A 257,348-nucleotide genomic window follows, 5' to 3' on the forward strand; every position below is an offset into this window, starting at 1 on the left:
GTTGTTCCTGAGATATGGTTTTGGTCCATAAGTGGGCGACGCCACGCCAATATTCAATTTAAAAAAAAGCCTGGGTGCAGCTTCCTTCTGCCATTTCTTCCGTAAAATTTAGTGTTTCTGACGTTTTTTATTAGTCGGTTAACGCACTTTTAGTGATTTTCAACATAACCTTTGTATGGGAGGTGGGCGTGGTTATTATCCGATTTCTTCCATTTTTGAACTGTATATGGAAATGCCTGAAGGAAACGACTCTATATAGTTTGGTTGACATAGCTATAGTAGTTTCCGAGTTATGTACAAAAAACTTAGCAGGGGGCGGGGGCACGCCCACTTTTCCAAAAAAATTACGTCCAAATATGCCCCTCCCTAATGCGATTTGTGCCAAATTTCACTTTAATATCTTTGTTTATAGCTTAGTTATTACACTTTATAGGTTTTCGGTTTTCGCCATTTTGTGGGCGTGGCAGTGGGCCGATTTTGCCCATCTTCGAACTTAACCTTCTTATGGAGCCAAGAAATACGTGTACCATGATACATGTTTCATCATGATATCTCAATTTTTACTCAAGTTACAGCTTGCACGGACGGACGGGCAGACAGACATCCGGATTTCAACTCTACTCGTCACCCTGATCACTTTGGTATACATAACCCTATATCCGACTCTTTTAGTTTTAGGACTTACAAACAACCGTTATGTGAACAAAACTATAATACTCTCCTTAGCAACTTTTTTGCGAAAGTATAAAAAAATTAACATATTTTCAAAATGGGCAGAAATATGCATAGTACTCTGGAAAAAAGGATAATAATACATATTTTACAAAATGGCAAAAGTCCAACTCAGATTGCCGAAATTTTGAGTTGTTCGAGGAAAATGGTATACAACGCCATAATTTTGTTAAAAGGGATCCAAATTTGCTCAAAAATAAAAAAATCCAAAAAGCTCCTGGGTGTAAAACAACGGAACTTGTCGATACAGCCATCAGTAGAAAAAGCAAGGGTGATCCTTTTAAATCATCCCGAGAGATTATGGCGGAAATAAACAACGAATGTGGGCTTAACGTATCCAGTAAATTTGTGCGAAGACGTCTATATGATGATCTGTTAGTTTGGACGAGTAAGTCGGAAAAAACCACACCTGGCAAAAAAAAACATAAGAGCACGGCTGGACTTTGGAAAGGACCTTTAGAAAAGGACGTCAAATTTTGGAAAAGGGTTCTGTGGAGCGATGAAACTAAGGTGAACCGTATCGGATAGGATGGAACACCATTTCCCCATCGTCCCAGGTGTCAGTCGTATAACTCCAGATACACTACAAAAACTGTTAAGCACGGCGGAGGTAGCGTAATGGTCTGGGGAGCGTTTTCCTGGTACAGTATTGGACCATTGGTAAGGATAGATGGTAGAATGGACCAATTTGTGTACATAAACGAGGTGTCAGATATTAGTGGAGAGCACGCCCGGAGGATGCAAAACAATTTTAAAAAATTGTGGGTACACAACAAAATATTATGGGAAACTTAACCATTTTTTTTTTAAAACTATTGAATAAAACTTTTTAATTTTTTGCAAATAACTCACTTATTTCTTACTTTATGTAATGCTACTGAAAAAATAAAATTTGTTTTCTGTTTATATCGAAAATACACGTCTTTTATTACATTCTCAAAGTGTGCTATTTCTCTGTCCATGACTGTATAAATGATCAGGATGACGAGAAAAGTTGAAATCCGGATGACTATATATGTCCGTCCGTCCGATATTTTGATGAAACTTGGTAATCAGGTTCCTAAGTACAAAAAAAATTCGAGTTCGTAGATTGGCGTAATCAGACCACTGCCGCGCCCACAAATCGCCATTAACCGAAAACATATAAAGTTCCATAACTAAGCACTAAGTTAAGATATAAAGCTGTACAGAGGATCACTGTAGCAAGGGGCACCAGTGAGAGAATTTTTTTGAAAAAGTGGGTGCGGCCCCGCACTTTAAAAAGTTTAATATATGTACATATCTCCTAAATAACTTAAGCTACAACAACCAAATGTGCTGAATGCCAATCTTATAAGAACTTGTACCGACAGTGTGAAAATGTATGAAATCAGGGGACAACTCCACTCACTCCCCATATAACGGTACTGTTAAAAATTACTAATATCGCAATAAATCAATAATACGCCAAAGGCATTAAATTTTACATCCGGGATGGTATGAGAGGGCTTTATGAGAGCCGGTGTGAAATTTGAACAATGGGAGTGGCACCGCCCACTTTTTGTGAAATCCCATATCTAGGGACCCGACCCTATTTCGCATAAATTTAGTTTATAGAATTCTTATCACATTCCTTTATCATAGGACTACAACCACGCCTACTTCCCATATAACATAATTTAAAATTCCATTTGACTCTTTTACTTTCCAGTACACAAATCAAGAAGTAATTAATATAACGGGGTAAAATTCTGCAGTAATAAAAACCAAAAATTTTCCAAATCCAAAAAACAACTGTTTAAGACTGTAGGTACCGATTATGTGATTTTTGATTTTCCAGCTGTCATTATGCTGAATACATCTTATCTCAATGAAAATTACAGAATATTCTTTAACCCCTATGCTACTATACTATTTATAATAATTTTGGTTTTTCTAAAAATTCGTTTGCCGAATATGTCGGTGTAGTATAAGTAGTATAAGTTATATATAGTACATACTACGAATGACGAAGCAAAAGAAAGCAACACAAGTCAAACAAACAATATAAATACCAGTCAAACCACTTTTCCAGTCGATGACTCAACAACAACAACAACTATCTCAAATTTTATTTCCCAACTTACCTCTTCTGATACTCCCGCTTCCATTTTTCCCCCCTTATCCTACCTCCCTACAGACTTCCAAATGCAAATGAAATATGATTAAAATATTACAATGGAATATAAACGGACTATTTAATAATTACCCGGATTTAAATATTTTAATTAATGAGACGCATCTCCCCGCTAATAAGATAGCGTATTCTCCTAAAAACTATACAAGTTACTTTTCTAATAGCAGTCAAAACACTTCCTGTAAGCAAGGCATTGCAATTCTCGTTAAAAACGGCATCAACCATAAACTCATCCCGGTCACTTCTGGCATTTCCTGCTTGGCGTTGGAAATTGACATAGGCTTCAAAATCACTATTGTCAATTGCTACATCCCGCCTCATCAGAACTTTACTAATAGGGACCTTAGTAATATCATCAACACTGTTTCTGCCCCAATTGTTTTGTTAGGAGATTTTAATGCTTGCAGTCCGCTGTGGGGTTCTCCTACTAGTAATAAAAGAGGAGAAATCATTGAGGATGTAATACTTTCTCACAACCTAGTCGTCCTTAACGATGGATCACCCACTCACTTCTCCACTCATAAAACGTTTACCCATTCCGACATCACCCTTGCCTCCACACCAATTGCACCCAAACTTTCCTCCAATACACTTCAAGACCTCCATAATAGTGACCATTTTCCGATTATAACCTCCATTTCCATCCCTAATTGGTATAAAGTAAGACCCACATCAAAGTTCTTAACGGAGAAGGCAGATTGGGCAAAATTTCATCGTCTTTCTGTTATATTTTCGGACAACAAACTCCTGGCAAAAAACATAAACGCTGAAGCTGCTGCTATTAAAACCATCATCCGATCAGCAGCACATTACGCGATACCCCAGTCAAGTACCAAGCATTTCCATGCTAAATTGCCATATTGGTCAAATCTCCTAACAATTTTAAGGAACAATAAACAAACATTATGGTCCAAATACAAACATTCCAGAACTGACAATAATTTCATAAGCTATAAAAAAGCGAACGCGGTGTTTAGAAAAAAATTAAAATCTGCCAAACGAAAAGCTTTAGAAACACTCACCGCCAATATCAACCCATTTTCGAGCACAAAAAAAATTTGGTCAGACATTAAAATTCTTACAGGCTCCTCACAACGATCCAGCATACCATTTGTACATTCAGCCCAAGGTCCTATTTATAACCCTCAAGACATTGCTCAGAAGTTTGCGGACACATGGTCAGATAATTCCAACAGTCAGAATTTTCACAATGATTTCTACACCTTAAAAAGCCAAACAATCTCTGAAAACTACGATAACCCATTTCCCTCACCCAGAGCCGTCCAAGCAGATGCTCCCATCACATTAAGTGAATTCGATGTAACAATTGCATCGATGACTGGTAAAACTCCAGGATTGGACAAAATTTCCTATCCCATCCTTAAAAATCTCCCTCGATCCCTTAAAATACGTATAATTTCTCTTTACAATAAAATCCTCAACGAGGGAGTCTATCCACAGGAGTGGAAGACAGCTTCCATTGTTCCCATCCCCAAGCCCAATAAACCTACTTCGCAAATAGAGAATTATAGACCCATATCCTTACTTCCCTGCATGTCCAAAATTCTAGAGAAAATAATATCTGTAAGAGTTATGTGGTTTGCCAAAGCAAACGCTTTTATAAAACCCCAACAATTTGGCTTCCAAAAAGGTTTAGGAGTAACTGACGCTCTGTTATTTTTCGAACACTATGCCTCTACGGCTTTGTCAAACCGAAATCACGTTTCTGTGCTAAGTTTAGACTTTGAAAAAGCATTTGACAGTATTGCACCTCACATGGTACTCAGGGAACTTAAAAAATGGAATGTTGGCGAAAAACTATATAATATAATAAAATCGTTTTTGATCCACCGAAAATATTTTGTTATTGCCAATAAGCATAAATCCGGCCTACACGATCTGTTTAATGGTATACCACAGGGATCACCTCTTTCTGTTGCGTTATTTACCATTGCGTTCAATGAAATAAGTACAATTATAAGTTCTAGTGGAGCTGTCAAACACTGCATCTATGCCGATGATGTTTTAATATTCTCTCAAACTCAAGATCTAAACCAAGTTAAACATATATTTTTAAATATATTGAATAAAATAAGTAATTGGTCCAAAATTTCAGGCGGTAATATATCGCCTAGCAAATGTTAAACTTTTCACATATGTCGGAAACAAAAGTGCTCTATTCCTAATATATCCTTTTCAAACGTTGATCTCCCACGTGCTAATAAATTAAGAATCTTAGGACTTATATTCGACATAAAATTAACTTTCAAAGAGCATTGTAAATATGTTAGAGTAAGTCTTTTTTCTAGATTGAATATAATTAAATTCTTATCTTCTAAATACTGCTTAGTACATACAAATACTCTTGTCAATATAACAAAAGCTTTAATATTATCTAAAATTGACTTCGGACTTTGTATTTACGGACATTGCGCTAATACAAACATTAAGCTCTTGAAGAAGAAGCATTCGCGCCTTCCCAACGTCACCAATTAAGGCAATTCTATCTGAAGCTGGATTACCACATATAAACTACCCGACCATGCGTAACACCATGATGCTTATACCGAGGCTACTTCACTGCAGAAATGAATTAATTTTTTCGCAAATCAATTGTTCTATACGAAATCTTAAGACTAGTCGTAAGCCGTCTACTATTATGCGTTGCTTAAGTCTAGTTCAACAGCTAAACATCGTAACCACTTCATCACTTCTTAAAACTTCAGAGTATCCTCCAAGTGCGCTTCCAAATTCATCACTCATCAACATCCTACTTAAGTACCCAAAATATTCTACCAGCAGTAATGAATACAAACAAATGTTTAATGCGGTATTAGAGTCCTTAAATAATGATTGGAACTTGTATTATACGGACGGATCCAAGTCAGACACCAGCACAACGTTTGCTGTGACAAACCAGCTAGGTGCTTCTATTATGGTCGGTTCCTTGCCATCCTACTGCTCGGTATTTACTGCCGAAGCATCCGCAATATTTGAGGCAGTACAATTTGCTTCCCGAATGGGAAATAAATGCGTTATATGTACCGACAGTAGATCTGCAATTGAAGCTATATTTAATACCAATAATACCAATAAAAATAATGTGGGTGCCTAGCCATATCGGAATTCATGGCAACGAAATTGCCGATAAAAAAGCTAAAAAAGCTTCCAAACAACCACTCCACTTCTTTGACTATTTCACCGATAAAGACATGCGCAGACTTGTTGAAACATACGTAAATGAACTTGGATTTCATTTCAAGAGAATGGAGTAATCACGATCACCACTACAACAAAAAATTTAATCCTGCGGGAACAAAGCCTTTATACCCAGGAAAGACGACTTGTAAAAATATAAGGACATTTATAAAACTTCGAATAGGACACACAACTGCTACACATGCTCACATCTTAAATGGCGTAAATAAACCAAATTGCGTGTTCTGCGGATCAAATGATGCCACAGTTATACACCTCCTCGATACCTGCCCGGCACTTCAACGAATCAGGGCTAATGTTTTTCCTAACAAAAAACCTTCTTTATATCTAGAACGGACTGATGACAGTAACATAGAAATCATATCTGAATATATTTCGCTTTGCAAATTAAATATTTAGTTTAGTTACGAACATGCACCCATTTACTTTTGCTTTGAAATTTATCTTTTTATTGTATCTAAATTTACGTTATATAAATCGATCACAAATGAGAATATAATAGACTAAGTTTTTATAACATGAGCTGAAGGCCCTGGCAGCCTGTGCTTTATATCTATAAGTGGAACGATTATTTATAATTATTTCTCGTTTAAATAAATAAATAAATAAATAGTACATACTACTATGATCAAACTGAAAGGTGTATAGTATAGGCATATATAAAATTTTACATCGTATAGTATTTCCCTGGCTTTGACTCCTCCAAGTTACAAGAGTATAAAATGTGCGGCTGCACCCGAACATAGCGCTTTCTTACTTGTTTTTGTATTAATTATGTAATATAAATATCTCGGACATAAAGCAAATTGACCAGGGTATATAATAATAATAAGTAAGGAAGGGCTAAGTTGGAATGTAACCGAACATTTTATACTCTTGCTGGCGAAATATATGTAGGTGTTGGCATAACTTTATAACAATTTAGGTCATTTAATTTAGTATCTATATTTTACTTCCCGTCAGCGAAAATTATATTAAAATGATCCTCAAATGAGATATTTCAGACAAACTTAAACGAAGATTAAATTTGATATATTAAATTCATGTGCACAACGTCTATCAGAAGATCGGATTAATGATATTGACCATATATACGATATAAAGCCAAGCGGAAGTTTGAAAACCTTTATTAGGTATATGGAAGATAGGAGTAGTGGTTATTCGTTTTTAAGAATTTTTGGCATAACTACATATTTTTGTCAGAAACAGATGCTCTCTGAGTTAAATTACCTCACATACCATCAACAATAGAGTTTGGATTGAGTTTGCTGAGTGCCAGAAGCTAAATATCAGGTGAATACGGTGGTTGCGTCACAATATTGGTTGGAAATTTGGCGAAAAACTCGCAAAGAACTAATGTAGTATGCGACTGTGCATTATTGTGGTGCAAAAACCAATAGTTGTGGGCTCATAACTCCAACCTCTTTTTACGAATAGCTTCGCGCAAACGACCCGTAACACTCAAATAGTAATCCGGTCGGAAGAAATTTGGAGTGCATTATACTTCGATAATAGAAGAAAACTTAACCTTTATTTTTGTCAACATAACCTTGATTTTTGACCTGCTTTGACGTGTTTTTTCGGCTTCGGCTTACCTTTACCACGATATTCAACCGGTTGATCGTCTGTTTCCGATTCGTAAGCATAGATCCAAGACTCTTCGCCAGTAAAAATACGTTTCATGACATTCTGGTAGTCGGAAAGCATTGTTTCAAAGACGTTAACGCGAAGCTGTTTTTCAAAAAAATTGAAGGATTTTGGAACAAATCGTTATTTCACTTTTCTTATTTATATTTCAAAATACATTCGACAGAGAACAGTTTTATGGCAATGGACAGATCTACAACTTTTGTACATACACATTCTAGGCATAACTTCAAAATTTATGTGAAAAATTCGAAAAACAAAATTTTTGTGTTTATGTATGTAATTTTTTTTGTCATCAAATATGTATGTACCTACACTGTATAATGAGGTTATGTGAAAAAAGTTTGTATACACAAGTTATGGATCTTTTCAAAACCTTCAATATTGGCATATAACCTTATTCTACAGGATTCGTAGTTTCGCCAGAAATCGAGAAAAATCGTTTTGCTTTTTATTTTATCCTTAATGTTTGTTGTTTTATCTTTCGTTTCTAATTGCTTTCAACCAACTATTAATTTCTTTCTTTTTTATCATTTTCAAAGGCTAAAAATAGAGTAATGAAATAAGTGAGTATATTATGTACATAAGTTAGTACGAATTAATAAGATGGCCAATATGATAAATTCACGGTTTGTTATGACGACATGAAAGTTAATGCTTTTACGTTCCATACTTTTAGGCGCTTTTATTATTATCGTTGTGCTGCTCAACTTTTAGTCGGTTTGTCACATAAGAGAGTGAAAATTTCAAGCGCGTTTTAAAAGAGAATTAGTAATAAATCGAAATGCCCTTTAAATATCTGTACATATATCGTTTCATTGATCAGTGCCTTTGGAAAAATTTAGAAATTTTGTTTACCTAAGTAACAGTAATTACTTACAAGGATATCTTTAATATGAAATATATAGAACCAAGTAAGAAATGAGGAATGCAAAAGAAATATATTTAAACATTTTCTACTTAAAATTAATAAAATTTTTTCAAGACACGTTTTTAGAAAATTTATTATACATTTAACATCTATCCAACGTTCATTTCATTTATTCTCAAACTAGAGGTCCGGTCCTCGCTTACTATGGCTGACACATGTATAATACTAGTACTACCATCTACATACATATATGATTTCTATTAAGTTAGATTATAACTATTCGTTAATGAGATGCAGCATTTTTGTGGAGCAACTTGTGTTATTTTACCTAAAGCATTTCGTATAATATGAGCATTGTTTTTTGGGGGAAAATACTGTTGAATTTGGGCTTTGCACCAAGAAAGTCCAACGTTGAAAATAGATTTGCTAATTTGGTAAGAGGCGAAATAAGCACCGAGGACAATGACGCCCTAAAGAGGCGAAAGCTCTGTTCAAAGTGGGTGCCTCGCAAGTTCATAATCTAACAAAAACAAGAAATTGCTGATTCTGAGGAGTGTTTGAGTGCTCATAAATCTCTTTAATAATAAAACAGAATTTTTGCGTCGGTATGTGACAATAGAAACATAACTCCATCATTCCACACTGGAGTCCAATCGACAGTCATTCTAGTGGACTGCACATGATGAACCGGTTCTCAAGCGTGGAAAGTCGGCTGACAAGGTTATGGCAGCAGTATTTTGGGATGCACTTGGTATAATATTCATCGACTGAATACTGAGCCAGTTATAATCTACTACACTGCGTACTTGGTTTCAGTTCTTTTCTACTACATATTACGAATATTTAGCAATTGTATTATTTTTGAGGAAGTAACAGTTCGAAAATAATCACTTAAATCATATACCATATATATATACATATGTATGTATATATTAAATCAACAATGTATTTAAGGTATTTAATTGGATAAGGATTAATGCTGCATTGGTTAAAATCGCTTCGAAAATTAGCCTTTATTTGTCGAAAAATTAAATTACAAAAAATGTTATTGTGGGATATCCATAAGAGATAGACATATACCATCGCAGAGTTTTCTGTAGACCTTTTCAATGTGTACAATTTTGATAAATTTCGTAGGGTTCAGTGTGCGTTTTTAATGTAAGCTGAAAAAAATTAATTATTTAATTATTTACGACATCACAACAGTATTTCTTTTTAGTAAGCATACGTAAACTAAATTATATTATCCAATTATAATTATAGTTTTTAATTTATTACGTTTAATGAGTTAAACACAAATTAGCTTTTCTGTGATTATAAAAAAGCGGCCGATTTTATTGTTTTTAAAGTGATACACAGACTAAACTTCGTGTTTCAATAAAAAAAAATAAAATAAAATATTAATTTCAATTATAGTGTAAATTAAATTTAATTAAAAACATAAAAAATATAATTTTTTCATCGCATGCCAGTCTCTTACATTTCGAGCTCATTTTATAAAGCTCACCATCTTTCAACTGATTTATCTATAGCTGAATGTGTTTTATTTTTAATTTTTAATATTTTTTATTAATAACATGTCATTAAATTATTTCTAAATAAAAAATTTCTATACCGCAAAAAGTACCACTATGCAATACTTGAAAATTTTGAGTGGTAAGGTTTGCGTTGCCACGATTGTATCTTTGCAAACACTACTACTAGTGCTGTGCTCAAATTGAAAGGTGAATTTTGTCCATTTCATCTTCTTCAAAGTAATCCCTTTCCGCTGCAATACACTTACGCCAACGAATTTTCCAGTCATCATATCACTTGGAAAAATCCTCCGTCGTGATGGCCATCAGAGCTTTCTTCGATTCAGCTTTTATATCCTCAATAGAGTCAAAACGGTGTTCTCAGAGTGGTCATAAGAATTTGCTGAATAGCTAGAAGTTACATGAAGGTAAATCAGGCGAACGCGGTGGTTGCGAGACGATATTAGTTGGAAATATGTCGAAATGATCACGAATAACGAATGCAGTACGAGATGGAGCATTATCGCACTTCTTCACTTTTATAGTCACACAAAACGACGCGTATCTCAAATACTAATGAATATTTTGACGTGAAATTTAGCATAGAAGTCACTAACAGTACTACTTCTAATCAACTGTTCAACTTACAGAAAAAAATTTACCAATTCGAAAAACACACGAAGTAAGTCAATTTGATCACAGTAGTATGTATGTATATACTAAAAAATAATACAAATAATTTAAAATTTATACCCATTTTTGTTGTTTGTTTTATTTTTATTTACTACTAGTGCATCCGGCCACGCGTTGCTGTGGTATATATTTTATACTATTATTCATATAAAAAACTATTCAATACAGTGAAAATTTCATTTACGAATAAAGTCGAAACCGATTTTGACGGTATATGAAAATACAGGGGACTGTACTTGAGGTTTAATTTTGAATATGTATATTCATACAAATAAATGTCTTTGGAAAAAATAACGAACTTAAAGCTGTTTTCTCAGTTAGGTTAACAACATCTGTCGGTTCTATTTAAAAAAAGGTTCTTTACCGAAAGAAGGAATCTTGGTTAAGAGTACCAGAACTTAACTGAAAAATGACTGCTAAACAGACATTGAGAAAATGGCCCCTAAGGTTTGGCATTTTACAGAAAATTATAATTATAGTTGAACTTTTCTAACTCAAATCGCCATAAACTACAAAAAAACTTCGAGTTATGGCACGAAATTTGTATGCAATTTGACTTCTATTGCTAATTCAAGAGTTCGAGTTATGGAGAACTTCGAGTTATAGAAGTTTGAGTTGTGGAAGCTCAACTGTATTATATATTTTTAGGGATTTTGAATACATGCGTATGTTTAGAAATATATACAGTGATATCTCCCATAGACAGACACTGACGAACCAGCCTTTCTGTCCAGTAATTAGTGTTAGATTGTACTTAATAAATATCAACAAATTGTGGGACCGGTCAATATGTAAATGGATATGCCCGCTTAATGGATTTAATAGAGCTTCTATTTAATGCAGCTTTCTCTGTATTTTTTATGTATGAATTATTTTGACTATCCTATCTTCTAAGTTACTTCAAACTGGACACAGTTTGCTAAATTTTGCTAAAATCGACTCAGTACTTTAGGAGTCCTTCGCGGACAAACAACATGACAAGTAGTTTTTATATACAAAGATATATGGTATTTCATTAAATTTTTTTCTTATAACCTGCTTTCAGAATTGTTAGCTATTCTAATGCAATTATGTTTGAAAAAGAAGAAACAGTGTACTGCCTTTAAAAATTATAAAATATACAAGAAATTCACACCAATCAGAAACGAAAGATAAAACCGCAAACATTAAGGAAAAAATAATTTACGTCATTCTGTATCAGGAAAAGGAAAGCGTGCCGTTTTTGATTTTTATCCTGTGCTATAAATTTTTTTTTTAACGAAATTTGGTGGAACTTACCTTTGTGTTTTCGAAATTTACTGTATTTTTTGTAATTTAAAACATGTATTATTTTATATAATATAATTATCAATCAAACGATAAAACGCAGTGTTTTTACTCTGCTTTTATAAAATAACATGAACAAACTGTTGGTAACAATGATTGGAGGACTGCTGTAATTTTCTACCAATTGTTCTATAGATCGCAAACTTTCACACTGGGAGTATATGAAAATAAAGTAAGAAACCTAAAATTATATTTTTTATATAGATATGTTTCTACAAAGGTGAAGCCTATAAATATGAACGGAAAATATTTTGATCGAGGTGAATTCTGAATGGAGTTAATATGAGGGCTGCCAGGCCTAACTTTTTCCATTTCTCTACGTATTCTTATTTGCCATTCGCATTGGCTGATTTATCTGTTCGCTTTATTTATCAATCAATCAAAAATCAGTTTTTAATCGTTTAGTGGGGTCTTTATTAACATTTTCTGAAAAAACTTAACGCAATAATGTTCAACGGACGTTCATAGAGCTTAAATTTTTAAAATAACGTTTACAAATTCGAAACTAGGAAGAAGAAAATGTGGATAAAATTCGTGTGAAAGATATGAAAAAATTAATTTTGTATTTTTTTTCTTGTATCATTACATCACATATGTTTGTATATTTGCACATGTCCTTCTACTTTTGCAAAGTGCAATTCTGCCTAAAAGCTTAATTATTTATTTTGTTTCAATATACATATACATACATATATTTATATGAACATTATTAGGTTCAAATATATATTTATTTACTTCTCCCAAAAATTAAGATTTCTGAGACCTTACTTTATAGAATTTTATATAAACACTTTTTTAGTATAAAAGGTTTATACTTGTAGGAGCTGATATCAAAATTAGACAATGGGCGTGGCGCTGCCAATATCTTGGTGAAAATCAATTTCTCGAGACCTTCTTTACCCATTTCAAACAAATTTTGCCAACCTTATGATACAGTGTGAAAGAGTGTGTTATTCTTTGTAAATAGAATCGATAAAATCGGATGAAAGTTTGCTCTAACCACCATATAACTAATATCAGGGCTTTCAAACATGTGGTTTGTGAGGTACCTTAATGAAACTCAGAGAGCATCTTATTCTATGAATAATATGTGGTAATCCAAAAGATTGATAAAATTGGTAAAATCGGTTCTATACTACCTCTGTCCCCCATATACCTAATATGAGATTTTCAAACGTCCAGTTGGCTCTATATAATATATGTAAGATACTAAGATACTTAGCAAAATTAATGGAACGTATACTATTAGATATAACACAGTTTAAGGGGCACACCTAATGTGAAATTTTCAAAACATCGATTTTTTCATATTTCGATAGGTTATACCTTTAAAAATAACATACTAAAATTTCAAATCGATATCTGAAACAGTTTTTGAGTTACAGCCATTTAAAAGAGTAGCCGCTCGGCAATTAGATAACAATCACTTTATCTTTAAACGCGTTTTCCTCGAAACAGCATTTTTCGAATTTGCTGGAGTGACTACTCGCAGACAAATGATCCGATCGCTATCAAATTTTTTTCACATCTTCTCTATATAGTTCTCCATACGATGACCTTCCAGTTTTTTGATCTAATCAAAAATCGAATTTTGGCACTCCAAAAACGACCATAATTTTGGGTGAAATTTAACTCTTTTTCAACATGCCGCCATTTTGTCAATTTTTGATTTTTTTATCAGCCCGAGGGTCATCATACAGACAATATATTTTAGTTTAACGAGCATTTTTTTTAGGTTTTATCAACAGAGAAGGCTGCAATCATGGCAGCAGTGGAGGACCTTTTTTTGCCGTCGCCGGAGATCGCTTGTCATTTCAAAAATATTTAATATTTTCTTTCAAAAATTTTTCAGTTTACTATTAAAACATGTATAAATATACCCTAAAAATTTTAAAACGATTGATTGACCAGTTTTTTTTTTATCCCAAAAAATGCCTTTTTTTACGCTGTCACACTAGGTGTGCCCCTTAAGGATGTTTCTAAATCGTGAGACCAAAAAAAAACGTTCTTAATTTTTTTTTTTGCATATTCAAGTTTTACGATCACGCTCTCAATATTTCGGGTTGAAATCTGATAAATTACGAAAGTTATGTGCCGTTTGTTGGAGCGGTGCCAACACATATTCACAGAATAATAACAAAAAAGAGCCAAACAATTTTTTTTAAAAGCTTATAATTACTGCGTTTGTCATATTTCTTCTTCGTTTTTACGTTTGCTTTCAAATTATATTTACGGACGCTATGACTTCCACCAGGAGGACGTGTCCTTACAAACTTATCGCAATTCGTTGAACTACATAACATTTTTGTACCTTATTGTGGAGCTTAGTTATGGCCTTTGTTATGGACGGACAGACAGACAATCACGTAGATTTAAAATTGTCTCATCATTCTGATCATTTCTGTATAACCTCAAGTCGATTTAGATGAAACAAACAACCGTTTACTGAAAAAAGCTATTATACTCTGTAGCAACATTTTGCGAGAGTATAAAAATCGACCGATCTAATACATATGTATGTATATTCTTTACAGCCACATACAAATCGAAAGATTCATATTATTATGATCAAGTTGATTTAATTCATATTTACTTGAAGTGACATCAATCAGTTTACAATTACAAACCGCCGATAGACGTCGGTTTTGAAATACAGTGCTCCTAATATTGTTCTTTTCCTTTAAAAATAAAACCATATACATATATAATTATTGGATTTTTAAAAAATGGACTCCTTAAGAAATATCGCAGTTCTACTTGGTTTAACTTTTAGTGTTTACGGTGCAGCTTCTATAGGTAAGAATTGTATATTGTATAAACAACTCTCACAGTAGCAATGTCTTATCACAAAATTGTATGTATTTGACCTATAATAAACAGAAGGCATTCACTGACATTAGTAATATGTGAGTTTGTTTATGACTACAATTATATACTATATACACCCCTGTCGGATATTGTTGTATACGGTTATTAAAGAATGTTTTCTTTAATTATTTTTTGTGTATTGTGTAATTTATAATATATTTATTAGCCTAGAAAAATTATGAAAGCGGACAATAACTTTTTAAGGACCGAGACACCAAATATATGGACCACAGTGCATAACAAGTGTATATTTCGGTATTTTGTTTGCTTTGTATGGGGAAATTATTGCTATTTGCTATTTCTTTGATTTGCATTTCCATTTAATGTATTTAAACTTTCTTAGAATTCTCGAAGTAATAATCTCAGTTATCAAATTTATTTCCAATTTCGACGAAATTCCATTAGTTTCTGTGATTTGACATGAGTGATTTATAAAACTGACTTGGAAAACGTCAATTGCAATGCATACATACATAAGTATGTACAAAGTGTAACGTTCTGCAAATAAATATTTGTACTTCCATTTTCGATGAAGCAGGAAAAAAAATTATAATGAACCAATTTGATTTTAACATTGCATACCGACGATGTATAAATACCGCATTCATACCGCATCGCATTTTCCAGTAGTACGTTTTCGAAGTCAGCCGAAAGCGGGCCATACATTTTGAAGCCAGCGAATAAATGGGCTTATGACTCACCTTTTCTCTGCAATTACTCTTCACTCTTATCACCAATCTCTTAAATTTCTTATCTTTGGTATCGGTCCTTAACACAGCACTAATATATGGTGTTTTATGAATATAGAGATTTGTGTTAATTAGATTGATTTTAATATATAAGTTATAATTTACCAAATATAATTGTTTGTGATCCATTCATAAATTTGTCGAGTAAAGTTTTTCCATTTTTAATAATGCGATTTTGATTTTGCAAAGCACAAATGCCCTCCTTTTAGAGCATCCGGATTACACTTACTTTTTGATTCACTGATATTAGGTTAAATAAGAAGAAGAAGATATTTGATTATTTTCAAGATTAACTCTTTCACGAATATAAGAAATACCAACTTCTATTTTATTTTTAGTTCATCTCTGTTTGACAGTTTATATCGCCTTATTTTTTTTCTGAAAGTTGGTAGTACTGTTAGTGACATCTTTGCTAAATTTCACGTCAAAATATTCATTAGTATTTGAGATTCGCGTCGTTTTGTGAGACTCTAAAAGTGAATTCGATTTTTACTATGTCTGAATTTATTGAACAAAGAAGTGCGATAATGCTCCATCTCTTACCGCATTGGTTATTCGTTATCATTTCGCCACATTTTCAACTAATCTCGTGCCGCAACCACCGCATTCGCCTGATTTACCTTCGTGTAACTTCTGGCTATTCAGCAAATTCTTATGACCACTCCGAGGACACCGTTTTGACTCAATTGAGGATATAAAAGCTGAATCGAAGAAGGCTCTGATGACCATCACGACGGAGGATTTTTCCAAGTGCTATGATGACTGGAAAATTCGTTGGCGTAAGTGTATTGCAGCGGAAAAGGATTACTTTGAAGGAGATGAAATGGACAAAATTCACCTTTCAATTTGAGCACAGTAATATTTTCTTATACACTTGCAACATACAAGCTTACGACAACTTGGAATCGTGTGTTTGGTAACAAAGTTGGTTCAAAATGGTTTATGTTCTTTTAACTTTGAAACAGTTTAAAACATTACACCTAAAAAGCAATATGTTAAACTGGTAATTTACGTGTAAGCAATTAATAATATTTTGTATCAGAGTTGTAATGAAGTAGTTTAGTATTTAAAAAACTTAATTTAGTCTTCAAAATTATTTCGATTTAAAAATTTTTTTAATTTTTTTACAAAACGGGTGATCCAAGTAGAGGTACTTTCTTGAATAGCAGCCTAATCGCGCTATGATAACCGACTATTGGATGCCTGAAATTGAAGCTCGCGCTTTCGTCGACAAGAGGGTGCCACTTCCCACGCATCGCATCAATCAGTGGATTTATTGAGAAAACACTTCAGTGAAGAGATAATTTGGATGGGGTCATTTGTAGAAGTTCACGCAAGTGAGGTAAGTGCTCCGTTACCCAGCTGGTTAATCTCCTCGTAAGAGTAAAGGCTGACATCACCGCCGTCCAAAAAGTGTGATGGACGGGACAAGGACAGAGACGAGTAAGTCCTTGTGGCATTTACTACACTGTCTATATAAAGGAGAGCAAATTCGGTGTGGGATTCGTGTTGAGAGGGATAGAGACTCCGTCACTGAGTCCTGGATAGACGCCTAGCCACAATCCGCACCAAAGCGAAGTTCTTCAACATATCGCTGATTTGTGCCCACGCCCCGACGGAAGAGAAGGACGTTGCGGCCAAAGATACCTGCTATGAGCGCTTGGAGCGCACCTATGTGAGCTGCCCCCCCACGATGTCAAAAGGTATCTTTGGCAAAACGGTCGGTAAATTCAGCCTCAATGATGAAACATCTCCAAATGGGTTGAGGCTGATCGACTTCTTCCAAAATATGGTTATCTGTTGAACCAGATCGATCGTGTAGTGATAGAGGAAGACACGTCTCCCGCTTTTCAAACGTGCGTACGCTCCGAGGTCCTAACGTCGACTCGGACCAAGATACGCATCTTTCTCTGTGCAGCAAAAAACGCACGTCAACAAACACAAGGAAGGTTCGACGTCAAAAAGTTGGAAACCCAACAGACAGACGAACGATTTTCTACTCGACTTCCACTCCTGTTCTCTGAGAGCACTCATCACCAACTCGGTATAAGGAACCTCTTACGTACAGCTGCAAACGAAACCATTGCTTTTCGGAAGATGTTAAAGGACAGCTGGTACGATGAGGAGTGCCATGTCCTAGTGAATAGAAAACAGGCTGACTCCCTCGTAACGTTACCATCGACCACAACATGTGCGGAATGGGATAGATGCGGAGAGTTGAAGAGGGTAGCGAGACGCATTTCCAGACAAAAAAAGAAAGAGGCCGAAGAGCTACAAGCTGGCCGACAAAGAAAATGCTTGAAAATTCTACGAAATGATGCGGCGACTAACAGAAGGTTTCAAGACCGGATCATACTCTTGGACATCTCCCAGGGGTGATCTGTTGAAATAACATACTAAAATTATGGAGGGGTCTTCGGCCTGCTGAATGGCAGTGAAAGCATAACACCAGAAGATGGTGAACCCGATTCAACAAAGAAGTTCGAATAGCAATTACCCGTCTGAAGAACAACAAAGCTGATGGGGACGATGGATTGCCGGCCGAGGTATTCAGATACGGCGACGAAGAACTGATAAGCCTCCTCAACATCGCATATAAGGTTCTATCGAGTGTATTGTGATTAAAGCCCAAAATCAACAAACTGGATGGACCTTATCAATGTGGCTATTCACCAGGCGCCAAATTTTGAAAAAACCCGTGAAAAAAAGATCGACACACACCACCTCTTCGTCGATTTCAAAGCTGCGAGATGAGCGTTGAAACGTGTATATTTATTATTAAACAAATTACACTGGTAAACAAAAATCCTCTTGTTTTTTGTGAAATGAACAGAACAAAATGTTTATTATGTAAAAATTGCCACAAGGGCAGAAAATAGCTACAGATTTGTTGTTGTTTTTTGCTATGAATATTTCTGTTAAAAAAAAAACAGCGACATACAGTCGACCAATAAAGTTTACATACACCTAGTTCTATTAAATTCCGACATATTTATTTGTTTCAAAATGGATAAATTTTGTGGTTTTTTTTCTATCCATTTCAAGATATGTATATCTAACATTAAATATAGCATATCAAAATATTTTTTTGACACAAATAAAAAAAATTAAAGCTAAGGCTTAAAATGAGCATAATTTATATCAAAAAAGTTTAGTTACACTTAGGATTGTTTATATAAATCAAAAGTAATTACAATACTTTTAACGGTTTTTGACCTACATTTTGTTGCTATTACTGTCCCTAGACATCGGTGTATGCTCCCCACTCAATTTCTAGTATTATTTCAGGATATTTTGACCCATTAAGTCCATGATCAACCTTTTTGGCCTTATTTTGATGAAATTCGATGTTTTCGAATACGGTTTTCCAAAAAGTTCCAGATATTTTGAATAGGATTAATGTCTAGTGATTGCGGGACCTATGGAGTTATTTTTATTTCCATAACAACCATTCATGTACAAGATAAGTTGTGTGTTATGGGTCGTTATCCTGTTGTAAATAGAAATGGCTGCTATTAACAGCCGATTTAAGCACACTTAAAATTTAAATTTCCCACTGTATATATTATTGTTAAATTATATAAAATTATTTTATTAACCAAAGAGTACCTTAAAATGTTACGGTCGATGTTGTTCGGCGATATTTTGTTTTTGGAGTATCCCTTAACAATGTCCATCAGTAATCGGCAAGCAAACTGGCACTCACTTGCCTTGGTACCGGTTCTCCATAGCTGTCACTTACCATGTTTGTCACTTACGGGCCCTAAAATTTCCGTTAAAAATCCAGATGGGAGTCCGAAATTAACACCGGATAAAGCTCGGCGGCGTAAGACTTTATATCTATGGTGCATTTATTTATAGATTTATTGCACTTTTAGGGAGGTGGCGATATTATAATCCGAATTCACTCATTTTTAGAAGACGTTTGAATGGCTTGAGAGATATGTACATTAAACTTATAAGATGGCGCTGCCATAACCAATTCAATTTTTTTCAGCTATGCATTCCCCTAAAGCAATTTTTTGTACTAAATAACAACTCTTGGCAATACCAACTTTGCTGGGGTGCCAAGGAAAGTGTGTACCGAATTTCATCAATATACTTATATTTATTTTTACTCCAGTCATCGCTTTCACAGACGGACTGACTCGAAGTTCAACTAGTCTCGGTATCCTGATTATGTATATGTATATACATAACATCACATCTATCCCTAATAGTTTTCAGTGATACAAACAACCGTTATTTGCAAGAGTATACAAATTTGCGTTAGGATTCAACACTCATTATTCTACGAAACTGTGAATGAATTACAATCATATTTGTTATCTTACTAGGCTTCATGATAGGTCATAGACCCATAAGCTTCGGGCTTCGTGCCCGAGATAAATATGTACATATGTGGTATGAATGTATATAAAAATAATATATGCGGTATAGGGAGAACACTTCACCCAGAAGATCGGAAAGGACTACAGCAAGTTTACTTATACGTATTCACCACTTAACTGCTTATGTTTAGAAAAAATGTCCATTTGGTCGGAAAAATAGGAAACAACTATATGGGGTATATTGGGTTTAGGATAAGTCTTTACGGATTACGTACAAGGTGCGTTCCATAGTAAACAGGACTTTTTGAATCTAGCGACCCCTGGTGGCGCCATCTATGTATATGTATGTCGACTAGTGCGTTAGAATCTGCTCTCTTTATCGATTGTTCAGTGAGAATTTCATGATATTTCATATATTGGAAGTGAAATTATTGCGTTTAAAGTGTCAGTATGTTTGCGTTATCGGTGCGAAAATGAGCTTCGAACAAAGAGCCAACATTCAATTTTGTTTTAAAATTGGTAAAACTTTTACCAAACGTTTCAATTGATGAAACAAGTTTATGGCGAACATTGCCCATCCCGTAGCAGAGTGCACGAGTGGTTTCAACGTTTTCAAAGTGGTCGTGAGGACATAAATGATCACCGGAAATTCCATCGAAACTGTGCGTAAACTCATAAAAAATCAGCCGAAATCGTCACTGAAATTCATGGAAATGGAATAGAACATCTCCAAAACAAATTGACTGACGACCAAAAATTGCTCAGAATCCAACATTCGATTCAACGCTTGTGACCCATTATTTGACCAAAAATCACATTTTAACCATTAACCACTTCCCGTATTCACCTGATATGGCACTGTGCGACTTCTTCCTTTTCGGAAAAATGCATTTGCTCATGAAAGGAAAGCGTTATGCAGACGTAGAGGCCATTCAAAAGGCTTGCACCGGCATACTGGCGGCCATACCGGCCAACGAGCTAAAACACTCGTTCGACATGATTTTAGACCGTACAAAAGCTGTATTGAAGCAGGAGACTATTTTGAAAAAAAAAAATAAATTTATTTTGCCGAAAAAACCATTTGTTTTGTTTTTTTTGGAACGCACCTTGTATATTAACAAGTATGTTCGATTATGTTCATTATTCAAGTATGTTCGAGGACGAAATTTGATGAAATTTGATAAACATAACTCACACACTGACTGACATATCCTGTCCAAAGTCAATAAGGATGTTATGATTCTTAAGTGTCATTTCAGCAGTTTTTATTATGTCATACAATTTAATTTTTTTCATTCTATTCAGTAATGCTTACAATTTCATCATGGAAAGATATACGCAAGAACAACGTTTACAAATTTTTAAATTTTATTATCGAAATAATAGTTCTCCAATTGCAATTTTTTGTGCACTTTTACCATTTCAAGGTTGTTATAATCGTCCACCAGTGCTCGCTATTCGTCGAATTTTTGAAAATTTCGAGTGTACACTTTCTTTACATAATGTTCAATTAACAATAAGACAAGGGACTACTCGAACACACTCGACACTTACTCACTTAAGTTATAGCATTTATATACCAGTATTCCTACATAGTATTAGCCGATATATGTACATCTACGTTATAAAGGCAACCGGAAGTTTGAAATTATTACATACATATGTATATTAGGTATATAGGCTAGGAATACGATTGTTTCGATTTTATTTAGTTTTGGCATCTTGACATATGTACATAACACAAAAGGATCGAGATCTTTTAGCAGTCCACATAAATTTAATTTTTGATGGGTATACATAGTATATACAATATATATGTACATATATATATATTAATTACAAAGGTAAATCCATCTACATATGAATTTTTTAAATTGATTTATCATTTAAACAGAAACGGGTTATGGAGCTTGCCAAACGCCAAACGGTAAATCCGGCGAATGTATGCTAATAAATAAATGCACTGAACTATATAACATGGCCGTTAAGCCAAATTTAGAAGATAATGATATAATATTTTTAAGGCAGAGCAGATGTGGTTCACTTGGTAAAAATATTCTGGTGAGTACAAACATTTTTATTCATTTAGACCCGTATAAAGACTATTGACAAATTCAAAAAATGCAAATTTTGTCCCGAATATATGTACATAAGTAGGTCGATAAACAAAAGTTGGCATATAAGAATATCAAAGGAATTTTTTGATGAGACCATCCAAAATATAAATATGCCTACTTATAAACATTGATATCATTTTCTATATTATAAACTTTTTGACTCGTGTCAAAGCTTACATATGGTATGTGTCGGGGAAAAAATACTTTGCTAAACTGTACATGGTGTAAAAACTAAAAACTAAGAATTTAGTTGAAACTGTAACTTTCCAGGAAGGATATAAAACGAAAGAAATAATAGAATAACTGACAAACAGTGCTGCCAGATGTGATACTTCTTGTCTGTGTGCCCACAGTACCTCCCCCCACTATCAGATCCTAGCGGGGGTGCAAATGTTTCAAGTACTTTGGTGAATACATAGGTAGGATGGTTGATGTACTTGGCGAAGTCATTGGCTCGGTGAGAATACGGCTATGTGGCGTACTTTCGAACACTTCGTCCTTGGCCAAATGGCCTGATTTTAGACGCTCGATGCTTAGATTTAACCTTGCCGTTAACCTTGATGGCAAAAACACGTTCATCAAGTCTTTTAATCACTTTGTGTGGGTCTGAATATGGCTGGTCAAGTGGCCGTTTAGTTGCCTCGATCCTCAGGAATGCGTGTGTGCATGTTGACAGTTCTTTGAAACAGAACGTTTTTTGACGGCAATGGTGGGTTGAAAGAACTGGTCTGATTTTCCTCAATATGAGCGAAAACATTCAAGGAAAAATTGGGAGTCTCCCGGTGGATCTCCATCTGAAAAAAATTCGCCAGGAACCCGGAGTGTTCCCATATAGATATTCTGCGGGTGATGACTTTAAGTCTTCCTTGTAGCAAGTTCTCAATCCCAATAATACTGTTGGTAGAACCTGAGTCCACTGAGAGATTTGATGACACATGATGGCGGCTTTGAGCATGCGGTGCCACCTTTCAACCAGACCGTTGGCTGCTAGGTGATATGCCGTGGTGCGAATACGCTTGCCGAAGACTAACCGTGCTAGAGCTGTAAAAAGCGCACTTTCGAATTGGGTACCTTGATCGGTAGTGAGCAGCTTGGGGCATCCGTAGCGGGCGATCCAATGGGAGTAGAATGTGTTTGCAATCGTGCTTGCCGTTATGCCTATAATGGGTACCGCTACCGGCAAAGGTCCGACTAGGACTAAATGGACATAGTCGAATCTCTCGTCCGGAATAGGGAATGCGGCGGGTGCTGCGTCTACATGACGACCTATTTTGGAATGTTGACATGGGACACATTATCGAGCCCATTGCGTAACATCTTTGTTTATTGATGGCCACACGTATCTCTGAGCGATGAGTTTCACTGTCACTCTGCCGCTGGGATGTGCGAAGTTATGTAAAGTTTTCGACGTAGCGGTGCTGGCACGAATGGTCTGATGTTATTTATTGAAACGTCACAATAAATCGTCTGCCCGTTGGGATCAAAGGTAAGCGTTTGGAACCTTAATGATGTTTCGTTATGTGGAAGAAGTTGCTGCAGCTCTTCGGGACAGCTCATCGTAGTCAATAACTGCGGGTCGATGCTTAGTTTCAACGCGTGAAAAGGTGTCAACGCCGTTGTTGTCTGAACCGGAGACGTATTCAATGTTAGTCGTGAATTGGCTGATGAGTCCTAGCTGTCTGATCTGGCGAGGTGAGGATTTATCCGATTGTTGATGGAACGCGAAAGTCAATGGCTTGGGATCTGTGCTGACAGCAAACTCACGACCTTCAACCCAGTGTCTAAAGTACTTGATGGCTTCGTATATAGCCGTCAATTCTCTATCATATGTGCTATAGTCAATCTGTGCGGGTGACAACTTTTTCGAGAAGAATCCAAGTGGCCTCCAAACGTTTTTATGTTCTGCTAGCACTGCTCCCAGCGCAGTACAAGAGACGTCACACGTAATCCGAAGCTCGGCGGCTGGTGATGGATAAGCTAGGAGAGTTGCGGCTGCTAGTTGTTTCTTGATGTAGATGAAAGCTTGTTCTGATTCTGTTGTCCAAGGTACTGGTCTGCGATCGTTTTTCTTTGAGTCTTTTAAGAACTCGTTGAGGGGTGCCTGGGCAGCGGCAGCATTACTGATGTGTCGTCGGTAAAAGTTTATTGCGCCAATAAATCTTCTTAGCTCAAAAATTGTTTCAGGTTTTGGGATATCCCGTAGCGCCTGGACTCGGCATGGAAATGATGCGGAACCGAGTTTCGAAATTCGATATCCCAAGAAACCGACTTCGGAAGCACCCAAAACACATTTTTCCGCATTAATGCACAGGCCGTATTGGCTAAGCCGCTGGAACACTAACCAGAGGTGTTGTATCTGTTGTTGTTCACTGGATGATGCTATCAGCAGGTCGTCGATGTAAGCATATACGCAATCGAGGCCCTTGAGTGCTTCGTTGATAAAACACTAAAAGGACTGTGCCGCGTTGCGGAGCCCGAATGGCATACTGATGAACTCGAATAACCCGAACGGGGTTATTATGGCAGTTTTTGGTATGTCTTCCTCGGCCACCAAGATATGATGAAACGCACGTCTGAGATCGATTGTATAAAATACGTACCTTTCCTGCTAATATTGTGGCATAATCATGAAGAACCGAGATTGGGTACTGGTCAAGAATAGTTCTTTCGTTGAGTCTACGGTAGTCTCCGCATGGTCGCCAGTCTCCATTTTTCTTCTTGGTCATGTGTAAGGGACCAGCCCAGGGGCTATTTGACGGTCTGGCATGACCCAAACCGATTAGGAGCTCAAACTCCTTCTTGGCCATTTTGAGGCGTTCAGGAGATAACGGTCGAACACGTTACATGCACGTTGGCCCGGTGGTAGGGATGAAATGTTTAACGGAGTGCTTGATGGCGGTGCGGTTCGAAAGGTTTCCCAATAGTTCCGGATAGCCGTAAATTTGTTGCTCTCGGTTATAGCCGTGACCGTTGTTAAGGGGGCGCTTGCATAGCGGCCTACGCTGTGCGAGTCTAAGTTAGGGTCTACCAAGCGACCACGTTTGAGGTCCACAACTAATCCAAATTTATGGATGAGATCTGCACCGACAATTCGATATCGTACGTTAGCTATACAGAATATCCAATGAATCGGACGCCGTAGCCCTATGTTGAGGGTGAGTGCCTTATCTCCGTAGGTTTCGATTTTGCTACCGTTTGTAGCTTGCAGTCGAAAAGGTGTTGGTATTTTCTTGTCTTTACGTAAAAGTGGAGTCACCGAAATATCCACGCCAGTGTCGACGAGGAATTTCGTACCCGATATGCGGTCGTAAACGAATAGTCGGCGATGTGTTATGTTGCCACCAGCATCCGCCGTATCTACTGGGGGCCGTTTGTGTTTCCCTGAAACGTGCAAGGCCATGCGCACTTTTTGATACATTGACCAAATCTCCGATGATAAAAACATGGTGTGCTTGTAGCATTGTCCCGTGATGCGCTTGACGTACTGTTACTGCGACTGCTTCCGTTGAATGATGCTTTGTCGAGCCTCTGAGCCAGCTTTTCGACTTACCTTGCCAACTCGTCAAGTTGCTGGGTCACAGCCATTATACCGGGATCTCCAAGTCCTTGCTGAACTTCCATGAGGCGATCTGCTGTTCGCGCGAGATTAGTATTGTTTTCTTCACCAGTGGCAGCTAGCTGTATCTGTGCTTCAACGGCAGCAAACCACAATTGAACCTGCTGGTTCCAAAACGGCGGTAGTTCGATTCGTTCAAATCGGTCGATGTGCGTAGTTTGCAGTGGTGGGAGCTGGGAAGGCGTGTTTGCTTCCAAAAATTCCTCGGTGAAGTTCTCGTCTTGCGAACGTGGGCACCACTGGGTACAATTTTGCTGTTGGTCCATTTAACGTGTGTTGTTAAACCGTAGGGTTCGGGTATGTGGCGGAATAAAACACCACATCAATTAACAAAACGTTTATTTAAGAAGCTATTCAACACTTCTACACTTGTTGGCGTCTGTACAAGAAGTGACGCTTCTTAAAAACTAAAAACTAAGAATTCGGTTGAAACTGTAACTTTCCAGGAAGAATATAAAGAGAAAGAAATAATAGAATAACTGACAAACAGTGCTGCCAGATGTGATACTTCTTGTCTGTGTGCCCACACTGGTATTCAAGATTGTGTCATGGCATAGTTCTCATATCAGACAAGTGTCAGACAATAAAACGTTCAATGGTTTACAGCCACAAAGACGGTCACGCATCTTTATGAATTTATTTTCATATGATATACTATACATATATTTATAAAACTTTATATTCACATACGAGTACATAGATACATATATGTATGTTTGAGTTCGATTTAAGCTTTTTTTAAGAAAACTGCAAAAGTGCAATAAATATTACTACAAGTATATCTGTTTTCATTTACTTTTACTTTCAGGTTTGCTGTCATAAGTCAATAGGTGGAGGATCAGGTAAAAAGAAACACAAAAAATACATACACCGAACCTTAGGAATAAAATATAATACATACATATGTACAATATATAACTTAACTTAAATATTAAAATATCGTATTCAGAGGAGCAAAAGTCACTATAATGGATATATGGCGACTAGCGGAACGACTGATTTCATCTACCTATGGTATTAAGCTGAATTATTTTCAAAGAAATATTGCCACCCAATTTTAATAAGATTTATGAAATGCCCAATATGTGGGATCTAGCGAAACTACTGAAACGATCCAATTAGCTTTTAGCATCCGAAACCATTGTTAGGAAACTACATAGTACATTCACTAATTTTACCAACATGCACATTTCATTCACAGAACGACAGTTTTATTCTATATATACTATGTACGTATAAGCAGTGGCGGGTTGTTTAGTTCCGCACACAGTTCGATTTCTATTTTTATATTCTTGCAATCGTTTGCTACAGAGAACTACTAAAACTACAACAACCAAATACTATAAGGCCTCCGACCAATAAATCAATAACTAAATACGCGACCAAACTGATTTCGACTAAATTTTTTACGTGATATTCTACTCATATTCTTATGTCACAGTGCGAAAATTGGCTAAATCGGAATACAACCACGCCTACTTCCCCTATAACACAGTTTTAAATTCCTTTTGATTCTTTCACATTCCAGTGTACAAATCAAGAAGTAAAATTTGAGATATCCTGATGAACCCTGACACACTTGTTCCAAACACCATACGAAGTTAGATATTGAACATGGGTGAAAGCTCACCAAAGGGCGATACGCGAAAATATACTTGTATACTTAAAGCTAAAACTGCAAGTATAACCAAGGTGCCCGCCCTCTTACAAACCTCTGAAGCTATTTCAACCATAGTTTGGCTTCTTCATGTGCTGTGAAAATATGTTAAATCAGACGATAACCACTCCCTCTGTCCGTGTAACATTAGGATGAAAACTACTAAAAGATCGATAAGTCAAGAATAAAATCGTCAGAGACAATAAATTTTACCCCCGGGTCACAGAAAAATTTTAAGAGATTCGGTATGAAAATTTGACAACGGGCGTGTCACTGCGCACCTTTAAGTGAAAAGCCATAACTTAGGACCAATTTGTACCAAATTTAGTGCACAACATTACCTCGACATTCGTTTGTTATTTCAGTTCACAGATTAAAAATCAAGCACCAATAAAGTTGAAGTAATAAAATCTAGAGTAAATAGAGTCTGAGGAATGCCATCTCACGTTCAAAAATAGTTGAAAATAGAACATAGCTTTTCAGATCACCACTGTATATAACTAACATTTTACCGAAAATAACGATAAAACTCTGAGGTATGTTAAAGTGTTTGAGAAAGAATCATTTCCTTATAATAGTGTGCCATTGAGTCAAAACCTGGCAATATTTATGTACTTTATAGCTGACTTACAGAGTATAAAATGTTCGGTTACATCCGAGCTTAGTCTTTTGTTACTTATGTTTATACTATTGCAACATGTTTCTACAAAGTATACTAGTTTTTAGATGATACCTCACGTATCATCTAAAATTAAGCGAGGTAGATATAGGGTTATACATATACAATATACCATATCATGTATCATCTACAAAGTACTATATAATAGTTTTTAGATGATACCTCACGTATCGAAATCGGATTACATCCACGCTTACTTCTTATATAGCACAATTTTAAATAAACTTGATTCTTTCAATTTTTAGTATACAAATCAAGAAGAAATTCATATAACAAAATAAAACTTCACAATAATAATTTATTTAAAGTATGCCACGTTAAGACCAAAAACTGTATCTATAGCTGACTTTTGACCGAAAATATCGATCAATATATGGGATAAACAATTAAAATTCATTGAAAGTCCTCTGATAATAGTATCTCTGTGTATTAAAAATTGTTTGAATCGGGTCAATACTTCCCCGAATCCCCGTAAACCTAATATAAGGATTTTCAAACTTCCGGATGACTTTATGCCCGGAATTTTCCAACAGCTGGCTAACTTTATTCCATATGATTGATGATTGTATGTGAGGTACCTTAATGAAACTCAGGGTACATTTTTTTTAGAAAGTCTTACTGGCAAAAAAAATAAAACCGGGCCAATACTACCCCCAACTCCCATATTTTTCTGAAGAAATTTGTCAAACTTTGATTCTTGCAAGTTGCAAGAGTATAAAATGTTCGGTTACACCCGAAATTAATCCTTCCTTAGTTATTCAATTTCTTTTTTACATATCTGGATTTACATGTTTTTATTTGGAAGTGTGCTTTAAAATTTGCATAGAGCTGTTACCAAAATTATAAGAATTACTATTATACGGATATAGTATATATATGTATGTATGTATATATCTATTGTTTCTATCTTACGTAATTAGTAATGAATAAGTATAAACAAAAAACCACAAATTTATGTTATATATGTACATACATATGTATATATATTCTTAAAAAGATAATATTGAAATTATAATAAAAATAGCTTTTTCAAAAAAATAGGAGTGCCCTAGAAAAAACTAGCAAAAAAAAGGGAAAAACGAATTTTCCATTTCCAAATTTTTGGCATCAGTGTGGGCGAATTGAGTTACAAGCTGCTTTTATCGTCTCCCTAATATTTGTGGGAGCCTTTTTAGCGACGTCCTCTTCCATATCTGCACATCAATTTTCAATCGGGAGACTGGACGGACTATTCAAGCACTCTTCTGGCGTTATCAGCGAACCATTTATTTGCCAGTTTGCTTGGATAAATATCTTGTCATAAGAAGCAAATCAATACATTTCATCGCTAGCATAGGGCAGCATGGTTTTTGCGTAATTTTGACATAACCGAACCGAGAACATTTTTCAACAAACAAAATATTTTTAAATACATCTGACAGCAATATACTGTGCAATTTTTCTGAATGGTGACTATTGAGTGTTTAGTTTTGCAAACATAATCTGTTCTGCAAGGCTTTTATGTATTTGAATAAAAATAAATTTTCTTAGACTGACCAGATATTCCCCATGCGCTAAATCTTGGAAAAAATCCGTGAATCGAGAATCGTCGATTTCAAAGCTGGCTTTGACAGCACGAAAAGGAGCTGCCTTTATGCCGCGATGTCTGAATTTGGTATCCCTGCAAAACTCAAAGCTCCGTCAGGATCGGGAAGGACCTCTCCGAGCCGTTCGATACCAAACGAGGTTTCAGACAAGGCGACTCTCTTTCGTGTGACTTCTTCAACCTTCTTCTGGAGAAAATAATTCAAGCTGCAGAACTAAACCGAGAAGGTACAATCTTCTATAGGAGTGTACAGCTGCTGGCGTATGCTGATGATATTGACATCATTGGCCTTAACAACCGCGCCGGTGCGACTAGGCACCCACGTCACTGTTGACAGTCATAACTTCGAAGTTATAGATAATTTTGTCTATTTATTTTTCTTTTTACGCTTATTTCAAATGAGCGCTGCTATTATTTTGAGAAGGCAAAAGTACATTTATTTGAGAAAATCGCAAATTATCGAGAACAGAAAAAAGTCAAAAGTATGTAAAGGATCTTCATGATTTGCACAAAAATATCAAAAAATATAATTACTACTGCGCATAGAAGAAAATTAGCAACAGCACTATTGTTTTTATAAAAGCTATATATTTTTCACAGATGAATGCGAAACTCCGAATGGCAAAAAAGGACGTTGCAAATCTATCTTAGAATGTAGTTCATTATTACCATTAGTCAAAGACGATTTATCGGCAAGTGAGAGAAACTTCTTGACCAAAAGCGTGTGTGGACAAGGCAATCGCCAGGTAAAAGGATTATCCTAATCTCAACCCTTAAATTATATATTACAATAAATAAAACCATCCTACATTATTAAAACAATGCCAAAAATAGGGGTGCAGCAAAATTTATTTTCATTAATAGATATAAATAAGAGCTTATTTCTATGGTAAAATTTGATTTACTATTCAAGGTAGTTATCTTCAAAGGCGATAAAACGATTATAGCGATCAACAATTTTTTCAATACCATTTTTATAATACATTTGCCCTAAGCCTCAGTTTTCCACATACCTCTTCGGTATTGCTAAATTGCGGTGGATGTGAAAGCATATCGAAACCCAATTTTGACATCGTAATCTTTAATTTATAACACAGTGTATTGTCTTGATGAAATTGCACTTTCTTCTTCTTAAACTAGGGGCGTTTTTGGCGATTTTATCCTTCAAACGCTCAAATAACGCAATGTAATGTTAACGGTGTTTCCCTTTTGAAGTTAGTTGATGAGTATTACAAGTATATTTCAAAATACTGATGTCACAAACTTGCGAGCCGACTTTTTCGTCTTTCACGCTTTGGGGTTGGTGCAGTTCACTCTGCTGACTTGTCGATTGGACTCCGATGTGAAATGATGGAATCGTGTTTCATCCATTGTCACATATCGACGCAAAAATTCGGTTTATTACGATTAAAGAGTTTCAAACATTCCTCACAATCAGAAAAATTTTGTTGTTTTTATTGGATTCCTGAATATTCACTCACAATTTATCCAATACGTTCCTTCGGTATCTTTAGAGTCTCAGTTCTCTCGAACAACTTCACTTTACGAGCATCCGAAATTATTTAGGGGACTTCTTTGATGTTTTCGTCGGTAACGGCCTCTTTAGTGCGTCTACTGCCTTCATCATCCTCCGTCGGACAGTTCGACTCGTTCAAAGTTAGCAAACAACTTTTCAACGGTTGATTTTCCAGGTGCAAAGTCCAAATAATGTTGATCAATCCAAACCTTGGCTTTAACACGAAAATTCTTGTGATCCATTTTTTGTGAACTAACACAAGTTTCTTAACTCAAAATGCTATATCTCATAATCTAATAAACCATAGCTGTCAAATTTGCAAATATGTACATGTTTCTTTTAAAGGTAGGGGTTTACTAAAAATCATATCATCATTCATTATAAGGTAAAAATCATACTTTGCACCACAGTAATATTACAGGTTATATAACGAAAAAGTCAATCCAATTAAAGCAAATATGCTATATTAATCATAGTAGTGCTATGTACCATTTAATATTACTAATACGTATATGTATACATATATGAATATTTATCTATGTTTAGGTATGCTGCCCCGATCCTCCGACCAATAATCGTGGAGAATTACCTTTGCCACCGAACTGTGGAAAAATTCCGTTAACAGGACGGATTTTTGGTGGAACTGCGACAGATATTGATGAATTTCCATGGACAGCTTTACTTATATACGCTAAAGGTAAGAACATTTAGTATAAAATTTATTATGATAATTTGTTTCAAGTATAAATAAAGAATACTTCATTAGAATGGTTAACTGTTTCAATATGAGGTTATTAATTTCAGCTTTCCGTTCTGCAGATATAGTCACTAGTTTTACCGATTCCAAATTTTATGCACCAAAATCAACATTATACTTTTGCTAGTTCTGCCAATCTAAGGTAAAAATTCAAACTTACATTCAAATGTAAAAGTCATTATTCGGTGAAGCTGTGAATTGATTACAATTGGTATTTTATTGGATGGTATTATAGATCATCCAATGACTTACGTGCATTTATGCTTCCGAATTTCTATTACAAAATTTTGGATTAATGTATGTTGGGATTAAAAATAAGATTTTTGGGATTTTGTAGACAATGAAGTAAAAATATATTGACTATAGGAGACCACATCAGCTATAGGATCATAAATCTATACATTAGGATATAAAGTTTGGCAAAAAATTAAATTAATTCATTTGCATCGCTTAATTGTAATATTTAAAAAAAAGAATCCACTATTATTAGAAAGACAACTCTCTGAATTTGATTAATATAAGTCACATATTGACCGATATACATGTGAGGTATTTGCATAAGATCAACTTCGTTAATTGATGTTTGAAAACCTTTAGATATCATTCGGTCAGATTTCGACCATTTTCACTACATAACATAAATAATGTTATTCACCAAAATTGGTGACTTAATTTGCGAACTGTATATGGTATAAAGGATTTCGCCTAAAGATAACCGGTGTCAGTTAAAAAAAATTAAACTGCCAATACTCCTTCAAATTACATATGTACCTTACATACATTACTGTACCGAAATACAGTTTTATATTAGTTAGCACTTATACATTTTTTATTAAATTTTTTGTGATCGTGGCAATGGCTCGAATCCGTTCATCTGCAATACCTACCTTCTTATAGTACCAAGAAACAGGTATGTAGCTTAACCAAGATTTCTTATTTTTTACTCAAGTTATCGCTTGCAGAGATGGGCTAACGAACATATAGATCTGTAGCAGCACGTTGCGAGAGTATAAAAATGCATACAACTTTCATCGAATTTAATCAGATTTTTTTTTGTTTATATTTTAGAATTTTAGCTTTTTGAAATCATCATAAAAATTAAACATTTTGCTTCGAGCTATTCGACCACGAAAATCAGATTGGCGTAGAATTATCCCTTAATTTCCCTATTTACCAAGGACTGTTTCGGCTAATGCACTTATTGCTGGGTATTTTTATTCTCACGCAATGTGGTTCTACCGCAATTGATTGTCCGAGCAAGCGATAACTTCCGTAAAAATTGCGAAATCTTGATAAAACGTTGTTCACGTATTCTTTAGCATCCTAAGAAGGATGCCCGGAATTAGGTCACTGTGATGTTAAGAGAATTCATTGTTGCAGAGTATTGAGTTATGGAAGGGCATCTACAGTTTAAAATCTAATAAAAAGTTCCGCACTCCCTTAAGTTTACTGAACGTATCTTAAAAACTTCTAAAGCTAATTTAACCAAACTTGCTTTTTCTAACACCTCCTATTACAGTGTTAAAATGGGTGAAATTGGATGGTAACCACGTTCGCCATCAATATAATAGTTATGTCGAAAGCTACTAACAGTGCAATAAATCACGAAGTAAATAGATACATAAGAAGTAAACGTTTTATTAAGTTCCCTTCCGCCTTTTTTCAATTTCGCGGCTATGTACAATTGTATAAAGCGCTACAGAGCTCGTATATGGCAATAGTATACATCTTTGAAAGGTCTTGACATAACCTACAAAACGACGCTATGCATGATTAGTTTGGATATTGCGTTCAACAGTTATAGACGTGTAAATGGAGTTCACTAACGCCGAAATTCGCACTATTTTAAAGTTTTTTCATGGAAAACATCGAGTTAGATCGGCATGTGGCATCTCGTGACATCGCCCAGAAGATGGAAGTTAGTCACCAAACCATTTTAAACCATCTGCAGAAGGCTGGATACACAAAAAAGCTTGATGTTTTGGTGCCGCATGATTTGACGCAAAAAACCCTTCTGGACTGAATCAACGCCTGCGATATGCTACTGAAACGGAACAAACTCGACACTCGGCCAGGAAGGTTTTGCTATGTGTTAGGTGGGATTGGAAGGGAATCATCTATCTATGAGCTGCTCCTATATGGTCAGACGCTTAATTCTACCATCTACTGCGAACAACTGGACCGCTTGAAGCAGGCGATTAACCAGAAGCGTCCAGAATTGGCCAACAGGAAGGGTGTAATGTTCCAACAGGACAACGCCAGACCACACACTTCGTTAATGACTCGTTAGAAGCTACGGGAGCTCGGATGGGACGTTTTATCGCATCCACCATATAGCCCGGACATAACGCCAAGTGATTACCACCTGTTCTGTCCATGGCGAACGCCCTTGTTAGTGTAAAGTTGAATTCAAAAGAGGCTTGTGAAAAGTGGCTGTCCGAGTTCTTCGCAAATAAGGAGGGGGCATCTACGAGGGGGGTATTCTGAAGTTGCCGTCTAGATGGAAACAGATTATCGAACGAAACGGCGCATATTTGAACTAAATCCGATCACTCTAACACTTTTTATAAAGGATTGAATAAAGAGCAAAAAAGCGGAAGGGAAATATTTGACAACCTAATATTTACTGTCAGAGTGGTTCAGAATGGCTTTATCGGAGCCGGTGTCAAATTTGGATAAATTATATAATAAATTTGTAATCTTTTGTTAAGTTTATACCCCACATATCTCATTTGAATTAATTAAGTTGATTTTATTTCGGACATGAAGTTAAACGTAGAAACTAACTAAGTTTAAAACGTGTACTATAAGTAAATAAGAAGCCAAATATGAGCGTAATCCACTCACGCTTCCATTAAAAAATTAATTATGAATTCTTACGCAACCATTTTATATCCTGAACAAGGTAGATGAAGTTTGCCAGGAAGAATTAGAATTAAAACTCTATAAAATATTGGTATTACCTGGAAATATTTCCCAACTTGTGAAATTATAAAAAAAATCACTTGCTTACTTCTTTTAATCTTCCTTAGTATCCTACTTTCATAAGCTTATAAATATAAACATTATCTTTGGAATCACACGAATTTTCTTGGTCACTTTACTACATTCTGTTCATTACATAATATATTGTAATTCTTTTTATCTTGGATTGAAAATGATTTATCTTTGATTGTTCCTTAAAAACTCTCTTAAAGACAAGTTTTTATTAAAAACATCTATTTTTTTCAATACTATAGGACACGAAAAAGTTGTGAACCACTTTACCTACTTTTATTGACAAAAAAGTAAAGACGAGTTCGTAGATGACCGTAGCCCCACCCTCTAATAAATTGAATGTACATACATATCTCTTAAGCCACCTTCTGAAAATGAGTGAAATCAGATTATGACTAAATCAACTTCCCATATAACGATTTTGTTAGAGCTGCTGTGAAATTTTGTCGATAGGCGTGACAGTGGCCACATTTTGGCGAAAACCCATATCTGCTGCCTGATCTGCACGACCACTTTGAACCAAATTCGGTATACATATATCCTGACGATCCAACGCTACATTACGATAATGAGCGCAGTCGGGCCACAACCTCGTCGACTTCTCATATAGCATAACTTTAGATTTCATGTGAAGCTTTCACTTTCTGGTATGCAGGCTTAGCAATAATGAATGTATCTGGATAAAACTTTACTCGAATAGTCTGCCTAAAGTAAGCCACCTAGCCTAAAGTGCGAAAATGAGCTTCGAACAAGGAGCCAACATTAAATTTTGTTTTAAAATTGGTAAAACTTTTACCGAAACGTTTCAATTGCTGTAACAAGTTTATGGCGATGATTTCCTATCCCGTAGCAGAGTGCGCGAGTGGTTTCAACGTTTTCAAGATGGTCGTGAGGACATAAATGACGATCAACATGTGGGCCAATCAAAATCCGTGATCACCGGAAATTCCATCGAAACTGTGCGTAAACTCATCAAAAATCAGCCGAAATCATCATTGAAATTCATGGAAATGGAATTGAACATCTCCAAAACATCGATTTATCGCATTTTGACCGAACATTTGGGTTTAAGAAAGGTGTATGCACGGTTTGTTCCGCACAAATTGGCTGACCACCAAAAATTGCTCAGAATCCAACATTCGATTCGACGCTTGTGACCGATTATTTGACCAAAAATCACATTTTAACCATTCCACTCCCCGTTTTCACCTGATATGGCACCGTGCGACTTCTTCCTTTACGGAAAAATTCATTTGCCCATGAAAGGAAAGCGAGCTAAAACACTCGTTCGACATGCTTTTGGACCTTACAAAAAGCTGTATTGAAGTAGAAGGAAACTAATGGGTTGTCAAAAAAGTCTTTCGGTATTTTTATTGATTTTTTTTTTTTATTGAAATTAAAATGAATTTTTGATGACTCATGCCCAGCTCTTGACCGATGCTACGGCTGCTACTATGCCGGTCTCTTTCGACCAATTCAGCGATTTTATCGCAATTTTCGACGACAGGCCTTCCGGAGCGTGGCGCATCTTCGACCACCTCTACACCAGAACGAAAACGTTGAAACCATCGTTGTGCGGTGGAAATGGAAACTGTATCGGATCCATAAACTGCGCAAATTTTATTGGCGGCTTGAGATGCATTTAGTACTGTACAATATGCCGTATTTTCTCTTTATTTTGCTCCATGTTTGCGACGCTATAACTCACGAACGACTTAAAAGAACGGACAATCAATCAAACACGTCTTAGCGCGTGAAATGAGCTTTCCAAAAAGATATAGCATGACCCAATGCGACGAATAAAACTAGAACTACGCGCTTTCAGCGCCAACTAGCGAAAATACCTCAAGACTTTTTTGACAACCTATTATTTTGAATAAAATAAATTTTTTTTTTTTTGCCGAAAAACCATTTGTTATGTTTGCCTTTTTAAAATCCTATTTACTTTGGAACATATCTCGTATGGTAGATTGGTGATGATGATTGGTGGGTGATTAGTGGGTGTGTGGCATGTTAATAGGATGCGTTATTGCCAAAAATAGATATAATTTTGCCAGCACCTGAAGGAATTTCTCGGACTTTGATTCTTGCATGTTGCAAGAGTGTAAAATGTTTTCTTGTCATAATTAATTTAGTTTATTTCTTTTTGCAGGAAACGGTGGCGAAGGTCTTCATTGCGGTGCTAGTCTGATTAACGACCGCTACGTTTTAACGGCAGGACATTGTGTTAGTAAGCGTGTACTCCCTGCACATTGGCGCCTAACTGGAGTTCGTTTGGGTGAATGGGACTTAGAAACACAACTCGATTGCCAATTTGATAGCAAGGGCAATAAACTTTGTTCAAGTCCACATATCAATATAAATATTGAGGAAGAAATATGCCATCCACTGTACGATGTTAGAACCCAAACATATGATATAGCCTTACTTCGTCTTCAAGAAAAAGTCAATTTCAATGCTTTCACTAGTCCTATTTGCTTGCCAAGCTCTTCAACAAGTAATTATGAAGGCGTTACTATGGACATTGCTGGTTGGGGTGCAACAGAAACATCCAATAGTAGTCAAAAGAAATTAAAAGCGTTGGTGAGAGGTGAAAATCTGGAAAGGTGTAAAGCAAAATACCGTCGTTACACTAGAATCGAGTTAGGCAACAGTCAAATGTGTGCGGGCGGTGAGAAAAGTATTGACACGTGTCGCGGTGACTCTGGTGGACCTCTAATGTTTGCTCAATCTGTTAATGGAAGGGAAGCATACTTTTTGGTGGGTGTAGTTTCATTTGGTCCCACACCGTGTGGACAAGAAGGTTTCCCCGGTGTTTACACCCGTGTAGATGCTTTCGTTAGTTGGATACAAAGCACTATTAGAAAGTAAAACTTTTTATTGTTTTTATGTTATTACTTAACCTCTTAATATGTCTCTGAAAATTAACAAAAATATATGTATATCTTTCAGATTAATAAACATTGACAGTAATTTTATATTTCATTTGACAGTCAGTACTTTAATTACTCTCATATTTTATTATTATTAATTTTTAAAAATTAATATGACAGGCTGCCATTATATATAAGAATATTGGACGCCTGGCATTGTGAATGTCCTGCAACATATGTAAGTTAGTGAAAATATAATGATAATTTAATCACAATGTGCGACAAAATCGGTGTTAAAACTTTGTGACACGAACTTTGTGATGATTTTTGTTGATGTTGGATAAAAACATTATTAACAATATATGTATGTACAATAATAATTTTGACTCAATCACGGGCAGTTTTTTGTGACAGCAACACATTCATTCCCGACCTCATATTCATGTTTTATATACTCTTGCTTAGTAAATAACGGTTGTATATATCGCCTGAAACTAAACGACACAGATATAGAGTTATATAATATATATACATATAAATGATCAGGATTACGAGAAGAGTTGAAATCCTAGTGACTATCTGTCTGTCCGTCCGTGCAAGCTGTAACTTGAGTAAAAATTGAGATACTATATATTGATGAAACTTCGTATGCGGGTTTCGTAGTACAAAAAAAAATACGAGTTCGTAAATGGGCGTAATCGGACCACTGCCACGCTCACAAAACGCCATTAACCGAAAACCTATAAAGTGTTATAACTAAACACAAAATTAAGATATTAAACTATAATTTGGGACGGCGGGATGGTATGAAAGGGCTTTATTGGAGCTGGTGTGAAATTGGACGATCAGTGTCACCGCCCACCTTTTCGTGAAATCTCACCCAAGCACCGAATATGTGGACCCCAGTATCTATAGTTGACTTTTGACCGAAAATATCAGTCTATGTAGGAGATGTACATTTGAAATTCAGACAGAAAACTTTCCTGTCAATAGTAAATCTGTGTATCAAAAAATACCTAATATAAAGATTTTCGAACTTCCAAGTGTCTTTATTCTGGATATATATCCGGGTCAATATTTGAGTTATCTCAATGAAAATTGTAGAACATGTTTTACTCATAACAGTGTACCTTTGTGCCCAAAATAGATACAAGTGGGCGAAAACTTGACATAGCCCCATATAACTATTAGCAGGATTTTCGAACATCCGACTGATTTTGCTCCATGTGATTGGAATTTGAATATGAGGTACTTTAATTTTCATTAAATTAAAGGAACATTTTTTTAGTATGTGGCATGATAGTACGAGTAGTTAATGGATAAAATCGAGTCGATACTACCCCAAATCCAATGTACTAAATATAATTATTTTCCTTTTTCAAATAAACCTTATGGTGAATATTTCGGTCATAAATGAGTTATATGTACTATATACAGTCTAGGTATATATAAAATTGCTTGGTTTCCGATCCTCTGGTTGACGTTTTACATCTTAAGGTATTTCCCTGGCTTTGATTCGTGTGAGTTGCAAGAGTATAAAGTGTTCAGTTACACCCGAACTTATCCCTTTCCTTGTTTTAAATAACTTCATTTATACGACTGTATACTATTGCATTCGGCTAACTTACATGATATTTACTTTTATAACATAATAAAAATGTCACGAATGTTTCTAACGACTCCAACAGTTTTTGTTAGGTGAGTGGAGCATTTGTTTTTTTAAATCACAGTGGCGTAATTCCACGTCATTAATCTAAAAGTGCTATTTACACTATTTTGGATTTCGTGTAAGGAATGAAGAATATTCTTGGGTTCAACATAAATGTTGTGTAGCGTGCGTGACACAACTAACATAAATCTTAACACACTACCCAGTATCCAAACTTGTCTTCGTTCAACAGACCCATCCTACGTAGTGTCAAACTCCCTGTTCGAAAGACCCTAATTCAATCTACTCTGGAACTTATTCTAAGTCAACACGAAGAATTATCTGAATAAAGCGACTCATGTTCGAAAGAATCCCACCTATTGACACAAAGTGATTTAAGGTAGAAGTCTGGTAACTTGAGTTCAAAAAATCGAAAATTTTTTTTTTTTTGCTTAATTTGAAAGTACAATGTCATGAGAATATACTGCGAAATTTCAGACAGAAATTCAAAATATTTCAGGAGTAATAACAAGTTTCCTATAGCGCCTCGGAGTCCTCTCTCTCGGAGTTGCTGAACTTTAAACGCGTTTTTCTCAAAACATTGTTTTTCTGGTCGGTCCGCAAATTTTAACAAGCTGTTCTACACACTTATAGTTCTCGTCAGTACTAACGAGCATTTTTTTCATCTCTAACTTTTTATTTTACAACCATTTCTTTGCTAAAGTAAAAGTACTTTTTTTTTCAAAGTCCTCTTCCTCTTCTTCTTAATTGGCGTAGACACCGCTTACGCGATTATAGCCGAGTTAACAACAGCGTACCAGTCGTTTCTTCTTTTTGCTACGTGGCGCCAATTGGATATTTCAAGCGAAGCCAGGTCCTTCTCCACTTGGTCCTTCCAACGGAGTGGAGGTTTTCCTCTTTCTCTGCTTCCCCCGGCGGGTACTGCGTCGAATACTTTCAGAGCCGGAGTGTTTTCGTCCATCCGGACAACATGACCTAGCCAGCGTAGCCGCTGTCTTTTAATTCGCTGAACTATGTCAATGTCGTCGTATATCTCGTACAGCTCATCGTTCCATCGAATGCGATATTCGCCGTGGCCAATGCGTAAAGGACCATAAATCTTTCGCAGAATTTTTCTCCCGAAAACTCGTAACGTCGACTCATCGGTTGTTGTCATCGCCCAAGCCTCTGCACCATACAGCAGGACGGGAATTATGAGCGACTTATAGAGTTTAGCTTTTGTTCGTCGAGAGAGGACTTTACTTTTCAATTCCCTACTCAGTCCGAAGTAGCACCTGTTGGCAAGAGCAATCCTGCGTTGGATTTCCAGGCTGACATTGTTGGTGGTGTTTATGCTAGTTCTAAGATAGACGAAATTATCTACAACTTCAAAGTTATGACTGTCAACAGTGACGTGGGAGCCAAGTCGCGAGTGCGACGACTGTTTGTTTGATGACAGGAGATATTTCGTCTTGCCTTCGTTCACTGCCATTTTCTGTGCTTCCTTGTCCAGCCTGGAGAAAGCAGAACTAACGGCGCGGGTGTTGAAGCCGATAATATCAATATCATCGGCATACGCCAGCCAGAGAACTTAAAAGTATAGAGAAGGTGCAGGTTCGACTGTGAACATTTGATAGATTCAGATGGAGGAATTCGCCGCATTTGTTAACATTGTAGGTCGGAATTCGCCTCGCAATTTTAACATTTTTAACAGTTCTCCACATATTCAACAAAGAATATTAGAGAAAGAAATATATGTATGTATTTTCGGCCTATAATGGCATGGCATATACAGAGAACTTAAAAGTATAGAGAAGGTGCAGGTTCGACTGCGAACATTTGATAGATTCAGATGGAGGAATTCGCCGCATTTGTTAACATTGTAGGTCGGAATTCGCCTCGCAATTTTAACATTTTTTTCAATTCTCTCACATATTCTAACCGAGAAAATGAAGAGACAGAAATATATGTATTTACGGCATATGATAACAAGGCATATATGTATGCCGAAGCATGGAATATGAAGAGACAGAAATACACTCTCAACGAAGAATTTCGTTTTGCTTTTCGTTTATATTTTATTCCATTTTGACAGCGAAAAATGTGTACAAAATACTTCTCTCACACAGAGAACATAAAGACATTTTTTATTGTGTTCTCTGTCTCACATGCCCAAGAATATGAAGACATAAATATATGTATGTATGCATGCACCTTATGATGCTCCCAACAACAGCATTGTGATATTTTCATGCTTAAATTTTTCTTTCAACTTGGGAATCGCAATGTATGCAAATAAGTATACTTCTGCCACCGCACGTGCTCAATTCTGCAAAATAGCCAGAGCACGGCTATTCCTTGATCTGATTCTATCAGCTCTGTTAGCCGCGCAATCGAACCGTCATACAGAATTCAATTTGCACCTTCTCTATGTTTTTATGTTCTCTGGCTGAACACTGGAAACTCGGCACGATTCTCCTCTCCTCGTCGCCCCCTCGCCTATAAACCAAGAGTTGCCGCAACAAAAGTTGCCTCGTGTAATAGCGCTCTTATAAACGTTCTCTGCTATAAATATACGTTCTCTGTTATAAACGTTCTCTGCCTTCTCTATGATAAACGTTCTCTGTAGATACTGCTTGTCGCTTACCGCCATCTATGTGTCGTATGTATAACAATCCCATGAATTAACCCGACGCTGTACCAGACAATGTGTACATTTGGCTGTACAGCGGATGAATGCAATCGAAACTTTAATTTTTCAAACTAATTAATGAAACGTGTGGCATCCTTACAATTCGAAATTACGGATACCATGGTAGATAAAATATGAGTAAATAAAGATTTTGCAAATGTGTTTTTAATGGAAGGCATACACGCACCAATTATTGTACCAATTCCATCAAATTGTACAACTGATTGTTATGTATATGGGGCACCAACTGATTGGATGAAAATCAAAATTTTTTGATATTTCGTCAAGTTGGTTGTGTTAGTTGGATCGTGTTTGGGTTGGTCGTGCGATTTCAAACGATTTCGGCTGTCGAAGAGAGCGCGTCATATATAATAAGTAAAGCAACAACTTCCGAACTCATGTTTAAGCAGCGAAGTGAATATTCAAAATGAAGTTGGCCTCAAAATTGTATTAAAAGTTGTGTCGTATGTAGCGACAAGCGCAATTTCTAGCCCAACTCAATCAACCAACTAACTGTTGTGCGTATGCCCTCCATAACGTTTTTAAGTATCAATTGTTACGTTCCCATACATTCATTTAAAATAACTCCACATTTCCATTAAATCACTCGTTTATTGTTTTATGTTCGAAATGATGACGAATAGCTCTTAAATTGAATTGACGGTTGATCAAAATATGACCTTTTCAAAATAAATAAGATTATAATTAATATAGGTATCATGTAAATATTTGAAGGAATGGCAACCGTGGACAATATGTGCGAAAAGCATGTTTAGAAGCTTTTTTAAGAAAATGTATTTCGAACATTTGTCCATTTTATGTTTAACCGTTGAAGTCGTAGTGAAGAAATTGTCAGTACTTATTCGAAAAGTGTATAATTCTTTTAAATTGATTCAAGATTTTTAATAATTGAATTGATATATTTCCTGGTGAGTAAAAAGTAATTCTAATAAGGTTACTCATTGGTGTTTTATTCGTGAAGTAACAGTTCCTATCTTAAAATTAGATTAATAGTGGGTTTGCTGAACGAAAGCACGACATTTAAAAAAATAACACCTAGATTCTTGACATTTTTAAAGATGTTTGATTTCCAAATAACATTTTTTGCATATATTAATATTCAAGTACTTGTTGTTGTTGCGGCAGACTTCTGACGAGTTCTTGGCCGACATAATTCGGGCTCGTTTCGGTTCCCTAGACGTGACCGTCGTGGAAACGGTATTAAAGTACTTCCTAATTGTCGGTTCTTTTACAACCATAAGGAATTAAGGTCTAGTCTACAAAAATTATATTTCTCATCGAATCTAATTCTAATTTTAAATTTAGCGGTTGGGTAAAAAAACGAATTTCGTTAGAAAGGGAGGCACGATTCCAATTACTTTGGCGGAGAGGTAAAAAACCGAATTTCCGTACCGTGTTTTTGCTCATTTTTCCATACAAACTGAAACCAATGCAACCCAGCCAACATTTTTGTATGGACAATAATTCAAAATAAAGAAAACCAAAATGTTTCAGTGCGATGTATATACATATTTAATTGCATCTATCAATGGTACAAATTATCTATTAATACTTCAAAAAATAACCCTGGTCGGTCCAACACCCGGGTGTATCAGATTTTTTTCGCATAGAACACCTTTTCGCTGGGTTTAATTTATTCCCTTTTGTTCGTGCTTTCTCTGTAATTTGACAGTTGAAATTAGGCAGTCATTTTGGTTTTTCGCATTATTGAACTCAATGCAGAAAAAGGTATATTTTATTTAAAGATTTACAAAAAAATTAACAATCAAAAGTAATTAAAAACATTACTAGTGGTTTTAAATAATATAAAAATAACTTTTTTTTTTTTTTTTTTTTTAAATATTCACGATTAAAAGTTCAAAAATTTGCACTAATAACACATGGTAATTCTCTATGTTTCACTAAATTTTTTCACGTTTTTCACTGTGTATATTTAAATATACACTCTAAACATTGAAATACGTTCACATTTCACTTTTATTTTGGTATATTTTACCTAAATTTATTAATTTAAAAATCACTTAGCTCACTCATCGTTGAAAAGGTTAGATTGTTTACAATTATGAGGAAAACGAGCCTTGCTACATGTTAAACAGTAAATATGTAGGATTTTTAACAATTTTTCTTTGTTTGTTTTATCGCGTGATTCTTTTTTCTATATTAACTATAGAAAAATACTTTCTACTCCTTTCTGCGTTGGCGGCCTTCGGCCGCGCTTTAAAAAAATAACCCTGGCCGAGCGAATACCCGGGGTGACTGAAGTACTATCGCGTAGTACTCCTTTATGCGTTGGCGGCCTTCGGCCGCGCTCTAAAAAAATAACTCTGGCCGAGCGAATACCCGAGGTGACCGAAGCACTATCGCGTAGTACTCCTTTCTGCGTTGGCGGCCTTCGGCCGTGTTCTAAAAAAATAACTCTGGCCGAGCGAATACCCGGGGTGACTGAAGTAATATCGTGTAGTACTCCTTTCTGCGTTAAAAATAAAAAAATATATTGACTTTTTGTTATAAAGTGGTGAAAGTGGTTATATTCTTTAATTATTATGCATTCATAATCAAACAAAATTTAAGTTTTCGTTATAAAATTGATAAATTTAAATTATTATTTCTGTCAGCGATTTCCATCTATATTTTATATAAAGTGGTTATATTTTTTGGTTATCATGCACTCATATTGAAACAAAATTTGAGTTTCGTACTGTACTGTAACCTTTCCCCCTGCGGGTACGGGGTGACCCCTCCGGGTTCGAGGGGAAACCGAATATACCCGCGACTAAGATCCTGGCCACCAGTCCAGGGCTGTATGGAGGCTCAACTGGTCGTAGTTTCGGCTACAAGGTCAATACCAAAGACTATAACCTGGTACCACGGGGAGCAGTAGCCCCTGGAGTTCGCTCCAGTCTGCTCATTGGGTTTGGCCCTTTGTGGAGATTCGTGGTGGCTGTGGTTAAAACCCAAATCGCGGGATGAACTGACTTTGTCAGTCGAATGTGGAGTTGCGTTGCAACCTGGTGCCGGACCCAAAGTACGGCAGAGGTTTTAGATGGGCCTTGAGCCCTACCAAGGTAGTTAGTGTGTCCTTACCGCACTGACAATTGGTACTGAAAATCCTTACCCAATTTTCAGGGCGCTGATCGACGCATTGTATTGATCCGTTGTGCTTTTGAGCACCGTGGAGTTAAGCTTTTCATAAGCAGGATCCCACGTAAAACACATTTGACAGTTGTACTGTAACCTTACACTTTATTACGTAACATTATTATATAATATTACTAATACATATGTATTATTATTATATAATATTACTAATACATGTATATAATATTACTTATTTGCTTAATAAATTTAAACAAGAAAATATCCATATGCATGAATAGAGGAATTTTTGCGAAAAAGAGGAATTTCAGCGAATTGCCTTTTTGTCACTTGGCAGCGCTCCATTTCTTCGTAATTTTTGGTAAACAAATGAGGTTCAAACGAGTGTAAAATGTAATTTTTAAAATAAAGATTTTTTAAATAAAAAAAACCTGCTAAAAGTGTAAAATGTGGATTTATTTAAAAGATTATAGTGTAATTTAATTAATTTGAAGAGAAAAATGTTAATAAAGTGGGTTTAACGTGGTGAAATAGCTTCTTGAAATGTTCGAATTTTGCGAATTTTTGAACTTTAAGGCCGAATATCTCGTAAACTAAGCTTTTGCGGTACCTATAACCCCATATATTTTTTAATCAGGAGGACTTCCTCTTTCCAACGGTACCTTCAAATCGCGCCAAAGAAATCGGAATTGTGCCAGAGTCGTCCCATCCAACAATTAATGCTGTGTTTTACCTTGGTATTATGAAACGTCTTTTGTCACGCATTCGTCGGGCTCGACCCCATTATTCGTGAGGCAGGATATTCTCAAGAACATTCCGAAAAATGACCTTAAACACTCATTTGAAATGCTAATTGACCGGGCTAAACGCTGTATCGAAGCACAAGGAAACTACTTTGAATAAAAAAATATAACTTTTGAAAAATATTAATTTTTTGTTGTTTTTTTTAACAGTCCTGTTTCTTTTGCGACAGACCTTGTAGAATAACATCCACTAAATAGTGGAGAAATACTGTTTTTTTTTTTAAGGATTCTGATGTGATGTCGTAAACAGTTAAAATTTTTCCGATTACATTGCAAACGCAGGCTGAACCCTACGAGATTTGTCAAAATAATGGTATATGTCTATTATGGATATCCCACAATAACTTTCTGCCTGATACACTTAGTCGAGACCAATGGTGCGTGGCTAGGCCAAGTGGTGTTTACATACATTTGTATGGAAATACGTGTTGTATTTACGCTCATATATATATGTACATTATACACACATACATTTTTGAAATTTTTTACCACTCGATTTGGTTGAAATCAAATTGACTGCCTTGTTCACGCTTGGCGTGGCAATAACGTTCACAAAAAATATAACATTTTGGAAAAAATTACTTTTTTCTTAACCTTTAAAACGCTCTAGCGGCTAAAGTATTTGACCTAGATAAACATACAAACCAATTTGGACATGTAACGAACATGAAAACAGATAAATCAACCGTGCGAAGTGATAGAAACATACCAAAGTTCATATATTTTCATACAAAATATACATATCTAGCCAAGCACCATTGGTGCACTAAGGTGTAATAATACGATATCCTTGAATTTTTTTTTCTGAATTCTCTAGACAATAAAATTCTAGGAAGCTACCTGGAAGCGCAAGTCGTATGCTACACTCTAAATATATTTAAATAACATTTAAAAACAAAATATGCCTGGCCAGACCCGAGGGTCACAGATTTAAAAATTGCAAGACGTAGCGGTTGCGCGGTACTGGCCGGCCATGGCGACGAGAGCGTGCCTATAAATAGCGCGTCGGAAACCGCGATTTCCCAATAGCACTTTGAATTTAGCAGCGATGGGACGAGTTTATTATCGGGGCTCTCTAGCGAGGAATATTTAAACGGAAACGATGAAGAGTATGCATACAATTGTTTCTATTGTTACACATCTACGCAAAAATTCGATTTTATTACGATTAAAGATAACACTTCAGCGCGGCACCCACTTTGCACAGAGCTTTCGCCTCTTTTGTGCGTGTTGTTGTTTTAACGGTTATCAGTCCCCGTTAGGATGGTAAGGGTTATCTGAATTGTCATCGACGTCATCTGACGGGAGTCCCAGGAAACGTGCTGTTTCGACGGGGTCGGACCAAAGGGAAAAGGGTGTTAGATGAGTGGGGTTGGTAGGGCATGCAAAGAGGTGGCCAGTGTGATGCGGAGACTCGTTGCATGCAGGACATACATTGGGTATGTCTAGGTATATTCTGGATAGGTAGGAGTTTAACCTGCTACAGTATCCAGAACGAAGCTGCGCTAGGGTCACTCGCGGCAACTCGGGCTCTTAGTCTGCGTTGGGTGGTGGCTTGACTGCAAGAACGCCATTCACGGGAAGAGAGTTGGTGAAGGTGTTAATGGCTCCACTGTGAATGGCGGTCAGTACTTGTCGAAAGTCAGTTGCGTCCGAAGTCCGGTCGGCGTACTGTACGACGTCGTCAACGTAGTCAAGGAAGGACCTGATTGCGTAGTTGAGGACCGGCCGGCCGATTGCCTTGTATGTTGCCAACATCGTTTCTTTGTCTTTTCCCCATGTGCTGCCGGCTAGCGACTTGAGAATTTTTTTGCGGCTCTGTACCTTGGCAATAATCCGGTCGTATGGGGAGTGAAGGAGCATAGACTATCGAAGTTTACACCTAAAATCTTAGAATTATTTACGGTCGGAATTTTCACGCCATCGACTGCATTATTAAGTTCAAGTCTATACACCTTCGTCCAGTTCGTAAAAATGGTCGCTGTGGATTTGGTGGGGGAAAGTGTGAGGTTCCGTGCAGTGAGGAAACGAGAAAGGTCTGAGAGGTAGCTGTTTACCTTCGAACACATGCCATTGATTCCATTGCCCGACGTCAATATCGTGCAATCATCTGCGTACGAGGTTATGGAAACTCCCTCTGGTGGCTGCGGGAGTTTCGAGATGTAAAAATTAAACAGTAGCGGGGAGAGGACACCACCCTGCGGAACCCCCTTTTTAATTCTTCTCAGTTTAGATATTTCACCTCGAAATAGTACGGATGATTGACGACCGTTCATATAGTTCATGGTCCACCTCTTTAACCCTAGAGGAAGCGTGGTTTTCTCAATGTCCTCCAATGGCGATGTGTGGTTGACTGTGTCAAAAGCTTTTGACAAGTCCAACGCTTCTCTCGCACGGTGGTTTCTGATTGAGGCCACGAACTATATGAGCGTTTATGACGCTAAGTGTTGTTGTGATACTGTGAATTTTTCGGAATCCATGCTGGTGGCTGGCTAGGCTCAGGTGGTGAGTGAAGGTCGGGAGTAGCAAGGCCTCAAGTGTCTTCACTACTGGAGAGAGGAGAGTTATCGGACGATAAGATTTTCTTTTGTTAGCGGGTTTCCCAGGTTTTAGTAGTGGGACCACTCTTCCGACTTTCCACACATCGGGTATTTGAAGAGTGGTCAGCGACAGATTGAAGACCTTGGTGAGATAGCCTACTCCCGTCGAGCCTAGATGCTTTAGCATTAGCATGTTAATTCCATCAGGGCCAATGGATTTTGCTTTGTTGATGACACTCTGAACCTCCTCATCGGTGAAAGTAAATGGCGCGCAGTCGTTTGCCATTTTGCGCAGCCGTCGGTTAACACATTTCTTGGCTTTGTCTACCGAAGGGTGCAGTGTAAACTGCCGGCTAAAATAGCTCGCGCACTTCTTCGGGTCCGAAGAGGCATGACCATTGAATTGAACCTCAACACGGTCGTCGTGTCTCTTCGGGTTAGACAAAGCTTTGACAGTAGCCCAAAGCTTACTCGCACCGTTGGAGAGGTTGCAGGACTTCAGGTGCTCTATCCCTTTCGTCCGCTTAAGTTGATTTACCATACGCCGAATCTCCAAATTGAGATCCCTTATTCGGGGATCCCCGGGATCGGCATGGCGTAAGGTGTCGCGCTCATTAGCTAAAACCTTTTGTGCGTCATTGTCCACGGTGCTCATTTCGCCTCAAATATCGTTTCATCAGCTGATTTCCCTGGTGCTGAGCCTAAATTCAACAGAATTTTCCCAGAAAAAAGCAATGCTTTATTAACACACGAAATGTTTTATGATCCATTTTTTTGTAAGCTAACACAAGTTGCTTCACAAAGATGCTATATCTTACTAACTAATAGATATAATCTAACTAATAGAAATCATATAGATGGTAGTAGTAGTATTAACTATGTATGTGTCAGCCGCAGTAAAGCGTGGACGGGTCCTCAGTTTGAGAATAAATAATTGTATTCGATTTGTAATTTGAAAATAATAAAATATTGATCATTTAATAAAATATAGGGCGCGCCGTGCATTGCAAATGATGCTGAACTATACATACCAAATTTCACGATATCATCTCAATTTTTGCTCAAGTTACAGCTTGCACGGGCGAACGGACATACAGATATTCGGATTCAAACTTGCCATCCTGATTAATTATGTAAATGAGTATATAAATATTGTAACTCTATAATTATCACGATTAGTTTTGGTATATGTATGTATGTACATATGTGTATATTATACCTTTATATCCATCGGAATTTTAGTTCAGTTAGGTGACATAAGCAATCGTTAGGTGAACAAAACTTCTATGGCAAAATGTTGCAAAGTATAAAAAAAAAATCTTTTAAAAATAAATTTATTTTGATTTTAATCGGTCAGTTTGCATAGTATGTAGTTATATGCTATAATGCTAAGATATTGACAATTCTTACTGATACCTAAGCAGCTACTTGAGAAGAAAAGAACGTGTGAAAAATTTTAGTCCGACATCTCAAAATTTGGGGTACTACATAGTTGCGTATATACTGACCGACATTGCTAAATCGACTCAGCTATACATGGACGGTATTGTACAAAACTAAAGCACCATCGACTTTGGTTTGTTCGATTTTAAATTAAAAAAAAAATAATGGGAAATAAGAGTCAAATTTTGACGTTCAATTGCTTATTCATTTTTAATGAAAAGTAGTATTTTTTATTACAATTCCATCATAAGTTCTAAATAGGGTTAAGATCGGGTGATTGCGCCGGCCAGTCTAAAGCATAAACTCTGTTTCTTCGCTACCAAGTTTTGCTAGAGGTATACTTATGATTATTGTTCTGCTGGAACTACCATTTTAGATGAATTTCCGCCAGCACACGTACTATCATGTTTCTTTTTTTAAATGTTGGTGTAAACAAACCAATCCATTATTCCAGAGAAACAGCCCTAAACCATAAAATTACCACCGCTATAGTTTATGGTCACAATACATAGGATTGAATTTTTTCCCTTTTGGCCTTCTTACACGCCTTATACCATTCCAATATTTATATTAAAATTTGATTAGTCTGAGAATAAATAATAGCAAATAACAGTTAAAATTTCAGTGCTAACCGCAACACCACTGATCTATTCGTCAAATGTTTTACCGTCATTTGGGCTTAAAAAACCAAAATGCTTTAGTTTTGTCCAATACTGTAGACTTTATAGGGTCTCCGAAGTTTCCTTTTATATCAACTTTAAACTTATTCCGAAAAAATCCTTTATGTTTTAATATATGGTGCCGTTTTATTCACTTATTATTGTGTCTGATGCATTTGGGAGCAGCCCGACTACGTATTTTTTAATGTTTGCATATACATATGTACATATGTATGTATGTAAATGGTACACAATAATTTGAAGTTTAATTTCTAGCTTTTGTTTTAAAAGAAATACGAATTTCAAAAAACGCACTAAGGATGTACTTTTGTTATACTCAATCAGGAATTTAGCCTTTAATATAATTTATTACTGATGCTCCTTTAGGGGTGAAGAAAAATGCTACTTTCATTAGTTTTATCAAATAAGTTTTTATTTAAACGAGTTTTCGAACTTCTTTGGGTCAAAATACATTTCAAAAATTTTTATACCTTATGTATGTATTTTCATACAATTTCTAATTATAAGCAATTTTCACTTGGGTGATTTTTTTAAGTTACAGAATGCAATTAAAACCTGTTTTGTGTATCATGCACCAACTATATTGAAAATGTATTTTCTTTAATATTTTGTAACTTTTTACTTAAAAGAAACAATTATTAATCAACATGGCATACCTATAATCTTGTAGTTTATTAAGTTTGCTTGTTATTTTTTAATATAGTGTGAACTTTTATTTTCCTTTAAATTATTATTGTTAATACAATTAAGAAAGTTACAATAAAATGATATTTGCTTTGCATGAGGGTGATAATGAGATGATAGTTTATTTGCTTCACTTCATGGATTTTATTCATGTGATGACATCAAATAATTTTGCTTATACGAACTTCTTAACGCAGTTCGGGGGTTGCTTTTGTTATTTCATATTATTATAATTTTAACTGCTACAATTTTGCAAAACTGGAAATAGTTTTAAAAATAATGGAAAGTGAATGTTTCCTCAACTTTCGCTATCATTTTGTAAAAAAAAAAAATTAATTTAATCAAACAACAAAAATATACACATTACTTAGCAGTGGGACTACTAGACTTTATATATACGACAAGTGCTGTTGCATTGGCTATGCTAGTGTGGCTCTTGAAGTTATTGGTTTAAACGTTTTGACCTGAAATCAATTGCTTCTCTTTTTGCTTGTTCGTACGCTTTGACGCTGTTGTTATTGGGCGGTTTATTTATTTTTGTTTTGGTCTTTTCCTTAGTATTATAGGACAATATATATATATGTATATATTTGAATGTATCAATTCAATAGAATGTTACTGAAAACAGAAGTGTAATATGTAGCTTGTGATAATTCATTGAACTGGATTTTAAATATTTGTCAGCAGTTTCTGTTTCTTTTCTTCACTATATGTTTATTAAATTTGATGAAGCTTCAAACTTATTTTAATTCTTGATCCTCATATTTTATTTGCTTCTTTAATTTCATTATGTTTTAATAGTTGTTCTTTTTTGTTTTTGATATTGCGTCTACGCCACAAAAATGCAGAACTTTTAAGCCAAAGTTGGGAATTGACGTTCGTCGTTGACTTTTGGAGCAACATTTTGTTGTCTAAAACCGCCAAAGTTACGCTTTCCGCCTCTGCCTGCATTAACGCCGCGTCCACCACCAATTGGTGGTCGTTCGGTAGCATTGAAATTGGTTGTGGTGTTAGCATTGGGATTAGGAGCGTTACCTCCTGGACGAGGTCCACGGCCACGCCCACGCCCACCAAAACCAGCACCTCGGCGGCCGTCATTGAAATTAAATTGGATGTCAAGTACACGTTGTTGACGTCCAACTCGCTGAGGGTACATGGCAGGATCGTATTCAAGTTCCTCTTCACTTTCATTCTCCTTTTTCTTATTATTATTTAGAACTACCATTTTCTTCCATTGAGTTGTGTCTTCACCTAAAGTGTTCATAAAATTGATTTCCCATTTTTGGAGTTCAGTTAACAGTCACTTAGTTTTTCACTTACCTTCTCCAGCTTTACGAATGTTGAAAGTTGGTTTGACTCGTTGTTGTTTTTGCGCCTTCCATTCATCTAGCGTTAATTCTTTGGTTTCTTCTTCGACCGGCGTTTGGTCAGCTTGTTCGTTACCAGATTCTTCAGCCTTATCAGTAACATTGCCACCCTCGACATCGCTCTTATTGACGTCATCAATAGCTTCCTTGACAGATCCCCAATTATGTGCGCCAGCACCGTCACGTTTGTCAATTGCTTTTACACCTGCAAATAATATTTATTTTCTAATGTTCTGTTGTCTCCGTTTTGTAATATCAAATATTATTAACATTAACAGTTTTTGGGAAAAATAAAGATGGCGGATAAATGTACTTTTTATATGTTTAAGAATCTTCATAACCTACTTCGTAAAAACATTGACATTTAGCACGTTTTGCCATTGCTTATCCCATTGCGCTTGTATGTGAACATATGTATGTATATTTAATGTCACATTTCCACACATGCTTTCACACTAATATACATACATATAAATGTATAAATTCATATGTTCGGAAATATATTTATAAGGGAGTATGATATTTTTACACTTACCAGTTTTATCAGATCCCGATTGGCGATCGAATTCACGTTTTCCCCCACGATTGCCACCTTCGAAATTGCGGTTGCGTGGTGGTCCCCGATTATCGCGATCCCGAAATTGTCGTGGTTGCTGCTGTGATGATCCGTCAATCTGATTTCCAAAATTCCCATTGTATCCATTTTCTCGAGCATTTCGACGGTTATTACGTTGTTCACGAGATTCATCGTTTTGCTGCCTAAAATTTAAGTTTCTCGTGCCTTGTTGCTGTTGACCACCTTGACCACCATCGGTAGTGGGACCAGTCCGTTTGCGATTGGTGTTAGTAGCTGACCCACCTTGCTTGCTAGTTCTATCCACAGCATTACCAGTCGGTGACTTCTTATTCAGTTCATTTTTGTTCAAGGCTGATGGCTTATTCTCTTTTTCAGCTTGGTTGGGTTTTTTATTCGATTGTACTCTTGTAGGACCGTCGACATTTTGTTTATTCGATGACTTTGTGGAGGGTGCACTACCCCCACTGCCACCAGCAGTCTTAACCTGCTTTTTCGACTTGCTCGCAGCATTATCTAATGGGTCACTAATATCATCGTCCATGAACAAAAGTTCATAACGATTATTTCCAGAGCCATCCATAATTGGCGTTTTTGTGAAATATTTGTATACTTGCCTCTTGCTTTTTCTTTGCCAATTTCTTACAAATTTGAACTAACCTTAATTTCTGCTTTCTGCTACACGATATTCAAGACTAAGAACACATGCCCAGCATTGAAAAAGCATGGTATACATAAAGAAAGAAGAAGAGTGCTGGAATATTTGACAAGTACAAAGTCTGTTAAATGGTCAGATGTTAGCAGCGGAAGGTAAATTCTAACATAAAAATATAAGAAATAGATGTCGCCGACGCTTTTTTCAAGAACCGCTATTCGAACATTCGATGTACCGTTTGATTTGTAGCGTCGTCTCTTTAGAAAGCCAGCAGATTTTTTACGCTTAGGTGAAGTCTAAAAAGTGAACCATTCAATTGTAAGTTAGTAAAATAAGGCATAAATATAACATAGTATTTCCTTGTATAATAAAAAAATCGTTATGTAATGATATAGATAGCATTAGTTTTATAGTTCAAGTTGTATAAAGTTATTTTTTATTGTCAATATATCAGCCAGAAAAATTAACATTTAAAATTAGCGAAATAGATTTTGCAGTATGTTTCTTTACTAACTTATAAAAAAAGTTGATAATCTTCGGAACAGAAAGTGATATAAATAAATAATAAAATAGTCGCTACAGAACAATTTAGAAATTTTGTGTTCGATACGAGTTATAGGCGTGGACATGAACATTGACATTGGTATAATCACACTTACGTACATACATATGTACATACATACATAGGTCTATTTAGTAATTTTTAATAAGGTGTATCACTTAAATATTTGCTATGATAAATACCCGGATTGGTGCAGCATTTGTGCCCACTACTGTATGCTCATATGTTCCAATCATGACGTTTCGTCATAGTAGGTAGAGTAGCTTTTGGCTTTTGTTTACAAATTAAAGAAAAAGAAATGGTCAATTTGGCGGCTTAAAAATGCGGGTTCTTATTACAATAGCATCGCAAAGACAAAATGCGACGTTATCGGGAAATTCGCAGTTTAAAAAATGATATACGTCAGAAATCTAATCAAGTTTTAAATTCATTTACAGATAATTCGCAGAAAATGTCAGATTGGGGTGATGAAGTAAGCTACTCATTTTTTAGAGTTTAAAATACATTAAACTGTATCTTTTGAAAGCAGGATGATGGTCGTGGTTTTGGTAATGGATGCTCCCAATATAAAGAAAATGGCGATGATGAGTATGTAGATAATGGCGGAACTGACTATACGGAGCTTCAAAACACAGACGGCGGGAATAAAGGTTTTGGTAGCAGACGTGGTAGAGGAGGCGGACGAGGTAAAATAATTAATTTTTATACATAAAAATACAGAAATTCTAACTACATTTTGTTAATAATATAAGGTCGTGGTGGACGAGATGACAGGAATGGTTGTAGTTATGGCGGTGGTCGTCGTAACTTTGAAGATAATGAAGAGAATGGTGAGTTGATCTTTTTTTTATATAGTATAGTGTACTGACAGTGAACAATGTGAAAATTATATACTATCGATTTAAAGCAGAAACAGTGTAGTTGGTCGACTTAAATTAATATTGTCACTTGATATTGTTTTAAGGTACAATAACCAACATGAAAATACTGTGATATATTTATCAGTAGTTTAAAGACATTTTTTATATAATTATGTAGTAGAACCGTATATATAATCATGAACAGCATGCATGGCCTTAAATCAATTATTTATTAGAAAACCTTAGGCATCAATAACTGACCCAAGAAAATAAATCATTTCGGCGGCGCCAAACAACCAATATAAATATCTTGGTTTCGGTTATCTTTGATGAATGTTACATTTTGTTGACAAATGGAATGTAACGCCTTTTTCAGTCAATGTAATACCTTCATACTTATAGTATACCACATTAATAGTGGAACAAAGCTTTTGAGAATACTATTCATATTCATCTGAGATTTGCACATTCTAAGGATACCCTTTCAGTACTTTGGGTCTTTGTCTTGTATAAATGTACAGATTATGGGCTTGGATTCAAATACAAATGGCTCCATTTTATTTTTCAGTATATCCAAATACTGATACCGGTCCATTTTACCATTAATTTGATCAATTGGATTGACGCCATGTCATGAAAACACACTCCACGTCATGCTAATCCTACCGCTGGTTCTTTTTTTTTTTTGGTATACCTAGAGTTCCTTGTGGACGACGTACAAATGTTTTTCCATCTAGACCCATCATATTTATCTTGATTTTGTCGCTCCAAAGCACGTTCCTCCTAAATTGCGCACGTTTGTCTCAGTGGGCCTTTGTAAATGCCAGTCGAATTTTGATGTGGCGTTTTGAAAGGAGTGGTTCCTTCATGCTAATTCGTCCAAAAAGTTGAGTCTTCCTAAAAGGGTCGGCTTTGTTCTTCCATACTATGGTTTTGTTGTTGTTTTAACGGTTGTTAATCCCCGTTAGGATGGTAAGGGTTATTTGCGTTGTCGACTTCATCAAACGGGAGGCCCAGGAAACGTGCTGTTTCGACGGGGTCGGACCAAAGGGAGGAGGGTGTTAGATGAGAGGGGTTTGTAGGGCATGCAAAGAGGTGGTCAGTGTAATGCGGAGACTCTTTGCATGCAGAACATACATTGGGTATGTCAGGGTCTATTCTGGATAAGTAGGAGTTTAACCTGCTACAATATCTAGAACGAAATTACGCTAGGGTCACTCGCGTTTCTCGCGGCAACTCGGGCTCTTAGTCTGCGTTGGGTGGTGGTTTGACTCCAAGAACGCTATTCAGGGGAAGGGAGTTGGTGAAGGTGCTGATGGCTCCACTGTCAATGGCGGTCAGTACCTGTCGAAAGTCAGTTGGGTCCGAAGTTCGGTCGGCGTACTGTACGACGTCGTCGACGTAGTCAAGGAAAGACCTCTTGATGCTCCTAGGAGGCGGTTCCGCTTCAAGAAGATGGCTGCAAGGGTGATTTCTACGAAAACATCACAGCATGAACTGCTTGGAGAGGAGTTCATTATGTTCCTTTACTGGGAGCATAATCGTCTCACTATGAAGGTGTTCGATGGGAGACATCAAAAGGCATCCCGTCGTGGTCCGGAGTGCAGTATTTTGGCAGGTCTGGAGTTTCCTCATCTGCGTACCACTGCATCCAGGCGACCATATTGGTGCTGCGTAGTCAAGGACCGGCCGGCCGATTGCCTTGTATGTTGCCATCAACGTTTCTTTGTCTTTTCCCCATGTGCTGCCGGATAGCGACTTGAGGATTTTGTTGCGGCTCTGCACCTTGGCGATAATCACGGTCGTATGGGGAGAGAAGGAGCATAGACTATCAAAGGTTACACCTAAACTCTTAGGGTTTTTAACAGTCGGAATTTTCACGCCATCGACTGTAATGTTAAGTTCAAGTCTATACTTCTTCGTCAAGTTCATAAAAATGGTCGCTGTGGATTTGGTGGAGGAAAGTGTGAGGTTCCGTGCAGTTAGGAAACGAGAAAGGTCGGAGAGGTAGCTGTTTACCTTCGAACACATGCCATCGATTCCATTGCCCGACGTCAATATCTTGCAATCATTTGCATATGAGGTTATGGAAACCCCCCTTTGGTGGTTGCGGGAGTTTCGAGATGTAGAAGTTAAACAGTAGCGGGGAGAGGACAACCCCCTGTTTAGTTCTTCTCAGTTAATATGTTTCACCTCGAAATAGTACGGATGACTGACGACCGTTCAGGTAGTTCATGGTCCACCTCTTCAATCCTGAAAGGAGCATGGATTGTTCAATATCCTCAAGTTACGTTGTGTGATTGACTGTGTCAAAGGCTTTTGACAAGTTCATCGCAACCAGGATCGTCCTCTCACAAGGTGGTTTTTGGTTGAGGCCAGATAGTTTATGAAATAAGTGCTGTAGTTGTGCTGTGCACTTTGCGGAAGAATATCGGGAGTTGCAAGGCCTCAAGTGTCTTCACTGATGGCGAAAGCAGAGTTATCGGGTGATAAGAGGCTGCGATCCAATTTACGTTCGTCAACGATTCCATCATTGTTCGGACAAGTCAGAGTGGGAGCTATGTCGCCTGTTTCAGCGCCTGGGGACCGTGGTGGTCTTCTGTTGGCTACTCGGGGTGAGTGGCGGTGCAGAGCGCAAACTATGGGCAGATTGCACAGCCGTAGAGGCTAGTGTCGCAGTATTACGTAGGCAACATGGGGCCACGTAACTCGTGGTCCACTTCCAATCGCCTATAGTGTGAGTCTTAAGGCCTGAGCAGGTCTTAAGATGGCTCCATCCATTGCATGTATTACACCTGACCGAGGTGGAGTTTGGATGGAGCCTTTTTGCGCATACGCAGCAGAAAAATTCCTCCGGGCCCTGGTTGGACTCAATGCCAGCACGAGTCAGGAGGATACGGAGCAACCCTGCTGCAAGGCATTGCTCCAATGACGACAAACACAAATTAGTACTCACCGATCCAAACGCGGTTAGATCGCCGAAAAAACAGCTTTTGGTCGGATGAAATCCAAGTCAGTTCAGGTGCGTAGAACCGGCTGTCGTAGGAATAGCTAATGTAAAATCCAAAAGAACTGTAGTTTTGTCAACACTATGGGTTTTACGTGGTCTTAGTTTTCTTGGTATCTTGATGTTGCCACAAGATGAGCCTATTTGTGTTTCATAAAGAGCATTATATACCTTTTTTTAGAGCAATGCATTATTTCAGCAATTTCGGCGAAGCTTTTCCTTTTCTTTGCTCATATCGCACATAAGCGCTCTTCTTTTTGTGTGCAATGTTTTTCCATTCCTATGTTAATGAAATATCGGCGAAATAATTATTTATTCTCAAAATTAAATTAAAAACACGCGAAAACTTTACACAAAATTAAAAAAAAACGGTATTTCTGAGCAGCAAAATGAGCTTCATAACGGAAACAAGTGCAGTAGATGCATACCACATTTTGATTGTTCAGCTAATTTACGATTGAGGAAAATAGAAGTCATATGATAATCGGATTTGTGATATTTATATGTCCATGGCTGTAGCTGTTTTAAAGCGGACCGACAACGAAAACATGTTTTCGTGGGAAAAACTTGTGTTTTCGTCCATGTAAAATCTGTCAAACGAAAACACAGTTTTCGCTGAAAACTACTTGAAAACTTACATTCCACTCATTATAATCGGTTCCTGCTCTAGTGTAATCGATATTTATACTTTTAATTTAAAACCCATACTACAAAAAAATAAAACAGATAGGAGGGTTGTAAATTTATATTTTTTGTAAGCGTTTTCAATATAAATAAAAATTATTTTTATATATTTAGTTCTTTCTAAAACAAATGTATAGAAACATAGATAAAATGTGCCGGGTAGAACGTGTTAAACAAGAAATATTATTAATTAATGAAGGTTTTGGGCGTAACAAATTTGGCTTTGATTATATTAATGAACTATGCAACACGCGAGAAAGCACCAAAAAAACACTACGAAGCTGGTATTTCATATGAAAATGTACGCACACAGTTTTGAAGCTGATTTCTCGCTTTCGTCAACCTTGCGCTAGGCTCGGTTTTGAGTGTCCAATGTTGGAGATATAACTTATCTTATTAAACCTGTTATTTCTATATTCTTCTTCTTCTTAATTGGCGTAGACACCGCTTACGCGATTATAGCCGAGTTAACAACAGCGCGTCAGTCGTTTCTTCTTTTCGCTACGTGGCGCCAATTGGATATTCCAAGCGAAGCCAGGTCCTTCTCCACTTGGTCCTTCCAAAGGAGTGGAGGTCTTCCTCTGCTTCCCCCGGCGGGTACTGCGTCGAATACTTTCCTAGCTGTCAATGTCGTCGTATATCTCGTACAGCTCATCGTTCCATCTAATGTGATATTCGCCGTGGCCAATGCGCAAAGGACCATAAATCTTTCGCAGAACCTTTTTCTCGAAAACTCGTAACGTCGACCCATCGGTTGCTGTCATCGTCCAAGCCTCTGCACCATATAGCAGGATGGGAATTATGAGCGACTTATAGAGTTTGGCTTTTGTTCGTCGAGAGAGGACTTTACTTTTCAATTGCCTACTCAGTTCCTAAATAGACGAAATTATCTGCAACTTCAAAGTTATGACTCTCAACAGTGACATGAGAGCCAAGTCGCGAGTGCGACAACTGTTTGTTTGATGACAGGAGATATTTCGTCTTGCCCTCGTTCACTGCCAGACCCATTTTCTGTGCTTCCTTGTCCAGCCTGGAGAAAGCAGAACTAACGGCGCGGGTGTTGAGGCCGATGATATCAATATCATCGGCATACGCCAGCAGCAGTAAACTCTTACAAAAGATTGTACCTGATTGAAGAATTCGTATTATAGGGGGTCGCCTCATCTGAAACCTCGTTTGGTATCGAACGGTTCGGAGAAGTCCTTCCCGATCCTGACAGAGCTTTTGGTGTTGCTCAACGTCAGTTTGCACAGCCGTATTAGTTTTGCGGGGATACCAAATTCAGCCATCGCGACATAAAGGCAGCTCCTTTTCGTGCTGTCGAAAGCAGCTTTGAAATCGACGAAGGTGGTGTGTGTCGAATCTCCTTTCACGGGTCTTTTCCAAGATTTGGTGCATGGTGAATATATGGTCGGTTGTTGATTTGCCAGGTCTAAAGCCACACTGATAAGGTCCAATCAATTTGTTGACTGTGGGCTTTAATCTTTCACACAATACGCTCGAATACCTTATATGCGATGTTGAGGAGGCTTATCCCACGGTAGTTGGCGCAGACTGTGGGGTCTCCTTTTTTAAAGATTGGACAGAGCAGACTTAAATTCCAATCGTTGGGCATGCTTTCGTCCGACCATATTTTACATAGAAGCTGATGAATGCTCCTTATCAGTTCTTCGCCGCCGTGTTTGAATAGCTCGGCCGGTAATCCATCGGCCCCCGCCGCTTTGTTGCTCTTCAGACGGGTAATTGCTATTCGAACTTCTTCATGGTCGGGCAATGGAACGTCTGCTCCATCGTCATCGATTGAGGAATCGGGTTCGCCTTCTCCTGGCGTTGTGCGTTCACTGCCATTCAGCAGGCTGGAGAAGTGTTCCCTCCATAATTTAAGTATGCTCTGGGCATCGGTGACTAGATCACCTTTGAGGGTTCTACAAGAGTATTACCCCTGTCGGCCAGCTTATCAAGCTCTTCGTACTCACGCATTTCGGCCTCTTTCCTTTTCTGTCTGCAAATGCGTCTCGCTTCCCTCTTCAACTCTCGGTATCTATCCCATCCCGCACGTGTTGTGGTCGATCGTAACGTTGCGAGGTAGGCAGTCTGTTTTCTCTCCGCTGCGACACGGCACTCTTCGTCGTACCAGCTGTTCGTTTGCACTTTCCGAAAACCAATGGTTTCGGTTGTCATCAGAAGGGGCGTCTCTCATCCGAGGCAGTTGGTAATCTTTCATCGTTCTATATCAGTGGCGCTCAACGCAATAAAAATCCAAACACTCGTGTTTGACTGATAATTCTGCTACTGCGAAAAATATCACACACACACGAAAGCAGCTGAACACGTACGCTAGGTACGTACGAAAATCTATAGCAATGTTTGTGCAGCGCAAACGTAAAATGTAGTAATATTGAGGCGTGCGCACCACTGTTCTATATTGAACGAAATAAATAAGAATGTATAATTACGAATTAATAATATATTTTATAACTTACGTATGCACCAGGGCACTTTACATTCGTTTCTATGTGAATGCGTATCTGTATTCATATTAAAAAGTTGTAAACATCAACATCAAATTTGTTACAAATGTCTTTTTGTGATAATTCATTCATATATGTAGCCTTTACTAATTAATTGTTTTAACAGAATTGAATTTTTGTTTCCAGTCATCGTCACTTTTTGTTATTAATTTCTTCGAAATAAGTAAAATTTTAATCGCGTCACAACTTTTTATATAAAAAAATTTGGATAAACTAAAATTATGCTGATTTTATATGACGTTGTTCGAAATGCGGAGAAAATGCAAAATGGTGAGAAAATTACGGGATTTTCGACCCTTATCACGAAAAACTCGGACTAGTCCAATATGTTCTGTCGCGGTGAATATTTGTTACTTGTAATTTGTTTCGTATAAAATGTAAACTATTAAAAATTATATGGATTTTCATTGTGCCTTTATATTTAAGTATTTTTTTGATATCCATTACCACATGTTTTTAGCATTCATAGCCATCAGTCTAATATGTTTTGTCCGACACTGTATGTTTAGTAGTAGTATAAGTACTCGATTCAGCATAATTAGGAGTTTAGCCTAATGTAATATTCATAACTAAGTTGCTCAAGGGCCACCGAATGTTGTATACTCATGTAACTTGCAGGAATCAAAGCCAGCGAAATTACTTCAGGTGCTGGCAAAATTTTGAATTAAAACAAGTAGGAAAGGGCTAAGTTCGGGTGAAACTTGCAAGAATCATCGCGAGGGAAATACCTTAAGATGCAAAACATCAACTAGATAATCGGAATCTAAGCAATGTTATATATAAATATACTCATACCCTGACCGACAACTTCGACATTAACAATTTTCATACCATATATTTCAAAATATTTCCTGATTTTCATTAAGGTACCTCTACATACAATCTTCAAACATATGGATCGAAGTCAGCCAGGTGTTTCAAAATCGTGGTAATACTTTTCGTCCAATTGTATTTATTATAGGCAGAGAGATATACTGTTATGAGTATGTTCTGTAAATATTGGCCGATATAGCCAGAATAAAGTCACCTGGAAGTTCGAATATTACCTGTTAAAAAAAAAAAAATTTGAAAATTTGCTGAGCGCAAATAATATAAGAGCTCCTACCTACAGTATCTATAATTGACTGAGCCTTAGGTATATGGCCTTAGGTATATGGCTCAGTCAATTATAGATACTGTGCAGTAAATTTGTTTTCGACCACAGGTACCCCTTGTTACTGCGATCGATCGCCTGTACCAAATTACAATTTTATATCTTTATTTAATGCTTAGTTATAGCACTTTATAGGTTTTAGGTTAATGACGATTTGTGGGCGGTGACAGTGGTTTGATTACGAACACGTAATTTTTTTTTGTACTGAGAAACCCGCATAACAAGTATCATTAAGATATCTCAATTTTAACTCAAGTTACAGCTTGCACGGGCGGACGGACAGACACACAGTCACCCAGATTTCAACTTTTCTCGACATCCTGGTCATTTATATATACTTACATACATATATATAAACCTATATCTATCTCGATTAGATTTGGGTGATACATACAACATAACTGATAGATGGCTGCTAAGAAAAAGAAAGAAAGCTATTCCGAAAATTTACTTCAACTGTTTCGAGGTTTGGAAAAAACGTTGGCACAAGTGTATTGAGGGGGGGCGCGTTAGCTTTTGAAGAATAAATTAAGAATTTTACAATTATGAACGAAGTCTTACTATTTTTGCTCATAGTAGATTTTTTTTAAACCGTCACACGGTATAAAATCATAAAATAAAACTTCACTTTATAAAAACATTGATAAAGTTTTAAAAAATATGCTTATACATATTTCTTTGTAAAGCTTTAACAATTTCCTTTTATTTCTTGTTTTTCAATTTTACGACGGATGTGACAACGTACAATTGAGTGCATAGTAATGAATCTTATAGATTTTCGGTTAATGACGATTTGTGGGCGTGGCAGTGGTCCGATTACGCCCATCTACGAACTCGATTTTTTTTTTTTGTAATAAACAACCCACATACCAAGTTTTATCGAAATATCTTGCACGTACGGACGGACAGACAAACAGTTAACCGGATTTCAACTCTTCTCGTCATCCTGATCTGTTATATGTATATGTATTTATAGCCCTATATCTATCTCGTTTAGTTTTAGGTGATATATACAACCGTTAGGCGGAAAAAACTATAATACTCTGTAGCAACTGGTTGCAAGAGTACAATAATAAACACACACATTTACCTTATTGAAGGTTTTGCTTAGGAAAGCACTAAGAAGCTTGCTTAACATTTTGTGGGAATATGAGAGAGGTTGAGAGCTTTCAAAAATTTGTGCTTTCACCACATACTAGTCGCTCTACAAATATGAATGCTTTTTGCCGAAACATCGCTTGCTTGTTTAGTTAGTGTAAACTTTTGTTGTATAATTCTTAGGAGCATTTTCGGTAACCGCTTATATAAAATTATTATAATATTTCAAACTATTGGAGGTGTGTGTCTTCTGTTTGTGAACATTGGCACATTGAACATTGAATCGCTAGTGTTTAATTAGCAGATCTGCTCAGTGGCTGACGTCACACTCTATTTCCTCTCAGTAATTTGCTGGCTGACGCGGGAAGTAAGCTGCTAGCCTTCCGTTGCTGCGACAGCGGGTTGCAACGCACGGTTAGTGTATTGGACCAGAATTGGCCCCGTCTCCTTTCACCTGTCACCGTTATGGTCCAGGCGGGGGGCGAGTCCACCCTTCTGAGTTCATGCCGAGGCTAGTTGCAAATTCTTAGCGACGCCATTTTCAAAATTTCTTGGTTAAGTAACTTGGTAGCTTAGCTTCGGATTTGTAAATTTGCTGTTCAGAACACTTCCAAGCTAGTGGCATTGCCGAGCAATTTGCCCATACTTTTTTGGTTTTGGACGACGAAGTATCGCGTTTACGATTTAGTAAGCAGTGTTTAGCTCCACGATAGGATTGGAATAAAGTTATCGGAAATATGTAAGGAAGGGTAAGTTCGGGCGTAGCCGAACATTTTATACCCTCGCGAATTGGAAGAATCAATGCTGGGAAAATACTTTCAGATGTTGGTAAAACTGTAAATTAAAATTTTTTGCGTCAAAATTTCATAATTTATTTTTCGATGAAACCGAACTGGGTTACAATCTTTGGTATCATAATAACGTAGGCCGGTTAGTTTCGCTATTATCTATTGTTTGATGTCCGCAATATTTACAGCTGTTGATAGAGATTCAGCGCACTTTCTTTTTGTGAAATACAATACTTAATAACGTTACATTTAAAGAAAGTAAACCCGTTATATTACAGAAAAGCTTTTTATTATTTTACTAAAAACTAAAATAATTCAAAATACTTAGTTCAATTTACATTCTTAAGTCAAAATGATAAGTATTTAGCGCACTTTAAAAGACATATGTACAAGGCTTGATATTCGTTGATATTAAATTCACCGTGGTTAATACTTTGTAAAATAACTTTTATTATTAATCACCGCTTCACAGCTACGTAGTAACCTCTCTATTATTACTTACTATATTAGAAATTTTTACTTGGTTTGTACCGTGTTTGTAAAGGTCCCAAATAATTTTTTTTTCTAATTAAGAGTATTTTCCTTTTGGCATTTAAATAAAATTTTTAATAAAATTATCTATTAAATACATCATCACAACTGAGAGCGGTTACTTGTTAAAGCACACCAAATTATTGACCGAAAACTATAAGTGCGCTAAATCATTGTCCAATGAATTTATGACGAAATTTAACAAGAGCATATTAGAAACATCTAATTGAAAATGATAACGGTTATTTTCCTACGCATTTAAAGAGGGGTGAGAAGCAGTATTGATCTCCTAATAACAAATTTATGGAAATACCGCTCTTATAAAAATAACATTAATATTTCTAATTATGAATGCAAGTGCTAAATCTCTGTCCATAGCTGTATATTAAAATCAGAATACATAACTCTAATGAGATGTATCTGATTTAATATAGATCTATGACCTTATTCTGTTTAAGATGTCCATTTATTTTCATTAAAATATCACACGCGAATACAAAAAGTTTAAAGTCAGCTAGAGGATGTCGTTGTTGTTGAGGATGAATCTGCAGAAAATATTTGGAGAAATAAATAAATTACTTTAAATTTGAAAAGTTTAAAAATGCTTAGTAGTGTTGTATTCTGAACCGGGTACGTTCCGGTTACGTAGACCAGTTTGCGTGGGAACGGCGTAAACGACGTCTGCTTCGCCTGACTGTTTAACTGCAAGTGAGTTGTAAAAGAAAAAAGTTCGTAGAAAAATACGAAAAGCTCGCAAAACCTTCAGGAGTCACTCAAGCCATTGCAAAACGTTTAAAAGCAACTAGATAAATTCAAAGGCAAGCAAATTGGGTGCCATAAGAATTAAAGCTAAGAGACGTTGAAATACGACGATACAAAAGTAAATCGTACGACCCACGGGCGAAAATTTCGGAGTTGAGGCAATAATTTTCTTTTTTTATACTTTATTCTGTTGGAACAATACTCTACTGCCGCCATCTAAATTTTTGAACATTCAGGGCGGTACCCGTTTTTTACGTCATTTGTGTGCTTTTGTACAAACAAGTAAGAAAGGTCTAAAATCGGGTGCAACCGCAACTGGGTGCAACTTGCAAGTATCAATGCCAGGAAAATCCCTTAATATGTAAAACGTCAACCAGAGGATCGGAATCCAAGCAATTTTTATATATATTCAACTGTGTTCGAAATAATAGCAGTGACATAACACAGAATTTAAATGATGAAAAAAAATCGTGTAATTGATTTTTATTATGGGTTATTATTATTGTATTTAATTCGCTTATATTCAGGCTTAAAAGAAATATGGTTTCTTTAAAGAATAAGATAAAGTTCTTCTTTAAATAAATAAAAAAGTTTGTAAATGAAAATTTCAGCTGTGATTAATAATAGCAGTATTGAGCAATTTACATCAAAAATCAATTAATTCATTATAATAATATAAAATAGTTTAAACAATTAGTATTTCGTCGAATGACCGTTGTTGGATAACTCAGCTGCGCATCTCCTAAGCATGAAGTCCACCAAACGCTTGCATTTCTCGAGAGGAATGGCCTTCCACGCCTTCTTCACAGCACTCCATAATTGCTTCGTATTTGACGTATTCTCTTTCCCTACAGCTTCTTTGACCTCTTCCCAAAGATTCTCAATTTAATTAAGGTCCGGTGACTGAGCCGGCCAACCCATAATCTCAACTCCATTTAGAGCAAACCAATTGGTTGCCAACCTGCTGGTATGTTTGGGGCCGTTATCTTGTTGATAGACCCATTTCAATGACATTTTCCATTCAGCATGTGGTAGCATATTCGACCCCAAACTAACGGACCTGTACCATAGTAAGTGAAGCACATCCAAACATTGATTTTAGCACCTTCATGTTTTACCGTCCGTGAAACATATTTAGGATCAAATGAAGAATTTGTTGGCTTTCGTACATACTATCGGCGTCCTCGGGAACCAAATAAAACAATTTTTCTTTCATCGGACCACAATATGTTGCGCAATTTTTCGACTGATCAATGCAGGTGCTCTTCAAGCCACTGCTATTATTTCGAACACAGTTGTACATACATATACTATATACATATAACTCATACATTGACCGAGATATTCAGCATAAGATTTGTTAGGAAATTATATTATCATGCCACCTTCTAAAAAAATGTTCCCTGCTCACATACAATTAACAATTATGGAGCAAGTCTGTCGATTTTCATTGTATGTCTCGCACACATTTACCTATATTATCGGCCAAAATAGATATTGGGGTCTTTTAGTCGTAAGGTGGGATACATGAAAGGAATACTTCTTGATTTGTGAACTGGATGGTAAAAGAGTCAAATGAAATTTAAAATTGTGTTATATGGGGAGTAGGCATGGGTGTGGCCCAATTTCGCCCATTTTCACACTGTGGCATGATAATATGAGAAAAATGCACGTACTAAATTTAGTCGAAATCGGTCGGTCGGATCCCGAGATATGTGATTTCACCAAAAAGTGGTGCCCAATTCATACCATATCGGAGGTAAAACTTAACATATATGGTGTATTTAGTTGTTGATTTATTGCGCCTTTAGTAGTTTTAACAGTACCGTTATATAGGGAGTGAGCGGGATTAATCTCCGACTTTTACACTGTCGGAAAATATTTTTCCCCACAGGTGCCCCCTGCTACTGCAATCCTCTGTGCCAAACTACCCTTTTGTATCATAATTTAATACTTAGTTATGGTACTTTTTAAGTTTTCGGTTAATGGCGTTCTGTGGGCGTGGCAGTGGTCTGATTACGCCCACCTACGAATTCGTATTTTTTTTTTACTAAGGAACGCGCATGCCAAGTTTCATCAAAATATCTCAATTTTTACTCAAGTTATAGCTTGCACGGACGGATAGACAAATTGTTACACAGATTTTAGCTCGTCTCGTCATCCTGATCCTTTCTATATACACATCTGCTCAAAATAATAGTTACACAATACGTTTTCAAGTAAAGCTCATCAGTAAAAAGTTTTATTTAAATTTTTAGGAAAAACGAAATCGTACTAATATTTTTCAAATATTTACAAGCTAAATTAAATAAACTTCATTAAAAAAAATATCAAAACAAAGAAATGTAGATCCAAAAACATTTCATAGCTAAAATAAACTTGCTCAAAATAATAGGTACACTTTTAATAAGACAATTATTTTGGAAAAACAAATTATGATAAAACAGTTTTTTGTATATTTAACATTACTTAGTTAATAGCCAGTATATCCACCATTATTTTGGATTACTTTATTTATTCTCGTTTGGGCATACTTTTACTGATTAAAGCCTGACAGGTTTCTTTAGGTATCTCATACCAAGTTTTTTGTATGCACTTCCATAATTGGTCTTTGTTAGAGAAAGATTGTCTCGCCAAATTTGTTTTTAGTTCTCCCTATAGGTTTTCTATTGGATTTAAGTCCAGGGATTGGCTTGGTCACTTCAAAACGTTAACATTATTGTCCTCAAAATATTTTTTAACCAGTTTGGAGGTATGTTTTGGGTCATTATCTTGCTGATATACCCAACGTAATGGTAAGTTTTCTTCAGCATAGGGTATCATGACATTTTCAAATATTTCCTTGTACTCCAACGCTGTCATTTTGTTAGTTGTTGGGTATATAAGACCTACTCCATACCAAGAAAAACATCCCCACACCATGACGTTTCCACCTCCGTGCTTCACAGTTTTTTTATGAATCGAACGTGAAACTCCTTTCCTTTTGGACGACACACAATTCTCTCACAGTTGTTTCCAAAAAAATTTATTTTCGTTTCACCGCTCCATAAGATGTTTCTCCACTTTTTTATTCCCTCAGGTCCTGACCAATCTGAATGATTTCTTGCAAAATTTCACCCCATATCTAAATTTTTTGATCGCATTAATGGAACAATTCTGGCTATTTGTCCTGGTAGCTTGGTCTTTTGCAAACGCTTGCGAGCGGTTTGAGCACTTACTACATTTCTAATTTCTGCTGCTATCACCTTCGACGACTTGAATGGGTCCTTTTTACAAATAGTTACAATGTGGCGATCAACAACTGTACTCGTTTTTTGTGGCCTTCCACGAGTCTCTCTACAAGATTTTCGCTCTAAAGCATTTTTAATAGAATTAAGAGACCTTTCCATTAATTTCCCAATTTCCCGAAGCGATTTTCCTTGCTTTCTGAGGTTTGAAACCAGCCGGGCTTCCGCAACAGTGCAATGTGCCTTCCGACCCATTTGATTAAAAAATAATTTAATTTATCTTCAGCATTTTGAGCTTTAATGAAAGAAAACTTACCAATCCAGATAAAAAAACTTGAAAACCTGGATAAAATTAACTTTGTTTTCACAAAAAGCTAAGTTCATTTTGGTGTAACTATTATATTGAGCAAGTTTTTTTTCTGAGCATTCACGCAAAACTGAAATACGCATTATCTCGGGGATTCACATGCTTCATTCTCTTAGAAAGGGCAATGGCATATTATCTTAATTAAACTTACAGCATAACTTGTGTCAAAAAGCCCATAAAAAGTTTTTTAAACTATTGAGAGTACTAAGTTTTATAGTGTAACTATTATTTTGAGCAGGTGTGTATATATTAGAGTCCGGTCACGCGTTGCTGTGGTATGGATTTTATACTATTATTCATATAATAAACTATTCAATACAGTGAACATTTTATTTATGAATAAAGGTGGTCGTTTTTGTCGGTATAAGAATCCAAGGGATTAAGATTTTATTTTGAATATTTTCATACAAATAAAATTCATTGGAAAAAATAACGAATTTGAAGCTGCTTTTTTAATGTCTGATTACCAGCCTTTGAAAACAAAAAAAGCATTGTAATCCTTTTGAACGAAATTGATATAAAAAAAATAAAAGTATTAAGGTAATAGGCAATATCGTGGACTACTTCAAAAATATGATATTTAATACCCTTCATGACATAAAAAAACCGAAACTAGAGGAAAAAAAGACAAAACCTTAATCCGTTTCAATTAAACATTATATTATATTGATACGTTAATCCCAGGAAAATCCATTTAAAAAGAGTTGAAAACGAAATTGAAGGATGCAATTACAAGTTCTGCAAATTCAAACCATTGCTGTATATTGGGTTTACTGTATCTTCTTCTTCCCGAACTGTACAATTTGTAGTTGGAAATCGAATTCTATTTTTAAGTCGTTGGAAGTTTTTTACCAATTTTTAGCTGAAACGCCGACATTCTAGGTATAATACAACGAGATAGCTGAAATAAAGATAGAGTACTGACGAGTGATACAAACCTCTGTTGGTGTTTTTTGGGCTTTGAAATAAGCCAATGGGTTGGTGCCTATTAAATATTTCTGCCACCAGTGTATACATACATACAGACGTTTTCGAAATAATATGAACAACCAAAACAAACATAGAAATCCTTGAAAACAATTACTGCAAAAGTTTTTTTATTTAAAGTTTTTTTTCGCCAAACATTAAAAAAGAAATGCAGTTTTTTAATTTGGTGCAGAAGAAGTGGGCGCCCCTAACTGGTTTAATCTACACATAGTATGTATCTTTCAAACCGCAGAAACTAAATAAACAAAACTTGCTGAGGGAATGTCTTTTTTTGTCATATCTTCATACAAATGGGCAAAATCAGATAATAACCACTCCCCACCATATAACGGTTATGTTGAAAACCAGTAGAAGTGCAATATTTCACAGAGTAAATGTGTTAAATTTAAATTAGATTTCACAACCAAAATGGTATGGAGGAATTCTATGGTAAAAGTTGTAAAAATTGGGCAATGAACGACGTGGCAAATATCACCTTAAGGAGAAATACTGTATTTCTGGATCTAATTAAATTTCAACGAAATTGTTGTACACTTCGAAAATGAGCGAAATCGGATGACAACTTACTTTATTTATAAGAAACTATACAAATCAAACATCAGTGAAGTTTTCACAATAAAACTGCATAACCCTAAATGTGTTTAATATTATGCCTCAAAATGGTCGAAGTCGGATTATAACTTGTGTCAATAATGTGTAAAATCTGTTCAATGCTTCCCTTAACCCTACTATATCATAAATGCGAACTTCCAGTTGACTTTGATTTCTTGAATATTCTTTGGTTTGTCATCCTTTTACATTTTCTATCATATCCATCCAGAAGTTTTCAATTAGATTAAGGTCCGAGAACCATATTGACCAATCCATTATGTTAATATAATTGCAACGAAACCAGTCCTTAGCTTAGCTCCTTTCGACATATACCTTGTAATTATCTTGTTGGTACTTCCATCGGAATTTCATATCCTCTTCGAGATAAGTTAGAACTAGATAAAATTATGCAACGCATCATTTTGCAATCTTGTTTAACATTGTATACCGATGATGTGTAAATATTGTAGTCTTACTGTGTCAATACTTTGCAGTAGCAAGTTTTCGAAGTCAGCCTTTCTACAAGATCAATTCGCCGTTTCATGTGCACACTTTTCAAGCTTCCTTAATATCTTCCCATAAATCCTCAAAATTTGTGAAATTTTGGGTTTGACATCGTTCCATAAGTTTTCTATTGGATTAAGGTAAGGCTTTGCACTGGGCAATCCAAAATATTTATTTTTTCTTAAGCCATCCCTTGTGAACTTCGCTGTGTGCTTAAAATCGTTATATTATTATGCATAAAAGTCCAACGAAGGGGCATGCAATTAAAAGCAAATGGTTCCATTTTGGTCCTTGTACTTAATTGTCCTTTATATTTCGGGATTAGAGAACAAAAACACATTTTAAATATCGAAAATATTTTTTTTTATTTTTCAAAATATTCTCAATTAATATCTGTACATGTTTGCATGCGCTTGAACCAATATTGGTTTGTGAACAGTATGAATAGTTATCGGGACAACTACTGAGTTTGGACGACCTTCACGAAATTCGTCTCAGAGTGATCGACGACCTCGGTCGAATTTATCATACCATAAAAAACACTGGCCCTTGATAGAGGTTCATCGACAAAAACTCGAATCAAATCAAAACGTTCTGAGTACGTATAACATCAAATATTACAAACTTTACGACAGAGTTGTGAGTTATCAAATCTCGCAATATAAACGGCAGCTTGAGACAGCTGCACAACTACATAACTGTGTCCGTAAGAACGTGTGTATTTTAATAATCACCTGATTGCGCCAACAAGCTTGAAACATACACTACACCAGCAAGTTGGAGCAATATTCATTTTTTTTACAAATTGTATATGAAAACGGTCGTTATGGACGGAGACAAAATAGTTTTTCCTCTGAATTCATATGTATCTGCGATGTTCACTTTTTGAAAATTCTAATTAAATGCGGTAAATGCACAATACTCTACACCAGCATGCTTGTACAATCAGAAAAATATCAAAAGCGTTTTGGTTTTGCTCCAGCATACTCGAATAACGATTGTTATTTAAAATTTTAAGATAAAAATGACATCTGTCAAAACTATGCAATAACAAATTTTGTACCGAAAAGTGATATTTGCGGAAAGCATTAATTTTTTGTTTCCATTTAAAGACAAGTGCTGTAGAACCGCATTGAATCAGACAATTTAGAAATAATGATTTTGATGTGAGAAATGAAGAACGTAGAAAGAAGACCACCAAAAAAGTTAAAAGACGCCGAACTGCAACCAATATTCATTTTAAAAATACTAAGCGAAAAAATTCATGGGCAGATCCGGGACAACCATCAACATCGACTGCACAAACCAACCGATTGGAATAGTTGCACGACATTCCTAACCGGAACGGACCCGGATTTTTATCCGGTCAAGAACTGTAAACTCGGTATAATTCTGCCGCTACCCCAACATCGCTATAGACAACAAGTGCTCAATTTGAAGCATGCATTGATCGAAAAAGACCAGAATCGGCTAGACGACACGGCAAAATAATTTTGTTACAATGCACCTGCATAAAAAGCGAAATCGGTTCAGGGTACAATCAAAGTAGGCAGGCTGGAGCTGCTACCCACATGCCTTGGTCCTTTCCGATTACTATTTGTTTTCATCGATGGAACACGCATTGGCTGAGCAGCACTTCGATTCCTACGCAGAAGTCGAAAATTTGGTGTTTTTGGTCGGTGAACTTTTATCATTTCGCCTGAAAACTTTAAATTAAATTTTGATTCATCAGAGAATAGTATTGCTACTTGATGAGCTCCCGAGTAAATTATAATCGTCTTAGTCGCTCTTCAGTACGGCATCAAACTTGCATATTTAATTCCTGAACCACGCTGAAAACGAATTATCTGGAAACTTTTTTAGTTATGTATCTAACTTTTTGAATCATGCCATGTTGAGGTCGTGTTAATGAGTTCTCAGAGATACACTTTTCTCAAATTTTATTATAATGAAGATGTTAATTTATTGACGTAAAACTTGTTAAAATGTCATTTTGAGATGCACCATTTCTTTTGGCTTTTAATAATAATTACTATTTTTTAATGAAACGAAATATTTGTTTCCAGTCATGCCCCTATGTTTTAGATTCATTGAAATAAGTAGAATTTTAACCGCGACATAACTTTTTGTAAAATTATAAAATGAACATCGTCATAAACAAACGGGATTTTCGTCGCCTATCGCTATAAACTAAGACCAGTCGAATATGTTTCGTCGAAGTGAATAATTTTTATTATTTCACTAAATAAATAATTTCTTAATTAATCTTAATGTAAAAGTAATTTTTTTATATCCAGAATTGTAATTTGGAGTATACGAGATGTTTTTAGAATCCTTAGTCATCATTATCCATCCATTATGTTTTGTTCGACACTCTAGATTAAAGTGAGGTTAGAAATTTGCCATCATATTATTTTAGCGACTCAGTAATTATTAAGTTTCATTGACCGAACAATTTTTTAGTTTTTATGCTACACATTTCGCATATACAAAGAAAGAATTGAGTTATCTTATTTCGTTATACGCTTTTTTTACATCGTTTTATACAACGCGTTGATTCGTACCGATATTTTCTAGCCCAACCGTCTGAATTCCAATCGACAGCACATAATTTTGTGCCCAATAACTTTATGAGAGCTACTATTCAAGAATTCTTACCCGAAGTGCCCGGCCGTATACAAGCGACAAACAATATTGATGAACTCTATTGCATTGTTAAATATTTGTTGGAAGCGTATAAAGTATGCTTGTCTACAGAAATGATTACGAATAATACTTCTTCAGATAATGCATCCACAGAGGAGATGGTGGTAAGGGATGGCGATAATCACGAAACACAACAAGAAAAATTTGATATTGATCAAGAAAATTCAAATGTGATTGAAAATGTTATAGTTGACACTACACCAAATGAAAATGTAGACATGTCACATTTGATGGACGAAAAAAGAAAAGCACACTACAAAATGCAATTGTCCAAAAACATCGATTTAGCAACAATAAATCAATCTAAGTTATCCGATTTACCAGACTTATTCAAAGATGTAATATCTATCTCACAGGATCAAGAGACCCCAATGTCGACTACTTCTATGACCCCTTTTAAACGTAGAAAAACTAATTGTAGCGTTAACTATAATAATTTAGGTGCTGGAATTGCAAGACTTGACATTATTCCAAATAAGATTCGGGCACATATAACGGAGCGGGAATATGCATTAAGAAAACCTTTATCGATGCGAAATTGTTTAAAAATTGTTCCGAAAGACCATACACTCATTAATATTATGCGTAAAATGACGTATAATTTCTTTTCATTGGAAGACATATGGGCAAACGCCGCATTGCCGGGTATGCATCAAATTGTGCCATTTTCTGAAGATCATTCGCAACTAGAAGAGGGTTGTGCTGGACCATCGACAAGCATCAATGTTGCACGCCAACATGTGACGGCGTCATCGATTTCGGGTTTACCTCCAATACAATTGGTGCGATCACACTCGGGCGGCCTATCAATGCAAGTTCTGAATGAGCAATTCAATACACCGGAGGAGATTTCAGATTTGTTGCCACAATACACAGAAACTAGCGGGTACAAACATACAATAATTAAAATATTAATCAATATTATTGATTGCACATAGCATGATTAATGGGTTTTAGCTATGGTTTCACGGTGAATAAAGTTTCAATAGTATTTGATTATATAATCTTCTTCTTAATTGGCGTAGACACCGCTTACACGATTATAGCCGAGTTAACTACACGCCGCCAGTCGTTTCTTCTTTTCGCTACGTGGCGCCAATTGGATATTCCAAGCGTAGCCCGGTCCTTCTCCACCTGATCCTTCCAACGGAGTGGAGGTCTTCCTCTTCCTCTGCTTCCTCCGGCGGGTACTGCGTCGAATACTTTCAGAGCTGGAGTGTTTTCGTCCATTCGGACAACATGACTTAGCCAGCGTAGCCGCTGTCTTTTAATTCGCTGAACTATGTCAATGTCGTCGCATATCTCGTACAGCTCATCGTTCCATCAAATGCGATATTCGCCGTGGCCAACGCGCAAAGGACCATAAATCTTTCGCAGAACTTTTCTCTCGAAAACTCGCACCGTCGACAACGTCCAAGCCTCTGCACCATATAGCAGAATGGGAATTATGAGTGACTTATAGAGTTTGGTTTTTGTTCGTCGAGAGAGGACTTTGCTTCTCAATTGCCTACTCAGTCAGAAGTAGCACCTGTTGGCAAGAGTTATCCTGCGTTGGATTTCCAGACTGACATTGTTGGTGGTGTTTACGATGGTTCCCAAATATACGAAACTATCAACAACTTCAAAGTTATGACTGTCAACAGTGATGTGGGAGCCAAGTCGCGAGTGCGACGACCGTTTGTTTGATGACAGGAGATATTTCGTCTTGCCCTCGTTCACTACCAGACTCATTTGCTTTGCTTCTTTGTCCAGTCTGGAGAAAGCAGAACTGACGGCGCGGGTGTTGAGGTCGATGATATCAATAACATCGGCGTACGCCAGCAGCTGTACACTCTTATAAAAGATTGTACCTGCTCGATTAAGTTCTGCTCAACGTCAGTTTACACAACTGTATTAGTTTTGCGGCATAAAGGCAGCTCCTTTTCGTGCTGTCGAAAGCAGCTTTGAAATCGACGAAGAGGTGGTGTGTGTCGATTCTCCTTTCAAGGGTCTTTTCCAAGATTTGGCAAAAATCTGGTCGGTTGTTAATTTTCCAGGTCTAAAGCCACACTGATAGGTCCAATCAGGTTGTTGACGGTGGGCTTTAATCTTTCACACAATACGTTCGATAGAACCTTATATGCGATGTTGAGGAGGCTTATCCCACGGTAGTTGGCGCAGATTGTGGGGTCTCCCTGTGTGTGGATTGGGCAGAGCACACTTAAATTCCAATCGTTGGGCATGCTTTCGTCCGACCATATTTTGCAAAGTAGCTGATGCATGCTCCTTATTACTTCTTCGCCGCCGTGTTTGAATAGCTCGGCCGGTAATCCATCGGCCCCCGCTGCTTTGTTGTTCTTCAGACGGGTAATTGCTGTTCGAACTTCTTCATGGTCGGGCAATGGAACGTCTGCTCCATCGTCATCGATTGGGGAATCGGGTTCGCCTTCTCCTGGCATTGTGTGTTCACTGCCATTCAGCAGGCTGAAGAAGTGTTCCTTCCATAATTTAAGTATGCTCTGGGCATCGGTCACTAGATCACTTTTGAGGGTTCTACAAGAGTATGCTCCGTCTTCAAACCTTTAGTTAGCCGCCACATCTTTTCGTAGAATTTTCGAGCATTACCCCTGTCGGCCAGCTTATCAAGCTCTTCATACTCACCTCTTTCTTTTTCTGTCTGCAAATGCGTCTCGCTTCCCTCTTCAACTCTCGGTATCTACCCCATGTAATGTTGCGAGGTAGACAGTCTGTTTTCTCTCCGCTGCGACACGGCACCCCTCGTCGTACCAGCTGTTCTTTTGCATTTTTCGAAAACCAATGTTTTCGATTGCAGCTGTACGTAAGGAGTTTGAAATGCCGTCCCAACATTCCCTTATACCGAGTGCTCTCAGAGAGCAGGAGTGCCAGTCGAGTAGAAAATCGTTCGGCTATCTGTTGTAATTGCAGCTTCTCGACGTCGAACCTTCCTTGTGTTTGTTGGCGTGCGTTTTATGCTACACAGAGGCGGGTGCGAATCTTGGCTGCAACAAGATAGTGGTCCAAGTCGATGTTAGGACCTCGGAGCGCGCGCACATCTAAAACACTGGAGACGTGTCTTCCGTCTATCACAACATGATCGATCTGGTTGGTGATTTTTCGATCCGGAGACAGCCAGGTGGCTTGATGAATCTTCTTATGCTGGAACCTAGTACTACAGATAACCATATTTCGGGCCCCGGCGAAGTCGATCAGCCTCAACCCATTTGGGGATGTTTTCTCGTGGAGGCTGAATTTACCGACCGTAGTGCCAAAGATAGCTTCTTTGCCCACCCTGGCGTTAAAGCCGCCAAGCATGATTTTGACATCGTGGCGGTTGCAGCGCTCATAGGTGTGCTCCAAGCGCTCATAGAAGGCATCCTTGATCACATCGTCCTTCTCTTCCATCGGGGCGTGGGCGCAAATCAGCGATATGTTGAAGAACCTCGCTTTGATGCGGATTGTGCTAGACGTTCATTCACCGGAGTGAATGATAGTACTTGGCGATGGAGTCTCTCTCCCACCACGAATCCCACACCAAACTTGCGCTCCTTTATATGGTCACTGTAGTAAATATCACAAGGACCTACTCGTCTCAGTCCTTGTCCCGTCCATCGCATTTCTTGGACGGCGGTGATGTCAGCCTTTATTTTCACGAGGACATCAACCAGCTGGGCAGAGGCACCTTCCCAATTAAGGGACCGGACATTCCAGGTGCAGTAGTCCTTATTTTGTTTGCCTTGGTCGTCATCAAAAGGGGGGTCACACACAACCCTATATAGGGGATGTTTCGCCTTCTCACTTTAGCTTTCCTTCAAACGGATGTTCTTAGGCTACCCAGAGGATACTTGGTCAAAGACCGGAAGTCGTGAGCTGCTTGAGCCATATGTAAAAGAATCGTTTCTGGCCACTCCCAAGTGAATGGCGATCAGAGAATTTTCCTCACTTGCGTGAACTTCTACACCACCACATCCTCCATTATATAGTCACTTTCTGACTCAACAAAGCTCTATTCTTATCAAAGATCTATTGTTCCCGGGAGAATTATCTCTCTTCCTTCACTCAGTTTACCGAGACATATTCTAGTTAGAACAATTTCTTCCCTTAAATGGCCACCATTACGGTTACTACACTAGTTGTTTTGATAATATGCCTTACTTCAGTTGTATAAATTTCTCCTTTATTAATCAAGCTGTGCAAAACTAGCATTCACTTCACTTGCAATCATGTATCATGCTTGTAACGTATATTTCAGTTTTTTGGATTTAACGTATGCATTTTTTTTTATAATTTTTGCAAATTACGTCAGTGAACAGGAACAGAGTGACATTTTGCCTGAATCATCGACAGACATTACGTTTCTCACCCCGTATCCGACAACAACCTCCGCAGGAATATTATCACGCTCGGATGAGGATCAGTTAAAAAGTGTTAAAAAAATTAAGCTTATTTCAGGCCCTTTATTGGCCCAACGCACAGAACCATCAACATCTAGAACTGGAACTTTACCATCAATACGAGAAGAAGAATTCCGACGAACATTGATAAGGAGGACTGTTCGCAACAGCGATATCTCTTCGACGCCGTTACGTCCCTTAGACGGTATAGCTTTGGAAGGGAGGGAATTACCGCATTTTCAAAGTCATGCAAATGAGGGCAGCACCGAACTCCTCATCAGTGGTGGTAATATACAAAGCACAGAAGCTGGTATAGTCTCGGTAGTAAATCAAGATGTGCAAACATCTGCGATTGGGGTCACTAAGGCTTTTGAATCAGTTGAACAAACGACTATAATTCAATCATCACAACACCAAAAGGTTGTTGAAAGAAAAAATTTGCCATCAGGATCATTTGTACTTGTCCAAATACCTGAGGAGTTAGACACTTTAAATGAACCCCGGAATTGGTTGGAAGTACTACGTGAACGGCAAGTGGATCTACAATATAATAAATTTGGAATTTTACCAAAAAAACGCAAAAGATGCCATAAGCGCCGAGCCCCGCAGAACTTAAAATTAACACGAGCATGTGATTTTCATGTGAGTTATCAAACCAATATTACTGAAGTACTTCAGGCTTTATCGCCATTGCCCAGTCAGTTACCAGTGCCACTAGAATCGACGGCGGACGTCACACATATCCGTAATTTGAATAATGTACACGAAACACAACTTACAGTTGTAGAGCAGCCATCTTACGAACAATTTGTATATGAGCACATCGAGTCGATTTCGACTATTATGAATAACCTAGTTGAATGGCAGAGTGTGTTAAAAGCTTGCAATCGAAATAGTGAAAAAAATACATCAACTGTATTACTGCCCGCATATTATGCCTACGACGTGGAGACCCTTCTAAAAGCTGACATAGCACGCTTGCAGCTCAAAATGAATCTATTGCAAGAGATTATTCGCAATGTGTCGTTTAATGTGATGAAGAGTCGTTTATTGAAAAACAGAAGCCTTGCTGCGGTTGCATTCAATTTTTTAATAGAACTCGAATCTGCCGGGATTATACGAATAAAGGAGCATGGGCATTGGGTGGAATTAATTTAACTTTACGCTCATAGTGCGCACTTTTTACGTTTAGTCAGTATTTTTTTTTAATGATGAATGATGCGCAACCGTAGAAGTAAATACCTAAATATAATAGACACATCAGTAATTGTGCGTGTGTCTATCAATGTTGAATATGTACACTTAAGATCAAATATGTCCCGAACTGCTGCCCTGTCAACTGATTGTTTACGACAAAAATGAACAACGAGTTTGCTTGCGTGCTTGTGTTTTCAATGGAATTACGGCTAGGAGAATGTTTCGTTGATGTGTCTTTCTGTCTGCGAAGCTGAAAAATCCTCTTTGGGGGAACGCACCATGAGTCCATTGACGCAATAGATAAAAATCGCCAGACAATCTATTTGAGTGGTAATATCCAAATTCACACGAATATAAAAATGTGTTTGTAGATCTCTTTATCCATGCGGTGTACGTGCGTAGTTTAAAACCATCGGTCTGGGTTATATTTTATCTTAAGTGAATCCACTAGCTTTAACTTGATCTCTTATGAGTCTAATCGATCTTAGATATCGCTGCTGACTCATATTCGTACAATTAAACAATCAATATTAGGTCAATAAATGAAAGCATTTTTGGTATCAATATGCGATTTCCGAATATAAAATGTTCATCCGAACTTTTTGAACTGTTGACTCTTTAGGTCGTTGTATTTTTGCTGCAGTTGGATAAAATGGGTCCCATTGCAGCATCTGTATGGGTATTTTAGGATTAATAGCTTCGTATTATTGACAACATAATTTCCTTTTCCGCTATTGTTATATCGTTCTTAATATCAAAAGTTTAAATTAATTGGTTTGTTAGTTTATAACAATATATAACTTCATCACTTAGAAACTAATGAAATATCGCAGTATACACGTATCTGTGTCGCAAGTAGAGTTGAATATGCGTTCAATAATATGCGTCCACTATTAAAATTTTGCCTTATTTATTTTATTTAACTATGTTGAAGTCTGTTAATATATATGTACTAAATGAATGTGTACATTATATATGATTCGGAATATTTTCCATCGCTAGCCACAATTTTTTCCCATATTTGTGACTACTTCTGAATTTTTTTTCTTTTGACGCGATCCAATTTTAGGCTTCTTCTTAAGAACGAAAGTGCTATTCGGCCAGGTTATGCGTCAAAGTTTCCAGGTATTATATGTTTTCACGACCTTGGCAACATGTAGCCGAGCGTTGTCTTGTCGAGTTTTTCCGAGTATTGCAGACTCAAACCTAATAGTTGTGGACTCCTGTAATGGTTTCGACTGGTTGCAAGAGTTCATAGTCCTCTACGCCGAACCGATCAAGCTTTTTACGGGTGCGCACGTTCCTTGCCTTCCATGTTATATTAGCCATTTGTGAACTATTCTCGACACGTTCCTTGACTAATACAACGTTCACCATAAGTTTCTACAATCTTTTGACGAGCCTGAGCATTTTTTCGAATGAAAAGCAAAAGGCAACACTTTCGCAAATGACCCTTGCCACTCACGAACAATAAGCATAGTACTTATAAAGAACCAAGATTTGGTAACTGTTGACTCAATCAATTTGCCTATAAGAAAACGGTGGTTTTTTTCTGTACGTCTGATAATATAATTGCTGAATTTCAATGTTGGTTATTCTAACTTCGGAGCAAAGTTTTAGTTCGATAATTCATATACTTAAAGCCAACAAGCTTTTTAGAATCGATTTTTTTTTATTTATTGTCCTTAGGACCTTAGTTTTATTTTATATTTAAAAATACCTAACACTCGTGTTTAAAGAAAATGGAAATCGCGTTGGTGGCGGTTTTCGTGGTGGTCGCGGCGGTCGTGGTTTCGGTGGACGTGGCGGCCGTGGACGAAATGGTTTTGGTGGCGATCGTAATGGTTTCAATGGCGATAGAGATTACAACGATACTGGTTTCAACAATAATAAGGGAGAGAATGAAGGCGAGCAGAAACAACGAGAGTTCTACATACCTCCGGAACCCACCGACAATGAAGATGAAATATTTAATAGTGGAATTTCATCGGGAATAAATTTCTCCAAATATGACAACATTCCAGTTAGGGTAAGCAACTAATTTCTTTGAGCACTAAATATACTTGTATTAATGACATTTGAACATTTTCTTCTCTGCTTAGGTTTCGGGCGAAAACGCTCCACCACCTTTACTGACGTTTGAAAATGCAGGCTTGCGAGACATAATCATGAATAACGTGCGAAAGTCGGGTTATACTGTGCCGACGCCTATTCAGAAAACCGCTATACCGGTAGTAATGGATGGTCGAGATTTAATGGCATGTGCCCAAACAGGATCGGGAAAAACGGTGAGTGTAAATGGAATTGTACAATTTGCATATGCAGTCATGGTCAGAGAAATAGTAGTCTTTGAGCATGTAATAAAACTATGTTTATTATTGAAATAGATAAAAATGAGGAATGCGTAAGTTATGTACAAACAATTAAAATAGTTTTTTCAATAGTTAAGAAAATTTATTAGATTTGTTTTAGGGTTTGTCAGGAAAGTAATAACACTGGGTCGATTTAAAAAAAAAATATATTCAACCAATCGTTACAATTCTTTAAAAATTTTCAAAATAGGCTCCTTCTGTGTCGATGGAGCGCTGCCAATGCGATTTACATAACTCGTCACCAGTGATTACGTTATTCAAAAATTGGCGGTCACTTTTACACATGTTAAAATTTTCTTGGCACACTCCCACTTGCCGCAATTTTTGGTCGTCAGTGAGCTTTTTTTGGGACCATCTTCGCGCACACCATTTTCAAGTGCTCCGCCACAATGTCATGAACCACACATTTTGATAAATTTAACATCTGGGCGATTAAACGAATATTTAGTCAACGGCCTGAGTTCAAAACTTTGCGCTCACGAGTCAGATTGTCGGTGTTTGTCGAAGTCGCAGGTCTCCCAGCACGGTCTTCATCGGCAACATCTTCCCGGTCCTTCAAAAAGGCCTGGTGCCACCGAAACACAGCACTTCTTGCTATAGCAGCATCTGGGTAAGCCTGCTTGATCGTACCAATCGTCTCTGTCGCAGATTTACCGAGTTTCACACAGAATTTAGTCGCGTACCTCTGCTCTAACGAACGCTGCATTTTCGGCTTGTAACACTCACAGAAACTGCTTGTTCGTTAGCTAGGAACGCGCACTACTGAATCCAGTCAGAAGAAAATCAGTCCTATTACTTTCCGGACAAACCCTGTAAGTGTTATAGCTTTCCAGCACTCACAACTTTAATACTTTGTTCTGTCTTTACAATTTTTCGAAAATGCTTGACATTGTCGTGGCAAATTATACACTAATGTGACACATACTTAGTGGAACCGTGAGTAGTGAGCCAATTATTATATGCGTGTTTTGGATCATTGTCCAAATTAAATATTCATTACCAAAGTTCAGCCGTGTTCTTGTGTTTCTTTTGGACAGAAATAGTTTTTTTTCAATTCTTTCGTCTACTAGATGCGCTGAACCCAAATTTCTTATTTATTTCAGCCATTATATCTCGGGATATTTTAAAGGATTAGGTGCTTTTTCTCATGATAGCTCTTCCAGCATGCATGTTGTTAAGTGGTGCAGAAACTTTGCAGATTTTTTTTATTTCAGAAAATTAGGATCACTTTTAACAAAATTTATGGAACTATTTAGCATTACTGTTATAAGTTGTGGAAGTCAAGACAGACATTAACTAACGTAGGAAATTATTGCCATGCACTTATTCGATAAAACTAAAAACTGATTTGAATAATTTGTTTTTAAAGTGTGCAGAAATAGCACTCTTCAAGACTGCATGTCTACAATATATTTACTTTTATTGGTTTTCACATATATTTTTTTTTATTTCTAATCACAGGCTGCATTTTTGCTTCCTATCATTAATGGTATCTTAGGAGAGAGTTGTGATTTGTCAATCGGAAAACCGCAGGCGGTTATTGTTTCTCCAACTCGTGAATTGGCGATCCAGATTTTTTCCGAAGCTCGAAAGTTTGCATTAGGTTCTTATTTGAAAATCAGCATAGTCTATGGTGGCACCTCAAGCAAATATCAAGGCGAAAACATTGCCAAAGGCTGCCATATCTTGATATGCACTCCTGGTCGTTTGTTAGACTTTGTCGAAAAGGGTTTTATTACATTTGAAGAGACACGCTACGTTGTGCTGGACGAAGCCGATCGTATGATGGATATGGGTTTTAAAGACAATGTTAATACCCTTATGAATCATCCGACAATGCGCCCCATGGATGAACGTCAGAATTTAATGTTTTCTGCAACATTCCCTGAGGAAATACAACGTTTAGCTGGTGCTTATTTATCAAACTATATATTCATCACCATTGGTGTGGTAGGTGGGGCATGCTCTGATGTTACACAAGAGATTTTTGAAGTTAAAAAGTTTCAAAAACGTTCCAAACTAATGGTAAATTGTATTACTGTTTGTATTTGTACAGACATTTTGTAAAATGAACTACGATTATTCATTTGATTAGGAATTACTGAGTGAAAGCAGCGATGGAACCATTGTCTTTGTTGAGACAAAGCGCGGTGCAGATTTTCTAGCTTCTTTACTTTCCGAAACTGAGTTTCCTACGACTTCAATTCATGGCGACAGATTGCAGCGTCAACGAGAAATGGCTTTAGCTGACTTCAAGTCCGGGAAAATGAAGGTCCTAATAGCGACTTCAGTCGCCGCTCGTGGTCTCGGTAAGTATGCAAGCTTTGATTATCCGATTTTGTTTCCGGCTTTTACAAGTTGCATTTTTTGCGTTAGATATAAAAAATGTTAAACATGTCATCAACTACGATCTTCCGAATTCCGTCGATGAATATGTTCATCGTATCGGGCGCACAGGTCGCGTCGGTAATAACGGACGCGCTACTAGCTTCTTTGATCCAGATCAGGACACGGCCATAGCAAGCGATTTGGTGAAAATACTGGAAGGCGCCTCACAAGAAGTGCCCCAATTTCTTCGATCATGCTCGGGTGGGGGCGGTGGTGGATTTAGTAATACACAAAGCAAATTCGGTGGTCGCGACGTACGAAAAAATGTGCAGCAGGTATGTTTAATTTAATCTACACTAATTTTAGGAAATATTATTATTAAATAAGTAGTGATGGAGGTATGAACTGTCACCAATGGTCCTTTGTGCTCTCTCTTCTACCACAAAGGCTCATATGGGCCCTGCCCCTTTAAAAGTAAATTCAAAAATCGTTGTGTGTGCTCTCTGTTTGGACTCCCGAGGCTTTATTTCTGTCTCTACAGATTGCTTCGCAATCCAGTTCCTTGAATCAACACAATCGACTATGAAATTATTATATAGGTAGATCTTATGCCTGCTGTGATAGCCACTGCAGATCGGGGAAGTTCATCCGCCTTTTCATTACCAGCAATGTCTATATGACAAGATCGTTTTGAGTACTGCTTGACTCTCGCTGATCATAGCATACCGATAGTTACGCTGGAGGTTTATCTCTGCACACTGAATTATTGCAAATACCAGTCTGAAAACTCTCGGGGAGCTGCTCATGGGCATGAAGACATGGTTAAATGCGTGGATTTGGAATTTATGCTTGCTTGTCACGCCCATTATAATAAAATTTGTTAAAATTTAATCCTAATTTAATAAGTAATTGCCAAACATTTCTTTAAAGTCGTAGCTAATCAAAAACGGTCGCAACGGCCGACTTCCACGAATCGGACGCTTCTTGCTTTTTTCGACTTACGCTGGTGATCGAAAGCAACAGTGACAAAAATCAAAAGTAGCAAAAAGTCGAATGCATTACTTTTCGCGACTGTGACTGCCGACGACTGTCGAAAATTGTCGATAGCTGCTGCGGCAACTTATGTATACGATCGAAAGCTACAGCAAAGCAGAAAGCAGATAAACGAATAACGGCGACTTATGCTGATTTCTGATTTTCGTAGCTGTTTGATTTTTGCGCCAGTCAAAGCATGCGACTTCTGATTTTTTCAGAAGCAGTAGCAGAAGCAAGATCATATGATCTGAAACTTGCCGCAGTTTTTTAAACGCTGCTAAAAACGTGTCGTATACTCCAGATTACAATTTAGGCTATAAAAAAATTACTTAAATATAAAGGCCTTCTATATAAAAAAAGGACTAAAGCCGTTACAATTTGCTCGGGAACACATCAACTGGTGAAACAATGGAAAATAATACTTTTATCTGATAAATCAAAATTTATTTTGAAATATTCAGACGGAATGAGAAGAAAATAAGAAGTTCGATTCATATCCAAGAATATCCTTGAGAACGTGATGCTTCCCCATGCAGTGTGGAATATGCAACTTTCTTGGTCGCTTCAATACAACAAGGACCTAAAGCATACGTCGAAACCAGTGCCAAATCGGTTCGTAGCTCAAAATATTAATGTCCTAAAGTGGCAAGCTCAATCGCCGGATCTCAATTCTATTGAGAACTTTTGGTATATAACAAATAGAAGGTTAGACAGAGAAGGAGTGAATGGAGATAAAAACAAATTGTTCGAAGCTGCAAAACAACCATGATTAAGAATTCCACAAGTATTGAATATGTTTAATCAAATAATTTATACGGTTTTGTATGTTTTCATAAACCAAGTAGTTATTCTTCAAATCTGACTGATTTGCTTATATTTAAAATGATAATTGCGAGAATAGGAGATGATAATGTAATTCTGTGGTATGAGTCCAATATGTTTTGTCCGACACTGTAGGCACATACAATTAATTGCTAGTAAGATTAAAACAAATATACAAATTCATATTTCCTATATAGCAGCTAGAAAAGTTATACGTTAACCTAAACATCTAGTATTCTAGAAATTTAATAATCAGCTAGAAATTATTTTGAAAGTGATATATGGGCACGATAGCTTTATGCTTGGGGTCGTTATCGGGAAAAAAAATAAATTCGTCATCCATTTCCATTGACTCTAAACGTAGAGTGAATCAGGTCCGATAAGACATCGCTGCCGATTGGAAGTTTCACCACGACAAAGCCTCGGCTCACACCGCCTTTCTTGTGAACAGCTACTTAACCAAAGCCGACATCCCAACGCTTCCGCAGTCGCAGCCACCCTACAGCCCAGATGTGGCCCCCCGGGACTTTTTTTTGTTTCCTTGCCTGAAAAAGCAGATGAAAGGCAAGCATTCTGGGATGACAGAGGTGATCCAAGCAGCACGTACCTCGGCTCTCAAGGCTCTTCCGGAAAATGCCTTCTGTGACGCCTTCAATTCTTGGAAATCGAGGTGGAAGCGCTTGTATGGATTGTTCGAAAGAAATGTAAAAAAAAATACAATAGTGATGCTTCGAAACACGTTTATGACATCGTGATAAGTGGTTAATCGTGGATTAACGTGTATGAACCCAAAAGTTACATTAATTGGCTTCATGGGTGTTTCTAGATGAGCTAAACAACAAAAGTTGTTCGCGTACGAAGCAGTTTCAAGCACATCGACTGAAACAACTGCAATTTTGAGTGTGCAAAACATCGACCTATAATATAGTCCTGACTTAGCACCGAATGACTTCTTTTTATTCCCGTGCGGAAGAAATAAACTAAGAGGTCATCGTTTTTCGGCTCGTGAAGAGATGCAGTTGATGCGTTCAGAACGCATGTTTTTTAAACACCTCAATAAGAATGACAAAAGTGCTTGTTTAAAGTTCTGCCGAATTGTGCAGCATACACAGTTCTAGTTACAAAATTAATATATTTCATTTCACTAAAATTATTAACAAAAACTCGTCTATTTTCTCATTATATCTACATATATATACATATATAAAAGAAAGTTAGTTACACCATTTATAACTCAAGAACGGTTGAACCGATTTGGTTGAAAATTGGTGGGGAGGTAGTTTAGAACCAGGGTAAGGACATAGTAGGATGCCTTTCATCTCTTAATGTCAAAATTTAATACAATTCATAAATACAAAAATTATATTTAAAATCATAGACATTTGTTCAAAATTAACCCTCATCTAGACCCTCGGGTCTGGCCAGGCATATTTTGTTTTTAAATGTTATTTAAATATATTTAGAGTGTAGCAAACGACTTGCGCTTCCAGGTAGCATCCTAGAATTTTATTGTCTATGGAATTCAGAAAAAAAATTCAAGGATATCGTATCGAAAAGGACGAAAAAAGGATATTATAATATTACACCTTAGTGCACCAATGGTGCTTGGCTAGATATGTATATTTTGTATGAAAATATATGAACTTTGGTATGTTTCTATCACTTCGCACGGTTGATTTATCTGTTTCCATGTTCGTTACATGTCCAAATTGGTTTGTATGTTTATCTAGGTCAAATACTTTAACCGCTAGAGCGTTTTAAAAGGTTAAGAAGAAATGTAATTTTTCTCAAAATGTTACATTTTTTGTGAACGCTATTGTCACGCCAAGCGTGAACAAGGCAGTCAATTTGATTTCAACCAAATCGAGAGGTAAGAAATTTCAAAAATATACCTATATTGTACATATACATATGAGCGTAAATACAACACATATTTCCATACAAATGTATGTAAACACCACTTGGCCCAGCCAAGCACCATTGGTCTCGACCAGGGTTAATGTTTGTAGGAATCATTTGAATATGTATATGCGTACAATTTTTAAAGGGTTCTTCCTCAAAAATAATTCAATTGCTAAGTATTTGGAATTGTATAAAAAAACTGCAACCAAATACGCAGTGAAATAGATTATATCTGGCTCAGTAATCAGTCGTTGACGTGCATTCCAAAAGACTGATGTTATTACCTTTCCAGCCGACTTTTTCGTCTTTCCACACTTGAGAACCGGTTCACTGTCGATTGGACTCCAGTGGGAAATGATGGAGCTATGTATCTGTTGTCACTCAACGACGCAAAAATTCTGTTTTATTACGATTAAAGAGCACTCAAACTGTTTTTGTTGGATTATGAACTTGCGAGGCAACCACTTTTCATAGAGCTTTCGCCTCTGGTGGATTTCCCCTGTGCACAGCCCAAATTCAACAGTATTTTCCCCCCAAAAAGCAATGCTTTTATAACACACGAAATGCTATATCGCAATAACTAATAGTTATAATCCAATTAATAGAAATCATATACATACATAGATGGTACGAGGGCTGCTATATATGTATATTTCTGGCCTAATAATGAAAATAGGAATATTTATCAACGAAAATGGTTTTATTGTTTTTCAAAATATTCTCCATCAAGATTTATACACTTTTGCATGCGCTCAAACCAATTTTCGAAGCACTTTTTCCCACTCCGATTGAGACACTTCCAAAACATGGTTTTTGAATGCTTCTTCTGGCGACGAAAATCGTTGACCACGCATTCTTTTCTTGATGTGTGGGAATAAAAAGAAGTCATTGGGTGCCAAGTCAGGGCTGTACGGCGGATGACCCATCAATTCGACGTTTTGGCCGGTCAAAAAGGCGCTGGTTTGGGCCGATGTGTGAGAGCTCGCATTGTCATGGTGCACAATGATTCGTCTTCTCTTGTTCGTTTTTCGAATTTCTCCGAAGACTTCAGGCAAACAAATGGTGGTGTACCACTCAGAATTGACCGGCCTTCGTTGCTCAAGCGGAACAGTCGCCACATGACCAGTTTTGCCGAAGAAACAGGCGACCATTTGCTTCGAAGTGCTTCTTCCACGAACAACTTTCGTTGGATTTGGCTCGTGTTGGAAGACCTACACGGTCGATTGCTGTTTTGTTTCGGGCTCATACAGATAGATCCATGGTTCGTCACCTGTGACGATCTTATAAACGTCTTTTGAACCACCGCGATCGTATTTTTATACTCTCGCAACAATGTTGCTAACGAGAGTATTATAGTTTTGTTCACATAACGGTTGTTTGTAAGTCCTAAAACTAAAAGAGTCAGATATAGGGTTATATATACCAAAGTGATCAGGGCGACGAGTAGAGTCGAAATCCGGATGTCTGTCTGTCCGTCCGTCTGTCCGTCCGTCCGTCCGTCCGTGCAAGCTGTAACTTGAGTAAAAATTGAGATATCATGATGAAACTTGGTACACGTATTCCTTGGCTCCATAAGAAGGTTAAGTTCGAAGATGGGCAAAATCGGCCCACTGCCACGCCCACAAAATGGCGGAAACCGAAAACCTATAAAGTGTCATAACTAAGCCATAAATAAAGATATTAAAGTGAAATTTGGCACAAAGGATCGCATTAGGGAGGGGCATATTTGGACGCAATTGTTTTGGAAAAGTGGGCGTGGCCCCGCCCTACTAAGTTTTTTGTACATATCTCGGAAACTACTATAGCTATGTCAGCCAAAGTCTACAGAGTCGTTTCCTTCAGGCATTTCCATGTACAGTTCAAAAATGGAAGAAATCGGATAATAACCACGCCCACCTCCCATACAAAGGTTATGTTCAAAATCACTAAAAGTGCGATAACCGACTAACAAAAAACGTCAGAAACACTAAATTTTACGGAAGAAGTGGCAGAAGGAAGCTGCACCCAGGCTTTTTTTAAAAATTGAAAATGGGCGTGGCGCCGCCCACTTATGGACCAAGAACCATATCTCAGAAGCTACTAGACCGATTTCAATGAAATTCGGTATATAATATTTTCTTAACACCCTGATGACATGTACGAAATATGGGTGAAATCGGTTCGCAACCACGCCTTCTTCCAATATAAAGCTATTTTGAATTCCATCTGATGCCTTCTCTGTATAATACGAGTATAAACATTAGGAACCAATGATGATAGCGGAATAAAACTTTACAAAAATACGGTATTTGAAAAATATGTAAATGACGTATTATGAAATCTCGATTATCACTTTAACATGCGAGAGTATAAAATGTTCGGTGACACCCGAACTTAGCCCTTCCTTACTTGTTTCAACATTTCTTTACACCAATCCACACGAGCCTTTTTTTGAGCGATTGTCAAATTGTGCGGGATCCAACGAGAACAAACCTTTTTTACGGCCAAGTGTTCATGCAATACGAGTATCGAATGTATGCTGGTGGGAGAAATGCATAGGCATGCCTATATCTGAAGGTATGTTACATGACGGTCTTGCATTATCAGTTCACGTACGGCATCGATGTTTTCTGGCACAACGGCTGTTTTTGGACGACCTTCACGGAATTCGTCTTTGAGCGAGCGTCGGCCACGATTGAATTCGTTGTACCAGTTTTTCACAGTGCTATAGGATGGCTTCATAGCCATACAAAGATTTTAGTTCATCTTGCACTCTTGTCGTGATAATCCACGTCGAAAGTTGTGAAAAATGATCGCACGAAAATGTTCACGAGTTAATTCCATTTTTTGGCCGAGATGAATTTTTTAATTCCCTGTAAATAAAACAATTCACGATTAAATGACAAAACGTTCTGAGTGATGTTATGCTAAAAAATGTCAAACTTTCCAATGGAAATGTCAGATTGCACCTGGCAACACTTATTGTTGCCTAGGCCAGAAATATATATAGCAGCCTCCTTAGTAGTAGTATTATCCATGTATCAGCCACAATGAAGCGTGCACAGGTCCTCTAGTTTATATATGTAACCCGTGCAACCACTGCTGGGTTAAATAGGGGCTTTTATTTAACAATTCAGTGATCTAACTCAAGATTTCATTCAAGTTAGACGAAGTATTTAGAATTTGGTTGTTTATCCTTTTTTTTGTTTATACTCTGAAGATATTATTTGATTTTCTTCGAGAAATATACATACGCGTACACATTTGCGTTAAATATGTACATATGTATAAGTGTATGTAGATGCTGTAATATAATTCTTTTTTTTTTCAGTCCGATGACAATTTCATCACTTCGGCTGGTCCTGGTCCATTGGAAGAAGAAGAAAATTGGGATTAAGAGAGGACACATTGAACATGCAAGATTCCTTGATTATTGAACGTTTTATTACGCGCTTCATTCGTAAGAGTTTCATTTACTTTGAACTTAATTGATTTTTCCTCTCCTGCAAATTATTTTAGCAGTTTATAATTTTTACTTCTATTACATGAATTTATATATAATATTTTGTTTATATAAAAAACAGAAAGTACAAGACGAAATAAATGAATTTTGATAACAAAACAAAATGTCTGTGTGCTAATTTTTGAGACTATGTCAGCAGTTGTATCAGTATTCCTTTAAGCAATGATATTACCCATTTCCACAACGGGATATCTCGACAGGCGAAATTTTATGGTATACTAACTGTATTGCTGTACTTATTGCCTGTGAAGACTCCATTTCGCTTATAGAATACAATATGTGACATACAAATGTGAATGCTAATTATTGCATGTACTGAACTGTCACTTCAGCAGTGTGACAGATCAGTTTTTATTCCTATGAAAATTTCGAAGAGGCAACACATTTACATACAGTATTGGACAAAACTAAAGCACCCCTACTATGGTTCAGCTCGAACTCAGCCAATAAAAATAAATAAATGTTACATTTTGACGTTTTTCAATGGATTGCCTATTAATTTTTATTAAAATATAACTTCATTTTCAGTTTTCAATATTAAATAAGTTAAAACAACAAAAACATTTATGGTTTAAAAATTAACTGAACAAAACTAAAGCACCCCTCTCTTCGGTTTGAAAGTAATATCTGAAAATCAAAAAAACATAGCAAATCCTTTATTTTGTGTGACTAAAACTCATATTTTAGGCATAGAAGAAATTAAATTATTTACTACTAGCTGACCCGGCAGCCGTTGTCCTGCCTGAAATTATGTGTTTTGAAATGAAAAGAAAGTTGTTCTAGCGACTATTCTTGTGTCCTATTGATTCTCATCTCAAATGCAATTTTCACTTGAAACGGAATGCGTTGGAACTGATATGGAAAATTGTAGAACTCTTTGAAAACTGAAAAGGCTTGAATTCAAATGGCAAATCGTTGGAGCTCAGAGGAATTCGTAGAGTCAAGCATTCTGCCCCATTCTATAAGATGCTGCGTTACAATCAGTCGGGTTGCATTACACAGTTTCGGTGCTTGAAGATTGCGAAACATAATAACGACAGATCCAACTTTGAGACGCAAATAATGCGGTGTCATACCAAGCCTCTCCAAAGCACTTAGAAATTCCACTTGATAATTCGCGGCTTCGTCTCATTGTCAAGACGATCGATCGATTTGTATGAGCGCAAGTCTCCCGGAATTTGACTTTAAACCTTTCAGTTTAAGTCAACAACATCGGTATTTTTGGCAGCTAACATTGCGCGTGCACTTAAGGAATCGTACTTACGATAATTTGGCCTATGTCCGAACATTCGTGATGAGTTCATCTTTCGTGAATTGATAAACGACAGATGGAATTGATATCGAACCACCGGAATTGATCCATTTCCAATTTTTAGACGCGGATTTGAAGGCTGATTTGTCTAAATGTTTATAGCGAAAAGTGTGCGTACTTCATTTTCATTCCAGTGATGTAACATGTTCCAGAAATTGTAATTGCTGGCTCACTTCTCCAAAATTTGCACACACCGTACCATTCACAGTACGCAATGACTCAAATAAAGTTGAACCGCGTACATCAATCAATAGCAACCTAAGGTAGAAACAATCGTCGTTTATCGGGTGGATTGTGTAAATTTGTCCTAATGCATTAGTTGATAACACACCTGGATGTCCATCTTCTGATTGACGTCGCTTTCTGAGTAACCATTTCTTTGACGATGCATTCCATGTCTAATATAAAGGCATTTCCGAATAGACCAATGTTCTCGCAAACGGATCACTGACGAAAGTTGAGCAAAAACTCGTAAATGTTAATTTTGTTGCTGGCGGTGTTTCACTGGCTGCACTATATTCTCTGGGTAGAAACACGCTCTTTAACCGTTCTCCAAATTAACTGCGAGACGCACAACAGTCGGAAAACGTTCGTGAATTGCAAAAGTAAATATCCTACAAAGCGCTTTATTGCAGTTCACGTATCGACCGTATCGTTCAAGACCAATAACCGCCATGTTGCTTCCTTTGGTGACGTAATTACAAACGTATTTTATCGATTACACCAAACTGCTATACTCAACATTGATATGAGTTTTGAATGTGAATTACACAATAATGGCGAATATGATACGATCCATGTGTTGTCAACTTCAATATTCATTCTTCTAAATTGAATGCTGAATGTTCTGCCATTGTCGTCTGGTGAGCCACGCCTATACAGTGGATATCAATCATTTCAAGTTTGAGTTTCCGAAAGAAAAGCACTTGGAGAGTGTTTCGTGCATTTATTGTCAGAAATACAACCCGAAGTGGGATTGTGGTGTCCGCAAGGTAGATGAACCATATTGGTTTTCACCATTTGGTATAATACTGTACATATCTTTCTCTGCATCAGGAATTTCCGCATAAATGAGTTCATCAGTTTGATCTGGTGTAACCACCATCCAAAGAAGAATGTGTGCGTGCGGGTAACTTTTCTTTGCTACTCAACAGAATACATCCAGCATCTAACAGCACCATATATATGTATGTACCATATGTTGCTTCAAGATAAAGTCCATCAAACATCGCTGCTGTTTGAAAAGTCGTGCTGTGACATCGTGACGATCGCTTGCTGATTGACCGCGTTCCATAATTCCACATGTATGTCATCGAATCCTGGGAGTAGTCGTTCATGTGTCTTGGGCTGCAATACGTTGATGGCAAACGGAACGCCGACCGATATTAGAGCGACCTCTTCGTGGCTTCGTAAGAAATTTAATCTGTAATTGATCACTTTATGTGAAAAATAACGTTTTCACTGAATAATTTTCAATAATTTTTCTTTTGAATAGCCTGAATAAAAAAAGCATGCGACCGAAATTTAATGATTCAAATAGTTGACTAATAAAAATATTGAAAAACAAAACAAACAAAAATTGAAAAAAAAAATTTGTATGGAAAAATGTTACTTTTTGGGAATTTTCCAATTTCCAATTTCCCTTAACATTTAGGAGGATGAAAAATAGATGTTGTCCGATTCTCCACCCTAGCCGATATGCACGCTAAGATTCACGAAAATTGGTCGAGCGGTTTCAGAGGAGTTCAATAACGTACACCGTGACAAGAGAATTTTATGTATTAGAATATATCATATGGTATGCCATTCCAAGCAATTTTTTCAGGTTCTTAAAGTTGATCCTTGGTTTTACAATTTTCTCTATTTATTTTCGAATTAATGATCTCTCATAAGTTCTCGATGGATTTAACATCGAGTGATTACGCCTGCAAATCTAAAACATCAACTCTGTAACTTCGCAACCAAGTTTTTCAATGCCTAGAGTTATGCTTAGGATCACTGTCCTACTGGAACCTCTGTTATAGTGGCATATCCTTTTCAGCATACGGTAGCCTCCCGTTTGTTAAAATATCGGTGTAAACAAACCGGTCCCTTATTCCATTATATGAATAGCTCCAGTCCCGTGCCCAGGGAAAGAGCTCCAGACCATAACATTAACACCGCCATATTTAATGGTCGCAATATAATACTTAGGTTTGAGTCCTTGTCCTTTCGGCCTTTTCAGCCATCTTATGCCATTCGATTTTTTAATATTCGTCTGAGAATAAAATGGTATACAATTTCTGAATGTTCCAATCGAGATGAGCTGTCTCAAATATGAGTTTGGCTTTTACATTTTTTGCTGAAGCCCTCAACAGCTCGTCTTCTAATTGTTCGTGCATTAATTAGTAAACAAAAGTGCTTCTATATTTAATTGGAAAAGACTGTGGGATAAATTTGGGTAATCTTTTTGATCAATGAATCGTCTCCTTATGTAGTTTTTTGCTGTCTTCCTCAGCTGTGCCGAGAAAGTACATTGCCAGTTTGCTTAAATTTATTAATCGGAGGCACCACTGACCTATTCACCGAATATTTTTAACTAATTTTATGTTGAGATAAACTTGCCAACCACTTATTATTTTATTTGTAAAGTCGGTTGAATAAGTATTTTCCGCCAATTTTGATTCTTAAAATTTTTAAAAATTTAAATTTTGATTCTAAATCGCAACTGAACAGTGACGACGGCAAAAATCTCTTTACAAAATGTCTCAACAATATTTGAATCGGTTTATTGTTAACGTCTTCAACGAATAACGTACTTTGACACTAGCGTGGTACTATTTTTTATAATAAATATTAGGGGGTGCTTTAATTTTGTCCACTCAGATTTATACTTTTGAAAAGTTTTTTGTTTAAAATTTTGTATCTCGAAAAAATATCTAACTTATGTTGTATTTTTTATGAATTAAAAGTGTGCATAATTGTTACATAAGTATAATAATTGTCCAACTGGTATTGTTATATTTTTCAAAAATTTAGACATAAAAAAAAAGACAGTAGGGGATGCTTTAGTTTTGTCCAATACTGTATATCAGAGGCTGTTTCATTTCGGTTATTTTAAATTTAGTAGCGCGAAATGTAAGGCTGCTGTATTAAATTATAAAAATAATTAATCTATCAACTGTCATACATAATTTCTAACAAAAAATTGTTTACTGCATTTAACTACGATGTCTGACGAAAAGTGCAAAACGGTTTTATTTTAATTTTTGTATTGGAATTTAGTTAAATTATGTTAATAATAATTGTATAAATTATTATTTTTAAATTTTTAGTGAAAATCTCAGTAATGCGGAGACGCAGTTATTGCTGAGAGTACGGTTGAATATGTCCTCGGGAAACGACTTTATTGTTTTAATAATATTTTTCTTTTTAAAGACAAACATTTGTACCTACAAATTTTTCTTTTTGACTTCAATACCCTTCTTTTTCTTAAATTTAAAGAAAATCTATCATTTCTTTGCTCACAAATTTCATCTAGTGTTAGATTCAGCAAAATTTCCATTTTAGTACTATACGCGTTCAAAAATGCAAACAAATGTATCTGCAAATTGTCAAAAATTGTATAAGAAGTATCAAACGTCAAACTTGCAGTGTTGCTACTGTTGCTTATGCTGCAAGTCATGATGCATTTACGAACATAGCCATATTTATATAAAATTTAATCGAAATAAATGTTTGTACGACAAACGAGAAAAGGAATTTCTAGGAATCGTACAAAAAAACCATCCTTCCTCTTTCTGTTTATTTCCCTCAATGAATATGACCGAACTCTTTTTTTTTTTTTAATTTCTCTAATGTTTGTTAATGTGCATATTCAGTCCAAAACAGAAGTAAGCATTTTAATTGTTTGTAAATATTTAAATTTTCTATTCATAATCAAACGAAATATAAAATCAAAACATAAATTGTTTATTGACACTTTTCTCTTCTGCATGTAAGAACATTGTAGTCATTCAAAAGTCTACTCTCCGTTCCCTATGCATTTGACAGGCTTTTCGTTAATTTTTTGACAGTAACATACGGCAGCGTATGCATATTATAGTTAGGCACTTAGTTAGTGTGTCGGTATTTCCAAAGTTGCTTTTTTTTGTTGTCACCATCGTGTTATTATTTTCTTTACAACACTATACGCGTAGATTAGGGTGCCCGTTATTTTCTCATTTGATTTTTTTTTGCTGACGCACCGAAATTTAATGTTTTGCCAAGTTACACATTAATTTACTACTCCAAAACCAACTGCTAGCTAAAATGTTATTTACGTTAAATATAACTTTAATATGTTTGCCTTATTTTTGTTTTATAGGATATCTAACTCGTCTGTGAGAGCATTAATAAAGAATATTTCTACTTCGCGTATTTTTATGTCTGAAAATATAAATTTTCAAATGAGTAGTGTTACCATTGTTTACTACATTTCCAAAAAAAAACCGTCTTCCAAGAAATCGGGGAAAAGCAACCGCCGAGGACGGATCATTCTTCACGACGACAATCCTGTCTCTCGCACATCGACTGAAACAACTGAATTTTTGAGCACTCAAACATAGATTTTATGAGTAAGACGTCAACGTTTTTCGACACCTGATGTGACGGTTGCTGCGTTCAGAAGGCATATTTTGAGGATACCTCAATTAAATTGTCAAAGTGCTTTGAAAAGTGGTGATAGCGATTCGATGATTGAAATTTGTTTTTTTCTATAATCCCGAAATATAACAAGTAAGTATTTCTTATGAACACCGTTAAATTTCGATATAGGCGAAATAAATATATTGTAATATGATGTATGCTTAGCGTTATGTTTAACTTGTAAACGTTTCTCTGACTAAATTGAGGTTTTCAAGATATGACGAGTGTTGTAAAATACTCACAATCGAACAATTAAAAAATGTTCTCAATTCTAAGCTTTGAAGCGCATTTTTAAATTTTCTTTAATAATGTTCCAATAAAGTGTTTTGTCCATTATTTCATCAATAAACATCGCCAGTAATAATACTATATAATATCAAAATGATTTTCACTCATTCCTATACTCCCGATGCCAGTAAGATCTTTGATCGTTAATGGTCGATTCTCAAGCCAATTCCTTTATTTTATTGACGTGTTGATCATCAGTTGATGTTGTTCTCGACACTCTTTGAATAATTTATACCAATCAAAAACACTTGTTCGTTTCAGCGTTCAGAAATTGGATTCCGCACACAAAATTTAATGATACTTCTTCTAAATAATTTCACTTACCGTAAAAATCCCCGAATGCACTTTATGTACTTTAGAAAGACAAGCGTATACTAAACATCAATGTTTATTTTGATGTGAAATTTGTCTCAGATATTACTGACAGTCATACCAACATAGAAAAAAATATTTCCACGAAAGGGATTTTAGTGCGAAATCTAAATAAAAAAGTCTTACACTATTTTGCCTACCGTAGTAGGCATCATATTTGACGCAGTAGTATATAAGTAGTAAGTATTAGTTGAGTATCTGCAGAAAAGCAACAGTGTCGCAATATTGCTGCAGTTATTTGCTTGTTCGAACTTCCGTATTTTTGTCAAGGTTGCAGCATCGGTCATATTTCGTTTACAATATTCAAAAGCGTTGATTGCATCATCTGTCCATTCGATACGAGTTTTATGGTTGCGTTTGCTTCCGTTAATTAGTTTTTGCAAAACAACTTGACTTTTTTGCATTCGATGGCTTCTGCAGGTCCTATGATTTTAATAATAATTTAATAGGTTCCACTTTTTTGATAGCGGGCGAATACCTTTTTGTATTATGATGTGGTTGAAGAAGTTTATTTCTGAAAACTACTTTTCTCGCAGGAATGTTGATTTTATTGATCGCACGGTAATCATCACATCATCGTCAATGGCGGACTGTTTTGCGGACTAGTCCAGTTGCTATTCGGTGGGCGGCACACGCCCGAGCACGAGTTGTGACGGGTTGACCTTGAGTTTCAATTACATCACATACCATAACTCGGTTTTTTACTGTTTTTTGATCGAGATTCAGGTCTTTAAATTCCTCGAGTATCTTTACGAATGGTCACTTACGTCGAAATCCTTCATCTGCATATTCAACTCTGTGTGAAATATTGCATCGATTGGCGGAGTCTCTAAAAGTTTAGTGGTACCAACATTCCTTTTGAATGTCTGCAGAAAAAAACAGTGCAGCTATTTGCTTGCTCCCCTTTTTCAGAAAACTTCCATCTACTTTAGCGCCTTCAGAGTCATAAATGTTTTCAGAATGCTATGCAAACTTTTTAGTAAATTGTATTGCTGTCAAAATATTATCGTATTCGTGAAATTTTCAGCCTCACTGGAATGAAACAAGAAGTAGCCATTAAGTTGGATTTCAGACTAATATCTATGTATGTATTCGATGCCTACAAAGCTCGAAAAGTTTACTTCTAAGTTCCAAATATTGGAGGATTAAAGGATTTTAAACTGACTTTAATAAAGTCAATAAATAAATGTTCAAGCGAGATGTTTTTGTCTTCTCATTAACTGTTAAATCTTGTTCTCTCTAAATTTATAAATTTCGATATAATCTGAAAAAATAGTTTTGACTGAAAGTTTGAATTGATTTATACATGGGGATTTTCAAAATCGTACCAAACAAATTTGTTCCAAGTAAGAAACCGCTAGGTTCGAGTGCAACCTAACAGAAGATCGGAATCTAACCAATTTTGTACATACATATATACATATCCGAGGCTGCTGTTGGTTTTTCATTGGGGTCAGCTTTTTACGTGGCGGGTCCCAAACCCAGCGCACAACCCTATGCAGGGGTGTTTCGCCTTCTCACTTTAGCTCACCTTCGAACGGATGTTCTTAGGCTACCCAGAGGATACTTGGTCAAAGACCGGAAGTCGTGAAATGCTTGAGTCATATGTAAAAGAATCGTTTCTGGCCACTCCCAAGTGAATGGCGATCAGAGAACTTTCCTCACTTGCGTGAACTTTCCTCACTTGCGTGAACTTCTACACATGACCCCATCCTGCCTTTATGCCGCGATGTCTGAATTTGGTATCCCCGCAAAACTAATACGGCTGTTTAAACTGACGTTGAGCAACACGAAAAGCTCCGTCAGGATCGGGAAGGACCTCTCCGAGCCGTTCGATACCAAACGAGGTTTCAGACAAGGCGACTCCCTATCGTGCGACTTCTTCAACCTGGTTCTGGAGAAAATAGTACGAGCTGCAGAACTAAACAGAGAAGGTACCATCTTCTATAAGAGTGTACAGCTGCTGGCGTATGCCGACGATATTGATATCATCGGCCTCAACACCCGCGCCGTTAGTTCTGCTTTCTCCAGGCTGGACAAGTAAGCACAGAAAATGGGTCTGGCAGTGAACGAGGGCAAGACGAAATATCTCCTGTCATCAAACAAACAGTCGTCGCACTCGCGACTTGGCTCTCACGTCACTGTTGACAGTCATAACTTTGAAGTCGTAGATAATTTCGTCTATCGTGGAACCAGCGTAAACACCACCAACAATGTCAGCCTAGAAATCCAACGCAGGATAACTCTTGCCAACAGGTGCTACTTCGGACTGAGTAGGCAATTGAGAAGCAAAGTCCTCTCTCGACGAACAAAAGCCAAACTCTATAAGTCGCTCATAATTCCCGTCCTGCTATATGGTGCAGAGGCTTGGACGCTGTCAACAACTGATGAGTCGACGGTACGAGTTTTCGAGAGACAGGTTCCGCAGAAGATTTATGGTCCTTTACGCATTGGTAACGGCGAATATCATATTCGATGGAACGTGTTATACGACGATATTGACATAGGGAATTAAGAGACTGCAGCTACGCTGGCTAGGTCATGTCGTCCAAATGGATGGAAACACTCCAACTCTGAATCATTCGGCGCAGTATCCGCCGAAGGGAGCAGAAGACCTCCACTCCGTTGGAAGGACCAAGTGGAGAAGGACCTGGCTACGCTTGGAATATCCAATTGGCGCCACGTAGCGAAAAGGAGAAACGACTGGCGCGCTGTTGTTAACTCGGCTATAATCGCGTAAGCGGTGTCTACGCCAATTAAGAAGAAGAAGATATATACATATACTCTATATAACTCATACACTGATCGACAAATTCGGCATAAGATTTGTCAGAAAAACGAAAATCATTTTATGTTATTTTCCTGATTTTATCTATTAACAATTATCATACCACATACTAAAAAAATACATGTGCTTTAGTAAGGTACCTCATATACAATCACCAATCATATGAAGCAAGGTCAGCTGGATGTTCGAAAAAAATAATTATGTAAGTATATGGGAGATAGGTCAAGTTTTCGCCCAATTGTATCTATTTTAGGCACAACGATATACTGTTATGAACAAAACTTGTTCTGTAATTTTCACTCAAATATTGGCCGATATATGCTGCATAAAGTCATCTGGAAGTTCAAAATTTTTTGTATATAGGGGCTCAGGAAAGTATTTATCCGATTCAGCCCATTTTTGATACACAGAAACACTATTGTCAGGAAAGATTTCTGTCTGAATTTCAATTGTATACCTCACACATTGCACGATATTTTCGGTCAAAAGTCAACTATAGGTACTGGGGTCCCCATTATTGGTACCTAGGGGCTTGAAGAGTTTAGGTTGGATTTGGGCAATTTTTAGGCATAAGGTGGCTTTAAAGGAATTATAAGTGCAAGTTATAGCCCGTTTTATCAATTGCTTTTTGATTTGTGTACTGGAAAGTGAAAAAACCAAATAGAGTTTAAAATCGTGTTATATGGGATGTAGGCGTGGTCATGGTCTAATTTCACCCACTTTCGCCAGTATTAAGATTAGTCGAAACCGGTCGGTCGGGTCCCGAGATATGTGATTTCATCAAAAATACACCTAACGGGTGTATGTATCACTTTAAACTAATCGAGGTAGATATAGGATAATATATATGTATATATGTGGTTAGGATGACGAGAAAAGTTGAAATCTGTCTGTCGGTCCGTGCAAGCTGTAACTTGTATAAAAATTGAGATATCTTAATGAAACTTGGTATGCCGGGTTCTTAGTACAAAAAAAAATTCGATTTCGTAATCGGACCACTGGCACGTCCACAAATCGCCATTAGTCGTGCATTATTGATCTTACCAAATCATATCGATTTGATTTTTGAGACTGATTTTCTTGGTTGCTGTCGCCCCGGGCGCAACGTCTTGGGGGGCGGCAAAATGGTATTTAAAAACTCCAATTCGGGCAAAAATTCCTGCAAATTGTGTCAAAAGTGTACAAGATATAGGGCGAAAATGGGTTTTTTCTATGGCTTTTAATAAGATGTCTTGTAATTTTACTATCAATTTCCTCTAAAACTGTATTGTGAGAATTTTGGATCTTCAGAATATGCGTGGCTTCTAGTTCCTAAATTTTATATACTTAATATCGAAGGTATTTTGTAAAAATTCACGTTTGCTTGAACCACCTCCTGAAACTTGTAGGTAGGTAGATAAAGTGGGGCGGCAGAACATCCTTGGCCCCGGGCGCCCGAAGTTGTAGCTACGCCACTGCTTAGAAAGTTTCAAAATATCAGTGTAGATAACTTAACATGCAATATCCGTACATATTCAATTCTAAAGTTCAGGGGTTTCCCCGAAATCGGTTTCAAATAATCAGTTTTACGACTTTAAGTGACGCCACACTTTCGAAAATTACCGTGTTGCCAGAATAAAACAAAGAGATTTCCACCCTTTTTTGAACATTTTATTATAGTATTATCCAAAATTATTAGTTGTAGCTATATTTTTCCTAAACGCGAGCACGTGTATTTTACAGAGGCAATCTTGCAAGACCGAGTTGCAACACCGCCTATTACCACTCTCACCGCATTTTTCCGGCTGTGCCAGGAAGACGAGTTTGTTATTCTTTGTAAAAGTGGCAAGATTATGCACGTAGAATTCATCACGAAAAGAATGGAAACGTCGCGTGCAGAACGCACCTGTCGACGGTTGGCCTGATGTGAAAGCCTGAGATGGCGTACACATAACACACTTTGAATGTTATTGTGTACGGTTTCTTCTGACTGGAGTCCGAAGCCCCACCAGTTTTCAAATTCTCAAATCGCAGATGTGCAGGAAAAGATCACTTTCCGAGAAGCATGTGAGACGATGGGGTTGCTTGAAGACGATGGCCACTGGGACGAAACGATGGACGACGCCACGTTGCGTTGAGTTATGTTAAATATAGTTTTAATATTACTTATTTTCATATCTTATATTATTATATTTTTTATTTGTGGATTTTGTTTATAATTTTATAGCATATAGTAGAGAGATTGCGTATTATTAATTAATTAATTAATTCGTTTTTTTACACGATTCATTCTTTTTTTGTACCTTTCTAATTGAAATCGATAATTTTTACTATCTAGCTCGCCTGTGAGAGTATTAACAGGAAATATTTTGCATATTTTTATGTTTGAAATACAAATTTTCAAATGCGGAGTTCTTAACAGTTTCATGCAAAGGCATCAATCAGCATAAAATCAGCAGTGCTAACGCGCAGTCTTGCCAATATTTACTGCATTTCCAAAGGGATATTGTGCAACACACCAAAAGTTTTAGAAGCGCCCCTCCCTTCCACGATGCACGATTTTCACTGAGTTCAGAGTTTCCCCCATTTCTGCAATGACAACAACACACGCAGAAAAATATTAGCAGTGGCTATAAAATATGTATGACTAAAACCCACGTTAGTTTTCGAGCACTGACACGCAAAAAAAAAAAATAATTGAAACCTTATGTCAGCTATCATACAAGGTGCGTTCCAAAGTAAACAGGACTTAAAAAAAACAGAACAAATAGTTTTTCGGCAAAATCAATTTATTTTATTCAAAATAGTCTCCTTCTGCTTCAAAACAGCTTTTTGCATGGTGCAAAAGCATGTAGAACGAGTGTTTTAGCTCGTTGGCCGGTATGGCCGCCAGTATGCCGGTGCAAGCCTTTTGAATGACCTCTACGTCTGCATAACGCTTTCCTTTCATAGGCAAATGCAATTTTCCGAAAAGGAAGAAATCGCACAATGTCATATCAAATGAATACGGGGAGTGGTTAATGGTTAAAATGTGATTTTTGGTCAAATAATCCGTCACAAGCGTCGATCGATGAGAGCAATTTTTGGTCGTTAGTCAATTTGTGTGGAACAAACCGTGCACACACCTTTCGTAAGCCCAAACGTTCGGTCAAATTGCGATAAATCGATGTTTTGGAGATGTTCAATTCCATTTCCATGAATTTCAATGATGATTTCGGCTTATTTTTGATGAATTCACGCAGTTTCGATGGACTTCCGGTGATCACGGATTTTGATTGGCCCACATGTTCATCGTCATTAATGTCCTCACGACCACTTTGAAAACGTTGAAACCACTCGTGCACTCTGCTACGGGATATGCAATCATCGCCATAAACTTGAAACGTTTCGGTAAAAGTTTTACCAATTTTAAAACAAAATTTAATGTCGGCTCTTAGTTCGAAGCTCATTTTCGCACCGATAACACAAACATACTGACACTTAAAACGCAATAACTTCACTTCCAAACAATAAAATGTGATGAAACTCTCATTGGACAATCGATAAAGATAGCAGATTCTAACGCACAACGAATACACGTTGTACTACATAAAGACAAATTTCACCGTTAAATTGTTAAGGAAGGTAAGTTTTAAACATTTTGTAATTTCTATTTAAATTATAAAGACTTGTTAGAGATTTTAATGGAATTTAATGGAGAAGGTGCGCACCAGCAAAAAAAAGAAAAGGCAGCAGGCAAATAAAAGTTGGAAGACTATTTAATGGATGGCATTTGATAGTGCAGCGGTTGTAATATCCTCTTCTAAAAATTCAATTTCAAATTCTGGTGCACTCGCCGGACAATAGAAATTGAATTAAAAAAAAATAGTTATAGAAGAAAAATATAAATTGTTACAAATAAAAATGGGAGAAAGAGTGGCTAAGTATGAAATGTATGAAGGTTGAAGTCAATTAAAAAATGTATGTCATATATTGCTAATTGATTATTTATTCACTGATTTTCATGTGGAAAGTTCATCAGGTTCTTCGTCGATATCAACAACCATACTTTCTACATATTCCAGATGGTCAGAAGTAGCTCGTAAGATGTTATGGAATATACCACAAACAGTGAACTATTTGGAATGTAGAATATGACTTTCTTTGTCCATTCGTTCTTAATTCTTAGAGATTGTCAAAGCGTTCTTGTACAATTCCAAAGCAATGTTCAATCCTCACGCGAAATCTGCTATGACGTAAGGTGAAAGCTTTATGCTTCGAATAATGCATTTGTTGTGAATGGGATCGAAATGGTGTGATAATTTAAATAAGAGTGGTCAGTGTTGTATAAGCAGAATCTCTTGAGTGCAGAGAGCACTATTACGAAATATACCAAAGTGCATCGCTACTACTTGTACATGCCGCATCCTTAACTGTTAATCACATACAACGTGTGCCTTTATGGAATAGATTAGGCATTTTGGAAAATAAGCTGAATGATTAACAACTGGTGCTTATACAAGTTTCTATTCATTATCACTAATATAATGCATATTTATATACAATGCGGCATCTCATTAGAGATATTCAGACCGAATTTGTTAATCTGGTAATTCGTTAGTTGGTACTTCGTTAAAACACTAAACTGTGAACATAATTTGCTCTATCTCGGTGGTGTGCTGGATTTGATTCCAAAAGATCTAATTGAATTTTATTACTTAGTTTTAAAGAATTTGTCAAAAACTATTTTGTAGTGAGCAGCAAATTTATTTTTTCGAAATAAATCAAATGAACTTATAGGCAGTAGCGCAAAACAAACAGTAGAATTGATGATACCAAGTAACGAAAAAATTACTTCGTTACTCGGTAAAACGGTAATCTGTTAATTTTACAAAAACAAATTGCGTGTAAAAAACTACCCAGTAACGACTAATGAATTAACAAAGCTGATCTGAATACCTCTATTGTATGTTTGTTTTAACGATATCTTTCCTTTCATTCGTATCAGGCCAAGGTATATACATACATACATATTTAGATCTTGTAAAGCGTTTCACCATCTCATACTCCAAACTATTTAGTTAACGATATAAGGTTATAGCTAGTTGTAGATCTATTGAAAATTGCCTGATGAATTGAGCGTTGCTAAACTGTAATCTTTTATGTATCTTTAATGAAACACAATAGCAACGTAAATTGATCTCTTGATACTCATCCAAAGTTTTCCAATAGCTATCGTCGACTAAAGAGTTCAAATGTTCAATTTTTTTAAGCTTCAAAAAGTAAGTAAACAACTACTATCCAGAAGTACTAGTATATTAGAAGTGGCTTCTTCAATCATTAAATTAACAAGTTTTTGTTTCTCAGAAGTGATTGGCATTTTAAAAATTTATTTGTTAATCTTTTGTAATTTGTTTTGTTGTTGTTTTCACAAAACTTATTATAATAGTCACTCATATATCACTAGATGCTGCAATGGATGCTCTCGTGCCTTCGCATATTTCGGTATCCATTCATCTTTATATTTTCTTTTAATCTATTTAGCATTAAAAATACTAATTTTTTTCTTCGCTAAGCAGAGTGTTTTAAGCGATTTGAAAAGTTAAGAAAAACATGCGGCGAAGAAATGATAATGAGCATGCATCAGCTTCTTTGTAAAATATGGTGGGGCGAAAGCATGCCCAACGATTGGAATTTAAGTGTGCTATGTCCATTCCATAAAAAGGGAGACCCCACAATCTGCGCCAACTACCATGGGATAAGCCTCCTCAACATCGCGTATAAGGTTCTATCAAGAGTATTGTGTGAAAGATTAAAGCCCACCGTCAACAAACTGATTGGACCTTATCAGTGTGGCTTTAGACCTGGCAAATCAACAACCGATCAGATATTCACCATGCGCCAAATCTTGGAAAAGACCCGTGTAAGAAGAATCGACACACACCACCTCTTCCTTGATTTCAAAGCTGCTTTCGACAGCACAAAAAGAAGTTGCCTTCATACCTCGAGATTTCAGACAAGGGGATCCCTATCGTACGACTTCTTTAATCTGCTGCTGGAAAAACTTAATCGAACAGGTACAATCTTTTATAAGAGTATACAGCTGCTGGCGTATGCCGATGATCTTGATATCATCGGCCTCAAAATCCGCGCCGTTAGTTCTGCTTTCTCCAGACTGGACAAGAAAGCAAAGCAAATGGGTCTGGCAGTGAACGAGGGCAAGACGAAATATTTCCTGTCATCAAACAAACAGTCGTCGCACTCGCGACTTGGCTCTCACGTCACTGTTGACAACGTCTGATAGTGTTTAACGTGGGATCCTGCAGGCGACAGCTTAACTCCACGAGGCTCAAAAGCACAACGGGTCAATACAATGCGTCGATCAGCGCCCTGAAAACTGGGTAACGATTTTCAGTACCAATCGGCAGTGTGACATGGACACACTAACCACCTTGGTAGGGCTCGAGGCCCATCTAAAACCTCTGCCGTACTTTGGGTCCGGTACCCGGTTGCAATGCTACTCCACATTCGACTGACAAAGTCAGTTCTTCCCGCGATTTGGGTTTTAACCACAGCCACCACGAATCTTCACAAAGGGCCAAACCCAATGAGCAGACTGGAGCGAACTCCAGGGGCTACTGCTCCCCGTGGTACCAGGTTAAAGTCTTTGGTATTGACCTTGTAGCCGAAGCTACGACCAGTTGAGCTTCCATACAGCCCTGGACTGGTGGCCAGGATCTTAGTCGCCTCTTACGACAGGCATGGCTTACCGCGGGTATATTCGGTTTCCCCTCGAACCCGGAGGGGTCCCCCCGTACCCGCAGGGGGAACGCCACTGATGACAGTCATAACTGTGAAGTTGTAGATAATTTCGTATATTTAGGAACCAGTATAAACACCACCAAAAATGACAGCCTGGAAATCCAACGCAGGATAACTCTAGCCAACAGGTGCTAAGTACTTCGGACTGAGTAGGCAATTGAGAAGTAAAGTCTTCTCTCGACGAACAAAAACCAAACTATAAGTAACTCATTATTCCCGTTCTGCTATGTGGTGCAGAGGCTTAGACGATGACAACAACTGATCAGTCTACGTTGAGAGTTTTCGAGAAAAAGACTCTGCGAAAAATTTATGGCAGAGGAAGAGGAAGACCTCCACTCCGTTGGAAGGACCAAGTGGAGAAGGACCTGGCTTCGCTTGGAATATAGAGAAACGACTGGCGCGCTGTTGCTAACTTGGCTATAATTGCGTACAGCGCTTACGCCAATAAAGAAAAAGAAGAAGCAGAGAGTTTTTAACCCAGAGTGAACGAATACTTTCGGGTTTTCAAGCCAAGCATGCCTCCACTTCGCTGTTTTTCGGTTGGCTATCTATGGAAAATTCACAGATTACTCTCACCATAGCCTGGATCTGCTGGTGCTGCATCTAAGTCCAGTAAAATGTTATGTCATAGACGTGCAGCTTTTGAAGTGCGATGCTGTCTTGGTACTTGGTAGTGTTGGGAACTATCGAGTGATTTCAACTATCGATTGTTAATGACTGAATGATTTTGACTATCGAATGAATTTTTTCGTTCATTCATTCATTCATTTATTTAATCAAATTCAATAACTAAGCAAAGGCGTGCTCTTCAAACAACAAAAAAGTACTGGAATTTTATTCATTTTTAATTAAACCAATACAAAGGTTTAATATAATTCAATATTTTAATAAAACATAAAAATGGTAAAGCACAGAAAAGATATTCAATATCATATAAAATAAATATAAATATAAATATCAGAAGACCGCAAAAAAATATTAATTATATATTAAAATTGCTATTTAAAAATATTATTTGATCTAGCTTTTCACCTTTAAGTCTATTTCTTCTATCATTTATTATTTGCCCAGCTTTAGAAAACCCCTTTCGGAAGGAACTGAAGTAGCAGGTATACATAAATATTTTTTGGAAAGCTCGTAGAGTTCTGGAAAAGTTGCCTTTTTTTTTAAAGGGTTTTGATGTCTCTCAACGAAATCTTGTCTAAGATATTGTTCCAAAGAAATATGTGCATTGACACTAGGGGCGTTGTGACAAATAGTTCTTGCTTCCGCTACTTTTTGGTCAAGTAGAGTCCAAAGAGATAATTTACTTTTATCCGCGGGTAATTCCATTACTGGTGGTGTAGCAGTCCTTTGGTTCCGCTGTATGAATGCTGATACCTCTTCTCCCAACCATTTTTGAGCATTACTAGAGTTACTTTCATTTCCAAAGGCAATCTTTTTAAACTGTGGGTCTAAGAAGGTCGATTTGGCACACATCTTGTCAGACTCTAGTTGGCCAAGTCGTCTCGAAATTACTTCCAACAAACTACTTTTCAAGCATTCTCCCTACGTTGTTTTCATTTGCTGGGAAATTTAGGGTGTGAGCGACACATGTGTGGTGGTGTTTTTGCAGTATATCCCTTATCGCTTTTTTAATATTTGCACCGTTATCACTCACTATCGTCACTATTTTGTTAAAAATTGACCACTCGTCAAAAATGCTTTTTAATTCTGTGGCTATATTTTGAGCAGTATGTGAGCCGAACACTTCTTTAGTTGCCAGGACTGCTGAGTTCATTTTGCTTTCCCAAATGAAATGACTAGTTACAGACAAAAAAGACTACTGGCTGTCAGTAGTCCACATATCTGTTGTTATAGAAAGGTGTGAAATATTTTGCAAAATGGCATGAAGCTTTTTCCGTGTATCGTTATAGTTTGAAGGCAACATTGTATTGGAAAAAGTTTTCTGTTTGGGATTGAATACAAAGGCTGAAGCTTTTTTGTATATTCTCGAAATCCTTCATTTTCAACAATAGAGAGTGGTTGCATATCTCTTGTAACCATTTTAATAAGAGACTCATCTATACTTCTCTTTTCAGTTTCCGAAAGTTCAGATCGCGTGCTTGTAACAAATAATTTTGTTTGCATTGCCCTTCTTTTTAATGGTCCACCACCTGAAACATTTCTACTGGGTATTGTTGAAAAACTTGTAGTTTCTACGTTCACAGGAGGTACCAAAGAAGCACTACTTATCTCACTTTCAATAGTTTCCACTGTTAAGTTCACATCTCTTTGCGTTGAAGAACAGCTTGGCATATCTAAGTCACTTACAGCAGGTGCTCGTTCGACTATCGCCGAAGAAGTATCCTCCACACTATGTGATGATGGATGCCGTCGTCGTAGGTGATCGTTCATATTTGATGTGTTACCAGCAAACTTAAAATTTTTTTTACAAATATTGCAGTTGACGTTATTACCATTATTAGCAAAAAGCTCCCACACGGCTGATCTTTTTAATCCAGGGCGCATTTTTGTATTATCTAATTGTGTATAAAAACATTTTCAGCATTTTCTTTACAAAATACATAAATACATTTTATATTACCACAGAAAACACTGCAATTAAAAATCTAATACCAATATTTATATAAGTTGCGACCCAATTCAAATGTTTTACTATTGATGCTGCAAATAATACCAACAGTTAAAACGGTTAAGTGAATGTATACATAGCTACAATTTCGAATCGCAATCCATAACCAAGTTGCCAACCTGCTTACTTCAAAGCCATTGGATTTTATCAAACCGACTAGAAACTGTCATTTAATCTTGCCAAATACCGATGACCATATGAATCTACTTTAGTCATCTTATTAATTTGGCGATGCCTCCTACATTATCGCTTTATAAGTCTATATTTATTATTATTAATACTTTTTACTTAAATCTATTTTAAGCATCTATTAACTTCTACCACTCATACATGCATTCAATTTAATTTCCATTATCACACATAATTCAACATAATTTTGAAATACACACAATTTAAGCATTATTCGTACATTTGCTGAATATAATACCATTTACTTGAAATGGAATAAATGAATTCGTACAAAAAATCTTTGCTAGATATCTACTTGCATAAAATCATTCATTCGAAAAATTATTCAATAGCGAAAAAATACTAATGAATGAAAAAATAGTAATGAACGAAAAATTAGTATCGAACAAAATATTCGTTTTGAACGAAAAATTGGTATGAACGAAAAAATTCGAATGAACGAAAAAATAGTAATGAGTGATTTCTTGAAAACTATCGAATGAATGAAAATTGCTGAACTGTAGTAATTGTTTAAATAAGGTGTTTTCGAATTGAAATCCAAAATTAGATATGATCAGGGATTGGCACAAACACAACCGAAACGACTCTCACAAAATTACATTGTGTTAGTGCGTTTGCAGTGTGACACATTGAATCAGTGGTCCTATGGAATTGGATTTAACGTGGTTTTGTGCCATCGAAGTGCTTGTTTTATGCTCTTAATTTGTGCGTGTTAATGACAATGCGTGTGAATACGTATACGATCACTTACGCTCTTTGAGCACTTGTGTAATTTAGATGGGGTCTGGTTACAGTTGGTGCTGTTATATCTGTTGTATCCAACGTTTCGGGCCAGCATGTAAATCTATTTCAAAAACTGTGGAAATAGCGATCTCCATCAGGTGGTAGAAATAGTCCGACTAGGTTGCTACGGGTGTCCGCAAAAGTGTTGGACGTTTCTCACGCTATAATAGACTTCACTCGAATAATGCCAGGCCAAACAGTTCGCAATGTTACCAATCGTACCTTTCCATTTACACCTGTACGTTATACGTTATGAGTTAAACGTAAAAATCTAGCCCTTAACTTCTTGATTATAAACGGCTGGACACCACTAGTTGAAATATAGATAAATATAGGCTTCTTCACCGCATATTGTAGCATGACCCCTGTCGGCCAGCTCTTCGTACTCACGCATTTCGGCCTCTCTCTGTTTTTGTCTGCAAATGCGTCTCGCTTCCCTCTTCAACATTCAGTATCTGTTTTTTTGCATTTTCCGAAAACGAATGGTTGCGGTTGCAGCTGTACGTCTGTTGTGATTACAGCTTCTCGACGAACCTTCGAACCTTCCTTGTGTTTGTTGACATGAGTTTTTTGCTGCACAAAGACGGGTGGGTATCTTGGCTGCAACAAGACAGTGGTCCCAGTCGGTGTTAAGATCTCGGAGCGTACGCAGGTCTAAAACACTGGAAGCGTGTCTTCCCACTATCACAACATGATCAATCTGGTTGGTGGCGGTTGGTCACCAATCAGCGATATGTTGAAGAACTTCACTTTGATGCGGATTGTGGCTAGCCGTTCATCCACCGGGTAAGGACCGGATATTCCAGATGCATACCCTCAAATCGTAATTCATTCACTTAAAGAAGGGTCTCTCAACAGAGGCTGTTGATTATTTTTCATTGGGGGCGTTTTTTAAGTGGCGGGTCAGAGGTCCAGATCTTCCCTTCACAAGGGTATTTTAGTGATTTCCGACTTTCTAGCTGACTTTATACCGCATATGGTAGTCAAAATGTGAGATATTTTTATGAAATTATTTATAATATTATTTTCATTAAAATAATATGGTTTTACACATTTTTCTATACCACACAACCATATTATAATGATTTTCAATTGTATTTAGGGGTTTCACTTAGTCTCATAAAGTTATAAGTTATAACGATCCGAAAACATAGCGTTCAGAGTTGTATTTGCGTAAACTTAATTTAGTATGCAATCCAACAACAAAATTTTTTTAATCTAGTATAAAAATTTACGATTTTATGATCTTACTCATTTCCCCATATTTGTTAATTTTTTCCTAATTACATACCCAATACAATAAAATTAGCTGCTTAAGGTCCGTTTCCACCTCTCAAGTAAATGCTCAAGAAAAAATTCCATATTTCTTGAGCTGTAGTCAAATGATTTTGACAACAGGTTACGCATTGTGAATGATGCACATTAGAAGATGATTGATGATAATGATTTTAACTAATTTAGGATGAATGTAACGATTACTTTGAATTTCCTTCAACATTTGTTGATTTCCTGTTTCTTCGCAAAACCAGCGTTGCCATATTTGCATTTTATTGAAAAAATGTATTAAAATTTAGTACTAGATTTATTTAGAGCTGAATACTGCGGTAAATTTTCTTAACCATTTATTTTATTTTTTTATATGAAGTTTTTACATTTCTAATAAGCCCTATAAGCTGTAATTTGTACGGTTTTTATTTAAGATCTCGACGTAAAATGCCCCAAGTCGTTCCATAAAACAATACGAGATGCTACGAACGGTGCCGAATCGATTCTCCCCGGTCTTTGTGTACTTCTTCGCTGCGTTCTGGACGTGGTCTATTCGGTCGAATATTATTCAACAATGAAAGCTGGGTCTCAAGATGGGTGATGGTGTTACGAATAGTACGCTCGTAGGCGAATTATGTTGACCATAAGTTGAGCGAAGCGCACGAAGCATATTTTTTACAGAAAGTAAGTTTTCGTGAACGTTTTTCAGGCGAAAGTCTTTTCATAACGAAATGCCAAACCATACTGAACAAAAATAATATGACAGCTTGACGCGACTCTCGCGTGATTTGTCAAAAAAGGTTATTGAAAACAAAATTCTCAAAAGATTCACCTGTTACTAAACGACAATTTAACAGAGCGATTCTGTACTGCAATACAAGTCTCTAAAATTGAGTTTTTAAATTACAGACAATTTTTTTGACTTGTCTTTTGCAATACATTATGTGACAGTCACAAAAATATCTCATTTGAAAACGAACAGGTCTAATTAGCTCTTACATTTCATTATTAGGAGATGTATGTATTTGCACTAGAATGAATATAGAAATGTCGATAACAAATATTAAATTTTCTAAATAGACAAAAAGCATATTCCCAGGAAAAATGAAAGTAGTATATGTTGACTTTGTTTCAGAATATTTACGAAATTTATGTGAAATTGATTTATTTTTAACTTTTTCGTTGTTTAGAAAATATACAAAAGCGAGAATCGATTAATATCTATGAAGATCTCTATTCAGTATATGCAAAATGGCAAACAAGCGTTCTTTTTAGTTTTGTGATCTGCTAACTATCAGGCCTTTCAACAGTACAACGACCAGACCAGAAACATACTTGTATAACTCACAATACAAATTTGTGGATTTGTTCAACTCTCCAAAGATTTAACTTGAAGAGACGAGTTGAAATCCGGGTAAGTGCCTATTTATTCGTTCGTCTGAGCAAATTGTAACTTGAGTAAAAATTGAGATATCTTGATGAAATTTGGTATGCGCGTTCCTTAATCGGACCACTGTCACAGCCACAGAACGTCATTAACCGAAAACCTATAAACTGCCATAACTAATCACTAAATTAAGATATAAAACTATAATTTTGCATAGGGGATCGCAGTAACAATAAGCACCTGTGGACAAAAACTTTTGAAAAAGTGGGTGGTGCCCCGCCCTTTAATAAGTTTAATGTATGCACATACATATCTACTAAACTCCCTAGCGCAAATATCATAGGAACCCCTACCCACAGTGTGCAAATGGATGAAACCGGAGGATAACCCGGCTCACTCCCCATATAACGGTACTATAAGAACTACTAAAAGCGCAATAATAAATTTATGGGAGCCGGTGTGAAAATTGGACTATTGGCGTGGCACTGTCCACTTTCTCTTATTCCTATACCACAGTGCGAAAATGAGCGAAATCACCCACTTCCCATACAGCATAACTATACCCTGGGTATACGAGTATTAAGTTTGTTACGAAGTTTGTAACACCCAGAATGAAGAGTCGGAGACCCTATAAAGTATATATATAAATGATCAGTACGTTGAGCTGAGTCGATTTAGCCATGTCCGTCTGTATATATGTATACGAACTAGTCCCTCAGTTTTTAAGATATCGTTTTGAAATTTTGCAAACTCATTTTCTCTTCAAGAAACTGCTCATTTGTCGGAATTGTCGATATCGGACTACTATAACATATAGCTGCCATACAAACTGAACGATCCGAATCAAGTTATTGTATGGAAAACTTCACTTTTGACGATGTATATTCACAAAAGTTAGAAATTGTTCAGATCGGTTAACTATAGCATATAGCTGCTATACAAACTGAACGATCGGAATAAAATGCTTGCATGGGAAACTTCCTCCTTTGACGATATATCCTCACGAAATTTGGCATGAGTTATTGTTCATAGAAATAATGTAATATCGGAAGAAATCTGAACAATTAGAGATCGGCTCACTATAGCATATAGCTGCCATACAAACTAAACGATCGGAATCAAGGGCTTGTACGGAAAACTTTCGCATTTGACGTGGTATCCTCACGAAATTTGACATGTACTGCTTAAGATAATAATAAAATCTACGAAAAAATTGTTCAGATTGGATTACTATAGCATATAGCTTCCATACAAACTGAACACATATGTAGTTACTAAAAGAAATGCTCCTGTGAAGGGTATATTAGCCTCGGTGCATCTGAAGTTAACGTTTTTTCTTGTTTTAATTTCTATTTGTTTCTTTCAGTTTTCATAAATCGGGAAGCCATTAATATAAAGGGAACAAACATTGTCCTAATAATGCCTTTAAAGTATTCTACCTTATGATCAAAAATTGCCCAAATCCAATGAAAACTGTTTAACATTGACGTTTGACCGAAAATATTGGGCAATATGTACATATGTGATATAAATAATTGAAAATCTGACAGAAACCTTTCCTGACAATAGTAACTCTGTGTATCAAAAATAGGTTGCATATATTGGATAATACTTATTACAGAGCATGTTTTACTCACAATGGTAGGTATCCAGATCTTAAGTAATTGCTCAAGAAAAAAAAATACATTAGCAAAAGAAAATTTTCTTGACCATTTCTTAAGCGTTTTTTATATGAAGTTTTTACATGCCTTCAGAGCTGGATACTAAGCTTAACAGTGTATCTTTGTGCCTAAATTAGATAAAATTACATGGCAACTTTTGCCTTACATAGGGTTGTGCGCTGGGCTTGGGACCCGCCACGTAAAAAACAATACCAATGAAAAAGTTTAAACAGCCTCGGATGAGAGACCCCCCTTTTGATGACGACCATGGCAAACGGAATAAGGACTACGATTTGAGGGCATGCACCTGGAATGTCCGTACCCTTAATTGGGAAGGTGCCGCTGCCCAGCTGGTTGATGTCCTCGCAAAAATAAAGGCTGACATCTCCGCCGTCCAAGAAATGCGATGGACGGGACAAGGACAGAGACGAGTAGGTCCTTGTGACATTTACTACAGTGGCCATATAAAGGAGCGCAAGTTTGGTGTTGGATTCGTGGTGGGAGAGAGACTCCGTCGCCGAGTACTATCATTCACTCCGGTGAATGAACGTCTAGCCACAATCCGCATCAAAGCGAGGTTCTTCAACATATCGCTGATTTGCGCCCACGCCCCGACGGAAGAGAAGGACGATGTGACCAAAGATGCCTTCTACGAGCGCTTGGAGCGCGCTTATGAGAGCTGCCCCCGCCACGATGTCAAAATCGTGCTTGGCGACTTTAACGCCAGGGTGGGCAAAGAAGGTATATTTGGCACTACGGTCGGTAAATTCAGCCTCCACGACGAAACATCCCCAAATGGGTTGAGGCTGATTGACTTCGCCGGGGCCCGAAATATGGTTATCTGTAGTACTAGATTCCAGCATAAGAAGATTCATCAAGCTACCTGGCTGTCTCTGGATCGAAAAACTACCAACCAGATCGTTCATGTTGTGATAGATGGAAGACACGTCTCCAGTGTTTTAGATGTGCGTGCGCTCCGAGGTCCTAACATCGACTCGGACCACTATCTTGCTGCAGCAAGATTCGCACTCGCCTCTGTGCAGCAAAAAACGCACGCCAACAAACACAAGGAAGGTTCGACGTCGAGAAGCTGCAATCACAACAGACAGCCGAACGATTTTCTACTCGGCTTGCACTCCTCTGAGTTTCGAGCATAATTAGTCAACAACTCGGTATAAGGGAACTGTGGGACGGCATTTCAAATTCCTTACGTACAGCTGCAACCGAAACCATTGGTTTTCGGAAAGAGCAAAAGAACAGCTGGTACGACGAGGAGTGCCGTGTCGCAGCGGAGAGAAAACAGGCTGCCTACCTCGCAACGTTACGATCGACCACTACACGTGCGGGATGGGATAGATACCGAGAGTTAAAGAGGGAAGCGAGACGCATTTGCAGACAGAAGAAAGAGGCCGAAATGCGTGAGTACGAAGAGCTTGATAAGCTGGCCGACAGGGGTAATGGTCGAAAATTCTACGAAAAAATGCGGCGGCTTACAGAAGGTTTCAAGACCGGAGCATACTCTTGTAGAACCCCCAAAGGTGATCTAGTGACCGATGCCCAGAGCATACTTAAATTATGGAGGGAACATTTCTCCAGCCTGCTGAACGGCAGTGAACGCACAACACCAGGAGAAGGAGAACTCGATTCCCCAATCGATGACGATGGAGCAAACGTTCCATTACCCGACCATGAAGAAGTTCGAATAGCAATTTCCCGCCTCAATGTCTCTGTAAAATATGGTCGGACGAAAGCATGCCCAACGATTGGAACTTAAGTGTGCTATGCCCAATCCATAAAAAAGGAGACCCCACAATCTGCGCCAACTACCGTGGGATTAGCCTCCTCAACATCGCATATAAGGTTCTATCGAGCGTATTGTGTGAAAGATAAAAGCCCACCGTCCACAAACTGATTGGACCTTATCAGTGTGGCTTCAGACCTGGAAAATCAACAACCGACCAGATATTCACCATGCGCCAAATCTTGGAAAAGACCCGTGCAAGGAGAATCGACACACACCACCTCTTCGTCGATTTCAAAGCTGCTTTCGACAACACGAAAAGGAGCTGCCTTTATGCCGCGATGTCTGAATTTGGTATCACCGCAAAACTAATACGGCTGTGTAAACTGACGTTGAGCAACACCACAAGCTCCGTCAGGATCGGGAAGGACCTCTCCGAGCCGTTCGATACCAAACGAGGTTTCAGACAAGGCGACTCCCTATCGTGCGACTTCTTCAACCTGCTTCTGGAGAAAATAGTTCGAGCTGCAGAACTAAACAGAGAAGGTACCATCTTCTATAAGAGTGTACAGCTGCTGGCGTATGCCGACGATATTGATATCATCGGCCTCAACACCCGCGCCGTTAGTTCTGCTTTCTCCAGGCTGGACAAGGAAGCACAGAAAATGGGTCTGGTAGTGAACGAGGGCAAAACGAAATATCTCCTGTCATCAAACAAACAGTCGTCGCACTCGCGACTTGGCTCTCGCGTCACTGTTGACAGTCATAACTTTGAAGTTGTAGATAATTTCGTCTATTTAGGAACCAGTATTAACGGCAACAACAGTGTCAGCCTCGAAATCCAACGCAGAATGACTCTTACCAACAGGTGCTACTTCGGATTAAGTAGGCAATTGAGAAGTAAAATCCTCTCTCGACGAACAAAAGCTAAACTCTATAAGTCGCTCATAATTCCCGTCCTGCTATATGGTGCAGAGGCTTGGGCGATGATAGCAACCGATGAGTCGACGTTACGAGTTTTCGAGAGAAAAATTCTGCGAAAGATTTATGGTCCTTTGCGCAGTGGCCACGGCGAATATCGCATTCGATGGAACGATGAGCTGTACGAGATATATGACGACATTGACATAGTTCAGCGAATTAAAATACAGCGGCTACGCTGGCTAGGTCATGTTGTCCGGATGGATGAAAACACTCCAGCTCTGAAAGTATTCGACGCAGTACCCGCCGGGGGAAGCAGAGGAAGAGGAAGACCTCCACTCCGTTGGAAGGACCAAGTGGAGAAGGACCTGGCTTCGCTTGGAATATCCAATGGGCGCCACGTGGCGAAAAGAAGAAACGATTGGCGCGCTGTTGTTAACTCGGCTATAATCGTGTAAGCGGTGTCTACGCCAATTAAGAAGAAGAAGAAGACATGGCAACTTGGCCTAGCCCCCATATAACTAATATCAAAATTTTCGTACATTCGGCTGACTTTATTTTACCGATTTTATGTGAGGTACCTAGTTAGTAGACTAAATTTGGTCGGTACTACCCCAACTCTCATACTACAAATAATGATTTTCGTTTTTCTAATAAACTTTATACTGAATATGTCGGTCAGTGTATGAGTTATATTTCCTTCCTTACTCGTTAGGAATATGAATTCACCGAGTTTTTCGGTTGAAGTGTTTTTACCTATTATTCTCTGATATTGAAATTTTTTAGTATAAATAAAAATTAAAACTGCAATAAAGTAATTAAATACATATTAAAGGGAATCTTTTTCTCTTGTACAATGATACAATATACAAAAATGCTACACCGAAATATGCAAAAGCTCGAGAGCATCCATTGCAGAATCTAGTGATATACAGTAAAATCTTTTTTTACAGGGTCTTTTTTACACGATTTTGAAATAACACGGTTCGTCAAGAAGATTTTTTTACACATTATTTTTGATTTCCAAAAAAGTTGTTTTCTTAATTTTTTACATGATTTTCTGCTGTGTTGGAAATCATCGAAATGGCAACTCTACTTCACAGCTTGTTTACTTTAAGGGGTTATATACCTTTTTTAATTTCAAAAAATCTAAATTTTTTGATTGCTTTATCTTAAAGAACAACTCCTTAAGAACATTTTCTCAAATTTTCATACAGATTCGAGCAGTCGAAAAAAAGTTACAGCACTTCTAACCGCGCGCCTCGTCGCGGCCCCAAACCCGAGCGGCCAGTGTCACGTGCGAATATCTCGAAATGGTGTTTTTTGAAAAATGACTTTGCGATGACATGGATTGGCGGAAAACTACTGAACTGATTTTCTTCAATTTTTTTTAAAATGTTCGCAATGAAATTTTTCTGTGCTTGAACCATCGACTTTTTACGCAAAAACTTTTTTTTCGCCGAAATGAAAAGTTTTTAGGGAAATTTCTATTGACCAAAAAGTTAATTTTTTGCATAAAACGTTCCCGTGTGCACAAAAAAAAAAATCATAAAAACGATCATTCAAGCACAAGGAATTACACTAAACTAATGAAATTTGTTTACTTTTATTTTTTCAGTTGACTTGTTCGACCTTGGGAATTGTCACCGCAGGCTCTGCCAAAAAAAGGCCTCTAAGGGAAACAGCCACCCCTTAAAAACTATTTGATATTTTTCCACGAAATTTCGCACAAACATTGTTAATAAAGTGTACTATCAGAAAATAAAAACATTCGTGTAATGAAATAATTGCTACATATGTACCTAAAAAAAATCCAAACTTTCCTTTTTTTCTTCGACAAAGAAGGTATATAACCCCTTAAGGGAAATACCCTTTTTATTTAACATATCAATTTTTCTGATGACGCAATATATAATTTCAATAAAGTTCTTAAAAAATTAAATTTAGTAAAATATTCAAATTACATAATCGGAATTGTTAATAACTTTTCCAAAAAAAATTGTGTTAGATTGTTATCTTAGGATATTGCAATAAGCAATTCTACTTTATTTCGTTTTTACAGTGCCCTTATTAGTACTATGTCCTGAAGAGACAAGCAATTTCATTAGAGACGAAAATAAAAATTGTGCACTATCTAAGAAGTGGCGAAGGTTCAACATCTTTTGGCAGAGCTTTTGGTTTAAATAAAAATGAGAGTTCCATTCGAGAATCAGTAATTTCTGGATCAGCACTTAATTCAAAAACAACTAGTACAAATTCTACTTTGGAGAAGACTGAAAAACACATGGTGTTATGGATTGAAGATTTACAGAAAAAAAATTCCTATATATGGGAAAATTTGTAAAGAGAAAGCACTTAGAATATACAAACGACTTTAGGAGTTAGAAACATCGGTATCCCATCATGGTGCTAATAAAATTACTTTCAATGCAAGTCATGGAGGGTGGACAGGTTTTCTGGAAATACACGCTTTTCACAATGTAAAAATTCAAGGAGAATTGTCATCAGCAGATGAAAATGCTGCAAAAAACTATCCGGATGAACTAGCAAAAATAATTCAAGAGGGCAGATATACTCCAGATCAAATGTTTAATGCCAAATCAAATAAAATGCCTAAAATAACAATCATAGCAAAATATCAAAAGACAGCTTAAAAGCCGCCAAAGATCGGGCAACCCTCTTGCTTTGCAGTAACGCATCTGGCGATAAAATGTTGAAGTCATTATTAATCAACAAATTCCTTATGCCAAGAGCTTTAAAAGGTAAGGACATTACACAACTTCCAGTTCATATTATGGCGAATTAAATGGCATGGATTATGGTTACTATATTTACTATATTTGTTCCTGAAGTCCAGAAATATATGACACAAAAAGGTTTAGAATTCAAAATACTTTTGCTTGTTGATAATGGACGTAGCTACCCAGTGCTGATACATTCGAATATTCAGTTGCTGTTTTTGCCACCTAATACTCGTACCACTTCACTGATACAAAGCGGTGGTGACTATGTATTACAGTGTCACTTGATCACGGTTTTTTTGCATCAGGGAAACGTTAAGATATATTTTAGATTCAGTGAAAGAAAACAATTTGAATGTTATGAAAGAATGGAAAAAGTTTAGTATTTTGGATTGCATTACACATGTTTCCTTTGCTATCCAACAGTTGCGGCAATCAACCTTAAATGCTTGTTGGAAAAAGATTTTACCAGCTTTCGTGCTAAGTGGAACTTCAGTAGGGCAAATATCAGAAATTTGTTATGAGATTATAAGTCTTTCAAATAATATAGGTGTCGCTGGATTTGACTACATCCAAACGGCTAACATCGATGAATTAATGCCAGAAGGTTCTATTGATGATGACGACTTAATTGAAATTATGGCTATCAATGAGAATAAAGATGCCGATATCGACGACGACGAAGGTGAAAGACAGGTTTTAACGGCTAATTTAATTCGAGAGAGCTTGAAATTCGCTGCAAGCGTGTATTACAATTGAAACGAAAACTTAAATCTTGTGTTAATCGGTATCAAGAAATATCTAAACAACTGGAGAAACAAAAAACCACTTCTTTTAACAGACTTTATGACAAAAAAATCTATAGAGGCCGATTAATAGTCAAGATAATTCTGCAATGGAAAAAACAGTTTGTTAGACATATCTTCTGACGACAGTGTTATTTTTAAGCCAGTCCATAATATTTTTGTACTTATGGATTGAATTTAAACTGTAAACTAAATTTATTTTCTAGTAATAAGTATGGATTTTTTTGTTTTATTATTACTTACTGGAGTTTAATATCGGTTATTTAAGAAAATATTTGAATTTTTTTCAAAATACTATCCATTATTCCATGAAAGCGTGAAAAAATTTCAATAAATTTTGGTATCATATATGGTATACAGTAAAATCTTTTTTACACGATTTTTTTTTCACGACAAGAAGATTTGTTTTTTACCCGTTATTTTTGATTTAACACAAATTGCTAAAAAGTTTTTTTTTATTTTTTACATGATTTTCTGCAGTTTTGGATATCGTTCAAATGGCAACCCTACTTCACGGATTGTTTACTTTAAGAGAAATACCCTTTTTATTTAACTTATCAATTTTTCTGATGACGCAGTATATAATTTCAATAAAGTTCTTCAAGTTAAAGTTTAAGTTAGTTATTTTTTATAAATTTAGTAAAATATTCAAATTACATAATCGGAATTGTTAATAACTTTTCCAAAAAAATATGTGTTTGATTGTTATCTTAGGAAATTGCACTAAGCAATTTTATTTTATTTCGTTTTTACAGAGCCCTTATTAATATAATATTCTGCAGAGACAAACAATTTCATTAGAGACGAAAAAAAGCTTTTGCTTTTGGTTTAAATAAAAATGAGAGTTCCATTTGACAATCAGTAATTTCTGAGTCAACACTTAGTTCAAAAATAACTTCTTATAGTCGAAATTCAACTTTGGAGAAGACTGAAAAACATATGGTGTCATGGATTGAATATTTACAGGAAAAAATTATTAAAGCGAAAGCCCTTAAGATATCTCAGAAAAGACACGTTTTTCACTATGTAAAAATTTAAGGAGAATTGTCATCAGCAGATGAAAATGCTGCAAAAAACTATCCGGATGAACTAGCAAAAATAATTCAAGAGGGCAGATATACTCCAGATCAAATGTTTAATGCCAAATCAAATAAAATGCCTAAAATAACAATCATAGCAAAATATCAAAAGACAGCTTAAAAGCCGCCAAAGATCGGGTGACCCTCTTACTTTGCAGTAACGCATTTGGCGATAAATTGTTGAAGCCATTTTTGCCGTGCGATTCTGTACTGTGATACAGTCTCAAGTCTCTAAATTTGAGATTTTAAGTTAGAGACAATTTTTGAGACTTGAGACGTTTTTGCTATTCTGTAAGTGACAGTCACAAAATCTATTACATTCCATTATTCAGAGATGTTTTTACACTTGAATGAAAATAAATATGTCGATAACAAATATTAAATTTTCTATAACATAGTCAAAAAACATAATTATCAATAAAAATAAAAATATATGTTGATTTTGTTTCATAATATTTACTAAATTTATGTAAAATTGATTTATTTTTAACCTTTTCGTGTTTGAGTTGCTTACAAAATATAAAAATACGACAATCGATTAATATCTATGATGATCTCTATTCAGTATATTCAAAATGGCTGACAAGAGCTCTTTTTAGTTTTGAGGCCTGCTAACTATCAGGTCTCAAATTTGAGGCAATATTTTGAGACTAACGCTAGAGACTGTTTAGTGAATAGTAACTGGTCACAAATTGATACTTTACCTCAAAATGTCTCAAATAGAGACTAGAGACTGGTTACAGTATCCCGCTATTAATCAACAAATCCTTTATGCAAAGAGCTTTAAAAGGTAAGGACTTTAATCAACTTCCGGTTCATGTTATGGCGAATAAAAAGGCATGGATTACGGTTAATATATTTAAAAACTGGTTTAATAACTGGTTTTGTCCTTGTCCAGAAATATAGTATACTACTGTGATCAAATTGAAATGTGAATTTTCTTCCATTTCATCACCTTCAAAGTAATCCCCTCCCGGTGCAAATCACTTATGCCAACGAATTTTCCAGTCATCATAACACTTGGAAAAATCCTCCGTCTTGATGGCCATCAGAGCCTTTTTCGATTCAGCTTTTATACTCTCAATTTGAGTCAAAACGGTGTCCTCGGAGCGGTTATGTGAATTTACTGAATAGCCAGAAGTTACACGAAGGCAAATCAGGTGAATGCGGTGGTTGCGGCACGATATTAGTTGAAAATGTGGCGATATGATAACGAATAACCAATGCAGTATGAGATGGTGCATTATCGCACTTATTTGTTCAATAAATTAAGACATAGTAAAAATCGAAGAATTCACTTTTAGAGCCTCACAAACGACGAAATTTAGCATAGATGTCACTATCAGTACTACCACTTTGCAGAAAAAAAAATTACCGATTCAAAAAAACACGCGAAGTATAAATTAAAAATTTCACCTTCCAATGTGATCACAGTAGTATGACACAAAAATTTAGAATTCAAAATACTTTTGCTTGTTGATAATGCACCCAGTGCTGGTACATTCGAATATTTAATTGCGGTTTTTTGCCGCCTAATACCACTTCTCTGATTCAGCCACTCGATCAGGGTGTTATAGCAGCATTTAAAATGTACTGCATCAGGCAAACGTTAAGATATATTTTAGGTCCAGTGGAAGAAAATAATTTGAATGTTATAGAAGAATGGAAAAAGTTTAATATTTTGGATTGCATTACACATGTTTCCTTTGTTATCCAACAGTTCCGGCAATCAACCTTAAATGCTTGTTGGAAAAAGATTTTACCAGCTTTTGTTCAAAGTGGAACTTCAGTGGTTCAAAGATCAGAAATTTATTCTGAGATTATAAGCCTTTCAAATAATAAAGGTGTCGATTTCCTTTTGATGATGACGAATTAATTGAAGTTATGGCTATCAATGAGAATGAAGATGTCGATATTGACGAGGACGAAGGTGAAAGTCAGGTTTTAACGGCTAATTTAATTCATGAGGGCTTGAAATTGGCTACAAGCGTGTATATTCCAACGTAAACTTAAATCTTGTGTTAATCGGTATCAAAAATTATCTAAACAAATGGAGAAACCAAAAAAAGTCTTCTTTTATCAGACTTTATAACAAGAAAACCTATAGGGGCCGATTAATAATGAAAATAAATCTGCATTAGAATAAAACCCAACAGTTTGTTAGATATATCTTCTGACGATAGTGTTATTTTTAAGCCAGTCCATAATACTTTTGTACTTATGGATTGAATTTGAACTGTATTTTCTTGTAATAAATATGGATTGTTTTATTAATATTTAATGGAGTTTAATATCACTTTTTTTGCACGGTTTTTTAAGAAAATATTTGAATTTTTTTCATTTTGCACGATTTTTTAAGGTTTTGAAACAGATCCCCAAATTTACATATGAATCGTGTTTTTTTTTTTAAATTTTAAGTAAAAAAAAAAATTTTACTGTGCATATGAACAGTTCATTTGGTCAATTTATTGTAAATGATTATTATAATAAGTTTTGTATATGAGTAAATAAACAAACGAAACAAATTGCAAAAGATTAACAAATTAATTTAAAAAATTGCACACACTTCTGAGAAACAAAACCTTGTTAATTTTATGATTGAAAAAGCTGCTACTAACATACTACTTCTTCTATTATGGTAATTGTTTATTTACTTTTTTAGTTTTTAAAGAATAAAACAATTGAAGTTTTTAAACGACTTTAGCTTTTGGAAAACTATGGATGAATTGAATGAAAATCTTACTGTTAACCTTATCGAACCATCGCGGAAATTATCAAAATGTGTCTAAATGTTTAAGAGGATGGAGATAAAATGTTTTGACCGGTTATGCTTAGTCCGAGTCTCAAGAGATAAATTTACGTTGCTATTGTGCTTGACACAGATAGTGCACAGTTTAACAACGCTTAATCCATCAGGCAATTTTCAGTAGATCTAAAACTAGCTATAACCTTATATCGTTTGGGTTCATCGCGTGAAAATGCGGCGATTCGGAAAGTAACTACACTGTTTGGAGTAGTGGATGTTGAAACGCTTAACAATATCCCAAAAATATCAACATAGTATAATGAGCTGCCACATACATACATACAAATAGCTCAGCTGGTAAAATACGGCAGCGAAGAACTCTCAAGGGTCATGCATCTGCTTCTTTGCGAGATATGATCAGATGAAAGCATGCCAGACGATTGGAACCTAATAAAATGTTCAAACCGACACTTAATCACACGATTTCGGCTGTTGAGTGGTTTATACCACTAATCTTATAAATTTATCAAGCTTTCGCCATACAAAAATGACAGTTCAAAATCACTTCATCGGAGTGATTTGAAACTGATCCACGCTAAATCTCTCTGTGCGACTGTGTTCACGCAAGTGGGGAAAGTTCTCTGAATACCATTCGCTTGGGAGTGGCCAGAAACGATTTTTTCACATATGACTCAAGCAGCTCACAACTTCCGGTCTTTGACCAAGTATCCTCTGGGTAGCCAAAGAACATCCGTTTGAAGGAAACGCTTTAAGGGTATGTACCTGGAATGTCCGGTACCTTAATTGAGAAGGTGTCGCTCTCACGAGCTGGTTGATGCCCTAGTAAAAATAAAGGCTGACATCACCGCCGTCCAAGAAATGTGATGGACGGGACAAGGACTGAGGCGAGTAGGTCCTTATGTCATTTACTACAGAGGCCATATAAAGGAGTGCAAATCCGGTGTAGGATTCGTGGTGGGAGATAGACTTCGTCTCTTATTTCGATTCCTTTAGGTGACAAAACTATTATGATATGTTGTAATAAGCTGCGCCGACCAAAAGTTAAAATTATTTCCACGAAAAGTTGCGCATAATTTCAATAAAGGAGGGACGCCGGTCTTAGCACATGTTTGTGGAAATATTTCTTAATTTCATTAAAAAAAAACTCACAATACTTCCTTATTTATAAGAAAATAACTCATGACTCTGTAACAAACATTAAACATCAATAAGTTCTGACTTACTTGGTGTTAGAAAGTTCCAATTATTTGAGTGATCAAGACGGCTTTTTCGTATGCGCAGTAAATCAGTTTTGACCCCAAAATATTTGTCATTGTAATATGATTCAAAACTAATGTCCACTTCAATATTTGTTCACCATTTCGCGAGTAATAACCGAATGGAATGTTGTTTTAATTTTTCTATCAAATCTTCATTATGTTAGGTTGGCAACATCAATGAAACTTTAACTGGAATTAAATGTAGTCCGCAATAGCAAAATAACGTGATGGTTAAATTCAATTGAGTGGAGTTACAAACCATAATATTAAATTGCCACGGACGAATTGTTAACTAATATATTAAAGACAGAAGATTTGGCTAAATGTTGGATTTGCTATGCTAACGCAGGTCAATGATAGTTGTAATTTCATTCGATTTTATACATAGTTATACATAGTATAGTTACATATGTGTGTACTTGCAAAGTGTTCCTAAAATACTAAAAACTTTAGTAATGTGCATGAAATAAATAATGTTTGTTCGAATTTGCGAGTATTATTTATGACTATGACTTTACTTACTAGCAGAACAATTATACAATCCATATGGCACAGATCACCAAGATATCTCTCTCTTTGTCCTATTCTTAAAGACGGTAGGGGATCTTAAATGGGCAATAGATAAGTTTTAATATATGGTATAAGGGAAAAATTTCTGAAAATTGCAATTTGGAAATTTATTTATTATATTACTATTTATTATATACGTTTACTCCCAAAAACTCCAAATGTTTCTGCTAGCCCAGCTAAGTATGTTATTAGTTTGACATTCTTAACGTATCATATTTAAAGTGATGAATCTAGATTGCTTGATATTATCATAACTCATGGCTACACATTGCAACATAAAAGCTTTTTTAAAAAAATAAAAACATCAACAAAATTCACCACACAGATGAAAAGATACTTAAATGACCGGCAAATACGAATAACATGGGATTGTTTACATTCACCAATAAGGATTTAAGAGCCACCCACCCTTCTACTTGAGGGTGTATTTGTATGATTTTCTGACGTTTGCGTGAAATAAGAAAATCAATATTCCTTTGACAAATTCAACTAAAATTTTCACCACCCGACTACGATTGTCATTTTTAGTTGGTAACTTCCAACTAGTCTTTGACGGTTTTCTTTGTTAGATGGTGGTGACTTGCTGCCGGGAACATTATATCATAACAAAAAATATGTAAATTGTTATAAAGTGCTAAATTAATACTTCAATTTTAATAGCAGTAAAGAATGATGTAAAAGTAATCGCAAGAATTGGCTGCCATTCAGTATACGGTTTCTAAATACGTAATCATCACGTTTCAAATAATTTTAACTGTGCAGTTAATGCCGATGTTTGCAGTGGAAGTGTTATGAAATAAGCTCAAGTTTTTTCGAGAGCTAAGGAGGAGTGATGGGAGAGAAATTTTCTTCTTAAATTTTTTTTAGAATTTAATATCAATAAAATAAAAAGAAAATATTCTTGGAAACTTATTTATATATTACGATTTATGTACACATATAGATACATACATATGTATGTATAAGTATAATTATTTTATGACAAGGGAATGTGCTATATGTCAATTATATGACTCGTTTTCTTTGAGTAACATTGTACAAGTAGAATGTATGTATGTATATAAGCAAGTTCATAGAGGTACATATGTGTATAGAGATCTAGTCATATATGTACATATGAACGGTTTGAATATCTACATATCTATTTCGGACTGCATCTAATAAGGCGATGGTTTTGAGTTCTATATCCTATGAGGAGAGAGGTGCATTTATAATGTTTTAATAAATTATATATAACCTAATTGTTTTTCGATTCGACAGTATTTTGAGAGCTATATTCGGTATTTATCACTTTATTTTCCTATGCACATACAATGTTTCACAATTTACCCTTTACATTTTCATAAGATTTACTCAAACTCCTTAACTAGCCGGCTCTGTATATTCTAGTATTTATATGTAATAGAATGTACATTTTTTTGAAAGACTTGGATGAATGTTTGCTTCTGATAATAAGGAAAGGTTTTTATGTATTTTAATCACGAACCGTATCATTTATGAAAAAGCAAAATCATTTTTACAGTACTTTAGTGGGCTACGACTGACTCTACATAGATCAAATGCTGCTCGCATTTATTAATTGTAAGGATTGAATTGTATAAAATTTATTTTATTTTTTATATTTTTTAAAACTCAATATTTAATTTAAACCTACATATTTATATCAATCAGGAGAAAATTGGAATACATATTTACAAATTCTCTTTTACAGCAAAAAAATTCATTAAGTTATATCTAGTGAGCGATAAATTAAAATCATCTTATAACTCTAACTAAGACCACAAATTTTTTCCTTACAACTTAATTCTTACTTTGCCATCTGAAAGTAATGCTCATCACGAAACTATAGTCTGTTGATGAAAAAATACGACTTAGCATGAGAGTATTATTGGTTAAATAGGCAAAACAAAAAGCTTATTTTTCCATTCCTATTGCGTAAGAGATAAGTTAAACTAAGGGGCTAACTATTATTCTGTGAGCAATGAATAACTGTTATCAAATAACTCTTACTTTTTAAGCGAAAACCAAATACCAAAATATAACGATTATTTTGTGAGGAAAAAAATAAGGACAAATTTTAAAAGTTTTTAACAAACAGTCATGTGAAAAAATATGGACACGTTGCGATATTTCAGGCAAATTAAAAAAAAACCAATATTTTCATTTATGTACATACAGCTGTTGACAACTAATTAGAAACGACACCTATTTTGAAGTAAATGATGTTACTTTCCAATAAATCACATATATTTATTGAATTTTCACTTATTTTATTGAAACCTATGTTAAACTTAAACTCTAATAGTAAAAATTTTGTTTAAAATTCGTTTTTGTTTTGAAGATTTTAACAAAAACATGTGTAATCAACGATTTGAGTACGACAACTAATTATAAACGAAAATATTTTATCAAAAAAAGATAATGATATTACAAAAAATTTGTTTACTTTGAGTTATTATTTTGTTGGTTATCTCGTTTGCTTTAATATTGCTTCACATGGATTCCAAATTTACGTTACAAGACTCTGACAGCGCACCAATGGTGTAGCTTGCATGCCGTTCTAATTTCATTACAAAGAACATCCATATTTGGAATATTATTGGTGCACATGGCTTTTTTAACATCATACAGAGGTGTTCTATAGGGTTTAAGTCTTTGCTGGACGATTCCCACTCCAAAACATTGGTAGAATTTTCATTAAAAAACGTTTGTGTCAACTTACATAGACGTATGCCTTGAATTGTTATCTTCCTTATAACAGGCAAATTTTCCTTAGCCCATGGCAACATGACATTTTTTAGGATGTTGGCGCATTTCTCCTTGTTTAAGATTCCATTAATCTTATGAAGTGAACCAACACCATACTCAACTACGCGTGGAACATAGTGAGGATCAAATTATTGAATTATTGGACTGCGAATATACCTTCGACCATCAGGACCTAAGCGATTAATTTTTGTTACATCGTTCCAAATAACATGTACCTCCGTTGATTTGTTGTCTTAGACAAATAAGAGTTGACAAAGCCTACGCGTCATTTCTACGAATTTAAGTCAGAAGTGGGAGGTACTTTTTGAAGTATCCGTGACTGGATAAGAGCAGGTTTGTGTAAAACTCGACTTCTCCGAATTTGCGGCTTGTCCATCTGTCGCGAGTCTCATTCTCCCATCTTTGTTGACAAGCTTTGTATAATAGGACATTAGGAGCTTTCTCTTTTCTTGACTCAGGCCTCCTATGTTGGCCATTAGTTTGCTCAGTTGGGAGGTGATCTTCGCTTGTCTTTTCTGCGGCGTGCTGAATTTGTACCCAGAAGGTTAGTTTGTGTTAGTTTTTGTGTCCAAAGAATATCCATAATGGTTTGCATATTTAGGGTTATGTGCTTATTTGTTAGCAGTAGTAGCTCTGTTTATTTCGTAGCGCGCTGGAGGTTGTGTGAATCGAGTCATGCTTGCTCCGTATCACGACCTGATTAAGATTTCTTCTGTGTCTCTTGCTGGAATTACTACTGCAAATAAATACGATTCGTCTAGCATTTCGAGTTTTACTATATCGTCGTAGTTGATGTTTTACAAGTCTGGGCCTGGAATGGATCCTTGTACTGCTCCTGAGGTGACCGCTATCTGTCATGATCCCTCTCTAGTTTGGTACAGCAGTTTTCTGTTGCTAAGGTAGCTCCACACAGCTCGGAGGTAGTCGGGGATTTCAAAGCTCTTTTCGAGAGCGTCGATCATATCCACCACATTTCGGACATCTAAAGTCGCCAGCAACCCTTTTCTTTTGTATTTATGCCATTTACACCTCGCGGCTTCTACGCTTTCATTTCGTTTTATAGCTCCTACAGTTGATCTGCCAGTCCTCCATCTTCGTAGCCGTATCAAATAATAACAAAACTGGGCCAAATTATGTCCATAAATAAAAAAATATTTCAATCGCTCCTCTCATTTTATGCTCTAAAAAAATAGGGAATTTGCTAAAATTAAAGTTCTATTTAAAAACAAAAGCTAAATCATATTTTTTTTTTTTTACATTATTTGCTAGTTGAAGTATTTTATTTCTTTAGTGTTTGTTTGTTAAGTCTTTATTATGTATCATCCAATTTTTGGCGTGTGGCTCCGTAATAGCTTCCCATACTTCCTTTCCAAATAACCAGGGGGCATATTTATTGCTAAGTTTCCTCCTCGAAGCTACTTCCAACTCTTGCTACAAATTCTCAGTTTAGATTTGGCGGTTGAGCAGGCCAGCTTAAAGTGGTAATGTTGTTATCTGAGAACCATTTCACTTCACTTTAAATATTGAAATTAGTAGCTGTTGTCATTGTATCCTCAATCCATATATCGGTCCTATAATCAATCCTCCTCCAAGCATGGTTTTAATTGTGTATTGTGTTTGAAAGCGGTGTTCATTGGTCTTCGGACATGCTGTGCATCACAGTCTGGATAAAACATTTTACATTTCTCATTGGCCATTTCTCCGCTGACCAATTGGTATGGTTTTGAACAAAGAGCAGCCTTTTAGAAACATTTTGTTTTGCCTGATAAGGATTTTTGGTTTTTAAGTATTTTGTGAAGCTGTTTTGCGAATGGTGAAAGTATCAACGTTTAAAGAAAATTCGAGTTTTATTTCTTTTGAAGTTCCAAAAGTTCTTTCACAAATTTCTCTTCAGTAGGAGGTAAAATTTTAGGTTTTTGTCCGCGTGTTTCCTTTTGCAATTTATATTTTATTGCGTTTTCTACTTCTCTTAGGGCTTTTCAATGTTTCGCCTATTTTCCGTTACGAAAATCTCTTTTTGTGAAGGTGTTTTATTTGTTCTCGAAGATGAATGTTATACCATAACGCATATGCAGTCTTCTACCCATTTTGAATCACCAAACTATAATATTTCCTTATTCCTTTTTTCATTTCAAAGCGGAAGAGGGTTTCGAAATATTTTAATATAGGTGTCTCTATTAATTTTCACATGTAGTCCTCAAAAGTTCTACCACATGTATTTATCGACCCTTTCTTCATAATAATATTTTTTTATTTTCTCTCCCCGTATATTATTTTGAAAATATACGAATCTTTTTTTGAATTCAAATAACGTAGTTGCCACACCAAAATGAAATAAAAATTATTTCAGTGCAAATAAGTTAGTGTAAAACTTTGTTTAAGGTGACGTGGAAGTGTAGAAAAGTTTTGAAAAAGGATTTACAAAAAAAAAAAACATTTTGATAGTTAACAATTGAGCGATTTCCATTTTTTGTATGCACTCCTTTGTATGCAACTATGTGATTGTATTCCTACATATGTATGTATATCCCTCGATAGTAACAATCAAAATAAACTTAATGTTATTTATGTAGATCATTGTTCGTAGTGTGATTGATGTGAAGTTTGTTTAATAATTAGACTTCAGCTATTGACAAACATGTACATACATATTATTTCGTACGCCAAAAAATATTCTACATAAATATGTGTACTGAAACATACAAGTGAAGCAACGTAAATCTAAACCAAAGCTAACTACATTATCCAATTGATAGTGTTTATTTTCAATTATTTGTTTGTTGTGCACTTATATTCGCGGCTATGAACAAGAGTTTTGAAAACCTTTTACAAAGTGGCGGCGGCGACATGTCCTCCGAACGCCAATCGTCGGAAGATGTGCACGAATCGACAGCTGAGGATGCAGGCTTGGATGCGGGTGATGATTTTACCGATGACACTAACTTCGAATCGAATCTGCGTAGACGCAAGGGCAAAATTATATCTTGTGCCAAGGAAACGATCGAAAATGGTAAGTTAACACTCATTTATTTGTTTCTTATTTATATTTCCTTTGACATCAGAGGGCAATTTTTTTGATATTAAATAAGCTTATCGGCAGTAATGAGAATGAGAAAATAAATTAATTTCAATTACATGAATAGTATTGAAAATCATTGAAGTTTCCATTCATTATTGTGTTTAAATGAATTTCCTATTTATGTATACATATATAGATGTAATGTTATTATCGGAAACACAAAGTGGAACAGCAGTGTTGGTTTGAAATCGATTAAATCACCATGCTTTAGAATATCATGCTACATCCAGTTACAAGGTACAATAACCCTCATCGAGACCCTCGGGTCTGGCCAGGCATATTTTGTTTTCAAATGTTATTTAAATACGAGTATATTTAGAGTGTAGCAAACGACTTGCGCTTCCAGGTAGCTTCCTAGAATTTTATTGTCTATAGAATTCAGAAAAAAAATTCAAGGATATCGTATCGAAAAGGACGAAAAAAGGATATTATAATATTACACCTTAGTGCACCAATGGTGCTTGGCTAGATATATTTTGTATGAAAATATATGAACTTTGGTATGTTTCTATCACTTCGCACGGTTGACTTATCTGTTTTCATGCTCGTTACATGTTCAAATTGGTTTGTATGTTTATCTAGGTCAAATACTTTAGCCGCTAGAGCGTTTTAAAGGTTAAGAATGTAATTTTTCTCAAAATGTTACATTTTTTGTGAACGCTATTGCCACGTCCCTGGTAGGGATAGAGGGGAGGTTGAGGGCCTTCCTGAAAGCCCCAGGGCTGAACTAAATCGCAAAATGGTTTTGATCCCCCCCGGCCCCATACCCCCCCAACTATAGTGAAACAAAAGGGGGGACATGGTGAAAACCCATTTTCGCCTAAATGTAATTTTTCTCAAAATGTTACATTTTTTGTGAACGCTATTGCCACGCCAAGCGTGAACAAGGCACTCAATTTGATTTCAACCAAATCGAGAGGTAAGAAATTTCAAAAATATACCTATATTGTACATATACATATGAGCGTAAATACAACACGTATTTCCATTCAAATGTATGTAAACACCACTTGGCCTAGCCAAGCACCATTGGTCTCGACCAGGGATAATATAACTAAAAAAATGTAGGTAGGGACTTAAACCTGTCCGCTATACACTGCCCACCTTGTTTCAAATTTACAGATAACCAATTTAACGACTTTTTGGTACTCTAGAGCATAGATTTCTAGAAATGGTCATTACAATCCTAATGTATTGGGGCTCAGTCTAATTAACCAAGAAGGCAACTGTATTACACTATTATGAAAAGGCAAAATAACCTTGATATAACTCCTGATGAGCCGACATACTGGCTATGTGATCGAAACAAAATACAATATTTAATTGCTTTTGGTGTAATAAATAATATTGACACATCGCTTATAATTGCTGACACATGTGCAGAAGTTATAAGAAGAACTCTTGGGTCTAACATCCCTTAAATCATGAAATAGAGAAGCTAGTGCTAAAAAAACGACCTGGACGTGAATGGCTAGCAAATCGATCTCCTTGTACTCAGCTGCAATCGAAGGATGCTGTACATAAACTATGACTGAAATTATATAAAGAAAGTGGGCCCAAATTCAATCAAGAAACAAAACTTCTTTTGCAAAGTCCAAAAACACATGAGTTCTAATTGGGCTCGAAGTGGTGAAGAAACCACCTAGATAGGCATTTCAGCCCAATTGTCCCCGGAAAGACACTAAGCCGTTAAGACTTAATTGTTAAGCTTTGAAGTTCACAGTTTGAACAAGCAGCTTCAATAAATAAAGATATAAAAAAAAGAAAAAAACCTTAATTTCAGCTGCACCGAAGCTAATATACCCTTCACAGGTGAATTTTTTTTAGTAACTATGTGTTCAGTTTATATGGAAGCTATATGCTATAATAATCCGATCTAATCAATTTTTTCGGAGATTATATTATTACCTTACGCAGTAATCCAAGTCAAATTTCGTGAAAATACCACGTCAAATGTGAAAGTTTTCCATACAAGCACTTGATTCCGATCGTTCTGCTTATATGGCAGCTATATGCTATAGTGAGCCGATCTGAACAATTTCTCCGATATTACACTATTTCTATGAACAATAACTCATACCAAATTTCGTGAAGATATATCGTCAAATGAGGAAGTTTCCCATGCAAGCATTTGATTCCGATCACTCAGTTTGTATGGCAGCTTATGCTTTATGTTTTAATTTCGTGACGATACCACGTCTAATGCAAAAGTTTTCCATACCAGCACTAGATTTCGATCGTTCAGTTTGTATAGCAACTATATGCTATAGTAAGCCGATCTGAACAATTTCTTCGTATATTACATTATTATCTCAGAAAATAACCTGTGCCAACTTTTGTGAAGATACATAGTCAAAAGTGAAGTTTTCCATATAATAACTTGATTCGGATCGTTCGGTTTGTATGGCAGCTATATATTATAGTAGTCCGATATCGACAGTTCCGACAAATGAGCAGCTTCTTGAAGAGAAAATGTGTTTGCAAAATTTCAAAACGATATCTTAAAAACTGAGGGACTAGTTCGTATATATACAGACGGACATGGCTAAATCGACTCAGTTCAATATACTGATCATTTATATATGTATATACTTTATAAGGCCTCCGACGCTTCCTTCTGGGTGTTACAAACTTCGTGGCAAACTTAATATACCCTGTTCAGGGTATAAATATAGCAACTATTCAGGGGTTTTGGAAGGGGATTTTCCGTGCGACCGAGGTATTGCTTAGAGAAAGCATTAGATTATGGTTTGAGGAGCGCTGCATAAAATTACAGTTAAAATGAATTAAACACATCCTTAACATATTTTATGTACCTCTTTTAAAAATGAAGAGAAAACACAATTAGTGTTGTACACATTTTCAATTTAGCATGAGTCCAATCAATTAGTTTGCGTGTTAACCGTGAATTTGGGTCACTTGCACTTTAACGCTCACAGCAAGGTTTTATATTATTTTTATTACGGTTTTATATATTCAGTTACTCAGGTAACGAAAAATAATATAGAAACAATTGCACTAGGACCACGCTTTTCGTTTTTTCGAACTTGCGTCTTTACTGAACTAAGACTTACATATTTTTTCTGTGAGTCGTTGTTTTTAGAATTACTACATTGTTTCTTTTTATTTATTTATTTTTTTCAAATTACGAATTGCCTTTTTTTATTCAGATAATCGTTTTTAAATTTTTTACAAGATAATTTCTTGTTTTGTAAATTTTAATTTCATTTGGATTTCGAGGAATCCTACAACAAAATTTTCATTCAATTGTTGTTTGATTCTCGATTGAAGTCCAAAGATTTTTAAACATTGTGAAAAGCATAGTTGCAGGGGAAGGCTGATTATAAATTAAATATTTTTTATATAATAAAAGGCTATAATCCTTTTTTTTATCGTTAAACTTTTAGAGCATAATAATTATGAGTTGAAAAATGAGTGTTGGTATAAGCAAAAAAAAACTGTAGGTAGGTTTGGAAATAAAATTGGAGATTTTACGGCGCTTTGATAGTGGAGAAAAGGCTGTAGATATAGAAAAAGCTCTCCGTGCCTGTTACTCTGTCAGAAGTTCGAAACCGAAATAAAATAAAACAGGCTCCTAATACTTCAGTTAGTGACCGACCTGCCACACTTCCGTAGAGACAAGGTAATTGTAGTTGTTGATCTCATTTAAGTTGTTGCTGTTTCAATGAAAATGAAACTCACTACCGTCCGTATCGTGGATATTTAAATTAAAATTAAAATTTAATGTACATGAACTATTCTTAAACTAATTCGTAACTGTAGTCGAATAGAATTATGTATAAATACGTAGAAAAACTATAACTTAAAAGCTAGATGTGTGTAAATGGTTTTATACAAATTGGCCAATGGCAACAATGCTCAATTTTGATCCAGAGAAAACAACAAAAACTACATTGTCACTACGAAAGGGCGGCATGTCGGTCAGTAGAGAAAAAACAAGTTACATCGGAAGACTCCAAGACGATGACTCTTACAAGGAGCGGTTTTATGATTAAAATTTGAATTGTAAATCAAATTGCACATAAAATACCATAAATTATATGGTAATCCAGGCTGAAACAAAAACTTTATTTGATTACATCAAAAACCCATCTATATATAGCAAAGAGTAAGAAGTATTTTAATAGTGACACGCTAGTTAAACGCGATAATTCATAACAAATTTTCAATTTTGAAGAGACAGCTTTATTTTGGAAACGTCTCCCAAAGAAAACTTTTATATCAAGGACTGAAATCAGCACCCGAATTTAAAGCTAGTAAAGACAGACTAACATTATTTCTAGCTGGCAATGCAAATGGCGATTTTAAGTCTAAGCCGAAGGGCTGCTCAAAGGATTGACTTTCTATACACTGGCAAGCCAAAAAGAAATCATGGATGACGACGTTGTTATTTAAAAACTGGGTTTCTACCTGCACCACTAAACCTTTTTTGCAATGAAGAGAAGTTAAGTAATCCTATTGGTCACCCGGTTTACATTGATGACTTATCTGAAAATGCACATCACATCATTAATGCAGTCGAAGAAGCAGGATGTAATTTCGAATTTTAAAACGTATTATCTCAGCCCATCATATAAAATACTTTTAAGTGAAACTGATGGAGAATTATTCCAGAATTTTGGCGCAAAATATGGTCAGAATGTGCACATAAGAAAAACAGGTACAATTCCTATTTAGAATATGACGACCATGAAGCGGATATTATTTGTCATCAAATTGCTAAATTAGCAAGAGAATAAATGAATTGCTTGTTTCTTATGACCAATGTCGAACGAGAAATTTATGCAACTGGATTTGGAAAGACAGCACGCTCGATAACTATAAGTGAGCGTACAAACTTATCTTCACGGAAAATGTCTAAAGCAATGACTCTAATTGACGAAGCAATGAAAATTTTTTAAAGAAATGATCCTAGTTTTAATTGTTTCAAGAAAATTTACTTCAATATAAAAACACAAGCTGTTCAGCAAACTTTGGACATATTTTTTGAAAAAGGAAAGATCTTGGCCTCGCCTGCAGAGTCTGAGTAATTTTGAAATTATGTGTTATTTTAATTTTTGATTCAGTTTCTAGTTTATGTTTTTGAATAAATAAAGTTTTACTTTTGTTTTATTATTTAAATATTTTTATTTTCTTTAACATTTAAAAGCTGAATGAAATGTACGAAATCTTTCTTTGATATTTACATATATGATTCCCAATAGAAAATAGCAATTCACTTAGCGTTGTATCTGGAACGTATCTACGACGAAAAATGATGTTTTACTGTATTCATTTCGGGAGGAATTGTATATCTTCTACAATTTCGAATATATGTATACATAAAAGAGAACATTAGTTTCTTAAATTGTTATTTTCTATTATTATTATGAAAATGGTGACAGATTCGTTAGTCACGTTACTTGTATTTACTCACGCAACATGTAGCTCGGAGCATTATGGTTTTGTTGACCTAACGGCTTCGTAACACCTAAAACTAATGGAAATAAACCCTATGTAGGTAACAAAATGTTCAGCATGACGATATGATTTTCGCATGACTGGCTTTCTATCCGTGCAAACGACAACTTGAGTAAATTATTATAATAATATTGTTAAATGGTGCTACATGTGAGTCCATGTCTTGTAGTAAAAGTTAATAAGATACCAAAGGGGTTTATAGTCGATTTACAATTTCGTCTACTAATGATTGTTTAATTGAAATACACACAAAAAAACAAGTAAGGAACGGCTAAGTTCGGGTGCAACAGAACATTTTATACTCTTGCAACTTAGAAGAACCAAAGCCAGGGAAATATGGTGTAAAATATCAACCCGAGGATCGAAATGTTAGCATTTTATATATAGGTAACGTCGTTATATATTTAGCGTTTCGCAACATTGCGCCAATTGGATATTCCAAGCGAAGCCAGGTCCTTCTCTACCTGGTCCTTCCAACGAGGAGGTCTTCCTCTTCCTCTGCTTCCCCCGTCGGGTACTGCATCGAATACTTTCAGAGCTGGAGTGTTTTCGTCCATTCGAACAAGATGACCTAGCCAGCGCAGCCGCTGTCTTTTAATTTGCTGAACGATGTCAGTGTCGTCGTATAACTCATACAGCTCATCGTTCCATCGAATGCCGAATATTCGACGTAGCCAACGCACAAAGGACCATAAATCTTACGCAGAACTTTTCTCTCGAAAACTCGTTACGTCAACTTATCGTCAATGCTTCTTCACCATATAGCAGGACGGGAATAATGACGGAAGGAGGAAGTAGCACCTGTTGGCAAGAGTTATTCGGCGTTGAATTTCTAGGCTGATATTGTTGGTGGTGTTGATACTGGTTCCAAGATAGACGAAATTATCTACGACTTCAAAGTTATGACTATCAACAGTGACGTGAGAGCCAAGTCGCGTGTGCGACGACTGTTTGTTTGATGACAGGAGATATTTCGTCTTGCCCTCGTCCACTGCCAGACCCATTTGCTTTGCTTCCTTGTACAGTCTGGAGAAAGCAGAACTAACATGGCGGTTATTGAGGCCGATTAAGTTCTGCAGCTCGAATTATTTTCTCCAGCAGCAGATTGAAGAAGTCGCACGATAGGGAGTCGCCTTGTCTGAAACCTCGTTTGGTATCGAGCGGCTCGGAGAGGTCTTCCCGATCCTGACGGAGCTTTTCGTGTTGCTCAACGTCAGTTTACACAGCCGTAGTAGTTTTGCGGGGATGCCAAATTCAGACATCGCGGCATAAAGGCAGCTTTTTTTCATGCTGTCGAAAGCTGCTTTGAAATCGACGAAGAAGTGGTGTGTGTCGATTCTCCATTCACGTGACTTTTCCAAAATTGGCGCATGGTGAATATCTGGTCGGTTGTTGATTTGCCACACTAATAAGTTCCAATCAGTTTGTTGAAGGTGGGCTTTAATCCTTCCCACAATACGCTCGATCGAATCTTGCAGAAAATCGCAGATTGTGGAGTCTCCCTTTTTGTGGATTGGGCAGAGCACACCTAAATTCCAATCGTTGGGCATGTTTTCGTCCGACCATATTTTACAAAGAAGCTGATGCATGCTCCCTATCAGTTCTTCGACTTCGTGTTTGAATAGCTCGGCTGGAAATCCATCGGCTTCCGCCGCTTTGTTGTTCTTCAGACGGGTAATCGCTATTCGAACTTCTTCATGGTCGGGCAATGGAACGTCTGCTCCTTTGCCATCGATTGGGTAATCGGGTTCGCTTTCTCCTGGCGTTGTACATTCACTGCCATTCAGCAGGATGGAGAAGTGTTCTCTCCATAATTTAAGTATGCTCTGGGCATCGATGACTAGATGACCTTTGGGGGCTCTACAAGAGTATGCTCCGATCTTGAAACCTTCTGTAAGCCGCCGCATTTTTTCGTGGAATTTTCGAGCATTATCCCTGTCGGTCAGCTTATCAAACTCTTCGTACTCACGCATTTCGGCCTCTTTCTTTTTCTGTCTGCAAATGCGTCTCGCTTCCCTCTTCAAGAACACTGGAGATGCGTTTTCCGTCTATCACAACTGGTTGGTGGCTTTTAGATCCGGAAACAGCCAGGTAGCTTGATGTATCTTCTTGTGCTGGAATCTAGTACCACAGATAACCATACTTCGGGCCCCGGCGAAGTCGATCAGCCTCAACCCATTCGGGGATGTTTCGTCGTGGAGGCTTGATTTACCGACCGTAGTGCCAAAGATAACTTCTTTGCCCACCTTGGCGTTAAAGTCGCCAAGCACGATTTTGACATCGTGACGGGAGCAGCTCTCATAGGCGCGCTCCAAGCGCTCGTAGAAGGCATCTTTGGTCACATCGTCCTTCTCTTCCGTCGGGGCGTAGGCGCAAATCAGCGATATGTTGAAGAACCTCGCTTTGATGCGGATTGTGGCTAGACGTTCATTCACCGGAGTGAAGGATAGTACTCGGAGTCTCTCTCCCACCACGAATCCCACATCAAACTTGCTCTCCTTTATATGGCCACTGTAGTAAATGCCACAAGGACGTAATCGTCTCTGTCCTTGTCCCGTCCATCGCATTTCTTTGACGGCGGTGATGTCAACCTTTATTTTCGTGAGGACATCAACCAGCTGGGCAGCGGCACCTTCCCAATTAGGGGTCCGGACATTCCAGGTGCATGCCCTCAATTCGTAGTCCTTATTACGTTTGCCATGGTCGTCATCAAAAGGGGGGTCTCTCATCCGCGGCTGGTTGCTATTTTTCATTGGGGTGTTATTTTACGTGGCGGGTCCCAAACCCAGCGCCCAACACTATGCAGGGGATGTTTCGCCTTCTCACTTTAGCTCGCCTTCAAACGCCTGTACTTAGGCTACCCAGAGGATACTTGGTCAAAGACCGAAAGTCGTGAGCTGCTTGAGTCATATGTAAAAGAATCGTTTCTGGCCACTCCCAAGTGAATGGCGATCAGGGAACTTTCCTCACTTGCGTGAACTTCTACACATGACTCCATCATCCTATCTATTGATATACATATATTAAGCATATTGCATTAAATGCTCAATAGAATTCAATTCAGGGCTTTGAGCACCCCATTATAAGAGCTCTAGCGGGTTTTGATGGAAGTATTATTACGCAACCCGACATATATATTTGGTTTAATTATCCAAAGCTACCTTGTAAAACCATTTTTTGCCCTGCGGGCTGTAAATTTGTACTCAGAATCTGTACTTAAGACTCTCCCGTCATATTTCCTTCGATTCCTACCAGAGTTGATAGACCACTATGCCTAAAACAATCCGAAATTTAAATATTCTTATCTCCGAACTTTATGGTGCTTTGGGTGCACTTACTTTGGAGCCTCTCATTACTCTTTCGCCAATGTTTTGAATTCAAATTTGCTCTTATCATTCCAAATTACTTTTTTCAGAAAGTTGGCGGCATTTAATGATACATTTTGGCAAATTTCAATCGTGCCTTTTAGTTCTTTTTGCTGATAAAAGTCTTATAGTGGCTGGAATAACCATCTTCTCAGATTCGTACTACCGATTGCTTTAATTTACACAAGGTCCGGATAATATTCATAAAGCCTTCTTCTTGTTTTAGCAACATTAGCTCCACGAAATTCTATTTTAACCCCTTTTGTCAAAATGTCCTTGATCAAAAACCTATAAACAGTAGGTATTGAAATCCTGAAAAGTAGTAGTAGTAGAAAAAAGGGGTGAGCTCGACATAGGCCGCGTGAACATTCTAACCACTTTTCCCCTCACACGTACGTATACATGTGATCATACACATCTGTTGCGCTCATTCAGCAGTGTCATACAAATTATTTATGAAAGAATATAGCTGAACTGCTCTAATTACCCTAATCGTTAGCTGATGCAGGGTTACATTTTTTGATTCCTAATTTTAAATTTTTTGTAGAATTGTAAACAAATATTTTAAATTTAAATTTTTTTATTTTTTTTTATTAATTACAAATTTTACAGAATAACAATTATATTCAATAAAAAATTATTAACATCTGAAAATAAAGAATAATTAAATACAATTATATAAACTTTAAGTATAATATCTAAAAATCATAATCAAAAATCAAAACAAAATATATTACATACAAATAGAATTGACTCTGAAAGAAATATTATATACATAAAAGTGATAATAATATCTGAAAGAAATATTAATATTATCTCATAATTTAAAAAATAAAACAAACATTTGTTTTCACATATTATATTGGATTGTGCAGGCCGCCTTAAAAGCATAAAATACATACATATGTATGTATGTATTTATTTTTGCGTATTATATTGGACTGCGCAGTCCAATTTCAAACAACACACACTTTCACATACTTACTTAACAATTTATATTTGCTGCTTCTGATGATATTGCTTTTATTTCCAATTCATTCTGATTTCCAATGCTACATATAAAAACATATGAAGTAATTATTTGCAAATTATTTTAAAAAAATCACATAAAATTCATTCACTTACCTTCTTGTTGTACGAGCACGAATGACATGCGTCTTTCAATCATTTATTATTACCCTTTTTGGGATTTTCTTTTGGCACTATTGACAATTTGTTTTCTCATTCGCACTCATTCAAATAAATCAAGAAATGAAAAAAACTTGTTTTCATCGCATTTAGGTAAACAAAAAAATAACCCGAAAATGTGCGGTACTTTTGTACCTACTCTTTCACTAGTTTTTTAACCGCTCGTGGCCGGCAGGGATGTGCGTTAGTGCATAGAGAAAAAATTTGTAGTTGTATTGAAATATTTAAGAAAAGTGGTTAGCCGTGTCTGGCAGGGATGTTGAGAGAGTATAATAAATTAGCAGAAAGTTTAAAATCGCATTCGTTTGTACAACTGTCTACCCTTAATTTGAATTTTCTTTCAACGTCACGAAATACGATAGTCACGAAATGTTTTAAGGCGCATTTCTGTCGGCAGTTCCACACATACAATGTAAATACACACATAAATAGCTGTACAAGTTTATAGAAGTGAAAAATGTCTGATAAAATACTATCTATGATAAAATACACATTTGTGTATACAGTGGCAGATGAAGAGGGGGGGAAATGGGAGAAATTTACAGCAGGAAAAGCAACGATATTCACCACAGCCGTGTGCAAATTTCAATTTACAATTGGTATTTTTGGCCTATGTGATATTCTATCTCTAACTCATTCAAAATCGATCGATCTGACAAAGACATTAAATGTGATACGTTGCAAGCTGAGGAACATTTTCGATCCATTATTCAGGAATAACCAGAAGCTGCGGTCAACAAACAAAACTCGAAAATTTCTGCATGAGAACTTTCGAAGAATATCTGTAGTATACAATCGGCGAAGATTTGAAGACAGGATTTTCTAGAGAAGTATTGGATGGATATCAAATGAGTTTGCTGCTTCCAGAAGAAGTATGTGCTTTGAAAATCAAAGAAATGGAACGACTTATTGACTACTTGATAGATAGGGTCGAAAGCGTTTTTGATAATGACAACGTCGTGCGACGTTTGACGCTCAATGACAGTGCCATTGGCGGCAGAAGCAAACGTCAAAAGACAACTAGTTACCGACTACTGTATTGGAAACGTTGAAGAACAGCGATGTAGATCTATACCCCATAATTCGTAGTTTTCTTCGCATATTCTGCAAACTTCCTGTGACGAATGCGAGCTCTGAACGCTCTTTTTTCAACACTTCGCCGCATGAAAACGTGGCTGACGACAAACATGCTTAAAGATACATACTTAGATTGATCGCCCTGGCGTTGCTGCAGAAGAAGTTCTCGAAAGATTCTCAAAATTTGGCCCACATCGTTTTGTTTTGTGAAATTTTTCTATTCAATACATATACTGACTACAGTATTATATATTCCAATAAAGTATGCAATTATTAATAATTTTTCAATTTAGTAAGATTTGATATTAGAATAACGATTTGAACATTTTCCACCATGCTATTAAACTGTATAAAGACTACTATATTTATTATAATAATCTTCATGTTTCAAGTAAATGTTTATTTCGTCACCCCCCAAGAACTATTTTTTAATCCGCCCTTGGTGTTTATGTATGTATATACATACTTACTTATACTTAGATAAGTATGTAATGAGGTGGCAAATTTTTAATACGGATTTTCGTTTACTTTCCCGAAAAATTTGCAAGTTCGTCAGCGTTATCGATCCAAGAACCACCTTAAAATGGATACGTGGGCAACACCAATTTATAGACTTAAGCAGTCGGCATTTCATAGCAAAATTTTGCAAACTTCACACGTACGCTTACGCTCTATCGTTCAGTCGTGGTCGAGCCAGCAACGAATTAATATCACGCAAGACTATAGCGCAAAACCAAATATGCCCTGCGAGAAATATTTTATGATTCTAAATGCCTTTGATGCCATGCAATGCCTTTTATGTTCCATGTCTTTTAAAGATAATAGGGAATATATCCTTAAAACACGTTTTGTTAATTTTCATTATACTTTTAATTATAAAATTTGCTTCATTTTGATTTCAATTTCTCACTGGGCTACTTTTTTTTCGTGCTTACCAACACAGTGACAGATCCTCTCATGCCGACCACTGGACTAAAGCAATATTTGATAAAGAAAGTAAAGTTGTCTTCGATTCGATCAAAGAAACCAGGAATCAGAGATAAAGAGATTCCCAACTCTCCTGTCACTGGAAATGTGAGAACCGCTCACCTAACGAACTTTGACAGTTGACTGGATTGGGTAGGTTTTGACGTTTTGCAATTGGAATGACTGGAAGGGCCAGATTGAAATTATACCAAAAATATATGTGAACGGAGGAATTTTTTGCCTCCGTTCAAGATCGCTAAAAAAATGTAAAACAATGAAAATCAAAGAAAATGCGAAATTTAAATACATATATTTCATGAAACGTTTTGCATAGTAGAATTATATTTCAATTACAAATGATGAAAAACATTGAGAACTAACAGGTTTTATTCACCTTATTAAGTATTGAATGATCAAAGTTAGTTGTTTTAATATACCATAAAATCATAAAAAAAGGATTTAAGTAGTTTCGCCATATATTGAAAGTCCAATATATAATAATTTGCAATCGTAATAAATGTTGGGTGTTTTAATTTAAATGCCCAAAAATTCTTATTTTGTTCAATCTGGCCATAATGAAAAATGTTATAAAAAACGCTTATTTTGAGGCGCTCTCACACTGGAATAAGTTGGACATCCCATTATCCCTGCTCGTCCGCGTCTACAGAAAAAGTAACGCTTCTTAAAATTAAATTCCACGAATTGAATTCGCACTGTAATTTTTCAGAATGAATAGAAAAAGATAGAAAGAATAGAGAAACTCAAAACGCCAGATGTCATACACTTAGTCTGTGTGTCCACAAGGGCTTTGTGCAAAAGCAAATGTTCAGACTTGATTCACTAACTACATATCTATACTGCTCACTCTCATGCCTTCTTCCGAGTCTTTGCTGATCATAAATCTGTCAAAATTGAAAATTATCCGTAATGACTGAAAAGCTATCATAGCTGCAACTTGGCAGTTATGACTATAAATCAATAATAGGGGGATTCTCTTGCTCTTGCAAGATTGCAAGATGACACAAAATGCAAAAATCCTATAACGCAATATGCAAGAGCACGAGAGCACCCATTGAAGAATCTAATGATATAAGAACAGCTGATTCGGAAAATTTATTGTGAATGACTATAATGCAAAAATTTTGTGAATGACTATTGCGAATGACTATTTTAAACAAACTTGAACTTTTTAGACGACGATAGCTATTAGAAAACTATGGATGAATTGGATAAAATCTTATAGTTATGTTATCGAATCATCGCGAAAATTATCAAATTGTGCCTAAGTGTTTGGAATGGAGATCTAATGTTCTTGACTATTTAGACGAAGGACGTTACCAACAAATGCTCCGAGTCTTAAGAAATCAATTTATTGTCCTTAATCAAAGACAGTTCACAGTTTAACAACGCTCTATCCATTAGGGAATTTTCAGTAGATCTACAGCTAGCTATAACCTTATATTATTTGGGTTCACCGGGTGAAAGTGCGGCTATTCGGAAAGTAGCTACACTGTTTGGTGTAGGAGATGGTGAAACGCTTTACAAGATCACAAAGAGAGTATTTTCGTCTAAAAACCATTGTTGTTAACCATTCGGCTTATTTTTCAAAAATCCAAATCTATTCCATAAAGGCACAAGTTATATGCGATTAACAGTTAAGGATTCGGCATGTAGTAGTGGTAGTGTACATGATGCTCGCATGTTTCATACTAGTGCTCTCTCCACTCAGGAAGGTTCACTTTTTTCTTATTCTCAATGGCTAGCAGGAGATTCTGCTTATCCATTGCTGACCACTCTTATCACGCCATTACGATCAAATTCACAACAAATGGACTACATAAAGCGTAAAGCTTTCAACTTGCGTCATTGCACATATCGCGTGAGGATTAAACCTTGCTTTGGGATTCTAAAAGAACGCTTTGGCAGCCTCAAAGAATTAAGAATACGTATTCAGGACGAAAAAAGTCATATTCTATGTTCCAACTGGTTTATTGTTTGCTGTATATTGCATAACATCTTACGAGCTACTTCTAACGATATTGAATACGTAGACAGTATAGTTGTCGATAGCGAATTTTCTTCACATGAAAATGGCCGACGAATAACTGAGGCAGAAGCCAAGCGCAAATCTTTGTACACAATAATGTTTGGTGATCAATAAAACGTTAATTAGCAATATAGTTGTATGTATGTATGTTACACATAGTGGTATTAGGTATACCAACTCTATTTTTAATATAACTATTTATTTAAGTTCATACTTACGAAATAATCTAACTCCATAAATAATTACAAATAAATACAAATGTAATTTAGTACATTTAATTGCTTTTATTTTATAATTTTTTTTCAATTTCGTACATAGCCACTCTTTCTTTCACTTCTAATTCTAACACCTTGCACTTTTCATCAGTTTATATTTTTTTTAATTCTATATCTAATTTTTTAGACTTTATATCTAATTTTCTTTCCTGAATTTACTTTTCTTCTTCGAATTCATACTTGTCAAATTCCTTCTTCGCTTCTATAGTAATTTTTTCAGCTTGGATAGCCGCCAATTTTCCAACGGATGATTTCGGAGGCCGAATTGACCGTTGATGTGTTGATACCGGTGTGGAAATTGGTACACATTCCTCTTCCAAGAATTCTACTTCGAATTCTTGCGCAGGACTAACTGGGCATAACTGAGGCGAAGGAAGGTTACTTTCAACTAGTAACGGCTGCATGGCCGGCAACCGCTTTATATAATTCCCTCAGCTGGTCGTTATATGGACACATTTTAACAATTTTTGCTGAAATTAGTAAAAAAATGTTTTATTTACAATAAATTTAAAATATCTATATAATACTAACCTTCGATGGATCTGCCGTCAGCTTCATCTTGTAGTCCTGCACACATTATTGGCTTTACGGTATTGCTCCTTCAAATGTCGGACCTTCCACCGCTCCAGATCCCATGAAACATCCAACTGCGATGTTTGTAAAAATCGTTTATAAAACAATTGCGCAGTTGGAACCTGAAATAATAGAAAACCGAATTTGATTAAAAATTAAAAAAAAACGTATAGACTTACTTCAAATTCCGCCTCATCCATTAAAAACTCTATAATGGAGTGCACCTCATTCTCCTTCCACTTCTTGTTTGGCTGCTGCCTTTTCCTCTTCGCTGGGGGCGCAACTTCAATATTCATTCTTATGGAAAACTGTAAAAATTCTTTAGAATTTAAATTAAAAATTATAACATCTATTTAAAACTTACCTTCCTCAACAATTTAACGACGTAATATGTCTTTATGTAAACAGCTAAAACAGGGTTGCAATTATAGTTTTGCGTGTCATTGCACGAAAATAAACATGGGTTTCGGTCTGACATGCATATTTTACAGCCCTTGCAAATATTTTTCAGCGTGTGTTTGTTGTTGTGCCGTTGCATTAGGTGGAAAAATCTGCAATTCGTGCACCGTGCAAGGGTTTTGCAAGAGCAAGAGAATATCCCTAATAAGTTTTTTTGTAAATTTAAATATATTTAGAATCTTTTTAATTATAAAAAAATAATAACTAAATTTTATGAAAACACAATATATACAGCTACATACAAAAAATTAAATTAAATTTAATTTTATACAATAATTAAATCGACAAGGAGTTCTTGCGAGTGGTATCTTTTCAATTTTCTACGCTGTAAACTACATATTGTCCAGCAAATATACATACATATGTATTTTCATGATGCTCCAATCGGAGGAGTGGAGTCTGCTAAATTCTTCGATTGTTTTCTTTAGGAGCCAATCTTAGCTAAGTTCTTTTTATTTGTACGTGATCTTTCCAAGTGCGCCTCTTATGACGTTATCCACAAAAATTGGTGCCAGTTTTGGTTCTGTACGGACAGGGACATCAGTGGACGTTTCCATATAATTAACATTGCTTGGTGGAAAACTTTCAGTTAGCAATACGTAGCGATTTGAGCTACTAGCCACTTCAAAAGTGGAATTTTTCGAAAAAAGGATATATCCTTTTGCGTTATCCTTTTGCATTTTGTTGGTAACTGCCAGGATACCAGGTCAGAATCTGACATCTGATACTACAAACACTACAACCAATGGACTGTTTATTTAATTTTTTGTGATTGGTTTTCGAAAATTTTATTAGAACAGAAATTATTTTTTTACGAATTTATTTTTTATTTAAATTTCCGCACAAATCATCTATCACAAGTGGAAAATTCTTTTGTACAGTAGATAATAAAATTTCTATTTCTATAAATATATTTAAAAGTTTTAATTAAAGTAAAATATAAGATATACTGAAAAAAGGAATGCAACAAAATATGGAATTAATAAATGAATTATAAAAATCAATTCTTGGATATTTGAGAATTCACAAATGCCTAAATAAAAATGAAATTTTACAAATAATATATTTTTATGTGAAACCTTTTTAACATACGTATATAATATTTGAAAACGCCTCTATTTCATAAAAATGTATATTTTTAACATAAAACTTAAAAGCATGCAACACTTTTGGTTTATGGCAAGATATAAAGCTATATACATACATAAAAAATGTAGGTGTATTCGTGAATGATCCTGTAAACACAAAGGAGGCGACAGACTTCAAGCGACATCCGTCAAATATTAAAATACACACGTTCTTATGGACACAGTTATTTAGACAGCTGCACGACTACACGACAGAAGGCTCTCAGTTGTCGCTCTCGATAAATTAAAAATATCTTTCATTTTTCTTTCATTTTGCCGACGACAGTAGAGAGGAGTAGTGATGCCACTAATATGTAAAATATAAAATTATTCAAAGCTCTAACAAACCTAACAAAAGCATAAAATATTATTTTCACAATAACAAAAGTTGCTTCACTCAAAATGATATACTATAATTCACCAATTAATGATCCGGCAGTTATAAAATTTATACGCGCCAATAGAAGATTGCTAAACAATGGCAAATCAATTTAGACTTTCAAAAACTCGGAAATATGTAGGAGTCATCGACTATAAGAAAATAATTGGTAAAATTTTACCTGCCCACTTTTGTTTTTGAGCTCATGTGTGTCATGTTTCATCCCCTGTTATAAATCGACGCAGAATTATTACGAATCGTTTGCTTTATTATTGATATTCAAAGAACTCCGCAGTAATTGCGTACTAAGTTTTATCATTTCCCTTGAGACGCTAATGATGTTAACTAACTATTTAATCTCATTTCGCGCTCACTGAATATAGTTTCACGAGTTTTATCGCATATTGCCTTTTGTGGCCTCCCTGACAATGGCATCATTTATGCTAGTTCTATCAAAAAAAATTTATATCGAAGTAAGGAATTTACTTTTTCCATGGTAAACACAAATAACGGATGCAGCGTCACTTTGAGACCAGAAACATGAGAACGATTGGATGAAATGACAGTACTCTAATTAGATTGGTACTCTGGGGCAAGATAGATTTTTTTTTGATTTTGGTGTGATCTTTTCATTAGGCCAGAGTTTTTCTATTTAAAGATTTCCAACTTTCAAATGACTTAAAATATTATATGGTATAATGTTGCCACATTTTGCTATATTATTGTGGGAAACCGAGCAGAAAACTAGAATTAAAAAACTAATAATTACAATTAATTTAAATGAGTTTTATAAAATACATTTACTCCATAAAAAAATCAGTTATTGCATATTTAAAAGGTTTGAAGGAAAATAATTTGTCACCCTCTATGTCCCTCCTTTAGCGTCCCGTCAATTACGTCGAAAAGTTCCATATGCTGGGCATTTAATGACGCCGCGTCGCCTTTGGTTGAATAAAATACCGACACAATGTGATGTTGTCATCGAGTTTCCAGAAGATGCGCCTGACGAGGCTCTTCGTTGGCTTCTCTCACGATTGCGTTCTCAACCACCATCGGGGCTTGGATTGGTTGTACAAGTGAAGGCTCACGAGAGTACACGTCGGAATGCTTTCTACATTAGTGCACCAACGAATGTGTAAGTTGCTATTTAAACTTTTTGTCAAGTTGTTTGAACTTAAACCATTTTGCAGCCTTAGGTCTTGTGGCAATTTATTTTTGTATGAGTTTTGGTTATATTTGGAGCTTTAAAATGTTATTTTCTTTAATTTCAGACTATTTAAAGCCGCCGAAGAAGCACGATTACCGAAACGCTTACGTCCAGACCTAGGTGGTGCCTTACGTGAATTCACAACACGTGAAAGTCATTGTTTTCAGCAACTGCGGACCGAAGATGGAAGCAGTGCACTTTTCACCTCACAAGAACGGCAATGGCTGGTGCTGCAGGTACTGCAAGGCCTCCGTGCCAGCCAGGCGGATATCGAAGCCCTACAGGGCCGCGCAGCCGTAGCCGAAGGGCAAAGCATTGTTGCAGCCTGGCAAGAAACTGGTCTAATTGTGCAGGTTTTTCCGTTACATGAAACCCGCTCTCTGGCGCTGCTACAAAACAGTTGGGTAAAACAGATTTTCGCCCCTCAACCACTTGGTAATTTTTTATATTATATTCGCTTATACCAAACTACTAGCTTATTTATTTATTTGCAGATGATATAGCTGAATATTTTGGTGTGAAAGTAGCACTTTACTTTGCGTGGCTGGGCCATTACACCTGCGCTTTAGGCGTGCCAGCTGTCTTTGGCATGATATTGTATGCAGCTCTCTGGGGAAAAGGACAAACAGCGCAAGATATGGGACACGTTCTATTTTCACTCTTTAACGTAGCGTGGGCTTCATTATATTTAGAGGCGTGGAAGCGGTATTCTGTTGAACTCGCCTTTCGTTGGGGGACCTTATCGACACCCCCTGAACTACTTGAACCGCCTAGACCACTCTATAAGGTATATAGTTCTATACTGTGTTATAAAGCATCCTGAAAGTCTCATAGTGTCCACAGTGAAAGTTCAACATCATCTTTCATTACCCGAGAGGAACAGAGTTATTTGAAGGGCAGCCCTAAGTTCGGATGAAACCGAACATTTTATACTCTTGCAACTAGCAAGAATCAAAGCTCCTTCATATGCTGGCCAAACTTTACATTAAAAAATTTTGCAAAAAAATACTATCCATTATTCCATGAAAGCGTGAAAAAATTTCAATAAATTTTGGTATCATATATGGTATACAGTAAAATCTTTTTTACACGATTTTTTTTTTCACGACAAGAAGATTTGTTTTTTACACGTTATTTTTGATTTAACACAAATTGCTAAAAAGTTTTTTTTATTTTTTACATGATTTTCTGCAGTTTTGGATATCGTTCAAATGGCAACCCTACTTCACGGCTTGTTTACTTTAAGAGAAATACCCTTTTTATTTAACTTATCAATTTTTCTGATGACGCAGTATATAATTTCAATAAAGTTCTTCAAGTTAAAGTTTAAGTTAGTAATTTTTTAAAAATTTGTAAAATCTTCAAATTACATAATCGGAATTGTTAATAACTTTTCCAAAAAAATATGTGTTTGATTGTTATCTTAGGAAATTGCACTAAGCAATTTTATTTTATTTCGTTTTTACAGAGCCCTTATTAATATAATATTCTGCAGAGACAAACAATTTCATTAGAGACGAAAAAAAAATTTTGGACTGTCTAAGAAGTTGCGAAGGTTCAACATCTGTTGGCAGAGCTTTTGGTTTAAATAAAAATGAGTGTTCCATTTGACAATCAGTAATTTCTGGGTCAACACTTAGTTCAAAAATAACTTCTTATAGTCGAAATTCAACTTTGGAGAAGACTGAAAAACATATGGTGTCATGGATTGAATATTTACAGGAAAAAATTATTAAAGCGAAAGCCCTTAAGATATCTCAGAAAAGACACGTTTTTCACTATGTAAAAATTTAAGGAGAATTGTCATCAGCAGATGAAAATGCTGCAAAAAACTATCCGGATGAACTAGCAAAAATAATTCAAGAGGGCAGATATACTCCAGATCAAATGTTTAATGCCAGATCAAATAAAATGCCTAAAATAACAATCATAGCAAAATATCAAAAGACAGCTTAAAAGCCGCCAAAGATCGGGCAACCCTCTTGCTTTGCAGTAACGCATCTGGCGATAAAATGTTGAAGTCATTATTAATCAACAAATTCCTTATGCCAAGAGCTTTAAAAGGTAAGGACATTACACAACTTCCAGTTCATATTATGGCGAATTAAATGGCATGGATTATGGTTACTATATTTACTATATTTGTTCCTGAAGTCCAGAAATATATGACACAAAAAGATTTAGAATTCAAAATACTTTTGCTTGTTGATAATGGACCTAGCTACCCAGTGCTGATACATTCGAATATTCAGTTGCTGTTTTTGCCACCTAATACTCGTACCACTTCACTGATACAAAGCGGTGGTGACTATGTATTACAGTGTCACTTGATCACGGTTTTTTTGCATCAGGGAAACGTTAAGATATATTTTAGATTCAGTGAAAGAAAACAATTTGAATGTTATGAAAGAATGGAAAAAGTTTAGTATTTTGGATTGCATAACACATGTTTCCTTTGCTATCCAACAGTTGCGGCAATCAACCTTAAATGCTTGTTGGAAAAAGATTTTACCAGCTTTCGTGCTAAGTGGAACTTCAGTAGGGCAAATATCAGAAATTTGTTATGAGATTATAAGTCTTTCAAATAATATAGGTGTCGCTGGGTTTGACTACATCCAAACGGCTAACATCGATGAATTAATGCCAGAAGGTTCTATTGATGATGACGACTTAATTGAAATTATGGCTATCAATGAGAATAAAGATGCCGATATCGACGACGACGAAGGTGAAAGTCAGGTTTTAACGGCTAATTTAATTCGAGAGAGCTTGAAATTCGCTGCAAGCGTGTATTACAATTGAAACGAAAACTTAAATCTTGTGTTGGTCGGTATCAAGAAATATCTAAACAACTGGAGAAACAAAAAACCACTTCTTTTAACAGACTTTATGACAAAAAAATCTATAGAGGCCGATTAATAGTCAAGATAATTCTGCATTAGAAAAAACAGTTTGTTAGATATATCTTCTGACGACAGTGTTATTTTTAAGCCAGTCCATAACACTTTTGTACTTATGGATTGAATTTAAACTGTAAACTAAATTTATTTTCTAGTAATAAATATGGATTTTTTTGTTTTATTATTACTTACTGGAGTTTAATATCGGTTATTTAAGAAAATATTTGAATTTTTTTCAATATACACGATTTTTAAGGTTTTGGAACAGATCCCCAAATTTACATATGAATCGTGTATTTTTTTTACACGATTTTGGTTTACACGGTTTTTTTTAGGAACGTACCTGCCGTGTAAAAAAAGATTTTATTGTATATTAAAGGTCATACACTTAGCAGGTGTGGAAAACGTCAAGCAGAGGATGGAATTCATTACATTAGGGATATGAGGTTTAGACCAAGGTATAGAAAAATCCCATCCTTGTTCAGCTCTAAGCCACGAATTTTTTAAGAAAACTTGTCCATTTATTTAGTTTCATTAAAATATCACACATTGTGACCAACCCGAACGGTTTAAATATACATATGTAGGTGGAATGGCGGAAATCAATTTATGGGTATTGATTTAATTTTGATTCGGTTTCGGTTTTTGTTCTCGAGTATGAGAACATATTTTGAAGCTATTTATGTATAAATAATACTCATTGACTGACATATTCGGCATAAAATATTTATTAAGGCACTGCACATGCAATCACCAATCTATACGGAATAAAGTCAGCTGTATTTTCAAAAATCCTGATACTTATTAATTATATGAGCGGTAGGTCAAGTTTTCGCTCGCCAATTTTTATCCAATTTAGGTGCCTAGATCATGCGCAAGAGCCACTCAGAAAAACTCGCTTTCTTCTTCTTACTCATACGGTCTCGAAAAGGCCGGTTGGTCTCTTGACAGATCAGAAGCTACTGGCATTATGCGCGAGCCGGATGGGCGTAAGTAATAACGATGCATGCAGAAAGTGCAGAGAAGTTGATATTAGAAGCACAATTTAAAACTCGTCTTAAGTATCAAGAAGCTTCGGAGTTAAAGAGACTAGACGAAGGACCAAACGTAGATATCAAGACGGCCTTAAAGCTCGCTAAGAGCGTTGACGCCTTGTATGACGAATACTTCACTTCAAACTAAACTGAACCTCCATCTGGCATTGCTAAGGCCCTGAATGATAAGATAGCCAGCCAGTATAACCTAACCTAACCTATCAATTATAGGCACTGCTATGAGTAAAGCAGTCTCTCTCATTTTCATAAATCTCATACATTGACCAATATTTTCGATATTTTCGATATAAATTTAGGTAGGTATGTGGTATTCGGTACTCACTCATTTTCGTACTGTAAAATAGAATGTCAAATACCGAATTTAGTTGAAATCGGTAGAGTTGGTCCCGAGATATGTGATTTTACCTAAAATTGGGCGATGCCGATCATTGTTAAAATTTGTACGCCTCCATACCATCTCGAGAGTATAGTTATTGATTTATCGAGCTATCGTTATGGGAGTGGGCGGGGTTATCATCCGATTTCATCCATTACAGTGTAGGCTGGCGTACTCATGAAATTTGCTCTGACAAAACTTGTTGTTTTACATTAATCCTTTTAAGGACTGGGCTACATCAACTTTTTTTTAAATGTTAGTCCACAGGTGCCACTAACTAATCACAGATCCCATGTTCGAAATTATTGTTGCATATCTTAATTTAGTATGTTTTCGCTTAAAGACGTTTATTGGGTGTGGCAATGGTACGTTTACGCTCATCTACTAATCCATCTTCTCTTTTTTTGCCAAGGAACCCGTGATTACTCGTTGATACAAAAAACTGATTAATAATAATTCGCTGAGTATTTATTATCAAAATGTTAGAGGTCTTAATACAAAACTAACTGAATTGTATTTACATAGCATTAATTGTAATTTTAAAATTATCGCTTTCCCAGAAACTTGATAATGATATATTCAATAGCGAATTTGAAATATTTGGATATAATCGCCTGAGCAGAATGCATCTGAAGAAGTCGATGTATGTACCTCAAGCAGACTTCATTGAATTTAAGTGCATTCGAATTTGCGTTAATGGTGGTAATATTTATTTTACTTTACTTTACTTGTTTTGGGAGATTTCAATTTACCATTTGCATCATTGAAATCTATTGATGAGTCCATCATTCCTGTTAGTACTCGCTTATGTTTAAATGAGTTCTTATACTTGTTGGGTCTTAACCAAATTAATTTAGATACGAACAAGTTTGGCAAGATTTTAGATCTGATTTACATTGATAACACTTCAATATTCTCTGTTGTCCGATGTAATAATTTGGTTCTGCTAGAGAACTTTTATCATCTTCCTTTGGAAATTAATATCGAAATCGTATCCAACTTCTTCTTCTTTACTGGCGTTATAGCCGAGTTAACAACAGCACGCCAGTCGTTTCTTCTTTTAGCTTTTAGCTTCGTAGCCGCTGTCTTTTAATTCGCTGAACTATGTCAATGGCGTCGTATATCTCACACAGCTCATCGTTCCATCGAATACGATATTCGCCGTGGCCAACGCGCAAAGGGCCATAAATCTTTCGCAGAACTTTTCACTCGAAAACTCACAACGTCGACTCATCGGTTGCTGTCATCGCCCAAGCCTCTGCACCATATAGCAGGACGGGAATTATGAGCGACTTATAGAGTTTAGCTTTTGTTCGTCGACAGAGGACTTGACTTCTCAATTGCAAGAGTTATCCTGCGTTGGATTTCGAGGCTGACGTTGTTGTTGGTATTGATGCTGGTTCCTAAATAGACGATATTATCTACAACTTCGAAGTTATGACTGCCTATTCGCGAGTGCGACGACTGTTTGTTTGATGACAGGAGATATTTCTTCTTGCCCTCGTTCACCAGCAGACCCATTTGCTTCGCTGCCTTATCCATTCTGAAGAAAGCAGAACTGAATATGCCAGGAGCTGTACACTTTTATAGAAGATTGTATCTTCTCGATTTAGTTCTGCTGCTCGAATTATTTTTTCCAGAAGAAGGTTAAAGAAGTCATACGAAAGAAAGTCACTTTGTCTGAAACCTCGGTATCGAACGGCTCGGAGAGGTCATTCCCGATCCTGATGGAGATTTCGGTGTTGCTCAACGTCAATTTACACAGCCATATTAGGTTTGCGGGTATACCAAATTCAGAAATCAAAGGCATACAGGCAGCTCATTTTCGTGCCGTCAAAGGCAGCTTTGAAATCGACGAAGAGGTGGTGCGTGTCGATTCTCTTTTCACAGGTCTTTTCCAAGATTTGGCGCATGGTGAATATCTGGTCGGTTGTTAATTTTCCTGCTCTAAAGCCACACTGATAAGGGCCACTCAGTTTGTTGACGGTGGGCTTTAATCTTTCCCACAATACGCTCGATAGAACCTTATACGCGATATTGAGGAGGCTTATTTGACGGTAATTGGCCTAGATTGTAGGGTCCCTCTTTTTGTATATTTTACAAAGAAGCTGATGTATGCTCCTTATCAGTTTTTCGCTGACGTGTTTGAATAGCTCGGCTGGAAATCCATCGGTCCCCGCCGCTTTGTTGTTCTTCAGACGGGCAATCGCTATTCGAACTTCTTCATGGTCGGGCAATGGAACGTCTGTTCCATCGTCATCGATTGGGGAATCGGGTTCGCCTTCTCCTGGAGTTATGTTTTCACTGCCATTCAGCAAGCTGGAGAAGAGTTCCCTCTATAATTTTAGTATGCTCTGGGCATCGGTTACTAGATCACCTCCTTGGGTTCGCCGCATTTTTTGGGCCAGCTTGTCAAGCTCGTGTCAACTTATTTCAAAATAATACACAACACCTTTGTTCTCGGTTCAACTTTGCGAAAGCTAATTTTAAGATGATTAATTACGAACTTTCTAAAGTAACTTGGCCAGATTACAGTGGCAATATTGAATTCGAGTTTCGATTAAACTATTGTGAACTTCGGCAATCTGTCACACATCTTTTTGTTTTGATTTTGCGGCATCCAAAATCTAAAAAATTTAAATTTTGACTTTAAACTTTGTTAATAAAACTTAATAGTATACATAAAAATTAATATTGTATATTTGCGACAACGTATTTGGGAGGAGGGAAACAAGTCCTGCCTGATTTACCAACGGAATTTAAGAGATAAGACCAGTCCTCTTGAATTACCCAACACAATGTAAGTTTATTTATTTATTAATTTATTATTGGAACTATTACAAGATGGCTTACCATTGCCGGGAAGAATTTAGTATACCGTCCCAGGATTTCAAGGATAAAAAGGATATGGTCGGATAGAGGAGATTATTCTGATCAAGGATATATATAAGTAGTTATAGCCGCGGGAAGCTTATAGTTTTCGAAATATTCGCGTTTAAAGTTGAAAATTTGCAATATTTTAATTACATATTTTCTATATATAAAATTAATTTCGCACTTATATTTTTCACTTTTATATCCACTAACACTTTACTAATTCATTTGTACACATTTATTTTATATAATATAGTGCAAAAATAGCTTTTAATATACATTTAAATTATTGTTGAATTATGATTATTTAAGAATAGCAAATGAATTACAAACTGACAAATAATCAGTGTTACCTTATCGACATCATTTGTAATAAAGTGAACAGTTTATACCCCAACAACCTATAAAAAAAATAACCCTGGGCGGTCCAACACCGGGGTGTATCAAATTTTTTTCAGGCCGCTTACGTTTTTTATATATTTTTTATTGTTTATCAACGATTATGTTTTCTGTATTTAGGATATAATATTTCTTTATATTTTTTTTTGTTTTAGTTTGTAAAATATTTTAGTGTGGTAACACTGATTATTTGTCAGTTTGTAATTCATTTGCTATTCTTAAATAATCATAATTCAACCATAATTTAAATGTATATTAAAAGCTATTTTTGCACTATATTATATAAAATAAATGTGTACAAATGAATTAGTGATGTGGTAGTGTATATAAAATTGAAAAATATAAGTTCGAAATTAATTTTATATATAGAAAATATGTAATTAAAATATTGCAAATTTTCAAATTTAAATGCGAATATCTCGAAAACTATAAGCTTCCTGCGGCTATAATCATATATATTCGTGATCTGGAGGGTCTCCTCTATCCGACCATACCCATTTTATTCCCGAAATCCTGGGACGGTATACTAAAGCCGACCCCCATTGCCTTGACTAGAAAACGATTTGCAGTAGATACAATTGTAAAACTAACACCTGCACGCGCGCGTAATGTTGTGGAGAGAACAAATGGTGTTCTAAAAAATCGGTGTAGATCAGAGATGGGCAAATGAAATGTATGGATGTATTGGTAACCGCGAGCGTAAAGTGGCTACCATGGGACAAAGAACATTTGCAGTCAGTTGATTAACAAACAACAGCGAAGCAACATTGCGCGCCGCTTGATTGTTTTATGATACTATTTATGCGCGTACCTCTATGTGTTTGTTCAAAATGAATGACAGATATTGCTTTATGATTTCCGATGCCTTTGGTAATATGCAATGTCTATTGTGTAATATGTGGGTAAAGGGGACCCGGGGATATAATTTTAGGAGGCACTATAATACCTTCCATAAATACCTTGAGAAATATGAGGGTATTGAGAGAGATAATATGTTTTTTGAAAAAAAATACCCTTCTGCAGAAGTATAAGGATTGGGGTTTCCAAGTTGAAAACGATTTATTCAAAAAAGTCACTCATTTTCAAACTATTTTATTTTTATTGCTTTCTGAGATCAAAGACGAAGATTATTCAAGTTTTCCAAAAGCCTGCTCCCTCATGAACAGTACTGATGGGTTTTAATTTACCCCACCAAAGGTATCTGAAATTATAACATTTTATTTATGTTATACATTTCAAATGGGGCAAAAATATACTAGGGCATAAAAAAACATCAACATACCGACTACCTATGTTACCTCGTTGCTGTCTGCAGCGCAACTGGCAGGAAAATCAATTCATCATCCCACAGTGCAAAACTGGTTTTTTCGCTCTCAATAGCGACTGAAATAAGAGCGTAAGAATACGTGTCCTGAGAGTAACTGCTCATGTGAGTCAAAATGCCCATGTATGGTATAGATTATCAATGCGAAGACACAAATTTTATTACAAATGAACCTTCCCAGGCAGAAATTTTTGAAGCTGCTTTATTAATTTAAATATAAATCGTTTTCGTTGTACTTTTAAAATCAATAGTTTCGTTCAATAAATTGTTCTTTCTTTAAAATAAATATACTTAATCTTATCCACAAGTTTTATTAACATTTTGATTTCAATACAATTTAAATAAAATGCGTTAAAACAAAGTAAATATAATTATTTTAATTACAGAAAAAGAAAAAAACACAACGAAAAGGTGTACTATATAAAACAACATTACTAGTTAATGCATAAGCTTTTTTTTGCAGCCAATATTTTTAGTTTTTATACTCTCGCAACAAAGTTGCTAAGGAGAGTATTATAGTTTTGTTCACATAACGGTTGTTTGTAAGTCCTAAAACTAAAGAGTCTGATATAGGGTTATATATACCAAAGTGATCAGGGTGACGAGTAGAGTTGAAATCCGGATGTCTGTCTGTCCGTCCGTCCGTCAGTGCAAGCTGTAACTTGATTAAAAATTGAGATATCATGATGAAACATGAATCATGGTACACGTATTTATTGGCTCCATAAGAAGGTTAAGTTCGAATATGGGCAAAATCGGCCCACTGCCACGCCCACAAAATGGCGAAAACCGAAAACCTATAAAGTGTCATAACCAAGCCATAAATAAAGATATTAAAGTGAAATTTGGCACAAAGGATCACATTAGGGGGGCATATTTGGACGTAATTTTTTTGGAAAAGTGGGCGTGGCCCCGCCCCCTACTAAGTTTTTTGTACATATCTCAGAAACTATTATAGCTATGTCAACCAAACTCTACAGAGTTGTTTCCTTCAGGCATTTCCATATACAGTTCAAAAATCAAAGAAATCGGATGATAACTACGCCCTCCTCTCATACAAAAGTTATGTTGAAAATCACTAAAAGTGCGTTAACCGACTAACAAAAAACGTCAGAAACACTAAATTTTACGGAAGAAATGGCAGAAGGAAGCTGCACCCAGGCTTTTTTTAAAAATTGAAAATGGGCGTGGCGTCGCCCACTTATGGACCAAAAACCATATCTCATTAACTACTAGACCGATTTCAATGAAATTCGGTATATAATATTTTCTTAACACCCTGATGACATGTACGAAATATGGGTGAAATCGGTTCACAACCACGCCTTCTTCCAATATAACGCTATTTTGAATTCCATCTGACGCCTTCTCTGTGTAATATATATGTACATTAGGAACCAATGATGATAGCGGATCTCGATTATCACATTATCATGCGAGAGTATAAAATGTTCGGTGACACCCGAACTTAGCCCTTCCTTACTTCTTGAACTTCGACTTGTACCTTTATAAGTTCTAGTTTATTTTCTACTTACTGTCTGAGGCATTCAAGCTATACATTGTGAAGTTTTGTGTCTGTTAGTAAATTATTTTGATTTTTTTGAAAATTTGTAAAGCCTTCTTTTAATTTCCTAATTCTTTCTCTATTCCTTTGTAGTGTTCTGTAGTAAGTTAGCACATATTTCTTTTTGTATTTGCAGTTACATACTCAGTGGGGAACAGAGTGGGGAACGCGTGTACGTTTTTCTCAGAAGGAACAGTTTTGAAGATATCTAGTTCCAATTTGTTTTAACGTTATTCACTTTTGCGATATGGAAGTTTTTATTTTGAAATCTTCGTATTTTTTTCTACGAAAAACTGTCAAAAAAAGTAATAATAAAATTCGATACTGTTTGTTCAAACCGTTCAAATTGCGGCTGCAATCGTGGACATCGTACAGGGCCTTTTTTTACGTGTTATTTCAAAAATTTATTTAACTAGTTTACAAGGTGCGTTCCAAAGTAAACAGGCCTTTCTGAATCTAGCGTACTCTGGTGGATCCATCTATATGCCGACTGATGCGTTAGAATCTGCTATCTTTATCGATTGACCAGTGAGAATTTCATGATATTTCATATATTGGCAGTGAAATTATTGCGTTTAAAGTGTCAGTATGTTTGCGTTATCGGTGCGAAAATGAGCTTCGAACAAAGAGCCAACATTCAATTTTGTTTTAAAATTGGTAAAACTTTTACCGAAACGTTTTGTTTTCTTGTGACATTAAAACATATATTTTCGTAAAAAGTACAAAATTCAGCCACACTTACAGAATTATTTCCTAATATCTAATAGATACTTATAATTTTCTTGAATATTTGGCTTCCGGTAGGTCCCTTTTAAGTCTCCAACAATAGTCTGCTAGCATTCCTGGACTCAATTTCCCTTGATAACGCTTCTCTATTAAGGAAATGTCTTCATGGAACCTCTCACCTTGTTCGTCACTCATAGCACCCAAATTTGCCGTAAAGAAATCCAGATGAGAGTCCAGCATATATATTTTCCAGGACATGTTACACCCCAAAGCTTTAAATGATATCATAAGTCACTGATTTTTCGGAGCGTCCCACTGAGACGATCCCTTAAGAAAATTGTAAATAAAATATGGGATACGGGATACACTTAAAATACAGAAATTCAAAATGCCGACACATCAAAATACCGACAAATCAAAATGCCGGCATGTGAAGAATATTATATTTTTTGGATTCTGTGTATAACGTAATGCCGACAATCAAAATCTCGAAATTTAGAATCCCGACAGTCAAAATACCGACAAATCAGAACACCGAAAAATCAAAATACCGACATGTGAAAAATATTTTATCTTGTCTGCCCTTATTTCTATCGAAGCACAGAAAGAGAATTCTTCTGACTAAGGTCCTGAGCGTGTTCGTGGCCGGAGGCTGAAGGCCACCTTTTCTTGATTTGTCGGTGTTTGATTTGTCGGTATTTTGATTTGTCGATGTTTTGATTTGTTGTGTATTCTCTGCCATTCAGCAGGCTGGAGAAGTGTTCCCTCCATAATTTAAGTATGCTCTGGGCATCGGTCACTAGATCACCTTTGGGGGTTCTACAAGAGTATGCTCCGGTCTTGAAACCTTCTGTAAGCCGCCGCATTTTTTCGTAGAATTTTCGAGAATTACCCCTGTCGGCCAGCTTATCAAGCTCTTCATACTCACGCATTTCGGCCTCTTTCTTTTTCTGTATGCAAATGCGTCTCGCTTCCCTCTTCAATTCTCGGTATCTATCCCATCCCGCACGTGTTGTGGTCGATCGTAACGTTGCGAGGTAGGCAGCCTGTTTTCTCTCCGCTGCGGCGCGGCACTCCTCGTCGTACCAGTTGTTCTTTTGCACTTTCCGAAAACCAAGGGTTTCGGATGCAGCTGTACGTAAGGAGTTTGAAATGCCGTCAATATAATTCGACGAAACCGTTAATTCAATGCAATCATATTTGGTATCTTGCAACCTCATACTATAGGTCACTGATAGGCAGCCCATTTCCCGCAGAGAACTCTCTGAGTGCGCTATGAGTGATTCACCCGTACTTAAAACCGTTATTTTGTTAACGCACAAAGCAGTTATATTTAGTTAAAGAAGTTATTGCAGTGTGACAGCGCGCTAAAATTATCGATTTTTTTATAACGTTTTGTAGTTTGGCCAGATCAGACAAAATTCTCATTTTTTGAGTATTTAAATAAAAACACCCAGTACTTAAATATTACGATTAAAAATCATTTTATATTAACCTTGACTAAATATATTGACTGACTATTTAAATCTTTTTGTGTGATTTTATAGTATATTAAAACAACCGCTTTTTGAACTTCCAATAATAATTACAGTGTACTGAACTTCTTAACTGTCACTTAATAAATGTCTTATTTAGTTATTGACAAATTTAAGTGTACAAAAGTCGACGAATAATTAAATAAGAGTTTAGACATAAATGTCTCATCTACTTTATTATGACAAAAAAAATCCTTTTTTGCGAAGTTATTTCTTAAATATGAATTGTGTAAATTTATTTGGATGCAATGTGATTCCTAATGAAAATCTTTCAACGTTGGAATGTATGAACCCTCCTTCTATAATACTTTTGTTATGTTCCAAACGTGGAAAGTAGATTATTACAGTATTCACCGCAGAGTTTTAACATTAGCTTTTATACATACTTATATTGAGTAGGCTCAACAGAATTCGATCAGCGATTAATCTGTAACAATACCAGTTCTTAGTTTCATTAACTGTCGATTTTCTATTGGTAGTAGTTTGTGTAAAGCCCTTAAACATTTTTTTGGAATGCTTAAATCTCTTGCTTTTTGTATAACTCGATTTAAGTTTGAGATCAATAAGTCGACTTGATACGAGGTAGAATTCAGTTCGACGCTTAGTAAATTTTTAGAGAAATATATTGAGTATTTTGTCTAGTTTGCATTTTTGTAGTATACCTTAAAAAATTTGCGTTGAATATAACCGATACAAGTAAATGATCAGAATTGAGCACAGGTTATAGAAAAATGCCGAGCGTTGAACTTTGTTGTCCTTTGCTAGAAGGAACATGGTTGTAATCACAACGAAAACAATATGAAAATTGTATGAAACCATTTCTTCGAGTAATGTCAGCGGAGAACTGTTGCCTCTTGTTGTTGGTTCTACCTGCATGACCCCCAAGAAAGCAACAAAAAAATATTAGAGTACTCGTTAGATGAATTTGTAATTTGAATACCGATGTTTTAAATAAGCGTAGTGTTAGATGGAGGAACGAAATGGTGTCGAATTTTTTTCTTAATTAAAACTGTTACGCCTCCACCCCTTGAATTATCATAATCATTACGATAACAACACTAAATATCGTTCAATCTGTAAAATATGTTATTGAAATTCGATGAAATGTTTCTTTAATAACACAGCTCTACAATCAATACAATACTTCCTTTGGTCCCCTTATACCTATTTGAACTTCCAATTTATTGCATATCACTTTGCCAAAGTGGGAGTTATTTTATTGAAATTGAGAGAGCGTATTTTTTAATAACTGCATTTTTTGTGCCTAAAATGGATAGAACGAAACGAAAACTTGCCTTGGTCCCCACATAACTGATATTCAGGACTTTGAAACGTTCGGCTTAATTTATTGTATATACATATATGTTTATAAACTCCTTGAAAATAAGCTCTCAAGTATACCTGTCTAAAATGGATGCTATCGGCCCCTTCGGTTATGTTCGTATCATTTGGGAATGATTTTTGTATAATTTTCGCTGACGGGAAGTAGAATATAGTAATAAAGCTAAGTTTATGTGATAAAAAATTTGGGAATGTTGGTTTACTCCTGGCATAGGGATTTTCCGATTAAATTCATAGAGTTTATACTTGTGAAAGACCAGTGCATATATACGTACATACGATTTTTTCTCATTTCAGGGTATTTTAGTAGAAAATAATGTAACTGGTCGACTTGAACCAAGAGAAGCACCAGCGTGGAAGCGTCGCGTTTTTCGATATCTAGTCAGTTTTCCAGTGATCGGAATGTGCCTCGCGCTTGTTTTTGTTGTAATGTTTCTGATGCTACGATTCCAGGTGAGTTACCTATGTAGATATTCAAGCAAAATAATCGAAATGAGGAGAATAGATGTCAGCAATAGATAATTTAGAGCAATGCCATAAAATATTAATCAGCGTGTGAGAAAGATTTTGATTAGTTTCATTACATATTAGTGACGTATAAGCAAAACTGTAACATCGTTTAATCGCAATCGTCGTAATCAAATTTTTTGAACATTAGCAATTCCTTGACAGCTAGTGCCAAATGTAAGAGCGCGATTTTGCCCCTGCATTGGTCGTCACATATGAAGATACTAGCCATGGCGACACAAAATCAGCTTTACAGCTCTATTTTAATTTACTACTACAACGTTTTAAATAATAAGCTCAGCAGATTTTTTACACTTTAAAGCACGACATTTTTATTAGTTCTGTTGTTTCATTTATTTGAAAAGTCGTTATAAGACCATTTCATACTTAATTTACTTTGGACTCTATTCAGTTATTATAAGCTAAAGCTTACAAAAGCAATTTACAAATTACTCCTTGATTTAGGTAAACCAATTCTCAAACACATTTAGCTTGCTTTGCTTTGTAATTTTTTTAGATTTTTATAGTTTTCTACAAATCTACAATGAGGTTAGGTTTTGCTTACATTTCTTATTTCGGTTTAAGTAAAATTCACTCACTCACTCAACTCATTTCATGCAATACATTTATTTTTTACAGGATTGGCTGGATCATAATAACATACCTGATAGTGGAATTGCTCAATGCATGTATAATTTGCACAAGGTTATTATAAGTTTTTAACTCCTTATTTGTGTATTTTATATTTTGGTATTTATAGTACATTTATGTATATGCGTATACGTACATTTTCATATGTACTTACAAGGACTACCGAGGACAAAAAATAATAAGAATTTTAAATTTAAATTTCGCGCGAAAACCCATTCGTCGAAATATTTTTTTCCCGAAACCGAATAAATCACGTCAAAGATAGTCAAAAATCAAGGTTATGTTGACAGTTTTCTTCGACTATTAAGGTGCACTACGAATTCCTTCCGACTGGGCAAACTGTCACAAGGAGCGTCTATTTGAGTGTTATGCGTCGTTTGCGACGCGAATAGCTAATAAGAATAAGAAACCAGAAATAACGTCCGTCAAATCTTTGTTTTTGGACCACGATAATGCACCGTCGCATACTGTGTTGATTCATTGTGAGTTTTTCACCAATATCATGCTCAAAACAACTGTTTTGAGGAATGGAAAAAAGTTGGCACGAGTGTACTGGAGCCAAGGGGAATTACTTTGGGGAGGTCGACATAGATTTTGAAAAATAAATTAAGAATTTTAAATTTTTGCTCATAGTAGTATATTTATTCGAAAACGGAAGCATCAAATGAACCAACTGTGAACCATTCGTCGAATTTACTATTATGTTATGGGTATGTATAACACATTAGGCGTGATTATGAGATGGAAGATAATCTTATTGACCAAATTCATTTGTTGCCAAGATATGAGATTTCACACACATTTTTTTACGATTTGAATACGATGCTACGGCGATTATCCGATGGGCGAAACCCGCAATACCAATCTAATCACAGTGCCAAGGAACATGTGTAACAAGTTAAAATTTTACTCAAGTAATCGCTTGCAAGGTCAGACAAACGGACACATTGCTTTCAACATCAGGAATGCAATTCGTCTCATCATCTTAATAATTTTGATTGTACCTAACTGTATATCTATCTCGTTTAGTTTTACGTGTAACAAACAACCGTAAGGTGATCTATTATATCCTGCAACATGTAGCGAGAGTATAAAAATTAAGAGTCTGTTACTACCCTGTCATTCTATAAAGCAGTGGTCGGCATGAGAGGATCTGTCACTGTGTTGGTGAGCACAAAAAAAAGTGGCCCAGTGAGAAATTGGAATTAAAATTAAGCACATTTTATAATTAATTAAGAGTATAATGAAAATTAACAAAACGTCTTTTAAGGATATATTCCCTATTATCTTTAAAAGACTTGGAACATTAAAGGCATTGCATGGCACCAAAGCTTTTAGAATCATAAAATATTTCTCGCAGGGCATATTTGGTTTTGCGCTATAGTCTTGCGTGATGTTAATTCGTTGCTGGCTCGACAACAACTGAACGATTGAGCGTAAGCGTACGTGTGAAGTTAGTTTGCAAAATTTTGCTATGAAATGCCGACCACTGCTATAAAGTGATCACAAGTATTTTCCATTAGACCCCCCTTAAGATAAATTGGATATTAATGGCAATAAAAACTTAAAATTTTAATTTTTGATTAAAAGACCTACATCTGTGTTAATTCGCACATAATAAATTCTATGTTTTTTAATAAAATTAAGAAGTAAATTTTACATATGGGATCAAAACTAACGTCGCGTCAATTATTAATTATTATGGGAGACAATTAAATAGATAATGTTATATGTATACATATGTTCGTTTAATTTCACAAAGTATAGACAAAAATTTGGCAATCTATCGCTGATATCTAAATTAATTCTGCAAATAAGAAGAGTATAAATGTTTCTACTTCTTCTTCAATATAAGAATATTTATAAATTATATATTTGTTCATGACATATATTTTTATAGGATTGGTGGGACTCTAAATTGCCGGAAGAAAGCATTCTATGCTGTTTCAGTGTAATACCAAAGGTCTTATTAGCTGGGGCAATAACATTAATGGATGAGGCTTATTATAAATTGGCTGTCTGGCTTAATGATCACGGTTTGTTCAAGTCCTTTTCTGTATCGTATTCAATATAATTTTTATTGTTTTAGAAAACTATCGTCTTCAATCGAAATACGAAAACCATCTTATTGCAAAAGTGGCTCTTTTTCAGTTCGTCAACTCATTTTTGTCCTTATTCTATATTGCTTTCTATCTTCGAGATGAGGATAAGCTGAAGGAGGTAAGTAAGAGTAATCTTTATGAAATATACTTCCATTAAACAAGCAAATAGAAATAAAGAATTTCGCAAACTTAAACTTAAGGAGTTAGAGGTTTACGGGTTTCAAAAATCGATTTTTTTATTGTCTTGTTAAATTCTGCAACACCTCTAAAATATTGTCCTAAATTTTCAAGTTGATCCGAGTAATAGTTTCGGTAGGCAACTTTTTGCAAAAAAAAAAATGTCGCGAAATTTTCACTGAATGAATATTTTTTTATTAATTTCAGAATTTCTTTGTTAATAGTGTATATTTGTAACAACAAAAAATTATGATAAAATATATAATTTTTTATATGAAAAAAGATTGTTGAAAAATACTGTTTTTTACCCGAGGAAACCCAAGTAACCCGTTAAGAAAAATGTGAGAAAAAATTATGCACAGACTTCTCTTCTTTCCTTTCGGATAAACTTTTTAAGAATCATTTGTTGATTTCCTATCTTGATTACTAAGCTTTTGTTTCGAATTCGTATCTAAATAGAACGAATTGAATTAAAAGCCTCAAGTTATCATTGAAATTGAGATATTTATGTCTCATAAGAGGGTTGCTTTTTATATTTGGGATTTAGAGAACTAAATATTTTGTTTTTTTTTAATAATCGAAAATTTCTTTATTGTTTTCAAAACTTTTTCTACTAAAACCTATACACTTTTGTATGCGTTTGAACCAATTTTCGAAGCACTTTTGCCACTCTAATTGAGGTATCACCCAAACATGCACCACGCATGCATTTACCTTACCTCTTAGTTTCTTTTTATGTAAAGGAATATATAGAAGTTATTCGGTGCCAAGTCAGGACTACACGGTGGATGACTCATCAAATCGAAATTTTGAGTGCTTCAAAAAGCAGTTGTTTCAGTCCATTTGTCAGATATCGTAGTGTCATGGTTAAGAGTGGTTCGTCTTCGGCGGAAGGTTTTTCTGATTTCTTGAAAGACAACTGGTAAACTTATGGTTGTGTTCCACTCATAATTTATTGTTCTGCCTTGTTCTAGTGATATGATTGCGACATGCCAAGTAAAAAACAACAGCCAACCATTTGCTTTGAAGTGCATCATGTGCAAAAACCTTTATCGCATTCGGCTCATCTTGAAACACCCATACAGTCGACTGTTCTTTACTTTCGGGCTCATATGCGGAAATCTACGATTCATCATCTTTCATATGATGTGTTTCGAAGCACCGCTATCGCATTTTTTTTATAGTTTTCTCGACGACATGAGCCGTTTTTTGAGCGATCGACAAATTGTGTGGTATCCAACGTGAAACAATTTTTTTACAGTTAAATGGCCATGCAATATTAAATGTATGTTGATTCCACTAATGCCTATAGTTGCCTCTATCTCACGATAGGTCATATGACGATCTTGCAATGTTAGTTCGCACAAGGCATAAATAGTTTCCGGAACAACAGCTGATTTTGGACGACGAAATTCGTCTTTTTGATGGAGCTTCATCGCCAAAAATTGAATTAAGTTCATCGATTCACTGTTGCTGAGTTAATCATCGTCGAAAGTTGTAAAAAATAATTGCGCGAAAATGTTCTTAATTTAATTTAATTTTTTGGCTGAGATGAATATTTCAATTTTCTGTAAACAACACAAATAGCGCTCGTATGTCCAAACGTTCTGAGTACAGTAGAGGCCCGCTAATCCGGATCAATTAAAACCGGCCCCTATCCGGAAGATAAGGAAATCCGGATTACCAAAGACATATCAGAACTATGTATTATGAAAAAATATTTATAAATTTCTGTTTGTTTATTATAACAAATAATACACATGTTCCAAAAAAACAAAAAAAACTTAAACCAATAAAGCATAAAAGAATGTAGTGAATAATAAACATGTGATCCGGATTAGAGAATACGGATAGAGAATGTCGATCCGGATTACAAGGGACATAATAGAAATTTTGAGTTTTTTAACCCTGTCCGGATTACAGTGGAATCCGGATTAGGCCATGTCCGGATTAGCGGGCCTCTACTGTAAGTACAACATCAAAAATTTCAAATTTTATGATAAAGTTGTGAGTAGCAAAATTGCAATACTAGGGTTGTGAAACCCCGACATTCGTACCCAAGACTTCTTTGTGCTTTTTGGAGGCTCCTAAAGTAGTAATTAAGTTTGATGAGTAATTGCTTTCGTTCTTTCGTTATAATCTAAGATATAAGGCACATATAAAAAAAGCAATATTTTAACTTATTATTTACTCTCTTATTCTGTATAGCAATTGGCCGGATTGTTAATTTCACGACAAATAATTGGCAACCTTCGAGAGTCAGCAATACCTTACTTCATTGAACAATGGAAACTAGCTAAATTAAGCTTTAATATGTGGGGTGCGCTTAGCCCAACACAGGATATCAACCGAACCATAATGGATTCAGGTGTTTCAACGACCACATCGACAGCATCCACTACCACTGGAAAAATGAAAGTGGAAACACCACAACAAACACCTACGAAACATGACTCCAATAACCCATTGGTAAGGACTACAGCTTCAGCATGTAAACGGAATATCGGACAAGCAGAGATCGAAAGTACCCTTTACAAGGTAAATAAATGGTAACCTAGGTATTTAAAAAAATCAGTATGATACAATATTGACAATTACAGTACGATGGGACATTTTCCGATCATTTAGAGATGCTGGTGCAGATGGGTTATGTAGTACTTTTCTCTGCTGCTTTTCCATTGGCCGGTATATGTGCGCTCGTCAATAACTTGATGGAGATACGTTCGGATGCCTTCAAATTGGCCCACGTTCACCAAAGGCCATTCGGTCAGCGTGTGGCTAATATTGGTACCTGGCAAAATGCGTTTAGTATTTTGTCGTTGGCTGCAGTCATTGTCAACTGTGCGTTGATTGGCTTATCCGGACAAGTTTCACGTTTATGGCCTGGACTAACAACTGCTCAAACAATAATTTTGATTGTTACCTTAGAGGTATTACGAAACCCAGCTTTTTTATTCCTTGTAGTACATTATTTATTTTAATTATTACTTTACTAACTGTCATTATTTTAGCACATTATGTTAGGATTGCGTTCTGCGCTCACATGGTTGCTACCTGAATTGCCGTCGTGGTTGGCAGCGGAAATCGCACGTGCCGAACATTGTCGCAGAGAGATGCAATGTAAGGGAACTTCACCACGACCCACACCACCGACACCTCCATCGACTACTTCCACACAGCCAGACCAGGATGCCTTAATTTTAGAAGGCACAACCACTAATGATCAATCAATGGAGAGTCAAGTCGCTGAGGATATTTTATACCAAGAGCAATTGCGGCAAAGCTCAAACTATCCGCAAATGGATGAAATAGTCAATTTCGGCCTACAACGCAATATTGAAGCAGATGTGAATATATTTGAGAATCGTGATTCTTCGCCAGACTCACCCCCTTCACAAGTACAAAAGCTGTATATCGCAATCGCATATTTTCTACTACTTTTAATATTGCAGACTAGTACTATATTGATAAGACCTTTACATGAATCAACACCACCAAACAGTGGTTCATCTGTGACGAGCTTAATTCAGGAGACTGGGCACGGACACGGCAGGTTAGTCTATTTATCAAAAAAATTTCTTAATTATTTAAAGCTTCTGCTTTAAAGTTTACATTTTGACACTTTTTAAATAAGTTTTCAATAATACAATTTTAATAACCTTCTACTACAAAGTAAAATTGTTAAAGTTATTTTCACCCAAACGCTTTTCAACTTTTATTACTTTTCACATAATGTTTGTGAGTAACACTCAAAACAAAATAAGACATGTATAGAGGTGTGTTTATTAAAATGACGGAAATTTCGAATTATGTGTGCCACGCCCACTAAAATAACTATTCAAATACACTTAAACTTCTATTATTGACGTATTAAACTGCAACATATCTGGGCATACGTGATTTTTTGGTGTGTTTAAAAAGTAAGAACGGTCTCTACTCGGTCGGACACTACCGTGGTTACAAAATTCTTAGAAAGTGGTACATTCGTATATCGAATATGAAAATCCTCAATGGCTATGGCTAAAGTCAGCCGATAACCTTGTTTGAAATTTTTAATTAGCTCTGCTTTTGCACCGCTATGACTACACAGAGCATAGCACTTCATTTTTGACAATTGCTACACCTAATAAAACTCCCAGCAGAGCAGAGCACATACTTTTACATTGTTATGCTATGGCTCTGCTACGGCTCTCGTCAAAGTGAGAGTAGTAGCAATAGCAAAATGAAATGCTACGGGAGTAGGGTAACTTTTCAAACGCTGAGTATATGTAACATTTTGTTGTTATAGTCATGCTTCCTCGCCTACAATGTATTGTTGGGACAGAAATTAATGAAATTGAAGCAATCCTTGATCTAGCCGAAACATTCCTTTAAGGATATCAATTACATTGCTAAATATACCAATTGATATTTAAAAAATTTCAATGACATAAAGTGAACTATTATCTAAGGTATCTTTACAATGTGGGTTTTTGTTAAAAATATATGAAATCACTATGTTTCCCTAAGCATATTAGTAATTATTTCCATCTCTCCGTTGATTGCAATCAATTTACAATTTCTCCGAATAACGGTTCATTTGTAATATTTTGCGATCATTCGCCAATGTTTCCAAGACTTTGTGAGAGATTATGGTAAAAAGTTCGACTGCACCCGACTTTACACTTTCCAAGAAGCTTCAACGAAAATATACAACCAATGCTGCTACTATCTTTAAACATTCTAGAAACTAATGATATATTTTTGATTTCTTCAAATTGCATAAAATAAAAATGATATTGTTTCAATCGAGTTTTATACTATTTAGGAGACATACATGTATCACATTATACTTTATTACATATAAACAATTTTTTCTTGTATACATATATAAACAGTTTATACATGTAAATTCAATTGCAAATCTTAACTATTAAATATTATAATAAATAAATTATTTATGTATATTAATATATTTGTAATATATCTTTTAAATTGTTATATTTATTACCATGTTATTGTTGACCTCATATAGCGCATGTAAAAGTTGTAAGCTGAAAATGAAAAAAACGGAAATACCCCCATTTCATGGATATTCAATTCGTAATTTAAGCTCAATTCAAGCTAATCAAAGATTGCACGCTTTTTCAGGGTAATTTATTTTTTTGTGTCCTGTATGTAATGAGAGAATGCAAGCGAATGAATATCTGAGTGTCAACACATAAAAATTCATAGCCGTGATACATTTATCTACACATAGATCTTCGAATGTAGATATGTTAAATGGTGTGCATTTGATATTAACTTGTGCTATTGTTGAACATTATTTTTAGTTTAATTTTTAATTTATCATAGTAATAAGAAACTGAATGTGCAATTAAATCATACTTGCTTTCAAATACAGTTGGGATTTATAGAAATTGTATACATACATACTTATATATACATATGGATAAAAAGTTGTATGTATTCATAGATTCATAACTAATTTACGTGTGCGGCCTTAAGCTTATTTTCAATTAACTAAAACCAGTATAGACTTTGAAGCTATCGGCCGGCTTTTTAAAAGTTAGTAAAGTAATTTAATTTCGCCAAACTTTTCACTAACACAAGTTTAATCACCCTCGGTTTGAAGTCAATTTCACTAAATCTTTTTTCTGGAACATTAAAAAGATATTATATAACACAAATCAGATGATGCATATATTTTAAAACAATAAGCTTTAAATTTAATATTAGTGTGAATGAATATTTATATTTTATAATATTATATTTGACCTTTATAACTACACTAACTAGATTGGCAGATTAAAAACACACAACAAATTTTTAGCATGATAAAAGCAAATCATAGCCGAAAATTGCACTAAATTCCGTTTGATTATAGTCACATATGCAGTAAATTTGTGAATTAAACATTAATGTAAGGAGCATGACAAATTTACATTAGAGCGGTTCATTAATTCTGAAATTCGAAAAAAATGGTTATCAAAAATTTAGATGTTTTTGTTATATTAGCATAAATAATATTGGAAATTGCTTTGGGGCCAATATTTGGCAGAACATAAAAGTCTGAGTAGCAAGGAAAATATAGATTTAGAAGTAATTCTAAAAACTAAACCGCTCTAATGTTAATATATAGGTGGATATATGTAGATACTTATTTATTCCTAATTTTTAAAAACTTTCATTAATGGTGAATTTTCTCTCTTTCTTACTTTTTCTGCTTTAATTTTCTATTCTGCATTTTTTATTTTAAATGTTTTTAAATTCATAACCATGTTTTTGCATCCAATTTTGCTCGCCAAACTTCCGCCTTCCGTTTGCTTCTGCTCCTGTATTCCTGTATTTGATTTTACCAATTATTTAGAGTTTCTTTAAGCAGTGCAAGCACTCTGGCATTAAATACTATCCGTCAGCCTATACATATACCAGAAATACCGCCTTTCCGGAAAAAATCAAGTGACTCAGCTGATCAAACTGGTAGCAGTGCGAGCAGTAGTCCGCAGCGCTCCAGACATCCGCTTATTTCGACACCTCCACCCATGTTACAGCATCAACCCACAAAAATACCGGAGATACCACCTTATAAACAGCGCAAAATCTCGGCAGAAAGTGCCACACATATAAATATGAGTGTAAGATATCACCATTATATTTTTAACCTGCATATGTATGTATGTATATATGAACCCACCTACGGAAATAGAGTACACAGCTATAAGTTTTTAATTATTGATTTTCTTCATGTATTGTTAATAGTATTAGCTTAGCCCACAAACCCTTCGTAAAGGTCGTAAGCGTAAAAGTTAAATTGATGTTATAGTAATTCAATGGTTCACCAAAGCTTAAATAAAAAATAGAAGGCAATGACACATAGGCACAAGAAAATTTAAAACTTTGGGAGCGGCATAGTTTGTGTTTGTATTGAATAATACCCTTTCTGAACAGGGTTTATGTTAGCTAAAAAGTTTATAACACCGAGAAGGAAACGTCGGATACCCTATTAAGCATATCCATATAAATGTAAATGAGACGAGTCCGTCTGTATAGTACACTGGAACTAGTCCTTACGGTTTTAAGGCATCTACCTAACATTTTGCACACGTCCTTTTCTCCCCAATAACCTGTTCATTTGTCGGAAACCACTAAATATATAGCTTCCATACGAGCTGACCGTTCAAAATAAGTTATTGATTAGAAAACTTTTCTATGATATATTCACGAAATGCAGCTTAGATTATAATCCAAGGCAGCGCTGCAAACAAATTGTTCACATCGGACATTTATAAATTTAGCTGCAGTACAGACCGACTGATTAAGGTCAAATTCATGAATGAAAAACTTTTTTTACAAATTATCATCACGAAATTTGGAATGGATTATTGCACAAGACAAAACTTTAATCTCAGTCGAGATAGATATATTGGGTTACTAGCTGACCCCGCAGCCGTTGTCCTGCGTGAAATTATGTGTTTTGAAATGAAAAGAAGGTTGAATTTAACATTTCATTTTTTTCAATGTAACGCAGCTTGATAAACAACATTTTTTGGTTTCTGTTCCGGTGTACAGAAAAGATGGCTTTCCAACTCGTGAGCACGCCACTTACATCTGGCCGTTTGAAAAACATAGCATTCCTGTTGATTGTCATCTCAAATGCAATTTTTACTGGAAACGGAATACTTTTGAACTGAAATGGCAAATCATTAGAACTCAAAGGAATTTGTAAAATCATGCATTCTGCCCCCTTGTATGAGTCACAATCAGTCGGGTTCCAGTACACAGTTTCGGCGCATGAAGATTGCGAAACATAATAACGACAGATCAAACTTTGAGGCGCAAATGATGCGGTGGCATACCAAGCCTCTCCAAAGAATTTAGAAATTTCACTGGATAATTGACGGCGTTGTCTTCATTATCAAGACAATGGCAAAAAGAACGCCGACCGATATTAGCACGACCTCTTCGTGGCACGGCTCTTCGGAATAAAGAACGCAAACGACTAATTTGAACGATTCAAATAATTGAAAAACAAAACCAAAAAATTGAAAAGAACAAATTTTGTATGAAAAAAGTTACTTTTTGGAATTGCCCAACTTTCCAACTTTTCCTCACAAAAAGCATACGGTCTTTTTATTTCTAAACCTTCCTCGATCCACAGCGATTTCATCAAAATTAGTTCAGCCGCTACTAACAAACAAACATTCATTCGTTTGTATGGGAAAAAGAAAATGGCTGTTTTTAGAGGTTAGGCAAATATTCAAATTTTTCTCGCCGTAAAAACCATTTTTGAACCTCAACGAACATTTAAAAAAACAATTGGCCAAATTTTTCCAGGCGTTGTTGAGTTATGCGCTTAGCAACATATTTTGCGATTCATTTTTATATATAAGATGTACTATAAGTATATATAAATGATCAGAACGACGAGACGAGTTGAAATCCGTCCGTCTGTCTGTGCAAACTGTATAGCATGTAGCATGTTCATAAAGTGCCTTAACTAAGCACTAAGATAAAGAACTGATATTTGGTACATGGAATCGCATTAGCAAGGGAAACCTGTGGGATAAACATTTTGCAAAAGTGGGCTTCGCGTATTTCCTAAACCATTAAATCTTCAACAAACAATTTCTCAAAAATGGACGAAATCGGATGATAAGGTTAGGTTGGATGGCTGATCAAAGATCACACGTAAACTAATAATGTAGTCCTTTGTGATGCCATTGAAAATGAGAACTCCCGTGTTCGGACTTACAGATTGGCGAAGCGCTTTATAGCCAATGCATAGTTACACAGGCGCTTAACTTCAACACCCGCCAGTTCGGTGGGATGTCCAAAGGTATGCGCCTCCAAGTGTCTAAGTCTTGACCTCCCAAACACGGGACAGTCAAGTAAGAAGTGCTGGCTTGTTTCTACCTCATCCTCTTCCAAACAGCTTCTGCAGTCAGCATCTTGTAAGATACCCATTCCTACCGCATGTAAGCCAATAGGACAGTGGCCTGTTAAGAGTCCCACTAATAATGAGAGGTTAGCCTTACTGAGGGCTAAGAGATCATTAGATCTCCTGCGATCTATCCTGGGCCAGAAGGCTTTTGCAACCGCACAAGTACCGATGCTGGTCCAGCGTTGGATTAGCATCCGCGTGGCCCAGCTATCTAGTAGTAGGATACAAGAAGATACAGGAGCACCAATCCGCTCCCATTCTACCGATAATTATTCTAGGGTGCCTTTCCTTGCTAACTCATCTGTTTTGCAATTACCTGCGATTCCGCTGTGGACCGGCACCCAAACCAGTCTATTCCTAAAAACTCTAGCTGCTAGATATAGCGACGTTAGACATTCTTCGACCAACCCTGAACGCACTTTGAATGAGTTCAACGCTAGTATTGCCGCTCTACTGTCTGAGTGAATGATCACTTCTCTTAAGGTGGATGCACTCCGTAGCAGCAAATCTGCTGTTAACTTGATGGCTGCGACCTCAGCCTGGAATACACTACAGTAATCGGGAAGTCTGAAACAGGAGTTGATAGAGAGTTCCCGACAGTACACCCCTCCACCAACCTTCCCCCAAGCTTTGACCCATCCGTGAAGAAGCTTGCTGCCCCTCTCCTCCAACGGCTTCTTCCCACCCATACCTCCCTCGTCGGTATATGGGCAGAGAAGGAGCCACCAGAGTTCGGTATGGCGACTCCATGATCCAGATGATTCGGTATGTAGTCAAAGTTTGTGAGGATATCCGAATGTTCAGATACGTGTTCCTTTAGAAATCCAGATTCTCTGAGTCTAATAGGCGCCTTCGCGGCTATACACCTACCGGCAATGTCCACCGGCGTTATGTTCAAAATTGCATTAAGTGCCATGGTTGGGGTGGATATTAATGTACCACATATGCTAATTAGCGCAGCCCGTTGAACGCTTTCGAGTTTCTTGGCCAGTGTGGTCTTCGCTAAAACCCTCCACCACATGAAGACACCATAGAACAAGATGGGCTTGACTATGGTGTCATAGAGCCAGAGGACCACTTTCGGTGAGAGGCCTCATCTTTTGCCAATAGCTCCTCTACAGCAGTATAAGGCAATAGATGCCTTAGAGCCCTAAATATTTTACTGTATCCGCTGGTTGCAGGCGAATACCTCCCATCCGCGGCAGCGGTGCCACTGGGATTTTATAATTTTGGCTGAATAAAACCATTTCTGTTTTATTTGGACTAATGGCGAGTCCACTACCGACCGCCCACTTTGTTACAACGCTGAGATATCCCTGCGTCAACTTGTACATGGTGCTAAGGAACTTTCTTTTGACCATAAGTGCTACATCGTCTGCATAGGCAATCACCCGACAGCCGCGATCTTCTGGTTTTTTGAGTAATTCGTCAACGACTAGGATCCATAGAAGAGGTGAGATAGCCCCACCTTGTGGTGTTCCCCTACTCACACTTCGCCTCGCACGCGCGCTGTCCCATTCTGTTTCGATCACTCTGTCGCACAGAAGACTGAGAATGAGGTGCTTGAGGTTCGATTCCACCTCAAGACCGTCAAGAGCAGTTACCACTGCCCCAGGCAGGACATTGTTGAAAGCTCCCTCAATATCAAGGAAGGTCCCAACAGCGAAGTCCTTGGCTTCAATGGCTTCCTCGAGCCAAGACTTCAGCCCACTCCTCCAATCCGTGTTCCTAGGGTTTCTGAAAGATTTCCTAGGCGGACCTTTCCGACTAAACTAAACTCGATGTACCTATGATCTGAAAAGGAATGATCGTCGAGGACCCTCCAGTCCGAGATCAGCGGGGCAGTCCCTTATGAGGTTAGGGTGAGGTCGAGAACATCCTCCCTACCTGCGGTGACGAAGGTAGGAGAGTTTCCTCTGTTACAAATGCGAAGATTTTCGCTAATAATGAAATCAAAAAGCGACTCACCTCTATTATTAGTATCCGAGCTACCCCAGATTTGGTGTCGCGAGTTAGCGTCGGAACCGATGATGACGCCAGTGCCAGCCTTAAGCACTTCGGCTAAGGTGCTCCTCAGTAGTAAGGAAGATGGCTCCACCACATCATCGTGTGGCATGTACGCGGAGATAAGCCAGAAATCTCCGGTGTCACACTCCAGTTTCGCTGTCACTACGTCAGCGTTGCTGAAATAAGGTAAAAGAAATACCGTTAGTTCATTCCTTACCAGCATACAGGCTCTGTTCCTACCTGTATCATTGGCCGTCAGGAGCCTATAGTTCTTTGTCCTCAATCCAGAGATCCCGTTACCAGTCAGCCACGGTTCCTCGATCAGGACGACATCAGCTCCGTCTTGTTCCAGACGGAGCAATAGATTGGCAGAGGCCGCCTTCGCATGTTGGAGGTTAATCTGGAGGAATTTCATCCTTCAGACTTTCCTCCAGGAGCGCTAATTCAGCGCCCAAGTCGTGTTCGACCCGTACCTCCTCAAACAGTTGTTCGAGGCTGAATACGGAGTCGCCGATCGACGAGTACTCACCACATCCGAGAGATTCGGGTCGATTTCCACGGTCATTTGACCATCGGCGCCCTCTGTCGGGTCGATTTCCACGGTCGTTTCACCGTCATCACCCTTTGTCACATCCACCGCCGCCGCAATTTGGTGCCATCAGCTCTGGCATCCGATGGGAGTACTTTCAGCACTACCATCTCGAAACCATAGCAAATGGCTCCCTTTGTTTTACTGAGAGGACCGATGGATTCCGTGTTTAGCATTATCAGCGTTTGTCGATATGCTTCATCGGTTTTCTCTAGCCTTAACACTTTCCAGTCCTGCGTTGGAAGTGAGGGATTGCAATATTTGTGGATTTCCTCAATCTCACTCGCAGAGAAAGGTTCGGCCGACAGCCACACGCGAGCCCTAGGACGAAGAGGAAGATCCTCTTTGGCAACGGCCTCCAGTCTGGCTCCCTTCCAAACTTCCCCCACCTGAGAGACTGCCTTCTTATACAAGATGGCCGATCTCTCGCCAGCACAGCTTGTGAGCTTGTGCACTCCAACCGGCACTCACACATTTTGGGGGTGGCCTAGGGCTTTCCTTGACCACCCTCAGGAAGACCGACGAGATAGCCGCCGCTACCTTCTTCCATTCATCATAAGAGATGGCACCGTCCACCCTACTGCGATCGAGCACCCCGAGTATTGTAGCCCCAGCGCCTTAAGCGATTTCTTACCAAGGGAGGTTTGTCCCACGTGCTACCTCTGCCGCTTGACCGCCGGTTCTGTCTTCTTAGCTTCCGGTCCTACCCTGTCGTCCTCGCTCAGCACTTTCTTGGTCCACTCGAGTGTACTCAGAAACCTGAACAACATGCTTGTCACGATCTTGGCCGCCAATCGGCGGTCTTACTTCAGCTTTCTCGCTAAAGCTGCCTTGCTTCTACCCCCCATGGATCCTTTCATAACTCTAGCAGAGGTTCCTCTGCTATTGCTGGCGATTCCGCCACGTATGAAGGATCCACCCTTCGCTGCTTCTCTTGCCGGCGGGTTTACGCCGGCTACCCCCAGTCCGCTACCTAAAGAGACACCTACTGGAGTCTTCGTCTTGTTGCTGCAATTGTTCGGCGACGGTTTCGTCGCCATGGGAGCAGCAGCCCCGCCTGGGTTGGATCTAAGTGTCGATTTCGACAGCCCTTCACTTTCCTTCGTCGTTCTTCCGTCGTTGTTGTTGTTACTGTTCCCACTCAGAGCCGCTATCCGTCCCCCGGAAAGGTAGTCGCCTTTTATGGTCCCAAGGTTATCTCAGTGACGAGGCCAAGGCGAGGGTTAACGTATGCCCTTATGAAGCAATACGTTCAGAGCCGACCAGCGCAAAGAAGGAATCATCTCAACATACACCTACCACGCCAACTTAACGACGACGGGGGGAACGTACTCTGAGGCCTGCCAGGGTTTTAACGGGACGGGGGCGGTTGCGACATTAGCCCGTCAGCCATTTCTGATGAGTGTCACCTCATCATACTCAGGTGTCAGAATGCCGCCACCACCAGCCCAGGGTTCTACCAAATCCCATACAAAAGTTTCTCAAAAACCAGTCTAAAAGGCCGCAGGTCATTTACCGTTACCCAGGATGCACCAGCTTGGAGGCGACCTGCCCTACATCCCAAAAATTATGTTAAAAATCATTTATTTGCGATTTTCCTACATTTTTTTGTCAATGTTGGGTAGCTTTATAAACAACATTTTTTGCTTTCAGTTCCGGTGCGTTAATGTACCGAGAAGATAGTTTTCCAACTTGTGAACACGCCGTGTATAACTGGTCGTGTGAAAAACATGGCATTTCCAGATTTATGCCACACTCTTCTAGCGCCTATCCTTGTGAACTGAAATGGCAAATCGTTGGAACTCAAAGGAATTCTTAGAATCAAGCATTCGGCCCCTTGTTTTCGATAGCTGCGTTACAATCAGTCGGGTTCCATTACACAGTTTCGGCGCATGCAGATTGCGAAACATAATAATGACAGATCTAACATTGAGACGCGAAAAATGTTGCGGTATACCAAGCCTCTCTAAACATTTTAGAAATTCCACAGGATAATTGACGACTTCGTCTTCATTGTCAAGAGGATCAATCGTTTTGTATGAGCGCAAACCTCCCGGCATTTGACTTTGAATCTTCCAGTTTAAGTGCTAAATTGAGCGTACTCCCAAGCAATCATAGTTACGATAATTTAGCCAATGTTGGCATAAGCATTCGTGATGAGTTTATCTTTCGTTGAAGTGAATTGACAAACGGCAGGTGGAATGGATATCAAACCACTGGAAGTATAAATCAAAATTTTCCCCCTTCCAATTCTTAGCGAATATGATGTAAAATGTCTCCGGCAATGTCATTTTTGTTCGTATCCCATAATAGACGCGGATTTGAAGGCTGATATGTCGAAATGATTATCACGAAAAGTGTGCGAACTTCATTTGCATTCGAAATAGCAATCGCAAAGTCAATCGTTTGATTCCAGTTATTATCATGTTGCAGCAATTGTAATTGCCTTCTCAAAAAGTTGCACACACCCTACCATTCAAACTACGCAATGACTCAAATGAAGTCGAACCGCGTACATTAATCAATAGCAACCGAAGGTAGAATTGTGTAAATTCATCCTACTGCATTAGTTGAGAACTCACCTGGATGTCTATCTTCTGATTGACGTTGCTTTCTGAGTAACCATTTCTTTGATGGTGCATTCCATGTCTAATATAAAGGCATTTCCGAATAGAGCAATGTTCTCGCAAACGGATCACTGACGACAGTTGAGCAAAAACTCGTAAATGTTAATTTTGTTGCTGGCGGTGTTTCACTGGCTGTAGAAACACACTCTTTAACCGTTCTCCAAATGAATTGCGAGACGCACAACAGTCGGAAAACGTTCATGAATTAAAAAAGTAAATATCCTACAAAGCGCTTTATTGCAGCTTACGATCGACCTATTTGATACTTCCTGATCTCATTTCGTTCAAGGCCAATAACCGTCATGTTGCTTCCTTTGGTGACGTAATTACAAACGTTTTTATTGATTACACCAAACTGCAATATTCAACATTGATATGAGTTTTGACTGTGAATTATTGTCTAATGGTGAATATAGTACGATCCGTGAGTTGTCAATTTCGATATTTACTCTTCTAAATTGAATGCCATTGTCGTCTAGTGAGCGACGCCGATAGAGTGGATATTTGTGTTTGTGTTTCCGAAAGAAAAGCACGTGGATAGTGTTTCGTGCATTCATTGTCAGACATACATACAAACCGAAGTGGGATTTTGGTGTCCGCAAGGTCCATGAACCATATTGGTTTTCATCACTTCGCATAATACTGGATTTTTCTCTGCATCAGGAATTTCCGCAGAAATGAGTTCATCAATTTGATCTGGTGTAACCACCATCCACCATCCAAAGAAGAATGTGTACGTGCGATAAACCTCTCTTTTGCCACTCAACAGAATACATCTAGCATCTAACAGCACCACATATACGTTGCTCCAAGATAAAGTCCATCCAAACATCGTAACTGTTGTTTGAAAAGTCGTGCTGTGACATCGTGACGATCGCTTGCTGATTGACCGCGATCCATAATTCCGCACGTATATCATCACATCCTGGGAGTACTTCTTGCCTTGTCTCGCCTTGGGCTGCCACACGTTGATGGCAAAAAGAACGCCGACCGATATTAGGGCGACCTCTTCGCAATTGATCACTTTGTGTGAAACACACGTAAAGTGTTCATTGAATAATTTTCAATAATTTTTCTTTTGAATAGCCGGAATAAAAAAGCAAGCGACCGAAATTAAACGATTCAAATAATTTACAAATCAAAACATTGAAAAATAAAACAAACAAAATTTGAAAAAAAATTTGTATGGAAAAAAGTCAATTTTTGGAATTAACAAATTCCTCATGAAAAGTATAAGGTATTTTTTTTTTTTAAACCTTCCCTGATCCACAGCGAACAACCTCTGAAAATTTCATCGAGATTGGCGCAGCCGTTCCTTAGCGTTATTAACAAACAAACATTCATTCGTTTGTATTGGAAAAAGAAAAGGTTTTTTTAGGGGTTTTCCGGCAATTATTCGAATTTTTCTTGCCGTAAAAACCATCCTTGAACCTCAACGAACATTTTAAAAAAAGAATTTGCAAAATTGGTCTAGGCGTTGTTGAGTTATGCGCTTAGTAACACATTTTGCGATTCATTTTTATATACATATGTATGTATAAGAAGATTATTCGAGGAAGATTTTAGAATAAATTCTTCTCTTTTTACCGATGATTCTAAATGATCAAAGATAAATCAAACCATTTTCTAAAGCACATGTCACCTATTCGGAGACTTTAATAATTTTAACCGTACCTGCTTATGTACACATGTATATTTTTATATTAAGTACATATCGTCACCTGAAATGCAAAATAACGTATCATCAAAAAATTCGAAATTGAGTGTCTTATTGATTACGATTCACTACTTCATATTACATACAGAATATTACATATGTTCAACATTTTCACGTTTTGCACTCATATATTAACCAGTTTTAAGCAATATTAAAATTTTTCACTCATGTTCCATTTTATTTCGTGTTCCGTTCATGTTACTGTAAATTTCCGAAAATGTTGTTACGTTATTTTGCATTTCAGGTGACGATATACAAAAAGTCAGATCATATTATGAATTATGAGCACTTTAAACTACTTTAGGCTATCAAATATAACTTTTTTTTTTTAATATTTATGTACTACGATGAGCAAAAAATAGTAACAGTTTAGTCATAATTTTAAAATTCTTAATTTATTATTCAAAATCTATATCATCCCCTTCAAAGTAATCCCCTTATACTTGCCCCAATACACTTGCGTCAACATTTTTTCCAAACCTCAAAAGAGTTATTAAAGTAAATTTTTCTTCAATGTGCGTAGCGATTCACGTTTAATGTCTTCAATTGTCTCAAAATGGTTTCCCCGGCGCAGTCGTTTTAGTTTGCGGAATAACCAGAAGTCACATGGATCTAAAATAGCCGAATATGGTGGTTGCGGAACGATATTGTTTAAAAATTTGGGGAAAAGCTCTCGAAAAATCAATGCAGTATGCAGAACCCAAGAGTTGTCGGCCCATAATTAAGGCATCTTTTAACGAATAGCTTGGTGTAAACCTCGCATAACACTCAAATAGTATTCCGTATTGAAATTTTGACTGGTCGGAAGAAATTCGGAGTGCATCACACCGCGATAATCGATGAAAACAGTAACATTGATTTTTGACCTCCTTTGACTTGGTTTTATCGACTTCGGTTCACCTTTGTCACGATATTGCTAGTCGGAAAGCATTGATTCACAGAAATTAACGCGACGCTGGTTTTCGAAAAAACTTCAGTTTTGTTAGGCTCAAATGATCTTTCAAACAGGTTTTCACTGAGCCTTCCTATACTTAAATGATGCCAATAAGATCTCTGACTGTGTTGATCATCAGTTGATGTTGATGGTCATCCTCGACGTGGTTCGCGTTCTCGACACTCTTTGAATAAATTGTACCAATCAAAAACACTTGCTCGCGACAAACAATTATCACCGAAGACCTTTTCCAACATTCTGAACGTTTCGGCACCAGATATTTGATTCCGCACACAAAATTTAATGGAACTTCTTGTTGAATAATTCCACCCATCGTAAAAATCGCCGAATGCACTTTATGTACTTTAGAAAGACAAGCGTACAGTAAAAAGTAATTATTAATTTGATGTTACTAACAGTTATACCAACCCAGAAAAAAAATATTTCGACGAATGGGTTTTCGCGCGAAATCGAAATTTAAAAGTCTTACTATATTTTGCCCACAGTAGTACATTCGCTTTTCGGCTTCCGCTTAATTTATTATTGTTTTTTATAAAGTAAATACCAAACATTTTTGAACATCCATTATTTTTCTTTCTCCACTATCTCAACTATTAAATTCATGTGCGAAATATAAATTAACTTCTTAACAAAGGATAAGCTTATGCTTAAGGCACACGCACCCGAGTGGATGTCCCGCTTGAAAGTCAGCGATAATATAAACTTGCATAGGAGTATTGATTGTATTGCCAAGGTACAATGGTGTATTGCAAAAAAAATTGTGGAATATATATATGAATGCTCGTATATGTTTTCTGTTTAGTATGAAGAGGGGAAAGAAGTTTTAACTAGTGGTATATACATTCTTTGTGTGTTCAATGTCGATGTTAATAATGAAATATTGTTATGAAATGTTGAATGTATTTGTAGTGAGCGCATTTAAATTTATTATACGAACATATGCAGTTCTTTGTATTGTAATCACTTACATATATATACTATATATAAATACTTATCAGAAGACCTAGAATGGAATGTTGCCAGTTCTAAGTATGTAGTATGTCCAAAAATCGCATTAAAAACTGTTATCAAAAAAGCAACAACTAGGAGTTTCTCATTTAAGGAATTTGATTTATAATATTCTTCATTTACTTTGATTCCACACAATATTATTTACATTACAAATATAAATAGAACGTGTGCACAAATACTAGAAGGATAGAAAACATATGTTTAAATTTATAGTTTATCGATTTTCTGTGTATATTATGTTTAATTAAGTGTTTTAAAGTTTTTAAAACTCATTCTAATCATTAAACCCTAACGACAAATCGTAATAATATAAAATGAATAATAATTCCACATAAACCATGTATTGCATTTGCAAAACAAAAGCACATTGGACTAATCAATAGTTATTAATGTACAAAAACTATATTTAATCCAAAATAATATTTTTGGGAAACATATTCAATAAGAAAAAACACATGATCTCAGACTTTCTCATGCGCCATTCAGGACTTATTAGATGAAAATTTATCGTTTTTTTTTGTCCAGATCCAATAATTTTAATCTCTTAAGACGCCTGTTTAGGTTGTAAATCGGTTTGACATGCTTAAGTACTTTAAATTATTCAGAAGTATGACCTCCTGGTTGTTGTACTTTCTCCCCGTGCCAGGATTTCGCTTAAAACTACTAATTTTTTCCAAAATTTAATAAAATAACACTGATTTATGGTAAACCTTTTCATATCTGTGACGGTGAAGGACAGTCGTTACTGAACAAATTTCTTTTGCCAGCTACTGTACTGTACATATATACACTTGCTATTTATGGAACTAGATGGAATTAAGTTAGGATAGTACAGTTTTTATTGCTTATAAATTGTTAATAGCTTTGTATGATATACTTTTCAATGATTTAAAAATTCAAAACAATAAGTCCTGTTTTTGATAAAAAAATTTGGTTAGAAAGTACATGGTTTATTACCGATAGATAATTGCTTTATAAATGGTAATTATGATAAAGTTAAGCAGTTAAAGATTAGTTACTATGTATAACATCCCGTTGCTTTAATATTATTATATTTAACATAAGCTATGATAACGAAAAACTTATAGAAAGGAGTTGAGACATCACCTATCATTAAAATTACGAGTGCACTTGCAAAAATTCTTCCAAATTAAGCTGTTTTTACTTTATTCTTTTTTTTTGCTTTAAAACATTTTCGAACAAAGTTTTGCTAAATATATCAATTTTGTATTTTTGTTGAATGTTTGTAACGTGCTTAAATTGACAAAATCTAATTTATATTTAAAAGCTTATATGTATAAGGGTAATGCAAATAGCTTTGGGAAACTTTTACTATTAAATCGACAAAACCATTCTATCGTTACAATTGTGTATGAAAATGTTTTCGCAATGTTATTATTTATACTATTTTTATTTAAATGCGTTCAATCAAAAGGCATAAGACCAAATAGGCTTTTTATAAAAACAAATTTAATTTTACTTTCGAAAACTAATTGTTAGATTTTGCGTAAATTTAAATTTCGTTTGCAAATATTTATGTACATATGTATGTATTTAGCTAACAACACACAAACCGAACTCTGAATATTCACAAAACTAATCAACGTATATATTTTCTTATCAATTATGACCTATTTGAATGCACTCAAATATCCTGGGACACCTTTAAAATTTTGTGTAAAACAAAAACAAATGCGAAATGCTTGACACAAATGAACTTTTCAAAATTTTCAAATATCTTGGTTGCACATAAAAAAATTTGGGTTTGTTTTTATTAAATTCACACAAAAGGAGTTACAAAGTAATACAGACACAACGGATATCTTAAAGCCAGCACCATCCTGGAGTAATGTAGCCATAAAATCGCCAACCCAACAGCAAGTAGCTGCCTCCTCATCATCTTCATCGGCTGGTGGTGGCAGTTCTGGCAGTGCTGGCGGCATCGGGACAGCCGTTAACATTTTTGGGCGAACAGTAGACGGTGGGCGGCCTAGTGTTGGTGGCATCTCAACTACGTCGACGTCATCGATGCAACTTAAAAAACTTACTGACAATGTCAAAAATCCAACAACAGCAGAGATAGTCGCAGGGAAAGGGAGCACAGGCAGCACAACACAAAGCGGCAGCACAGACGAGGAAGCTAAAGGTAAGTACGTAGGGAAAATGCTACAAATTGATAGCATCAGTTTCCAAAGAGGTTCACACAGAATTATGCGCAATGGACAAAAAAACAGCAGACTTTTTACTTATGTGCATGCGCTCAAAATCAATTTGACAAATGTACATCATTCGACTAGTAGTCACGAGTGAAATGCCAAGCATATCCTAAGCAACTTCGATATCATTAAAATCTTATCTGAAGCTCTAATGACCACTTCTGGGAGTACCCACCAAGCGCAGCCTCAGGTGTTACATTTTTTTTTATTCAGATAGGTAGTGTACTTCTTATTCTTTAATGCCTACAAGTTGACAGCCCTTGGACAGATTGTTGAGGGAATGGCTATTCTAGAATCAAATGCAAAAATAAATAACTTCACTAGAACTCGATTATTCAAAGTACATGTAAATATGAAAACTATTTAATTTAATTTATGAATTCTTTATTTTTCCTAAAAGTAGAGGACATTTACAAATTAGAATTATAATCTCATTCGAGTGTTGCATAAGAAAGATACATATGTATACATACATATGTCTTGATTGCTGGAGAGCATTATGTTTCTCACTGTTTCTCGAGTCTTTGCCATGGTTACTTCACCTTATGAAAGTTTATCTCAGTATACTCCGCCTTCAACTTTTATATTTCGTTATCTTCACCATTATTTTATTACCTTCATAATAAGAAAACTCGCCACCATTCGAAAATTTCAGAAAATACATAATGCTTGGTACGATTGGACTAAGTCTTTATGCCAATTTTACCTATGTATTTATCAGATATTATTATATATTCTGTAAAAACAATTACTTTTTCTTTTAAGTGGCATTTTTTATGTTTTATGTGTTTATATTAAATGGAACAATAAATATTTTTACTAATACTAATTTATTCAAAATTATTTAATATCTCATATAGCAGCGGAGATTGCAGCAAAAAAATCACGCTTAAAGCAAAAGCTTGTAAAAAGCGCACGATCTGTTGGTATATTTTCGCTGAAATTGAAAGAGCGGCGACAACGTGAAGCCGAGAAGGCGGCAACTATAGCCATTGAACATGCTAAGGTAATATATTTGTAGTAAGAAATATGATTTTTTAGTATACTTCGTACGTACATATGTACATATGTAAACGAAATCATTTTTTGCCACAGGCTCTGGCTAAATTGCCTCCCATACCGCAACCAGGCGGCGAACTATCTCTCATACCTATTGAACAGCTAATACAAATCGAAGATATAAAACCAACACCAAAAGCACAACCCACCACAACAACAGTAACAGCAGCGACAAGTTTGTCCACTGCTGTGACTTCACCACAAGTAATGACACCCTCATCGAGCGCACTGGCGGCGGCGATGCAGCAATTTCAAAGTTCGGGAAACTACTGAATAAGAACACAGGGATACGATCTCAATCCTACATACATACATACATACAAGTAAATATAAGATGCACACGGAACATTTTGTCATGTACTTACATACAACTGTAAATATCTAAGAATACGAATACAAACAAATTCATAAAAATACATGCATATTACATTTATATAAAAGTATATTAAAATCTGCAAAAATGGCAAATCACTATACACACACTATACAAAAGAAATACATATTTCCAAAATATGCGCAAGATGCTAAACTTTCGTAAAATGTAGTGTATAATACCCATACGTATGCACTATATATTTAAAAAAATCATGTAACTACCATTTATGCATATGGGTACATAGGTAGTTGATATCGAAAAAAGCAAAATTAGTTTGAATGTGATAACTAAAAAACTCATTCTCGTACACATATAAACTTCAAATTCATAGGATAACTTCGCGATTTCAAAGAATTTGTTTTATTCAATTTATGATGTTTAAAAAATGGTGTTTTCATAATTCACGCATCCTCTTCTTATAGCCCTGACATACGAGCAAAATTAATGCGACTTAAGCAACGCTAATGCGCATTGCAATTTTATGGTGACAGACGGCAGACTTGTGCATTTAGACAGCTGATAGTGAAATTTGTTCATTTATTAAAAAAAAAAATGAAATAAAAATGAATAATATAAATTATTAATAGAAATTTTGGTATTTTTGGAAAATCAATATAAATTTTACGAAAAAATTCGATTATTATTAACTATGTTAAAAGATAATAGAGTGAAATTAAATGCAATAATTGATTGTAATGCGGAAAAAGTGTGCGCAAAAGTTAAGAATAGTGGAAAAATGGATTGGACTGTGCGTTGTTTATTTTCTGCCATCTAAATGTATTAAAATTTGTTTTTGTTAATATACTTGCACATAATTTAATTAGCAAAACAAAACTGCTTACCTCTGATGCTGCAAACGCAAGGGAGGCTGCAGACTTCAAGCGACATTTGTCAAAAAATAGCAAAAATCGGCAATTTTTGAACAGTGTTGCCTACTCAAATTTGGTAAATTCAGCTAAATGCACGAAATGTTTGTGCATTACAAACTTGCATTAACATGGGTCAAATGCGCAAGTAAATGTAAATTAAGCCCGCTAATGCATATTAGCGCTGTCGTCTGTCAGGGCTATTAGTCAATAAAATTAGTTCAATGATACTTCACAGCGATATCTCTGTATCCATATTTTCACATTGTATATGGATATTTTTCCACTAGAAATTCTAAGAGGTGACGTTAGAAGAGTTATATTTTATATGGAAACTTTATGAGAGAGCTAAATATTTTTTTCCATGTTCTTTTGCTTAAAAATTAATATTTTACTTAGAATATACCCTAAAAGGACTAAGTTCTACAGAATAACTCACACAGATATTTAAGCTACCTATGTATACGATACCTATGAATATACACATCTACAATATGCATTTACATACATACACACATAGTAGTGGTAGTGAGTATGGCATTTATTAAATCAAATTTAAATAAAAACTGATATTGACATTTTTGTCAAAGTGATTGTGTTTTAGATATGTGTATATCCATACATGTTTAATTTATTATCAATAACATTTATAATTATAATTTAGGCAGATATACTATATGGGTCATCCCACCACAAATTAACATTACAATTTCTTTTTTCATGTAAAACATTGTTTTTTGTGTTCTTTGACTCAAATTATTCGACAAGTTTTAGTCCGACTCAATATGAAAAATTTTGGAGTTACGAATTTTCAAAATTTCAACGCTCGAAAAAATTACTTTCAACATTTGCGTATACGTATATATATATATATAGTATTGACCGGCTTCAAGCCATTTTTGGCACCCACACCTATTATTATCAGAAAAAAGACTTTCTCTGAATATTAATTATAACTCTCACGCAGGTACTTTTCGTGAAAAGTTTATCTCGTTATATTAATTGCTTCTTGATTTGTATACTAGAAAGTAAACGAATCAAATGGAATTTTAAATTGTGTTATGTGGGAAGTATATATGTATATAGAAAACTGTCAACATAACCTTGATTTTTGAACCGCGTTGACTTGGTTTTTTCCACTTCGACTCACCTTTGCCACGATATTCGGCCGGATTGATCGTCTGTTTTATCCCGCTAGTCGGAAAGCATTGTTTTACAGACGTTAACGCGACAATGTTTTTCGAAAAAATTGAATAATATTGGATCCAATCGTCCTTTCTAAGGCCTAAATGATCCTTCAAAATGGTTTTCACGAATCCTTCGAATATTCCAACGAAGCCAGAAATTAATTGTCGATCCTCAAGAATCAATTCCTTTATTTCATTGACGTGTTCATCATCAGTTGATATTGTTGGCCGTCCTGGACGACCCTCTTTGAATAATTTTTACCAATGAAAAACACTTGCTCGCGACAAACAATTGTCTCCAAATGAATTTTCTGACATTCTGAACGTTTCGGCACCAGAAATTTGATTCCGTACACAAAATTTAACGGAAGTTCTTGTTGAATAATTTCACTGACCGTAAAAATCCCCACTTTATGTACTTCAGAAAGACAAGCTTATACTAAACAATTGTGATTATTTTAATGTGACATTAGGCACAAGTGTCACTGGCAGTCATACCAACTTAGAAAAAAATATTTCGACGATTGGGCGTTCATGAAAAATTTAAATTGAAAAGTATGAATTGATTTCGTTCAAAGATTTCAATCCACAAATTACGTATATGACGGAAAGCCGAAGGGGCATTTAACTATTTATTAGTACAACATCCAGAGTACAATGTACTACGTTTTGTCTTTATTTATGATGGAGTTTCCTAATATGTAATTCCTTAGTAGACACGGTTAGGACCGAATTTCGTCAATTGACATATTGTACTAAAGAAGTTGGTGAGATATGAAATTGCACCTGAGCGTGGGTGTTGCTATCCCACATATTCGTGTTTTATTATCCTTACCAATATTACATATCTGTCAAATGTTTCGCTCTGTAATAAATTTCAAATTTGTAGCTTCGTTGGATACAGGGTTGTAGTTTTTTTTCTGTTACATGTACATAAGTATGTACATATTCTACGAATCGCAAAAAAAAAAGAAATCCAAGATAAAATTGTTGAAATATATTTTAGTATCATTTACAACGTTTTTATTTTAGACAGCAGTTAACTAAATAGTAGTTAATTTAATTAGTTTAGAAAGTAAAGACTAGCGTCAAGTTGAGTTCGCTTATTAGCTACTAATGACAAATAGAGTAGTTTGTGGCTTGCGGTCAAAGCTTTTAGAGTCGTCCATAGTTCCTTCCATTCAAACGAAATCTCAAGAAAATTGTAACGAAGTTTAAAGATTAGAAACAAAGGAAAATTTTATTAAATGAAAATAATATTATAATAATTAAAATAGCAGTAATATATGTATAATATGTTTAATAATGATGAAAAATAAAATAGTATGATATTGCTGAATGTTCGGAAACTCGCTTTAATATTGTTGACTTATGTTTATGGAGCAAATATTCTGAGTGAAAAATAAAACTTTGTTACACATATTTTAAGGACCACTTAAAACATGTTAACTTACATTTATATTTTACCTATAAATATACACAAAATACAAAAAAATGTACGTCAGACGATATAATATGATACAAATTTATTTTACTGTCAATCTACAGGAAGCATACTTGCATACTTACCTTTGTAAATGTCTACATACATACGTAACTAGTTACAAACAGAATGTCATTCATACATAAAACCATATGCCTGCACAAAATGGGGGTAGTAACATTTTCAAAAACTACTCACAAAGAAAAGTAAAAGTAAAGAACATGATTTAATTACATACATATACATATAAGATTGTGTCGATAGCCCAAAATAAGAATTTGTAAAAAGTATTATAATTGAATCCATAGTGTCAAAATCAGCAGTTTTCCTTTGTATTGTTTTGTTTTTATGATTAAAAAATTTCTCTCAATGAAAATGCGTTTCTTGAGTGATAACTGAATACGAATAGATTGTAAATTATACAAAGTTATCAAAATGTAAACAGAAAATTCAAGAGAAACCCAAAAACAAAAACTAGTTTTGACATTGTGGATACAATAATTTCTTTAGTAAGAGGAAGCACGCTCTATATCGGCACAACCTTCTATAATTGAATAAAGGTAAAAAAATAAAGTAAATTGTAAATACTTAAAATGTCTATAAGTTTTTGTGTTATTTACAAGAATAAAGAAAGAAAAATGCAATAACTGATTTCTTACTGTTTGACAAAGTTCCAAATTTTAATTTCATCAACAGCTGTGGGGATTTCAGTAAAAGCTATAAACGTGGTGTTCCTTCTTCATCTGTTGTTTCTGAAGGGGGTTAAAATAGGGAAGTAAATAAATTAACATGTGTCAACATATTTTTTCCTAAGAACTACCATTTCTGAGATGTAATCAGAATAACGGTACGGATATATTTATATGTATGTTTATATATATTATTGGAATTTGGAAAGGATTTTCCCGATGATAATGTACCCTGATGTCAAAAATAGATAAGATCGGGTCAATACTTTCTCTACCTCCAATATAACTGATATAAAGGCTAGTGAACTTTCGGCAAAGGTTTAAAGTTCATAAAATATGTGTTTCTGCTAATAATTTATCGTAATCCAAAGAGTAAATAAAATCGGTTCAGTAGTACCCATAGCCCTATATGCCCAATATAAAGACTTCATATTTTAGGTTGACTTTATACTGACCAATCTGAGAGGTTTTTTAATGTATCTTATAGAGCTTTTTGATAATAATAATATGTCGTAAAACCAAAAATTAATTAAATCGATGCAATACTACCACTATTCCCATATACCCAATATAATATAGATATACTATTGTAGTTTAACGCAGAAAAGAAGTAAAATTGGTCAACGAATTGCCCCAGATATCATTTAACACATACATATAATGATTTTCGTTATTTTAGCAGACTTTATGTCGCATATAGTAATGAGGCTAAACGAGTCTACGACCTGGAATATAATTTAATGACATACCATGCCCGGCTTTGATCTTTGCGAGAGTATAAAATGTTTGGTTACGTCCTAACTTAACGCGTCCTTACTTGTTGTTTCGCAAAGAATCTCGAAAAAACAGTTTTTGACCTCTGACATCCAGTAAATATTTTTCCAAAGGAGTTCTCGTATGTTATATTTAACCATGTTTTGAACATATTCACTCAATTCCATCTTGTATCTTTAAATTACCATATTAATCAGCCTAAAATACTTTCCATACAAAAAGTATTTTTGTACTCTCGCAATACTTGCTTTTGAATATAATAGTACAGTGGAATCGCGCAAAAGTAAACTCGCCAGAATGTTAAACCTTCAGCTAAGTTGTTCTGTTTTGAGCGTCCACATACCGCACTAAAAAGTTTACTTTTGGTTAACTTTTTTGAACTTATATATGTACATATGTATTTTTTTCAAACCCAACCGTTTGTATGGCAAGAAAAACAATTGCTATACATTCCCCGAATTTCTATCTAAAAAATTATTGTCGGTGTCGCGAGGTATATACATACATATATGTAGTACATTGTTTGTCATGGGCGTTTGAACTTGCGAGTTGTTTATAGTTAGTGTGTTAAAAAATGTCAACAAAGCTAATCAGATTAAATTTACGAAAAAACGGCACCTGGCCGAAAATAAGCTAAGGATAGAATCACATTTATGTTGTGTGCCAGCGCAGATGGTTCGCATAAGTTGAAATCTTTTATAATTGGTAAATCCGCATGCCCCGTTGCTTCAACGGCTTGAAACCCCATTGGAATATACTCAATCGCAAAAGTCTTGGATGAATTCGGATGACTTTACATACAATCGTTTTTGTCCAAAGTGGGAGGTGTTGACGACAGCAAAGAAGACATCGAAAATTGAAACGACGATCAAAATACGGAAAATGACGCAGATTTCGAAGTGTCTGTTTTGTTACGAGTAAATGTTAGTTCTACAAATAAATTTAACGTATTATATCACCAAAATTATGTTTATTTACGAGTTTTTTTTTTAATTCGAAAACCCTTTGGAAAAGTGAATATTTCGGAATAGTAAAACGCTCTTGGGAAACGACTGGCGCGCTGTTGTTAACTCGGCTATAATCGCGTAGGCGGTGTCTACGTCAATTTAGAAGAAGAAGAAAACGCTCTTGGGACATTTTGGTTAACTTTTTCGCGATTCTACCGTATTGTTAGCCTAGAAGTTTTTTGTGTCACCTAAAACTAATCTGGATAGATGTGGAGTTCCATTTACAATATAAATGATTAGGATAACGAGACGAGTTGAAATCCGGGTGAGTATCTGACATCTGTTCGTGGAAGCTTTAACTTTTGTAAAAATTGAGATATCTTCATAAAACTAGATATGCGGGTTTCTTAGTAGAAACCAAAGTAGGAGTTCTTAGATGGGCGTAATCGGGCCACTCCGCGCCCACAAACTGCGATTAACCGAAACTTTATAAAGTGTCATAACTAAGCACTAAATTAAGACATAACAAGTAAGAAGGGCTAAGTTCAGGTGCAACCGAATATTTTATACTCTTGCAACTAGCAAGACTAGCAAAGCCAGGAAATACTGTAAGATGTAAAACCAATCATATAGAGTACAGTCAGATGTTCGAAAAACCTGATATTAGATATTTAGGGGCTAGGCAAAGTTTTCGCTCAAAATTATCTATTTTTGAGACAAAGATACACTGTTATGAATAAAACACGCTCTCTTATTTTCATTGGGTTAATTCACATATTGGCCGATATATGCGCCACAAAATCACCCGGAAGTTCGAAAATCTTTATATTAAGTATATGGGGGCTAAGGGAAATATTAGTCCGATTCTTCCCATTTTTGACATACAGACATTCAATAAGAGAAGAATTATCTCTTAATTTCAGTTATATATATCGGAAGTCAACTATAGGTTCCGGGGTCAAAATATTCGGTACCTAAGGGCAGTTTTTGGCCAAAAGGAGTGCACACACTAAAGACATTATTCGTTCAATGTTTTATCCCGTTATATGTATTAATTGCTTCTTGGTTTGTGTATCGGAAACTAAACGAGCCAAGTGGAATTTAAAATTGTGCTGTATGGGAAGTAGCCGTTGTTGTTTTTCGATTTCGTCCATTTTCACAATGTGACATAAAAATGTAAGAAGAATGCCACATACTTAATTTTATCGAAATTGTTAGGTCGGGTCCCGATATATGGGATTTAACCAAAAACAGGGCTTAAACACGCTCATCGTCCAATTTTCACACCAGCTCTTATACCATCTCGGTGGTAAAACTTAATGTCTCTATCGTATTTAGTAATTGATTTATCGTGCTTTTAGTAGTTTGTAACAGTACCGTTACATGGGGAGTGAGTGGGGTTATTCTCCGATATCATCCATTTTCACACTGTCGGTAGAAATTCCTATGTATAAAGAATTTATATTCACAAATTTGGTTGTTGTAGTTTAAATGGCATTGGAGGATGGAGTCATGTGTAGAAGTTCACGCAAGTGAGGAAAGTTCTCGAAACGAAACGATTCTTTTACATATGGCTCAAGCAGCTCACGACTTCCGGTCTTTGACCAAGTATCCTCTGGGTAGCCTAAGAACATCCGTTTGAATGCAAGCTAAAGTGAGAAGGCGAAACATCCCCTCCGCAGGGTTGTGCGCTGGGTTTGGGACCCGCCACGTAAAAAAAACACCCCCAATGAAAGGAAGCAACAAGCCTCGGATGAGAGAACCCCCTTTTGATGACGACCATGGCAAACGGAATAAGGACTACGATTTGAGGGCATGCACCGGGAATGTCCGGACCCTTAATTGGGAAGGTGCCGCTGCCCAGCTGGTTGATGTCCTCGCAAAAATAAAGGCTGACATCACCGCCGTCCAAGAAATGCGATGGACTGGACAAAGACTGAGGCGAGTAGGTTCTTGTGGTATTTACTACAGTGGCCATATAAAGGAGCGCAAATTTGGTGTGGGATTCGTGGTGGGAGAGAGACTCCGTCGCCGAGTACTGTCATTCACTCCGGTGGATGAACGTTTAGCCACAATCCGCATCAAAGCGAGGTGCTTCAACATATTGCTGATTTGAGCCCACGCCCTGACGGAAGAGAAGGACGATGGGACTAAAGATGCCTTCCATGAGCGCTTGGAGCGCACCTATGAGACCTGCCCCTGCCACGATATCAAAATCGTGCTCGGTGACTTTAACGCCAGGGTGGGCCAAAGAAGATATTTTTAGCCCTACGGTCGGTAAAAACATACAGCCAAACGATTTTCTACTCGACCTGCACTCCTGCTCTCTTAGAGCACTCGTCAACAACTCGGTATAAGGGAACTGTGGGACGGCATTTCAAACGCCTTACGTACAGCTGCAACCGAAACCATTGGTTTTCGGAAAATGCAACAGCTGACAACCTGACTGACAGGGGTAATGCTCGAAAATTCTACGAAAAGATGCGGCGGCTAACAGAAGGTTTCAAGACCGGAGCATACTCTTGTAGAACCCCCAAGGTGATCTAGCGACCGATGCCCAGTGCATACTTAAATTATGGAGGGAACACTTCTCTAGCCTGCTGAATGGCAGTGAATGCATAACGCCATGAGAAGGCGAACGCGATTCCCCAATCGATGACGATGGAGCAAACGTTCCTTTGCTCGACCATGAATAAGTTCCAATAGCAATTACCCGTCTGAAAAACAACAAAGCGGCGTGGGCCGATGGATTGCCGGCCGAGCTATTCAAACACGGCGGCGAAGAACTGATAAGGAGCATGTATCAGCTTCTTTGTAAAATATGGTCGGACGAAAGCATGCCCAACGATTGGAATTTAGGTGTGCTCTGCCCAATCCACAAAAAGGGAGACTCCACAATCTGCGATTTTCTGCAAGATTCGATCGAGCGTATTGTGGGAAGGATTAAAGCCCACCTTCAACAAACTGATTGGAACTTATTAGTGTGGCAAATCAACAACCGACCAGATATTCACCATGCGCCAATTTTGGAAAAGACACGTGAATGGAGAATCGACACACACCACTTCTTCGTCGATTTCAAAGCAGCTTTCGACAGGATGAAAAAAAGCTGCCTTTATGCCGCGATGTCTGAATTTGGTATCCCCGCAAAACTAATACGGCTGTGTAAACTGACGTTGAGCAACACGAAAAGCTCCGTCAGGATCGGGAAGGACCTCTCCGAGCCGTTCGATACCAAGCGAGGTTTCAGACAAGGCGATTCCCTATCGTGCGACTTTTTCAACCTGCTTTTGGAGAAAATAGTTCGAGCCGCAGAACTAAATAGAGAAGGTACCATCTTCTATAAGAGTGTACAGCTGTTGGCGTATGCCGATGTTATTGATATCATCGGCCTCAACACCCGCGCCGTTAGTTCTGCTTTCTCCAGGCTGGACAAGGAAGCACAGAAAATGGGTCTGGCAGTGAACGAGGGCAAGACGAAATATCTCCGGTCATCAAACAAACAGTCGTCGCATTCGCGACTTGGCTCTCATGTCACTGTTGACAGTCATAACTTTGAAGTCATAGATAATTTCGTCTATCTTGGAACCAGCGTAAACACCACCAATAATGTCAGCCTAGAAATCCAACGCAGGATAACTCTTGCCAACAGGTGCTACTTCGGACTGAGTAGGCAATTGAGAAGCAAAGTCCTCTCTCGAAAACAAAAACCAAACTCTATAAGTCACTCATAATCCCCGTCCTGCTGTATGGTGCAGAGTCTTGGACGATGTCAACAACAGATGAGTCGACGTTGCGAGTTTTCGAGAGAAAAGTTCTGCGAAAGATTTATGGTCCTTTGCGCGTTAGCCACGGCGAATATCGCATTCGATGGAACGATGAGCTGTACGAGATATACGACGACATTGACATATGTAGTTCAGCGAATTAAAAGACAGCGGCTACGCTGGCTAGGTCATGTTGTCCGAATGGACGAAAACACTCCAGCTCTGAAAGTATTCGACGCTGTACCCGCCGGGGGAAGCAGAGGAAGAGGAAGACCTCCACTCCGTTGGAAGGACCAAGTGGAGAAGGACCTGGCTTCGCTTGGAATATCCAATTGGCGCCACGTAGCGAAAAGAAGAAACGACTGGCGCGCTGTTGTTAACTCGGCTATAATCGCTTAAGCGGTTTCTACGCAAATTAAGAAGAAGAAGAAGTTTAAACGGCTTAGCAAATATGTATGTATATATGAATCTTGTTAGAGGGTAGGGTCACGGCCACTTTTTCAAAAAAAATTTCGCACAGTTTTCCCTTGCAACTGCGATTACCTGTACCAAGCTTTATATCTAAATTGGGTGCTTAGTTGTGGCACTTTATATGTTTTCGGTTAATGGCGATTTGTGCCCATCTACGAACTCGAAATTACTTTTGTACTAAGGAAGCTTTTTTACTCAAGTTACAGCTTGCACGGATGGACGGACGGACGGACAGACAGACAGTCATCGAGATTTCAACTTCACTCGTCATCCTGATCATTTATATATATAAAACTTGTATAACCCTAATCTATGCCGCTTAGTTTTAGGTTATACGTAGCAACTGGTTGCAAGAGTATTAAAATGTACTTTGGCACAGGGGATCGCAGTAGCAAGGGGCACTTATGGGAAAAAACTTTTGTAAAAGGGGGCGTGACCTCGTCCGCTAATAAGTTTAATGCACATATGTTCTAAACGAATAAAGCTACAACAACGAAATTCCCCCAACACAAATATTATAAGAAATCCTATATTCAGTGTGAAAAAGGAAAAAATCCGGAAGATAACCTCGCTCACTCCTTATATAATGGTACTAAAAGCGCAATAAATCAATAAGTAAATACGCCAGAGGCATTAAATTTTACCTCCGAGATGGTATGAGGGGCTTCATAAATGAATAAGTGAATTCCCATATCACGGGACCCGACCTACCAAATTCGACAAAATTTAGTACGTGACATTTTTCTCTTATAACTATGTCACCACGCCTGCTTCTCATATAACTCAGTTTAAAAAAAAATATCGATCAATTTATGGGATATACAATTAAAATTCGGAGATAATCTTTTCCTGGAAAAATATATCTGCGTTTAAAAATGGTTTGAATAGGATAATACAATACTTCCCTGAGCCGCCAAAAACCTAATATAAAGATTCGGGGTGACTTTATGCTGCATATATCTGCAAATATTTGAATTATCTCAATAAAAATTACACAAATCCTTGTGCCTAAAATAAATAAAATTGAGCGAAAACTTTACATACCTCCCATATAACTTCTTCTTCTTACCTGTTGGAGACAACGCTAGCCGAGTTAGCAACAGCGCTCCGCAATTGGAGATTCCAAGCGAAGCCAAGTCTTCTCCACTTGGTCTTTCGAACGGAGTGGAGCACTTTCTCCCCCCGCGTGTACTGCGTCGAATACTTTCAGAGCAGTATTGTTTTCGTTCATTCGACATGATCTAGCCAGTGAAGTCGCTATCTTTCAATTCCCTGAACTATGTCAATGTCGTCGTATATCACATAAAGCTCATCGTTCCATCGAATGCGGTATTCGCCGTTGCCAATTCGCAAAGAGCCATGAATCTTCCGCAGAATCTTTCTCTCGAAAGCTCATAGCGGGGACTCATCAGATGTTGTCATCGTCCATGCCTCTATAACAGGACGGGAATAATGAGTGACTTATAGAGTTTTGTTTTGGTTCGTCGAGAGAGGATTTTACTTCTCAATTGCCTACTTAATCCGAAGTAGCACCTGTTGGTAAGAGTCATTCTGCGTTGGATTTCGAGGCTGACACTGTTGTTGCCGTTAATACTGGTTCCAAGATAGACGAAATTATCTACGACTTCGAAGTTGCGATTGTCAACAGTGACGTGGGAGCCTGGACGCGAGTGCGACGACTGTTTGTTTTATGACAGGAGATATTTCATCTTGCTCTCATTCATTACCATACCCATTTGCTTCGCTTCCTTATCCATTCTGGAGAAATCAGAACTAACGGCGCGATTGTGAAGGCCAATGATATCAATATCATCTTGTACGCGAGCAGTACAGAAGCGGCATAAAGGCAGCTTCTTTTCGTGCTGTCCAAAGCGGCTTTGAAATCGACGAAGAGGTAGTGCGTATCGATTCTCTCTTTACGGGTCTTTTCCAAGATTTGGGGAATGGTGAATATCTGGTAAATTTTTGATTTTCCAGGCTTAAAGCCACACTTATAAGGTCTAATTTGTTTGTTGAAAGTGGGCTTTAATCTTTCACACAATACACTCGATAGAACCTTCTATGCGATGTTGAGAAGGCTTACCGCACGGTAGTTATCGCACGGGAGTTATCGCAGATTGTGGGGTCTCCCTTTTTATGGATTGGGCAGAGCGCACTTAAATTCCAATGCTTGGGTATGCTTTCGTCCGACAATATTCTATAAAAAAGCTGATACATGCTCCTTAACAATTCTTCGCCGCCGCGTTTGAATTGCTCGGCCGGCAATTAATCGGCCTCTCTCGCCGCTTTGTTGTTCTTCAGACGGGTAATTGCTATTCGAATTCGTAGTCGGGCATTGGAAAGTCGTCTCCATCATCATCGATTGGGATAGCTGCTTTCACTGCCATTCAGAAGGCTGGAAAAGTGTTCCACCTCGGGGGGTTCTAGTTACAAAAGTATGCTTCGGTCTTGAACCTTCTGCTAGTTCCAGTTGCTCTTTTACATTTTGACATGCGTCTACAAACCGGGAGACGTGTCTTCCTTCTATCAGAACTTGATCCATCTGGTTGGTAGCTTTTCGATCCAGAGATAGCCAGGCAGCTAGGTGAACTTTCCTTTGCTTGAATCTAGTACTACAGATAACCATATTTCGGGCTGCGGCGAAGTCGATAAGCCTCAACCCATTTGGGGATGTTCCCTCAAGGAGGCTGAATTTACCTACCGTTTTGCCAAAGATACCTTCTTTGCCCACCCTGTCGTTAAAGTCGCTAAGACGATTTGACATAGTAGCGGGAGCAGCTCTTATAGGTGTGCTTCAAGGGCTCATTGAAGGCATCTTTGATCACTTCGTCATTCTCTTCCGTCGGGGTGTAGGCGCAAATTAGCGTTGTGTAGAAGAACTTCGCTTTGAGGCGGAATGTGGCTAAACGTTCATCCTCCGGGGTGAATGCCAGGACTCGGGGACGGAGCCTCTCCCACCACGAATCCCATACGGAATTTGCACTCCTTTATATGGCCACTGTAGTAAATGCCACAAGGACCTACTCGTCTCAGTTCATGTCCCGTCCATCGCACTTCTTGGACGGCGGTGATGTCAGCCTTTATTTTTAAGGAAGGTTCGTCTTCTCACATTAGCTTGCTTTTAAACAGAAGTCTTGAGCTGCTTGAGCCATATGTAAAAGAATCATTTCTGGTCTTTAATTTGCTAAATGACCTTTCAGCTGCTGAAGAAGTGACAAGAATTGTAAAGAATCAGACTCACAGTCACACTTTTGTAATAAAGTTACTTCATCAAGATGTAATAAAAATGTTGGTGTTAGAAAATCTAATATATGTAGGACAGACTGCACTCATACTAATAAAGCATGTATCTAATTGAGATATTACTTTGTCTAGTACATTATCTCAATTTTAAATATTATTTCGGTTTTGAAATCGGTAATCAGCAGCTAATTCATCAAAATGTTTTTTAACTTTTCTTTACCATTTTTATTGAAAAAAGTTTCACTGGCTTTGGCCTTGAATAATTCGAAATCATTTCTATAAAATTGTAACTTTGCTTTGGTCTCTGTTAAAACTTTACTCGCCTCTCCCAAACTGATATGTTGTTCAATCCACTGTCGCAAAGCAACACGAACTCGAAACATAGCATTTTTGTTTTAATACTCTCTGCTTCACTATGCTCATCTTTATTAGGACTCTTTAGAACTATTTCTGATAATTCGTTGATAATATCCAAATAACGAAGTCATATTGGAGACATCGAATCAATCCTACTAGACAATCTGGTCGGATTTAGTTTTTTTTTAGTGGTGGCCGATTCGCCAATTTGGACAGTAGAACCCAAAGTTTGATGCTGTTTTTGAAAAAGTTATACAACTTGCAACGTTGCGAAAAAATATGTATTTCCACACAACTGCTAACGGTATCATTTATTACCAAATTTAAATTATGAGTGGCAGAATGTACGTACTCTGCGTTAGGCTGGATATCCTTAATATTTTTTTGTTCACCATTATACACACCACTCATCTCACTGGTTCCATCATAGCTTTGCTCCACACATTTTGTTAAATCAATATTTTCGTCGATAAATAATGTTGTCACTTGGTTGTCTAAATTTACTTCGCCATGTTTGATGGCTACATAAAAGCCTAGAAGTACTTTTACTTCTATATCAATTGCTTGTCCATTTCCCGATCTAGTTATTACTGCATATCCCATTATGAATGCAAAAAACTGTTATTCTAGTAGATGTAGACTTAATATTTTGTTCGTGAAGCCTCCCAAGTCATAAGAAGATTTATCGTTCACATTTTCGAAAAATGTGGAGATCTGTTGTTCCTCCAAACCCTCCGCCCTCCTCGTGTGTCATGCAAACATCATCCACGTTCACATGATCCACAGCAGAGGTATCTCCAACTGCAATAATTGTCGAAACTTCAGTAGGCTTCTCAACCAGCAGTGCAGTTGCCACATTATTTGAGTCACTATCAATAGAAATGTTTTGGCTATATGTACTTTCAGAAGGCAAATCAATTTTAGGCAACTTTTGTTTACTATTTTTTTTCTTGGAGCTGTTTGTGTTTAAATGCACAATTGGTTTTCTTCTTTTTACGAGTATCCATAATTTTAGTTTTCTAATTTATTTAAACAATACAATATTAGATTGTGCTCGAGTAGGTAGGTATTCAGTGTTCGCTGAAGACGTTAAAACTAAAATAAAACTTGTGTCGTTGGGGAATCCCCGAAAAAAATTATCACCGTTAGTTTTACCACATGTAACGGTGGAGACCATGAACAATTTTCTGCCCAGGGACCTGAATTAATATACCTGCAGGTGACTTAGACTTTTTCACGATATTATACGTAATACAATGAGTTTTAGTCCAAATCTATAGATTTGAAGCAATTTAACGGACATCAATATAAGAAGAAACATCAAATAAAATTGAACCATATATTGACCAGTATAAAATACTTTATTGACATTAGCTTACTTACCCTTGATACAGCATTAATTTTTTAACCGTTCTCGACAAAAAAAATCTTAACTCGAATTCTCAATTCAAAACGCACTTCGACGAATAATAAAACGTACATATCGCTATTCGTCAAATTGACAATACTGCCACCCAACAGAAAAAATTTTGTGGAATTCTCTAGGGATAACTTTTCAATTTCTCTCAACTGAGTTGTCATGATTAAAATGGGGTTGCAATCTGTCATATTCCATATTCGAGGGAACATTTAGCCTCTGTTGCAGTTGGGAGGTATATAGCTAAGATGTGACTTCTTATCTGGCTGACTGGATCAAGGTTTCATGCGACCCGTGCCGAGAATCAACCTGGCTGGGGGCCTTTAAATAGCATAGTCTCGAACGGAGCTTATGGATACCTGCGTAGGCCTGCCCGGCGTAGCGGGGGCTATGCGCCAGCGGATTTATATTCCCCTACACTCGTGGGTAGAATTGAAGTAGTCTGGATTCTCATGAAAAAGCAGGATTGAACTATTTCCGAAAAGAGGGAAGAGTTTGCAACCAGCTCGGAAACAGACGGCACTAAAGCAGGACCAAATTTGGGCTAGGCGCAAGGAATAATACTAGCAAAGGGGCTTAAACTTACCCTAGCTCCCGAATGGCAATAATACCAGCGGCAGCCGAAACCAGACCAGGAGGCCAAAGTATAGTCGCTGTTTGTAATCCGTCTGCCAGAGAATGGCCTACCTGTTGAGAAGAGTGCACCTGCAACCGGCAACTAATGAGAATCTCACAAAAGAGCTCCAAGAATGCATTGATTGCGTGAAAACAATCTTACCTAATTTTTAGATGGAACCGCCAGTAGTGGCAGCCAAGGCCTTTAGCCAAGAACCTGAAGGCGAAGGGAGTAACGCAATCAAAATCGTTAGCTGATGTGGAACCGCTTTATCTTTGGTGTGCTGGATTGGGAAGATCCTGGAGCAAAATCTCTAGAGCCCAATGGAAATGGGTGCAAACGTTGAGGTGCTACTAAGATATCAAGCTCCGCTATCCAACGACGGAAATCGGTCGCGCTATACAAACAGCCATACCTCCCCTATATCCCGGAAATAAACTGGTAGCATTAAAGAAAAAAGGATATCTCGCCTTGGCCAAATCCACCGGTCCGGATCCTAGTTACACCATCGCAGCCGGACCAGATAATCCAGCTCATTAGAGTCTATACTCCATACAGCCTGATTTTGTCTCCAATCAGGAGTCATGACTAAATGGGGTGCGTACTACAACGAACTACAAGTTATAAATGGCTAGTTGCGAAGGTAAGGTAGGGCTTGTATATTGGCAAAGAAAAACCTTAACGTGTTTGTGTTACAACATTATAGCGGCCACCACACAGCAGCAATATACTGGGAGACAGAGCATGTTGGTACGGCCTGGTGTCTAGCTGTATGCCATCCGATGAGGGGCATGTACTATTACAACTTGTAAAAGAGTTGGTACGAAACAGCGAGACATCCAAGTGCATGATGATACTTGGATGTGAATCAAACGCACATAACACATGGGACAGGTGAGTGTCTCTTTAATAACTTATTAGACAATCTGTTGTGCAACAGATGTAGCATGTCAACGCTTATCAAAAGAAACCGACAATAAATGTTAGATACATCACTGGTAAATAAAATTACTTTTTGGAGAGTTCTTGAGGAACACTCCATTTCGGATCACCGATACATTGAAAGTATAATTGAAGAAAGTGTGGACGCAGTCAACAATTTCAGGAATCAAAGGAAAACAAACTGGCAGGTGCACTTGCGTGAGCTGAAAACACGTATTTTAGGATTCCGAGATGTGTAAAAAAATTTAACTTTGTATTTAAAAAATTAGTACTTTTTATTTAACGTTTGTTTTCTTTTTAGTTTTGTTTTATTAAACATTAAAATGCGAAAAGCGTATTCAAGGATTTACTTAAACTATATGCTTATTTGTAATATTTTGAATTAAAATATATATTTTATATTTTTACATAGGTAAACAAAAATGTTTCATTTCTGTTTATAAATGTGATTTCATGTGAAAAAAATAAATATCAGAGTCCATTAGTTAAATAAACAAAAATCCAGAAACGTATGTATGTGTATACATATACCATAAATGGATAAAGCGCACAGAATGAGATGTTAAGCAAATAATAAATTTTTGTAGATTTTTTATCTTAGCTTAAAAAGTTATATGTACAAATTATATCTTAAAAACTATTTGATTAAATTTATTTTTTACTATTTACATGCACAGATTTCATGCAACAAATTGATGCAACGAATATGTTTTGTTTAATCCTTCAACAGATTTGGTATACTCCGGAAAGCGAAAGTCCGATGATAGACAGCGTGTATCAGCGATTTTTTTTTTAATTCATTGGTTGTTCTTAAATAATATATTACACGTGAGAGTAGAAATTTAAAAGAATTCCCCTTTCATCATTCCTTACCCCCCATTAATTTTAAACAAATATTTTTATATTAGCGGATGGTATATGTTATAAACTTTCAACAGTTCAGTTCAGTGTTTTATTTGAGCCTTTTTATGCACCTTTAGGAGCTTGTGTAGATTTACAAAATATGGTTGCATAATATCAACTATGTAAGACAAATTTGAAAAGGTGTTTTTATACTACGTATGATTTTGAAATATGAATCGAAAATATAACATGAAAAATTTCAAATCTCTCATCGAATGCTGTTTTTGGAATGTTTCACTAAAATTATGACTATGTTGTTATAAGATATGCACGTTTTGGATAGCGTTCGTATAATAAAACATATGCTTAAAAGATGCATACGTATATATGTATAAGTGAGCGTATCACCATAATCCATAGGTGAAGGCGATGAAATGTGTGTCCCTCAACTTATGACAAACTATGTTAGTGTGTTAGTAATAGAAATATTGGCCTGAAATATAATATATATAGAGCGATGAAATGCTAGTTTATGTTATTTTTTATTGTTACTCATGAGTGATTTTTTGAAATGCGATAATCCACTTAGGATGTTTTTATATTTAACTACAATTAAAAAAAAAAAACAGATTGCTTTGCACCATAAATTTGTGGTATTTAACTACTTTAAACAATAACACCTTAAAACGGCACATTAATCATATCCTCTAAAAATGTTGCAAGTAAAGATATAACAACAGCTCGCAAATTAACTTACTTTCAATGTGTTAATTATTATTTACATGTTATTTTAGTAGTTTAAACATAAGCCTTATAAACATTAAAATTATTTATTTTTTTTATTTGACTACTACATTAATGACTAAATTAAATTTAATTTTGCTAAACGTTTAAACGTATAATATATGGTATTTATAATATTTTGAATAATTTACTTGATTAGATTGTTTGTAAGGGGTTTTCTATATATGTATACTATGTATTATTTTACTTGAGGTTTACGTGAGCACATTTTTTTCTGCACTGACTGCAACTTCAATTGCTGAGTTTGTAGATTTGGTTAAAGAGTTTTTACATGTTTTAACTGTGGTGCTTATCCGTTGAATGGAAGTTGGATCAGGATCTTCATCGACATCTGTCACATCGACCGGTTTTCGACTAGACGCCGGAGGCGTCAACAAACCATCTGGGCATAATAAACCAGTAGCTGGAGAGGCCTCCGTACGGTTTTTAGTTGCCAAAGCAAGCTCTTGTAATTGTGCAGTGCGATCCTGAAAGTTACAATAAAAAATATTGAATTAACTCGCTCAGATAATAAAAAACGAAGTTTTAAAATTACACACAATTTAATTTATAAAACTTACAAACATTCCCATTGATATTGTGTGCGTTTGTATTATATGCGAGTCGTCGGTTATAATATTGGGGCATATATGACCTAAACCGAAACGATTTGTGAATTGTTCATTTTGTTCCGACATGGGCAGGTAAGTAGACTCTTCGCGTACAACTTCGAAAAAAGGTCGCATCCAGCGCGCGCATGGCTCAATCGTTTGCCAATCGAATCCCGAACAACGCAACGCTATCTCTCTATAATGAAAATAATATTCAATGCGTATAATGCGTTTGTTCTAAATAAAGTCATAATGTAAATATACCTATTGAAAGTGTGACTCATGGCCGCTGCAGCAATAATGGAATAACCATAGTCGGCAATACCCAAATCCAGTGAGCATAGGTCCAATAATTGAGCAGTTTGTACAAATTCCATTCCTGAAAATTGCGGGTAAATAAAAGCATCGTTCTTATATGCCTCATCTGTTGTCACCGTTGATTTGGCTTTGTATGTGTTACGCTTAAACGACGCCGGAGTACGGTTATTCACATTTAATTGCATGTAAACACCTAACCATCCCATTGGTGTAACCGGATTTATACTCCATTCGAGCGTTTGCAGTAGCAGCACTTCATGTTGCAATATATCTGATTCCTGGCATGCGCCATCCGTCACATAGGCGAATTCACCAATTTTGGGCGGGTATATTTCTTCAACTTTCGCAGCGACAAAAAGACAAGTTATGCCAATCAGTTGCAGATGAGTCTTCTGTACATTCTTTTGCGTACTTAGATAGCGGTCCAAGTAGTCCACTGCCAAGTAGTAGGTTTCGCGATGTAGTTTGTATACCTCGCAAACCTCAATCAACCAATCAAGCAGGATAGCACGCATACGCGGCTGTAAGCTGGGATGTCGTTCCAACATTGAACCTGAGCGTAAGCACGCTGCTTGTTGGTCCTTTTTGCACATCAATTGCCAAACATCATATGCATTTGCCCAACTTAATGCAGGTAAGGGACATTGTCGCAACTCTTCTGGTTCCGCTGCCGGTGTCATACAATTATATGGTGTACCTGTATAGTCATCGTCGTATGCCTTAACCAATTTTGTTTCGACAATTTTATCTGTGTTTTCAGTAATTTGGCCAGGGGTACGTTCTCCTAATTGGGTGACGGCGTGCATTTTATATAAATGATACGCATCTTTGAAACAACTGGTTGAACATTCCGAAGATGGTGATGTCGTTGCAGATACAATTTCGTCATCCTCCACGTCGATAGCTTCATCGTCTGGCCGTAAACTGCTTGGACTGTCGGGTATGCAATCCGCAGTGGCCTCAAAGTCGGTTCCGGCTGAGAGGTAGTCGCAAGAACTGCGCGTGTCGATTTCATGAGAGAACACATCAATTGGCGATGGATACACCGATGACGCCACAGAACTTACATCACTTGTATATGGCGAGGGTAGCGTTTGCTTGCGCTTAGCCGTCGGTAAATCGCAGCCTAGGTCGGGATCCTGAAATACATAAGAAAGATATGTTAAATTTCTATTTATAGTTTGATACTCAAAAAAATGTTTAACACAAACGTAGAAAATGAAAACAAGATTAACATAATATTTAGAGTAGTTGTATTGGTTTTAGTTCTTATCCTAACTTTATATTTCAACTTGTAAAACATTTTTTTTAATTTCGTAAAATATTTGTTTATTTTTAACTATACCATATCAACCAGTTTTCTCTTGCGCTCCCACTTCATAATCACATAAACTCAGTTCAAATCGAACCAGCTGCAAGATCCTCTTTAAAAAAATAATAACAATAACAACAGCAACAATATCAGTTTTTGGTTTGAGGAAATCCTTTTCTCATATAACGTGGGTTAAAAGTTTCGCATCAGCCCGCACAAATGAACAATATCAATCAATCAATCTTCACTACGAAAACACAATATATTTAGGCAAACAAAAATCTGTATAATTCGTGGCCATTTCTGTTGCAAGCGATAACTGATTATTGCAATTTTTCTTGAATTATCAGAATATTTATAATCATATGTATTATATTTGGTTTCAAAATGCTTCTTTGGTTTAGCTGTATCGAGTCGTTTCACTGGTTTGTACTGCACTGTTTCACTTCACGTTTTCTCTGTTTTCTATTATTACATTAGTTGCTTCAATAATTGTAAAAATATTTAACTCTTATCCACTGTTTTTTTTTTTTTTATCAACCTTAAAATAGAGTTGGGAAGCTCTAACTCTGTTCACTGAAAACAGGGAGTAATATTTAAATGAGCACAAGTTGCGTACGCATTGACTTTCCTGGTTAAACTGATCGTGTGCAGCGATCGTTGACGTTACGTCCTGTGTGCAACGGTAGCGCAGCAAATAGACAGCTGCAATGAGAGTTGCTTGTACTTTAACAGGCTGCATTCGTTTTTGCCTGCAGCGGAAGGATACTCAATCGAAATTGTTTTGCTCTCCTTCTAACACATACGAAAACATCACAGGCATGTGAATTTGTGAATGTGTAAGAAATAAAAGCGAAGAAAATTGAGGATATTATGCACAACGGCGATATATACATACATATATACATATGTATAAGCTGCGGGTCTCAGTAGGCAGCCGTAAGATGTACGTATAATGCATATGTGTGTATCTATGCTGGTAAATATATGTATATACATATGTATATAAATGGATTTAGGTAGTTCGATTAAATAAGGATCTGACAGCGAAAGCCAAGAAGGCTACACATTTTCTTTTGTATAAGTGTTTGTGTTGATTTTGAGTTATTTCTTTGTTCGATTTTAATCGTTAATTTTTTGTCGTTCACGAGATGCACCAAGGTAAAGTTCAGGTAAATCACACTAACAATTCTGATCACCAGTTACTTGTTTAGAAAATTAGGTTTGGAATTCTTGGAGGAGCGAACGAGATAATGCAATTTTCTTTAAACCTCTACCTATACACTTACATTAGCGGTTAAATAAAATATGTCAAGGTTGCGTACGTTAGAATACTATATTATAATGTACGTTTTTATTTTTCAATAATTCATTTGCACGATTTTTTTCCTAAAAATTTGTTTCAAAATCAGCAAGACAGATTATCATAACCTTCAATAGAAAAAGTAAATGATCTTTAAAATTATAGAAAAGACTTACTTTTCGCGAACACTTTGTAGTTATTTGGAATGGTCAAGGGAGTATGAATTACAAAAAATGGACGGTATTAATGAAACTATGTTTTATTGAATTTTAGAAACAATTGTTAAAGAGTACCTTTGTTCCTATTTATATGCAATTCTGCCTTTACTTAGTACTATTTGCAACAAATAGAGAACTATTTGACATATACATGTGTATATGCACATTTGTAAGAAAAAATCTGACAAAGAAGTCAGCGGCTACAATATCTTCTTAAGAATACACAAAGCAGCAGCTGCTGAGGATGACCTATCGCTGATAAGGGTGACTTATAAAATAAACATATGAATGTCATATGACTAAAGTTTCTGCACAATTAAAACAAAAAATAGTACCACGCTACTGTAAAAGTACGTTATTCGTTGAAGACGTTAGCAATAAACCGTTACAAATGTTATTGAGACATTTTGTAAAGATATTTTTGCTACTATTTTTTAATTTTCAGGTAATATTTCCTAACCGATGAAAGAGGTACTTTAGTTTTGTCCAGTTAATTTTTAAACCATAAATGTTTTTTTGTTTTAACTTATTTAATTTTGAAAACTGAAAATGAAAATCTTTATTTTAATAAAAATTAATAAGCAACCCATTGAAACACGTCAAAATTTTACATTTATTTATTTTTATAGTCTGAAAACAGTTAAGTTCGAACTGAACCATAGTAGAGGGTGCTTTAGTTTTGTCCAATGCTGTATGTATGTATGTGCAATTGCATAAGACAAAATGCCATCAACTATTATTAGTGTAATTTAATTCAAAAATCTAAACATTCAAATAGTAATGCATTTTCAATGAGGAATTTCAACTTTTAAAAAGAACTTTGAATTAGCTGTTAATCTAAGATTTTATTTACATAGTTAGACAGTACTTAGGTTAGAGAGTATGTTTCACCTTTTTATAAATAGCTCATACATTACGAGTCTGTGGCCTGGTTTATATGGGGTCTCTGGTTGAATGGCGCAACAGAAAACTTTATATTCAGCACAACATTTGTTTTGAATGCAACAAAAGATAATGTTTACGAATAGGTTCCTCACATTCCAGAAGTTATTATGGAAATCTTCAATATTGTACCGAAAAAGCTTCAAGAAGTCGCAAAAGTTTTGATAGAGCAATTAAAAAATCTTTATAATATCTTTGGATGTCCAATTTATACAAGTGTCCCTACATTTTTCAATACTAAAACGTCCAAATTTAAATGATTGTGCTATGGAAAAAACTTACATTGTAAATATTTTTAGGAAATAAAATGTTAAAAACTAGCTAAGGTATAAAATGTCGGATTTGTGAGACCGAAAGAGTAGATATTCACTATATGTATGGTCATTCTGGAACTTCACTTTATTCTATATCTCGTTTCTTGAACAGTTTGGGTTCGATTTATAGTTTTAGAAAACGCAATATTGAAAATTACGAATATTATATTAGTATTAAAAATTTTTCCTAGGAATACTTAACATGATTGGATCGCTCGCTTGTTAAGAAAACTTTATGCAAATATCAGCAGATGTGTGCATTGCACAACAGCAAAATACAAGGAGCAAGAAAGAAGACTAAAAAAAAACAAACAAATAGAAGAGAGGAATAGTGAAATAAATTGGTACATTCATATATGTATGTATACATTCCAACACAAAAATTGTGCTCAAATATTTAAACTTAACACCAACACGAGGGAATGTGGGAAACGAAGAGATTTGTAGTTATGTATTTATTTTTCGAAGTAACAAAAGTAAAAATTGAAACACGCGCTACTCGGGCAAAATTGAGTTTCAGCAATCCAAGACATAGAGACAGGGAGGGAAATTTCAGAAAAGGTTAAATTTTGTTAGAAATATTTAAAGGAAATACATTATAAATTGTCTGACTGCACCCTCTGAAAAGCGAAAAGAAGCCGCACATCAACGAACGAAGAGAAAATGCAAACAGTAGAAAACTCCTTGGGAAGGGTGTGCAGGCGAGACTGTGACTTGAATAAAATTCGGCATCTGCGCTCACACACCGAATACCTATACATCCATACATATACACACACAGACGTTGTCTTCTTTTTGAGCAGTTGCGCATGCGTGAACACCTTGAGCGCAAAGAGGGGTTGTCAAACGTCGCACGGTTACTTCGCGATCCCGCTGCTATTACCGAACACTCCCCGATGCATAACTATGCACTTAAGAATGTATGTACATACATATACATATGTGTATATACTACATAGCAAAGCATACAAACATACAATGTATTTCTACTACGTTTGGTAAAGAAATGTTTAGTGAAAAAATCGTTCGGATGTCTTACACTCGTACATTTCATACTATGTGCGCATACATACAAATATGTGGTGACCTTTGTTTTTCTTCTATGTATTTTTGTTTTTGATGGAAGCGCGAGGGTTCATGTGTTATTTTCACAGGATAATGCTATAGCAGAGATATGACTCTAATCAGCAATTACAGAGTACGTTATCTTTGGTCAGAAAAAGCAACTGACAAACGAAAGATAACCGCCGCATGTCGGTTGGATATTCAGTGCAATTGAGGCGAAAACACACAGTCTTCAAAAGTTATCACTGAATTGGAAATGGATGCGTCTATAAAACTAGAGTCTAATCGTGCCCACAGAAAGGATACGTACATATATGCCGTTACATACATATGTATGTATATGTTTGTATATACTATAAATATGTTGTTAGACCAACGGAACGGAATTTATGCCTTACTTGTGAGAATATATAATTAAATATTCATAGGGACGACATTTGGCCCATTCAGGGATAATAGTTATGTATGTAGGTAAGATGGTACACGGTTAAGGAAGTAGAAAGTTGCAGCTTTCTACAATATTAAATGGTTATGTAATGCAAAGAAAAAATTACAAAAAGTAGTAAACAGTTACAGACATACATACATATGTACATAGTAGGTTTTAAAATAATGCTTTAAAACAAAAAAATCGCGTCTACGGGAAATGTTATACGGATAATTCGAAACAAATTTGCCTAAGAAACTATGAAGCAAAAACAGGTTTCGAAGCAAGTTTATATATGTATAAATATTACTGATTGACCAACATTTTGGTATACAACTTGTAAGAACTAGTATATGGGAGTTGAGGTATCGACCCGAATTTATATATTTTGCCAATACCACATACTATTAACATGCCACATATTCCTTTCCCACGACAGTCAGGTCTACGTAACCGGGACGAAGCCGAATTTTTTATCCGGTCAAGGACAGTCAACTCGACAGAATTCTGCCACAACAACAACAACAACATGCAACATACTAATAAAATATTCCTAGGGCTTCAATAAGGTACCTTTTACTTTAATGGCGTGTTTTTAGAGTGGCAGTGGTCCGTTTACAACCATCTACAGATACAGACGACAAACAGACAGTCACTCGGAATTCAACTCGTTTCGTCCTAATCATTTATATGTATGTTGGTACCTTTATCTATCTCGATTAGTTTTAGGTGATACGTACAGCCGTTAGGTGAACAAAACTATTACACTGTGTGGCAACGTGTTGCAAGAGTAAGACTTTGTTCATAATTTTAAAATTCTCAATTTATCCCTAAAAGTAATCCCTCTTGGCGCCAATAAACTTGTGCCAACGTTTTTTAAATCCTCGAAACAATTGTTAAAGTAAATTTCCGGAGTAGCCTTCAATGCGCGTAGCGATTCTAAATTAGACAAATACGGTGGTTGCGGCACGATACTGGTTGAAAATTTGGCGAAAAACTTACGAAGAATCTATGCAGTGCGGTGCATTATTGTGGTGCAATAACCATAATTCGTCTTTTTACGAAAAGCTTTACGCCAACAAGGTATAACAATATATTTATATATATATAATAGTATTAATTCCGAGTGCACCACACCTCGATAATCGAAGAAAACTGTCTACATAATCTTGATTTTTGACTGCTTTGACGGTTTTTTTTCGGCTTCGGCACACCTTTGCCTCTATATTTAGCCCATTGATCGTCTGTTTCCATGTCGCAAACATAGATCGAAAACTAATCGCCAGTAATAATACGTTTCATGACATTCTGGTAGTCAGAAAGCATGTTTCACAAATATTGACGCTTCCAAACGTGCTTTCACTTTTCATAAGTCTTGATCTTTCCAAACGGTTTTCACTGATCCTTCCGATATTCCAACGATGCCAGTAAAAGATCTCTGACTTTTAATCGTCGATTCTCAAGTACAAATTCCTTTATTTTATTAACGTGATGATCATCACTTGATGTTGATGGCCGTCCTGGACGTGGTTCGTCCTCAACGCGTTCTCGACACTATTTGAATAATTTATACCAATCAAATACACTTGCTCGCGACAAACAATTATCAGCGAAGGTCTTTTCCAACATTCTGAACGTTTCGGCACCAGAAATTTGATTCTGCACACAAAATTTAATGGAAATGCAGTTTATTTACTTCAGAAAGATAAGCGTATACTAAACACTAACTTTTTGTCCTCAATATTAAGCGGGCATGATATTTTCACATTTAAGACTTATTAATATAATGTTGTAATATTAACACAAATACATATATTTAACTTACATGTTGCGCTTCATTAACAGAATCTTGTCTTTTACGCTTGCTGGTTTCCCTGCGATTATTAATTTTTGCATACCAGTGCGAGGTATCTGTAGATGTAGTTGGCACTGGAGACCAGCCACGTAATAACACCGAATCTATGGAAGACGATGATGGTGATGTTGACGACGCTTCAATTGCTGATATATCCGCAGTTTCCAATGACGTAACTGTAGACTTTGACGGTGAGCCCTGTAAGTGTTTATATTGTAACGATTTCGACGTTATTGGTGGCTGGAACCAAGAGGACGTTGCATACATTGGCGTTGTATTAGAGTTTTCATCAGTTGACGTAATTTTTCTACGATTTTCTACATTATACGGAAGTTTACTTTGACGATGCTTTGTGGTATTTTGCATTTTATAACTCTTGTGGTCACTTTTGTTTTTATGGCTACTAGCTGGTTCACTAGGATTTACAGTACAGATTTCGTTACTCCGATTCTTTTCAACCCTGCAATGAAACAGAAATATCTGAAAATAAGTCTTCCTTTTCAAATCTTCTAATAGTCAATAAAAGGTTGGAAAATATATCATGAATTGGTTGGATCATATATCATGAAGAAATCCACCCAGATTTTCCGATACACAATAAGAATTCAATTTCTCTCATAAATTTTGAGGACGGCAAAAATAATTCCCAACATTATTCTGCCTTCCCATTTATATACGTAAAATACGGATACGATCAGCGCCGGTAATTCACATAATTGCATTTCATGCGAAATTTACATTTCTTTACATCTTATTGGTTTATTCAGGTGAATATTAGGTATATGTGCATATATAGATACATTTCTACCGCACCCAATCCTATGCATTTCCGCCTTAATTCTCCCAATATGGCTGAAGTGCAGACGAGTACAACTGATTCCGAAAGCTGTGTATCTGATTGTAAAGACTCTCTTAATCGAATCGTACGCGGTACTATGGTGTCAAATTATGCGCGAAAATAAATTGTAATTTATAGCTTGAACATTACGGCAATACCCGGAAAATGGTAAATTTACTTATCTTAAAGACTCACCTCATAAATTGTTTACTCGTTAAGTCTGTCTAAGTCGAATATACTTTAATAAATGTACTAAATATGTATAACTCGTTGATTTTTTAAGCAATCATTTCATCCGCTTGAGAAAAACCAAATTAATACCCCCCGTCGAATTTATCTGGCTTGTGAGTGTTTTTAATTTATCTTTATAAAAAAAGCAAATACATTTTTATTATATTTACAAAAATGTTTATTATTTTATTACATTGAATAATGATTTTAACTAAATATCTGCACTTAATTCTGCCAAGAAATGGTGGATTTTTTCTGCTGCCTAACTATTCTATGAAAAAAACTGCTAAACTTTTTGTGGATATGCATATGGATAGGCACTTAACTGTTTTAGCATTATCCTGCAAATGATGGCGTTTATGGCCGATCCAAATCATACAATCATGCTTTATGTTTTCTTCACTTCGTTGTTAAAGTATGAATTGTTAGCAAAGCCCGGAAAGTTATGTACACCCATATAAACTTTTCACATGTTTTTAAATTTTACTCCCACAATCTATTAACTAGTTAAATATGCGTCTTGCAGGTCTAGAAACTTTGACCAAAATATTATATAGCAACAAAATTCCCACTATTCTTCTATACGTATTTGCTTTACAGGCGCTACATGCATATCAACTCAAACGCCGAGGTGTCAAAACCATTGGTATGTCATACATATTATGGCAGTTATTTTCATAGAAATTTTCCGCGTTCCTTGTAATACCTCCATAACTATTGGAATGGTACAAAGGGATATAATTGCTGTTATATTTGCATCCCTTTAGTCGTTGGATGTAAACATATGGTATGCACGCAACGCGCAATCAAAAAAACGAATGCCAATAGTGCACGAGCCTGATGTGACGCCACATTAAAGCGGAATATGCAATTATTGGCGGAATGACGATGATGTTGTTAATTGACTGCAAGTGGCTTTGACTTGTCACCGTTGCCGACGGTGTTGCTGCTGACATTTTGGCTGGTTCTTGCGGTTTTAAAATAGTGACACACTATGCCTTCTATATGTTGGGGTGGGTGATTGATGTAATTGTTGCAGTACGCATGTTCAAATTTCATAAGGATCACCAAATTAATTGAAGGTAATTCCATACACACCCCTATTTGGTCATTGTGGTTTGATGTTATAGTCCATAATCACTCAGTCATTTGGCCGAAAGGTTGGACGCATAAGCGATTTTGCCGCTAAATTCGCTGCACATGTAACTTTATTGAAATACTTATTTAATAACGGGTTACATTTTCATCACGATTTTATGGACTTTTTCAATTAATATAATTTATTAAATATATGTCTTTATTTTTGTACATATAAGCACATCCATACATATGTAGATATATGTATGGGTGTAACCGAATATATACAAATAGAAAAATTAAAAGAGTTTAGTAAATTAATCAAATTGTAAGCGCATATTTTACTCACTTATTGTAATATGTGTTCATGTTATAACTCATTTTTGACTTGAGCGGGTATTTCAATTCTTTAATTGACTGAAAGAAAACAACAAAAGTACAGAGTTATTAAAAAAACTATAACGATTATTAAATTAATTTGGTTTACATTTACGTATGTATGTATTGAAAGTGTGTTTACTCTCTACTAAGGGCAAATATAGTTAGTTGTATATTTATTTTCCAATCGCCACTCTGCAGACATTTTTAAACCTCATATTTTTAATCTTATAAAACCTATTAGCCATATGAAGGCGCTTAAAAATGTAGTTTGGAGATGAATATATAGTATATGTATGTATGTATTTATGTACACATATACATATGTACATAATTATGTACGTTTTAAAATAACGGACAACTAAAATTCCAACACACAGGACTTCAAAAAGTAGAAGGTGTCAAAAACAGTGCCTGCATCACTTTTAATTGTTACATTACTACATACAGGCACACAGAAAAAAATAAGATAATACTGATTATGGAAAAGTTGAATTGCGATAGACAGACTGTCTTTAAATTATGTGGCCATATGTCACGTCACCTCTCGTAATTATTTGTATTAAAAAAATATAGCGATAACACGGACCCTTCAAAAAATCATTAAATAAATGAACAAACGATTAAAGACGCTATTTTATAAACAATTGTGTCTACTGTGCATATATGTACATATATATTAGGTTGTTAAATATCTTCCTTCCGCCTTTTTGTCTTTTGGTTTTCGCGGCTATCTATGTATAAAGTGCTACATAGTTCGTATCTGGCAATACTATACATATTTGAAAGGTCTTGACATAACCTACAAAACGACGCTATGCATAATTAGTTTGGATATTGCGTTCAACAGTTATAGACGGGTAAACATGGAGTACACTAACGCCGAAATTCGCGCTATTTTAAAGTTTCTTCCTTATAAATAGCAATATTTTTAATGACAAAAGTTTTAAAATATGTCTTCACAAGATGAAATAAAAATGACTAATGCGCATCTGTAGGATATACTACATACATATGTATGTATGAAGATGAAGGTATCCACGCAGTTATACCCGGCAGCTGATAAATTCCAACTTAACACATCCCCAAATTAATTTGGAATAATTATGTAAATAAAGCAAATGAAGTGCAAGGCTTTTGAATGATAATTGAGTGTAATTACTAAAGGAACCGGAATATTGTGGCCTGTAAGTTATATATTAACTACTTTGAAATAAAACTCTTATTAAACCGCAATAAAAAATATATTTTACAGAAATAAAATTGAATAATCTGCGAAACAAAGTATTAGATAACTCACATTTTAGCACATGATTATAATTATCGCTAAAGCAATAAAAAATCCGTTAATTAATTTGTTTTCCGGTCTAAGGCCCTAAATAGGAAGCAAGCGTTAGGTTATGTTCACATCAGTAGTACTCAGCACTTTTCGTATTTATATATTTCATTTTGGTCTTGTTTCTATACTCTTGCAACATGTTGCTACAGAGTATTATAGTTTTGTTTACCTAACGGTTGTACGTATTACCTAAAACTAAGCGAGTGAGATATAGGGTTATATATACTACAAGTATATAAATGATCAGGATGACGAGAAAAGTTGAAATCCGGTTGACTGTCTGTCTGTCCGTCCGTCCCTGCAAGCTGTAACTTGAGTAAAAATAGAGATATCTTAATGAAACTTGGTATGTGGGTTACCTAGTATAAAAAAATTCGAATTCGGAGATGGGCGTAATCGGAATACTGCCACGCCCAAAAAAATTTTTTTTAAAGTGGGCGTGGTCCCGCCCTTTAACAAGTTTAATGTAAATACTATCTCTAACCAAATTTTGTGAGTACAAATCTTATAAAAAGTTCTACCGACAGTGTGAAAATGAAAACGGAGGATGGCAACGCTCACTTCCCAAATAACGGTGCTGTTAAATATTACTAAAGGCGCGATAAATCAATAATTAAATACGCCAGAGACATTAAATTTTACCACTAAAATGGTATGAGAGAGCTTTATGGGAAGCGCTGTGTAAATTGGACGATGGGCCTGGCACCGCCCACTTTTTGGTGAAATTCCTTACCTCGGGACTCGACCAACCGATTTCGACAAAATTTGATTAGTGGTATTTCCTTTATATTCTTATGTCACAGTGCGAAAATGGACGAAATCGGACAACTACCACGCCTTCTTCGCATATAACACAATTTTAAATTCCACTTGATTGATTAAGTTTCCAGTGCACAAATCAAAAAGAAATTAATATAAAGGGATAGTGTTTGCCACCTTATGACCAAAAATTCTTTAAATCCAATAAAAACTGCTCAATCCCCTGGGCACTGAATGTGTGGACCCAATGCTTATAGTTGACTTTTGATCGAAAATGTCGGTCAATAGGTGATACATATAACTGAAATTAACGGATAATCCTTCTCTTATAATGATATGTCTGTATGTCAGAAATGGGTTGAATCAGACCAATACTTCCCTTAGCCCCCATATACTTAAAATAAAGATTTTCAAACTTCCGGGTGACCTTGTACCGCATATGTATATCGGTAGGTAAATAGATACATTTTAGCAAAAACTTCGCCTAGCCCCTATATAACTAATACCAGGGTTTTAGAACATCCAGCTGACTTTACTCTATATGATTGGTCTTACACCTTAAAGTGTTTCCCTGGCTTTGCAAGTTCCAAGAGTATAAAATCTTCGGTTGCACCCGAACATAGCTCTTCCATACTTGTTTGTTATTACCCCATACCTCGATTGGAATTTTTTTAATATGGGTATATGGATGCACAAATTATTGTATATATGTACATATAAGTATATTCTGTATGCACTTGACAGAAGTAAATATTCAAACATGTTTCTATACATATGAAGCTACATACAGAAATGCATTGAGGATAATTTTACACAAACAGAACTAAAAATGTACACAAATATGGTATGCATATAAATCTGGGTTTACATACTGACTTTTGTTGCTCATAATGGGAAAATTCCTTTTGGTGTTGCGATTAAATGTAATGTCAAATTGCAACAAAGCGAACTGTTACGATCAAGAACACATAGCGTGCCACCCGATCACGAACATTTCGTTGCTCTTAGACTTTCGTCGCCCCCTCGCCTACAAGATACGAGTTAGGGCAACAAAGATCTTCGTGTGCAAACGCATACTAAGTTGCTTGGTGGTTGTTTATTTAATGGACGTATTTTTCAAAGCAATTTTCCCATTGAAGAGTTCTTAGAAAATCTCGTAGGATGTTGCATTATAGAAAAACCTCAAATCTTCAAAGAAAATGAAAATCATGGTCAGTCAATAATACATTAGCAATAACTAAACGGAGGCAGAGCGGCATTTTGGAAATAGTTATCACACAACTTGTACATGTTACTCAATTATTTTGAAATTGTGAATTGATCGAGTTGTATAATTTGTCCATCAGCCCTATTATCATGCATTCAGAAAAATCACCATCCTCACTTCGGAGTAAGTAGACAATTGAGAAGTAAAGTCATCTCTCGACGAACAAAAACCAAATTCTATAAGTCACTCATTATTCCCGTCTTGCTATATGGTGCAGAGGCATGGACGATGACAACGTCGACGTTGCGGGTTTTCGAGAGAAAGGTTCTGGGGAAGACTTATGGTCCTTTGCGCGTTGGCCACGGCGAATATCGCATTCGATGGAACGATGAACTGTATGAGACGACATTGACATAGTTCAGCGAATTAAAAAACAGTGGTTACGCTGGCTAGGTCATGTCGTCCGAATGGACGAAAACACTCCAGCTCTGAAAGTATTCGACGCAGTATTCGCCGGGGGAAGCAGAGGAAGACCTCCACTCCGTTGGAGGGACCAGGTGGTGAAGGACCTGGCTTAGCTTGAAATCTCCAATTTGCCCCACCTTGCGAAAAGAAGAAATCGATGCGCAGTAATAGAGAAAATCGCGCATCACAAATAAAGTTGATGTTTTTTGACATTTACATACATAAGTATATATGCATGCGTAGTCATATGATGGCGTAGTCAGTTTGATAAATTTTGTTATTAATTATTTTTTTTATACTAAATTTGCATTGAATTAAGAGATTTTGCCAAAAAAAATGTACTTATGATGGAAATTATATATTTTCCTATAGATACTGAGAGGGCACACATAGAGCGCACTAATTTTAAAGTTTAATATCGTTAACGTCGTTGGCTCTTGATTTACATACTGTAGGCGTGATTGTAGTCCGATGTCGCCCAATATAGCATACGGATGTTGGAATAATGCGTAATTGGTTGAGTAATTCCTGAGATATAAGATTTCACCTAAAGGTTAACGGTGTGACGCCCATTATCCAATTTCGAGACCGGTTAATATGAGCCAATTGCTTTTATATAGACTGTGAAAATAAATGTTTCTAGAATTTATTTTACGAGATATCAACGGAACAATGCCCAATTTTAGAAACATTTTAGCCAATAGATATCCATGTTCACTGATATCCCAAACAGAAGTTGAATTTTAGTTTGGCTTAATTGTATGGTTAATGAAAATGGTCGTGGGTGCTAAGGGCAGATGGACAGACAATCACCAGAATTTCAATGCGCGTAGCATCTATACATATATATACATAAATCTCTATCTGCTCGAATAGTTTTAGATGTTGCAAACGGCAGTTTGGTGAACAAAACTAATATTCTCTGTAGCAACATGTTTCGAGTATAAAAAATGTAAATATACTTTCAAATGCTATTCGTATTTAGGACACCTCAACCCAACGGTGTCTAAACTAACATTCAAAGTGTTGTAGATATATGTTTGATGGCGAAGTAGGTTCAAATTGGTTGGTTCCAAAAGTCTTTGTGTTATTTGTGTTGCCTGTTTGTATTATTTAATCTTTGGAACAGGTTAAAATATTAATTGTAAAAACCTATAAGCTGGTAATGTACCTGTAAGAAATTAAAGAGAATTTGTTTCAAAGATATGAAGCAGTTTGAATTATAAAAAAATATGTTTCAGATATCAAGAATATTTAAATTTGAAATAAATTCTTTTATTTTTCACAAAAATTTTACATAAATATGTAAATATATAGCAACTTTAATTCTCTGATGACATTTTCATAGACTGGCATATTTAAATCATTTGAAAATTGGTAAATACGGAGTGGTCGCATATTGTTTATAACAAACGAACACTTAAATCGATTTGTACACATTTTTTTCATTAGGTCAAGTACTTTTCAGAACTGGAAAAGCTTAAATGGGCTTAATGATTGCCTAAGTGCGGCCGTCAGCGCTTATGAGCCTCCTTCTTCAACCAACCTGTTGTAAACTTTACAGGCACGGTGAAACACGGAGGAGGCAATGGTACATGTATAAAAAACGTTCAGATTATTGTCACTAGCTGAAGGAAGTAATTTCTTTAAAATGGATTTATCAAAACAATGATCGGAAACGCACTGCTATTTGTGGTTTGTTAGTAACAGGATGGAGGTTTTGAAGTGGTTCGCACAATCTCCTGATCTAAATCCCATAGAGATCCTATGAAAAATTGTAGATCAGACAAGTAAGGAAGGGCTAAGTTCGGGTGTCACCGAGCATTTTATACTCTCGCATGATAAAGTGATAATCGAGATTTCATTATCCGTCATTTACATATTTTTCAAATACCGTATTTGTGTAAAGTTTTATTCCGCTATCATCATTGGTTCCTAATGTACATATATATTATAAAGAGAAGGCATCAGATGGAATTCAAAATAGCGTTATATTGGAAGAAGGCGTGCTTGTGAACCGATTTCACCCATATTTCGTATATGTCATAAGGGTGTTAAGAAAATATTTTACACCGAATTTCATTGAAATCGGTAGAGTAGTTCCTGAGATATGGTTTTTGGTCCATAGGAGGGCGACGCCACGCCCATTTTCAATTTAAAAAAAAAACCTGGGTACAGCTTCCTTCTGCTATTTCTTCCGTAAAATTTAGTGTTTATGACGTTTTTTGTTAGTCGGTTAACGCACTTTTAGTGATTTTCAACATAACCTTTGTATGGGAGGTGGGCGTGGTTATTATCCGATTTCTTCCATTGTTTAACTGTATATGGAAATGCCTGAAGGAAACGACTCTATAGAGTTTGTGAAATATGTACAAAAAACTTAGTAGGGGGCGGGGCCACGCCCACTTTTCCAAAAATATTACGTCCAAATATGCCCCTCCCTAATGCGATCCTTTGTGCCAAATTTCACTTTAATATCTTTATTTATGGCTTAGTTATGACACTTTATAGGTTTTCGGGTTTCGCCATTTTGTGGGCGTGGCAGTGGGCCGATTTTGCCCATCTTCGAACTTAACCTTCTTATGGAGCCAAGAAATACGTGTACCATGATTCATGTTTCATCATGATATCTCAATTTTTACTCAAGTTACAGCTTGCACGGACGGACGGACGGACAGACGGACGGACAGACAGACATCCGGATTTCAATTCTACTCGTCACCCCGATCACTTTGGTATATATAACTCTATATCTGACTCTTTTAGTTTTAGGACTTACAAACAACCGTTATGTGAACAAAACTATAATACTCTCCTTAGCAACTTTGTTGCGAGAGTATAGAAATTAGACGTGGACATTTTCAAAATAAGGACGGTTTATTCACATAAGTAAAGGAAGCATGGAAAGGCATTTCCGATGACACATTAAATAAATTAATTGAGTCCATACTCTGCCGAAGCGCAGCTTATTGAAAAATAAGGGATACGCAATTATATGTGACCTTGTCTACGAAAAGGGAGCTAACGTGCGAAAACTAGTTTTCTGGGAAACAGCTGTTAAAAATAAACAACTCGTTTCGTCAGTTTCTCGTTATCTCATTAATTGTTCTCCTTTCCAGAGGCTTCAAGGACGTCCAGTAAGTGTTGTTTTTGGTCGGAATATTATTATAGTTCATCGTGTAAGTTGCTAGTGTGGAACATTTAAAAAAGTAACACATTAAAAACACACAAAAGTACACACATACATTTTTAGGGAACTTTCAAACAAGTTATGACTTTTTGGATTCTATCACGTGAAAAAGCATCTCATCTTCCATCCGAATCAACTAAAAAGTGAACATTGATTTTTTGACACCTAAGCCCCCTTTCGGCACGATTCCGATTACTTTGGCGGAGGGGTAAAACAACCGAATTTCCGTATAAATGGGGTATGTACGGATAGGGGAGCTTCTCCAGAGGAGGAATATCCAAAAATAATGTAAAAATTACTAATATTTTTTAAAATATTCACGATTAAAAGCTCAAAAATTTGCACTAAGAAAACATGTTATTTCTCTATGTTTCACAAAATTTTTTCACATTTTTTACTTTGTATATTTAAATACACACTCTAAGCTTTGAAATAAGCTTACATTTCACTTTTATTTTGCTATATTTTACCTAACATTTCACTTTTATTTTGCTATATTTTACCTAAATTTATTAATTTAAAAATCACTTAGCACACTCATCGTTGAGAAAAGGTTAGATTGTTTACAATTATGAGGAAAACGAGCCTTGCCACATCTTAAACAGTAAATATGTAGGATTTTTAACAATTTTTCTTTGTTTGTTTTATCGCGTGATTTGTTTTTCTATATTAACTATAAAAAAAATACTTTCTACATATGTATATGTGTAATACGTAATTTATGTGACTGAAGTACTTTCGCGAAGTACTCCTTTGTGCGTTGGCGGCCTTCGGCCGCGCTTTAAAAAAATAACCCTGGTCGAGCGAATACCCGGGGTGACTGAAGTACTTTCGCGTAGTACTCCTTTCTGCGTTAAAAATAAAAAAATATATTGACTTTTTGTTATAAAGTGGTGAAAGTGGTTATATTCTTTGGTTATTATGCACTCATATTCAAACAAAATTTAAGTTTTCGTTATAAAATGTATACATTTTGGTTATTATATCTGTCAGCGATTTCAATTTATTTTTTATGATACATTGGTTTGTATTTTAGGTGACGATATAAGTATGTACACATATGGTCAAAATAATAAGTACATACGTCCGTGTAGCATTCAATGACTAATAAATTTTCTTTTATTAATGTTTAAAGTGAAATAATATCATATTTCATTTCATATATGACTAAAATAATAAAAATAAAGATATTTGTAATAATAGTTGAAATATAAACTTAAATTTCTAGCAAATAAAAAAAAAGACTAAAAAAATGGCTGGACAAAATAATAAGAACATCGGGATATGTGAATGAAAAATGTATTAGTTTGAGTTTTCTGTCTTTTATTTGACTTTTAATTACTTCTTTCATCAGTATCTAGTATATCTGCCATTATTTTCAGTTCCTTTTAAGATTCGTTTTGGCATACTGGAGATAAGTTTGAGGTACGTATCAATTGTAATCTCATACCAGGTTTTTTCAACAAAATTCTCTGATTTGATCCTTATTTTGGAACGATTGCTTCCCAATCTTTTGCTTTAGCTCCCCCAAAAGGTTTTCAATTGGATTCAAGTCGGGAGATTGATATAGTCACATAAGAGACCTCACACCATTGTCCTGGAACCAATCTTTTACCAACGTCGAAGTATGATTAGGATCATTATCCTGCTGAAATTTCCATATTAGTGGCATACTTTCCTCAGTATATGGCAGCACCGTGTTTTCCAAGACATCTTTATATTGAAACCTATTCATGGTGCCTGAAATACGATGTATTGCTCCTACACCATACCACGAAAAGCAGCCCCAGACCATTATGTTGCCACCAACGTGTTTAACGGTCTTTTTTGTAGACTGTGAATGCAATTATTTGCCTTTCGGACGGCGAACATTCCCTCAGGCATCATTTCCGAACAAATTAATTTCTTGTTTCGTCGTTCCACAAGATATTGCGCCCACTTTTTCTAACCACTTGGGCCGGACCAATTCGCATGCGAATTGTAATCTTATCTGTATTTTTTTTTTTTTGCAATAATGGTATTCTTCTGGCTATCCGGGTAGGTAAATTAGCTCGATATAGTATTCGTCAGGTCATTCGGGAAGATATTGTGCTACCAATGTCGGCTGATATTATCCTTAAAGATACCAATGAGTCCTTTTTACCAAGAGTGACGATACGGTTGTCCTATGTCTTTTTTGATCAACCGCGAGTTTCAACATTCTTTTTCATCCTTAAGGCATTCTGCGCACGAAACACAATGAACGACCTAATGTTTTAGCGGTATTCCTAAGACTCTGGCCGTCTTTTATAGATTAGGATATATATATATAGGATTAAGACGATGTCCTTTTCCTCCGCCCTGCAATGCTTTTTTCTATCCATATATACATTTTTTTAGTTTTTAATGAGTCTTAAACATGGAGCTATACAACCTAAAGAGCAAACCATTAAAATAAATCACTCGATTTGATGAAAATCTGAAAATAATTAACAGTGTACTTATTATTTTGACCACTTAGAAAACGAACATCAACAATCAATTGCCACGCCCACTACAAAGAGTGGATTCAGCATTTTCTTTTCAATATAAAAAGTACTACCATATCGAATTTAATAAAATCAACCCATAGTAGTATTCGTGTACTTCACCATACATTCAAAATTCAGTCATGACTGCAGCCTAAAGGAATGTACTTATTATTTTGACCATATATTATTATATTTAAAATATGAGTTTTGGATATAAAGTGGTTATATTTTACGGTTATCATGCACTCATACATATTGAAACAAAATTTGAGTTTTCGTACTGTACTATAACCTTACACTTTATTACGTAACATTATTATATAATATTACTTATACATATGTATATATAATATTGTTACATAATATTACTAATACATGTGTATAATATTACTTATTTGCTTAATAAATTTAAAAAAGAAAATATCCATATGCATGAATAGAGGAATTTCAGCGAATTGCCTTGTCATCACATGGCAGCGCTCCATTTCTTCGTAATTTTTGGTAAACAAATGTTGAACCTCACGAGTGTAAAATGTGGATTTATTTAAAAGATTATAGTGTAATTTAATTAATTCTTGAAATGTTCGAATTTTGCGAATTTTTGAACTTTAAGGTCGAATATCTCGTAAACTAAACTATTTTTTAATCAGGAGGACTTCCTCTTTCCAACGGTACCTTCAAATCGCGGCGCCAAAGAAATCGGAATTGTGCCCCCCTTTCCGTAGACCAGGTCACATATATTGAAAAAATTTTTTTTTATTATTAGATATTTGCGTTTAGTTTTGTCGCACCAGAATTTTAGAATTTTTCATATATTAATTTTAATAAATTAATTAGTTTAATTTTTATTACTGTAGAAGGATGAATGTCCTAATAATAAGAAGAATTAAATCATTTAATGCCTAATTTATAAATTTAATCACTTAAAAAGCTAAATGCCAAGAATGCAGTTAAAAACATTTAATTTTTAGATTCCGTAAGTATTTTCAAATTTAAGTATCATAATCAATATTTTTTTAATTCCAAGCTGTTATAACCTTGTATTCTACGAACGTTAGGCGTAAGTAACATTTATAAAAATTACATAATATATCACGAAAGTATTGCCTTCGATTATTACATTAAAAAGCAAGAAATATTATATACACGCTTTCAATATAATAATTTTGTATATATTTGCTGAGAATACAATTTTTTGTCTATTTAAATATTCAAAAGCAATTCAACTCGAAAAAAATTAATTGAGTTGTTTTCGCCTTTCAACTATTTTGTGGCTGCCGACGATTGAGAACCGATATTGAGAGTTGACGTAAAGGATCCTCGCAGAATTTCTAATAAAAAATTTAATGTTTTCGAAAACCAAGTTGCAAAAACATGTAGTTACCAGAAAATTGATTTAAAATATAACAGACTTAATTTCAGATTTAAAAGTTACTTTAATAAAAACATGTAAGAAAGACGAATTTTTCATATACCTACACCCTGCCAGGATAAAAGTCATGGACCTTAATACTTCAAGGTGCATAGGGCTTGTAAGTTATATGGGGTCTAGGGCAAGTTTCCATTTTAGACACAGAGATTACAGAAAGACACACCCCCATTAATTTTATTTAAAAACTTACACATTTGCTGATACATAAGTATATGCGGTATAAAGTCAACTGGAAGTTCGAAAATCTTTCTATTAGGTATTGCTATTGATTCGATATTTTTGACAACAAGACGAAGTTACAATCCGTATGTAATCACTAACCTTTTGAAGGACTTAACGATTACGTTGTATTTATGGTAACAGGGAAACCCCCAAATACAATACAAATAAAACTGACCTAATTTTAATTTCCAGGAGGTATAAAATTTTAAGCCTTATCCGATCTTACATATATGTATTATATGGACTTTTATTCGGGAATTATTCAGCTTTTAGCATACTTTAGTCCAAAATAATAATGGTTTATGTGCATATTTTTATAAATTAAAGACTCAAGTAAGCTAAGGGCTTCTATTACCCCTTCACTAACTACTTTCCAATTGCGAAACAGAGATCTTTTAAAATACAAGCAAAAGTTAGCCATTGACTGCGCGCACTTCACAACCACAATACCGCAATGAAATGTCAAAACGTATAAACTGCATCCACGCGGCGAGTAATGCCTCGCATGCAAACGCGACCGTCAACATCGGGAAAGCTGGCGCGAAAACATCAACTTTGCCGCCGAAAATTTGGGGGCAAAGAATAACAAAAATAGACAATATAAGCTGAAACACCACCGTCGAATAGCTGATCGCGCACACGCATATGCTGAAAAAATTAAACACTAAATTTAAGAACATTTAGATTTGTTGTCATACATACCTTTACTTTAAAAAATAATATTCAAATGGCTGTATCTGACCTCTCACAAAAAAAATTCATTCATATTTAGCAACTTGCTTCTAAATCCTTTGACATTCATACAACCATATGAACATTTATACATAAACAAGCACATACACAGGAACGCTACAGAAGAATTCTAAAGCAACTATGCTTGGCTTAAATCAAGGAAATCATTGCTATTTAGGTAAACTGCATCAAAATACGAACCAGTTGTTATAATTGCGCCAAAACAGATGATCGGGGCGCCAAATCAACAGCAACAACACACACACCACTATAGCTACAATATTGTCAATTCATTTCGCACATTCCCCAAAAGACGACGACAACGTCAAGAGCGTACATCCAGCACTTTAATGGAGAAGCGAAGTTTGTAGGGCGAAATCTCATCAGTGAGAAAATAATACTATTTTAACACGACGTCAGAGTCAGTTGATCGACTGGCTTTGTTCGCCGTGTACGTACTTATTGAGATTCACGTTCTGTTATATCAGCTGTTTGTCGTTTACTTTTCCATGAAAGCGGCGGCACAAATAATGCCAACGCTTCCCACTTTGTGCCGGTCTGACAAAAAAATGATTTGATGGTTAATTATTTGCAAATAATCAAGTTTAGCTGTCTAAATAACTGTGTCCATTAGAACGTGTGCATTTTAATATTTGACAAATGTCATTTGAAGTCCTTCGCCTCCTTTGTGTTTACAGCATCAGATTAGAAGCTACGTAGCTTTTCCGATTTCAGATGTGCGAGTCAACATCGCGATGTATGGAAAAAGTAAGTTGTTTTTAAAAAATAACAATATTAATCGGCGTTGATTCTCTGAAACTATTACTCCACCAATGTCCTCACTCAGTTCTCATCCACGTATATTATAACGTTTAAGTAAGTACCTCAGCGAAACTATAGTTAACGATATCAATAAAACTTAATTTTTAAGTCTTTCACATTGTATGTATGTATATGTCAAAGACTACAAAAAAGTGCCGAGGGAAAAACTTTTTAAGATACAACACTATTTACAATACTAACAAATAGCAACAAATATACACTGAGTTGACACCACGTCGACGCAATTTCTGCGTTTTGAAAGCCAACTTTCGCACAATAATTCCCATATTTTATGAATGAAAATATCGGCATGTGTGGTATGAAATAAGAGGATATATATCCAGGAGTCAAATTCTTGCACTTTTCTTAAAATCTGGTCCGGATTTTACTAACTATCAACATTTCTATTAAACAATTTTGGCGCGCGCGGGCTTTTTGACGGCCGACATAACAGCGAAATGGGGAAAATACTTATCTGAAATGTAGCGACTCGCAGCGAAGTTTTTGCTGAAATGCTAATGCGCGCGAGAGAGTAGTCTGGAGGAGTGTATAACAACGACAGCCACATAAGAAAATTTTTTTAGAAAACTTTCTGGAGATCGAGAATTATAGCTACAATTGAGGAGTCATATTAAAGTTCCAAAAATTAGTATTATATATGAAGAAATATTGCAGCTAGATTAATACATATGTATATCCATTGTTTAGCTATGGAAACATAGTTAAGAAATTTAGCAAGCTCATGGGCAATTAGGGAACACCCAATTGCATATATAAACTTAGAAATGAATGCGATAAAACTGACACATTTGATCATGACACTATTGAATTCTTCACCTAAATAACGAGTGCAACTAGACCGATGTATCACCGTCAATACAATACATATCCTGCATAATGCACATTTTACTTACCAATATATCTTCCTGACAAATATTTCAGCATATATTCGGTACGATGGATTAAAGCCTTCGAGGTAAATTTCTCCTAATATATAAAGCTTTTCGTTGCTCCATTCAAAGTTTAAAAGGATGTTTATTTTTCATAGCTTTTCCAAACCAACATGAAAAAGGATAATCCAAAACTGCCACTCGAAAATCACAGGTTGCTATAACTAATATTTAGCACATAACCAAAGCCGTTCAGCCACGCGTTGACTTTTACTTGAGCAGAATTAACACCACAACAATAAAATGGTATTGGGTACTTCTCGTCGACACTTTAGCAACAGTAAAGGTAATATTCCTTATTCTATCAAACTGTACAATTTTACTTTTGCCAATTGTTTCCTTACGAATTTAAAGATTTTTTTAGAAAGAAAGCAGCGACGACATTATAAACCAGAACCGAGTGGCAAATTGTAAGCGGCTTTAGCTGCAAACAGCAATGCAAAGATGATGAGCTCTCTCACTGACATACCCACAAATTCGCCGGGAATAACCACTGAGAGGCGCGCTATTTGACAGCTGTCAGCTGATCATGCCGGTTCATTCAAAGAATAAACACTCTTAGGTTCTTGTCCTTGATAAAGTAAGAGGGTATGTTCAAAATCATTCTTTTTGGCAGTTATATGCGGATATGATTTAAAGAGTATTAGGCTTTGGATGAATTTAAATTGGTGGCACAACCCTAATTCTAAAACTAATGTTTAGGCTTTATTTGCTACAAGATTATAGATTATATGAGTATCTGTTAAAGCAAAATTATTTTTGTCAATTAAAAATCGTTTATTACTAAATTATTTATTAATTTAAACAAACAATTATAGTTTGAAATAAAACTAAAATATATATAAATTATAGATCATGCAAAGTATATGCGCAAATTTTGTTGATAATTAATATAACTTGTATAAAAACTTTAATAAACTAACGTGGTAAAATTGCCGACAAAGTGTTTGCACTTTTTTGGAAACTGCAGAGGAAAATGTTTTATGAAATGTTAAAGATTTATATAGTGTGCTAAGATTGTCAAACAAATTGATATCAAAAAAGGCAGAATTTGAAAAAAAATGTTGATGGTTTGCTCAATAATGAAATGATTTTTGGTTTTCCAAATTATGGTTTTCATTCGATCGCAAATCTAGCTAGGTTGAGTTTTAATTGTAGCCAATTTAAAAAATTTGTTTTGAGGCAAACAGGGAAACACTTTAGAATGCGATAACTCAAAATATATTCCAAATATTAATTTCAAACTATAAAAATTGTTTTTTAAAGAATTTAGTATACATATGTTTGTATTAGTAAATATGATACATTAATTTAATTTCATTATGATATTTTATACAATGACCGAAAATAACGCGTAAAGAACACCCTGGGTACAAAGGTTGTTCGTTGTATGGGGATTAGGAAAATATAAATATAAATGTAAGTAGGTAGGCAGGTTAGAAGGAAAGTTGAAACGAAACAGTTAAACTTTTCATATTTATTATTCAAAAGTCAGCAAATTACTAATTTCTGTCGTCCAGTTAATTTTAGTTCATATATGTACATAATAATAAATTAATAATGAAACAAGTATGGAAATATATTCAGCTGTTGGCAAAACTTTACATTATAGAAGTAAGGATGGACTAAGATCAGGTGTAATCGAAAATTTCATACTCTCGTAACTTGCGAGGATCAGAGCCGGGGAAAAACCGATACGGGGAGTGGGTGGGGGTTTTCACACCGATAGGCGAGTTTCGTTATTATAGCTTTAGTAATTTGTGTATAGACAATAAAGTTGTTAAGGGGAGGGGCCACGATCACTTTTCAAAATTTTTAGCCCACATGTACCCCATGCTAATGCCATCATCTGTGCCAAATTACAAGTACAGTTCTATATCTTAATTTCGTGCTTAGATATGGCACTTTATAGGCTTTAGTTTAATGGTGTTTTGTGGCTTGCTAGTAGTCCGATGCATCAGCTCTTTGTAGAATATAGTCGGACGAATGCATGCCCGAGACTCCACCATCTGCGCCAACTACCGTGGGATAAGCTTCCTAGACATCGCATATAAGGTTCTATCGAGTGTATTGTGTGAAAAATTAAAGCGCTCCGTCAACAAACTGATTGAACCTTATCAGTGTGGCTTTAAACCTGGCAAATCAACAACTTATCAAATATTCACCATGCGCCAAAACTTGGAAAAGACCCATTAAAAGAGAAGCGACACACACCACCTCTTCGTCGATTTCGAAGCTTTTGACAGCACGAAAAGAAGCTGCCTTTATGTCGCGATGTCTGAATTTGGTATCGCCGCAAAACTAATACGGCTGTGTAAACTGACGTGAGCAGTACCAAAAGCTCCGTCAGGATCGGGAAGGACCTCTCCGAGCCGTTCGATACCAAACGAGGTTTCAAACAAGGCGACTCTGTATCGTGCGATTTCTTCAATCTACTGCTGGAGAAAATAATTCGAGCTGCAGAGCTTAATCGAGCAGGTACAATTTTCTATAGGAGTGTGCTGCTGGCGTAGTTAGTTCTGCTTTCTCCAGAATGGTTAAGGAAGCGAAGCAGATAAGTATGGTTGTGAACAAGGGCAAGACGAAATATCCCCTGTCATCAAACAAGCAGTCGTCACACTCGCGACAAGGCTCTCACGTCATTGTTGACAGTCATAACTTTGAAGCCCTAGATAATTTCGTCTATCTTGGAACCAGTATCAACAGTATCTCGAAATCCAAAGCAGAATAACTCTTCGGACTGAGTAGGCAATTGAGAAGTAAAGTCCCCTCTCGACGAACGAAAAGAAAACTCCATAAGTCACTCATTATTCCCGTCCTGCTATATGGTGCAGAGGCATGAACGATGACAACGTCGACGTTGCGGGTTTCCGAGAGAAAGGTTCTGCGGAAGACTTATGGTCCTTTGCGCGTTGGCCACGGCGAATATCGCATTCGATGGAACGATGAACTGTATGAGACGACATTGACATAGTTCAGCGAATTAAAAAACAGTGGTTACGCTGGCTAGGTCATGTCGTCCGAATGGATGAAAACACTCCAGTTCTGAAAGTATTCGATGCAGTACTCGCCGGGGGAAGCAGAGGAAGAGGAAGACCTCCACTCCGTTGGAAGGACCAGGTGGAGACGGTCCTGGCTTCGCTTGGAATCTCCAATTGGCGCCACGTAGCGAAAAGAAGAAACGTCTGGCGCGCTGTTGTTAACTCGGCTATAATAAGGAACATGAGTGCAAAGTTTCGCCAAGGTCAATTTTTACTCAAGTTACAGCTTGCACGGTCGGACGAATCATTTACTTATACATACATACATATGTATGTATATATAACTCAGTTTGTATCTTAATTAGTTGTTATAAAAAATCGTTATGTGGACAAAACTATTATACACATAAACTGTTTAAAGTCGTGTGGATGGTTGAAATCCCTAAAAACTAAACCAAACTCGTCTCAAGGGGTTGAATAATACAAAAGTCGACTCATCTGTAAGTATTACATTGTTCCAATCACGGTTGATGTTTTCCTATGAGGTATGATTACAGTGATGCTGAGTTTGATGTGAGATCTCAGAAGTCTGTCCCGTATTGTTTTTGGTCTTCTTGCCTTGTCTAAGTTTTCAGTCCCTCTAAATACTTAGCAATTTTATCGTCCATTTGGGATCTTTAGGATGTTTTGTTAGAAAGGCTGCTTCAAAACGTTTCTTACACTGAGCACAGCACGACGTGACACATTAAGGAAATCGAAAAGTGCCGACCTAATTGTACACGTCAGTTATCGCAATTGAACAGGTGTTAATATGCAAAAAAAAAAACAGGTTTTCGAGAGTTGATCGCGTAAAGGAAAACGTTATTTTTTGAACGCTCTGTATATGGGAGATAGAGGTAGTATTGTACAGATTTATTTTTATTTTTGTTATTACTACATATTATTTAAAGAAAACGATGCTCCCTGAGTTTCATTAAGGTACCTCGCAGTGGTAGTCTGATTTTGACAATTTTTGGTCACGATTATCAAAACCCTGTTTGAGAGAGAGTAATATGTTCGCTGACATTAAGATCACTTAACGGTGGGCCCAGGAAACGAGCTGTTTCGATGGATTCGGACCACAGAGAGAGGGGTGATAAGTGAGTTGGCTTCATTAAGTGTGCAAAGAGGTGATTAGTATCATGCGGAGACCCATGTATTCAGGACATATGTAGGCTTTGTATGTCAAGTTCTTTTCTTGATAAGTAGGAGTTTAATCTGCTGAGAAAAGTTACCCTTGGTCACTCTTGATTCACGTCAATTATGCAACTCACTGGAAGAGAGCCAATAGGGTTAATAGCTCCACTGTAAATGGCGTTTAATGCCTGTAGGAAATTGGTTAATCTGTGTATGAAGTTATAGAAACTCCTTCTGGTGATTGTGGGAGTTTCGAAATGTAGTGATTAAACAAAAGCGATCAGAAGACTCTCAGTTTAATTCTCCTTAGTTTGTAGATTGTTCACCTTGAAGTAGTACCGATGATTATCGACCGCTCAGATAGCTCATGATTCTCCTTTGTTGTATGGTACCAAAAAAATTCGAGAAACTTAGAAGTCCAATGTACGAGGACAGTTCTCTCACAGGGCGGTTTCTGGTTAAGGCCACGAGCTATCCGGGCCTTTATGACGGTAGCGGTGACAGTTTGTTCACCAAAGGGTGTAGAATAAATTACCGACTAAAGTAGCTCACGCGCTCTTTAGGGTCCAAGGAGACACGATGTCTCCTAGGGTTGAACAGGGGTTGATAGTGTTCCAAAGCTTACCCACTACTGCAAAGATAATGCATGGCTTCAAGTGATCCCTCCATTTCGTCCGCTTATGCTAGTCTACCAATTGTTGCATCTCCAAGTTGAGATTCTTTATTCGGGGATCACAGGGTTCGACCTAAGACTGCTTCTTTAGCTAGGAAATTAGATCGTAATAGCATCAGCGATCATTTTGCGAAATTGACGTTCGCCAAAGAATACGTTCGTAGGAATGGATAGTGTGGTGAAAGTACATACTCACAGTGAATTCTGTGAAGCCGACTCAGTTAAAGTTAACGGGGTCGGGGGGTCTTTCAATCAAGATTAAAACGGGCAGGTGGTCTGATGCGAGAGTTAGCATAGGACGCCAGGTTACGCAGTTTATAAGACCACTACTAGCGATTGCTACACCTGCCTATAATTCTGGTGGGGACTTCGTCGTTTATTGTGCAAAATGTGGAATCGTCTAGGTGCAGTATTATGTTGACAACAGATCAAATATGTTTTTAATTTAAAAAAATGATACATTAACTGGATATTTACCTGCGTCCATAGCATTACGTAATCTTGACTGTCGGGTGAACAGTGTGCCGCTACCGTAACAGCATCTATCAATTCTTGCAAAGACAAAACTATAAGAATGGAATTTGTGCTAGGATGACGAGACCTAGAATCAAACTGTCAGTGGCTATGGACAGTTTAAACTTTAAATCTTTTAATATCTCTATTTTTTCCAGTAATGAAGATTTCGAAGCCGTGTCAATCAAAAACAAGACAAAAAATGTTAAATTAGGTTGACCCAAGTCCGATCTGAATAATTTCTTCGGAGACTGTACCATTGACTTAAGCAATAATCTATGCTGAATTTCGTAAAGAAAAGTTTTTCATACAAGGTCATGATTTTGATCAATCAGTTTGTGTTGCACCTATATGTTATTATCGGACCACAATCGGCGGTTCCGACAAATGAGCGAATTCCTGAGGAGCAAAATTTCACATCGTTATCTAATCTAAGGAATACACAAACAGATGGACCGACAGACGGGCATGGATAAATGTTGTTGTAGAGGCAGAAAATATTCCTGATGTATTTTCGAGGAATGTTGCCGACAGTCTTTGGCACAAAAAAAGTTCCGAATCCTTTCCGTTTACTTAGAATGCTTATCTTTTATACATATATGTAGGAGACTCATTTGAATTCATCTCCTTTATTTTAATTCACTTCACTTCACTTCACTTTATTTCACGTTACTTCTAGAAGTTTATTTTAAAGAAGCACAGTGAGTTCCGATCGTCTCAATGCCGCTTTCTCAACTGAACTCTACTTGAGCGAGCACAGCGCTCAATGACCACGCATTCCTTTCATACTTAAAACACATAACGGTTTCATAACAGTTGTGTTCCTTCTTAGTTCGCGGAATACGATCGGACCTCACTCAGTAACAGTATCTCTATCCTGTTACTATGCTTATTTGCGCATTTGCAAGACAAAGTACCGCAATATATGCCGCCTATGCGTCGCCTGCGCCGAGCCTGACGCTCTGGCACACTTACTTACAAAATATTGCCACTCCGGCATACGCATATACACTGACCTACAAAATAATTGTACTAGCGCTCCGACACGGCCTTCCTGACAAATCACACGTCCTCGTGTGTTTAGTTCAAACCACAATATTCTAACACATCAGTTGCTACTGCCTTTGCCACTTACAAACATTTCATTAATCTTACTTCATATAAAGTTTTAGGCTTCTAAACAAAACCAAGCAATAGACAAATAAGCAAATTGATTTCTTGATAACTTTTCATAAATTCCTTTCTTTACATTTTCTTCACCATACTTTACAATTCATGCAAAATTAATTTTCTTTACCAACCGGTGTATTTCCTTTTACACCCACTTATTGACCCCCGCCATAACAAGTCCTTCTGTTATGGTGCGATCATTCTATCCCTTCTTGGGATTCCAAAGCACCTACCGTGCCATTCACATCTTCCGACCCCCGCTATAACATGTCCATCTGTTATAGTGCGGTCATTACATCTCCTCTTGAGATTTCAGAACACCAACTGTACTTCGGTAAAGGTATTTTGCCACAACATCTGACTGATTTCATCGGCAGTCAGCATACTCTTAAGCGTGCTCATGATACGTTCTCCCTGCCCGTTTGCTCTACTCGCCCCTGTAGCAATTAAGTGTAGCTCAATTTTTTGAGAAGAACAAAATTCACGGAATCCTGCACCAGCAAAATCACGGCCTTGATCCGCTATAGTTCTAGTAGGTACACCAAACAAACAAATGACGGATTTAACAGCTTTAATAGAACTTTCGGTATCAATGTTTGATGTGTGATGAAAATAAACAAATTTTGTAAATGCGTCCACCAAAACAATTACGTACTCCTTTAAGTCATTTTTTTCCCTCATCCTTCCCGTTATATCTATATGCACTGTGTGCCACGGAATGTCCACCTTTGGTATCGGATGTAATTCTGCCAGCATTTTCCCCACTGGTGGTTTAGCTAATTTACAAGTTATACAATTTTCGACAAACCTACGAACATACTTTGACATATTTTCAAACCAATAAAACCCATAGACTTTGTCCAACGTTTTCTCCCAACCTAAATGCATAATAGCTTCATGGACGTGATTAATCACTGCCCATCTAAATGCCCTAGGGATTACAGGCAAACATTTGGTTTTACCATTTCTTTGAATTTTTCTATATAAAACTCTTTTTCTCAATTCATAGGTTTTATCTAAATTTTCTGGCAACTCATTATTCTTTAGCTTAGCTAACAACTTGGCTAGCTCGGAATCACGTTGTTGTTCAGAAATTAGCCAATTATCAGTTACCTCAGTCAATTCTATCGAATGTTGAGGGTCGAATATAGTTAGCACCGGCTCCTGTGTTAAAACAGATATTATCTTTGAGCGAATTCTTTCATGCTCTAACAACCAAACGAAATCGGAATTTTTCTTTGAAGTGAGTGAATACAAAGGTTTTAAAGTCTCTGAAAATTTTGGCACAAACTGCCGACAATAAGAAGCTAGCCCTATAAATTGTCTCAATTGCGTTACCGTTTTTGGAGGTATCAATTCTGTCAACGCTTGAATTTTACGTGGATTAGGTCGAATTTGTCCATTGCTCACTTCAAATCCTAGATATTCTATCCTAGTTTTAAGAAAGGAACACTTTGTTATATTGAATGAAAATCCGGCTTTGCTCAAAGTTTCCAGCACAATCTGCAATCTGTCCAAAGCTTCATCTTTCGTTTCGGCCACAATCAAAACATCATCGATGTACTCGATGGCATATGTGTATGCAATATTACCCAATGCCTTGATTATAGCGCACTGAAACACAGACGGAGCATTATTTAAACCAATAGGCATAGTCAGAAATTTATATTGACATAGCAATCTGGTCAGAAATTAGAAGCAATGGGTATTTGTCTGCAACTGTATTCTCATTCAAAGCACGGTAATCTACACAAAGTCGATCACTACCATTTTTCTTTTTTACGAGCATTATCGGACTAGCGAAAGGTGAAAAGCTGGGACGAATAACATTACATTTCAGGAGCTCATCAATTTTATAACGTACATGTTCTTTCTCCTCTTCACTAAGTCTATATGGTCGGCGCTGCACTGTCTTTTGTGGATCTATTAACCTTATTTCCAAATGCCCTGTTGTTACACGAGTGTGTGGTATTCCCCCAATAAACCAATCAGAATAGCGTTTTAGAATGTTTTTAAGGCCCTCTTATCAGAGTCACTCAGGTCGCCATCGGAATCTATAAGCTTTTCATAATCTGTAAAAGTTACCACATCAACTCTTTTACTTTTGTAAATACTGAATTTTTCAGCGTCTATTGTTATACTAAAGCTCTGACTAAATATTTCACGGCCTATCAATACGTCGCATATCAAATATTTATTCATTACAACGTGTAATAAAGTCTCTAGGCAATACTGTTCAATATTTATATTAGTAAGTATTTGCAATGTACTACAGATGGAGTCGTTACTTATACCATTTAATTTTACAATACTGTTAAATCCCTTTCCCTTAAATTTGTCTGCAACACTTTCCTTGACCAATGAACATTCAGCGCCGGAGTCGAAGCAAAATGGAACGGACTCACCTGATAAATTTATTATACCCCTTGGCGGGGCCACAGTGCAAATGTCCACTCGTTTCTCATAGCCCTTCTCGTTCCCACTGGTCCGGATTTTAAGACATGAAGTAGCGTAATGTCCTATTTCGTTACACTTGAAACATCGTATATTGGACCGATCTTTCACTCCAGCATAGCTGCTCCCGTTCTGATTGTTTCCTTTTGCATTCTGTCCTCTTTCAAGTCGACTACGGCATTCGGCAATTTTATGGCCAATTTTCCCACAATGATGACATTTCACTTGAAACTTAAACTTCTTCCGCTCTGGGCCGGTTGAGTATAAATCCTCTTCCGTATTACGCTTCTTAAAAGCGTGGGGCTGCAGTTGTTGTTGTAGCTCATTGCGGCTTCTTACGTTGGTCGTATATACCCATCGCAACAAACTATTGTCGATTTGCGCCATGTGTCCCAATGCTACCGACACAGCGATTTCTTCCAAGTCTTTAGCTTTCCACTTGGATATGAGTGATGTAACAATTCGACTGCCGTATTCTGCGAATCCCTCTCCAGACTTTGGACGACCATTCAAAATATTAAGGAGAATCGCTGTAGTTGTCTCCACTCCTACAATGCGTTGAATAAATAGCTCTTTAAATTGTGTCCAGGTTATCCCTGCGAAACATATTTGGGACAACCATTGTGATGCGCTGCCGTCTAGCGCCTTGCTTAATGCTATCACAAGTGCGCCACCTTCCAAAGTATTTTCAGCAAATATCAGGTCGACCGTTGTACACCATGCAGAGGCGTCCGCTCCAGCACAATCGGGATTAAACTTCGGCAAAGCAACGTGGACAGGCCTTGCGTCTGCTACCGGCATTGGAGTCTGCATGGACTTAATCATGTCCATTAGATTTCGATTCTGTGTTTCAAGAGCTGCGAGGATCTGGCCCGGATCTTGAACTGTAGGCTCAGCCTATCCCACTTCTGATGTAGGAGACTCATTTGAATTCATCTCCTTTATTTTAATTCACTTCACTTCACTTCACTTTATTTCACGTTACTTCTAGAAGTTTATTTTAAAGAAGCACAGTGAGTTCCGATCGTCTCAATGCCGCTTTCTCGACTGAACTCTACTTGAGCGAGCACAGCGCTCAATGACCACGCATTCCTTTCATACTTAAAACACATAACGGTTTCATAACAGTTGTGTTCCTTCTTAGTTCGCGGAATACGATCGGACCTCACTCAGTAACAGTATCTCTATCCTGTTACTATGCTTATTTGCGCATTTGCAAGACAAAGTACCGCAATATATGCCGCCTATGCGTCGCCTGCGCCGAGCCTGACGCTCTGGCACACTTACTTACAAAATATTGCCACTCCGGCATACGCATATACACTGACCTACAAAATAATTGTACTAGCGCTCCGACATATATTATATTATAAGGTCTCGGGCGTTTACTTCTGAGTTTTACAAACTTGATGTCTGCCGTATAATTTAGTATATGTAGATAATCTAAACGTTTTTTTAAACAGATGCAAAGAGTTGTGAACTTCATAATATTAACATTAAAATAAACCTGCAATAAAAAGTTATGACACTTTCATATTTATATATATTCAACAAAATATTATTGCCGTATTTGCATTAGATTTATACATCTCATCTTATTCTTTTTTGCAACTCACCCACAAATTCGCAAGAACTTCACATTATAAGCATACAGTTTGTGAATATTATACTATAAAGCAACACACTTTCATCTTTGGATATTTTGTAAAATATCAATTAATAATATATAACGACATAATAATTTGCAAAACATATTACACTTATGTTTTTTAGAGGCAAAAATATACATGCAAATATCTAAAAGAAACAAAAATTATCCGAGCCTAATAGATGTACAAAGGTTTATTTGTTCGGTGCCAAAAAATTGCTTGCACGAAAAGTGCATCAATCACATAAAAATCGGAGAAATGGCGGAAAACAAATAACCTGACAATGCTAAAGAAAAAAGAAAAAATAACATCATCAGCGATTTTCTGAGTAAAAGACATAAAATAAAACTTATATATGAAATTGTCGACTTGACAGCTTTCAATTATTATTAATAATAGCTGCAATATATTTTTTTGATTTTCTATATCAATCATTTATTTTCTTTAATTTACTATATACATATATTTTTTTTTTAAATTGCAGCTTGTTTGAACCCTCGAGCTGCATAATCGGATGGTTGTGTACGGTCCGAAACTTTTGGATATCCCTCATCACCTGGATTACAGACGGGACGTGAAGTGATTACACGCCAACCTCCCTTGCGTGTCCAGTCCTGGAAGTTTCAAAAGCATTATATTAAAGAATAGAAAATATGTACAATATTTATGATACAATATGTATATTTCAAACAAATATTTATTTTATAATTAACTTACGTTTTGATTATACTTAAAGTAGTAGGCACCTGCGTAAATAGCTGCAATGGCCATAGCAAATTTTCCAGTCCAAAAGCGAATTGTATATGCGCGTTGTGTACCCTACAATGTATTAATGTTACATGTGTGTTAAAAATTTCCTTTTCAGCAATTCCATATTCTTCTATTACATAACATTAAGCTATGTTATATATATTTTGCATCATTGTACATACCAGCACTGGAGTTAGTGCTTCTCCAAGCTTATCTAGAGGGAATCTGTAGAAACGTTTGATAGGGTTCTGTAGTTCTTTCTCTAATTCGGGAACTACGCGAGGCCCATGGTGCAGTTCCAAATCCTTCAACCATTGCTTGCGCCATGCGCGTTCATCATTTGACATTCCAATCAGACGCTCCCGTTCACGCACCATGCGCCCGGCAATGGACATGGGCTTCACTCCACCCGTTTCTGAAGAAGTCATTTCTTTTTTATCTGAAAATTTTTGTATATCGATAGAAAAATAACAATCAATGAAAATTTTTCCGTATTTTTCAACAAGCGAATAAAAACAATAAAACCTCGTTTGACAGGCAACTCAAACAGCTGATACACGGAATAATGATAATCAAGAAAAATGTCAGAAGTGATGGGCTAGTACTAAATATTTAGTACATTTTTATAACTAATTATCCCAACAAGGATATGACATGAGATATTTTATAAAATCTTTGTAAATATTTAATATTAGAGTTTTTTTAAATAAATAAGTTTAAAGATTAAAATTTATTTAATTGTTATGTCATTTCCAAGAATCCTCATCACACACTTTTGTTTTACGGATCATTGTGAACAATTTCACCAAGAGACATCGTCTTTTTAGGTGAACTTTAATTTTACCGGATTATAAAAGTTTCTTCTTCTGTTTGTGATATCCGAGTGAAATTTAATAAATAGGTGTATTTTTACCTTCAATTAAAAAGTTAAGAGTACGTAATTCTTCAGCACTTTTCTCTATTACTTAACAATCGACTAGTATACTACATTTAATTTATATTTATAGCCATAAAATTTCTAAGTAGTCATAGTCATAGCAGAGAAGGTTAATTATATGATATAAATTATGATATAGCCCCTCTGGTCATAGTCTCTTGTTCAGATTGATCCTTAGAACATTTCCGGCATACGCGATTTTAGAGAAAAATCTCTGTACTGTAATTTCAAACAACAGTACAAACAGTGGGTAATTTGTTCCTAATTTCTTTATGTTCTACAACATCGCAACCCCTAAATGATTTTTGACGTTTCTTATTGTGTAAATTAACGTGCTCTTTCTGTTTTATTCCACGCTTTAATAAATTGATATTTTAAATTTGTAAATAATGGCTGATGTTGACGATTTATTTGATTGTTTTAATGAAGACAACGAGGAGAGCGTATCCGCCAATCCAGTTGTAGAGTTAGAAAAAATCAAATCAGCAAATTCTATAGAAGAAAGGTATTTAGATATTTGCAATCACTCCAAGACCTTATCGCCTAAAACTTTTTGGTTAATTTGTAGGAGAGCTGAAAACGGAGAAAAGCGTGGAAATGAAGCTATTAAAGAAGAGACAGAAAATGATGAGGCTCCACAAAAACGTATGAAAGAAACAGAATCAATATTAGACGATATTTGTGTGGACGCGTTACGTTCTCGAATAGCAGTGCACGTTATTGAGAGTCCAGAATCGTGTACACATGAGGTAGCTGTATATCCCGGACAAGAATATATTCCATTGCAAGCACTTACAGGACCACCGGCAAAAGAATACCCTTTTGTATTAGATCCTTTTCAAAAAGAAGCAATACTTTGCATAGATAATCAACAAAGTGTGTTAGTGTCAGCGCACACATCCGCAGGCAAGACTGTAGTAGCCGAATATGCTATTGCTAAATCTCTGGGGTGTAAGCAGCGTGTAATTTATACAACGCCCATTAAAGCGCTTTCCAACCAAAAATATCGAGAATTTAATGAGGAATTTAAGGATGTTGGATTGGTAACTGGAGATGTGACAATAAACCCATCAGCGTCTTGCCTTATTATGACTACAGAAATTTTGCGAAATATGTTATACAGAGGAAGTGAAATTATGCGTGAAGTAGGTTGGGTCGTTTTCGATGAAATTCATTATATGCGTGACAAGGAAAGAGGTGTCGTATGGGAGGAAACGTTGATTTTATTGCCTGACAATGTACGCTACGTATTCCTTTCTGCTACTATACCAAATGCTCGCCAATTTGCCGAATGGGTTTGTCATCTTCACAAGCAACCATGTCATGTAGTTTATACGGATTATCGACCGACTCCTCTGCAACATTACATATTTCCAGCTGGAGGCGATGGCATACATCTCATAGTTGACGAGAAAGGTCAGTTTAAGGAAGATAATTTTACAACAGCAATGGCGGTTTTGCAAAATGCAGGTATGTTTACATTTTTCGGTTGATTTGATATGACTAAAATTCCCAATCTTTTATCAGGTGATGCAGCTAAAGGTGATCAGAGAGGACGTAAATCTGGTATTCGAGGTGTTGACAGTGGGCAGTCAAATATTTTTAAAATAGTTAAAATGATAATGGAACGCAATTTCGCACCTGTAATAATATTTTCCTTTAGTAAAAAAGATTGTGAGGTATATGCTATGCAAATGGCAAAGTTGGATTTTAATACGGCAGAAGAGAAAAAACTTGTAGATGAGGTATTCAATAATGCGATGGATGTACTGTCTGAAGAAGATCGTCAATTGCCACAAGTTGAAAATGTTTTGCCCCTACTAAAACGTGGCATTGGTATACATCATGGAGGACTTTTACCGATCTTAAAAGAAATTATTGAGATTTTGTTTGGTGAGGGCTTGCTTAAGGCACTTTTTGCTACGGAAACTTTTGCCATGGGTTTAAACATGCCTGCCCGTACAGTACTTTTTACAGCACCTCGAAAATTCGATGGTAAAAATTTTAGGTAAGAGGAAAAAATAACTTAATATAAATTTCTAAATATTTTGTTATTTGTTTAAAAGATGGATTTCCTCCGGTGAATACATCCAAATGGCAGGACGTGCTGGCCGGCGTGGTCTCGATGATAAAGGTATCGTTATTTTAATGATTGACGAAAAAGTGTCACCATCCATCGGTCGAGGAATTGTACAAGGAAAGGCTGACCCCATAAACTCTGCATTTCACTTAACTTATAATATGGTGCTGAATTTGCTACGAGTAGAAGAAATCAATCCTGAATATATGTTAGAACGTTCATTCTTTCAGTTCCAAAATCAGTCGTCCATACCTGAACTTTACAAACAAGTTCAAGACAAGCAAAATGAGTTGGCAAAAATAAAAATCAGCGAAGAACATAGCGTTGCATCCTATCACCATATAAGGGAACAACTTGATTCTTATGGAAAACAGTTCAAACGCTGGATTACGAAGCCAGAATATCTGGTGCCTTTCTTACAACCAGGTCGTTTAATAAAGGTTCAAAATGAAAAAGACGAATTCGATTGGGGCATTGTAGTGAATTTTAAAAAGCAAACAAATAATGCCAAAAATCCATTGAAAGCTGAGACAGTTGTGGTAGTCGATGTTTTGTTGCATGTTACTGAGGCTTCAGCAAAGGCCGATGAGCCAAAACCGTGCAAGCCGGGTCAAAAGGGCAATATGGAAGTTGTTCCTGTGCTACACACACTTATATCTCAGATTTCGTCTCTCCGTGTTTATTATCCAAATGACTTGCGCCCGGCAGATAATCGCCGAAGTGTTCTGAAAACGATTGCTGAAGTGAAGAAGCGTTTTCCAAAAGGTCCACCACTCCTCAATCCTATTTCCGAAATGAATATAAAAAGTGATGAATTCAAACAGGTTGTGGACTCCATAGATAAGTTCGAGGAACGTCTGTACGCACATCCTCTACATAATTCTACTGAATTGGAGAATATTTATGAACGCTATACACAGAAATTAAAAGTGCAGGAAGAACTGAAGACGGTTAAAACCAAATTGAAAGAGGCACGCAGTTTATTGCAGATGGACGAGCTGAAGCATCGGAAACGTGTATTACGCCGAATGGAGTATTGTACAGCTGCTGATGTGATAGAGTTTAAAGGACGAGTTGCTTGCGAATTAAGCTCGGCAGATGAACTTCTTTTAACTGAAATGATATTCAACGGAATATTTAATGACATTACTACAGCACAGTCAGTAGCATTGTTATCATGTTTCGTTTGCGACGAAAAGTCTTCAGAAACTCCCAAGGCGACTGAAGAGCTTTCAGGTCCACTTCGGTCAATGCAAGACTTGGCACGTCGCATTGCGAAAATCTCGACGGAGTGTAAATTAAATATGGATGAAGAATCGTACGTGGAAAAATTCAAACCTTTTCTTATGGACGTAGTTTTGGCGTGGTGTAAGGGTGCTTCGTTTTTGAGTGTATGTAGAATGACAGACATTTTTGAAGGTTCAATAATTCGATGTATGCGGCGTCTGGAAGAATTATTAAGGCAATTGTGCCAAGCAGCGAAAACAATCGGTAACACAGATTTGGAAAACAAGTTCTCTGAAGGTGTGCGGCTACTAAAAAGAGATATTGTATTTGCAGCTTCGTTGTATTTATAAATATCAATTCTTTTGCGTAGTAATTTAGATTTATTAATTATTTTCATATGATGTCCTACAGAGCAGATATGCAATGTATTCTGATTATATGTATATGGTTATTCTTCTATATACATACAAAAATAAAAGCGTGACATGTATATAAAATTAAAGAATTTTTCTTATTTTGGGTATTTGTTTTGATTTGTGTATGTTTAGTGGGAAGCCAGAGGTTGTCATAGATGCCATCTAACATTAAGTGCAACGATCGGCCTATTTAATGTCAAGTGGTAGTTAGTGTCCTGGCGAAGCCAGTATGTCAAGCTCTATAATGGGAGGGAGTCAATGAAAGTGTTAAAAGCTCAATTCTGAATGGCGTTCGGTATACGTCTGAAGATTGTCGTTTCCGAAATGACGTCGGTACATTGTTCGGTTCGTCGCCTTACTATGGAAATGGCCCCTTGATGTTGTTGTTGTAGCGGCAGAAAACGTACTGCAAGTAGTTTCGAGGAGTGGTGGTAAGCTGACTATCCTTGGCCAGACAAAAGTCTGAGTCCGGTGGTGTCGTGGACACCGTTTGTTATAGATGTTCGTAGAAGGCGGTTATGCTACAAGTAGATGATTTCTGCAAGGAGAGAAGCGCATTATGTTCCTTAACCGGAAGAGTTTGGTGGTATAAAGGTGTTCACATCAATAGTCCGTTGTGCGGTGTTCTGACATAACTGTATCTTCAGCGTCCTGTCACATCCATGTGCTCATATAAAAAAGGGTAATTTAAGACCGATTCACCAATTTCGTGGAAGACGACAACAACTTAAGGAATAGCCTGTTTAATTATTCTTAACTTACAATTTTGGGTTCGAAATACATAGTACGGGTGGTTGCCGACTCTTCAGATAAATCATCGGCTACCTTTACAGCCCTGGAAAGAGCATGGATTATTCGATGCCCTCTAGTAGCGTTTAACAGTATCAAACCAACGCTACTAGGATTGTCCTCCCAAAAAGAGTTTTTTGATTGAGGCCATGAGTTATCTGGGCCTTTATGACGTTAAGTGCTATGGTAGTACAGCGCATTTTCCGGATTTAATGTTGATGGTCTTCTAGACTGTGGTGGTGAGACGAGATCGAGAGTCACAAGTCATCAATTGTTTTCACTATTATAGAAAATAGAGTATGTGTTTCCAGTAGGGACTTTTCACACATCTGGTATATGAAAAGTGGTCAGCGACAGGTTGGGTACTTTACTCCTGTTATATCAACATATTTATCCTCGCTGGTTCAGTGGATGTATACTTGTCGATACGGTTCAAGGTCGTCGATGAAAGTAAGTCGTGACCAGTTGTTTGTTCAATCTGTTTTTTGAAAAATATTGAACCGTTTTGTTGCTTAATATGCTTAATATGCTAAATGCTTGATACATAAGTATGTACATATATAGCATAAATTTGAAAGCTCTGTGCTTTTTCATTTCACTATAAAAAAAATTCCGAAAAAAACCTTTAATAACGTTACCGATTTAAAGTCGAAATTATTTTTCAAGAAACGAAAAATAAACCGCAAATAGTGTAACGACACAACCTTATGGCTATTATATAATTTAAATAACACTGATTGTAAAACCAAGTTATAATGAATTCATTTGACCACAACGTATCATGCACATGCATGCAAAATACAATATCCACTGAAATACATTTTGAAAATAAAGAAAGAAAGAAAAGTAAGGAAGGGCTAAGTTCGGGTGAAACTGAACATTTTATACTCTTGTCTAGGAAATATGGTATATTTAGGTATTGGCAATTTTAAAAATGTAGCGAAAGGAATCAACTTCAGTGTTCGACGAAATTATAATACAGTTAAACTTCTACAACTCGAAGTTCTCATAATTCGAACTTTTGAAATGCCAATAGCGCTTAGAAGTTAAATTCTATAACATCTCTTTCCATAACTCGAACTCTTGTTCTATTTTTCAGGGAAATTCGACTTTGTAAACAACTGCACACGTAGAAGTCGTATTTATCCCTTCAAATATTACTATTACAGAATATATTGACAACGAATATGACTTATAGCGCCATGGAAAACGATGAGGAGAGGAAGAAATTATTCAACCGCCATGCAAAAATAATCTAACACATTTTTTTGCAATTTTAAATTCCTATTTAAATACGAATATTAATACAACTGACGATTACAACAAAACATATTAGAGTCTCTTTCACATTATTAAAATCTTTTTACAGCTTTTTTAAAAATTGCATGTTTTAATTAAAACTTTCTCTTTAGCTCGATAATTTTTTGTGGATTAAGGTGATTAGAGTTAGGGAAGTTCAACTGTAACTTATTTTGAAGGTCATAGATGTACTCAGTTTTATTACTATATTTTACTTCCCGTCAGCGAAAAATATATGTACTTAAATCTTCTTCAAATGATATATACATATGTATGTATGTCCAGGAGGATGGAGTCATATATAGAAGTTCACGCAAGTGAGGAAAGTTCATTCTTTTACATATGACTCAAGCAGCTCACTACTTCCGGTCTTTGACCAAGTAGCCTCTGGGTAGCCTAAGAACATCCGTTTGAAGGCGAGCTAAAGTGAGAAGGCGAAACATCCCCTCCGCAGGGTTGTGCGCTGGGTTTGGGACCCGCCACGTAAAAAACTCTACCAATGAAAATTAGCAAACAGCCTCGGATGAGAGACCCCCCTTTTGATGACGACCATGGCAAACGAAATAAGGACTACGAATTGAGGGCATGCACCTGGAATGTCCGGTCCCTTAATTGGGAAGGTGCCGCTGCCCAGCTGGAAGTGCAAAAGAACAGCTGGTACGACGAGGAGTGCCGTGTCGCAGCGGATAGAAAACAGGCTGCCTACCTCGCAACGTTACAATCGACCACTACACGTGCGGGATGGGATAGATACCGAGAGTTGAAGAGGGAAGCGAGACGCATTTGCAGACAGAAGAAGAAAGAGGCCGAAATGCGTGAGTACGAAGAGCTTGATAAGCTGGCCGACAGGGGTAATGCTCGAAAATTCTACGAAAAAATGCGGCGGCTTACATAAGGTTTCAAGACCGGAGCATACTCTTGTAGAACCCCCAAAGGTGATCTAGTCACTGATGCCCAGAGCATAGTTAAATTATGGAGGGAACACTTCTCCAGCCTGCTGAATGGCAGTGAACGCACAACACCAGGAGAAGGAGAACCCGATTCCCCAATCGATGACGATGGAGCAGACGTTCCATTATCCGACCATGAAGAAGTTCGAATAGCAATTGCCCGGCTGAAGAACAACAAAACGGCAGGGGCCGACGAATTCCCGGCCGAGCTATTCAAACACGGCGGCGAAGAACTGATAGGCAGCATGCATCAGCTTCTTTGTAAAATATGGTCGGACGAAAGCATGCCCAACGATTGGAATTTAAGTGTGCTATGCCCAATCCATAAAAAAGGAGACCCCACAATCTGCGCCAACTACCGTGGGATTAGCCTCCTCAACATCGCATATAAGGTTCTATCGAGCGTATTGTGTGAAAGATTAAAGCCCACCGTCAACAAACTGATTGGACCTTATCAGTGTGGCTTTAGACCTGGCAAATCAACAACCGACCAGATATTCATCATGCGCCAAATCTTGGAAAAGACCCGTGAAAGGAGAATCGACACACACCACCTCTTCGTCGATTTCAAAGCTGCTTTCGACAGCACGAAAAGGAGCTGCCTTTATGCCGCGATGTCTGAATTTGATATCCCCGCAAAACTAATACGGCTGTGTAAGCTGACGTTGAGCAACACCAAAAGCTCCGTCAGAATCGGGAAGGACCTCTCCGAGCCGTTCGATACCAAACAAAAACAAAACCCAAAGGTTTCAGACAAGGCGATTCCCTATCGTGCGACTTTTTCAACCTGCTTCTGGAGAAAATAGTTCGAGCCGCAGAACTAAATAGAGAAGGTACCATCTTCTATAAGAGTGTACAGCTGCTGGCGTATGCCGATGATATTGATATCATCGGCCTCAACACCCGCGCCGTTAGTTCTGCTTTCTCCAGGCTGGACAAGGAAGCACAGAAAATGGGTCTGGCAATGAACGAGGGCAAAACGAAATATCTCCTGACATCGAACAAAAGTCGTCGCACTTGAGACTTGGCTCTCACGTCACTGTTGACAGTCATAACTTTGAAGTTGTAGATAATTTCGTCTAATTTCGAACCAGCGTAAACACCACCAACAATGTCAGCCTAGAACTCCAAAGCAGGGTAAATCTTGCCAACAGGTGCTACTTCGGACTGAGTAGGCAATTGAGAAGCAAAGTCCTCTCTCGACAAACAAAAACCAAACTCTATAAGTCACTCATAATTCCCGTCTTGCTATATGGTGCAGAGTCTTGGACGATGTCAACAACGGATGAGTCGACGTTGCGAGTTTTCGAGAGAAAAGTTCTGCGAAAGATTTATGGTCCTTTGCGCGTCGGCCACGGCGAATACCGCATTCGATGGAACGATGAGCTGTACGAGATATACGACGACATCGACATAGTTCAGCGAATTAAAAGACAGCGGCTACGCTGGCTAGGTCATGTTGTCCGTATGGACGAAAACACTCCAGCTCTGAAAGTATTCGACGCAGTACCCGCCGAGGGGAAGCAGAGGAAGAGGAAGACCTCCACTCCGTTGGAAGGACCAAGTGGAGAAGGACCTGGCTTCGCTTGGAATATCCAATTGGCGCCACGTAGCGAAAAGAAGAAACGACTGGCGCGCTGTTGTTAACTCGGCTATAATCGCGTAAGCGGTGTCTACGCCAATTAAGAAGAAGAAGATGTATGTCCATATGTGATATAAATTTAATATATTGAGTTGACATGAAAAACATTAACCAAAGGATTAAAATTCTTTATACATATTAGGGATTCGTGTTTATTACAATACCTCGAATTTGAGTAACCTAAATGGTTTAACGTCAGGTGGAAATTCGGAAATCATTATATAGGGTATATTTGGGACAAAGAAATGTAAGTGCTGATTCCATTAAGTTTTGACATCGATTTTTATAAACATATATACACAATATAAACAAATTCTACATATATTCACGGTCTCTAGGCCCGCGATCGAATACCTCAAAGGCATTATTTGTTTTATCCGTGATATATGTACTAGAAGGTGAAAGAGATATGTATATGGAACTTAGAATCGTTTTATATGGGAAGTAGACGTAGTTGTAGTCCGATTACACCCATTTTCGCACCATAGTATAAGAATGTCATAATAATGCAACCTACCGAGATCTGTAGCGCAAGTCCTGAGATATGCGGTTTCACCTAAATGTGGGCGGTTCCACGCCCATATAATTCAATTAAAATAAAACACAAAAAGGTCCAAACCTAGGCGCTGAATTAAGAAATAGAACTGTTATTTGGCAAAGGGCATCGCAGAAGTAAGGGGCACTTGAGGGCAAACAATTTTAAAAACGTAGGCTCGCCCCTAAAAGGTTTAATGCCCATACCGCCCAACCATTCAAGCTAAAATAATTACACTCGCTCAAGATAAATCTTAGAATAACCCCTAAACACCAAAAGCTCCGTCAGGATCGGGAAGGACCTCTCCGAGCCGTCCGATACCAAACGAGGTTTCAGACAAGGTGACTCCCTATCGCGCGACTTCTTCAACCTGCTTCTGGAGAAAATAGTTCGAGCTGCAGAACTAAATGGAGAAGGTACCATCTTTTATAAGAGTGTACAGCTGCTGGCGTATGCCGGTGATATTGATACGCGCCGTTAGTTCTGCTTTCTCCAGGCTGGACAAGGAAGCACAGAAAATGGGTCTGGCAATGAACGAGGGCAAAACGAAATATCTCCTGACATCGAACAAACAGTCGTCGCACTTGCGACTTGGCTCTCACGTCACTGTTGACAGTCATAACTTTGAAATTGTAGATAATTTCGTCTATTTAGGAACCAGTATTAACACCACCAACAATGTCAGCCTGGAAATCCAACGCAGGATAACTCTTGCCAACAGGTGCTACTTCGGACTGAGTAGGCAATTGAAAAGTAAAGTCCTCTCTCGACGAACAAAAGCTAAACTCTATAAGTCGCTCATAATTCCCGTCCTGCTATATGGTGCAGAGGCCACGGCGACATAGTTCAGCGAATTGAAAGACAGCGTCTACGCTGGCTAGGTCATGTTGTCCGGATGGATGAAAACACTCCCGCTCTGAAGTATTCGACGCAGTACCCGCCGGGGGAAGCAGAGGAAGAGGAAGACCTCCACTCCGTTGGAAGGACCAAGTGGAGAAGGACCTGGCTTCGCTTGGAATATCCAATTGGCGCCACGTAGAGCTGTTGTTAACTCGGCTATAATCGCGTAAGTGGTGTCTACGCCAATTAAGAAGAAGAAGAAGCGGGATCTTTGTCTAAGGAGCCAGTACAGCTGTGCCAACTTTAATCTTAGCTGAGTTTCCTTTAATTTGAATAATAGACTTAGATACCAGACTTGGTTAAATGATTGGCGGATATCAAAGAGCACCATAGAGCAGCATTTATTTTTTCCATAGCATCATTTATAAAGTGTTCTACCCTATCACATGGTTCAATTGTGCCATGAAATGTTCTGAAGCCAAACTGATGATGAGCTATTTGTCTCTCAACACCGTCAGAAGCCTATTTTCGAATAATATGAAAAAAATTTGTCTAGAACATGGTCAAAACCTCACAGCGTAATTTACTGGTTTTCAATCCTCTGGTAGATGATTCCCTATATGTTAAAATTTAGCCTTTATATTAAACTGTTTAAGCAAAATTTTTTAATATAATGTCTTCAAAAACTTGAATATTTATATTTCTCCGCTTTTGACCTTGGCAAACTGCGAGATTTATAATTTTCGGTTACACTCGAACTTTACGTTTCTTACTAGTTTTACTTGTTTCAGCTATTTTAGTTTTTAATTCTTAATGCTAAGAATTTATCACATAACATCAGAAAGAATTAACTCAGTTAAAAAACATTTTCCGGAAGTAAAATTCAGAGAATAAATTAGGCTTTATTTCGGATAAGACTGTATTTATCGGTAAATTTGGGTAAACTTTGTGCTTTGCAAATGGATTCGAAAACAAATTAAAAAAAAGGAATTTAATCAATTATTTGATTAAGTAAATCTCATAGAGCATTACTTAATCTGATAAGTTTTGTTGCATTTGTATGTATGTGGTCAGGATGCACTTAAAAACTTTCATGTAATTTACTGGATATAGCTCCTGCTTCAAACTTTTGTAATTAATGAAAGAGGAAAAGAAATAATAACAACAACAAAAATATAAATATACAGAAAAACATATACATTTGTGCTCATATAACTTAAAAATAGTTGACAACATTGCTCAAATGTGATTAAGGGAAAACAACAACAACTACCTTATCACTATTTAAGGACATAAAGTGCTTCTATGGAAAAAAAAATTAAAAAGTGGGCGGGGCCCAC

At 36.4% G+C, this 257,348-nt stretch overlaps 8 protein-coding genes and 1 long non-coding RNA gene across 22 annotated transcripts; 5 read left to right on the forward strand and 4 right to left on the reverse strand.

Moving 5' to 3' along the window:
• The first annotated feature begins 14,789 nt into the window (after positions 1–14,789).
• LOC120769280 (serine protease easter-like) lies at positions 14,790–38,014 on the forward strand. The gene is made up of 6 exons (XM_040096195.1): positions 14,790–14,953; positions 22,000–22,166; positions 26,647–26,680; positions 30,360–30,505; positions 31,822–31,972; positions 37,182–38,014. The coding sequence occupies exons 1-6, from the start codon at positions 14,884–14,886 to the stop codon at positions 37,898–37,900; spliced, it is 1,287 nt and encodes a 428-aa protein (XP_039952129.1). The 5' UTR covers positions 14,790–14,883; the 3' UTR covers positions 37,901–38,014.
• Positions 38,015–52,254: 14,240 nt separating this feature from the next.
• On the reverse strand, positions 52,255–54,168 carry LOC120769283 (plasminogen activator inhibitor 1 RNA-binding protein). Its single transcript, XM_040096204.1, has 3 exons — positions 53,412–54,168; positions 52,830–53,081; positions 52,255–52,760 (listed from the first exon to the last, which is right to left on the reverse strand). Exons 1-3 carry the CDS (start codon positions 54,031–54,033, stop codon positions 52,363–52,365), a joined length of 1,272 nt encoding a protein of 423 aa, XP_039952138.1. The 5' UTR covers positions 54,034–54,168; the 3' UTR covers positions 52,255–52,362.
• A 168-nt stretch (positions 54,169–54,336) lies between these two features.
• LOC120769282 (ATP-dependent RNA helicase vasa) lies at positions 54,337–92,035 on the forward strand. Of its 6 annotated transcripts, XM_040096203.1 has the most exons (9): positions 54,975–55,139; positions 55,194–55,353; positions 55,420–55,497; positions 81,791–82,080; positions 82,154–82,339; positions 83,885–84,448; positions 84,519–84,732; positions 84,800–85,086; positions 91,821–92,035. In XM_040096203.1, the coding sequence occupies exons 1-9, from the start codon at positions 55,026–55,028 to the stop codon at positions 91,884–91,886; spliced, it is 1,959 nt and encodes a 652-aa protein (XP_039952137.1). In that variant the 5' UTR covers positions 54,975–55,025; the 3' UTR covers positions 91,887–92,035. The 6 variants fall into 6 exon arrangements, with proteins under 6 accessions (XP_039952135.1, XP_039952136.1, XP_039952134.1 ...); XM_040096201.1 differs by lacking the exons at positions 81,791–82,080; positions 82,154–82,339; positions 83,885–84,448; ... (1 more) ...; positions 84,800–85,086; positions 91,821–92,035 and adding exons at positions 54,337–54,423; positions 74,335–75,349; positions 78,767–81,781 and having other exon boundaries at positions 55,105–55,139; XM_040096202.1 differs by lacking the exons at positions 81,791–82,080; positions 82,154–82,339; positions 83,885–84,448; ... (1 more) ...; positions 84,800–85,086; positions 91,821–92,035 and adding exons at positions 54,337–54,423; positions 74,335–75,349; positions 78,767–81,781 and having other exon boundaries at positions 55,105–55,139; positions 55,197–55,353.
• Positions 57,013–57,558, reverse strand: LOC120769284. Its single transcript, XM_040096205.1, has one exon. The coding sequence runs from the start codon at positions 57,556–57,558 to the stop codon at positions 57,013–57,015; it is 546 nt and encodes a 181-aa protein (XP_039952139.1).
• A 5,643-nt stretch (positions 92,036–97,678) lies between the features above and the next one.
• Positions 97,679–120,584, forward strand: LOC120768366. The gene is made up of 2 exons (XR_005704752.1): positions 97,679–98,079; positions 120,419–120,584. It is a non-coding gene; the product is annotated as an uncharacterized LOC120768366 (long non-coding RNA).
• Positions 120,585–128,583: 7,999 nt separating this feature from the next.
• Positions 128,584–191,533, forward strand: LOC120767388. Of its 5 annotated transcripts, XM_040093396.1 has the most exons (19): positions 128,584–128,748; positions 133,330–133,801; positions 151,690–151,942; positions 152,079–152,449; positions 152,509–152,801; positions 166,406–166,561; positions 167,255–167,320; positions 169,167–169,302; positions 169,356–169,486; positions 171,754–172,083; positions 172,146–172,475; positions 172,557–172,943; positions 172,998–173,098; positions 174,560–174,676; positions 175,895–176,162; positions 186,998–187,096; positions 189,166–189,520; positions 190,451–190,596; positions 190,686–191,533. In XM_040093396.1, exons 2-19 carry the CDS (start codon positions 133,594–133,596, stop codon positions 190,920–190,922), a joined length of 3,984 nt encoding a protein of 1,327 aa, XP_039949330.1. In that variant the 5' UTR covers positions 128,584–128,748; positions 133,330–133,593; the 3' UTR covers positions 190,923–191,533. The 5 variants fall into 5 exon arrangements, with proteins under 5 accessions (XP_039949330.1, XP_039949332.1, XP_039949333.1 ...); XM_040093398.1 differs by lacking the exon at positions 186,998–187,096 and having other exon boundaries at positions 133,365–133,801; XM_040093399.1 differs by lacking the exon at positions 174,560–174,676 and having other exon boundaries at positions 133,365–133,801.
• Positions 191,534–209,261: 17,728 nt separating this feature from the next.
• LOC120768907 (G1/S-specific cyclin-E) lies at positions 209,262–233,949 on the reverse strand. Of its 4 annotated transcripts, none has more exons than XM_040095671.1 (8): positions 232,357–232,598; positions 232,126–232,285; positions 231,791–232,071; positions 220,271–220,338; positions 217,746–218,235; positions 210,286–211,478; positions 209,992–210,217; positions 209,262–209,898 (listed from the first exon to the last, which is right to left on the reverse strand). In XM_040095671.1, exons 3-8 carry the CDS (start codon positions 231,842–231,844, stop codon positions 209,626–209,628), a joined length of 2,304 nt encoding a protein of 767 aa, XP_039951605.1. In that variant the 5' UTR covers positions 231,845–232,071; positions 232,126–232,285; positions 232,357–232,598; the 3' UTR covers positions 209,262–209,625. The 4 variants fall into 4 exon arrangements, with proteins under 4 accessions (XP_039951605.1, XP_039951604.1, XP_039951606.1 ...); XM_040095670.1 differs by having other exon boundaries at positions 231,779–232,071; XM_040095672.1 differs by lacking the exons at positions 231,791–232,071; positions 232,126–232,285; positions 232,357–232,598 and adding an exon at positions 233,892–233,949.
• Positions 233,950–245,008: 11,059 nt separating this feature from the next.
• LOC120768259 lies at positions 245,009–245,873 on the reverse strand. The gene is made up of 4 exons (XM_040094852.1): positions 245,819–245,873; positions 245,476–245,732; positions 245,261–245,362; positions 245,009–245,157 (listed from the first exon to the last, which is right to left on the reverse strand). The coding sequence occupies exons 2-4, from the start codon at positions 245,719–245,721 to the stop codon at positions 245,017–245,019; spliced, it is 489 nt and encodes a 162-aa protein (XP_039950786.1). The 5' UTR covers positions 245,722–245,732; positions 245,819–245,873; the 3' UTR covers positions 245,009–245,016.
• A 695-nt stretch (positions 245,874–246,568) lies between these two features.
• On the forward strand, positions 246,569–249,988 carry LOC120768337 (exosome RNA helicase MTR4). 2 transcript variants are annotated; one of them, XM_040094989.1, is made up of 5 exons: positions 246,569–246,735; positions 246,799–247,700; positions 247,758–248,238; positions 248,297–248,474; positions 248,541–249,988. In XM_040094989.1, the coding sequence occupies exons 1-5, from the start codon at positions 246,620–246,622 to the stop codon at positions 249,885–249,887; spliced, it is 3,024 nt and encodes a 1,007-aa protein (XP_039950923.1). In that variant the 5' UTR covers positions 246,569–246,619; the 3' UTR covers positions 249,888–249,988. The 2 variants fall into 2 exon arrangements, with proteins under 2 accessions (XP_039950923.1, XP_039950922.1); XM_040094988.1 differs by having other exon boundaries at positions 246,620–246,735; positions 248,297–249,988.
• The last annotated feature ends 7,360 nt before the right edge of the window (positions 249,989–257,348 follow it).

This window comes from Bactrocera tryoni, chromosome 2 (assembly GCF_016617805.1).
Source record: "Bactrocera tryoni isolate S06 chromosome 2, CSIRO_BtryS06_freeze2, whole genome shotgun sequence".
Classification (NCBI taxonomy): domain Eukaryota; kingdom Metazoa; phylum Arthropoda; class Insecta; order Diptera; family Tephritidae; genus Bactrocera; species Bactrocera tryoni.

What these genes read in the sequence shown, in the direction of transcription:
- LOC120769280 (XM_040096195.1), top strand. Translation starts at nt 14,884, where the DNA reads ATGGACTCCTTAAGAAATATCGCAGTTCTACTTGGTTTAACTTTTAGT. An exon ending in CACTTGGTAAAAATATTCTG is followed by an intron (nt 22,167 to 26,646) that starts GTGAGTACAAAC and finishes TTTTACTTTCAG; the next exon opens with GTTTGCTGTCATAAGTCAAT. An exon ending in TTTACTTATATACGCTAAAG is followed by an intron (nt 31,973 to 37,181) that starts GTAAGAACATTT and finishes TTCTTTTTGCAG; the next exon opens with GAAACGGTGGCGAAGGTCTT.
- LOC120769283 (XM_040096204.1), bottom strand. Translation starts at nt 54,033, where the DNA reads ATGGATGGCTCTGGAAATAATCGTTATGAACTTTTGTTCATGGACGAT. An exon ending in ATCGGGATCTGATAAAACTG is followed by an intron (nt 53,082 to 53,411) that starts GTAAGTGTAAAA and finishes TATTATTTGCAG; the next exon opens with GTGTAAAAGCAATTGACAAA. An exon ending in CATTCGTAAAGCTGGAGAAG is followed by an intron (nt 52,761 to 52,829) that starts GTAAGTGAAAAA and finishes TGAACACTTTAG; the next exon opens with GTGAAGACACAACTCAATGG.
- LOC120769282 (XM_040096198.1), top strand. Translation starts at nt 55,026, where the DNA reads ATGCGACGTTATCGGGAAATTCGCAGTTTAAAAAATGATATACGTCAG. An exon ending in TGTCAGATTGGGGTGATGAA is followed by an intron (nt 55,140 to 55,193) that starts GTAAGCTACTCA and finishes ATCTTTTGAAAG; the next exon opens with CAGGATGATGGTCGTGGTTT. An exon ending in CAATACACAGAAACTAGCGG is followed by an intron (nt 75,350 to 78,766) that starts GTACAAACATAC and finishes AAATTACGTCAG; the next exon opens with TGAACAGGAACAGAGTGACA.
- LOC120769284 (XM_040096205.1), bottom strand. Translation starts at nt 57,558, where the DNA reads ATGTGTTCGAAGGTAAACAGCTACCTCTCCGACCTTTCTCGTTTCCTA.
- LOC120767388 (XM_040093396.1), top strand. Translation starts at nt 133,594, where the DNA reads ATGAACAAGAGTTTTGAAAACCTTTTACAAAGTGGCGGCGGCGACATG. An exon ending in ATTAGTGCACCAACGAATGT is followed by an intron (nt 151,943 to 152,078) that starts GTAAGTTGCTAT and finishes CTTTAATTTCAG; the next exon opens with ACTATTTAAAGCCGCCGAAG. An exon ending in TTCTGATGCTACGATTCCAG is followed by an intron (nt 166,562 to 167,254) that starts GTGAGTTACCTA and finishes TATTTTTTACAG; the next exon opens with GATTGGCTGGATCATAATAA.
- LOC120768907 (XM_040095670.1), bottom strand. Translation starts at nt 231,844, where the DNA reads ATGGCTAACTTTTGCTTGTATTTTAAAAGATCTCTGTTTCGCAATTGG. An exon ending in GGAAAGTAGTTAGTGAAGGG is followed by an intron (nt 220,339 to 231,778) that starts GTAATAGAAGCC and finishes GTTTTCTTTCAG; the next exon opens with TCAATTAAAGAATTGAAATA. An exon ending in ATGAACACATATTACAATAA is followed by an intron (nt 218,236 to 220,270) that starts GTGAGTAAAATA and finishes GTTTCATTGCAG; the next exon opens with GGTTGAAAAGAATCGGAGTA.
- LOC120768259 (XM_040094852.1), bottom strand. Translation starts at nt 245,721, where the DNA reads ATGACTTCTTCAGAAACGGGTGGAGTGAAGCCCATGTCCATTGCCGGG. An exon ending in AAGCACTAACTCCAGTGCTG is followed by an intron (nt 245,363 to 245,475) that starts GTATGTACAATG and finishes AATACATTGTAG; the next exon opens with GGTACACAACGCGCATATAC. An exon ending in ACTTTAAGTATAATCAAAAC is followed by an intron (nt 245,158 to 245,260) that starts GTAAGTTAATTA and finishes TGAAACTTCCAG; the next exon opens with GACTGGACACGCAAGGGAGG.
- LOC120768337 (XM_040094988.1), top strand. Translation starts at nt 246,620, where the DNA reads ATGGCTGATGTTGACGATTTATTTGATTGTTTTAATGAAGACAACGAG. An exon ending in GCAAATTCTATAGAAGAAAG is followed by an intron (nt 246,736 to 246,798) that starts GTATTTAGATAT and finishes GTTAATTTGTAG; the next exon opens with GAGAGCTGAAAACGGAGAAA. An exon ending in TTCGATGGTAAAAATTTTAG is followed by an intron (nt 248,239 to 248,296) that starts GTAAGAGGAAAA and finishes TTTGTTTAAAAG; the next exon opens with ATGGATTTCCTCCGGTGAAT.